Source organism: Pan troglodytes, chromosome 23, assembly GCF_028858775.2.
Source record: "Pan troglodytes isolate AG18354 chromosome 23, NHGRI_mPanTro3-v2.0_pri, whole genome shotgun sequence".
Classification (NCBI taxonomy): domain Eukaryota; kingdom Metazoa; phylum Chordata; class Mammalia; order Primates; family Hominidae; genus Pan; species Pan troglodytes.
The window spans coordinates 44,127,588-44,379,284 of NC_086016.1; the positions used below are offsets into that span (position 1 = coordinate 44,127,588).

The 251,697-nt window shown below is 51.0% G+C and overlaps 3 protein-coding genes, 1 long non-coding RNA gene and 1 pseudogene across 12 annotated transcripts; 1 reads left to right on the forward strand and 4 right to left on the reverse strand.

Annotated features, from left to right (window-relative positions):
• Positions 1-8,827: 8,827 nt before the first annotated feature.
• Positions 8,828-13,200, reverse strand: LOC112206755 (cytochrome P450 2D6). Of its 3 annotated transcripts, none has more exons than XM_024352841.3 (9): positions 12,925-13,200; positions 12,049-12,220; positions 11,368-11,520; positions 11,103-11,263; positions 10,502-10,678; positions 10,168-10,309; positions 9,776-9,963; positions 9,180-9,321; positions 8,828-9,081 (listed from the first exon to the last, which is right to left on the reverse strand). In XM_024352841.3, the coding sequence occupies exons 1-9, from the start codon at positions 13,102-13,104 to the stop codon at positions 8,903-8,905; spliced, it is 1,494 nt and encodes a 497-aa protein (XP_024208609.1). In that variant the 5' UTR covers positions 13,105-13,200; the 3' UTR covers positions 8,828-8,902. The 3 variants fall into 3 exon arrangements, with proteins under 3 accessions (XP_024208609.1, XP_054531550.1, XP_063664032.1); XM_054675575.2 differs by having other exon boundaries at positions 11,884-12,220; XM_063807962.1 differs by lacking the exon at positions 12,925-13,200 and adding an exon at positions 12,382-12,514 and having other exon boundaries at positions 11,884-12,220.
• A 66-nt stretch (positions 13,201-13,266) lies between these two features.
• LOC134809698 (uncharacterized) lies at positions 13,267-18,329 on the reverse strand. Its single transcript, XR_010156053.1, has 3 exons — positions 17,913-18,329; positions 13,612-14,180; positions 13,267-13,355 (listed from the first exon to the last, which is right to left on the reverse strand). It is a non-coding gene; the product is annotated as an uncharacterized LOC134809698 (long non-coding RNA).
• A 132-nt stretch (positions 18,330-18,461) lies between these two features.
• LOC470229 (cytochrome P450 2D6-like) lies at positions 18,462-27,000 on the reverse strand (annotated as a pseudogene).
• A 1,667-nt stretch (positions 27,001-28,667) lies between these two features.
• On the reverse strand, positions 28,668-213,127 carry TCF20 (transcription factor 20). Of its 7 annotated transcripts, none has more exons than XM_063807958.1 (6): positions 213,045-213,127; positions 77,874-83,570; positions 47,798-47,891; positions 38,492-38,541; positions 37,252-37,379; positions 29,881-30,016 (listed from the first exon to the last, which is right to left on the reverse strand). In XM_063807958.1, the coding sequence occupies exons 2-5, from the start codon at positions 83,532-83,534 to the stop codon at positions 37,296-37,298; spliced, it is 5,889 nt and encodes a 1,962-aa protein (XP_063664028.1). In that variant the 5' UTR covers positions 83,535-83,570; positions 213,045-213,127; the 3' UTR covers positions 29,881-30,016; positions 37,252-37,295. The 7 variants fall into 7 exon arrangements, with proteins under 7 accessions (XP_063664030.1, XP_001170780.4, XP_063664028.1 ...); XM_063807961.1 differs by lacking the exon at positions 213,045-213,127 and adding an exon at positions 138,176-138,473; XM_063807959.1 differs by lacking the exon at positions 213,045-213,127 and adding an exon at positions 136,152-136,279.
• LOC100610111 (proline-rich protein 2-like) lies at positions 130,359-142,709 on the forward strand. The gene is made up of 3 exons (XM_054675641.1): positions 130,359-130,424; positions 137,370-137,864; positions 141,741-142,709. Exons 1-3 carry the CDS (start codon positions 130,359-130,361, stop codon positions 142,140-142,142), a joined length of 963 nt encoding a protein of 320 aa, XP_054531616.1. The 3' UTR covers positions 142,143-142,709.
• Positions 213,128-251,697: the final 38,570 nt, after the last annotated feature.

Here is a 251,697-nt window from a genome sequence, read left to right on the forward strand (position 1 = left end):
TCTTGTCCACTCCCAGACACTTGTCCACTTGTTCACACTTGCAGGGACACGATTACACATGCAGAAAATCACCCACACAAAGACATTATTCACACATACACAGACTCACACTGACACTCAGGGCACACATTCTCTCTCCCACACACCAGTCACACACACATACAGACCCGGCACCAAGTACCCCACTTCCCAGCCATGCCTGAGGTTTCCTGGATGGGACCACTCCTGTCCAGAGGCTGCTCCCAGCCCAGCCCACATTCCTGGGCTCTGGCCGGGCTATGGCTTCTTCTTTGCAACAGGGCTGTTCCCAGAGCTCCCAGTTGGTAGCCGGAAGGCCCTTGCCCCAGCCTGTGACAACATCCTCCCGGGCTGCCTGAGGGTCGTCCTCCTCCACTGCTTTCTGGCCTCCATGTTTCTGATTAGAAATCTGGTGGGAACGTTATGGAGGACCTTTGTTCAGGATACGTTGCTTTATTTTTTTTTCTTTAGACAGGGTCTCACTCTGTTGCCCAGGCTGCAGTGCAGTGGCAGGATCATGGCTCACTGCAGTCCCGACATCAAGTGGACCCCCTGCCTCCCAAGTAGCTGGGACTACAGGCACCACCCAGCCTAATTTTTTTTTTTTTTTTTTTTTTTTTTTGGAGACGGAGATTTCCTCTTGTTGCCCAGGCTGGTGGCTCCCCTCCATTGTGCAATGATGCAATCTCGGCTCACTACAACCTTCACCTCTAGGCTTCAAGCAATTCTCCTGCCTCAGCCTCCTAAGTAGCTGGGATTACAGGTGTGTGCCACCACGTCTAGCTTTTTGTATTTTCAGTAGAGATAGGGTTTCACCATGTTGGCCAGGCTAGTCTTGAACTCCTGACTTCAGGTGATCCACCCACCTCAGGCTCCCAAAGTGCTGGGATTATAGGCATGAGCCACCGCACCCAATCCCAGCTAATTTTGTATTTTTTGTAGAGACCGGGTTCTTCCAAGTTGTCCGGGCTGGTCTTGAACTCCTGGGGTGAAGCGATCCTCCCACCTGGGCCTCCCAAAGTGCTGGGATTACAGGCCTGAGCCACTGTGACTACCTGATACGTCTCTTCTCTCTTGCTGCTTTCAAAATCCTGTCTTTTGTGGGAGGGCAGCTGCTGAGCTCCGGACTTCTACGGGATCATCCACTGAGGACAGGAGGACCGGGCCCTCTACAGGTGGATCGTATGGCAGCTGCCATGCTTGGAGCCAGTGCTCACCGAGCACGTGGCGGCTGTGGAGCTGGACGCGGGGTTGATAAGTCCGCTGGGGGTGACAGGCTCATCCATGAGTGGTACTTGATGTGGCTGCAGAAGGCGGATGTGGTGGTGGCAGAAGTGACACAACTGTCCCTGGGTATAGGCTATGATCTGGGCCAAGCCACAGCCCTCAATAAGTGAATCCTGTGTCTGCTCCAGCCGCAGTCTGGTGGAGTGCTGTCGGCCATGATCTGGGAAGAGGCAGATGGCTCTGGGTTCCAGGTGTGGGACTACGGAGAGGGAAAGGTGGAGGCCCTGCTGCATGGATAGGTTGAGGCTGATCCTCTCGAGCAGGTTGCCTCCCCTAACCCAACCATTGGACCTAATCCCATTTTATTAAATTCTTCTCATCCCAGACACTGCTCTAGTACCAGTCCTGGCTCTTTGCCCCAGGAGCAAATTAAAAGGTACATTTAAAATTCTAAAAAAAGAAAAATCTGTCTTTTGACAGTGATTATGATGATGCGTATGGCTGAAGATCTCTTTGAGTTTACCCTACTTGGAGTTTGATGAGCTTTTTGGATGTACAGATTAATATTTTTCATCAGATTTGGGAGGTTTTCAGCCATTAATTCTTCAACTATTCTTTTACTCCTTTCTCCCTGTCTTCTTTCCTGGGACTCCCATTGCGTGTATGTCGGAAAGCTTGACGGCGTCTCCAGGTCTCTGGATCTCTGTGCATTGCTCTTCATGCTTGTTCCTGTTCCTCAGAGGGGACTACCTCAGGTGGCCTCTCTCCATAGTCACAGGCTCTTTCTTCCAATTGTTCCAATCTGCTCTAGGGCCCCTGGGATGAATTTTCATTTCAGTTATTTTACCCTACAACTCCAGAATTTTTATTTGGTTCCTTTTTATAACTTTTTTTTTGTTTTTTGTTTTGTTTTGTTTTTTGGAGTATCGCTCTGTCACCCAGGCTGTAGTGCAGTGGTGCAATCTCTGCCTCTCGGGTTCAAGTGATTCTCCTGCCTCAGCCTCCCGAGTAGCTGGGATTACAGGCACGCGCCACCACGCCCGGCTAATTTTTGTATTTTAAGTAGAGACGGGGTTTCACCATGTTGGCCAGGCTGGTCTCAATCTCTTGACCTCATGATCTGCCCGCCTCAGCCTCCCAAAGTGCTGGGATTATAGGCATGAGCCACCATGCCCAGCCCCTTTTTATAAGGTTTATCCCATTATTGATATTCTCTAATTGGTGAGACATTGTTCCCACACTTTCGTTAGTTCTTTTGACATGGTTCTTTTCTTTTTCTTGGGAGAGGGTCTCTCTGTCACCCAAGCTGGAGTGCAGTGATGCAGTCATGGCTCACTGCAGCCTCAACTTCCTGGGCTGAAGTGATCCTCCTACCTCAGCATCCTGAGAGGCTGGGACCATAGGCAGCCAGCTAATTTTTTAAATTTTTTGTAGAGATGGGGGTCTCACCACATTTCCCAAGCTGCTCTCAAACTCCTGGGCTCAAGCAATCCACGGGCCTCAGCTTCCCAGAATGCTAGGATTACAGGTGTGAGCCACTGCACCAGGCCTACACGTGGTTTCTCCCTTTGAAGTACTAGCCAGGCCTGACCATGCTTAGCTTCCGAGATCAGCAGGTTCCAGGCGGTGCAGCCTCAGATGCAGCATGTTTTAGGTCTTTGAACATATTTAAATGAGCTGACTGAACATCTTTGTCTAGCAATTGCAGCATCGGGCTGGTCCCATTGGTGACTTTTCCCGTGTCTGGGTCATCCTTTCGGTTTCCTTTCCATGTCTCATAATTTGTTAAAACCTGGACATTTCACGGGCGATAATGTGGCAACTCCGGAAGTCAGATTCTCTTCCCTGCCAAGGATGTGTTGTTGTTGTTGCCTGTTGGAGCTGTTTCTTTGCTGGGTGACTTTTCTGAACTAATTCTGACTAAGCATTAATGTCTCCATTCCCTGCGAGGTGTGGCCACTGAAGCCGCTCTTCAGTTACGGCAGTGGTCAGCTAATGACTGGTCAGAGAGTTCCTTAGGTGCCTGGAAGCGAAGTCTTTGCCGAGTAGGTCTCTCTCTGTGTGCCGGGCGTGGCTTCAGCGCTCGGCTAGGCAGTGCTCAACTTTCCCTTAGCCGTCACCTGCTGTCTGCACAGCACCTCAGGTCAGTCACGGGTGAGGGCTCAGAGCCTTGCCGGCCTTCCCGAATATGGGCATAGCTGCAGACAGCCTTACCCACGTGCAGGGCACCTAGATTCCCAAGAAGGGGCAAGAGCTGTTCAAAACCACTACAAGCTGGACATGGTGGCTCACACCTGTAGTGTCAGTGACTCAGAAGGCTATAATGGGAGGATGACTTGAGGCCAGGAGTTTGAGACCTAGCAAGACCCCATCCCCCACCCAAAAAAACCAAAAACAACAACAAAAACTCACTGTGGACCGCTCATGCCCCAGCTGCTGCTTTTTAACCCCAGCTGTTATCCATCACCACATGCAGCTTCGATTTTCAATCATGGATCTGATGACTTTCAACAAACTTTCCTGAGGAAAATGCTGTTCCCACCAGAAGAGATCTCAGGACAAATGTAGACAGCCCTGGCAAGTGGGGTCTGCCTGGGAGCTAGCAGACAGGTGAAAGAGTGACAGTTCTTGGGGAATTAGGCTTTTCTTTTGTTTTGGAGATGGCGTTTCATACTTATCACCCAGACTGGAGTGCAATGGTGTGATCTCGGCTCACTGCAACCTCTGCCTCCCAGGTTCAAGCAATTCTCCTGCCTCAGCCTCCTGAGTAGCTGGGATTACAGGCACCCACCACCACGCCCAGCTAATTTTTTGTATTTTTAGTAGAGACGGGGTTTCACCATGTTGGCCAGGCTGGTCTCGAACGTCTGACCTCAGGTGATCCACCCATCTCGGCCTCCCAAAGTGCTGGGATTACAGGCGTGAGCCACCCTGCCCAGCCCAATTACAGATTTTTTAAGTTTAGGTATTGAGAGAGCTCACCTCAGCCTTTTTCTCTCTCCTTGTCATGCAGCCCACAGGGGAGACGGTCAGGCCAGTGTGGGGGCTAATGAATAAATGCTACACGTGCCCACTCAGGTGGGTAAGGGCTGGCACTCCTCTTCCCCTGGAGTGGGGCGGCTGTGCTGGCACCCTTGGCAGACACAGTAAGGGGGACTGCACCTGGAAAGGATGGGCCAGTCAGGGAAGGACTACTCATCACTCATAGTGTGGGTGTCAGGGTTGTGTCACCCCTCCCACTTCCCTCTGCAGAGACGCAAAGTCAAGAGTAGGAAGAAGCCAACCTCTGAGGTAAGGCTTCCCCTGGAAGGCCCAGGGCTGGGGCTCTCTCCTTTCAGAGCTCAGTTAGACCCAGACACACGGCAGGGAGTCCCAAGGGTAGTGGCAGGCCCCCTCCAGGAAACTCACAAGGTTACCACAGCTCAACTGAAAAGGAAGAACTTCCCAGGACTGTGACACCCCAATGTGAGAACAGGAGGATGAGGTGCTCTGAAGGCCTTTCTGCCCAGTCTGCCCTCTTATTCCTCCTGCAGGTCACCACCCCCAGGAGACCTGGAGGACTGAATGCTGCTGTCCCCAAGGAGGAGGCTGCCGTCTTATCCCAGGAGGGAGAGCAGGTGAAGTCCCCAGGGGAGGAAGCACCTAGCCCCATTCCTGCTGAGCAGGAGGTGGCAGGTACCCCAGACTGGGAGGTAAGGACAGCCTGGGGCTTCAACTGGAACATCTCCAGCATGGGTCCGACTGAGCAGCCATGGAGCACTGCAGAGTGGGAGGCAGCAGGGCAGGGAGGCAGTGCTGGAGGCTGGCTCAACCCCAAGACCAGCAGGCCAAGCTGCCATCCCAGGGGAGCGAGGACGTCTGTGCAGAGCTGAGAGGCAGCAGCCATATGTGAACAGACTGGGCCTCATCCTGGCCCCACCGACTTTGTGTGGACAGAGCCTGTTTCCCTGTCTGTGCAACACAGAACCTGCCTGATCTCACTGCTGGATCCCTCTTCTTCCTGCCAGGAAAATAAAAAGGTTCAAAAGGAAGTTGCTGCGTATCCATCTGGTAAGACCACGGACCCAGCGTGCTGCAGGGGGCTGCTTCCACCCTGCTTCTCAGTGACTGCCAGGGTCACAGACACCCCAGCCCTTTCCCACCTTCCTGACCTGGGGAGGGGAGGGAAGCAGCCCAGGAGTCAGGTGCCTTGACCTTCCTGGGAGCCTCCTTGGGTGGGCAGGAACTCTGGGCCACTCCCCTGAGCTGGCTGCATCCCTACCTTTCACCACAGCTGACCTGGCCCCGGGGCATCTCAGAGGGAGGGTTGGTTGCTCCCAGGAGGGGACTCACAAGGTTTCTACTTTGCAGAGGCCTCTGAGGACAGCAAAGAGCAAAGGCCCTGGGACCGGGTCTCCGTGCCCATGACAGAGCTCTGGCTGGACTGGTTCTGAGCCTCTAACACCCCCAAGACTCAGAACCGTGAAGAAAATCTTTCCAATAAATCCAAGAGTTGCTGCTGCTATAGGCCAGGCTGCCACCTTTCGGGGCCTCCGTCTTCAGACAAACCCAGCCTGGCTTCATCCACACTCCCTGTCCCCACAGCTGCAGGAACAGCACTTCCTGCCACGGAGCCGTGTGACCACAGTGGATTGTCTCTGGAGGGGCCCAAGGGGGCCCTGGCCACCCTTCTGATTGACTCGGTGCCAGGGGACAGACCAACGTCCCTCTCGTGCTGACAGCCGGGCCGCACCCTGGCATGAGGGCATTTACAGAAATGTTGGCGGAACTGCTGCCAGGGAGGCTGTAGGGTCCTCTGGCAAAAGAGGCCTCAGGTGGCTCCTCAGAGTGTCTGGTTCTCTGTCCCAGGCTGTTCCCTAAGAAGGTCTGCCCAGGACTCAGGTAATCATATGCTCATTAGAAACTCTTGGGCACTGCCTGTGTGCCCAGCCCAGCCCCTTATGTCGGTGAGGACAGACGTGGAGGACAGCAGTCCCTGCCCTTGGTTGGGGCTCCAGGCCAGCAAGGGCCACAGCCCCAGAAGGCAGAGCAGGAAGACAGGACTCGGGGCAGGTGAAGCAGCCTTCTCGTTGGCAGAAGGGAAACAGAAGCCCAGGGTGGGGAAGGGTGGGGAAGGGTGGGCCCGGGGTCACACGGGGTAATGGCAGAGCCAGGACTAGGGTCAGGGTCTCTGGCTCTCAGCTGCCCATGCCACCTCCTCCTCCTCTGCCCGCCCCAGTGCCTCATGGGCCCAAGGTTGACTCCCATCCCTAGGGCAGGCCAGTGGCCCACAGGGCTCATACATGGCCCCTGGCCAAGCCTGTGGGCCCTGCCTGACCCCTACTGGGAGGATGGTACCTAGGGTTGGAGCCAAACAAGTGTTCTCCTCCAGCGCCAGCCTGGCCCCGAGTGCAAACTCGTCACTGGTCAGGGGTCCGGACAGCAGCATCCCTGAGGGCCCAGAGAGGTGGCCAGTCCTGTGGTGAGGTTGAGAGGGGTCAACGTGCTGGCGGTCCTTGCTTGCTCTCAGCGCCTCCTCGGCCTCAGCATCTGCTCTGACCACACTTGAGGAGCCCTTCAGCCCAGCGCTGCACTGTGGGAGCCCCTCTCTGGGCTGGTGGAGGCTGGAGCCGGCTCCCTCTGCTTGTGGGGAGGTATGGAGGGAGAGGCGTGGGCGGGAACCTGGGTTGCTCGCGGGCCAGCACCAGTTCTGGGTGGCCAGGGGCTCAGCGGGCCCTGCACTCACAGCGGCCGGCTGGTGCCTCCGGCCCCAGGCAGTGAGGGGCTTAGCACCTGGGCCAGCAGCTGCAGAGGGGGCGCCGGGTCCCCCAGTACTGCTGGCCGCCGGCACGCACCACACTTGAATTGTCGCCAGGCCTCAGTTGCCTCCCCGCGGGGCAGGGCTCAGGACCTGCAGCCTGCCATGCCCAAGCCTCCCTACGGTGGGCTCCCTGCAAGGCCCGAGCCTCCCGGATGGGTGCCTCCCACTGCTCCACGGCACCTGGTCCCGTCCACTGCCCAAGGGCTGAGGAGTACAGGTGCCCAGTGTGGGACTGGCAGGCAGCTCTGCCTGTGGCCCTGGCATAGGATCCACTAGGCGAAGCTGGCTGGGCTCCTGAATCAGGTGGGGACTTGGAGAACTTTTATGTCTAGCCAGAGGATTGTATATGCACCAATCAGCACTCTGTGTGTAGCTCCGGGTTCGTGGATGCACCAGTTAGCACTCTGTATCTAGCTAATCTGGTGGGGACTTGGGGAACCTTTATTTCTAGCTAAAAGATTGTAAATACACCAATCAGCACTCTGTGTCTAGCTCAAGGTTTGTAAACACACCAATCAGCACCCTGTGTCTAACTCAAGGTTTGTAAACGCACCAATCAGTGCTCTCTGTCTACTCTATCTAGCTAATCTAGTGGGGACTTGGACAACCTTTATGTCTAGCTAAGGGATTGTAAATACACCATTCAGCACTCTGTGTCTAGCTCAAGGTTTGTAAATATACCAATCAGCACTCTGTGTCTAGCTCAGGGATTGTAAATGCACCAATCAGCACCCTGTCAAAATGGACCAATCAACTCTCTGTAAGTGGACCAATCCACTGTCTGTAAAATGGGCCAATCAGCAGGATGTGGGTGGAGGGTCAGATAAGGGAATAAAAGCAGGCTGCCTGAAGTAGCAGCGGCAACCTGGTTGCCATCCTTCTTTTGCTGTTTGCAGTAAGTCTTGCTGCTGCTCCCTCATTGGGTCCACACTGCCTTTATGAGTTGTAACACTGGAAGGACTGCAGTTTCACTCCTGAGGCCAGTGAGACCACAAACCCACCAGGAAGAATGAACAACTCCGTACGTGCCGCCTTAAGAGCCGTAACACTCACTGTGAAGGTCTGCAGCTTCACTCCTGAAGCCAGCAAGACCATGCACCCACCAGAAGGAAGAAACTCTGAACACGTCTTAACATCAGAAGGAACAAACTCTGAACACACCATCTTTAAGAACTGTAACACTCACTGCGAGGGTCCACGGCTTCATTCTTGAAGTCAGTGAGACCAAGAACCCACCAATTTTGGACACAAGGTGACAGGCTGAGGGCGGTGGCTCGGTCCTGGGTTTTCCTGGGGCCTTCCCAGGGAATGTTCTGGCACCTGCCGACTGAGCCCTGGGAGGTAGCCCTGGCATATAGCTCCCTGATGCCATGATTTGTCTTCCGTTTTGGGGTGTCATATATGAAGGGAGGTGACTGTTGTGATGGTGCTGGCAGGACTGCTGTCCCTGATGTGGGGTGGGCTGAGTTAGGCCTGAAATATGGGCCTCCAGGCTGAGTCCTGCCCTCTCCACCACATCCAGGGCTGACTGACACCTCTAGTCAGCCCATTCTGGCCCCTTCCCCACATGCCAGGACAATGTAGTCCTTGTCACCAATCTGGGCAGTCAGAGTTGGGTCAGTGGGGGACATGGGATTATGGGCAAGGGTAACTGACATCTGCTCAGCCTCAACGTACCCCTGTCTCAAATGCGGCCAGGCGGTGGGGTAAGCAGGAATGAGGCAGGGGTGGGGTTGCCCTGAGGAGGATGATCCCAACGAGGGCGTGGGCAGGGGACCCGAGTTGGAACTACCACATTGCTTTATTGTACATCAGGGCCCCTGGCTAGGGAGCAGGCTGGGGACTAGGTACCCCATTCTAGCGGGGCACAGCACAAAGCTCATAGGGGGATGGGGTCACCAGGAAAGCAAAGACACCATGGTGGCTGGGCCGGGGCTGTCCGGTGGGCACCGAGAAGCTGAAGTGCTGCAGCAGGGAGGTGAAGAAGAGGAAGAGCTCCATGCGGGCCAGGGGCTCCCCGAGGCATGCGCGGCGGCCTGTGGGGAGGGGAGGGGCGTCAGTGAGCCTGGCTCCTGGGTGATACCCGTGCAAGACTCCACGGAAGGGGACAGGGAGCCGGGCTCCCCACAGGCACCTGCTGAGAAAGGCAGGAAGGCCTCCGGCTTCACAAAGTGGCCCTGGGCATCCAGGAAGTGTTCGGGGTGGAAGTGGAAGGGCTTCTCCCAGACGGCCTCATCCTTCAGCACCGATGACAGGTTGGTGATGAGTGTCGTTCCCTGGGCAGGAGATGCAGGGTGAGAGTGGGGACTGGGCTCTAGGATGCTAGGACCCCTGCCACCAAACACATGGGGGACACACACTGCCTGGCACACAGCTGGACTCTGTCAACTAGTCCTGAGCCCGAGAAGCTCCACAGTACCCTCTCCGACCCCACAGCAGGGCGCAGTCACACATCTCAGAGGCACCCACACTGCCCCCTCTCCCTGCAGGCGTTGGGTCCTCCAACATTCTGGCAGGTCCTGATTTGTCTTCCCCGCTAGACGGGGGCTCTGGATGGACAGGCCAGCCCTGCCTATACTCTGGACCCCTCACCCAAGCAGGGACAGTCAGTGTGGTGGCATTGAGGACTAGGTGGCCAGGGTTCCTAGAGTGGGCCCACCTGGCAGTGGCCATGCTGGGGCTACCACCGGGGCTGATGCTGAGCTGGGGTGAGGAGGGCGCCAGGCCTACCTTAGGGATGCGGAAGCCCTGTACTTCGATGTCACGGGATGTCATATGGGTCACACCCAGGGGGACGATGTCCCCAAAGCGCTGCACCTCGTGAATCACGGCAGTGGTGTAGGGCATGTGAGCCTGGTCACCCATCTCTGGTCGCCGCACCTGCCCTATCACGTCGTCGATCTCCTGTTGGACACGGCCTGGACAGACATGCGTCCCCACAATGGGTCAGCACCCAGGGGACCAGCCCTGACACTCTCCTTCCTCCTGTGTTGGAGGAAGTTAGGCTTACAGGAGCCAGGCCACGCCTGTGCTGGAAGCCCCGGGTGTCCCAGCTAAGCCCAGGGGCCCCCACCTGTACCCTTCCTCCCTCAGTCCCTGCCTTGGGCCCCAGCTGGGCTCACGCTGCACATCCGGATGTAGGATCATGAGCAGGAGGCCCCAGGCCAGCGTGACCGAGGTGGTCACCATCCCGGCAAGGAACAGGTCAGCCACCACCATGCGCAGGTTCTCATCATTGAAGCTGCTCTCAGGGTTCCCCTTGGCCTGAGCAGGGCCGAGAGGATACTCAGGGGATAGAACGGGGTAGCCCCCAAATGACCTCCAATTCTGCACCTGTCAGCCCAGATGCGGCTCGCCGGGTGATGCACTGGCCCAACCTTTTGCCCAGCCTCCCCTCATTTCTCCTGGGACACTCAACCCACCACCCTTGCCCCTCACCGTGGCAGCCGCTCTCACCTTCTCCATCTCTGCCAGGAAGGCCTCAGTCAGGTCTCGGGGGGGCTGGGCTGGGTCCCAGGTCATCCTGTGCTCAGTTAGCAGCTCATCCAGCTGGGTCAGGAAAGCCTTTTGGAAGCGTAGGACCTTGCCAGCCAGCGCTGGGATGTGCAGGAGGACGGGGATGGCATTCAGCACCTACACCAGACAGAACGGGGTCTGAATCCCTCCTGTGCTCTGCGTTCACCTGGACCAGTCTCAGGCCCCAGCCATCTCCAGGAACACCCAGGGCCTGCCTGTCCTTACCACTGACCTCCCCAAGTCCCTCCCCAAGTGCCAGCCTCCACCCTCTCTCCTTGCCCAGAGGAGAAACCTAAAATCGAAATCTCCAACATGGACAGGGGGTACAGAGTCCTTGGCCTCTCCTGGTGCCCCCTGACCCGGGCACACCTCTCCCACGACCATGTCTGAGATGTCCCCTCCTCCTCCAGGCCCTTCTTACAGTGGGGTCTCCTGGAATGTCCTTTCCCAAACCCTTCTATGCAAATCATTCTCTTCCGAGGCCCCAGTCCAGCCCCGGCACCTCTCAGGAGCAAGCCCTGCAAAGACCCTTGCTCCGCACCTCGCGCAGGAAGCCCGACTCCTCCTTCAGTCCCTCCTGAGCTAGGTCCAGCAGCCTGAGGAAGCGAGGGTCGTCGTACTCGAAGCGGCGCTCGCAGGTGAGGGAGGCGATCACGTTGCTCACGGCTTTGTCCAGGAGGCCGTTGGGGCGAAAGGGGCGTCCTGGGGGCGGGAGATGCGGGTCAGGGGTCGCCTTCCCCGTCCCCCGCCTTCCCCGTCCCCCACCTTCCCAGTTCCCGCTTTGTGCCCTTCTGCCCATCACCCACCGGCTTCGTCGGCGAAGGCGGCACAAAGGCAGGCGGCCTCCTCGGTCACCCACTGCTCCAGCGACTTCTTGCCCAGGCCCAAGTTGCGCAAGGTGGACACGGAGAAGCGCCTCTGCTCGCGCCACGCGGGCCCGTAGCGTGCCAGGATCACCCCTGGGGGCGGGACGGACACGTGGGCGTTGCCATGAAGGCCTTGGCCCCACCCTCCGCCACCCACTCCAACCCTGGCGCTCCACAAGGTCTCCCGCAGTCCCTAGCCCGGTCCAGCTGGGCACAGGGCCCGCTGTTTGCTCACCCACATTGCTCCCCTGCCTGGGGCGGGGTTTGGCCCCACCTCGTCTCTACCCACCCTGACCACCTTTCCACTCAGGGAAGATCCCGCCCGTCCCGCCCACACTGAGCCCGCAGCATAGGCGCGGTCCCCGCCACCGCCACTTCGACGGGTCAGCCTCGCCCACCGGGCTTCTGGCGGGTCTGGGCAGTAGCCCCGCCCCCTCCCAGCCCACAGACTCGCACCTCCCCCGTGCAGGTGGTTTCCTGGCCCACTGTCCTCAGCCCACTCGCTGGCCTTTATCTCTGTTTCACGTCCAGGACCCCACGCCCTGTCGGCGCTGCTTGGGCTACGGTCACTGTCCACCCGGGGCCCACGGAAACGCGGTCTCTGTCTCCACCGCTGCTTGCCTTGGGAACGCGGCCCGAAGCCCAGGACCTGGTAGATGGGCGCAGGCGGGCGGTCGGCGGTGTCCTCGCCGCGGGTCACCATCGCCTCGCGCACGGCCGCCAGCCCATTGAGCACGACCACCGGCGTCCAGGCCAGCTGCAGGCTGAACACGTCCCCGAAGCGGCGCCGCAACTGCAGAGGGAGGGTCAGGGCCTCTTGTCAAGCCAGGATCCCCCCAGACTACAGGTCCTAGTCCTATTTGAACCTTGGACGACCCCCGGGGCTACCAGGAGTGAGCAGGTGGAAGGAGGAGACCCAGCCTCCTGATCCTGGGGCGGGGGTGGGGGTCACACCTTCTGTGATGGAGGAACTCAGTTTGGATGCGTCACCCAGGTATGACCTTGCAAGAGTCACCAAAATTGCCGAGAGGCCCCAGTTAGCATCCCATTCCCAGATGATGGTCCATGCCGGTGAGCAGTGAGGCCCGAGGACCCACAGTGCAAAAGGTTTGAACCGGGTCACTGCACCCCCTTCATCCTCGATTTCGTGATTTAAACGGCACTCAGGACCCTGACTCCTCTTCCATTCCCAAGGCCTTTCCTTCTGGTGTCAGCAGAAGCGACTTTGTGCTCCATAACATATGTTGCCCAATGGGCTTGCACGCCCACTGCCAAGTCCAGCTCCACCTCGAGGCCCTTGCCCTAGTCTTCCTTGGCCTTTGGAAAATCCAGTCCTTCATGCCATGTATAAATGCCCTTCCCCAGGAAGTCCCCCAAACCTGCTTCCCCTTCTCAGCCTGGCTTCTGGTGCAGCCTGTGGTTTCACCCACCATCCATGTTTGCTTCTGGTAGGGGAGCCTCAGCACCTCTGCCACCCTCCAGGACCTCCTCCCTCACCTGGTCGAAGCAGTATGGTGTGTTCTGGAAGTCCACATGCAGCAGGTTGCCCAGCCCGGGCAGTGGCAGGGGGCCTGGTGGGTAGCGTGCAGCCCAGCGTTGGCGCCGGTGCATCAGGTCCACCAGGAGCAGGAAGATGGCCACTATCACGGCCAGGGGCACCAGTGCTTCTAGCCCCATGGCTGCCTCACTACCAAATGGGCTCCTCTGGACACACCTGGCACCCCCACCCCACCAGGCACAGAGGACCAGGCAGGACACTCTCAGCACACCAAGTGCGTGACCCTTCCCTTATAAAGGGAGCTGATGATGGCCTTCGCCCTCTGCTGTGAGCCAGCCTGCTGTGTTGACTGTGCTGCCAGTGGCAGAGTCAGGCCAGGGCGGGTATGGGCTGCTCCAGAGGTCCTTGCCGCTGCTTCCTGCTCCAGGCCCTTACCCAGGGTAGGGTGGTAGAAAGGCCTGGTCGGAGAAGTCACCCCCTCTCTCCCCACTCCAAGCTCCCCAAGCCCGCACAGGCTTCTGGGATAACCAGGGTCTCAGCGGACCCGGCCATCCACCTCCCAGCTAGGCTCATACACCCTAATGTAGTCACAACCCCTCCTCCAGAACATGGCCTTGCCCTTTCCCTACCCCCACCTGCCCACTCCAGAGTGACCTTCAGCACCCTTATCTGTCACTGGCACTTACCTGGGGCCTTAGAGCTCCTGATGATGAGTGGCATCATGGGCCTGGTCCCTTCACTTCACCTTGCACTCTTGACATGTACAGATGCTATGCACACACCTGATGGTGCACAGATCTCTTGTCCACTCCCAGACACTTGTCCACTTGTTCACACTTGCAGGGACACGATTACACATGCAGAAAATCACCCACACAAAGACAATATTCACACATACACAGACTCACACTGACACTCAGAGCACACATTCTCTCTCCCACACACCAGTCACACACACATACAGACCCGGCACCAAGTACCCCACTTCCCAGCCATGCCCGAGGTTTCCTGGATGGGACCTCTCCTGTCCAGAGGCTGCTCCCAGTGAGCCTCAAAGCTGTCACGTGGATCCCAGCTCAGCCCACATTCTGGGCTCTGGCCGGGCCATGGCTTCTTGTTTGCAACAGGGCTGTTCCCAGAGCTCCCAGTTGGTAGCCTGAAGGCCCTTGCCCCAGCCTGTGACAGCATCCTCCAGGGCTGCCTGAGGGTCGTCATTCTCCACTGCTTTCTGGCCTCCATGTTTCTGATTAGAAATCTGGTGGAAACGTTATGGAGGATCCTTTATTTAGGATATGTTGCTTTTTTATTTTTATTTTTTCTTTAGACAGGGTCTCACTCTGTTGCCCGGGCCGGAGTGCAGTGGCAGGATCACGGCTCACTGCAATCTCAACATCAAGTGGACCTCCTGCCTCCCAAGTAGCTGGGACTACAGGCACCACTGAGCCCAAATAATTTTTTTTTTGAGACAGAGTTTTGCTCTGTCGCCCTGGTGGGAGTGCAATGATGCGATCTCGGCTCACTGCAACCTCCACCTCCAGGGTTCAAGCGATTCTCCTGCCTCAGCCTCCCAAGTAGCTGGGATTACAGGTGCCCGCCACCATGCCTGGCTGATTTTTTGTACAAGAAGTTCATAGAACATCAAGCAGATTTAACCCAAAGAAGACGACCTCAAGGCATCTGATAATTAAACTCCCAAAGGTCAAGGATAAAGAAAGGATCCTAAAAGCAGTAAGAGAAAAGAAACAAATAACATGCAGTAGAGCTCCAATACATGACATGGGGCAGCCACCTTTCCAGTGGAAACGTTACAGGCCGGGGGGAGTGGCATGACATATTTAAACTGCTGAAGGAAAAAAAACTTTTAGCCTAGAATAACATATCTGGCAAAAATGTCCTTCCAACAGGAAGGAGAAATAAAGACCTTCCCAGACAAACAAAAGCTGCGAGATTTCATCAACACCAGACCTATATCCCACAACAAATGCTAAAGGGAGTTTTTCAATCTGAAAAAAAAAGGATATTAATGAGCAAGAAGAAATCATCTAAAGGTACAAAACTCACTGGTAATAGTAAGCACACAGAAAAACAGAGTATTATAATACTGTAATTGTGGTGTCTAAACTACTCTTATTTTAATTAGACTAAATGATGAACCAATCAAAAATAATAAGTACTTTTCAAGACAGACAGTACAGTAAGACATAAAGAGGCCGGACCCGGTGGCTCACGCAGGTAATCCCAGCACTTTGTAAGGCTGAGGTGGGTGGATCACCTGAGGGCAGGAGTTCGAGACAAGCCTGGCCAACATGGTGAAACCCCATCTCTACTAAAAATACAAAAAATTTAGCTGGGCATGGTGGTGGGCGCCTGCTACCCGGGAGGCTGAGGCAGGAGAATCGGTTGAACCTGGGAAGTGGAGGTTACAGTGAGCTGAGATCGTGCCACTGCACTCTAGCCTGGGCAACAGAGCAAGACTTTATCTCAAAAACAAAAAAAGACAGAGAAACAACAAAAAGTTAAAAAGCACTAAGATGAACTTACAGTGTAGAGTTTTTATTAGTCTTCTTTTTGCTTTATGTTTGTTTACGCAATCAGTGTTGTCATCCGTTTAAAATAATGAGTTATAAGATAATATTTGCAAGCCTCACGGCAACCTCAAATCAAAAAGCACACAATAAGTGAGACTGTGTCTCAAAAAGAAAAGAAGAAAAAACACACAATGGATACACACACACAAAAAAGCAAGAAATTAAATCATACCACCAGAGAAAATCACCTTCATTAAAAGGAAAACAAGAAAAAAAAAAAAAAAAAAAAAAAAAAAAAAAGAGAAGACCACAAAACAGTGAGAAAAGAAATAACAAAATAGCAGGAGTAAGTCCCTGCTTAGCAATAATAACATTGAATGTAAATGGACTAAACTCTCCAATACAAAGACACAGAGTGGCTGAATGGATGAAAAAGCAAAGCTCAATGCTCTTTTGTCTAGAAGAAACACACTTCACCTGTAAAGATACACATAGACTGAAAATAAAGGGATGGAAAAAGATACTCCATGCCAATGGAAAACAAAAAAGAGCAGGAGTAGCAATACTTAGACAAAACAGATTTTAAAACAAAAACTGTAAGAGGAGGCCGGGTGTGGTGGCTCACGCCTGTAATTCCAGCACTTTGGGAGGCTGAGACGGGCGGATCACGAGGTCGGGAGATTGAGACTATCCTGGCTAACATGGTGAAACCCCGTCTCTACTAAAAATACAAAAAATTAGCCAGGCGTGGTGGCGGGCGCCTGTAGTCCCAGCTACTCAGGAGGCTGAGGCAGGAGAATGGCGTCAACCTGAGAGGCGAAGCTTGCAGTGAGCCAAGATCGTGCCACTGCACTCCAGCCTGGGTGACAGAGCGAGACTCCGTCTCCAAAACAAAACAAACAAACAACAACCACCAAAAAAACTGTAAGAGGAGACAAAGAAGGTCATCCAGCAACAGAATATAACAATTGTAAATACATATGCACACAACACTGGAGCACGTAAAGCAAATGTTATTAGAGCCAAAGAGAGACCTTAATGCAATAACAGCTAAAGACGTCAACACCCCACATTCAGCATTGGACGGGTGTCCCAGATGGAAACCCAATAAGAAAACATTAGACTTAATCTGCACTACAGAACAAATGGACCTACTAGATATTTATAGAACACTTCGTCTAAAGTCTGCAGAATACACATTCTTCTCCTCAGCACATGGATCATTCTCAAGGATACACCATATGTTAGGTCACAAAGCAAGTCTTAAAACATTACAAATGTTAAAATAATATCAAGCATCTTCTCTGACCACAACAGAATAAAAGTGGAAATCAACAACAACAGGAATTCTGGAAACTATACATACACGTGAAAATTAAACAGTATGGTCCGGAATGACCAGTGGTTCAATGAAGAAATTAGGAAGGAAATTTGGCTGGGCACAGTAGCTTACACCTGTAATCCCAGCACTCTGGGGGGCTGAGGCAGTCAGATGACCTGAGATAAGGAGTTCGAAAGCAGCCTGGCCAACATGGTGAAACTCCGTCTCTACAAAAAATACAAAAATTAACAAAGCATGGTGGCATGTGCCTGCAGTCCCAGCTACTAGGGAGGCTGAGATGGGAGGATTGCTTGAACCCAGGAAGTCAAGGCTGCAGTGAGCCCTGATGGCATCACTGCACTCCAGCCTCGGTGACAGAGCAAGACCCTGTCTCAAGAAAACACACACACACACACACACAGATGCTCAAACTAATATCATTTTGCTGTTAGAGCCAGGAGGGGTGGCCTGTGTAGTAAAAAGTGGGGAAGTCATTCCTTGCACAATGCAAGCCACTGGACCAAGAGTCCAAACTGACTCTTGACAGGAGGCTGGGAGATATCTGCTAAGGCCTTGGAATGTCCTGCCTGAAATAGTGTCTTTGTACATAGCTAGGGCCTTGGACCGTGCAACACAGTTTATGCCAACAATGTGATCGAGGGTGGGGCCGTCAGGCCTGTATCTGTCTGACTTCAGGAGGGGCTGGAGACTGAGTAACTGAGGTCAGCCATGCTGCGGGGGCTCAAGCCTAGGATGACCAACTCCCAACAAAAACCATGGACACCAAGGCCCAGGTGAGCTTCCGTGGCTGGCAGGGCTCTCTGCTGCCTCACTTACTGTTGGGGGAGAATTAAGCACTGCCTGTAGGAGTCCACCAGGAAAGAGAGCTGCAGCCTCGGCCTGGTCATTCTGGACTCTGGTCCCTGTGCCTTTCATCTTTGCTGACTTTAATCTGTACCCTTCTCTGTAATAAACCGTTAACAGGGAGAATAACAGCTTTTCTAGGGCTGTGAGACCTTCTAGAAATCACTGAACCTGAGGGTGGTCTGGGGGAGCACAACACAGTCTCCCACCCTAGCCAGGGAATGGGTTGATTCTTGGCATATGCCTATTCATATCCACCCCAGCCAAGACTTACGCATGGACTTTGTCACCAAGCCAGGCAGCCAGTGATGGGTCTCTGGGCGTGACGTGGGGGCAGGCTGTTTCCTGCTGAGAATCACTATGCCTGTATCTCAAGTAAAGTCAGGTGTCCAGGTAAGAGTGAATGAGGTGAGGCTGGTCTCGGTGGCTCACGCCTGTAATCCCAGCACTTTGGGAGGCTGAGGCTGGTGGTCACGTGAGGTCAGGAGTTTGAAAGCAGACTGGCCAACATGGCGAAACCCATCACTACTAAAAAGACAAAAATGAGCCGGGGGTGGTACCGGGTGCCTGTAATCCCAGCTACTCAGGAAGCTGAGGCACGAGAATCACTTGAACTCTGGAGGTGGAGGTTGCAGTGAGCTGAGATTACACCACTGCACTCCAGCCTGGGTGATAGAGTAGGCTCCATCTCAAAAAAAAAAAAAAAAAAAAAATGAATGAATGAGGTGAGGGGTGAGGGGTGAGCGCTGACATCAGGCAGGTGACTGACGACCCAACACAACCAGGACCTTGGCAGGGGCCCAGACTGGATACAGAAACCAAGTGGGAGCCACTAGACTAATTTATTGTACAACAGGGTCCCAGCTGAGGAGCAAGTTGGGGGCTTGATGCCCAACTCTAGCGGGGCACAGCACAAAGCTCATAGGGGGATGGCGTCACCAGAAAGCCGACGACACGAGAGTGGCTGGGCCGGGGCTGTCCGGTGGGCACCGAGAAGCTGAAGTGCTGCAGCAGGGAGGTGAAGAAGAGGAAGAGCTCCATGCGGGCCAGGGGCTCCCCGAGGCATGCGCGGCGGCCTGTGGGGAGGGGAGGGGCGTCAGTGAGCCTGGCTCCCGGGTGATACCCCTGCAAGACTCCACGGATGGGGACAGGGAGCCGGGCTCCCCACAGGCACCTGCTGAGAAAGGCAGGAAGGCCTCTGGCTTCACAAAGTGGCCCTGGGCATCCAGGAAGTGTTCGGGGTGGAAGTGGAAGGGCTTCTCCCAGACGGCCTCATCCTTCAGCACCGATGACAGGTTGGTGAAGAGCATCATCCCCTGGGCAGGAGATGCAGGGTGAGAGTGGGGACTGGGCTCTAGGATGCTGGGACCCCCAAGCACACAGGGGACACACACTGCCTGGCACACAGCTGGACTCTGTCAACTAGTCCTGTGCCCGAGAAGCTCCAGAGCACCCTCTCCGACCCCATGGCAGGGCGCAGTCACACCTCCTGGGGGTGCCCATGCTGCCCCCTCTCCCTATAAGTATTGGGGTCCTCCAACATTCTGGCAGGTCCTGGTCTGCCTTCCCCACTAGACTGGGGCTCTGGATGGACAGACCAGCCCTGCCTATACTCTGCACCCCACACCCAGGCTGGGACAGTCGATGTGGTGGCATTGAGGACTGGGTGGCCAGGGTTCCTAGACTGGACCCACCTGGCAGTGGCCATGCCGGGGCTATCACCAGGGGCTGGTGCTGAGCTGGGGTGAGGAGGGTGCCAGGCCTACTTTAGGGATGCGGAAGCCCTGTACTTCGATGTCACGGGATGTCATATGGGTCACACCCAGGGGGACGATGTCCCCAAAGCGCTGCACCTCGTGAATCACGGCAGTGGTGCAGGGCATGCGAGCCTGGTCATCCATCTCTGGTCACCGCACCTGCCCTATCACGTTGTCGATCTGTTGGACACGGCCTGGACAGACATGCGTCCCCACAATGGGTCAGCACCCAGGGGACCAGCCCTGACACTCTCCTGCCTCCTGTGTTGGAGGAGGTTAGGCTTACAGGAACCTGGCCAAGCCTGTGCTTGGAGTCCCGGGTGTCCCAGCTAAGCTCAGGGGCCCCCACCTGTACCCTTCCTCCCTTGCCCCCTGCACTGGGCCCCAGCTGGGCTCACGCTGCACATCCGGGTGTAGGATCATGAGCAGGAGGCCCCAGGCCAGCGTGACCGAGGTGGTCACCATCCCGGCAAGGAACAGGTCAGCCACCACCATGCACAGGTTCTCATCATTGAAGCTGCTCTCAGGGTTCCCCTTGGCCTGAGCAGGGCTGAGAGGGTACTCAGGGGACAGAGCAGGAAAGCCCCCAAATGACCTCCCATTCTGCACCTGTCAGCCCAGGTGCCACTTGCCAAGTGATCCAATGGACCCACCTTTTGCCTGCCTCATTCCTCCCGGACGCTCAACCCACCACCCCTGGTCCCCACCGTGTCAGCCGCTCTCACCTTCTCCATCTCTGCCAGGAAGGCCTCAGTCAGGTCTCCGGGTGGCTGGGCTGGGTCCCAGATCATTCTGTGCTCGGTCAGCAGCTCATCCAGCTGGGTCAGGAAAGCCTTTTGGGAGCATAGGACCTTGCCAGCCAGCCCTGGGATGCGCAGGAGGAGGGGGACAACATTCAGCATCTACAGCTGACACAGAACGGGGTCTCAATCCCTCCTGTGCTCTGCGTTCACCTGGACCAGTCTCAGGCCCCAGCTGCCTCCAGGGAAGACCCAGGGCCTGCCTGTCCCCACCACTGACCTCCCCAAGTCCCTCCCCAAGTGCCAGTCTCCACCCTCTCTCCTTGCCCTGGGCTGCCAGAGGAGAAACCTAAAAATCAAAATCTCCAATGTGGACAGGAGGAACAGGGTCCTTGGCCTTTCTTGGTGCCCCCTGACCCGGGCACACCTCTCCCACGACCGTATCTGAGATGTCTCCTCCTCCTCAAGGCCCTTCCTCTAGCAGTGAGCTCTTCTGGAATGTCCTTTCCCAAACCACTCTATGCAAACCCTGCTCCTTGGAGGTCCGGCTGCAGTCCCGGCACCTCTCAGGAGCTCGCCCTGCAGAGACCCTGCGGTCCCTCGCTCCACATCTCTCGCAGAAAGCCCAGCTCCTCCTTCAATCCCTCCTGAGCTAGGTCCAGTAGCCTGAGGAAGCGAGGGTCGTCGTACTCGAAGCGGCGCCCGCAGGTGAGGGAGGCGATCACGTTGCTCGCCGCTTTGTTCAGGAGGCCGTTGGGGCGAAAGAGGCGTCCTGGGGGCGGGAGATGCGGGTCAGGGGTCGCTTTCCCAGTCCTCCACCTTCCCAGTTCCCGCTTTGTGCCCCTCTGCCCATCACCCACTGGCTTGGTCGGCGAAGGCGGCACAGAGGCAGGCGGCCTCCTCGGTCACCCACTGCTCCAGCACTTCTTGCCCAGGCCCAAGTTGCGCAAGGTGGACACGGAGAAGCGCCTCTGCTCGCGCCACGCGTGTCCATAGCGTGCCAGGAGCACCTCTGGGAGCGGGACGGACACATGGGCGTGGTCATGGAGGCCTTGGCCCCGCCCTCCGCCGCCCACTCCAACCCTGTGCTTTTCCTGGTCTCCCGCAGTCCCTGGCCCTGTCCAGCTGGGCACAGGGCCTGCTCTTTGCTCACTCACCTTGCTTGGGTCTTGGCCCCACCTTGGCTCTTCCGACCCTGACTGCCTTTCCACTCAGGGAAGATCCCGCCCGTCCCGCCCCGCCCCGCCCCGCCCCGCCCATACTGAGCCCACAGCAGAGTCCATCCCGGCTTCTAGACACCCGCTTCCAGCTGGGAAAGGCGCCAGCTCCGCCCACCCGGTTCCTGGTGGGTCTCGGCAGTTGCCCCGCCCACTCACAAGCCCCTCCTCCTCCCGCCCACAGACTCGCACCTCCCCAGTGGAAGTGGTTTCCTGGCTCGCTGTCCCCAACCCACTCGCTGGCCTTTCTGTGTGTCCCAAGTCCACAACCCCGCGCCCTCTCAGCCCAGCTTGTGCTACGGTCACCGCCCACCCAGGACCCACGGAAACGCAGTCTCTGTCCCCCACCGCCGCTTGCCTTGGGAGCGCGGCCCGACGCCCAGGACCTGGTAGATGGGCGCAGGCGGGCGGTCGGCGGTGTCCTCGCCGCAGGTCACCAGCGCCTCACGCACGGCCGCCAGCCCATTGAGCACGACCACCGGCGTCCAGGCCAGCTGCAGGCTGAACACGTCCCCAAAGCGGTGCTGCAGCTGTAGAGGGAGGGTCAGGGCCTCCGTTGGGTCAGGGCCTCCGTCAGGCCAGGGTCCCCCCAGACTGCAGGTCCTAGTCCTATTTGAACCTTGGACGACCCTCGGGGCTACCAGGAGTGAGCAGGTGGAAGGAGGAGACCCAGCCTCCTGATCCTGGGGCGGGGGTGGGGTCACACCTTCTGTGATGGAGGAACTCAGTTTGGATGCGTCACCCAGGTATGACCTTGCAAGAGTCACCAAAATTGCCGAGAGGCCCCAGTTAGCATCCCATTCCCAGATGATGGTCCATGCCGGTGAGCAGTGAGGCCTGAGGACCCACAGTGCAAAAGGTTTGAACCGGGTCCACTATATCCCTTCATCCTTGATTTCTAACTTACTCATTTATTTAGACCATGTCTGGCTCTGTCACCCAGGCTGGAGCGCAATGGCACGATCTTGGCTCACTGCAACCTCCACCTCCCGGGTTCAAGCAATTCTCCTGCCTCAGCCTCCCATGTAGCTGGGATTACAGGTGCCCACCACCGCGCCCCGCTAATTTTTGTATTTTTAGTAGAGGCAGGGTTTCACCATGTTGGCCAGGCTGGTCTCGAACTCCTGACCTTGTGATCCCCCCACCTTGGTCTCCCAAGATGCTGGGATTACAGGTGTGAGCCACCGTGCCCAGCCGTTGATTTTTTTTTTCTTTTTTTTTTTTTTTTGAGACGGAGTCTCGCTCTGTCGCCCAGACTGGAGTGTAATGGCGTGTTCTCAGCTCACTTCAAGCTCTGCCTCATGGGTTCATGCCATTCTCCTGCCTCAGCCTCCCAAGTAGCTGGGACTACAGGTGCCCACCACCTCGCCTGGCTAATTGGTTTGTATTTTTAGTAGAGACGGGTTTCATCGTGTTAGCCAGGATGGTCTCGATCTCCTAACCTCATGATCCGCCCGCCTTAGCCTCCCAAAGTGCCGGGATTACAGGCGTGAGCCACCGCGCCCGGCCTGATTTCTTATTCGTTTATTTAGACATTGTCTGGCTGTGTCACCGAGGTTGCAAGGCAATGGCACAATCTCCACTCACTACAACCTCTGCCTCCTAGGTTCAAGCAATTCTCCTGCCTCAGCCTCCCAAGTAGCTGGGATTACAGGCATGCACCACTGTGCCCAGCTCATTTTTTGTATGTTTAGTAGAGACGGGTTTTTGCCATGTTGGCCAGACTCATCTGGAACCCCTGACCTCAGGTGATCCGCCCACCTTGGCTTCCTTAAGTGCTGGGATTATAGGCGTGAGCCACCACGCACAGCCTGATTTCCTGATTTAAACGGCACACAGGACCCTGACTCGTCTTCCATTCCCAAGGCCTTTCCTTCTGGTGTCAGCAGAAGGGACTTTGTGCTCCTAACATATGCTGCCCAATGGGCTTGCACGCCCACTGCCAAGTCCAGCTCCACCTCCAGGCCCTTGCCCTACTCTTCCTTGGCCTTTGGAAAATCCCATCTTTCATGCCATGCATAAATGCCCTTCCCCAAGAAGTCCCTGAAATCTGCTTCCCCTTCTCAGCCTGGCTTCTGGTCCAGACTGTGGCTCCACCCACCACCCATGTTTGCTGGTGGTGGGGGATCCTCAGGACCTCCCCTCACCTGGTTGAAGGTGTATATGTTCTGGAAGTCCACATGCAGCAAGTTGCCCAGCCCGGGCAGTGGCAGGGGGCCTGGCGGGTAGCGTGCAGTCCAGCGTTGGTGCCGGTGCATCAGGTCCACCAGGAGCAGGAAGATGGCCACTGTCACTGCCAGGGGCACCAGTGCATCCAGCCCCATGGCTGCCTCACTGCCCATTGGGCTCCTCTGGACACACCTGGCACCTCCACCCCACCAGGCACAGAGGACCAGGCAGGACACTCTCAGCACACCCAGTGCATGACCGTTCCCTTATAAAGGGAGCTGATGATGGCCTTTGCCTTCTGCTGTGAGCCAACCTGCTGTGTTGACTGTGCTGCCAGTGGGTGCAGGGTCAGGCCAGGGCGGGTATGGGCTGCTGCAGAGGTCCTTGCCCCTGCTCGCTCTAGTTGCCTACCCAGATTAGGGTGGTGGGCGAGAGGTGGCCTGGCATGGGAGCTCCACCCAAGTTGGAGGTATGGATTGTACTGGGTGCTGAGCTGTGTACTGGGAGCATGGTGGTAAGGCTGTGAGTCAATGCCCCAACGTAATGATGACCACGGGGAGTAGGAAGGTAACATAGCTGATATGACAAGCCAGGAGTGCCATGAGGGTCCATGGGGACGTTGTCCCAGGCTGGAACAGGACTTTCTGGGAAGGATTCATGGAGAACTTTGTCTAGCTGACTGAGGGGCTGCCTAGCACTGTAGGCCACGGCACTGGCAGTGGGACCAACCCACCCCTGGAATTTCCTGTGCAGGTGGCCTGAGGGGCAGCAGGCGGCCAGCAGCTGGAGCCTGGGTCTTTTCAGGTCTGGATGAAGACTGGATCTGGGGAACAAAAGGCAGGGAGAACAGTTTATTTAAAATTTAAAATATATATATATATTTTTAGAGACAAGATCTTGCTCTGTTGCCCAGGCTGGAGTGTAGAGCTGTGATCATAGCTCACTCAAACTCCTGTGCTCAATCAAGAGATCCTATTTTAGTGTCCCGAGTAGCTGGAACTACAGGTGCACATCATTACGCTCGGCTAATTTTTTTGTTGAGATGGGTTCTCACTATGTTGCCCACGCTGGTCTTGAACTCCTGACTTCAAGTGATCCTCCTGCCTTGGCCTCCCAAAGTGTTGGAAATAGAGGCATGAGCCACCTGGCCCAACAGAAGTTTTGAAGCCACTCAACTGACAAAGAGAGCAAGACCCATGCCTATCTGGGGACTTCTCAGATCTGGCTTGTGGTCTCCCAAACTGGCCTCAGCTGAATGAATGTTCCTGTCCTACGTGGCAGCACCGTTCTACCTGGGACTGTGAGAGAATCAAGGTGCAGGGACAGCAGGATGGTCTGGGTGCTTGTTACATGGTGGCCCTTTATACATTACCTGTATGCACTCTTGGCCTTTTGAGGTGTCAGGCCCTCCCCAAGCAGTCATCATGAATCATGATGGGGGTGTGAAGGGCAGGGACAGGCATGCCTGCAATGTGGGCAGTGTCCTCTCGAGTGCCCTCCTTACCAGCCAGAGGCCTGTAATACAAGATATGGCAGCATGAGGAAAACATTCAATAACAATGCCTGTGGCCTCTTCCAATCATTGTGCACCTGTGGCTCCCACTGATCGGGCACTTATGTGCCAGAAACTGCTGGTCAGACTGTGTGTGCTCCAGCTCATTAATCCTCCCACAGCCCCCTAAGGAGGTGGTTTTATGGTCCCCAAGGCACAGAGACTGAGGCTCAGAGATCACATAACAAGGTTCAAGTCACACAGTGGTGTTAGGAGTCCACATCCAATGTGTATGCTGAGCTACTATTCTATACTGTTTGGACATTACATTCTATTAATGGTCAGTATAGATGTTTCTGGGATTTATTATTTTTAGGAAACAGATCCAACCTGCCTTCCCTGAACAGTGGTACTGCTGTGTCATGGTAAAAAGTGCACTGTGCCCTGGCAGGCCCTATGGACGTTGCCAAGTGAGATGGTGTGAAAATATGTCAGCAAGTGGTAGACTAGGAAACTCCGGGCTCTCGTTCTCCTAGAGAGCTCAACGTTAAAGCTATAGGAGACCAAAACATCGTGAGAATTCTAGAAACTAGTTAGGATGCTGCAATGCCAGCTAGTGCAGAGCCAGGGAGGGACTGCACTGGGAAGGGTAGTAAAGTTGGAGCATTTTGCTTGTTCTTGCCCTTCCCCCTGCCAGGCACAGCAATGCTACTGGGAGAGACCCTCCAATTCCCAGCTCCTCCCATGGGACGGGTTTCTGCTGGGTCCGACTCAAGAGTGCTGAGTGGTGGGGTCTGTCTGCCCTCAGAGCAGCACCTCTGAGTTTCCACAGCTGCAAGGGGACGGGGTTATGGGCAGTGGAATAGTTGTGTCTGGGTATCCTGGAGGGGATTGGTGCCAGGACCCCCAGTAAATACCAAAATCCAAGGATGCTCAGGTTCCTTATGTAAAATGGCATAGTATACCTATGCAAATGCTCCTGTATACTTTAAATCATCTCTAGATTATTTATAATGCCTAATACAGTGTAAATGCTACATAAATAGTTGCTATACTGTACTGCTCTTATTTGTATTTTTAGTTGTTATACTTTCTCAAGTTATCTTTGATGTGTGGTTGAATTTGTGGATGCGGAGCCCGTGGGTATCGAGGGCTGCTTGTACCCTAGAAACAGAAATGGAAAGCTCCAGGGGCAGGGCCAGCCTGCATGGGGGCAGTTTAATGGGTAAAGCTTCAGTTTTATAAAATGAAAAATTCTGGAGATTGGTTGCACAACAATCTGAACACATTTCCCACTAAACTGTACTGTGACTGTTATGATGGTACATTTTTTTAACCACAATTTAAAAACTTTATAAGTATTAAAAAAATAAATGGCTATATACACACCTATTAGAATGGCTTAAATCCAGAACACTGACAACACCAAATGCTGGCAAGGATGTGGAGCATCAGGAACTCTCATTCATTGCTGGTGGGAGTACAAAATGGTACAGACACTTTGGAAGAAAGTTTGGCAATTTCTTTTCCTTTTTTCAATTTTTTTTTTTTTTTTTGAGACAGAGTCTCACTCACTCTGTCACCCAGGCTAGGAGTGCAGTGGCACGATGATCTCAGCTCACTGGAACCTTTGCCTCCTGCGTTCAAGCAATCCTCCCACCTCAGCCTCCCGTTTAGCTGGGACTGCAGGCGTGAGCCACCATGCCTGGCTGATTTTTGTATTTTTAGTAGAGACAGGGTTTCACCATGTTGGCCAGGCTGGTCTCAAACTCCTGACCTCAGGTGATCCAGACAGTTTGGCAATTTCTTACAAAACTAGACTTACTCTTACCATACAATCCACCAATCGTGCTTCCTGTACTTACCCAAAGGAGTTGAGACCTTATGTCCACACAAAAACCTGCAAAGGGATGTTTACAGCAGCTTCATCTGTAATTGTCAAAACTTGAAAGCAACCAAGACGTTCTTCAGCAGGTGAATGGATAAACTGTGGTACAGCCAGACAATGGAATTATTTATCACTAAAAAGAAACAAGCTATCAAGTCATGAAAAGACACGGTTGAACCTTAAATGCACATTACTAAGTGAATGAGGCCAATCTAAAAAAGGCTACCTACTATCTAATCTCAACTATATGATACTTTGGAAAAGGCAAAACTTTGGAGACAGTAAAAGGCTCAGTGGTGAGGGACTGGGGCTAAGGAGGAATGAACAGTGGGACACGGAGGATCCCTGGAGCAGTGAAACTACTCTGGATCATGGTGCGTCCTCGTCTTTTTGAGACAGGATTTTGCTGTCACCCAGGCTGAAGTGTGGTGGCACGATCACGACTCACTGTAGCCTCGACCTCCTGGGCTCAAGTGATCCTCCCATCTCAGCCTCCCAAGTAGCTGAGACTACAGGCATGCACCATCATGCCTGGCTAATTTTTGTATTTTTATGTAGAGATGGGGTTTCGCCATGTTGCCCAGGCTGTTCTCGAACTCAAGCGATACGCCCACCTGAGCCTCCCAAAATGCTGGGATTATAGGCGAGAGCCACCACGCCCTGCCAGATCCAGGTCTTTATACATTTGTCAAAGGCCATAAAATGTACACCACCGGGAGTGGCCCCTAGTATAAACTATGGACTTTGGGTGAAAACAGTATGCCAACTCTGGTTGGGATGTTGATAGAGGGAAAGGTATGCATACGGGGGGAAGGGGTTATATGGGAACTGTCTGTACCGTCAGCTTAATCCTGCTGTGAACATAAAACTACTTTAAAAAAATCAATTAAGACAAACACTAAAGGAACTAAAAGGCACTTGAGCAGTTGAGGCGAACTGCAGAAGCCAGAAACTGGAGTCAGGAGGCATGCGTGTATCACTGCCACTCCCCAGTGAAGGTCATTACTGAAGCCAATTTAAGGAAAGACCTAGAACAATCACAAGTGCTCCACTCAAGCAAATCAAAAGGGGACGAAAGAATAAAAGACAAAATGACAAACATTTGCTGTCAGGAAAATATTTTCCAAGTTTTGTGGTTTAGCCCTTGACACCTGAAGTCTATCCATTTCATTTTAACTGTATTAATGCCAAGTCAAGACCAGAATGAGACAACAACTAGCTCAAAAAAGCCATCATTTCTATGCAGGTCCTGTTCAGTTGCCTAAGCTTGGTCCTACGGCCGGCACGGCGCACCCACCCACACCTCCATCCTGGCGGAGTGAAATGAGAAATGGACTGCTTGATGTAGCCATTAAAATACAATTAATCTGCCATTTCTGCTGCCCCAAATTGATGAACACAGAACTCATTTATAATTGCTTATTTCTGCTTCACAATATTCCTTCCAGTATTTCTATTCTCTAAAAAAGTCCATTAACATTCCATTATTTTTTTATAACCCTTAATGTTGATTGGAAATATGTCTTCATATCAACTTGAGTAAATCTGACTGTCCCCATACACTGGCCACACTCCACCTGCCCAGAGGAGTGGCAGAACCCCCCTAAATTTTGTTTGCTTCCCGGCTGCGTGGCCATCGAGAGGCCAGGAATGGGACAGACAGGTTCTGATCATGGCCTCCTCTGGAGAACCAGAGCTACCCCCTTTGGGGGTTAGAATGGGAGAAGGAAGAGACGCATTCACTTTAAGGTAAACAGAAGAGGAAACAAGGTTAAAATGAAGTTTATTATTTTTTTGATTTTTTGATTTTTTTTGTTTTTTTGTTTTTTTAAATAAAACTGTTTGTGAAACAGCTATTTTATCCCCATGGCAGAGTGACCCCTGAAAGATGCACTAACCCCTTCTTAAGGCCATAACAAGATTTTTTTGTACTTTTTTCTTTTTTTAAAACTCAGATATTTAAAAATTATACAATTTACAAAACAAAACAACACAACATAAAGAATCACGTAGCATGGGGCTGCCTATCTGACAGGTCCTCTTTTCCTTTATAAAAATGAAAGCAAAAAGAAAAAGGGGTTAAATGGGTGTTCCTGGTCAGCTTAACCCACTCTGATCACAGCGACAGTCCCTCCCCGTCCCTGCCTACAGCTCACACTGCCAGCTCTGGCAACACAGGCCTGGGCCTCCTCCCATCCCCACGGGTCCCTGTGGGTCAGGGCACAGCTGCCTGGAATGTGCTGAGGACACGGGGCCCCAGAGGAGGGTCATCCCTTGATTTTGCTGCTGCTGTGTACACTTGATGGGGTCCTTGAGGTCCTCACCAGCCACAGTGACCCAGGACACAGCTATGACCTCAGGCATCTGCCAATTTCACCCCCCAAAAGAAAAAATTAAAAAAAAAAAAAAACCATAAATAAATAGTGTTTCTGGAAATGAAAAAAAAATTTATTTTTGTGTTTAAACATCATTCCCCTACTCTTGAAAACATGGACCATCCCTATATTTCCCCCTCCCCCAAAACCTTCCCACTTTGAGACAAATTAATGACAAAAGGATGGTTCTGCTGTGGTTTGCTTTTTCAATCCTGGGTCTAGTGTTTTCTGAACTGGTGTGAGACAGGCTAAAGATCAACGCCACACACACACCCCGTCCTTCATGAGATGAGGGTTTGTTCAGTTCAATCTCACATTTAAATTTCACTTGTCATCGGAACAAATTTGGAGATCTTTAACTAGATAATTTTAAAACAGAATCAAAAGGGATAGCGCACCTTTCATTTAAACAAAGTCTTTCCAGACTAAAAATAGATTTATATATATATATTTTTTATCCCTCCCTTTTAATTCCCCCCACCCTTTCCCCATCATCCCACCCCTCCCCCCTCCCCCCACATTGTCACTATGGAGATTGTGTCCATGGAAACAGCCATTCCAACGTCTTGGGTCTTTCTTTCCTGTGGTGTCACTGGTTTGAGTGTGATGTGAGAACTTAAGGAAGTGCTGGCATGGGCAGGCACGCGGGCGGGGCGGGGCAGGGCAGGGTGTGGCTGCACGGTAGGACGATTTCCATTCCATCACGAGTGTCCACCACCTTCTCATCTCCACAGTCTCACCTGGAAGACAAGGGACAGACAGTGAAGGCCAGGAGCCTCCACAGGGTCCACCACCAACAGCCGCTGTTCCGTGGTACCCCTGGGAGCTTTCAGCAGGGAGCCTGCACTCACACCCCTCTGCAGATGTGCTGCTGATATGGGACACACCCGAGACCAATGCCAGGGCCACTGTGTGGCTCTGGATCTGGAATGTGATTAAAGGCAGCAATGACCTAGTGGGGGTGCTGGGGTCGGACTCTGAGGGCTCCTCAGGGCATGTCTGCCTTCCTAGTGCATAAAGGAACCAGGACAGCAGAGAACTCCCTGACCTCAGGGCAGGCCCCACTTGTGGGGCAGCTGGTGGGGTTTTGCCAGTGTCAGGACCCCAGTTGTGACTGAAACCTACAGTACCTGGTCAATCTGTGGAAGAAACTTCTCGAAGTCCAGCCTTTTAGGACAGTTTCACAGCTGCCTCTAGTCGACACAGCTAGTTGTTTGTTTTTGAGACAAGACATCGCTCTGTCGCCTTGGCTCCCTGCAGCCTTGACCTCCTGGGCTCAAGCAATCCTCCCACCTCAGCCTTCCAAGTAGCTGGGACTACAGGTACACGCCACCATGCTTGGCTAATGACAGTCTTTTTTTTTTTTTTTTTTTTTTTTTGAGACAGTCTTGCTCTATTGCCCAGACTGGAGTGTAGTGGTGTGATCTTGGCTCACTGCAGCCTCTGCCCCCTGGGTTCAAGTGATTCTTGTGCCTCAGCCTCCCAAATAGCTGGGATCACAGGTGCATGCCACCACACCCGGCTAATTTTTGTATTTTTAGGAGAGATGTGGTTTTGCCATGTTAGGCTGGTCTTGAACTCCTGGCCTCAGCTGATTTGCCCACCTCGGCCTCCCAAAGTGTTGGGATTACAGGCGTGAGCCACTACACCTGGCCCACAGTCAGTTCTTCATGCTTAAAAAGAACACTCTTCCCATGGCCTCTAACAGGGAGGGCAGGTTTTCTGAGGCTCAGACAGAGCTGGACTATGTTAATCCTTTCGACCTCTCAGGAGCCTGAGACCCCTAGGTCCCCCATCACCAGGCTGGAGGGCTTCTCTCCTCTTCCAGCCCACGTGCAGAAGGGGATTCTGATGGCCCACGTAGGACAGATGGATTGTACCAAAGGTCCCTGTGGAATGCTTCATGGGCCATCTGATGTGGAAAGGTCTCAAAGACAAACAGCAGTTTCCTAGGAATCAGTCCAGTAAAATTTCACCAGAAGCCAGAAGTGGTGGCAGCCTTGCCCCTCCTTCACCTGCTATCTGCCAATCACTGTGCTTAAGACTGTCACTGGGGCTCACCTAACTGCTTCCTCAAGACCAATTTGGTGCCCTCCCCTGACAAACCCCAAGAACCCAAGTGTCACCAGCCCTTTCTGCTTCCATAAAGTTCACACACGCAGAACTGCTAAGGCGGCTGGGGCCTGCGGGAGCTAAGATTGAGCTGTTCCCAAGCACGTACATGCACATGCTCTTGCACAAGGAGGTTCCTGACTACTTGGCAGAAAACACCAATAAGCAGGAACACACACAGAGGCCATGGCACAACATCACCACAGACAAGTAAAAGCAAGCCCTGGGAATGCAGGCCAGCAGTTGAGCTAATGGGCACCTACCTCCAAGAACACAGAAGGGTGTCATCTTGTTGGGGCTGCAGGATGCCCGTGTGAATCAAGGCCAATGCCCACACGTACCCTGCCAGGCTCTGCTCAAGGAGGGGACAGGGCAGGGTTTGCCCTCTTTACCAATACACAGCAGTCTTGGGCCTGCACCCCAATCTTGCTCATTACTCAGAAGAACAGGACCCCACACCAGCTCCCCAGTGAAGAATGAAGCACATGTCAGCAGCCAGGGTCTGCCTGGCCAGTTGGCTCTGCGAGCTGCTACTTGTGGGCCCCTCCCTGGGGTGCGTGGTGGCCCAGGCAGCGGCAGTTCCTCAGCACCTGCAGCCTGGGGCTCTGCCCTCCACAGCCTTCCTGTTCCTCAGGTCTGATGACTAGACCAGCCCAAACACACGATATCCTGAATGTAATGGGACCCTAACTTTTCAAGAGTTACTTTAAAAAAGTTGTTCCTTCAGTAGGGAAATTAGGAAGGAAGGAAAATTCTCTAAGCACTATGTGCCAGGCCCTGGGCTAGAAGGTTTACAGATATTATATCACAGTAACGTGGACCTGCCTGACCCCCATCTTCAAGAGAGCTAAAGCTCAGGAAGGCGACACATGTAGCCCAAAGCGACATGGCCAGAGGTGGGACTGGGGCTTTCCCAACTGGGCCCTAGGGGCTGCATATGCTAGGGCATGGGGTGTGGCTGAGAGATGGCTGGATCCCAGACAGTGAGCCTGGGAGCAGCCCTGGTGCCAGCCAGCCTGAGCAGCAGGAGTGACCTGCCGCCCCTGTGCTGAAGACTGTGAATTCTCTTTTAAAGAACATCACCTTGCTCCTCAGCTGCCAGCATCCAGGGTTTCGTCTCGGGCCAACACCTTCCCAGGCTCCCTCACTTGTTCCCTCCCTTCCCTTCTAGGTCACACTGTCCTTTCTGCTCCCCTTTGGCCTCATCCGTGGCCTGAACCCGGGACGGCATCCTCACGTCCTTCCACATCAGACTCCAAGCCTGCCTTTCCCAACTGCAGCAAAAACTCATCATCTCAACACCACTCACCCTGGCCAGGATTCGCCCAGAGCCCATTTCCTCATTTCTAAAACAGACACTAATTCCGACTAGAGAGGGAGGATATGAAGGGAAACCGAATTCTGAATCTATACTGATTAAGGGCACTGATGGTCAGGGTCCAAGAGCCCTTTTTTCTCCGGGATGCACTCATTTCTTTCTTTTTTTTTTTTTTTGAGATGGAGGCTCACTCTGTCACCCAGGCTGGAGTGCAGTGGCACGATCTCAGCTCACTGCAAGCTCCACGTCCCAGGTTCATGCCATTCTCCTGCCTCAGTCTCCCGAGTAGCTGGGACTACAGGCGCCCACCACCACGCCCGGCTAATTTTTTGTATTTTTAGTATTTTAGTATTTTAATTTTTTATATTTTTGTATTGTTAGCCAGGATGGTCTCGATCTCCTGACCTCGTGATCTGCCCACCTCCCAAAGTGCTGGGATTATAGGCGTTAGCCACTGTGCCCGGCCTGGGATGCACTCATTTCTTTAACACAGACTCACTTGGCACTAGCATAGTTACATGCCCCGCTCTGGGCTAGGCTTTGATGGTGCAAAGACAGACGTGGTCCCTGCCCTAATGGAGCTTACACTCTAGTGGAGAGACAGGTAGTAAACAAGTAAATGATCTGAAATTGTGGTGATGCTAGGATGGCTGCAAGCGAGGAGGGGGGCAATGGAGACAAGGATTTAGAAAGGGAAAGGCTTCTCTGAGGAAGTAGCATTTAAGCTAAGACCCAGGAGATGGAGCCTGTTTTCAACATGAAGATGGGGAGCCAAAGTGTTTCCAGCACAAGGAACTGTGTGTGCAGAAGCCCAGAGGAAGGAAGCCTGGTCCCTGAGGAGCTGGAGGCAGCCAGGGGCCGGGAGAGTCACCTGAGACTTCCATAGGGCTCTGGAAGGCAAGGTGAGATGTCTGGGCTTTGTTTGGAAGATGACAAGAATCTCTGACGTAGAGAAGAGACAGGACTGGAGGGAGGCCTAATGAAGATTGCACTTGGCTGCTGAGCAGTGGCAGGGAGGCGGGCACTATAGCAGCCACAATGCCTGGGCTGGGGCTGGTGGGGAAGGAAAGTGGACAGACTCAGGCTCTCCTCTGGAGGTGTAACCCTGGACTGCCTCTGGACCAGTTTGGGGAAAGGGGAACTCTAGAATGTGACATTCATGCATACACACAAATGGGCTGTGTGATGTCCAGCTCCAGGGGCAGGGGGGCCACTCCCCGTTCCCTGCCTTGCTCAGCGTCCATCCATGGCTGTTCTGTGCAGGGTACATAGCATCCAGGATGCAGCATCAGCCCTGATCAAGGTTATGCTTCCCATGTGCTGGACCACAGGGCCTGTTAGGGCAAGCTGGGGCCTCCTTGTTTAATTCACGACAGGAGGAAGAGCTGGGTATAGGGACTCCACTGTCAAAAGCCCTGCCAACCAATGACACAAGCCAGCAAGGCAACCCCCTTGGCACAAGGAGACAGTGGGCAACCACGGGCCTGCAGAAGGACTTTTCCCCTCCGCACTCCTGGCGAGGGTCAGGTACCAGATACCTCACAGGCTGGGAGGCAGGGGCGGCATCTTTTAACCCCAAGCCTTGGGTATTTTTTGCTATAAGAGACAGCTGCAGGGTCCAATCTGCTGCCTTGACCCCTCCAACTCCCAAGAGAAACCCACAGCTAGGCATGGCAGATCAACGGGCTGAGAGCCAGTGTGCTGTGCTGGCACTTAGAGACATTTCCCAATGGAATCTCAAAAGGTTAGCACTGCTATTACTGTTTTTACAGAAGAAACCGAAGTACAGAGACATGGAGTAGTCTGATCTTAGTCACACAGCACCTATCATATCACTCTGTCAGAACATGGCGCACTAGGAGGCAGACACACACGCACATTCGCTGTCTGTTCCCTGCCTTGTCAGGGCACCCAATAATGGTGGCTCTCTGTCCCCAGCATGGGGCCCAAGATGAGTCCTCCTTTAGTTAGAGGTGTGATTCTATCCCCAGTCACCAGGGCTTCTACCACAAATGAAGGACGGTGACCACCCTCAATGTCACTGCTGAACTGGGAAACCAGGAAAAGCTATCTGCCTTGTGGGAACAGCACATAAAAAACATTTCAGATGGACAGGACTGGATGCAGTGAGTCCATCCTCTCCCTCCAAGAGCTGAATGGAATGGTTCAACCTCAATGGACCTGAGACGACTCTCTTCAATGGGTGAGGCCACTTCATCACTGTGCTTCAACCCAGAAGGATGAAGCTCATTGTTCTGTTCAAGAGTTGGCCGGGCGCCGTGGCTCACGCCTGTAATCCCAGCACTTTGAGAGGTCAAGGCGGGAAGATCACTTGATGTCAGGAGTTCAAGGCCAGCCTGGGCAACATGGTGAAACCCCATCTCTACAAAAAATACAAAAATTAGCAGGGCGTGGTGGTGCACACCTGTAGTCCCAGCTACTCGGGAGGGCTGAGGCGGGAGAATCGCGTGAACCCCAGAGATGGAGGTTGCAGTGAGCCGAGATCGTGCCCCTGTACTCCAGCCTGGGTGACAAAGTGAGAATCCGTCTCCAAAAAAAAAGAGTCAAGGGCCCTGACAGCTAGGAAGGAAGGCCCAAGAATGACTAGAGAGGAACAGATGAACAAAATCCCCAGGAGATTTGTCCACCAGGCCCAGGGCCTGAACTTTCTTTTTCTCAAACACAGATGCAATTCCAGGACAAAAACAAAAAGCACTTAAGCTCTTTCCTTAACCAGGTCTTCTAGGACACATTCCAGGAATACGCATCGTGGTCCCCTACAGAACTTGACTCTAACCATCTTGGCCTGTGCTGGCACAGGGGTGACAATGGGAAGGCACAGCGACACCCTCAGGAATGTAGGGACATGCAGGAGGGCCAACAGAAACAGTCCTTTCAAAACCACGCAATGCAATGGCTGCCTTGTCCTAAGGGCTAATCCCAGGAAAAGGAGCAGGCAGTGCTGCCCAGCAGGTTCTGGAAAACCAGCAGCCACTCGCTGATGGTGGCAATGTACTCCAAGTCCAAGAGGCTTCATTTGCTCATCTGGTTCCTCTGACCCAGGAACACATGGAATGGCTTCCACCCACCTCCCCACTTTGCTCTGATCCCTTCACTGCCAGCCCTACTCCCCGGAAGAGGAAAGAGAAAGGCACCACACTCAACGCTCTATCAAGAAGGCACTCAGCAGCCCCCACTTGACTTCTCAAATGGTGTGGCAACCGAGGGGCCTTCTCCGGAAATTAGTAGTGGTAACAAGGAGGAGGGCACGTTCCAGAAGGTGGTCAGGCACATGGTGGTGCCGGAAGGGACACGTCTAGCGTAGCTGTGTGAGTCAAACTCCTGAGGTCGACACAGAAGTCCTCCCATTTGAGAGAAATGACCCCTCAATGAATATTTCTGAGACAACTAGTCCTCCTGCCCCATCCTGTAGCAGCAAGTGCCACAAGGTACATTTTGGTTTTTCTTTTCTTTACAACCTATTTCCCTTCATGCCTCAGTGACGCAGGGAGGGTGAAGGAGCAGCATGGAGCTCAGAGGCCTGCAGCTTCTAGAGACCCCAAGTCCTATCATCCTGTTTTCACAGATGCCTGCCAAGAGGGCCGCGACCACAATAATCCCACACAAACTCACAGCAAGCACAACTCAATCACAAGAATTTTTTTTTCTTTTTTTGAGACAGGGTCTCACTGTGGCCCAGGCTGGAATGTAGCGGCATGATCATGGCTCACTGCAGCCTCAACCTCCAGGTTTGATCAAGTGATCCTCCCAGCTCAGCCTCCTGAGTAGATGGGACTAAAGGCATGTACCACCACGCACGGCTAATTTTTTTTTTTTTTTTTTTAATGTAGACACAGGGTCTCACTGTTCCCAGGCTGGTCTTGAACTCCTGGGCTTAGGCGATCCTTCTGCCTCAGCCTCCCAAAGTGCTGGCATTACAGGTATGAGCCACCATGCCCAGCCTCGAGATTTTTAAGAGTAAAATTAAATCAGATGCTAGAGTCTACTAAATCTTTGAGGATTTTTCTTTCCTTTGTACTTCTGCAAAAAGGAATCCTTCATAATACTGGAAAAAAAAGATTTCTAATAACAAAACCCAAGAGTTCTGTTGTTTTCAAAGGAAAACACACCATAAGCTTTACAGAAATGTAGTAAATTAAAAAGAAGAGACCTTTGACTGGAACCCTTTCTGAGACGGGGGAAAGAGCAGGGGCTACTGGCAAGAGATGCCCTGCCCAAGAAAGAGACCTAAAAGCCTGTTGTGTCCACTCACAAGGCCACCCCTGGCCAGCTGTGCCCTGAAGGGCTGCCTTCAGGAACAGTCACCCTGCACCCCATTGGCAGTGGACAGTTTAGAAGCCCCCACTCCTTTCCACAGATAATCTGGGGAGCTAAGTAACCAATGGAAGAACACTGCATCCACCTGGCGTTGTCATCCACAGGATGAAATGCTGGTGGCAGAGCATGGAGCGAGCAGGAGGGCAGAGGCAACGACGCCTGCTGGGAGCCGGGCAGGGTGCGGGGAGCCCGGTGGCCCCGACTCACCTGTGCTTGCTGTCCTTTCCATTCCCACGAGCACACTGCCCCCCTCACCCCCGCTCCGACTGCTCTGTGCTGAGGCTGCCTTTCGCGGTCTTGTTCTGCAAGGGGGGGAGAGGGCACGGAAGGGGAGGCTGACACGGGCAAAACCAAGAGGAGACAGACAGGTGGGAGAGGACAGTGCAGAAATCAGGGAGGGCAAAGGGAGGACAGGAGTGGCACATGGAAAAGGAAAGAAAAGGCAGAGTCAGTCCTGACCGACAAACAGGAGACATTCAGACAGGGTTTTCTGAGGCAAAATGTGACCCTTAAAAAGGGGAGTTCTAAAAATAACATGCAAATTAAGTAAAAATAAAGAGAATATAAGCTCCTGTGACCACTCCCTGCCCTTCCCCAGAAATAATTTTTAAAGAAAAGCATAAGCAAGCATCTTTCAGGAGCATTTTGAGGGCAGACCTCTCTGGACAACCTCCTTCTAGTACTTTCGGCCCTACTAGATTTAAGACTGTGAGTGACCAGTGACCACCAGGTGTCAGTGTGACCTCAGCCAGAGACACAGTACAGCCCCTGCAGGAAACATCAGGTGGCAGTGGTCTCCGTTCTGATCCTTTCTTGGGGCTCCTTCTCCATATACACCCTCCCCACACACATATGTGGTATCCACAAACAGACCATTCACCCCTTACCTCCCACCCTTTCCTAAAGGAAGTGACCACGAGACCACCTCCTAAATAAACTGGGAAGTGGAGCCCGAGACAGCCCATCCACTGTGCATCAGGCTGCTTCTGCAGAAGCACAACCTGGAAGAGACTGTGAGCTTCCCCAGAGCCTTGCGGTCAGCTCGACTTCTAGTCTGGGAAGATGCCTTTGCACAGGCCTCAAGGCCTAGAACCAGACTTACCAAACGCCAACCTGTGAACTGGGGTTCTATTCACCTCAAGTGGAAATCAGTGGCTTGATCGAGTTAGATATTCTCACCTCTCTTAATGAACAGACAAACACCCCCTCTCCCAAAACACATGTCTCCTGGGATCCTCATAATACTCCGAGTGCTGGCCCCCATGCCACGGGTCTCCCTTCAGCATCATGCCCCTCCACCCTCCCAGGGCCAGGAGGGGACTAACAGCCGGAGGCACAGGTGGGGACAGGTGTGGGTGAGGCCCACCAACACCTGGTGTTCAGGTCTTTCAGGAGGAGTCACCCTCGATCCCATCCCTGCTGGTAGCTCTTGGGGCCTCTGACTCACCTTGTGCTTAGGGCACCTCACCGAGAAGTTCTCCTCATGTAGCAAACAATCTGGAAGACAGAAGGGGACAGTCAGATGGAGACTTCACAGCTGGACATAGGTGTGGTCATGCTGGCTGGGATTGACAGGGTCAGACATGAAGGTAGCAGGTCGCTACACTTACTTCTAATAGGAAAACATTAGAGACAACCCAAGTAAGCTATGATACCTTAACATGATGGATATCAGTCACTTAAAAATTAACATTTTAAAAGAGTTAATGGTATGGAAAACACCCATGAAACAAAACTGCTTGAAAAAACCAGGATGTACAAATGTATAAATGTGCTAATTTTATTAAAATGTTTCTACGCATTAAAAAAAGACTTGGGGCTGGGTACCATGGCTCACACCTGTAATCCCAGCACTTTGGGAGGCCGAGGCAGAAAGATCACTTGAATCCAAGAGTCAAGACCAGCTTGGGCAACACAGTGAGATCCTGTCACTATTAAAAAAAAAAAAAAATACTGAAAGGCTGGGTGTGATGGCACTTGCCTATAGTCCCAGCTACTTGGGAGGCTGAGGTGAGAAGACTGCTTGAGCCCAGGAGTTCAGACTGCAGTAACCTACTATCACATCACTGCACTATAGCCTAGGCAAGCAAAACTGTCTTAAAAAAAAAAAAAAAAAAAAACTACTTGGGAGGCTGAGGCAGCAGAATCACTTGAACCAGAGAGTCGGAGGTTGCAGTGAGCCGAGATCACACCACTGCACTCCAGCCTGGTGACAGAGCGAGACTCCATCTCAAAAAAAAAAAAAAAAAAAAAAAAAAGACTGAAAGGAAATCTATGAATATGTAACAATAATTCTCTTTGGGTAAGAAGATACTGCTGATTTAAATTTTATCTTTTCTATGTTCCCACGATATCACCAATAAATGCTATTTTAAAAATCCTTGATTCTAGGCTAACCCCATTTCTCAGGCTCAAGCCAAAGCCTCCTTGTAAAAACACTTTAAAATCTAGACGCGTATTTTCTTCTCTGTACAGAGAATGCCCAGGTGTCTGAGACAGAAAGGTGGCCAGGCCCAAGAGCCCCACTGTCACCTTTGCCCCACGACCCATGGAGACACAGAAGCCTCCAACACAAATCACATAATCCACACTAAATGCTTCAGAGGAAGGTAAAATCCCATGAGGATGCTTTTAATCCTTGGAGGAAAAATGATTCATTCCAACTTGTAACATGATGACAGCATCCTGGATGGCAGCAAGGACACATCTGCCTCCAGGTGAGCTGAGCTCTCACACAAGGGTAGTGCATGGATCAGGGCAAGGAAATCTAATTAATGAGTTCACTCTGCACACCACAGCTCCAGGAGACCGACAGCCAGGTCACTGGTGCAAAACGCGGTGGCAGAATGTTAATAAATATTGATAACACATTCTCAGAGAGCTCCCAGGCACCATGGCAGGAGGCAGCCACAGTACTTATCCTTGTTAAATTTAAACTGAGATCCAGACTAGCAGCCTGCGCACCCACAGATTTCAAGTGCAATAGTAATAAGCAATGAACATACACATGAAAACTTTTCAGGTCCCAGTATCCTAAAACAAATCAAAAAGACCCTTTTATATTTGGCCAGACCTGGAACATCATAGCCTGTCTTTCGTTGGAGCCCATGAGTATCTGAGAGTGTGGGCGGCAGCCTTCTTGGCTCCGTGGGCCCAAGAGCTCAGCAACTTACTACTAACCTCCAAGCCCCTCCCCCAGCAAGCAACTAGCAAGGCAATAAATGAAATGTGTTAATTTAAAACCCACAAGTACATAGTGTGACCAAGACTCCCGCTGCTCCAATCTGCCAGAGAGTTTATAAACAGCAGGAGCCAGACAACTGGAGCTCAGGGGATATGCTCTCTTCTTACCTGGGCTCTGGCAGCAAGCACTATGCTGGCTCAGTCTCTAGTTTGGGCCAAACAGAAACAGTACAGCACACGTGGGGCTGGGCCACGCTTACGCCACAGGGGTTTATACCAGTGAGGACGGGGACCACACGAGCAGCAAAGGGTGCCATCAGAAAGGCGCAGGTGGCTCAGTTCCCTCACGGCCACAGAACAGTGACCAGCTGTGATGGACCATTAATAAAACACGCCTCATGTTAGGAAATGCGTTCCCTCTGAGTTAGAAGCAGAAAAGAGTAAGACACTATGAATGCACGCTAACGACAACTTGAAACTAATGCCAGATACATGTGGAAATGAAGTCTCCTACAGCAATCTGCCTGAGGCAGTGTCCATCTCTGACAAGGCCTCCCATGCAGGAACACTGTGCAGACAATGCCCTCCTCTGTTCTCATACATGTCCACAGGCCGTCAGGAAGCACAATTCATGTTCCTGGCAGGGGCCAGAACCACAGCTAGAGAGGTCAGAAACCTGGAGGGCACAGGGGAGCTTCTCCTCTGACCAGTCCCTGCTGGGAGGGAAGAGTGAAGAGCAGTAGGTGTAGTAAAACCTCTTCTGAGGACTCTGAACAGGCAACTGCACCTACATGGCCAGCCAGTCAAGGTCTCTCAATCTGTGTTCTTCAAGGCCCAGGCACCATCCTACACTGTCCAGAGGGCGCAGTCAGCACTTCTGCATAGTGAAGTCAAAGTAAACAGCTTGCGAGATCATCATCCAAGCTCAAAAAGACCTACAAGGTGGCCTAGTCAACAAGATGGCTTGCAGACACGAACATCAACCCCCAGAAGAGAAGGCCACTTTCATTTCCCTCTTCAAGCTCAAAGGCAGAATGAATTTACTGAGCTCCTCATTATAAGCTCTGTGAAGCTTCAGATACCCACATGCATTCACATGCTCCGAGGCTGAGGATGGTGGGCTCAAGGAGGGAGGTGGGAAAAACAAGAAGGGTTTAATGTCCTTTGGATCTGTTGTGTACCAGACACAGACTCCAATTCACCTACACTCTACCCCAGTACTACTGTTATTCCTTATGTTGGCACACTGCAGGGCTTGGGACACAGGGGCCTGCCAGCCCCACCCTGCCTTGCTGAAGGGTAGGCTCAGGCTCCTGGGCCATAAGGAGGGAAATATGGGGCTCTTGGCACTGGGACTGGCTCCTGTGAGGCAGACGGCTGTCCCCCGGGGAGGAGTCAGACTACCAGCATTTCCTAATGACCCATCCAGGGCTCTGACCGCACCAGCAAGATCAAAGTCTGCAGCAGAGATAGCAGCTTTAAAATGCTACTGCAACGAGAGCTGCAGAAAGTAGAATTCCCAGCTGTTTTTTCATGAGAGTAGAAGAAAAAAAAAACCCTCCACACAAGGTTCTTTACGCAGAGTGGAATTATTAATGAGCTACCACAGCCTTTTTTTCTCTTGTCTTAATTGTTGTGGCTCATTGCATTAAATACATTAATTTTAAAAAAAAACAGAGCTCATGCTCTTATTACTGTAACCCCCCCACCTGGAGCCAAATCCTGTGTCTATGACATAACAAGCAACACAAAACAGCTGACCATGATGTCAGAAATGCAGGGTCAACATCAGGTGGGGGGGAAGGTGGCAGGAGTCACAGATCATGAAACAAAGATTCTGTTTCTATGGAGATGTCCCAGTAATAAAAGTCTTCCCTGAGACATCAACAGCTCTTTAAAGATCTGGGTGGTTGACAGCAAGGCAGAGATGAAAATGTTAAACTGCTCTTTACTCCACAGGGAGGTTAGGGATTCTCAAACCAAGGACTTATTTTTGTTATGATTAGAAAGAAAAGTCAATCAATAAACTTGTTTCCTGGATACAAAGTTACATCATATACAGAGAGCAATTTCCAAGAAGACTGTGTGGAATAATACAAGCGTCCATCCCCACAGAGCAGTGCAGGCCTCTGGGTCACTGTGACTTGGGTCATCAAAAAGACCGCAATGACCAAGACATGGTCATCTTGTGAAACTGCCTCTGGGTCCCAGGTCTCCACATGAAGGAGCAAAGTGCACAGCAGCAGAGGCAGCAAAGCCAGAGGCCGACAGCCCTATCCTCACTCCTCCCAACCCAGACCCCTCTGTCTTGCTGTACACACGGCCACCAACTTCTGTTAAATAGAGATGCTACCAGCTTAACTAGGCAGGCTACCAAGATGGGCCCCAAAACAGAAAATGACAGATACCATTTACTCACAAGTCCTCAGCTAATAATGAAGGTCCTGCGCTTCTCTGCTGGTGGGCTGGGGTGACAACCTGGGCACAAGCTTCCACTAGAGGAGAGGGTGTTCCAGTGCTCTATGGCCCCTTCCAAAAAATCCCAACCATATTGCCTGAACTTGGATTCAGGAGGGTAGCTCTAAGCCTGTGCTGTTCAGCCACTAGCCATACATGGCCACTTAAGTTTACATTAAAAAAAAAAAAATTCATTTCCTCAGTCCCACTAGCACTCAATGATCACATCTGGTTTGTGGTTACCACATTGGAGAGTGCTGAGCTAGAGTGTTTCCATCATTGCAGTATGTTAGGCTGAGCTTTGCTGCTTGACATCTTAGAAACTGGACCAGAAGGCAGGCTATCAGCAGAACGGGGGCAGCCTCCAGGGGGGCCCTTGCTGAAGTGTGCTCGGGTGGGATGTGGCACCGGCCTGTCAGCACACCCTAATGTGTCCCTGAACACAGCCTCAGTGGGGGGACCACTTCTTACCCAGCTGCGAACTGGGAGAGCCAAAACTCACAGTATTCCCAATATAAAACTAACAATCAACCATAAAAAAACTTAATACTTAAAAATCCTCATATATAGCTGGGCATAATGGTACATGCCTGTATTCCCAGCTAGTTGGGAGGATCGCTTGAGCCTAAGAGTTTGAGTCCAGCCTGGGCAACACAGTGAGACCCTGTCTCAAAAAAAAATTTTTTTTTTTCACTTAAAAGCCATTTTCTTGGCCGGGCGTGGTGGCTCACGCCTGTAATCCCAGCACTTTGGGGGGCCGAGGTGGGCAGATCACAAGGTAAGGAGATCGAGACCATCCTGGCTAACACGGTGAAACCCCGTCTCTACTAAAAACAGAAAAAATTAGCCGGGCGTGGCGGCAGGCGCCTGTAGTCCCAGCTGCTGGGGCGGCTGAGGCAGGAGAATGGCGTGAACCCGGGAGGCGGAGCTTGCAGTGAGCCGAGATCGCGCCACTGCACTCCAGTCTGGGCAACACAGCGAGACTCTGTCTCAAAAAACAAAAAAAAAAGCCATTTTTTTCAAGTAGAAACAAAACTTTATATTACTGCTCCCCCTCTTTCCTGGCCACTAGACTACAGGGAAGAAAACACAATATTACGATGTAACTAGGGGTAATGAAAATGAGAAAAGGCAACTGGTTGGCTCTTTTAAAAACTTATTTTTATTTGAACAGACCTGTTCTTGCTATTTTATCCAGGCTGAACTTGAACTCCTGGCCTCAAGTGATCCTCTAGCCTCAGCCTCCCGAGTACCTGAGATTACAGGTGTGAACCACCATACCTAGTTAACTGGTTAGCTCTCTTTCTTTTTCTTTTGAGACAGAGTCTCGCTCTGTTGCCAGGCTGGAGTGCAGTGGCGTGATCTCAGCTCACTGCAACCTCCACCTCCCGGGTTCAAGCGATTCTCCTACCTCAGCCTCCCAAGTAGCTGGGACTACAGACAAGGGCCACCACGCCTGGCTAATTTTTTGTATTTTTTGTAGAGACAGGGTTTCGCCATGTTGGCCAGGCTGGTCTCGAACTCCTGGGCTCAAGCAATCCTCCCACCTCAGCCTCCGAAAGTGCTGGGATTACAGGTGTGAGCCACCACACCTGGCACTCTGTTTCTGATTCCCTATCTTTCCTTTGATCAAATAGTGCCTTGGCCATCAAGCTGCCTTTCAGTCCACATGTACGTGTGAATACACACACTTTTGTAATAATCTAACTGGCATCAGCGTTATCTTCTCTACCTCTCTTGTTCTTTTTAACTGTTTCTCCTACAGAAGCTTGGAGAGAAAAGAGGGAAGGGGGAGGTAAGGGCAAGGAGAAGGATGTGAAAGGAATGGAGACATGCTTAAACAAAAGTCAGGAGCTGCAAGCAACTGCTGCGCTGGAAGGAAGGGTGGGCAGGATGAATTCTGAGACCTGATCCAAGTCTGTTGGCCCTGCTCTATGTGTGTTATGCCTCATGCCTGTTCCCATCATGCAGTCAGCCACGCCCTCTTCCCCTTCCCATCAAATTCAAATCAAACCCCGCCTCCTATGGACAGCGTGGCTGCCTCCGTGGACAGCCCTGCTTCTCTCCTGGGGAAGCACAGAGAGGGGGCATGCACATGACAAGCACCATGCTACTTGCTGCCTTCTCTCACCACTTTTCCTCAAACGTGACCACAGGCATTATGGGGGCTGCCTGGGTGATGGTCTTAGATATATCTAATGCTCAAGAAGTAACTAGAGGACATTATGTCAAGTGAAATAAGCCAGGCACAGAAAGTTAAAAGCTGCATGTTCTCGCTCATGTGGAAATTTAAAAAGCTGATCTTACGGAAGTATTAAAAAGTAGAACAGAGGATACTAGAGGCCAGGAAGGGGAAAGGAAAGGAAGAGATAAGTAGAGATTTGTTAAAGAATACAAAATTACATCTAGATGGGAGAAATAAGTTCTAGTATTCTGTATCACTGTAGGATAACCACAGTTAACAACATTATATTGTATAGTTTCAAATGACTAGAAGATACCAAATGTTCCCAAGACAGACATGATGTTTGAGATGATGGATTTGCTAATTACCTAGGTCTGATCATTTTATATATATATTGAAACATTACTGAGCACCCCATATCTACAATTACTGTCCATTAAAAAAAGTAAAAAAGGCTGGGCGCGGTGGCTCACGTCTGTAATCCCTGCACTTTGGGAGGCTGAGGTGGGTGGATCACCTGAGGTCAGAAGTTTGAAACCAGCCTGGCCAACATGGCAAAACCCCGTCTCTACTAAAAATACAAAAATTAGCCGGGCATGGTGGTGGGCGCCTGTAGTCCCAGCTACTCGGGAGGCTGTGGCAGGAGAATCACTTGAATCTGGGAGGCAGAGGTTGCAGTGGGCTGAGATCATGCCATTGTACTTTAGCCTGGGCGATAAGAGCGAAACTTCGTCTCAAAAAGAAAAGTAAAAAACTTAATAAACTTGAAATTAACACCCACCTTGCCACCAAAAAAGTAACTGGGGAAAACACCCACTGAAGGGACTAAAAGTCTAGAGTAAGAAAGGTGATTTTCCCAGGTTATCGAAGCTCTGAGTCAAAACTCAAGTCTTCTGCGTCACTCATTGGATGGCACTTCTTTCACAAAATGTTTCCCTTCTTTCAACAGTTAACACACTGCAAAACATCCCCCTATCATCTCAGCAAAGAAAATACAACACTCTATTGTATGTATACAACATACTGTGATTTAGAGTAAGAAATACATATTTTAGTCTTCATCCCTGATTCCTGGCACAGACCTCCTAAAACCCGTGTAAATTCCTGAGCAATAGGGGTGCTAGGAGCATCTTTTCTTCTAATATTTGGTTTTTGATCCTGGTTCCTGACATGGAGGTCCTAAACCCTTGGAGTTTCCTGGATAGGAGCACTTTTTGTTCTAAGGCTACTCTTGGTGGTTCCTGGATGGGGGCTGGGCACCAGAGAGACTAAGCTGTGATTAGCAGCTTGGAACTGTTAGCTCTACCCACCCTACTCCAGGAAGGACAGAGGGGGTGAAGATTGAGTTAATAATTGATTATGCCTACATGATGAAGCCTCCAAAAAATCCGTGAACTACTGGATTCAGAGGGCTTCTGGACTGCTGAGTAGATGAAGGTGCCTCAGGGGTGGTGCCCCTGGAGAGAGCATGGATGCTCCATGCCCCTGCCCACACATCTGGCCCTATGTTTCTTTCATGTGGCTGTTCATCTGCATCCTTTATAATGGGTAAACACAAGTGAAGTGTTTCCGTGAATTCTGTGAGCCATGTTAAACATTAATCAAACCCAAGGAAGCGGTCTTGGGAACCCCAGTTTATAGTTGATCATTCAGAAACACAGGTCATAACACAGGGCTTGAGATTGGTATATGAAGTGGGGAGCGGTCTTGTGGGACTGAGCCCTTAACCTGTAGGGGCTGCACTAACTCTGCTTAGTATCAGAACCGAGCTAAACTATAGGACACCCAGTTGGTGTCCAATGGTGAATTACCTGTGTGATGCTATCAAGAAAAGAAAGTAAAAAGACAACTCAGAGAATGGAAGAAAATATTTGCAAACCACATATCCAGAATTACAAATAATTCTTTTTTTTTTTTTTTTTTTTTTTGAGACAGAGTCTCACTCTGTTGCCCAGGCTGGAGTGTAGTGGCGCGATCTCGCAACCTCTGCCTCCCGGGTTCAAGTGATTCTCCTGCCTCAGACTCCCGAGTAGCTGGGACTATAGGTGCGCGTCACATCTGGCTAATTTTTGTAGTTTTAGTAGAGACGGGGTTTCACTATTTTAGCCAGGCTGGTCTTGAACTCCTGACCCCATGATCCACCCGCCCGGCCTACAAATAGTTCTTAAAACTTGACATTAAAAAGATAAATAACCCAATTTTACAATGGGCAAAGGATGTGAATAGCTATTTCTCCAAAGATGATGTACAAATGGCCAATAGGCACATGAAAAAAATGCTCGACATTAGCCATCAGGGAAATACAAATAAAAACCACAATGAAATAACATTTCATACCCACTGGGCTGGCTACAATTAAAAAAAAAAAAAAAGAAACACATATGACAGCAAGTGTCAGGGAGGACCTGGGGAAAGGAGAACACTCATGCACTGCCACTGAGAACGTAAAATGGGGCAGCCATTTTGGAAAACAGTCTGACAGTTCCTTAAAAGGTTAAACAGAGTTACCATATGATCCAGCAATTCCACTCCCAGGTACACATCCAAGAGAACGGAAAACATGTTCACACAAATGCTTGCATGGGAATGTTCTATAGCAGCATTATTCATAACAGTCAAAAAGTGGAAGTAACCCAAATGTACAGCAAAGCCCACAGAGATAGAAAGGATTGAGTCCAACAAAGCTTAAAGGAAAAAAAAAAAAATCATAAAAATTTAAAAAAGAAAACAGAATAGTGGTTGCCAGTCCAGGGAAGGGAAGGGAGATGAGTGCTGCTAATGGGTGGGAAGTTTTTTTATGAAGTGGCAAAAAAAAAAAAAAAAAAGAAAAGAAAAGAAAAGAAAAAACAACAACAACAACAGAGAGAATCAAACTGTATGTCCTAATCCTTTGGATGCTCTGGACAAGGGTCTGTGGTCTCCTCTTACCTGCATCAATGGCACACGGGTAATGGTATCGGAAGGAGCAGCCTTTGTTGTAGCAGCCCAAGGTGGCGCCTGCCTCCTGGCAGTGGGAACATTTCTGAAAGGAAGGGAAAAGTCAGGCATGTCAGTATCCCAGATTTGGCCCTCTCCTCCAGGCCTTCCCTGGTCCCCATCTGTTAGACCTCAGCACGTGTCTCTGTGGTTAGAGGAGTCCGTGGTGGCAGGATGAGCTGGTCAATTTCTAAATGCCACTCACTGACCACACCATGGGAAGGGATCCAGCAATAATGTTTTAGACCAAGCCTCACAAATGTTCTCAAATCAACAATGCAGCAGGGTGAGATGAGCAATCCATGTCATAAAGGACATGCCAGAGTGGGGTCCCCAGCCCTGCCTCTGGTACCCCCGCCATCCACCCACCCACACACTATGCCAGGCATTTCCTTGCTGCTATCGTGAGCGGCCTGCAGATCTTCCCTGTTTACTTCTGCTGTGAAAATCTGGGGTAAGAGAGGGTAAGGTAGTAGAGTTATATATAAACCTTTTAGAATTAGAAGTGGAATTTGGTTTCTAGTTCTTGTATTTGTAAGAAGATTTTATTTTTATTTTTGATCTACTTACCCCAAATGCCCAATACATTTCCCTTTTCAGAAAATATGGGCTCCTGTGTGCAAATGGTATTTTTATACATGAATCTTATTTTAAATGCACCAGAAAACCTGCCATGAATTTCTGGCTAAGTGAGACATTATTTTGTAATTGAGACACTCCTCCTTATATGGTCAGGTTTTCTTAAAGTGGGGCACATCTCTGTCAGCCCTGTGATGTGGCTGCTGTGAGTGCTCATCCTGTCAGGTAAGAAATGTGTCCTATCAGCAACAAACACATTCATAAAACTCAACCACATGTGACCCTACTAAGGATGCTGGCTCTTCAGGTAGCAGAGGCACACAACCAGCAAGACTAGCTGGAAGAGACAGAAACTTGTTCCTGCTTCTATGAAAAATAAAAGTGTTCCCTAAGCAATTACACTGAGCTGGCTCAGGCCCCCGACACAGATACTGATGGAAAACTACACTAACGCCAGCAACAGCAAAGCCCAAGTGCTCGCCACGCTCAGACTGAATGATCTCATTCAGCCCTCTGCACTATTCCACCTGGCAGGCACTCCTAATGCTTCACGTGAAACTCTTGAGACACCAAAGGGAAAATAACTTGTTCCAGGTCAGAGCTGAGATTCTGGATGATCATCTCTGGCATCCTCCAGAGACAAAAGAGGTAGGAACAATGGCTGGAAGAGATTAGTCCTTCAAAAGCTTAGCCCTGCTCTCAGAAGACCAAGGTCCTTCTGGGTGCCCATAATCAGTAAATGTTTATCATGTGCCCTCGCACCCTTGTTAAGAGAGAAAAGATCATTTGGTCTGGAGTAAACCAAGGACAAGTTCACAGCATTTCTAGTAGCCCTAGACTCTGTCGACCTTTGTCAGTGCCACAGAGCATCTCGGAATCAAAAGGACTACCAACTTCAGAGAAGGGAGTGTGGGTAGTCCATCGGTGGCCAACCTGCAGCCATGTCTGCTGCCACTTTCTTTTTTTGAGATGGAGTCTTGCTTTGTCGCCCAGGCTGGAATGCAGTAGCGCAATCTTGGCTCACTGCAACCTCTGCCTCCCAGTTTCAAGCCATTCTCCTGCCTCAGCCTCCTGAGTAGCTGGGATTACAGGCATATGCCACCACGCCAGGCTAATTTTTGTATTTTTAGTAGAGATGGGGTTTTGCATATTGGCCAAGCTGGTCTCAAACTCCTGACCTCATCGCATCTGGCCTCCTGCTGCCACTTTCTTACTCAAGAAGCCCGAAGACATGGCCCTCCCTACCCTGGGGGATGAATCACAGTGAGTGGTGGCCATTTAGGAATGGGTATGGTCAAGCATTTCTGGTAGGAAAGTCTGCAGGAAAAAGGGCTTCTGAAAACATTTTGCACTCCCCCCAACCTTTTTTTTTTTTTTAATATATTTTGAGACGATGTCTTGCTCTGTCACCCAGGATGGAGTGCAGTGGCACAATCATGGCTCACTGCAGTCTCTACCTCCCAGGCTCAGGTGATTCTCCTGACCTCAGCCTCCCGAGTAGCTGAGACTACAGGGTGTGTGCTACCACATCCAGCTTTTTCAAAAAATGTTTTTGTAGAGACAGGGTCTCACTATGTTGCCCAGGCTGTCCTTGAACTCCTGGGCTCAAGCAATTCTCCCATCTCAGCCTCCAAAAGTGCTAAGATTACAAGCATGAAAGTTTCACCCTCTCAAAAAGAGACAAGAGGGAGGAACAGGTAATTTTTCTTGCGCAGCCTCTGTGAGGATTAGACAGTGGGATCTGTGGCAGCCACAGTATCACCATGAGGGGACAGCCCTGAAGACAAAGCCAGCCTGCTGAGGACAGAAGAGTGGCAAGATGGAGAGACCTGGGCCTACCATGACACTGTCAAGCACTAAATCACCCAAACCCAGGACCAGGCCACCTCTAGCCTTGTTACAGGAAACTTGGGTGCTGCTGTAGAAGGGTTAAGTATGCATGCTCTGGAACCTAAATAACTGCCTGGTAAGTGGCTCCACTTTCTAGCTCTGCCTTCTTGGCCAAACTCCTAACCTCTGTTCCTCAACCTACAGACGTGGGACTAATAATAGCACTCACCTCATAGAAATGTCATAAGGGTTAAATGAATTAATTCAGGCTTAAAACAGTGGCTGGGTCAAAAGTGCTAAGTAAATGTGACCCAAGATGACCATGTGTCAGACATACGCTAGATAATCTACAAAGACCATCTCATGAAAAGCAACCACACAGCAGGCCTCATCACCATCCCGGTTTACAAGAGGAAAGAGAAGACGTGGAGCTTAGATCTGAACAATGTCCATTTGCTTCCTACCTCAACTCCACAACCTGGCAAGCAGTGCACAAACTCCACTATGATTAATTTATAACATTGCATCCAAAGGGGAAAGACTCTCAGGCTGTATTAGGGACTTAGAGAAAGATCCTTAAAGACAGTTTGGTTCAGTGGTTTTTGAAGTGTGGTCCCCTGGAACAGCAGCATCAGCAACACTCAGGGACTTGTCAGAAATGCAGTTTTGTTTTTTTGGGTTATTTTTGAGACAGAGTCTCGTTCTGTCACCCAGGCTGGAGTGCAGTGGCACAGTCTTGGCTCACTGCAACCTCCGACTGCCATGTTCAAGTGATTCTCGTGCCTCAGCTTCCCAAGTAGCTAGGATTACAGGCATGAACCACCACACCTGGCAACTTTTTGTTTTTTACTAGAGACGGGGTTTCAACATGTTGGCCAGGCTGGTCTTGAACTTCTGACCTCAAGTGATCCACCTGCCTTGGCTTCCCAAAGCGCTGGGATTACAGGCGTGAGCCACTGTGCTTGGCAGAAATGCACACTTTTGAGCCCCACCTAAATCTGTGTTGTGAGAAGTCCTCCAGGCTATTCTGATGTACAATGCAGTTTGAGGACCACTGGTCTCATTCAACTCCCCAACTTTTCAGACGCGGAAAAAAGAAACCCAGAGAGACACAATGACTGGGTGAGCTAGGATTACTGGATTACTGGTTTCCTGAGAGCCATTCAGTGTTCTGTCTCCTACAGAGCAATCAGATCTTGGGATATGGTAGGCAGAATCCCGAGAACCTGTGATCTTATATACAAAATCAACTTTGTGGATGAGATTAAGTCAAGGACCTTGAGATGGGAAGAATATGCTAGGTTATCCAGGTGGGCCCAATCTAATCACACAGGTCCATAAAAGCAAACGATTCCCCCCAGAGGGAGTTACAGTTGTCAGCTTCAGGGAGACCTGATGATTTGCCAGCAGGGTCATAGGTGCAATGCTGCTGGCCTGGAAGATGGGAGAAGGGACAGGGCAGCAGCTGTAGAATTTTTAAAAGGCAAGGAAGCATGTTCTCCCCTAAGCCTCTGGAAAAGATCAAAGCCCAGCCCACACCTCAATTCTAGCCCAGTAAGACACCTGTGTTGGACTTTGAACCTACAGAACTGTAAGCAGAACTTTATTAACAAGTTTGTGGTAATGTGTTATGACAATGATAGAAAACTAATACACGGGGATTTCCCAAGACTCTCAAGTGATTGTTCATTTTCCTTTTAGGTTCTTTTTTTTTTTTGATGGAGTTTCGCTCTTGTCGCTCTGGAGTGCAATGGCATGATCTCGGCTCACCGCAACCTCCACCTCCCGGGTTCAAGCGATTCCCCTGCCTCAGCCTCCCGAGTAGATGGGATTATAGGCACCCACCACCACGCCCAGCTGATCTTTGTATTTTTAGTAGAGATGAGGTTTCACCATGTTGGCCAGGCTAGTCTTGAACTCCTGATCTCAGGTGATCTGCCCACCTCAGCCTCTCAAAGTGCTGGGATTACAGGCATCAGCCACCGCACCTGGCCTTAGGTTCTTTAATGCAACAGATTTCTCCCTCAATTTGCCTAGTGAAACCTACAATTTCGCTAGGCAAATTGTGACATCAGGAGATCAATAAAGAAGGAACTCTGGGTCTGTCTTCGACATCTGTTTTTCTTGTAGAAGAAACAGAGGCTAAAGCAAAGTGACCTGCTAAAGATCACATAGCTAGTAAGAGAACTTAGAACTTTACCCCTTTTTCTTCTGAACCCCAAGTTCAACTTTCTTCATACCATACCATGACGCCTGTTAGCCCCCTTCAATCACTCAACTATCCAACATTTGAAAAGTACTTTCTAGGTGCCAGGTGCCAAAGATAGAATATAAATACTTATCTATAGTATCTTCCATGTGTAAGGTTTTCCCTTCTACCCAAAAATCAATACCCAGGCTAGTACAATTTCTAATTAAATTTTTATTCTATACTTTTTACCTGAAGTAGCTATTTGCATTATCATCCTCCTATGCTACAAATAATATATTAAAGTCACTGCACAGCTAAATGTCCTTTGTTTTTGACCACAGTGTTACTACATTCACTCCAAGCAGAGGTAAGTCCATACAATACTGCTCCCCAGGAAGAATGAGACACACTGGGGGCTCCAGGCATGATTTCTAAATTAAGACACATTTTAAAAATAAGGAATGGCCCAAACTTCAAAATCTTTTAATAGTAAATTTTTTATTATGGAAGGGAATAAAAACTATTTTTAAAGAACTCTAATAAGAACCTCACATTTTTTGATACTCTAAACTTGGGAAATAAATTATAAAAGGTATTATTAGTTTTGGGACATGTTTTAACGGAAAGTGGCCCAGATACAGAGCTTGAACCTTTCAACAGCCTTTGTCACTGTCTCAGAAGCAGGGCTCGCTGACTTGAGGTGGCAAACTGCAAGGACTGAGTCAACTAGCGTTGTTTAATCCTCATCTGAGGGAAGCTTCAAGGGAGACTTCTCCAAGCCTGATGCCTGCTCATTCACAGAAAGGCTCTTTCTTATGAGATATAACAGCAACCTGAATCATCACCCTGTTTAATTAGCATCTCAGAGCAGCCTCAGAACACCAAAGCAACTGGGTCACAGTAGTATTATAGCACACTGATGACGACTGGTTTTGTTCAAGCCTTGCAGATTACCCTCCACTACTGTGCCTAAGACGGCTCTTATCCAGCATGGCACACACTTCTGCTCATGCTCACAGTACTTACTCATGTTTGTCCATCTCCCCTAAACTGTGAGACTTGTTCTTGCACCCTCCAAGGACTGGCACACCATAGGCACTGTAAATGTGGGCTGATGGAATGATTGCAATGTCTGACAAACTTGAGAGCCTGAAGACAACTAATGAGGATACTCTTCAATGAGTTACAAAACTGATGCTGGTGGAGCTTGGAGAATGTGGAACAAGGTATGTGTTCATTTTTGGCCACCAGCAAAAAGTTTTTTGTCCTTTTAATTATGCCTCCTACATCTAGGATGGAAGCCGCTGTCATCCCAGCTATCAATGCCAACTACGTGGCAGCTAGATGGGCTACATACAAGGAGCTACCCTTCAAGGCCCTGTGAGCATTTCTTTGATGCAACTCTGCATCCTATCAAGCTTCTTAAAGACTACTTCAAAGTGTTAGCCAAAGCAATACATACATAGCCCTAGGTGTTTTGGTCCTTACTTCCTTAGAGCTAGATGATCTCCTTACGTTTCTTCATGAAAAGCTCATGAGACTGGCTGGAGAACCTTTAACTTGCCATTAACACAAAGACTGAGGGAATGGGCTCTGGCACCAGCCTCTGGGACCTGCACCACAGCCCAGTACCACCAAGGCTTCCCAGTCAACCTCAGAGGGACAGAGAGTTGTCCAGTTCTTCTCAGGTCCATTTACTCAGTGCTACTCAAGGTATGGTACATGGATTTAGAATCTGCACTTATGTCCCACAGCTGCTCCAGCAAAAGTGCCAGTTTCAGAAACTGAATCCATTAAATACACACTTAATCAATTATGATGTCAGTATGAAACATCAGCCAGCCATTCACTGGCTAAGGGCTAATTGTGTGTACTTAAGACAAAAGTTCCAGGCTTGACTAGCTTTTTAGAATCAATGTGGTTGGTCTAATGTGCATACTGTCCAGGTATGATGCAGCACAGGGCTACTGGAGAAAAAAACTGAGGGTGTCAGCACACGTGTGAAAGCCAAAAGTCACCAGGTCAATTTTATCATCTGTAAAATGGGGATAACAGTATTTGCTTTGCCTTCTGCCTAAAGCTGCTGTGTAAAATAACCATAAAAGTGTTTTATAAACTAGAAAGTTATGTAATTATTAGAACTTTTAAATAAAAATTACATAAAACATACATTCATCTCTGTCATACTTTGGCAATTACTGATATCAAAATCAGATATAATACAAAGTACAGTCTATTAAATTAAGACAAAACAGTTAAAAGTTAATTTTTTGTTAAGTAATTTCTCTCCTACAATCTGCCTTAAACAAGCAGACCCTGCATGGGTCTGGACACCTGCTGCTGGTCGTTTTTTTGGTAAGTCTAGCTGCTGTATGTTTCAGTAATGTTTCATCTCCGACGGTGTGGAAGGTCAGTTCTTGGCCAAGTCTCTGGACACTTCACTTCTTAGCTACTATTTACTATTACTTTCATTGTATCTCCCCTCTCAATTCTCCTATCTGGGACCAATACAAACTAAAACTACTTTTAAAGCTTTCTAAAGCATTTTGCATTACAAGAAAAGATGTTAAATAAATGGGGACTAATAATGACACACAACTGCATACAAATTAAATTCTAGCAGGATTTCGAAAGCATTGAAAACTGCCCCAAAATGGCATATTGAGCACAACTAGAATGAGAAAAACCGCCTCACAGGCTTGCCTGTTGTACTCTACAGACAGTGCCCTCTGTTATGTGGAGAGCAGACCTGGAAACCAATGACTCCTTTGCTGCCTGCATCAGAGTCACCTGCCAGGTGCTCCTAGCCATACTTCTCCAAACCTGTCCCTACTCACATTAATCTAGAATAATCTGCTGTGGCTGATTCTGGACCCTCTGCTGCCATGTGGATCTTAGGTCCAACAGATGGTACTATTCCTTACGACACACTTAGGGCCCAATAGTTCATCTTCTCTGCCTCCTGGGACCCAGTCATCTGCTTCCCACCAATACAAGCCCACGAAAACACTCACACAAACTTTCTTTAATCTGATCATCTTTCAAGCATAATTTGAAATAAAATTACATATTTAGATCACCATTCTCCTCCCATAAAAGCCCCAATCAAAACATGGCTCTGCTACAGATCCTGACAAGTATTTGTTTCTTTGGGAAAACCTCTCAAGTCAAATTATAAACCTGTAATAAGTGTCTCTGTGGCTGAGTGGTGGTTGGGTGGTAGCTGGCCCCAGAAGTGGTACAAAACGCACAGAAAGCCTGACCAAGGTCCAAATCTCTTGAGTGTGGCCGTTTGGGCGGCATCTAACAGCTACATCCTTGGATTCTGTTTTGATCCACAAAGAAAGCCCGTTCCCTTATTTCCCTTCCGATGTCTTTGTGCCCATAAGGTGGGACCAGCCTGTCTGCAGTTTATAGTAAAATTATGATGTTTTCCATCAGGTTAGAAAGGTTGGGATTAAAGGACTTTTCTCCTTCATTAAGAATGTCCTTCTTTGTCTTTCTGTACTTCATCTACCAAACAGAGGACGTCAGAAATTAGCCACAATCTTGAGCAGATGAAGAACATATTCAGAATACACACAGCTTTATACAATGGACTTACTCATTTTAACACTGAGCAAACAAATAATGAAAAGTTAGTAGGTCTAAGACGCAGCTGGGGAAGGAGGTCTTTTCTCCAGAAGATTCTGTCACATACCTCTTTTTATGCCATTGTTGCTTTAAAAAATCCAGATTCTCAGGCCGGGCGTGGTGGCTCATGCCTGTAATTCCAGCACTTTGTGAGGCTGAGGCGGGCGGATCACCTGAGGTCACGAGTTTGAGACCAGGCTGGCCAACACAGTGAAACCCTGTCTCTACTAAAAATACAAAAATTAGCTGGGCGTGGTGGTGCACGGCTGTAATCCCAGCTACTCGGGAGGCTGAGGCAGGAGAATCGTTTGAACCTGGGAGGTGGAGGTTGCAGTGAGCGAGATCATGCCATTGTACTCCAGCCTGGACAACAAGAGTGAAACTCCGTCTCAAAAAAAAAAAAATCCAGATTCTCACCCGTGAGCTGTGTTATGAGGAAGGGACCTCTGCAATAATGTGAAGGTAACCCTTGGCTAACGAAAGTAAAAACACCAGACCCATGCTTCTTCAGAATCATAAAGTGTTAAGTTATTCTACTGAATGTGAAGAAGGCAGTTTGACTTCCTAACGAGCTGTTCTCTGGGACTTTTAATTTGCCTTATTAATGTGTCAATCCTGATTCCACAGCATAAAACTGCATGTCCAGAAAGTAGAAACATGGGTTGGATGAAAATTAATAAGAACTTGATCAGGCTGGTCTTTCCCCTTGACGTGCAGGTTTCTCTAAAGGTTGTAAGACACTGTGTGATCAAGGTGCCTTTTATTCTCAGGGCTCTTTTCTTTGATATTTAAGTTCCCTTAGGAGTTGATGGTATCGACTTCAGAAGTATAATAATCTTTTCTTTTTATTCATTCTACAAATTTTTATTGCATGCCTGTGTGCAGGGGCTGAAATGGGGAGCCAAAGTTCACCTAGTGTCTACCCTCCAGGAGCTCACAGAATGATCTGGGGGTAAAGCAAAATTTAAACAGTGATGTAAACAGTACTTCAGAGCACAGACGTAATGCCACCAACCTAGTTAAGGAAGTCAGGAAAGCATTCCTGAGGGAGTGTAGCTTGACCTGAGTCATAAAGAGTGAGTAAGAGCTACCTGGGGGGAAGGGGAACAAACTGCTTTGTGGAGGGACAAGCAGGCAGGGTGTAGGGAACCAACACAGTGGAGCACAACTCTGAGGGGGTGGGAAGCTGATATGCAGGAACCCAGGGCCAACAATGGCTGTTGCTGGGTTAGGGATGATATGGAAGAGTTTGGGTACTGGTGGTGGAAATGCATACAAGAGGCAGCATAGACTTTGAAGGTAAAACCGACAGGACTTGATGCTGACAGATGGCCAGGGGGTCTGTGAGATGTGTTGCAGTGAGCCTGAGTGTGTGGCAGTGTAAATCGGCACAGTGGACAGGGAGCCCTCTGGATGCCAGCACAGCAGGATTCTGATGAGGTGAGCACACACGTGGCACCTGCTCTAAATGCTACTTTCTCCTAGAAAGATTCCATTTACAGAAGAGAATGTTTTGGACTGAGAGCAAAATCTCAACTGGTCAGGAATGGGTTTAATTCCAAATGATATTTTATGGGTAACTACGAGAAACCTTTTATAGAACACAGGCTATCTTCCTGCTTTAGTAAATAGCTCAGGGTTTTGAGTAAACTGATTGTTTTCCATTGTCTTAGAGTTATGATTCTGTATTAAGAGTATTCTTGTAAGACACGAGGAAGAGACTAGGCTTTATCAAAGTGATCCCAGGACATAGCCTAAAACTTGCTTTTTAAAATAAATCCCTGCTAGCAAGCTTTTTTTCCGTATCATTTTACTTCTCCTAAAGTAGAGGACAACAACGACAAATCTAGTCAAAGAAACTGTTCCAGTTAGTTTAACTGACAATTCCTCTGTGTGCCTTCCTTATATTCAGATATTCCTTATCAGAAATCTTTTTTGATTTTTACCTCAAATTTAGGCAGTCTAAAAACAAAGACAAGAAATAAGGAAAAGAGAGAAAGCTGGGGCGGAGAGGAAGTTCTCGGAGTTTTTCACTGGAGCGGAGCTGTCCGCTGAAGCTGCTGATCTGGAATAGCAGCAGGGCTAAAAGAAACTTATACTTGGCCCTGTCTCTCACTGGTACAGGAGCCTAGGCAAGTTAATTTAAGTCTCGATTTTCTCAACAGTACATTGGGGATAATACCCAGTTGGGAAAAAAGGGCACGGTGGGGGTATCTTCTGCTATTTAAAGACATTGATCAGGGCAAAATAACCTGAACAGGGCCAGGTAAGGTGGCCCATGTCTGTTATCCCAGCACTTTGGGAGGTTGAGGTGGGAGGACTGCCTGAGGCCAGGAGTTCAAGATTAGCCTGGGCAACAAAGAAAGGCCCTGTCTCTACAAAAAATAAAATTAAATTTGCTGGGTGTGTTGGCACTCCCTGTAGTCCCAGCTATTCAGGAGGCTGAGGCAGGAGGACTGCTCAAGCCCATGAGGTCAAGGCTGCAGCCAACTATGATCACACCACTGCATTCCAGCCTGGATGACAGGGCAAGACCTTGACTGACACACACACACACACACACACACACACACACCCTGCACATACTTCCCAGGAAGTACCAGCACTGATCCCTAGTCATTTTCTGTTACTCTCTAGTCCCATGTGGAATGGATGGTCCCTTGAAACTACAAAGGCCGTCTGTGCTTGTCTGCAAAGCTATGGGCAGCAGCACAGACATCCAGGAGGAGTTAAAGCTAACAATCTACTATTGCTATTAAACCAAACCCAGCTATGCTGCCACACAAAGGGGTTCCTTTTGTCTATTTAGAGCGTATTTTACAGGTCAGACACAGTAGTATTTAACCACTTATTCCCCACCCTCAGCTATCTGCTTTACTATGTACACTTGATTGATGATGTTTTAAGTAACATGTGAAAATATGGCAGGTGATACTAATAATTTCTACCAAGGTGCCCACAAAAAAGAAAGTTCGTAATTATCACACATGGTATGAACTTCAACTGCACATATGGTAGGCAGATATCAGCCACTTGCTGTGGGTTTTTAATGTTCTATAACACTGTAACTCTAATTATCCTGAGTTTACAGCCTTCAGGTTCTGCATTAATAAATTTACGGAGGCAAAACAAAGGAGGAACAAAAAACAATTTCCCAAATAAAATACATCCATTTGCCTCAATTTAAGTTAAATCCAATCTTTGTCCCCCTTCTGGAAAATTAAAACATTACTCAAGAAGGCCTGGTTTAGTAATTTTTCTCTTGCACAAAATGTATACGTAGTTTGTTATAATGTTAATATGAAGTCTCATAACTCAGAAGGCCAACACAGGTGTCACTAATGATGTTTCTTTGTGCTAACCAAACTTGCCTTTTTTTCTGAAACACAGTTTGCATTTTATTATTATTTTTTAGATGGAGTCTCACTCTGTTGCCCAGGCTGGAGTACAGTGACGAGATCTTGGCTCACTGAAACCTCTGCCTCCCGGGTTCAAGTGATGCTCCTGCCTTAGCCTCTAAAGTAGCTGGATTACAGGCGCCCACCACCACGTCCAGCTAACTTTTGTATTTTTAGTAGAGACGGGGTTTCGCCATATTGGCCAGGCTGGTCTCGAACTCCTGACCTAAGGTGATCCACTCTCCTCGGCCTCCCAAAGTGCTGAGATTACAGGCATGAGCCACTGCACCCAGCCTGCATTTTATCTTATCTAGTTATATATACTCCATTAAAATAATCCTAATCAGAGGGTTTCTTTTATAGCCCCAAAAGAAAATTGCAACTGTGCTGAAAACCTTATATATTTTGTCTAACGGAGTTTTTCCTATGTTAAAAGGAGCTTGTGCCCTTTAAGAAATTAGAAAGGAAGGGCACAGAGTGCTAGAGTCCAGGACTAGGTATAAGCCATTGATTAGCACTTTTCCTCTGAATAAAAGCAGAGAACCTGAGAAAAGGCTGAACCCAGCAGGAGTAGGAGACCTGCGGCAGCCCTGTGATGAAGAAAGAGAAGAGCTTTTTCTCAAGTACAGGGAGAGAAATACTTACATAGTTTGAAACACTGAAATTGAAGTTGCACAAGATCTTGCACTAGCTTATTTTTATTTTACCCTTTGCTCAAACAGTGGATTAGCTTATAAAGAGAAATGATTACATTTTGTGCTTTCTGAATCTAAAAGGCATCTTTTTAAAGAAATTACACTCCAGGGAAGTGACTCTTGGTGTAAGCTGCTTCTCTCCATGGCTCATCCTACCCAGGAGTTGGGTCTGTGCTTCCAGAAAGCCAATTACTGGAAGCTGCTTATTCACAAGGCACCCATACTGAAATGTTTACAGTTTCAGTGCAGAAACGACAAACCTGCTGCCACAATAGGACTCCCTTAACAAGATTTCAAATCTGTGAAGATCATACTGAAGCGGAAATCTCCAAAGCTGTTCCAAACACTTGGCTCTGGAGGTCTTTCTCATTTTTACTCCTTTCTTCCTACTTGCATTCATATTACCTTCCTCTTTCGCACCCGGAGCCACTGCCATCTCACCAACGCTCTCGCCTGTCCATCTTCTCAAACAGGTTGAGGTATTGTCAGGCAAAGCCACCCTATTCCTGGAAGTGGCAAGTTTTTCAAAGGCAGGGGCAGCCTGACAGGACAGACACTGGAGGCCCTTAGTCCCAGTTACTCAGGAAATAGCAGAGTCCCAGCAGAAAGGAACTTTCAAAAACGAGGATATCTTGATATACTGAAGCTAATGCCAATGAAACTACCACAGGATCACTGGTCCTCAAATCCTAAGCCAGCCCCCGCCACCACCTCTCAGCCAAGCTTCAGTGGGGTCATTTAATTTGGCAACAACATGAGACATAGTCTCACATCTCATTTCAGGTCACTCCCACAGGTCATGCTCAAACCGGGGCCTTTTCTTCCTGGAAACCTACTGGAAGGAAAAACTACGTCCACACTAGAATGGAAACTTTGGCACCCAAATCTGTGACTAGCTTATGAACCTTCAGTTTTCAGAGTTGATTTTTGCATTTCTCAAAGGGTAACTCTGCCACCTGCACCAGCATGGTCCTAAGCTTGAGTTAAAAAACAGACTGAGGACACTGTCCCAGAAGAGACTGAATGGGAAGCATCCCAAGTTCTTATCCTCAAGAAAGTTTTAGAACTATTGGTTCAATTCATCTTCATAGATATGGAAATTTTCTTCTATATTTCTGTTTCAGAAGATTCCTACCAGATTAGGAAGATACTCAGCAAGAGTACAATCCTCATTTCAACAGAAAAGGAAAAAGGAAAAAAAGAAAAGGAAACTCCAAGAGTCTCCATGAAGAAAATAGAGATCTGGAAGTAATATAACCAAGTTTAGAAATCCTGCATAATTCCTCAATACATCTCCTCCTCCTCCACCTACACTTTTTTTTTTTTGAGATAGGGTCTCACTCTGTCACTCATTCATCAAGCCAAAGAGTTTGAGGTTGCAGTGAGCTTTGATTGTGCCACTGTACTCATAGTGGAGCAATCAGAGCTCACTGCAACCTCAAATTCCTGGGCTAGAGGAATCCTCTTGCCTCTACTTCCTTAGTAGCTGGGACCACAGGTGCATACCACTGCACTTGGCTGATTTATTTTTTGTAGAGATGGCATCTCACTTTGTTGCCCAAGCTGGTCTCAAACTCCTGGGCTTAGGCAATCCTCCTACCTCAGCCTCCTAAAGTGATGGGATTACAGATGTGATGCCCAGGCCCAAGACTTAAGTGTCTATTGTTAGGACAGATTTCATTTATCCAACACCTTGACAAGGCAGTCCAGTTATTAACTCCATTTTACAGGTTAAGAAATTCAGCTTAGGGGCTAAGTGATGTTATAGTTTCCCAAGAAGCCAACTCCTACAGATGTCTGGATGAAGGATAAAATATGACCTAAAAGATTCTATAATTATGTCTCTTTGCCAACAAAGACCGTCCGGTAAATTCAAGAGCCTCTGTGCTCTCCTTTGGGCCTTGTCTCTGGGCAGTGTGGTGGTCGTATAATAAAAGGTGGTTCTATCACATGACTTTTCTTTCAAGAGTGAGATTAGAAAAAAGCAACAAGTAGAGGATGGGACTGGTCAGATTATTGAAATTGTCTGAAAATACACCAATGACTAAGGGATTTCAGAGTTCCCAAGTCAAATTAAGGAGCTAAAGGCAACAACTGGGTGTTTGCTGGTGGTTTCAGAGCTCCTTGGGGGTCCATGGGAAAAGTGAGTCTTTATGTGGCTGGATCATTTCCTGGGGTTCTCTACAGCTAATTTGGAAGATCTTAAACAGAGAATCTTCTGGAGCTGAGCAACAAGATTTTTTGTTGGCATATTCACCTTAAATGGAGCTTTTTTCCAAAGGTGGGAAGGGATGAGGTAGGTCTGAGAGAACAGAATGCTGGGTCAGCAAATTAGTGAGATTCCATTATTGGGAGATGATTTGCTTCAATGAAGAACGGTTTCTGTGGCACTGCTAAAACCCTCGCCCTGCCAGGAGGCGAAGCTAAAACACTAGTAGTTGATACAGATACTATCAACAACCCCGGCTGCCTTGCACAATGTTCCTCAGGTCTCTACCAGGGATGCTTAACGCTTATCCTTGTCCTGATGTACCCTAGTGAAGGAACAAGTTGTCACTTGGCCCACAGTGAGAGGGCTAAATACTAATGACTCTGCTTCTGCCTGGGAGAGTGTGGGGTGGGGGCGGGGGTAGCGGTAGATGGTGCTACTGAGAAAGCCAGGCAAAGTGGTTGTTCAGAGCAGAGAACTAAGAGAGTGCTCTTGGTGGACTGTGAGTTTCACAGGGCATGGTGGAGGAGACTGGCAAAGCAGCAGAGTGTGGTTCTTGACATGTGCCTATTTCCCCTGCCACTCACGCTTCAAACCCCCCAAGTCACTCTAGTAGTGGCAGGTCCAAGTGCCACATGGGGAGGGCAGGCCTCTGAGGCCTTACTGACTCAGCCCTCCCTTTGGCCGAGTTAGGTGTAGCTTCTCCACACTTACACAGACCTCACAGTATCCATAGACCATGCCTCCCAGCACTTACACAAGTGCTCACTGAACATAAGGTGGGGCTGCTTTTACCTGCTAAAAACTATCCACTGGAAATTCCTTCATTCTGAAGTGGTCATACTGCATTTCAATGTCTAGGAGGCATCTCAGACTTAACATGAACAAAATACAACTCCTGAATCCCCACCAAACCTGTTCTCTTGGGAGACCCTGGAGGAAGAACAGGTTTGGTGGGGATTCAGGAGTTGTGTTTTTCAACATTCAGGTGGCACTACATTCACCCAGTGGCAACTCACATTTTTGTCCCCAGAGACATACACTGAAACTCATGAACAACAAAGCCTCATACAGATGCCCTCTATAATGAAGGCAAAACCTGTTCCTCTGCCTTACAAAGAACCACAAGGACAAGAAATTAAGAATGCTGCTGGTCATCCATCTCTCATCCATTTATTTTTTTCCCCAAAACTATAACAGGAAAACAAAAATCAGTCTCACTACCAAAACACATTTTAACATCTCCTTAAATTTTTATACGTAGATTAAAATTCTGACCAGCATATTCACAAATTATTTCCAATATTACATACTTTTTTTTTTTTTTGAGATGGAGTTTCGCTCTTGTCACCCAGGCTGGAGTGCAATGGCGCGATCTCAGCTCACTGCAACCTCCACCTCCCGGTTCAAGCGATTCTCCTGCCTCAGCCTCCCCAGCAGTTGGGATTACAGGTGCCCACCACCATGCCCAGCTAACTTCTGTATTTTTAGTAGAGATGGGGTTTCCCCACGTTGGCCAGGCTAGTCTCAAACTCCTGACCTCAGGTGGTCCGCCTGCCTCGGCCTCCCACAGTGCCAGGATTACAGGTGTGAGCCACCACGCCCAGCTCAATATTACATACTTTTAAACATACATATTTAAATGGCATCCAAAGGCCCACCTCTTCCCACTGGAGGTTACATTGCTTCTATGTGTCTCTTAAAGAACCTGTCAGTCACAAATTTACCCTGCACTGATCACCCCCCATGCCAGGCATTAGGGTGGGCTCTGGGGCCAACTCAGCCCTTGGGGAGCCTATCTGGTGAGGACAACAATCAGATAAGCTGGTAGTCACCCCAAGAGCAGCTCCAGCTTAGCTGGGCATTTGCATAAGTGCTGGGAGGTATAGGCTCTGAATACTGTTGGGTCTGTGTAACCTGCAAAGGGAAGGCTGAGTCAGTAAGGTCTCAGAGGTCTGTCCTACCCTCAGTGAGGAGGCACTCAGACCTGCCACTATTGGAGTGACTTGGGGGATTTGACCCATGGGTGCTAAGTGGTGTAACAGGTAAAATGGGAGTGCAGCCGGGCAGCACTTGCTGCCTGGGGAATGAGGTGACAGGTGAGCTGGTTTTAAATCGATGTGCTTTTCACAAATAATAGTGGATTAAAATGCCCAGGCCTGCTCTCTGAAGAGGAGGGAGACACAAAGTCTTATATCAGCAAACAAATACATTTCATTTTTGAGGGGTTGCCCTTTCAAAGCATTAGTATATTTTTATTACTTCAATAAAGAACCCTACCTAGAAACAAGCAAACAGAATAATTTGGGAACTGTCCTATCACTTATCCTAATGAATTACACTATTATCCTAGCAACCAGCTTTGTATGAAAAAACAAAAATAACTTTCAAGCAAACCAGAGGCCTTCACCTGACATGTGTCTGAACTAATATTTAAGGTTCACAATCACAGCTTTCAAAGTCTGGAACCACATGGCACCCCTAGGGAGCCAGCCACAATGAACAGGCCTGAGACTTGTTAGATGAATATACATTTTACTAGAAACTTCCACTAGCTGCTCAGTGAAACACATAACAGAGATGAAATGCCTCCACCGTTGAACAATGTCAGGGCACCCAGGTCCCACTGGTGGTGCTAGTCCATCAGAAGGGACTAGCACCACTTCAGATTTGAGTTCGGTTGGAAATTTGTTATTCTGTTGACCCTGGTATTGTCTATCTGCCTGTGTAGCAGTTCTTCAATTCTATTTTCATAAGGCACGTTAACTGACAGCAGTATGCTGCCAACATCTTCAAATTAAGTGTCAGCTCTTAAGTGCATACAACCAAAATCACTCCACTATTACCAGGTTTACGTGGACAGCATCAGATAGGGCTGAATTTTCTCTTCAGTTTAATTTCCACCAATAAGTTTAGAGACAGGAGCGTTATCTTTACTAAACCAACACATGAGGACACAATTCTAAGGCTGATGCTAGGTAGCTCATAATATTTGCTTCCTTTAAAACCACATCAACTCAAAAGCTTCCAGGAATAGTTTAGCCTCCACCAAGGAGGCTACTTGATTTCCAGCAAAGTTAGTTTTATCCTTTACAGTCCTCTATCATCATCTAATTTACAGATGAGAAACTTTTTTTTTTTTTTTTGAGACGGAGTCTCACTGTGTCGCTCAGGCTGGAGGGCAGTGGCGCGATCTCGGCTCACTGCAAGCTCCGCCTCCCGGGTTCATGCCATTCTCCTGCCTCAGCCTCCGGAGTAGCTGGGACTACAGGTGCCCGCCACCACGCCCGGCTAATTTTTTGTATTTTTAGTAGAGACAGGGTTTCACCGTGTTAGCCAGGATGGTCTCAATCTCCTGACCTTGTGATCCGCCCGTCTCGGCCTGCCAAAGTGCTGGGATTACAGGCATGAGCCACCGTGCCCGGCTGGGATGAGAAACTTTTTAAGAGCTCTACTAATGCCTAATTTAGGGGCACCCCTGAAGAAAGGAGTTCCATACATCTCAATTTTCCAGAGAAGTGATTCAGGCTATGAGAAATAGGTACAGAAAAACAAATTGAGAATAATAAAATTCCAAATTAACAATTAATGGACATTAAACACAAAATTAACAGGGAACAACATTAATATCACTAATAAAATAAATGAAAAGGAACTAAAAGTTTAAAAAGAAGGTCCAATGCCACTGAGGTAGCAGTAAACAGGCTCACCTGTCCTCATGGATGCTCACGCCTTGTTATGACCCTTTGTTGGTTAAACCACAAGACAATGCCTATCAAAAACCATAACAATGTTGGCCCTTCTTGACCTAGCAGTTCAACAGCCATAAATTTTTCTTTAAATCGAAAAATAAAAATGCTTATTGCTCCATAGAAAGTAGTAAATTAACTGGAAACCACCTCAATAAAAGTGCGGTACTTGAATAAATTACATTATACTCATGCTAAACTAAGAAAAAAGAAATCACAGATTAGAATGAAAATTAAAATTACAAAACGAAGTAAAAAAAGCCAACACAGACTTGTATCTACACTGTGATGATGGAGACTCACAAGGTTTGAATCCTGGGCAAGCTCCTCTCTGGACCTCAAATCTCACCTGCAGTGTGATGAGACCCACCAGAAAGGGTTGGTTTGAGGTCTAAATGTGGTAATTCACGTATAGTGCTTAGAAAGCATTCAGTACATGTTAGCAGTCATTACAGTCATTCCTGGCATCCATGGAGGACTGGTTCCAGGACCTCTGCCAATACCAAACTCCACGGATGCCCAAGTCGCTTATATAAAATAGCACAGTATTTGTATATAAGCTAAGCACATCCTCCTGTATACTTTAAGCCATCTCTAGATTACGTATGATACCTAATATGATGTAGCTAATGCTATGCAAAGTTGTTACACTTTCTCATTTAGAGAATAATGACAAGAAGAAAAAAGTCTGTATATATTCAGAACAGATGGAATTTTTCCAAGTTTTTTTTTTTGTTTGTTTGTTTTTTTGAGACAGTCTCGCTGTGTCGCCTAGGCTGGAGTGCAGTGGCGTGATCTTGGCTCACTGCAAGCTCCGCCTCCTGGGTTCACGCCATTCTCCTGCCTCAGCCTCCCGAGTAGCTGGGACTACAGGCGCCCACCACCACGTCCAGCTAATTTTTTTTGTATTTTTAGTAGAGATGGGGTTTCACTGTGTTGGCCAGGCTGGTCTTGAACTCCTGACCTCAGGTGATCTGCCCACCTTGGCCTCCCAAGGTTCTGGGATTACAGGCGTGAGCCACTGCGCCCCGCCCCCTCCAAATATTTCCAATCTGCTGTTGATTGAATCTAAGAATGCAGAACCCATGAATATGGGAAGCTAACTGTATTATACTATTATATCTAGTGAAATAATCAGCACATGGACAAAATCTAGAAGAGTCAGATATGTTGGGTTATCAGGATTGCGGCATTCTTCTACGAACAGTTCCATTAGTTTTACAATAAGAATAATACTGTTATCTTTATGTAAATAATATGTAAATCTTTTTCATGACTCAGGAGTTCAAATGGGAACCCTGACCAGCACAGATGGTGCCAGCACCTCATCTAAACCCTGTGGCCAGTTTATCTTTTCTTCTGCCTTTTCCCATGTTTCTTGCTCCTTCCTATGGGCAGAGAGACGATTCCCACTTTAGAGCCCATTTCACCATAGAGTCATGTGGTAGCACTTTGCCTAGCCTCAATTCAGTGCATAAAGGCATGAGGCTGCATTCTGAAACTGAGGAAATAGGGTACAACTGTGCACAACAGAGAGGTTTTCTTCAGGCCCATAAAAATGTTTGACATGTGCTCTTTCTCAGTGTAATTAAATACAGTCTTGGTTTTTCACCACATTGTCAGTATCTTGGGAAAATTATTTTAAAAGTCTAAACAGGCCAGGTGTGGTGGCTCAGGCCTGTAATCCCGACACTTTGGGAGGCCAAGGCAGGTGGATCACCTGAGGTCAGCAGTTCGAGACCAGACTGGCTAACATGGCAAAACCCCATCTCTACCAAAAAAAAAAAAAAAAAAAAAAAAAAAATTAGCCAGATGTGGTGACAGGAGAATCGCTTGAACCTGGGAGGCAGAGGTTGCAGTGAGCTGGGATCGCACCACTGCACTCCAGACTGGGCAAGAGTGACTCTGTCCAAAAAAAAAAAAGCCCAAACAGCAAGTTATCCTTTCTGTTTCCCCTTCCAATTACATTTTAGGAATAATTATAATGATAGCTTAAATTTTCTTGGTATCTTTTTGGGATTCTCTGGGTTTTTTCTTTTTTATAAACATGACACAGACCTCATGATTTCCTATTTTTCTCTCCACTTTCTTTCAATTTGGATTTAAAAATTTATCAGTTTACATCTATTTGAAAGGCTAAATAAAAAGCAAGCAGTTATTTAAAATGCTGTATTAGAATCTAGTGTTGACTTATCTAAACATGTATATTAGGCTGAACTGCCTTCATATCTAATATTTTCTTGTCTAATACATATTAAACGCAAACCTAAATTTCTTTTCTTCAACCCTTCTTTCTGTTATTGGTATGTTGATGACCCCTCACCTCGCCCACTGACTTGCTGGAGCTAGAAACCTCAACTTCATCCTTGACCTCTGCCTCCTCACTTTCCCAAACCTGCTGCATCTAGTCAGTGTTTAAAATCTATCAACTTTAGCCGGGTGCGGTGACTCACGCCTATAATCCCAGCACTTTGGGAGGCAGGTGGATCGCCTGAGGTCAGGAGTTCGAGGCCAGCCTGGCCAACATGGTCAAACCCCATCTCTACTAAAAAATACAAAAATTAGTCGGCATGGTGGCACATGCTTGTAATCCCAGCTACTTGGGAGGCTGAGGCCTGGGAGGATGTTTGAAACTGGGGGGTGGAGGTTGCAGTGAGCCGAGAACGTGCCACTGCACTCCAGCATGGGTGACAGAGCAGGACTCCGTCTCAAAAACAACAAAAACAAAAACAAAAACAAGTCTATCAACTTTGAATCCCTAAAACGTTTCTCAGATCCATCCAATCCTTCTGACTCCCGTTTCTACCACATACTCGGTCCTTACCAGCTCTTGCACAAATTAATCCCACAGCCTCTCGAATGACCTGTCTGCTTCTGATGTCTCCCTACTTATTTCCTGAGTTTCCTTTATAAAACACAAACCTGTACATGTGATTTACATGCTTAGAAATCACTAATGGTTTTGCACTGCCCGTAAATTAAAGGCTAAATCCTTCAAATACAATAGATCCCTGATATGGTTTGGATCTGTGACTTCACCAAATCTCAGGTTGAATTGTAGCACCCAATGCTGGAGGCAGGGCCTGGTGGGAGGTGGCTGGATCATGTGGGTGCTGTTCCTGTGGTAGTGAGTTCTCACAAGACCTGGTTGTTTGAAAGTGTGCAACACCTCGCACCTCACTCTGTCTTGCTCCTGCCATGCAAGAAGCCTTCCTGCTCCCCCTCTACCTCCCTCCATGACTGTAAGTTTCCTGAGGCCTCCCCAGAAGCTGAGCAGATGCAGGCATCATGCTTCCTATACAGCTTCCAGAACTGTGAGCCAATTCAACCTCTTTTCTTTATACATCACCCAGCCTCAGGTATTTCTTTACGGACTAATACAAGCCCTCTGGAGTTCACATATTCTCAGTATATTCACTGTTTTAGGGGAGGAGGTGGAATGCTATAGGGAAGTATTTGTCCTGAATCATTCTGTGGATACACCACACAAACTCAGAATTCTTAATTATTTTGGGCCTTTTAGTGCTGACATGTTAAAAAGTTTACTTAAAAAAACAACTTTAGACCAGGCGCGGTGGCTCATGCCTGTAATCCCAACACTTCGGGAGGCTGAGGCAGACGGATCAGTTGAGGTCAGGAGTTCGAGATCAGCCTGGCCAACATGGTGAAACCCCGTCTCTACTAAAAATACAAAAATTAGCCAGGCATGGTGGCAGGTGCCTGCAACTTCAGCTACTCAGGAGGCTGAGGCAGGAGAATTGCTTGAACCTGGGAGGCGAAGGTTTCAGTGAGCTGAAATTGCGCCATTGCGGTCCAGCCTGGGGGATAGAGCAAGACTCAGTCTCAAAACAAAACAAAACAAAACAAAACCAAAAAAACCCAACTTTACTACCAGGCAGACTCTTTTCTTTGGCTTTAGATAATCGCTATCAAAACTTTGTCATCTCACTAGAATGTTAATGCTTTTACTTAACATGCAAGGTAGATTTTAGTCCCTCCCTTTTGCCTTCTGTCTTTTGAGAGATATAATTCCTGAGTGTGTTCGTGCTGGCTGATGCTATTTCATAAGACATAATATTAATACTGCACCTGAAATACCTCACACCCTGCCACCCTTCCCCCTGCAGCAAACTTGAGTTTCCAACAAGAGTAAAAAGGAGATAATGTTTTTATTTCCACAAAGGACAACTTTCAAAGAGATTAAGTTCTGAACACCCCTGGCAAGATGAGCTAGCTGCACTATGATGGAACTACAACATGAGCTATAGAGTACTGAGTGAGCTTGCTAACAGGAACACATCTTTACTAAGACAACAATGAGGGAGGACACCATCTGAGGGCGGTCACCAGTCTGCAGCTTGCATTTCCTCTGAAACCACCTAACTGTTGAAATGTGCCAAACACTGCTCTAAGCACTTTCCAAAGAGCAACACATTTAATCCTCCTAACATACCTCTTTACTGTAGGTGCTGTCAGTTTTCATACTTTGTATGGTAAGGACAGTGAAGCACAGAGGTTAAGTGACTTGAGCTAGTGACCTCGCAAGGAAACCACAAGTCCTGGAATTCATATGAAGCAGTGTGACTCTGGGGCTCTCACCCAGGCCTCCCCTCTACACAGCTGTTGAGGAGAACGGCAAAAGCCAGGACCTTCCGGGGCAAGTGTTTAGCTGCCTTGATTTTCTCTTCTCATACGTTTCCACAAAGGACAACTTTCAAAGATTGTCCAATAAATTGGACGAATCTGATCTGCAGTAGCAAGCCTTGAGGGTCCCGCGAAATTGGCCTTGGCTTGGGGTGCGGAGGAGGAACCTCCATTTTCCTGAAACAGTATTGGAAGAAAGCCGTATCTTTTGGAAAAATCGAAGCCCTAGTGCAGGACCTGTGTGCGGCAAGGCGTTGCTTTCTGCAGAATCACACAAACTTTCCTGCATGAAGTTCAGAAGCCTTGACATAGAGCTTCTCTAACCACACACCAGCTAAGGGGCCGAGGCTGAGGCTGAGTCACCCTGCAAGTTCCCTGACAGCAGTTTAACTTCAGATTTCAACTGGTTTTCCAGTAGAGACTCAAGATATTTGTTGAATTGAAAGGGATGCCTGCTTTTACATACTATTTGCTGTTAGCTCTTTTAACAGATTAGCAATAACTAGTTTAACATCCCAGGGATGAGTAATTAACATATAATAACTTGTGTGTTGTGACTTGTTTATCAATATTTTTGTTTATGGTCCTTTGGGATTTTTTTGAATATTTTTCTCTATTTATTTGAGACTAGGTCATTAAGACTGGCTAATTTTCGTATTTTTGGTAGAGACAGGGTTTCTCCATGTTGCCCAGGCTGGTCTCAAACTCCTGGGCTCAGGTAATCCAAAGTGCTAGGATTACAAGCATAAGCCACCTTGCCCAGCCTTGGCCAAAGAATCGTGTACTCCTTATAAATTTTACTTTAAAATCAAGTGTAATGCTCCCCACATCATCCCCCTACCTCTAGAGAAAAAAAAAGTCAAGAAATAAATCATAGTAAAATTTGAGTCCTTCAATTTGTCATGATTTATTCTGTAAGGTAATATATGCAATAAAATTCAAAACTGAAAATTTCACTTGATTCCTTAGAATTTGGACGAAATCCTGAAAGAAAATGAACCTTTTCTCTGGAAATTTAGTGTCAATGTCATCATGCAGTGATATAAAAAGATATACCACACAGTGTTAAGAAAAACAGGTAAATTAGATACAACTCTCTGCTATATACTGAAAGCCATGGGAACAGCAAGGGGAACAGGGCGCCACCGCCTAGAGAGTGAGAAATGAAGATGGGTCCCAGCAGAAGTAACAAAAAGCAAGTGCTTGCCAGAGAGAGGGGGCTGGGAGGGAGAGGAGAATGGAGAAAGGGAGTGTGGGAATGTGAGAAAGGGCAGTTGTAGCAAGCACAGAGGAAGAACAATCAGGTAGGGGTGGGGGTGAGGTACTGGAGTTAGGAGCAGAGAACAGGAGTTGAAGGGAACCTTCACCAGGATGGGGGCCTTGCCAGGCCCTGGAAATGACCACCTTCAAGGAACATATAGTTGAGAATTTAGAGAGCATGTAGACTGGTGGCTCTATTTTACAGTTAAACTAGAGAGACTACCTTTCTGACTTGGCTGTTTTGATGTTTTAATATGTGATTTCATTTTCATAATGTAATCAATCTATTTTATATTTTCCAAATCATGTTTTTCATGACAATTTAAAGTAAATTTAAGAAAGATGTGAGTCTGTTAGATGGGGGAAGTAAATAATTATCCATTATTTAAACTTGTATTAAAAATAAGCCCCTAAACTGGCCAGGTGCAGTGGCTCACACCTATAATCCCAGTACTTTGGGAGGCCGAGGAGGGTGGATTCCTCAAGGTCAGGAGTTCAAGGCCAGCTTGGCCAACATCCTCAAATCCCGTCTCTACTAAAAATACAAAAATTAGCTGGGTGTGGTGGCACACACCTGTAATCCCAGCTACTGGGGAGGCTGAGACAGGAGAATCACTTGAATACAGGAGGCGGAGGTTGCAGTGAGCCGAGATCATGCCACTGCACTCCAGCCTGGACAACAGAGTGAGACCCTGTCTCAAAAAATCAAGGAAAAAAAAACCCTAAATATAATCTTTAATATATTGATTCAGAAATTTAAAGAAAATTGGCCAGGCACAGTGGCTCAGGCCCGTAATCCCAGCACTTTGGGAGGCTGAGGCAGGTGGATCACTTGAGATCAGGAGTTTGAGATCAGCCTGGCCAACATGGTGAAACCCTGTCTCTACTAAAAATACAAAAATTAGCCAGGTGTGGTGGTGCATGACTGCAGTCCCAGTTACTCGGGAGGCTGAGGCAGGAGAGTCACTTGAACCCACGAGGAGGTGGCTGCAGTGAGCCAAGATTGTGCCACTGCACTCCAGCCTGGCAACAGAGCAAGACTCATCTCAAAATAAAAATAAAAATAGAAAATAAAAATTAACCTAAAACCAGTTAACATATACTCTCAGGTAAAAAAAAGATTAAAAGTTTCCCAAGAGGGGTTGGAAAAATTTGGGAGGGGCACCTTCTATGAGAGGGGAACAAGCAAAGACTCCCCCACTAGTAGGGCTATGCAGCCTCAAGGGATCCATGGCCACCAGATCTACCTTCTGTCACATCCCTGCACGCCTTGGCATTCCTTAATGTCTCAAAGGTGATTTGTACATACCAAGTTATATCCATACCCATTCAGAGGCAATTACCTCTGTAATATCATTCATGTCAGAGGTCATTGTGATTCTCATACACAATTATACCAAGGCAAACAGTGGTCAATGTTGGACAGAAGCAAAGGGGACTTGTGCTGAAATGAATAGATTCACAAGTCCCACACTTGTGGGAAGGGAAAAAGGAAGGGAAGTAAACACCATTTTTAAATATAGAAATGTTCTAGTTTTCGGCAATTTTCAGAGTAGTGTGACACAGGGAGAGGAGCAATGTCTCTTGAGGACTTCCCAATATTTTAATACAACATCGTGCTTGTCAAAACACCTGATAAATACATAGGCCAAAATGGATCTCTAATGAAATATATGTGACTTTATCTTACATGATAGGATTAAGGGCATGCTCATTAAGCAAGACCAAAACTGAATGCATCTATCTGCTAAAACCTAGTAAGATAAAACTAGACTCAAAGTATCCTGGACAATTGAAACATCATCTGTCAAATTAAATAAAAGGCAAGTTAGTGTAATTTTAATTTGTCCTTGAGTGCACTGAGAAAAGTAGAATAAAAGCTAGGTAAATAAAAGCTAGAAACGGATCTTATAGTGATAGTGGTACATCAGCTCAAAGAGACAACAAGCCTAACTTTCTTCTTATTTTTTTTGGAGATTGAATCCCACTCAGTCGCCCAGGCTAGAGTGCAGTGGCACAGTCTTGGCTCACTGCAACCTCCGTCTCCTAGGCTCAAGCCATTCTCCTGCCTCAGCCTCCCGAGTAGCTGGGATTACAGGTGCCTGCCACCATGTCCAGCTAAGTTTTGCATATTTTTAGTAGACACGGGGTTTGACCATGTTGGCCAGGCTGGTCTTGAACTCCTGACCTCAGGCAATCTGCCCACCTCGGCCTCCCAAAGTGCTGGGACTACAGGCGTGAGCCATCATGCCCGGCCCAAGACCTGAATTGAGACACAGGATCTAGAGATTTGCTGGGGAAGATTTAGCCTGATTATTGATTATCAATTATTGCTATAGAACACCTAAAAGTTTACACAAAAAAACTGGGCTGAGATATGTTAATAATAAATGTTGAAATAACGAAAACACTGTCAGATGGTCACATACACATATGCACATCAAAAAGCAATAAACAGGCTGGGCGCAGTGACCCACACCTGTAATCCCAACACTCTAGGAGGTCAAGGCAGATGGATGATCTGAGGTCAGGAGTTCCAGACCAGCCTGGCCAACATGGTGAAACCCCACAACAAAGTGAGATTCTGTCTCAAAAAACAAACAACAAAAAACCCACCAAATACTGTGACTTTCCAAGGAAAGTTGGGAAGCAAGAACTCAACTTTGACAAGAGGATGATTAACGGATTATTTTGAGCGCTCAAATTTGACTAAAGAATTTTGTACTTGAGGGTCTTAAATGTTACATCCTCCTAGGATCTTTGCATTTTAAAATGTCATTGCGTATAAACTTCTTAGGGGAAGTAAATCTTCTACCTCAAACTTGGAGTTTCACCGTGATGTTAATAATGGAGACAGGGAAGGAGGCACAAAGAAAAGACCATAATTGGGAGATAGGGGACATGATAAGAGGAAAGGGCAAGCTCCCTGCATGACTGAATTAAAATGTTCTAATTTCAAATATATATTTCACATTCAATATAATTTTTACTATAGTCTATGGGCACTTCCTTTTTGCCAGAAGGTTATAAATAATATGGTAGACTACTAAACATACAGTTGTACATCCATCTGATCCCTTCCCACGAAAAAGTGGATAAACTTGCAAGATAAACTCATGACACCATGAGCAATGGGAAGCTGGAAACATGAGAGATGAAGTGAGTGACAGTGATGCTGTGCACTGCAAGGAAGCAGACAGTAATGATGAGTGCAGTGGAGGAGCCCCCAGAAAGCCAGCCACTTTAGGGCACAGAGCTTGGGGGGGCCTCAGTAAGTGGGGGTGCAACATGGGGCTGAAAAATAGAGCATTAGCCCAAAGTTTCTAAGAGGAGTTAGATCCTTAACCCAGTTCAACCAGGTAACTGTTCTCATCTACTGAAAACAGGCGGGAGATTGTCAAAGTCCGCGCACTGAATCATGAGCCCATATCCCCACCCACACAACCCTACCATCCTCTTCTCCACTTGGCTTTTAGGACGCTGGCAGCCAAGCTTGCATCTCTAGACAGGAAATCTCAAGATTTTTCTCTGGAACAAAAAAAAAATGTTTTTTTTCCTCTGGGAAAACTCAACTCAGAAAAAAGACCCATATGCTGGCTGGCTGCCTTATTATTCTACGGAGAGGACTACAGGCTAGCAAGCCTGGCCCATACTGTAACACAGAGCTTCAAGCCATTTTTTAAAACATCTCTTTCTCTCTTAAAAATATAAATCAAGGCTGGGTGCAGTGGCTCAAGCCTGTAATCCCAGCACTTTGGGAGGCCGAGGTGGGCGGATCACCTGAGGTCAGGAGCTCGAGACCAGACTGACCAACGTGGAGAAACCTCATGTCTTCTAAAAATACAAAATTAGCTGCGCATGGTGGCGCATGCCTCTAATCCCAGCTACTCAGGAGGCTGAGGCAAGAGAATCGCTTGAACCTGGGAAGCGGAGGTTGCGGTGAGCAGAGGTTGCGGTGAGCTGAGATTGCGCCATTGCACTCCAGCCTGGGCAACAAGAGCGAAACTCCATCTCAATAAAGAAAAAAAAAAATCAAGACATCTGAAGAACCTCTAACAAGAAAGAGAAAATAGGAAACAGACAAAGATTTTTAAAAATTATAGTACAGGCCAAGTGTAGTGGCTCACGCCTGTAATTCCAGCACTTTGGAAGGCTGACGTGGGAGGATTGCTTAAGCTCAGGTGGTGAGACCAGCCTGCCTGGGCAACAAAGTGAGATGCTGTCTCTACAAAAAGTAGAGAACTTAGCCAGGTGTACTGGCATGCACCTGTGGTCCAGCTACTTGGGAGGATCCCTTGAGCCCAGTGGTTGGAGGCTGCAGTGAGCCATCATCACATCACTGCACTCCAGCCTGGGTAAGGGCATGAAACTGAAACAAAAACAAAAACAAAAAATACGTTATAATGTATTCAAAAAGTAAGAGAAACGATTATAGCCATCAACTAGGCTCTGATTATTCTTTAAAAGTCAGTACATTCAGAGAAAAAAAAAGCTCTTCAAAATATCAGGAAAAAAATAAGTAAATAAAAGGCTAGAAGGCTGGGCACTGTGGCTTGTGGCACATGCCTATAATCCTGGTACTTTAGAAGACCGAAGTGGAAGGATTGCTTGAGTCCAGCAGTTTGAGACCACTCTGGGCAACACAGTGAGACCTTGTTTCTGCAAAAAATATAAATATTAGCTGGGCATGGTGGCACACGCCTTTAGTCCCAGGTACCAGGGAGCCCCAGAGTTCGAGAATGCAGTAAGCTGTGATCGCACCACTGCATTCCAGCCTGAGTGACAACAAAACAAAACAAAACCAAAACAAAAACCACATACAAAAAAGATTAGATGATAAAGCTGAAGAAAGCATAGAGAAATCAGAACAAAAAGATAATGAGATAAAACATAAAACAGAGGAGAAAAGATAAAAACAGAGGATCAATCCAGGAGGTAAAATGCCTTATATTAACAGGAATTATAAAGAGAGCAGAGAAAATAGAGGGAAGGAAATTTTCAAAGAACTACCACATGACAAATTGCCTGAACTGAAAGACATCAGCGTACATAAGATCTCATAGAGTAGCCAACATAATCATGAAATGACCTAGTCAAGACCTATCATTTTGACATCTCAAGACCCTAGGGAAAAGGAGAAGATCCTCAAACTTTCCAGAAGAAAAACAGAACATGCATCAAGGGATGAAAAATTAGAATGGCAGTCTTCTCAACTGCAGCACTGGAAGCTAGTGGACAAACCAGGAAGAACGACTGCAAGACAGTGAGAGAAAAATCACTTCCAATCTAGAATTCCACACCTAGCCAACTCTCAATTAAGCATGAGGCTAGGATAAAGTCATGCTCAGATATATAGGATCTCAACATTTTTACACTCCCACACACCCTTTCTCACAAAACTACTAAAGGATGATGCACGCCCTTAAATGAAGGCTCACTTTAAGAATGAGGAAGAAATGGGATTCAGGAAACAGAACATTCAATAGAGGAGAGAAAGAAATGAAGATGATGATGTTGATGATCTGCCCCAGGATAAGTTATGAAACAGATCCAAAGAATAAATATCCTAACTGGAAAGTGTGGGTTAGAAAAGATGTGGCCCAAGAAACTTGAAATATAATAATATGCTTCATAAGCATTATACATTTCAAAAAATGAAAAACGATTTTAGAAGTCTATACAAATCTTCCAAATTACCTATTTCATTTTCTGTCCATCACATGGGCATAGGCACTTTAATTTGGAGGAATAATCATGTGACATGTAAGAACAAAAACATGCAAGAAAAGGAACCAAATGAAATAAAAATCCCAAGCTGGTAAGAGATTTCTCATACTCACCATCTCTCTGGCTATTTCCAGCGCTTCCTGCAGGCCATAGAGCCTGCCACAAACCAGGTAGATTCCATTGGCCCAGAGAATACAACCCTCATGGACCCAAAATTCATTGCTGTCAAGAGGTAGTTCAGGGATTTGTAACTCCAGCTCAGGGCCACCTTCTGAAGTGGTGGGCACGGAGGGCTTCGAGTCCAAAACAGTCTTTTCACTGCTGCCCTCAGTGGCTGCTTTTTTACAAGGGAGCCCCCTGGACAGGGACCGAGGGCCTCCACCACAGTCTTCCGAGCGGTGGCGCCGCTTAAACCTGGGGTGTGCGGCCAGGCTTCTCTGCTCCTTCTGCTGCTGCTGCTGCTCTTCCTCCTCCTCAGTGTCCGTCTTGGAGCCATTAGAAGCACTTTTGTGCCGTACCTTAACTTTGCTCTGCATTTCTGTGGCCCTCTTAGGAGGTGGATTCTTCGGGAGAGTGGCTGCATAATCTTGGGGATAAAAAGGTCCAAAGAGGTCACCCATGTTCCGGTAACTGGCCCACTTGCCACACAGACAGCAAACCAGGTGCCCCATAACCGAAGACTCTGTCACAACAGGTCCCTGCAGCATAAAGGACGAGGCCGGGAGCGCCTTGCTTTCAGTGCTGCTAGGTGGAGGGGTCAGTGACCTCTGACCCTTCCTGCCCCTCACTAATTTGGTCTGTTCTTCTTCCTCAGCATTGATGATTGTACAAACGGCTCCAAGTTCACACTTATTTACTACATGGATGTAAGGGTAAAAAGACTTGTTCTTGGCATCAGTTTTATCCAGTGGCTGGGTGGCATATTTTAGTTTGATCTCAGGTTCTTGGGGTTCCACAATGGGAACTGCTTGTTTGGTTTTTCGCTTCCTCGGCTGGGCCCCAGGCTTCCTTCTCTCCCTCCTTTGCCTCTGTTTTTTTGGCTTTGGCTCTCCATCTGCAGAACCTTCTGGTATCTGTGGGGGCTGAGGGGGTGGAGGCGGTGGCTGCTGCTGCTGTTTCTTTTGCTTATTCACACTACCAATGGGTCTCCCCTTCTTCTTTCCTGATGGGAAATATCCCTTTGGAGGGAAACCCTCTTGCTTCGGTGAAATCGTCACTGTATCGTTCTCCTTCTCTTCAGCCTTGGGGTTTGCCTCAGGGGCCAATAAGCCCACCGGAGGTACATTCTTTGAGTCTGGAAAGATTAAAGGTGCTGTTCCACCCAGGGAACCATCTGGTCTCCCTTGGTTACTACCAGGCTTCTGTGAGGTTGTGGATGTCATGGCACCAGGGGGTTCCTTTCCGGCAGTAACTGTTTCTGCATGTGTCTCTGTCTTCACTTTGTCATCCACGCTGCCACGCCACTCTTCTGAAGACCTTGGAAGAGGTTTCTCTACGTGCAACTCCTGGTTTGCTGGACTGACTAGGTCCGAAGCCACCTCACCTTTTCTCTTCTCTATGTCAGCATCCTGAACAGCAACACTCCCACCTTCAGGAGGACCACTCTTCAAAGACAGTATATCATCAAGCGTAACCGTGTCTCCCCCAGTCTCCGCACTGTTCGAAGATGCACTCCTCCTAATATTTGGGGATGTAATCTTCTGAACTATAGCTTCCAATTTCAATCCCCGTCCTTTCCGTGGGGGCAGTATTTTGGTCTTAGCAGGGCTTGTGAGGGTAACAGCAGGGCAGTTTCTATTATCTGGACTTGGAAGGTCCTTGGAGGAATCTCTCTTAGGGATAGACTTGATATCCTGACTGTGAGAAAGATGGGCATAGGAATTGAATGCTTTATCAGCGCCTTCTTTTGATGAGTGAAGGAGGCGACCTTTATCTTCAGTGCTACTGTTCTTTACATCTTGTGACTGTCTCTTACTGGGAATGGGAGAGATAAAAGAACGAACACGCCTCCTCATGATTAAGGGGTTTTGAGAAGAATGATCCTCCTGGCCTGGAAGTCTCAGCATAACACTACCAGGTTTGGATGACTGTGTAGCCTCAGCTAGTCCATGTCCATCAGTCTCATGGGGCGGCCCATACCTTTTTTGACTGGACATTCCTGGAGGACCGCTGCTTTTGGCTGGAGAAGTTTGCCGAGAAAGATCCCAACAGGATTCTTGTAACTTCTGGGAGCCATGCTTTAATTCCATGCCCTTGTTAGGCAGACCATCACTAGACATTAGGCAGCGCCCAGCCTCCTGGGCACTGGGGTCATGGTAAGTCCCCACTGGTGGGCCATACATCATACCATCTTTGTCATTTTTCAGAGGGCTCCGTACTCTGTCAAGAAACTGCTGCTGCCTTGGACTCTTCCGTGGCCCCTCCTGCCTGTGCTGTGCTGCAGCAATTACTCCCTGAGCAGAACCGCTGCTCCAGTCTTTATACTCCTCTGGTTGCTGTTGGTACATCTGTCTCTTATAATGCAGCTGAGAATTCAAACCTGCGTTAGGGTCCCCATAAGCATGAGCCCGAGTATTTGCATGATAAGCAGAGGCCAGGGTTTCTGAGTTGGGAGAAAAGGGAGTGTGTAAAGAACTCCGGTTAGCCCTCTCTGAAAAGGTCATGTGTGGATTCATGTGATGAGGGTCTCCCCCTGGGCCTCTGCTCCGCCCAGGAGACATTTTCAATTTTTCTGCAAAGTCATGATATTGAGAAGGGGACCGACCCCTCATGCCCTCCCGACCACCAACTCTGCCAGGGACCCGCCGCATTGGCGTGGGTCTGCTGTCTTGCGGGCCGTAGTCTGAAAGGGAATCATGGGTCGCTGCTCCAGGGCTGGCATTGCCGCGGTAAGACTCATGCTTGATGCTAGGAGGATGGCAGTGGTCTCCAGATTTCTTGTTGTTGAAACTAGCTTGAGATTTAGACTGTTCAAAGTCTTCCTCTTTTATCTGCCCGCTCTGGGATTTCAGCTTGGTTTCCATGGACACCAAACCACCAGGAAGAATGACCGACTGACTTAAAGTTGGATTGAGACGGTCATTCCTCCCAATTCTGGTGTCGGCACTCATGTGTCCCAGCGAGTGAGCCCCTGGGTCCCTGACAATCTGTCTTAGTGGAGAAATATCACAGATCACTGATCTTCTTTCAGAGAGGGAACCCCCAGGCTCATGTGCTGATGATTGAGGCTCTATTTCAAACTTTCTGGGAATTGGATAGTCAGTCAAATTGATCTGTTTCATTTCAGGAGCTGTGCTGCTTGATTTCCTTTCCCAGGGGCCCCAGTGGGGATTTTCTAATAGAGACCCAATGCTTTTGTTCAGAAGGCCCCTGCTAGCTAATTCATTGGTTTGACTAACCAAGACATTGGGCCTTGTGGTTCCTTCTAGGCTACCAGCCATCCCCTGATGCTCTTGAGTACTCCTAGAATATCTCCTGTCAGGGTGGTGGTGGTAACCCTGAAGCACTTCCTGCAGGAGGCTTGGGAATTTTTCATTTCTACCCTTTCGTTCCCCATGGCCAGTGAAATCTCCCTTTTCTTGCCCTGTAGGATACTGAGGAAAGCCACTGACATTTCGTGGCACGGCTGACCCGAAACTATCTTTGTAACTATAGCGCAGACTTCCAGGAGATTTGCTAGGCTCAGTTCTGCTCGTAAAAACAGGGCCCGCTGCAGAGTGGCCACTCTGGCCATTTCCTTCTCCATTATGGTTGGAGTTGTTATCGCCATTCTTGTTTCCTTTGCTCCCTCCTCCTCCTGGAGGCTCTGGCTGGGGAAGTGATGCATGACTGGTTTCCTTTGCCCCACCATTGCTAGGTGGCCTTTGAGTGGCTGCAGGATCATCCTCTTGGGAGCCTTTATCTTGTCCACCAGGCTTTTCTACCCGACCTGTCATGGCTTCCCGGGAGACAATCACCCCAACTGTCTTCTCATTAACCTTTGGGTTCCCGTCGGATGACAATGGCATGTCCTTAGCGCCTGGTGAGGTGGCCTCTTCTCTTGCGGCAGGACTAGCATTGAGTCTGGGGGGTTCATTCTGAGCACCTTGTGCCGGTGAGGAGCCAGCTTTCTCAGAGGTTCCACCCTTGTAGGTGGTGTCAGAGCTGGTGCTCTGGCCACTTAGTTGCCGCACTCTCTCGCCTTGATCCTCTGAACTGCTGGAGCAGCCTCCATCTAATGACTCTGCCATAGGGGACTTCAGCTGTTCTTCAGGTTGTGAGGAGCCTTCAGAATTTGTGCAGCTATCTGCTTTCTTGGAAGATGAGGGCCTCTTGGAGGTCTTCTTCTGAGGAGTCAGGGCATCAGAAAGTAACATGTGCTGGACAGTGTTAGGAAGATTGGCCACTTGAGTACTCAGAGCACTCAAACTACTCAACCCAGGATCTGTCAGTCGCTTTTCTGGTACCCCTTCAAGTCCAAACCCTTTGAAGCCTGCAGCATGAGAATTAGGACTGGGCATCATTGATGGGGTTGGACTGAGTTGAGGCATTAACTGTAAAATTCTGTTTCTGGAACCCATAGGCACACTGCCTTGCCCACACTGGAGATTCTCCCCAGTCTGCATGAGAGGAGATGGGGTAGAACTACAGCTTGGAGACTGAACCACAGAGGCAGCTGGAGAAGGGTTAGAAATGGGGCTGAAGTTCTGGTGAAACTGCATGGGGGACCTCACAGGAACCTCAGGCTGGTTGTACTGCCCCACTTGGCTTTGCAGGGGCAGCTTGGTGGCAGCGTTAGTATACTGCATCACATGCTGAGAAGGGTGTTGTTGTTGCTGCTGTTGCTGCTGCTGCTGCCCCTGTTGGGTCCCTTGTGGAATCTTTGCCTGTTCAAAATTCTTCATAGATTGAGGCTGATAGCTGTAATTGGATTGTGTTCCATAAGCCTGTGCATTAGAACCCACATTGTGTCCTTCATACTGAGATCCAGCATTCACACTGTAACTGCCATCATAGCTCTGTCCAGACTGGCTAAAACGCTGTGGTGAAGGGAAGGAGGAGGAGGAGGAGGAGGAAGCAGAAGACTGATAGTGTTGGCCAAACTGACCCACTCTTAACTGGTAACCAGCAGCAGAGGATGGCAGAGTTGAGGGCCGCTGCATTGGCTGTAGATGGGATGAGCTGGATGCTGGTTGGCCAGTGGCCTGTGGCAGGGGCTGATGGGACTGGTAAAGCTGTTGTCTCAACTGCTGGACTTGCTGCTGCTGCTGCTGCTGGCTGGAAGCCTGCTGTTGGTACTGAGCACTCCCTGGAGAGAAAGGCCCAGTGTAATCCTGCTGATAATGTGACACACCGCCAAGGCCAGAGTGCTGTGCTTGAAACTGGCCCACATGACCCTCACTCCCATACTGATTGCCAAAGCTGCTCCCCTGGGGGGGTCCATAGCTCTGCACAGGCCCAGAAGGCCTTCGCTGAGGAGGCTGTGGGGTTCCTGTAGTCACGGGGTCTTTGTTGCCTGCCATGTAGTAAAAATCTCCAGCCTCTTTCCTGAAACCCTGGTAACCTTGATGGCCAGAGGTCTCGCTAGCCATCGCTGCCGCAGCAGCTGCTGCTCCTCGTCGTCCACCACCACTGCCACTGCCACTGCTGCCACTACTGCCACCTGTACCTCCAAAATTCTGGAACATCTGGGCCTGACGAGGGCTGAACTCTTCTAGCCGGGATGAGCCGTGTACCTCCTGTGGGTAGCTTTGCTGGTTTCCGTGGTAACTGCTTTGCTCCCGAAAGGACTGCATACTGTTCAGCAGCACAGCAGCAGGCCAACAGCCCTCCTAGAAATAGAAGAAAGAAAAACATTAGACACGCATCTCCTCGGTACAAATAAAATCAAGTCTAGATGATGGAGGGAATAAAGATGAATCAGATGCCCAGATGAAGCTGACTGGTTTGAATTTCTATTTTTTTTGTTTTTTGTTTTTTGAGACAAGAGTCTCACTCTGTCACCCAGGCTGGAGTGCAATTGCACGATCTCAGCTCACTGCAACTTCTGCCTGCAGGGTTCAAGCAATTCTCTTGCCTCAGCCTCCCGAGTAGCTGGGACTACAGGCGCGTGGCCACCAGGCTCGGCTAATTTTTTGTATTTTTAGTAGAGACAGGGTTTCACTGTGCTGGCCAGGCTGGTCTCGAACTCCTGACCTCGTGATCCGCCCGCCTCGGCCTCCCAAAGTGCTGGAATTACAGGCATGAGCCACCACGCCTGACCCTGAATTTCATCTTTTATATTTTATCGTATCCACTTCTGAAAATGCACATATGCAGAGAAATGGCCTAAAGAGTGAGGCAAGAATCTGTAGTAGAATGAAAAGCAGCACTCTGAGTGCATACAAACCCAATACAGCAAAAACATGTATGTCTCATATATCTAATAATGCCTTATTAGACAAATGAGCCCCCAAACTCAACCGGATTAAAATATGGGGCTGTGTTATTACTGTCAATGAAAAACAGCAATTTTTCAATAAGCGTTGCAGTTATGGGGGGGAGGGGGTGTGGGGTAAGAAAAACCAAATCCTTTTTTTTTTTTTTTTTTTTTTTTTTTTTTTGAGACAAGGTCTCACTCTTGCCCAGGCTGGAGTGTGCAGGGGCACAGTCGTAGTTCACTGCAGCATCAAACACCTGGCCTCAAATGATCCTCCTGCCTCGGCCTCTCAAAGTTTTGGGACTACAGGCATAAGCCACTACTTTCATTTCTCTGCTTTCATGTATTAGGGTGATCACTGAACTGCGGGTTTTAACACTGGCTGCTGATCACCACTCCCCAACACTGAGAAACAGACCTGGCCAGAGAACTGCAGCCAATTCCTTATGTCCAAGTGCAAATTTTTGCAGCTTTACTATAATTGCCAACTACCTGTGATGACTGGTGACTCCAGGACACTCAGCCCATATGGGTTCCACACAAACTTGGGAGTCAACCTCTTCCTGGCATATGACTGTGTCTACAGCACCCCTCTCTCCACCACTCTCCTTCAATTCCCAGGTACAAAGGGCTAGACTTAAGCCAGTGAATAGCAGTGACTATTCTTCCAGATTATTTTGGGAGGTTTCCAAGAAGTTCCAGCACCTTTACCCGCCATGTGGTATTTGTATTTGCCAGTTTTTTAAATTCACAGTTATTACTGGCCATTACTATGAAAGAATTAGAAGCAATCATCTTGGAGGACAGCAAAAAAACAGAGAGGAAAATAGGAATTCATCAAGCCTAGGACCCAGACTCTTTCAAAGTTATCTGACTGAGCCACCACTTTGTATTACCTATTATAATCCCTCTTAATCAATCAAGCTGATTTTTTCCCCTTTCACCTGGGCCTGTCTCCTCAGAGTCAGAGATGAAAGGGACAAGGCCAAATTGCTCCAAGTGACTTTAGAACCAATTACTTAAAAAAACAAGTTCCAAAATACATATAGGGTAAAGTGAGGTATAATAGACAGTTTAGTTTAGTTACAACGGTTTATGAAGCTAGTTTCCTAGCTCCCCTGAAGGGGGGCTGAAAATGGAGTTGCCTGCAGGAAAGTCAACAACCTTTTCAAAGGTAAGTCAGATTTATCCTCTCCAATCCCTGGAGTGGCTCCCACCTCATTCTTTGGGAAACTGGTCTCAAAGGCCCCTGCTCCCACCCCCATGACCTCTCTGAGCTCCTCCCTTATCACTCTCTGCTCTAGCCCCACAGTTGCCTTGTTCCTGGAACAGGCCTACCACATATCTACATAGGAACTCTGTTCTCACCTGCACGTTCTTCTCCCAGAGCCAGATAGCTTGCTCTCCTTCCAGTCTTTGGGCAAGTGTCACTCATTCCCTGGTCATTCTAGTAAAAACAGCCAGCTCCACACCTTTTCCCTGGCTGTAACTCCCTCCCCTGTTTTATCCCCTGCCTGGCCCCGTACTTACTCCAAACAGACACATATATGCTACTTGTTTACTGTCTGTCTCTCCTCTGACTAAAATGTAAACTCCTTAAAGGGCAGAAACTGTCTGTTCCTTGCTGTAATCCTCACGTCATCACACCGGAGGCTGTGTGAATGATTAAATGGTGTAAGAACTAGGCCTTAGAGAACTAGGCTAGAACTCACATATTCAGAGATGGTGCTGTGGGAGTGACATGAGAGAATTATAGAAAGTGAAAATAGAATATGATCAACCTAAAAGCAGAGCTGGAGGATGCTGAAGACCTTGCCTGTAAAATCCCATGAGTCCGGTTCTAAGGGAAAGACCCAGCTTGAGTCCACATGAGAACTGAGGAAAGACTTCAGAAAGTAAATATTGATTAGAGCAGAAGATGGCCAGTAACCCCAAATTCTAAAAGCTTGACCCATATCTTGAAATATCGTAAGTCTAAAACAGCTAGACAAGGGTCTACTTCCTTAAGCTTGATTATATAGTCATGTGACCCAAAACAATCACTAAACATTCATGTGCAAATAATGTCAGAATCTAAAGGAAACAACTTCTCATCCTATTCAAAATGCCTCTGTTGCTTTGTTTCAGTGAATCTGCAGGGCAGTAAGTAATAGCTATTCAAATGGTGATGACGATGCTTGACACTGTTCCAGCACTTCACATACACTAACTCATTTAATCCTCACAACACTAGCACGCTCCTTTTACAGATGAGGAAACAGAAGCAGAGTTCACAAAGCTCCTAGGCAGCAGGGCTGGGGGCAGGACATGTTTTTAACATTACATTGCCCAGAGGGTCTTCCACATGGTCAGTAAAAAATGCCAGTTGTCCTGTCAGTTTGGCCTTGAAAGTGGGTAGCCACCCACAATAAATCTGTCCCTTCACTGCCACCCTCTCATAAGGACCTCCATACTGTTCCAGCTGGCTCTTCACCCCCTCCCCATCATTCTTAGAACTATCAAGAGCAATTCTGTCTACACGAGTATTAATTTTTTCCCCTTGTGATGTGCTCCTGCTCTACTCCTCAGTGCCAGTGGCCTTCTCTAGATAAAACAAGGCTGAATGGGGGCTAAATTGAACAGAAACATTAAAGCTAGCAGTTTAAACTAATGAAAAGCCTTCTCAAGAGATATTCTCTATAAAAAGCTATGTTACATGTTGTTTAATTAATCCTTCTGGAAATAAAATCAGGCTTCTGAAGATCTGAGTGTATAAACAATGTTGCCACTTGCTCCATATTCTTCCTAAATAGGAGCCACCAAGAGCTAAAGGCTACTTTAAACATCAGGGTATCAGGCCTCAGGCTGCCCTATCTCCAGGGAAAACAGATACAGGAAGGACTCCTTCTTAGGTCTGTTCTCAGCCTTCCCCTGCAGATTCCCTGTCCTGTATGATTACCCTTTTCCCTATTGTTATGGTTCTACTTTATGAAAAAGAAAAAAAAAATCCAAGGCCAAATACCTCCTGCAGGGTTCCAGTCATGCTAAATATTCTTAGTATACATGAAGCACCTGAGTACGAGAAGGTGGTTGCCCAGGTTTATCTTTTTTAGGAATGCCAAGTAAACCAATTAAGAAAACCAAGTAGCATATACCAACGACAGAAAATGTAAACCTGGGGCTATAAAATAAGTAATAGGCTGGGTGTGGTGGCTCATACCTGTAATCCCAGTGTTTTGGGAGGCTGAGGTGTGAGGATCGCTTGAGGTCAGGAGTTCAAGACCAGCCTGGGTTAAAAAAAATTTTAAATGCACAGTGTGATGAGGTGTGCCTACAGTCCCAGCTGCTCAAGAGGCTGAGGTAGGACGATTGCTTGAACTCAGGAGTTCGAGGCTGCAATGAGCTATGAATGTGCCAATGTGCTCCACCCTGGGTGACAGTAACCCTGTCTCAAAAAAAAAAAAAAAAAAAAAGCTAATAGAGATAATTCCAATTTTATCCCATCATCTTAAAAAAAGCATCAGTGTAGTCAGTTTTAAAGCACTGTGATTAGTAATAATAAGTGCCTGAATTCCTTTGTTTAAATGAATACAAATAGTAAGGAAAATCTGATACCCCAAAGGAATAAGTCACCTAAGGAACTTGCATACACACTCTAAAAAAGAGGCTGGGCACAGTGGCTCACCCCTGTAATCCCTGAACTTTGGGAGGTCAAGGCGGGCAGATCACTTGGGCTCAGGAGTTCGAGACCAGCCTGGGCAACATGGCGAAACCCTATCTTTATAAAAAATACAAAAATTAGCCAGGCATGGTGATGCGTGCCTGTAGTCCCAGCACCTCGGGGGGCTGAGGCAGGAGGATCGCCTGAGCCTCGGAGGCAGAGGTTGCAGTGAACAGAGATCGTGCCACTGCCCTCCAGCCTGGGCAACAAAGCGAGATTCCGTCTCAATAAATAAATAAAAAAGAGGCCTACCGATGTACTTCCCATCCATACTGACTCTCCCTTTCCTGTTTTTCTCCTATATTCCTAACTTTCAACAGTTTCAGAAGGGCTGTGGAGGTGTATTAGTGAGGTCCAGAACTCTGTGCCTAAACATTCCAGAGTCCATGTGCCGACCTCACAAACTCACTCATAACCAGCTGCAGACTTGTTCTCCCCATCCTATTAGAGGGCTGATGACCTTGCCCTCTTATAGAAAACCAACATTGGCTTTCTCTGTCCTTCTTCCTCCATATATCCAACAACATCCCACTTCCCAATCCATTCTCTTTTTTGGAAAGAGAGTCTCACTCTGTTGCCCAGGCTGGAGTGCAGTGGCATGACCACAGGCTCACTGCGGCCTCAACTTCCAGCTCAGGCAATCCTCCTGCCTCAGCCTCCCAAGTAGCTGGGACCACAGGCATGGGACCCCTGGCTAATTTTTAAAAAATAATTGGGACCATGGCTAATTTTTATAATTTCTTAAAAATAGAGACAGAGTCTCACTGTGCTGTCCAGGCTGGTCTCAAACTCCTGGGCTCAAGCCATCCTGCTGTTTCAACCTCCCAAAGTGCTAGAATTCAGCCATTGTGCCTGGCCCCAGCTAATTTTTTCATCCTCTGTCATGATTTTCTGCTTATTCTCCTTCTTTGCCTTTAAATCCTCAAGATATTGACAATGATGCATCTAGTTATAGCCTGTGTAAGGGATATTCCCTGTTTGCCCCCACAGCCTCTCCTCACCCATCTCCACCCTACTCTATGCCCTAGAAGGGACAATGGAAGGACAACTGACAGGTCCCACCACCCTTGCCTTCTGACCCAGTTTGGCTGGTAAGAGGCAGGAGAGGAGGAAAGTGAGAGGAACTTACTCTCCTGGCTCCCACCCCGAGGTTACTGAGGCTGGCTGAGACCCTCCACCAATGGCTGCAGCTCCATCGGGCAACCTCAACATATAGCCACTTTCTCCAAGCTCCAGGAACCACTTCATCCTCTGCCCTTCAGGTCTAGAAGGCAGTAGGTAACAACTCCCTGCTACTGCTAGCACAGAAGACTTCACTTTCCTGTTGGCTTCCCCAAACCCTGCTCACCCTTTCCAGTCCCTTTATTAATCTTCTGCATTGTTGTCAACTCAGCATCGTGACCACCCTCCTTCCAAGCTCTCCTCTGCAGATCAGAAGCTGAGAACTTCCGTTCCAGAACCCTTTAGCAGCATGGTTCTGGGTTAGAGTTCGCAATGAGAAGTGCAAGAGAGATTTAGAAGGTAAAATAAACGTAGAGGCTGATGATATTCCCTGGAGGTAGATGCAGCACACGTGGATTCATAGCGGCTTCCCCATGAGCTCACGAGAACCATTCACTATGACACTTCAGTATGAAATCATCAGGAACCTTCCCAATTCCAGTTCTTCCAGGGTTGGGTAAAGCCTTAATTCCTGTATCAAAACCATTCATACCAGAATAGAAAACTTCTCTTTTCCTGAATGAACCCTGAATGATACAATTAAACACTCCTCAAATTACCCAGTTTGAATGTGCCATCTGTTTTCTACTGGGACCCTGAGTGATAAGAGTTCTTCTCATTCCTAGGATTTCAGAGTAGACTATTGCCACTTGGGGAATGAGAGACTTCTATTTCATGCACTATGACATAGAACAGGGACTAAAAATCCTCCCTCAACAAAACACTTAGAAATGTCAGACAAAATGTATAGCCAAGTTGCAAGAAAGTAAGAAATGCCCAAAGTCCAAAATTGGATGAGATACTATGAAGAGAGTTGCAGGCAGGTGCTGGGCTCTGAATGCCAAGGATGTGGGGTCTATAGGGCTTATTAACCATATGGCAAAGGGTTTTTTTTTTTTTTGAGACGGAGTCTCGCTCTGTTGCCCAGGCTGGAGTGCAGTGGCGATATCTCGGCTCACTGCAAGCTCCGCCTCCCGGGTTCACATCATTCTCCTGCCTCAGCCTCCCAAGTAGCTGGGACTACAGGCGCCCACCACCGTGCCTGGCTAATTTTTTGTATTTTTAGTAGAGACAGGGTTTCACCGTGTTAGCCAGGATGGTCTCTATTCTCCTGACCTCATGATCCGCCCGCCTCGGCCTCCCAAAGTGCTGGGATTACAGGCGTGAGCCACCGCGCCCGGCCCCATATGGCAAAGGTTTTAATGACCATGCAGAGACAGAGCAAGGCCTCTGGCCCTCTAGACAGATCAGTACTTAAGGACTCTGGACAGTGTCACTTGTGGCTATAATCATTTCTAAAAGATAACAAATGCATTTATTATTAGGCAGTAACTAACTCATTTTCAATGACAAAGATAAGGTTGTTCTTCCTCAACTGACCCAACTGCCTATTCTCAAAGAAAACCATGATCATCCCAAGCAAGAAGCTTTAGAATAACCCCAAACTGACCTTTCACTTTGACTCTGCATTTACCATGCTACCTCATCATGACACTACTCTCCTTCCTGTATTTGTCCTTTCCCATTCCATTCTCGTCACTGTCATTTTCATCTTTCTTGGGCTAGAATAACACCTGAAAAGTTCTCTTTCCCAGTACTTTCTTTTGCTTAACTGCCATTTTGACACCATCACACCCCCACATAGGCCCTGAAGCCCTGTGACATCTTCCCAACACAATTTCTGCTTCTCCCCACCCTCTCAAACAAGCCTGCTCAGCCCCCTTTGTGCCATCGGCCCACTCTCACCTTGGTCTCAACTTGGAGCCTTTTAAGCATCCCCAGGCCCATAAATTCCTTCTTGCCACATGAGATCATATGGTTCTTAAGAGCTCTTAGAACGTGTCCTGCTGTATCTTAAGAGCTCCTAAAATGTGTTAACCATGTGATTTTCTCTACAAATCTTCCTCTAAGCAGAGAATGTGTTGGCTTTACCTTGCTTAGTAAAAACAAACCAATTAAAGTATTTACCTTTAACCAGTATCTAAGGTATGTACCACTGATATAATAAAAATTGCTGGCCGGCCACAGTGCCTCACACCTGTAATCCCAGCACTTTGGGAGGCCGAGGCAGGCAGACTGTTTGAGCTCAGGAGACCAGCATGGGCAACATAACAAGACCCCGTCTCCACAAAAAATACAAAAGAATTAGCTGGGTGTGCTGGCTTGTGCCTGTAGTCCCAGCCACTCCAGAGGCTGAGGCAGGAGGATCACTTGAGCCTGGGAGGCAGAGGTTGCAGTGAGCCGAGGCTGCACGCTACTACACTCCAGCCTGGGTGCTACAGTAAGACCTGTCCCAATAAATAAATAAATAATTGCCATTTATTTAGCAATCTATATATGTTAGTCACTGTGTGGTTTTACCTGTAACTCAATTAATGAATGAGGGGGAAAATTTTATGTAATTTTTTCCAAAAGTCCAAATTTTCCAAAAGTCACTCCTCTAGGATAAGTTGGAGCTGACATTCTGTAACTCCAATTCTTCTGATTCTAGAGCCCATAACCCTTTCTTTCACTGTACCACAACATTAGGCAAGGAAAATCCAAATGCATATTTTTGAAAATCCTGACACACACTTGGGTCAGATTTCTAATAACTGTAGCTATCAATTATTGCCATGCCTCACACATGTGACACACTATCAGGTGCTTTACACAAATGTTAATGCATTTCGTCCTTACCATGATCTAAGAAATGTTAGTAATCCTTTTTGTAAATGGAGACTCAGAAGTTAAACAAGCAAAATATTCATGGTAAACAATGAGATAAGATATATAATATGCCCACTGCAAAACCCAGTCTGTATTTCCCAATGTGTGACATTGGGAAGCATTTTAGAAAGGGATCTTGAGGAATCTTGCTAGAATTTAGTTGACTGCTTATACCTAGATATATCTATAACACCTGTATCGTTTGTTTTGTATGTGCAAATGTGGGATCTTCCTAAGTGTATCAAGCATAAAGATCTGCTCAGTGACTTAATATTTCATACTCTATGTCCTGTTTGCACATGGGCAGAGCCTATATTTTTCTCAGTGGCTAAAAGTTATCTTAGTGTAATAGGACTTCAGAATAAAATAAAGTGTAATGAAGGTGCTGGCTTCCTCCCTGACTTGGGAGATCAGAAGAGTCTGAAAGCAACTCAGAATTCGCAAGTCAGTTCCTTGTCTAGAAGAAAAGAAACCCACAAGAATGCTGCATATCTAAAAAGATTGCTTTCTGGGTGTCAAAACTCATATTAGGCATGTAAGCCATAAAAAATATCCACCTTGAATCATGACCAAATACATGCAGGCAAAAACTAGGGGGATAAATTTGTAACTATTACATTTCCTGGCCGGGCGCGGCGGCTCACGCCTGTAATACCAGCACTTTGGGAGGCCGAGGTGGGTGGATAACGAGGTCAGGAGATTGAGACCATCCTGGCTAACACAGTGAAACCCCGTCTCTACTAAAAATACAAAAAAATTAGTCGGGTGTGGTAGTAGGCACCTGTAGTCCCAGCTACTCAGGAGGCTGAGGCAGGAGAATGGCGTGAACCTGGGAGGCAGAGATTGCAGTGAGATCGCACCACTGCACTCCAGCCTGGGCAACAAGCGAGACTCTGTCTCAAAAAAAAAATTTCCTAAAAAATTTAAAAGATGATATCCCATCTGGTTAGGTTAGGCTAAAGCTGGTACAAAAAAAAAAAAAAAAAAAGCACCATAAATGATTATGACTCTTTTGGAAAAGAAAACTGGTAATAAAACAGTCAACCAAACAAAAAAACAAAATACCAACATATTCACTCCAGTAATATGTATTAGAAGAAAAAACTGGCAACAACCTATTTGAAAATTGATTAAACAAATTATGGTATATCCACTCAAAGAAATAGTACATAATCATTTTAAACAATTGCAAAGACTCTAGCACCATGGAAAATTACGTAGTATCAGATGAAAAGAGCAGCTCACGTAAACTTATACCTGTGCTATGATTATAACTATCTGAAAATGAGGCATTCATTTAGTCCCAGGCCAAAGGGAATAATGGAGAAAAATGGAAAACTTCTGGACTATCCAAGGTGGCAGCGTTGTGGAAGTATTTTTTCCCCTTTTCATTTCTATTTACATTAATTTTTGTGTAGGAAATAATCACTTTTTTTTTTTTTGAGACAGAGTCTTGCACTGCACTGCTGGAGTGCAGTGGTGCAATCTTGGCTCACTGTAGCCTCTGCCTCCCAGGTTCAAGCAATTCTCCTGCCTCAGCCTCCCAAGTAGCTGAGATTACAGGTGCCTGCCACCACGTCCAGCTAATTTTTGTATTTTTAGTAGAGACAGCATTTCGCCATGTTGGCCAGGCTGGTCTTGAACTCCTGACCTCAAGTGATCCACCTGTCTTGGCTTCCCAAAGTGCTGGGATTACAGGGTGAGCCACAGTGCTCAGCCAAAATGTCATTAACCTCATTTAAAAATTACAACCCTTGAACTATCTCAACAGTATCGGAGCTTTATCTGTTCCTACTGACAGCAAAGTGCTGCTCTGCCCAAGGGAAAGAAATAGAGGCACAGGGGACCCCACAAGTCAGAAGCAGGAGGGAAGGGAGGAGCCTGCCAGACAGGACCTCTACTTCAGGAAACCTGGTGCCAATGCCACACACAGGGTTGTTGGACACCACAGTGCCCAGGCAAGTGTGCACACAGGGTCACTAGCTCAAAATTATTTTTTGAGAATCAGGCCTAAAGTCAGCTGAATTCCAACCCACAGTGGGCAGGCCTATTATTAGGCATAATTTCAAACAGCCAAGAGGCTGTAAAGCATCCTATATCCACCACATGCTTCTGTAACTCTGCAAGGAGATGCTATAAATCTGCTCCTGAGCAGACCAAAGGCACCTGGGCCCTATCCTGGCCCCACCCCCACTCCATGGCTATCTGTCTTATTTTCACAGGGGCATCCCAAGATCACTTCAGATGACCACATATGTGAGCAGGATGGCCAAACAGTTCCCAAAAAGGGGGCAGGAGAAGGGTGGGAGCAGGACATCTCTGGGGCTAGCTAGAGCTCCTGTGGGATTTTCTTAAATGCTGAGCGTAGGGGCTTCTGAGATGTCATTGAATATATTTTTTCATTTAAAGGTTGTATTAATACATAATTTCTAAACCTTCAGAGGCAAAAGGGAAGTAATTAGTGTTGCCACTTATAGGCTAAAAGGATGTTCCATTTTATAATTCATTCAAATATAATTTTGAGGCCGGGCCTGGTGGCTCAAGCCTGTAATCCCAGCACTTCGGAAGGCTGAGGCAGGCAGATCACACCTGAGGTCAGAAGTTCAAGACCAGCCTGGCCAACATGGTGAAATGCTGTCTCTACTAAAAATACAAAAACTGGCCACATACGGTGGCGGAAACCTGTAATCCCAGCTACTCAGGAGGCTGTGGCAGGAGAATCGCTTGAACACAGGAGGTGGAGGTTGCAGTGAGCCAAGATCACGCCACTGAACTCCATCCAGCCTGGGTGACAGAGTGAGATTCTGTCTCTTAAAAAGAAATAATAATAAAACAAACAAATACAATTCTGAATTAAAATTCAAAAGATATCAATGACCAAACCAAAGTAGAAGTGGGCAAAAGCTATATGAAAATTAGACACTTCACTGAACAACCCAAAAAAGCTCAAAACAAAAGGAAAGAAACAAACTAGCAGAACAAATGGTATAGCTGCATAAAAAGGGCTAGTATTGTAAAGACGTTAAGTCTCCACATATTAGTTTATAAAATTCTAATAGGTTCCAGTCAAAATCTCAATAGGGTATTAAAAAATAATTTTTAAGACTGGGCGTGGTGGCTCACGCCTGTAATCCCAGCACTTTGAGAGGCCAAGGCAGGCAGAACACACGAGGCCAGGAGTTCGAGACCAGCCTGGCCATTACAGTGAAACCCTGTCTCTACTAAAAATACAAAAATTAGCTGGGCATGGTGGCACATGCCCGTAATCCTAGCTACTCGAGTGGCTGAGGCACAAGAATCACTTGAACTCTGGAGGCTGCAGTGAGCTAAGATCGTTCCATTGCACTCCAGCCTGGGAGACAGAGCAACAGCCTCTCTCAAAAAAAAATAATAATTTTAAATTACTTCAAATGTACAGAAAAGTGCAAAAATAGTTCAAAGAGCTCACATACCCTCTTTCAACGAGATTCTCCAACTGATGCTTTACATCATTTGCTCCATTATCTTTTCCTGACCCCTTTGAGAGCAGGCTGAAGGCATGAAGCTCCATTGTTGCTCAATACTCTAGTGCGTTATTTCCAAAAACAAGGACATTCTCCTCCATAACCAGCATACAAGCCTCCACATCAGGAAATCAACACTGATACTACACTCTCAATCCAATCCATAGACCCCATTTGAATTTTGTCAGCTGTCCCAACAATGTCTTTCCTTTCTAGTCCAGGAGTCTACCCCAGAGCTACATCTCACCAGTGTCAATCAATCTGGAATAGTTCCCTTTTCTCTTCCTGACTTCTATGTCCCTGCCAGAGTACAGTCTTTTCATTTTGCAGGATAACCCTCAATCTGATCTGTATTTCCTCATGACCGGACTCAGGTCATGCTTCCTTAGCGGCAATACCAGACACATGGTGCTGTGTTCTTCCCAGGACATTGCATAAGAAGAAGACTGATGGCAACCCATCCCACTACTGCTGATATTTACCATATTCACCTGGTCAAGCTTATTAGAGATGTAGTGTCTCAGGCCCCACAGACCTACAGGATCAGATTCTGCATGTTAACAAGGTCACTAGCAAGTCAAACATATGTTACTGTTTGTGAAGTACCAGTGAAAGGTCTTATAAAAAGTAAGAGCCACATGGGGAAGTTCAGATTTTATTAGAAGCCTTTGGAGGGTTTTAAACTATGGAGTGGCATGATCTGGTTTCAGTTCTTAAATGGCTCCTCTGGCTGTTTTGTGGAAAACAGACCAGGGGAGGGGCAAGGACAGAGCAGGGAATTAGTTAGTTGGTAGTCTGGTTAAGGGATGTTGGCTGCATGGGTGAATGTGGTGTTGATGGAGGTAGTGACACACGGTCAAAACGGACACCGTCTGAAGTCAGAGCCAACAGAAATTGCTAACGGATCAGAAGTGGACATGAGAGTCATAACAACAATGATAAACAGCAGCAGCCAACACTAGTTAAACACAAGCCATGTGCCAGCCACTGCTCCATGTCTTTTCAGGTGAAAATTCATTCAACTGTCACAATAATCCCAAGAGGTACAAGTGACAACCCCACTTTATTCAAATGAAGACAACATGGTAGAGAGAGGTTGTGTAGCTGCCCAAGGCCTCAGATCTGAGCTTAGGCAGTGACTGGGGAGCTTGTACTCCATCACCATCCCTTACAGAACAACTGCAAACACTGCACCATTTGTGAAGAGGAACGAGGCTGGTAAAGGGAATCAAGAGTGCTTTGCCAAACATGGCAACACGCGATTCCCATTGCACATCCACATGGAAACAGCAGGGAGACAGCCAATGCGACAGGATCTCCAAGGAAAGGTGGGGTAGAGATAAAAATGGGAAGGTCATTAGCACAGAGGTAGTATTTAAAGCCAACAGAGTAGATGAGATCACCCAGAGCAGTTTTTCAAACGGCAGGCTGTGAAATCAATTTAGTGGGTCATGAACAGCACTTAAAAAAAAATGAAATAGAGCAGAATGGAAAATAACAGAGTCCACGGCTCATGAAGTATAAGAACCGTTTTGTGAAACTTTTGTTTCTGTTGTGTCTGTGTGCACAAGACGGTGCAGTGTGTTTGTACTTGTCCGGCATTTGGTATGGCTGAAAAAAAAGATTTAAAACCACTGGTCTAGAGGCTAACTTGGAGTGACTGATCCCTGCAATCACTCTATCATTTAGAAGGTGGAGAAGAGGAAAAGAAGCCAGAAAAGGAGAGTGAAGAAGTAGGAAGGAGGAAAGGCAGTGGGGGGGTCCCAAGCAAATGTGACATGTTGGACATCCAACGTGCTGGTGAGAGTCATGCAGTATGATCACAGCAGAGATGTCCATAATTATGGAATGGCAAGGTAAGCACACAGCTGTGGGAGCAGAGGGGCAAGTAACCTGTTTAAACTTAGCACAGAATAAAAAAGGGAAGGAGAGAGGTGATATTAGGATTTTATTTGAGATCTAAGTTTAAGGGAACGGCAGGATATCCAGTCTGTAACTTCCATAAACAGCAAATATCCAATCATTCTTTTATTGTTGTTTTTAAGCATCTACTATGTGCTGGGCTGTTTACTAGACCTGGGAAAATAACTAGGACACTGTTCTATCCTGAAAAGCCTCAAACTGCAAGAGAGTAACGCAGGTACAGTACAGTGAAGAGAGAGGGTCAGAAGATAGGGTGTGTAACAACAGGTTTGTTGAAGGCCACGGCAATTTTCCTTTCCAACCATACTGTTCACTATTGGCCAAACCCACCACTCCACACAGACCATGCGCTCCGACCTCTTGATTTGTGCTTGGCCTCTCCCCAAAACACTTTCCAAATCTGAGTCATTCCTCAAGGCCATTTGGCTTCCTCACTGAAGGCTTCAGGAAAACGGCTCAGCTTGGTGATCTTGCCTTCCCCAAACAGCTACAGCACTTCTTGTCCATACACCATTACCTGGTGGCTGTGTCCTTATTTCCCCACTTGGTATGAATGCCTTATCTCCCCAGCTGAGCCATGTATTGTTGAAGGCATGTAACAAACATGTCTCACATCTACAAGGTCCTCAAACAGCAGCCAAGCAAACACTTGTTGCTCTGCTACTAGACTTCCCTCCAATCCAGCTTGCATTTCAGCATCTTACTGAAAAAGATCTGATTAATTCACCCCCTATTTTAAAACCTTCACTGGCTCCCAATTATTAGTACAGCACATGCAGACTTGTCTTCCAGGTGTACCACACAGCTTTCCCTTCCCTGCCTCCCAAACACCTTAAAGTTGAAGCAACAGCAATAAAAATAGTCACGTGCTACATAACGCATTTCTGTCAACAATGACCACGTACACAATGGTGGTCCCATCAGAGTACAATGGAGCTGAAAAATTCCTATTGCCTGGTGATGCTGTAGCTGTCATAATGCAACGTATTACCTCCTTGTTTATGGTCATGCAAGTGTAAACCTAATATACTGCCAGTGGTATAAAAGCATAGCACATACAACTATGTACAGTATGTAATACTTGAAAATAAACTATGTTACTGGTTTACATATCCTATGTAGAATTCTATGTTATGTATACTATGTATTCTACTTATAAAAATAGTTAACTAAAGCTGGGTGTGGGAGCATGTGCCTATAAGTCCTAGCTACTCAGGAGGCTGAGGCAGAGAATCGCTGGAACCTGGGAGGTGGAGGTTGCAATGAGCCGAGATCATGCCACTGCACTCCAGTCTGGGTGACGGAGAGAGACTGTCTCAAAAAAAAACCAAAGCAAACAAACAAAAGACACTGTTATCATAGGAGATGATAGCTCCATGTGTGTTACTGACCCTAAAGACCTTCCAGTGGGCCAAGATGTGAAGCTGGAAGACAGTGATATTAATTATTCTGACCCTGTGTAGGTTTAGGCTAATGCATGTGTTTGTGTCTTCGTTTTTAACAAAAGTGTTTAAAAAGTGAAAAAATAAAAAATAAAAAATATTTAAATATGGCTCGGTGAGGTGGCTCACATCTGTAATCCCAGTACTTTGGAAGGCCAAGGTGGGTGGATCACATGGGGTCAGGAATTCCAGACCAGCCTGGCCAACACGGTGAAACCCCGTCTCTACTAAAAAAAACACAAAAATTAGCCAGGTGTGATGGCGTGTGCCTGTAGTACCAACTACTTGGGAGGCTAAGGCAGGAGAATCGCTTGAACTCGCGACATGGAGGCTGCAGTGAGCTGAGACCGCACCATTCCACTCCAACCTGGGCGACACAGCAAGACTCTGTCTCAAATAATGATAATAAATAGAAAAAAAAGCTTATAAAGTGGCTAGGCCTGGTGGCTCACACCTACAATTCCAGAACTTTTAGGAGGCAGAGGAGAAAGGATTGCTTGATGCCAGGAGTTTGAGACCAGCCTGGGCAACACAGCATGACTCCAGCTCTATAAAAACTAAAAAAACGTAGCCAAGCACGGTGGTATGCACCTGTAGTCCTAGCTACTCAGGAGGCTTAAGTGAGGGTTGCTTGAGCCCAGGAGTTTGAGGTTACAGGGAGCTATGACTGTGCCACTGCACTCCAGCCTGGAACAGAGTAAGACCTTATCTTTAAGAGTAATTAATAATAATCATAAAAAAGTTTATAGAATAACACAATGACAGAAAATATTTTTGAACAGCTGCACAATGTATTTGTGGCTTAAGCTAAGTATTATTACAAGAGTCAAAAGGTTACAAATTTTTAAAGTAAAAAAGTTACAATAATCTGGCCGGGCACCGGTGGCTCATGCCTGTAATCCCAGCATTTTGAGAGGCCCAGGCGGGTGGATCACAAGGTCAGCAGATCAAGACCATCCTGGCTAATACGGTGAAACCCCGTCTCTACTAAAAATACAAAAAATTAGCCAGGTGTGGTGGCGGGCACCTGTAGTCCCAGCTACTCGGGAGGCTGAGGCAGAAGAATGACGTGAACCCGGGAGGCGGAGCTTGCAGTGAGCCGAGATCAAGCCACCGCACTCCAGCCTGGGCAACAGAGAGAGACTCCGTCTCAAAAAAAAAAAAAAAAAAAGTTACAGTAATCTAAGGTTAATAATATCAAAACAAGAAAACTTTAAAAAATAAATTTAGTGTAGTCCAAATGTGCAGTGTTTATACATCTACAGTAGTGTGCAGTAACGTCCTGGGCCTTTACCTTCATTCACCATTCACTCACTGACTCACCCAGAACAACTTCCGTATCTTTTATACCTTATTTTTACTGTACCTTCTCTATGTTTAGACATATGCAGATACATAAATACTTACATTCTTTTACAATCTCCTACAGCATTCAGTACAGTAACATGCGGTACAGGTTTGTATCCTAGGAGCAATAGGCTATACCACATAGCCTAGATGGGCAGTCGGCTACACCCAGGCTACGTGTGTGTAAGTACATCCTAAGATGTTAGAACAACGACAAAAATCACTCAATGATGCACTTCTTAGAAATATTTTGTTAACTGAGGCATGATTGTACCAAAACAAAAAAAAAACAACGTACCACCAGCACCAAAGGTGAGCAGAGATGAAAATTAGAAAGACGACTGATATTCATTCAACTGCTGACAACAGATGTTTTGGGGGTGGGATTACAGGGCACAGTCATCTTTCAGCAACTAGTTCGATCGGCCAGGCGCAGTGGCTCACGCCTGTAATCCCAGCACTTTGGGAGGCCGAGGCGGGCGGATCGCAAGGTCAGGAGATCGAGACCATCCTGTCTAACACGGTGAAACCCCATCTCTACTAAAAAAAATACAAAAAAATTAGCACGGCGTGGTGGCGGGCACCTGTGGTCCCAGCAACCCGGGAGGCAGAGCTTGCAGTGAGCCTAGATCGTGCCACTGCGCTCCAGCCTGGGCAACAGAGCAAGACTCCGTCTCCAAAAAGAAAAAAAAAAAAAAACTAGTTTGACCAACATGCTAATTTTAAAACAAATAAAATTTAAAAGAAAACAAACAATAATTGCAACTACTTTTATTGAGTGTTTAAATTATGTGCTATGCAATATTTTTTGTTTGTTTTGAGACAGAGTCTCCCTCTGTTGTCCACGCTGGAGTGCAGTGGTGCAATCTCGGCTCAGTGCAACCTCTGCCTCCCTGGTTCAAGCAATTCTCCTGCCTCAGTCTCCCAAGTAGCTGAGATTACAGGCTTGTGCCACAATACCCGGCTAATTTTTGTATTTTTAGTAGAGGCGAGGTTTTAACCATGTTGGCCAGACTGGTCTCGAACTCCTGACCTCAAGTCATCCACCTGCCTCGGCCTCCCAAAGTGCTAGGATTACAGGTGTGAGCCATCACACCCAGCTGCAATGCAATATATTATAGTCTCATTTAATCTTAACTCTATTATGCAGTAACTAGCCATTCTGCAGATGAGGAAACAAAGGCTCAGAAAGTTTAGTAACTCTCATAAGGTTATACAGCCAGTCAGTGAGGAAGACAGGCTGGGACTAATAAGGAATGTGCCCTAACTTCTACTGTTCTTAGCAATGTTCTGTGTATTCCCAGCACACCCAGCAGGCACCTTCTGCACCTTTTCCTTTGTTCAGCCTGGTCCTTCTGCGTGAATAATACCAGCTTTGCTGACATACCACTCACCTTTCAAGTCCAGTGCAAATTCCACTTTTCCCTTAACACCTTCCTAGAACACAAACCATGATAAGCATTACCAGAGTTATCTACCCTTCTATTTCCCCCACAGCGTGGGACCTTAGTTCTCTTACTGCCACGCACAGAGCAAGCAATCGAACACTGGGTGAATTAAGTTGACAATATAAATTCTCTTTCTGACAAATGTAAAGGTAACAGATGAAGACCAAAAGTTTTAATCTGTGAGGAAAATTAATACCAAGAAAGGGTTTCCATAATCCCTACCTGCATTCTCTGCTCTGAACCTCACCTCTCACTGAGGCGTAAGGAAAGGCAGGTTAATTTTCACCTCTTCCAAAAAGTGGCTTTACATAATAAATCCCACTTCTGAAGAATAAAAGCTACCTAACTTGTTATTAAAAATGTAAGCAATGAGAATAAAAAGGTTTCTTTAGAGTTTTTAAAATTACTTTCAATGCCTCTAGCCCTTGAAATAAAGCACTTAAGTTTAGTACAAACAAAATGTAAAAACATGAAAACTTACTTTCCATATACATAAACATGGAGACACAAAACCAGTGAAACAGACACGTTTAAAATTCAAAATGCTCTTAACTGACCACATCCTAATTTACGAGCAGAAGTCGAGTCCAAACAAAAACACACTGCAAAACAAAAGTGCTGGCTAACAACCTTAGAAAGAAAATATAGGAGGGAACAAACAGATTTTAATGTGTCCTTGGCCTTCCTGAGCAAAGCAATGAGAAATGCAGTCAACCAAAGCATTTAGACTTGATTTTACTGGAGGTACCAACACCATAGGTCAACCTGTCAAATGAAGCAAAAAGCAGAACCGAGTTCTATGGGTTTAGTCCCCTCCAGATAAAAGCCAATGAACCTTTTTACAGTTTATGGGGTCCTCTCCATATGGCTGGGGATGCAGGCATGGGAGGAATATTGTCTGGACCATTAATTCCTGTGAAATGAACACAGGAGTTAGGAGGAGCGGAGGTGAGTCAACACACTCTACACTTCCACGGTTGCCTCAAACTCACCACAATTCCAAAATACCAAGAAACAATGTGCTAGTTCTTGCTTTTTTTAAGTGTCCATAATCTAAAAGTCCTTCTGAAGATTGAGCGTCCCACTTAAAAGCCCAAACCAAAAAATAGTTTGCAGGATTATTTCAAATATATTAAAAACATCAAAATGCTAACTCCAAACTAAGGTGAAATAGTTACATCTAAGTATCCAAGAAGAGCATCAAGAATTAGCAAATTAATTTAGGGTCAGAAAACCTAATTAATTAGGGTCAGAAGAACAAAAAGATCATTTCGGTAGCATAAGAACTTTGTGCCGGGTGCAGTGGCTCACGCCTGTAAATCCCAGAACTTTTGGAGGGCAGGGCAGGCGGATCACGAGGTCAGGAGTTCAAGACAAGCCTGGCCAACATGGTGAAACCCCACCTCTACTAAAAAAAATACAAGAATTAGCCAGGCATAGTGGCGCATGCCTGTAGTCCCACATACTCGGGAGGCTGAGGCAGGAGAATTGCTTGAGCCCAGGAGACAGAAGTTGCAGTGAGCCGAGATCCTGCCACTGCACTCCAGTCTGGCCAACAGAATGAGACTCTGTCTCAAAAAAAAAAAAAAAAAAAAAAGAACTTTGTAAATGTCTGTCGCTCTAGACCTTATTTTAGGGTGCAAGCCATAACTATTATAAGGAGGGTGCCATGTATAAATATAACAGACACTGAGACAAAAGAAAACTACTCCTGACAGCAGTTTGCTGTCTTTCCCAAGAGATTTGAGGAACAGTAACCATAAAACCTTCCTCCTCCCTTCTCAACTGGGGACTTCTCTGATGTAATATCAGGGAGAAGAACAAGGGAACACTGGGTATCAACTGGTGCACACCATCTCTCTCCTGAAGTGACAGAAAGAATATTGAGTAGTACTATCTTACCTAGAGTCAAACTAAATGACTTGAACAAAGAGACCAAGAAAAACATGTTTAGAAAATCATCTAGACAGAGGATTTTATTTTAGTAAGCAAAGTGAACAAAAAATACAATTTTATTTGTACATACAATTGCTTCCACTATTAAATTTGTTTTCTATTGATTCTCCTGGGTCATCTGTTGGAAAAAGTACTACATTTAGAATTAAGAAATCTAAATACTTCCTAGTCTTGCCACTTGTTCTGTGACCTGGGCAAGTTATTTAACCCATATGTCTCACATTCTTCACCTGCAAAAGTGGAGTTAACCTACCTTGCCACCACACAGGAATGTCCCACAATAAGTCTGCAAACAGCTAAGTACCATATAAATCAAAATTATCACTGTTAGAATTACCACCCTCTTTCCCTCTCTCAGGTAAAAACTTGAACCAATAATAAAATAAGTAAAAGACACCAGACATGGTGGCTCACGCCTATAATCCCAGCACTTTGGGAGGCCGAGGCAGGCAGATCACTTGAGGTCAGGAGTTCAAGACCAGCCTGGCCAACATGGTGAAACCCTGTCTTTACCAAAAATACAAAAATTAGCTGGGCATGGTGGCAGGCACCTGTAATCCGAGAATCACTTGCTTGTACCCAGGAAGCAGAGGTTGCAGTGAGCCGAGATCTCACCACTGCACACTCCAGCCTAGGTGAGTGAGATTCCACTTCAAAAAAACAAACAAAAACAAAAAAACAAGTAAAAGATAACAAGGAAAAAAATGGAAAAGAGGTTATCAAACAAACAAAATAAACCCTAAAAAACACAATAAATAACTACTGATTGGTGTAACAGCACTCTGTGACAGGTAATTTTTGTCATTCTCGAGTTAGGAAAGATCCCACACCCTGGGATCTACAGTCCATTCAAAGAAATCACAGCAGGGTTAAATCCTCATCAATCCTCTAATTCACAATGAAGAATGCCGACGGAGCGCATTCTTAATCTATATGGCAAGAACTATAAGCCACAAGACCAATCCCCACCTTCCCCACAGAGGGACAGTGGCCTGACAGTTGGAGCTCTACTTGGAGGCAGATAGCCTCTAAAGTGCAAGAGTTTTCCCTTCTTCCCTGACCACTGGCATGCAATTAGCAAACACCCTAACCCCAGTCATTCTGAAATAAGCCAATGGAGAGTCACCTGCAATCCTAAATTTTGAAAATAAAAAAGTCAAAGAGACACAAACATTCTATGAAAAATCAGCCACAAGCATAACATTGCAGGTATTGTGGGTTTGGTTCCAGACCGCGGCAATAAAGCTAGTCACACAAATTTTCTGGTTTTCCAGCACATATTAACTTTTATATGTGTACACTATACTTCAGTCTACTAAGTGTGAAATGGTATTATGTCTAAAAGACAATGTTCATACCTTAATTTAAAAAATACTTTATCATTAAAAAATGCTAACAATCATCTGAGCCTTCAGGGAGTCCTAATCTTTTTGCTGATGGAGGGTCTTGCCTCCATGTTGATGGCTGCTGACTAATTAGGGTGGTGGTTGCTGAAGGCTGAGGTGGCTGTGGCAAATTTCTTCAAATAACACAACCATGAAGTCTGACGCATCGACTGGCTCTTCCTTTTCTAAGAGATTTTTCTATAGCATGCCAAACTGTTTGATAGCATTTTACCCACAGTAGAACTTCTTTCAAAACTGCAGTCAGTTCTCTTCAACCCCGCCACTGCTTAATCAACTACGTTTATGTAATATTCTAAATCTTTCATTGGCATTTCAACAATGTTCACAGCATCTTCATCAGGAGTAGATTCCATCTCAATAAATCACTTTCTTTGCTCATCCATAAGAAGCAACTCCTCATCTGTTCAAGTTTTATCATGAGATTACAGCAATCCAGTCACATCTTCAGGCTCCACTTTTAATTCGAGTTCTCTTGCTATTTCTACCACATCTGCAGTTCCTGCGTCCACTGAAGTCCTGAACCCCTCAAAGTCATCCATGAGGGCTGGAATCATCTTCCAAACTCCTGTTCATGTACTGACCTCCTCCCATGAATCACAAATGTTCTTAATGGCATTTAGAATGGTAAATCCTTTCCCAAAGGTTTTCAATTCACTCTGCCCAGACCCACTACAGGAATTATTATGTATAGCAGCTAGAGCCTTATGAAACATATTTCTTAAATAAGACTTGAAAATCAAAATGATTCCTTGATCCAGGGGCTACAGAATAGATGTTGTGTTAGCAAGCATGAAAACAACATTTATCTCCTTATACATTTCCATCAGAGCTCTTAGGTGACCAGGTATACTGTCAAGAAGTAATATTCTGAAAGAAATCTTTTGAGTAGTAGGTCTCAACAGTGGCCTTAAAATATTCATTAAACCATTCTGTAAACAGATGTGCTGTCATCTAGGTTTTGTTGATCCACTGACAGAGCACAGGCAGAGTAGATTTAGCATAAATTTATGGGCCCTAGAATTATTAGAATGGTAAATGAGCACCGGCATCAACCTAAATTCACCAGCTACACCAGCTCCTAATAACAGTCAGCCTGTCTTTTGAAGCCAGGCACTGACTTCTCCTAATTATGGAAGTCTAGATGGCATCTTTTCTGACATAAGGCTACACTGAATATCTGTTCAATATAGCCACCTTCATCAGTGATCTTGGCTACATCTTCTAGATAACTTGCTGCAGCTTCTACATTAGCACTTGCTTCAACTTGCATTTTAACGTTACAGAGATGGTTTCAAGAACTTCAGGAACCAATCTGTGCTAGCTTCAAACTTCACTTCTGCAGCTTCTTACTTTTTTCAGCCTTCACAGAAGTGAAAAGACAAAGTCTTGCTCCGGGATTAGGCTCTGGCTTAAGGGAATGTTGCGGCTGGTTGATTTTCCATCTGAGTCACTAAAACTTTATCCATATCAGCAATAAGCTGTTTCGTTTTCTTCTCATTCATGTGTTCACTGGAGTTGTACTTTTAATTTTCTTCAAGAACCTTTTCTTGCATTCATAACTTGGCCACGTTTGGTGCAATAGGCCTAGTATTCAGCCTATCTTGGCTTTTGACACGCCTTCCTCACTAAACAATCATTTCTAGCTTCTGATTTAAAAGTGAGAGATGTGCAATTCTTCCTTTCACTTGAACATTTAATGGTCACGATCAGGTTATTAACTGACCTAACTTCAATACTGTTGTGTCTGAGGTAACAGAGAGACCTGAGGAGGTGGTGAGATGGGGGAACGCCCAGTTGGCAGCAGTCTGAACACACATCTATACACAACATGTATATATTAAGTTCGCCGTCTTATATGGGAGTGCTTTGTGGCGCTCCAAAACAATTACAAAAGTAACATCAGCCCGGACGCGGTGGCTCACGCCTGTAATCCCAGCACTTTGGGAGGCCGAGGTGTGTGGATCATGAAGTCAGGAGATTGAGACCAACCTGGCTAACACGGTGAAACCCTGTCTCTACTAAAAATACAAAAAAATTAGCCAGGTGTGATGGCGGGCACCTGTAGTCCCAGCTACTCGGGAGGCTGAGGCAGGAGAATGGCGTGAACGCGGCAGGCAGAGCTTGCAGTGAGCCGAAATTGCACCACTGCACTCCAGCCTGGGCGACAGAGCGAGACTCCATCTCAAAAAAGAAAAAAAAAAGTAACATCGATGATCACTGATCACAGATCTTCATGACAGATAACAATTTTAAAAGTTTAAGGCTGGGCGCGGTGGCTCACGCCTGTAATCCCAGCACTTTGGGAGGCCGAAGCGGGTGGATCGTCTGAGATCAGGAGTTCGAGACCAGCCTAGCCAATACAGAGAAACCCCGTCTCTACCAAAAATACAAAATTAGCAGGGCGTGATGGCGCATGCCTGTAATCCCAGCTACTCGGGAGGCTGAGGCAGGAGAATCACTTGAACCCCGGAGGCGGAGATTGCAGTGAGCCAAAATCACGCCATTGCACTCCAGCCTGGGGAACAAGAGCGAAAATCTCTCTCAGAGAAAAAAAAAGTTTAAAATATTCGGGCCAGGTGTGGTGGCTCATGCCTGTAATCCCAGCACTTTGGGAGGCTGAGGCAGGCAGATCACTTCAGGTTAGGAGTTCCAGACCAGTCTGGCCAACACAGTGAAACCCCACCTCTACTAAAAATAAAAATATTAGCCGGGCATGGTGGTGCACACCTGTAATCCCAGCTACTCACGAGGCTGAGGGGGAGAATCGCTAGAACCCAGGAGGTGGAGGTTGTAGTGAGCCGAGATGGCGCCACTTCACTCCAGTGCAGCTCTGGGAGACAGAGCGAGACTCCGACTCAAAAATAAATAAAATAAAATAAATAAAATGTTTAAAATATTGGGAGAATTACCAAAATGTGGCACAAAGACACAAAGTGAGCACATGCTGTTGAAAAATTGGCACCAACAGACTTAGACTTGCTCAATGCAGGGTTGTCATAAACCTTCAATTTATAAAACAAAAAAATCCCACAATATCTGTGAAGTACAATAAAGTAGAATGCAATAAAATGAGGTATCCCTGTATTTCCAAAGCTTCTAGGTGGTAATAATAATAGCTAAAATTTATCTAATGATTACTGTAAGTCTGGCAATGTTCTAAAAGCTTTAGTTATGAACTAATTTAACTGGCACAGCCACCCACGAGGGAGGTACAATTATTATTTCCATTTTCTAGACAACGAAACAGAGGCAGAATAGTCATTTGCTTGACGTCACATTGCAAACAAGGGGCAGAGCTGGGATTCAAAAATCAGGCGACTGGCTGCAGAGATCATGCTCTAGATAGTGAGTCTTAAAGCACCCACCAACCAATACCACCCGGTTTACCCAAACAATTCAGGCATCTTAACAGTGTCACACAGAGACATAAACAATAATACAGTATAATAGTATCACTCACCATATGGTCACTTGTTTCAAGGTTAATGTTAGAATAGCATGAGTCCATGAAAATAAGACCTTGTTTTCTGTTTACAGTAATACAGACTAAATAACTGCACAAAAAACTGGATACAATATATATACATCTTTCCAAAAGTAACAAAAATCTAACAAGATAGTGAGATATTACCAAATTAATATCCTGAAAAAGATGGAAATCCAAAGAAAGAGGCAAGACCTGAGGGCATTTGTTGATTTGCCAGTGGAGGCCCAGAAAGTGCCTGGCTCACTCCAAGGCCTTGCATAGGAGATAACTTATAACTCATAACTCAGTAACGCGCTCCTCACCCCAGCGAACCTGTGAACAGAGGCCCCATAGGGCTGCATCCTAGGAGTAAGACTGAAGTAGAAGTAAATAAGCCCTCCCATGGACTCAGCTTCAAACCATCTGGATAGTCCATAAAAAACTCAAATCTTCAACTTTTTTTTTTTCTGAGACAGAGTCTTGCTCTGTCCCCCAGGCTGGAGTGCAGTGGCGCCATCTCAGTTCACTGCGACCTCCGCCTCCCGGGTTCATACGACTCTCCTGCCTCAGCCTCCCAAGTAGCTGGGATTACAAGCACCCGCCATCACGCCCGCCTAATTTCTGTATTTTTAGTAAGGAGGGGGTTTCACCATGTTGGCCAGGCTAGTCTCGAACTCCTGACCTCAGCTGATCTGCCTGCCTCAGTCTCCCAAAGTGCTCTGGGATTACAGGCCTTAGCCACCGCGCCTGGGCTTCAACTTGTATTAAAATGATCCTCGTTGGCCAGTGCCGTCAGTCACCTGGAAAAAGACATCACACCCAAAGCCTCTAATTATTTCTATAAACAATTTTTCAAATACCATGTCCAGCACACAAACATATGAACAAAGTACCATGAGTAAGAACCATGAGAGGCAGTTATAGATCCAAAGGAACTCCAAATACTGGAGATATCAGGAGACTATAAAAGAATTATATTTAGTATGTTCTAGGAAATAAAAGCGAAGTTTGAAAAATTTAGCAGGGAACAGGAATCCATAAAAAACAATGTAGCAGACTTGAAAAAAATCACAACTGAAAAATACAGTAAGATATTGGTAAGAACTATCCATTGAGTTATTAAATTAAAAGCAGATTAATCGGCTGGCATGGTGGCTCATACTTGTAATTCCAGCACTTTGGGAGGCTGGGGCAGGTGGCTCACTTGAGGCCAGGAGTTCAAGACCAGCTTGGCCATCATGGTGAAACTCCATCTCTACTAAAAGTACAAAAATTGGCCGGGTGTAGGGGCACACACCTGTGGTCCCAGCTACTCGAGAGGTTAAGGCACAAGAACTGCTTGAACCCGGGAGGCAGAGGGTGCAGTGAGAGCCAAGATCGTGCTACTGCACTGCACCCCAGCCTGGGCGAAAGAGTGAGACTCTTGTCTCAAAAAAACGCAGATTAGTCAAAGAGAAGACTGATTAACTGAAAACAGGTCAAAGTAATCTACCCAGAATGAAAAATAGAAAAGAAAAAAAACACTTGTAATGGATGCCATTTAATCCCAGCACTTTAGGAGGCTTAGGCGGGCAGATCAGGAAGTCAGGAGATCGAGACCATCCTGGCTAACACAGTGAAACCCCGTGTCTACTAAAAATACAAAAAATTAGCCAGGCGTGGTAATAAGTGCCTGTAAGTCCCAGCTATTCGGGAGGCCGAGGCAGAAGAATCACTTGAACCCAGGAGGCGGAGGTTGCAGTGAGCCGAAATCGCACCACTGCACTCCAGCCTGGGTGACAGAGCGAGACTTCGTCTCAAAAAAAAAAAAAAAAAAAAAAAAAAAATCAGAAAAGAAAGGGTGACTACAAGGTTGAATGTATCCCTGTATGGGTGGACTCTTAGAATGAGAAGGGAATGGAGGCAAGGCAGTAAGTGAGGAGAAGTATTGGGAATTTTCCAGAACAAATAAGAGATATCACCAAAGAATCAAGAATCTTGGTGAATACAAAACAGATGGTCTCTATTATCTAGAATGTCTTCCAAAAATAACATGAACCTGTCCTGTAAGTATAGTACCACCACAATTAAATATCTATTGTGGTCATATTAGGGGTTATCATAGGGTATACTATATAGACGAACTTATAACACTCTCAGCACGTGAGGAGCTCAAAGTCAAGGATTTAGAAGAGGTATTTTCAACTGTAAAGATCTCTCTACCCGGCCAGGCAAGGTGGCTCACACCTATAATCCCAGCACTTTGGGAGGCTGAGGCACGCGGATCACCTGAGGTCAGGAGTTCAAGACCAGCCTCGCCAACATGGTGAAACCCCATCTGTACTAAAAATACAAAACTTGGCCAAGGGTGGTGGTGGGCACCTGTAATCCCAGCTACACGGGAGACTGAGGCAGGAGAATCACTTGAACCCAGGAGGCAGAGGTTGCAGTGAGTGGAGATTGCACCACTGCACTTCAGCTTGGGTGACAGAGCAAGACTCTGTCTCAAAAAAAGAAAAAAGACATGCAGGAACCTTAAATGATTATTGCTAAGTGAAAGACATGAATCTGAAATGGCTACATGACTTTAGCTATATAATATTCTGGAAAACACCAAACTGTAAAGTCAGTAGGAAGATCAATGATTACCAAGGATCCAAGGGAAGAGGGGGAAGGATGAATACGGAGAGAGTACAGGTGACTCCTGGGATAGTGAAACAATTCTGTATAATACTGTATTAGCAGATGTAAGACATTATGCATTTGTCAAAACCCACAGAATATACAACAAAGAATGAACTCAAGTCAGTTGCTGTGGCTAGCACCTGTAATCTCACCTGAGTCCAGCAGCTCAAGATTACTGCGAGCTATGATTGTACCACTGCACTGGCTGGCAGAGCAAGACACTGTCTCAAAAAAAAAAAAAAAAAAAAAAAAAAAAAAGTCAGGCATGATGGCTCACGCCTGTAATCCCAGCACTTTGGGAGGCTGAGGTGGACTGATCACTTGACGTCAGAAATTTGAGACCAGCCTGGCCAACACGATGAAACCCTGTCTCTACTAAAAATATAAAAATTAGCAGGCATGGTGGTGGGTGCCTGTAATCCCAGCTACTCAGAAGGCTGAGGCAGGAGAATCGCTTGAACCCTGGAGGTGGAGGTTGCAGTGAGCTGAGATCACACCACTGCACTCCAGCCTGGGCAACAGAGCAAAACTCCCTCTCAAAAACAAACAAAAAAAGGTCAAATATGAACTGGACTTGAGTTAATAATAAAATATCAATACTGTATATCAAGTGTAGCAAATGCACCACACTAATATGAGATATTAGTAATAGTGGAACCTATGGTTGGATTGAGGGAGGGTAAACAGGAACTCTCACATTGCTCATTTTTTCTGTAAACCTAAAACTGCTCTAAGCAATAAAGTCTACTAACATTTCTCTTAAAAAGTTAATGTATCAGGAAAAACGAACCACAATGACACAGCACTTCATACCCAGCAGGATGGCTGTAGGAAAGAAACCAAAAAATTACAAGTGTTGGTGATGATGTGGAGAGACTGGAACCCTCACATATTGCTGGTGGGGGCCAGGGACACTGGATCACTTGAAGCCAGGAGTTAGGAGACCAGCCTGGCCAACCATGGTGAGACCCTGTCTCTAAAAATACAAAAATTAGACAGGTATGGTGGCACATACCAGTAATCCCAGCTATTTGGGAGGCTGAGGCAAGAGAATCACTCGAGCCCAGTGAGTGAAGCCTGTAGTGATCCATGATCATGCCACTGCACTCCAGCCTGGGCCACACATGGGAATATAAAATATTCAGCCACTGTGAAAAAGTCTGGTGGTTCTTCAAAAAGTTGAATACAGAATTACACGATCCAGCAACTCCATTCCTAGGTATATACTCAAAATAAGTGAAAACAGATATCCAAACAAATAGATATACACACATGTTCATAGCAGCACTATTCAAAATAGCCAAAAGGTGGAAACAACCGAAATGTCCATCAACAGATGAACGGATGAACAGATTGTGGTATATACATAAAACTGAATATTTATTCAGCCATGAAAAAGAATGAAGTACTCATACACAATACAATGTAGATCAATCTCAAAACACTATGCACTAAGTGAAAGAAGTCAGACATGAAAGGTCACATATTGTACGATTCCATCTAATGAAATATCCAAAAGAAGTAAATCTAAAAACAGAAAGCAGATTGGTGGTTGCAAAGGACTGGCAGAAGAGGGCAAGGGGAGTAACTGCCTAATGGGTAGCAGGTTTACTTTGGGACTAGATACAGGTTGTTATGGGTGCACACATTGTGAATGCAGCAAACGCCACTCGAGTGTTCACTTAAAAATGATTAATTTTGTCACATGAATTTCATATCAATTTAAAAAAATCTGGCTGGGCGCAGTGGCTCACACCTGTAATCCCAACACTTTGGGAGGCTGAGGCAGGAGGATCACTTGAGTTCAGGAGTTCAAGACCAGCCTGGACAACATGGCGAAACCCCATCTCTACAAAAAAAATACCAAAATCAGCTGGGCATGGTGGTGCGCACCTGTAATCCTAGCTACTGGGGTGGTTGTGGCACAAGATTTGCTTCAGCCTGGGAGGCGGAGATTGCAGTGAGCCGTGATCATGCCACTGCACTCCAGCCTGGGCAACAGAGTCGGATCCTGTCTCAGAAGAGAAAAAGAAAAAGAAAAAAAATCTCTAAAAAGGTGTAACTGAGAAGAACCTAGGACATGCAAGAGCAAGTAATTCATTACATAGTCTTCCCCTTTAGTTATCTCCCTTACTCCTTTTTTTCTCTTTGTAGCTGGGACTACAGGCATGCACCACTATGCCCGGCTATTTTTAATTTTGTAGAGACGAGGTCTCACTATGCTGCCCAGGCTGGTCTCCAACACCTGGGTTCAAGTGATCCTCCCACCTAGCATCCCATTGTAGGCGTCAACTACTGTGTCCAGCCTCCTTTACTCCTGTCTCATTCCCATGGCTGCTCATCTCGGCCCTGCAAAAACATGAAACGTGGAAGAACAAGATGCTATCCGGGAGGTTTCTAACACTAAATTAAATACTGTTTCTTTGAACACTGACCTACTTCTCCCTTAAGAACTGAGTCCAAGTACTAAAAACTAACCTTTCACCATCATCTTCCTAAAATATTCTTGTGATACCTTCTGCAATGCCCTTTTAAGGGGGTCAAGACAATTCATGTATTCACCCTAAGACAGCTTCCTCCAGCGCAATGCCAACCTTTCTGCCCACCTGCTCAGGACCTCAATTTTGCTAACATCACTAGCTCTTACTAAGCTTTGGTAGAATTAACCAATGTTTTCTAGCGCCTTTCCCTCTCTATGGCCAATTTTATTTTTAAATTTTATTTATGTATTTTTTGGAGAGAAGGTCTCACTACGTTGCCCAGACTGGTCTCCAACTCCTCGCCTCAAGCAATCCTCCCACCTCAGCCTCTGAATAGATGGAATTACAGGCATGAGCCACCACAGCCAGCTCTATGGTCAAATTTTTACAATGTATTATCAATGATCTAGTTGTCTGTTTCCCACACAATACTGTTGAACACCCTGAGGACAAGTACTAGGACTCATCCCCAAACTCTGAAAAATGGTGCTTCTCAGTCGTTTCCCCATTTGGTTTCTTTTCTTCTACTCTAAAATACTAGACCCAATTTGCTTAATTCTTTTTCTTTTTTCTTTTTTTTCTGAGATGGAGTCTCACTCTGTCACCCAGGCTGGAGTGCACTGGTGTGATCTTGGCTCACTGCAACCTCCACCTACCAGGTTCAAGTGATTCTCTTACCTCAGCCTCCGTGTAGCTGGCGTTACAGGCGCATGCCACCACGCCCAGCTAACTTTCGTATTTTTGGTAGAGACAGGGTTTCGCCATGTTGGCCAGGCTGGTCTTAAACTCTTTACCTCACCTCAAGTGACCCACCCGCCTCGGCCTCCCAAAGTGCTGGGATACAGGCATGAGTCACCAGGCCTGGCCTCAATATACTTAATTCTTTACCTACATTGTTTCTCCTGGCTTCAAAAAGGTTCCTGACCACCAAAACTAATCCTTGGAAAAGGATAAGTCTTCCCTACACCAAAACTAAATACCATTGTTTGCCTTTTTCTCGTACGTGTTTTTCTCTACCTCTAAAATGATTGCTTGTTCATGTGTTCAATGCACCGTAGAGGATACGGCAAGTGCCAATACCATAATCTTGCCCTCAGGGAGGACTGGGGAAGGAGGGCAAGAACACATTTAGAAAGGTATAATAGGCTGGGCACGGTGGCTCACGCCTGTAATCCCAGCATTTTGGGAGGCTGAGGCAGGCAGATCACGAGGTCAGGAGGTCAGGAGTTTGAGACCAGCCTGGCCAACATGGTGAAACGCCGTCTCTACCAAAAATACAAAAATTAGCCAGGCGTGGTGGCGGGTGCCTGTAATCCCAGCTACTTGGGAGGCTGATGCAGGAGAATTGCTTGAACCTGGGAAGCAGGGGTTGCAGTGAGCCGAGATTGCGCCACTGCACTCCAGCCTGGGGGACAGAGCAAGACTCTGTCTCAAAAAATTAAAAAAAAAAAAAAAAAAGGAAAAAAGAAAGGTATAATAAAAAGCAAAGATTAAAGGTGCACCAGAAAATTACAAACGTCATGAAGGAAACATCCAGTTAAGGGAATGTTAGATTTCATGGAGAAAAGTAACACTTGAGAAAGGCCTTGAAATATAACTATCTCAAAAGATGGAGAACAGGCTGCAAGCGGTGGCTCATGCCTGTGATCCCAGCACTTTGGGAGGCCGAGGCAGGTGGATCACCTGAGGTCAGGAGTTAGAGACCAGCCTGGTCAACATGGTGAAATCCCATCTCTATTAAAAATATAAGAATTTGCTTGGCGTGGTGGCGGGCGCCTGTAATCCCAGCTACTCAGGAGGCTGAGGCAGGAGAATGGCATGAACCCGGGAGGCGGAGCTTGCAGTGAGCCGAGATGGTGCCACTGCCCTCCAGCCTGGGTGATAGAGCGAGACTCCATCTCAAAAAAAAAAAAAAAAAAAAAGATAAGATGGAGAACAGAAAAGAGACACGGACCCAGACCTGGAAATAGAGGCACCTCTGGGGACACCGAGCTGCAGCAGAGGATACAACTGGGGAAACCAGGAGATGTGGTTAGAGAGGCAGGGCAGGGTCCTACCATGGAACCCTGAAGACCAAGGCAAGGTGTCTAAATTTAACTCAGTACACATATGAAAAGGATACAACAAGAGCTACCTTTCAGAAGATTTTCTGGCAGTAGTTGGGAAGACACTAGACCAGGGACTGGGGAAGAAAGGTTACTATTCACGAAGCTACAAGAGCTCAGGCAGGTCCAGCACCATGCTCATTCAAACCACTACCAATCTCTACTTCCACAAGCCCTGACCTGTCTCCTACTTGACTGGTTCCTCCGCATCTCTTCAAGACACCTCTCTTCAATTTCCTCACTTAAAATCACTAACTAGAAAGGAAAAATTAATAGTCTGTTCTACAGAAGTGACTTTTAAAGTGAATATTGTAGACTGATACAACCTTCTGGTTCACAGCCTTTACAACAAATATGTTGGCTCCTACTGTGTGCCAGGCACTACTCTAGGAAACATGGATACAGACAGGGATGGAGTAGGCAAAGTTTCCATCCCATGGTGCTTACATTTTGTGAAGGAAACAGATACAAGACAAGACTGTCAGATAAATGCTGTGAAGGGAGAACAGGGCAGAGGGAGAGAGCACGTACTCATGTGGGCGCTGCCTGGGCTCAGGTGGGCAGGGAAAGCCTGTCAGTGTGGGGAGAAAGCAGCAGCCACATGGTGTACATTTTTACAAAGTATACATTTTACACTAAAAGGGAGAAACAGGTTTTGAAGCCACATAGAGCTGCATGCCAGCCCTGGCTCTATCACTTGGTGGCTGAGGAACCTCTTCCAAATGAATGAATCTCTCTTCAGTCTGTTTCTTTATCCCCATTTTACAGATAAAATACTGACTTTATTGGGTTATTCTGAGAGAATTAAATAATGAATATAAAACGTGCACTGTGCCTGGTACTGGGTAAGGGATCTGTAAATATTAACTACTGATTTACTACATCAGTGATTAAATATACATAGAAATTATTTTGCTGCTATATCTAAACACTAGATTTGGCAAGAACTGTCTGCAATCAGTACCAATCATAATCCCAAATGCCATAATCCTGAATGTTAAAATCCCAAAAGACTAAAGTCTAAAAATCCCTAATGTTTAAAACCACAACCCCAAAAGATTAAAATCCCAAATGATGAAATCCCAAAAGCCGAATTTTGGGGCAGGGGATTTGCATAGTTTTGGTTGTACACAATAGTTACACCATGCTAGGTGGAACTATGACCTTGCTATTGTCATTATCTGGAAATTAAGTATGGTTTAAGGAGATGCCTATGGGTACCAAGTTGCCGAGGATAGATTTGTGGACTTAATTTTAGCTATCAACTTGACAGGAACACCTAGAAACCTGGTAAAGCACTGTGTTGTGTGTGTGTCTGTGAGGATGTTTTCAGAGATTAGTGTGCGAGTCTGAGTAGGCAAGGAGAGCCCTCTATGTTGGTGGGTATCATCCAATCAGCCAGGAGCCCAGGGAGTACACAGAAGGTGAATTGCTGAGAGCTGGGACAGACTTTTCTTCTGCTGCCTTGGACATCAGAACTCCAGGCTTGCCAGCCTTTGGACTCCAGGACTTAACCAGTGGCCCCCCTGAATTCTGAGGCTTTTTGACCTTGGACCGAGAGATAACAGCATTAGCTTCCCTGGTTCTGAGGCCTTTGGATTTGGACTGAGGTATGCTACTGGCATCCCAGGGTCTCAAGCCTGCAGATGATCTGTCATGGGATTTCTCAGCCACCATTCATTATATGAGCCAATTCCCCTAATAAATTCCCTCATATATCTATACACATATCCTATTGGTTCTGTCTCCCTAGGGAACCCTGACTAATACAGATTTGGTGTTGGGGAAACTGAGTATCATTTCTTCTTACTTTATTCTTTACAGCACAATTGAAGAGATCTGTGAAACTCTTCCCTCGCAAAAAGGCTCTGATAAGTGTACACGGCTACTTAATGGCGAAAGATAAAAGTTTAAAAGCTAATTATCACTGGTGCTGCAAAAGCAGAAATTGCAATGGCCAGGCAATAATCAGGCTTTCAAATAGACAGTATATACTTACAAAATTTGTGGATCACAACCACTTTGCAAATAAAACTGGAGCAAGTGCTTTGAAGATCGCAGAAGTGAAAATACAGGCAAAAAATACAAGAAATCTCCCCTGCCAAATTATTCAATGGTGTATTATTTCTGCTCCTTCACACATAGTGCCAATTTGCTATGCTATATATTTTATCTTCACATCATTTCTAATACTGGAGATATAAATTGTGTAGAGACTTTTGGAGAGTTCTAATTAATTCTATGCATTTTTTTTTGCAAACTGAACTCCACAGAAGTGCATTATCACAACACTGACTTCATGTGTAAGCTCTGGCTGTGTTCATCAAAACGTAGAAGCCAGGTGTGGTGGAGCACCTGTAGTCCCGGCTACTAGGGAGGCTGAGGTAGGAGGATCACTTGAGGCCAGGAGTTTGAGGCTGAAGTGCACTATGATCATGCCTGTGAATAGTCACTGCACTCCAGCATGGGCAACATAGCTAGAAGACTACGGTCTCTTTTAAAAAAGTTGAAACTGGCCAGGCACGGTGGCTCACATCTGTAATCCCAGCACCTGTGAGGCCAAGGCGGGCAGATCACCCAAGGTCAGGAGTTCGAGGCCAGCCTGGCCAATACGGTGAAATCCTGTCTCTACAAAAATTAATAATACAAAAATTAGCCAGGCGTGGTGGCGGGGCGCCTGTAATCCCAGCTACTTGGAAGGCTGAGGCAGGAAAATCGCCTGAACCCAGGAGACAAAGGTTGCAGTGAGCCGAGACCACACCACTGCACTTCAGCCTCAGCAACAACAGTGAAACTCCATCTCAAAAAAAAAAAAAAAAAGTGAACCTTCAATGAGATGTCCTTTTTTTATATCTGTTTTTGTGAAAGATAAAATTCGACAATATCTCTGCTCTTCAGGAGACTGCACATACAGTGATGACCCATCCTTGTTTTTACTACCTCATCAAAAGACCTAGTTTGTCCATCATGGTATTTCAGAGGACCACAGTTACAAAATGTAACACCCATGCAACTACGGTTAGTATACTGAGTGATTAAACTTGCAAAATACATTTGTTACTATTTTATTGTGTAAAGTGGTGTACTAGGCTGTTCCTGCATTGCTATAAAGGAATACTTAAATGAAAAGAGATTTAATTGGCTTACAGTTCTGCAGGCTGTACAGGAGGCATAGTGGCACCTGCTTCCAGGAAGGCCTCAGGAAGCTTCCAATCATGGCAGAAGGCAAAGGGGGAACAGGCACATCACATGATGAGGACTGAGCAAGAGAGAGTGTGAGGTCCCACACTTTTAAAACAGCCAGATCTCACGAGAAGTCGCTCACTGTCTCGAGGACAGCATCAAGGGGATGGTACTAAACCATTCATGAAAAATCCACCCACATAATCCAATCACCTCCTACCAGCCTCCACTTCCAATATTGGGGATTACAATTCAACCTGAGATTTGGGCAGGGACACATATCCAAACTATATTAAGTGGCCTATGAAGTGTTGTCCTGTTTTTGTTTCTCAAATAAATCCCCTTTAAAAAATGTAAATAAGTGGTTTTTCTGTTTGTTTATTGAAGACAAAGTCTTGCTCTGTTGCCCAGACAGCGCCATCACAGCTCACTCCAACCTCTGCCTCCCAGACCCAAGAGATCCTCCCACCTCAGTCTCCCAAGTAGCTGGACTATAGGTGCACGCTAGCTGGCTAATTTTTGTATTTTTTTGTAGAGACAGGGTTTCTCCACGTTGCCCAGGCTGATCTTGAACTCCTGGGCTCAAGCAATCTGCCCACCTTGGCTTCCCAAAATACTGAGATTACAGGTGTGAGACTCTGTACCTGGCCAAACAAGTGTCTTTTTTTTTTTTTTTTTTGGAGACAGAATCTCACTCTGTCACCCAGGTTGGAGTACAGTGGCATGATCTCAGCTCACTGCAACCTCCGCCTCCCATGTTCAAGTGACTCTCGTGCCTCAGCATCCCGAGTAGCGGGGACTACAGGCACATGCAACCATGCCTAGATAATTTTTGTATTTTTAGTAGAGACGGGGTTTTGCCATGTTGGCCAGGCTGGTCTCAAACTCCTGAGCTCAAGTGATCTGCCCACCTAGGCCTCTCAACATGCTGGGATTACAGGAGTGAGCCACCGCACCTGGCCCAAATAAGTATTTTTTAAATAATGTTTTAAAATTTTTTTTCCAGAATTATATTGTTTGGATTTTGATATTTTGGGATTTCAGTATTTGGGATTATGGCATCAAGAACTGTGTCTTTTAGGCCAGGCGCAGTGGCTCATGCCTGTAATCCCAGCACTTCGGGAGGCTGAGGTGGGCAGATCACCTGAGGTCAGGAGTTTGAGACCAGCCTGGCCAACGTGGCAAAACCCTGCCAAGGTGGGCAGATCACCTGAGGTCAGGAGTTCAAGACCAGCCTGGGCAACATGGCGAAACTCTGTCTCTACCTGTATTTTTTTTGTAAAAATACAAAAGAATTAGCCAGGTGTGGTGGCACGCACCTATAATCCCAGCTACTTGGGAGGCTCGGGCAGGAGAATCACTTGAACCCAAGAGACAGAGGTTGCAGTGAGCCGAGATCGCACCACTGCACTCCAGCCTGGGCGACAGAACGAAAGTCCATCTCAAAAAAAAAAAGAAAAAAAAAAAAAAGAACTGTCTCTTTCAGAATTATGGCCTAAACCCATCTGAAACAACTATTCAAGAAGTCTTTGGGAGAGCTAACACCTACAAACATAAACTTCGGTAATATTTTATAAAATATTCTTAAAAATCACCTTTATCCACACACAAGACAGTTTTAAAAGCTTTGGAGACTGAGTCCAGCTCTGTCGCCAGGCTGGAGTGCAGTGGCACGATCTCGACTCACTGCAACCTCCACCTCCCAGGTTTAAGTGATTCTCCCGCCTCAGCCTCCCAAGTAGCTGGGATTACAGGCACACACCACCATGCCCAGCTAATTTTTGTATTTTTAGTAGAGACGGGGCTTCACCTTGTTGGCCAGGATGGTCTTAATTTCCTGACCTCATGATCCGCCGCTCACCTTGGCCTCCCAAAATGTTGGGATTACAGGTGTGAGCCACGGTGCCCAGCCTTTAAAAGCTTTTTTAACTGAAACACTAGAGTAACAATCTTGCCATTTTTAAACGTATATAATTATCCCTATATATAAAACTATTTCAACAAAAATAACTATTTTCATACAACCATTTTAACTCTAGAATAAAAATACTGTTATAGTGAGATTTTTTCAAATATTTAATTTAGTAGAGTCAAATGTTTAACAAAAATAAAATATTATGAAGTATATAGTATATATTTTAATAAAAGGCTAATAAACTGAATCAGGTCAATAAGAGAAGCAAAATACTGGTTTATAAAACTAAGGCCTTCAAGTGACAGGGGGCCATAGGAAAAAAACAACAAAACAAAAACTAAGGCTTTATTCATTTATAAGTGGCAAAAGAAAAAATTTCCTATTTCCCTATTCCCTAATGATTTAATGTAAACTAAAGCAAAGAGAATGCATTAGTTCACTCTTCCTTAGAAACCTACACCATCTACTAATTTGCTAATGAAATCAGATACATGAGTTCTACATGATCAGTGTTGTGACTTCACATTAGTAGAGACGCTACTTGAGTTGCACTGTCACTGGGTTCCAGAAAGAGAATTTCCTAACGAATCACTAAGAAAGCTTCTTCAACAGATACAGGATGGGCTGGTATCAAAATATAAAAAAAAAAAATAAAGTAGAGATAATGCTTTGTCTGTTGAAAAATATTTATTAAACTTCTCTAAAAGGGATTGCATAAATATATTATCTCAACTACTATAATTAGATGTCAATTCCAATTCCTTAGTAATATTTTCAAGATTTACCCCTTAAATATAGGCATATGAAAAACCAAAAGCATCAACAAAAGTTTTATTTATATAAAAAGATTTATGCTGGAATGTTAAAATCTAATATTTTGATTTTGAAACCAAGTTGATTTTTTAAAAACCCTGAAAACAGTAGAGTGAACTGGCATTCCTTGAAAAGCTGAACAAAATAAGTTCAGTAAAAACAAGTAATAAATTTATTAATTCAGAAAGGATCCTGAACCATGAACCAAAGAGAAAAAAGTAACTGAAGAGGCCGGGCATGGTGGCTTATGCCTGTAATCCCAGCACTTTGGGAGGCCAGGCAGGAGAATCACCTGAGGTCGGGAGTTTGAGACCAGCCTGACCAACATGGAGAAACCCTGTCTCTACTAAAAATACAAAATTAGCCGGGTGTAGTGGCGCATGACTGTAATCTCAGCTACTTGGGAGGCTGAGGCAGGAAAATCGCTTGAACCCGGGAGGCGGAGGTTGCGGTGAGCCAAGATCATGCCATTGCACTCCAGCCTGGGCAACAAGAGCAAAACTCCCTTTCAAAAAAAAAAAAAAGTAACTGAAGCTTCCACAGCATATTCCTTTGAGAGCTGGCAGCGAAATTTTATTTACTGATTCACTCAAAAATATCTGCTAATCATTAGCTACATATCAAGCACTGTTCTAGATGCTGGGAATATGATGGGCAACAGACAAGTCCTTGCCCTCACACAGCAGACTATTCTCCCAGGTAGATCCCAGGATGGTACTTCCCAGCTCCACTCCACTTTCTTTTTCTTTGTTTCTATAATCCAAAACTAAACTCTTCCTCTTCAAATGGCCACAAACTTATCCTGCAAGTTATATTCCAGCTCATTTAAATTAAACATTCACACAGGGTACAGGTTAAGGGCACAGAGTCCAGAGCCAGGGTGCCTGTGGTGTCATGATATATACTGGGTATTGTCCAGCCCTTGTAACAGTCTTTTGTTATAATATTGGGTATGTTAAGGCCTGGGGAAACAATCTCTCACCTGTCCTCCATTCACCTGCCCTAAGGCAGGACTCTAATCCTTTCCCACCTCTCAGACTGTGGCTCTGAAGACCCTCCTCAGAGGGCGTCCAGCCCTATACCCTGGGAGAAGAAATTGCCATCAGGAAACTTCCATAAAAATCCAAAAGGAGCTGGTCCCAGCACTTTGAGAGGCCGTGACAGGCAGATCACAGGGTCAGCAGATCGAGAATATCTTCACCAACACAATGAAACCCCGTCTCTACTAAAAATACAAAAATTAGCCGGGGTTGGAGGCGGGCGCCTGTAGTCCCAAATACTCTGGAGGCTGAGGCAGGAGAATGGCGTGAACCTGGGAGGCAGAGCTTGCAGTGAGAAGAGATGGCACCACTGCACTCCAGCCTGGGTGACACAGCAAGACTCCGTCTCAAAAAAAAAAAAAAAAAAAAAGGTAGAGGAAAAACATGATTAGAGGTGAGAGTTTTTCCCAATTCCCAATCCTGGCTCTGCTACTTAATAGTTGGGCGACCTTGGGCAAGTCACTCAACCTCCGTGATTCAGTTTTCTCGTTTGAAAAACAGAGGTAATAACACTATCTCCTAACTTTTTTGTCAAATGTTTAGAACAAGTCCTGGCCCTTGGAATTTATTGTTTATATAAAAATATTCACATTGTTGGCTGGGCGCGGTGCTCATGCCTGTAATCCCAGCACTTTGGGAGGCCAAGGCAGGCGGATCACCAGGTCAGGAAATCGAGACCACCTTGACCAACACAGTAAAACCCCGTCTCTACTAAAAATACCAAAAAAAGTAGCCGGGCTTGGTGGTGCGTGCCTGTAGTCCCAGCTACTTGGGAGGCTAAGGCAGGGGAATCACTTGAACCCGGGAGGAGGAGACTGCCATGAGCTGAGATCGTGCCACTGCACTCCAACCTGGCAACAGAGTGAGACTTCATCTCAAAAAACAACAACAACAACAACAACAAAAAAAACCCCACATTATTTATTATTATAAATGTTTGGGTAAATAAAATATCCTTGCCGACCTGTTTTGGAATCAAAATGGGTTGATGCCAAAATTTCCTGTAAATCCATTTTATTTAAACCAATTGCTAAATTTTACAGATCCTTCTTATGCAGACTAGGGCTTTGGGCATGAGAACATCAGAACAGTAAGAGGCCAAGATGATCAATTCATCATCTGTTTCCGGCCCTCCCCTCTCCTTCCCACCACCATCTCTCCTCAGTCAGAACAACGCCCCCAACCATGTATTCACACCTCTCTTCACAAAACTTTGTTCCATTTATGAGACTCAAGTGCCCCAGCCCCAGGTTCAAAGCTATTCCCACCTTGCTCTCATACTATTAGGCCCACGCTCCCTTCTGACCTTCCCCTCTGTCATCTCTAGGCCCTTAGCCTAAGAGCCCAGGGTTTGATTGATAATATGCTACATACTTTTGAGCCTTGGTTCCGAAAAGACCTCTCTTAGGAATGCTCTTTCCCCACTCTTCCACTTGTCTCTCTCTCTCGTCCATCCTTCAAGGTCTACCCAAATGCTCCCTCCTCTACCGGCTTCTCCAATATTCTTCCCATACTTGATCAGGAGGGAGCAGCCTCTTGCCTAGTTCTCCCCAGCACTCCAGCTACACCACTATTACAGCCTTATCAATCGTTCATACGTTTGATAAATGTTAATTTTCCATACTGGACTCTCCCACAGACCCTGAACTCTAAGGAAAAGTGAAGTGTTTTATTTGATTTTTGTGTGTGCCTAGCATGGCAACTACTTAGCAAACTTGGCTGAACAGAAATTTTCTTTTTTCTTTTATTTTCTCTGATGTGTTTCATTCCCATAGGCTTCATTTGGCCTGTGTCCCTTATCTTTAGGGGAAGCCAACTTTCAGCACATGCGCTAGCCAATGTAGCAAAGTTTTTTTTTTTTTTTAAAGAGACATTTAACAAATTATGCAGGCTGTGATGTCCTTCATTCCAGCTCAAATTTCTCCTACTGAATATGCTAGAACTTAAATCCACTTCCACGAAGACTTTCAACAAGGGAAGATGAAAATCCTATTCCTGCTATATTTAAACTCACATCTACTAGAAAAAAAAAAAAAACAAAAAAGTAGCATTAACTTCAATGCATAGTGTACCTTTTCATTTACATCTGTTTAGTAATGTACAGGTACTGGTAAATCTGTTTAGGTTCATTTACACTGACTGTATGTTGTGTTTATAGGAGTCATCTGGCTGGAATCTGGCAGGCATGTTCTCTACACTTCTGCCATGGAGTAACAATTCTATTTTATTGTTCTAAAACTCTCCAGGGGCCAGGCACAGTGGCTGACGCCTGTAATCCCAGCACTTTGGAAGGCCTAGGCAGGAAGATTGCTTGAGGCCAGGAGTTCAAAATCAGCCTGGTCAACATAGAGAGACCCCAATCTCTACAAAAGAAAATAAAATTAGCAGGGTGTGGTGGCATGCGCCTGTAGTCGCAGATACTCAGGAGGCCGAGGCAGGAAGATCATTTGAGTCCAGGAACTCAAGGCTGCAGTGAGCCATGACTGTATCACCACACTCCAGCCTGGGTGACAGTGCAAGACCCTGTCTCAAAAATTAAAACCCTCCAGGAGAAATACCCAGCATTCCTTACAGGGCAGGCGGTTCTCTGGGTTCTTCACCTAAACCGCTAATATTCCATCTGACCCTGTCTGCTATGGTTTTCCTGCTTATATTTTCTCTGGATTTTTTCCCCTATTCTTTACTGATTTTAGTTACTCTTAGAAGAGCTTTGCAAGTTTTCTACAACAAATCCAAATTCAACATTACTTTAATAGAATTATGTGAACAGGACACAAAGACATAGATTAATAAGACATGGTGATCACCTAAGAATATACAAATTTGCGATGAAACAGACACATTCTATTTTAACTCTAATATACGGCTAGAGATGGGAAGGAGGGAGAAGTATTAGAGAGCAGAGGCTCAGAGGCAAAATGGTACATTCTTTCTCAATGCACTGGCAGGCAACAATGCAGATGATGGGGCTATAAAAGCAAAACACAGCCCTGACTATAAGGATCTTAGAGCCTAGTGAAATGGTGTTTGAAAATATTCTGCAAGTCTTTTTTCAGCAAAAATCTTATGTTGATATACCCAAAAGATAAGAGAGATGATGAGCTGCTCTGGCTGGAGTTGAGAAGAGGATGACCCTCACTTCTACCCCAGCCAGGCCACCTGTTTCCCAAAATGCCTCTGCAGACCTGGGGGAGCCCAGCACGGAAGAGATGAGAGTGCCCCCCTGCCGCCTTTCTTCCATCTTATTCTGTTTTGATATAACACTTAGCACACTGCCACCTAACTATACAGCTAGTGCTACATGCATATTTTTTAAATAAAATGTGAGGGCTCTGAAATAATTTACAAGTCACTGGTCTAATAAATGGGATTGCTCTAATATATGGGGAACAGTGGAATTGCCAGACACAAGGCACAAAAACTTGTGTCCAAATCACTGGAATCCAAAACTAGACAAAGGATTATAAAGGTCTGACCAGTTTCTCTAAAATCCCAGGAAGTAGAAAGCTCATCTTAACTACTTTCTTACTTTATCCCTACAATTACTGTTTCCTTAGTCAGCTCTATCCGCTTGGCAGGAAGTTTCTTAAAATCTTTCATGCTTTCTTGAAACCTCCAACTCTCCATACCCACCCCCCTCCTCCCTAGGCAGAGGATTTTCAGTGCGCAAAGAGTACTCCTTACATTCCTGCCCCATGCGCAGCCTGCTTCTCACCCACACACCTCTGCTCGCACCTTTGCTCTCCTGTGGGAGAAGGATATTCTTACTACCCAACGCCAATCACAGGGGATCACACTGGGTTCTGAGTTCCCCAGGAATGTCCTCAATCCAACATCCTCTCACTCTCCTGCATCTTCAACACCATCCTGTGTGCTGGCTCCTCATCAGAATTTACGCATGCTCTGGTTTCACATACACTTAGGATTTTCACTTCAGGATGGTGCCAAAGTGACAAGCATTCAGTAGAAACCCTACTTTGAGTACCCACACAACCATTCTGCTTCTCACTTTTTCAGTATAGTATTCAATAAATGCAACACTTTTATTATAAAATGAGCTTTGTGTTAGGTGATTTTGCCCAATTATAGGCTCATGTAGGTGTTGCGAGCACATCCAAGGCTAGGCTAGGTTATGACATTCAGTAGGCTAAGTGCATTAAATATACCTTCGACTTAGGACGGATGGGTTTATCAGGATGTAACTCCATAAGAAGTATTTATATTAAAAGAAAAAAAGACATAAAAGAGTTCTCTTGATCCCAGATTCTCCCTGCATCTGTATTTTACTTTTCTCTAACAGCCAAACTTTAGGAAGGTCTGATTCCCAATTTACTGTCTTCACTTCACCTTTCTCATCAATACATGACAATCTAGCTTTAGTTACCACTCCCCAGAAGCCTGCCTCCCTCTCCACCCAACTGACATTTCTCAGTAATCTTGTCTACTGCCTCTGACACGAAAAAGTCTTCCCTGGTTCCATGCTCTCTGGAGTTTCCTCCAGCCTGTCTGGTTGGTCTTAAATAGCCCTGCTGCTATTTAAGAGCCACCATGCTCCCTTAATCGCTAGCTTTTCTCAGATTTTCTGTTCTGGGCCCTTGAGCACTTGTCATTGTTAGCAAGAATAACATAACTCCCTGGGGGGTTCTGAAACTACAAAACCTTTTAGGGGGCTGAGACCCAAGTTAAGTCTCTATTACTAGCAGGAGATGCCCATCAATTAGGAATCAAGGAAGAAACAACTTCTCTACATACTTACATTATTAATCTACCCCTAAGGGCAATCTCATGTACTCCTAGGCTGGAATTATGATATATATGCAACCTCCAAGTCTTAATCTATAGCCCAGTTCCTTCTCCTAAATGGCAGATCTGTGCTCAAACACGTGATGTCTTACAAGCATCTCTAACTTACATTCAAAACCAAGTTCATCACTTTATACCCTATTCCAATATTTGCTTCCTCAGTTGTTTTCTATTTTAATGAATGGCAATGCCATCACCTAGTTTCCCAAAACAAGTTTTGCCTCTCCTTGGCACCTCCTCCCTCACCAAGTCCACTTTCAACAGCTCTCATCCTACCACCACTAACCTCAATAATGTCACTTAACACATCTGGCCCACTGTGTATCAAATACTGCTGCCTATATAGCAGTGAAGGAGGCACGCTTAACCCTGAGAGGAAAAGGGAGATAAACAAAAGGACAAGATAAATTCAGGCTGTTCATGGAGGCTCATGCCTGTAATCCCAGGAGGATCGCTTGAAGCCAGGAGTTCAAGACCAGCCTGGGCAAAGTGAGACCCTTGTCTCTATTTTTTAAAAATAAATTAATTAATTTAAAAATGTTTTAAAGAATAAATTCAGACTATAATAAAAGCTATGAACAAAACAAGGCAGGGTGATGTAATGGGGCACTACTTTAGACAGGGAGGGTCAGAGAAAACCTTTCAGAGAAGGTCACATTTAGGTTGAACCTGAATGACAAACAGAAACAACTCAAAGATTTGAGAAGCAGAGTGTTCCAGACACAGGAAGGAGCCAAGTGTAAAGGTCCTAAGGTAGAAATGAGCTTGAGGAGTTCAAGAAACAAGAGGGAAGGTGAACAAACCTGTAGCTTAGAGAGCAAGAAGGAGACCAGGTCAAATGGTTTCAGAAGGAGGCAAAGGTTAGATATGACCCTGTTGGCCACCATATGAAAGCAATGAAAGACCACTGGAGCATTTTAGGAAGGCAATTGACATAATCCAATTTGAATTTTTAAGAGATCACTTTAGCTGATAAGTGGAAAAAATGGTTTGGGAGGAAGGCAAAAATAGGGGGTAGGAAAAACAGGAAACTAATAATACAGTTCAGATAAGAGGGTATGGTTCTTGAGATGAGAGGGAACAAATTCATGAGAGATACACATATGTATATGGTTTTTGTGAGGCACAATCACAGCTCGCTGATGCAATACGCCCACCTCAGCCTCCCAAGTAGCCGAGACCACAGATGAACATCACCATACCTGGTTAATTTTTAAAAAATTTTAGAGACAGGGTCTCACTGTGTTGCCCAGGCCTTTCTTAAACTCCTGGACTCAAGCGATCCACCTGCCTTAGCCTCCCAAAGTGCTGGGATTACAGATGTGAGCCACCACGACTGGCCCAAACTTATGTTTTGAATATAACGCGAACAGAATCTGCTGAGCAATTAGATGTTGAGAATGAGGGGGAAAAGGAATCTAGAACAATTCCTGGTTTGTTTTTGGCTGCAGGTTACAGGTGATTTTTACAGTCAAATCACATACAGCATATGATTTAATCAGTTTTGATGAATGCCTATCAAGACCTAACCATTTCCATACTCTAAAAAGTTCCCTCACATCTTCTCCTGGTCAATCCCTTTCTACCCAAGAAGCAACACCAATCTGAAATCTAGCACATAAATAAGTTCTGCCCATTCTGGAATGTCCATTAAGTGGGATCACCCATTACGTATGATTTTTGGTTTTTCACTGAGCATAGTATTTGTGAGATTAATCCTTATTACACGTATCTGTAGTTTGTTCCTTTTTGTTTGTGGTCTTCCATTGTATGAACATGCCAATTTGTTATCTACTGTCTCGCTGATGGACATCTGGACTGTTTAGTTTTGGTTATTATTTGGCTATTAATATTCTTATGTAAGTCTTATTTGTGGACATTTTCATTTCTCTTGGATAAATACCTAGAAATTAAACTGCTGGGTCACAGGGCAGATGTATGTTCAACTTTTTGAGAAACTGCCAGTTTTCCAAAGTGGTTGCATCATTTTATACTCCCATCAGCAGTGCATTCAAGTTCCAGCTGCCTGACTCCTACGTGTTTTGCTTAAATAACTCTTACCTATGCCACAATCAAACTCACAGTCTTTCAGCTCTTCAAACATATTTCATTCTACATTTTTTTTTTTTTGAGACCTTTGTGGATGTACTCAGGATACATTCCTCCTTGCCCCATCCCCTTTGCTGCCTCTTATTCATTCAACAAATATCCTGAAGGATGAGAAAAAGGCTAGGCTTGCCAGAGTGCTATGGATACAGGAAACAGTATATAAAAAAGTTCCAGATGGTGGCTCACACCTGTAATCCTGGCACTTTGGGAGGCCGAGGCAGGCAGATCACGAGGTCAGGAGTTCAAGACCAGACTGGCCAACATGGTGGAACCTGTCTCTACTAAAAATACAAAAATTAGCTGGGCCTGGTGGCGGGCGCCTGTAATCCCAGCTAGTCGGGAGGCTGAGACAGGAGAATCACTTGAACCTGGGAGGCGGAGGTTGCAGTGAGCAAAGATTGGGTCACTGCACTGCAGCCTGGGTGACAGAGCAAGACTCCATCTCGAAAAAAGTTCCAGAGGTGGGAAAGAGCTTGCTACCTTCTGGGGCCTAAAAAAAAGTGAATGTGACTGGAGGGCCGTGAACAAAAGCAGCAGGAGGGTCAGAGAGGCAGGCAGAAGCCAGATTATTCTGGCCCTTGTGAACCATGTGGGGGAGTTTGGAATCTAAGTGCTATGGAAAACCATTAAAAGATTTTAAGCAGACACATACGACTCTTGGCCGCTCTGGGTGAAGTGGAATAGAGGCAGACACCAGCAGAAATGAGGCGGCCATCATCATGTTCCAGGTAAGAGGTAAAGAGGGTAGTGGCAGTACAGATGAAAGAAGTTATCATCTTACGGAAATAGCACTGACAGTAACTTGATGATAGATTTAGAGGTAGAGGGTGGTGAGAGAAAAGGAGGAATCTGATTTGAGAAACCGGGTAAACAGTAGAGCCCCTTACGGAGTTGGGGACAAATGCAGGACAAAGAGTTTGTGAGGAGTAACTGTTCAGTTTTGGACTTAAGCTCACAATACCAGTGAGATGGTCAAGCCGCTGTGTCGAGCAGGAGTTGAAGGCGCTAGAAGACATCTAGCTGAAGATGTGAATGTGGGGATCATCATCTTATGAACAAACAAAAGCCTGGGGAGATCAGAGATCACCGAGGGAGAAAGGACACTGAAAAAATAGGGTCTGGAGAATGCCAATGGTCAAGCATAAGAGGACAAACAACCAGAGGTGGGAAGAGACACTGAGCTCAGCAGGCTGATGAGGAAATACATGGTCCCGCTCTGAGAACCCTCCAGTGACCTCTCAAGTCAGGGTTATACACCTGGTACAGCATCTTCTATTCCCCTTATGAGAATACTTCTGATAACCCTATTTAACTGCCCTTCTCTACTATATACTAGGCCAATATTTGAGAACATAAAATCAACAGAATTAGCAGGGACCAGCCCTGCTCTAGTCCAGTGTCTTAGTACATAGCACAACATAGACTGATGGTTTAATGGACAGCTACCATTCTGAGTGCCACCTGCAGGCAGTCCACTTCACCATATACTTTTCCTATTTTAGTGCCTTCCCCCAACAGCCCAAAAGAAGATATATCTCCGTTGCACAGATAAGGAAACTACAGCTCAGGCAAAATGCCCAAAGTCACTGATAGCAAGTGATGGAGCCAGGATGAGGTTGCACATCCTCCTTCACACGCTCTGCTGCCTTCCATCACGTGGACTTTCTTCAGCAATAGTATCCTCTCACATCACTACCAAAGGGATACAGAATCTGGCCTCAGGTAACTGGTCTCCCACAGCACGAAGTCAGGGAAACGCCCAGAGAAGTACCCCTGCTTGACTTCTCAAGAATCCCTAGTCTTGCCAAGCACAGTGAACATTCTCCAGACTCTCAAAGTAGTGCTTCATCCTTAGGGCACTTCTAAATGCAGCAGTGAAATCTGGCTTCCCTGAAACTGAGGTCTGGAGGTAAGCTGCTGGAGCCTTAACTCTTTTTCAATTCTAGAAACCCATTTTAGCCACCTATCAGGAGTTTCACCCTACATCTAAAAGGCCTCACTCTAAATGAACTAAATCTGATCATGGCCAAGGAAGTTTCTCCATGTCACCTATTTTGGACCAAGGCATAATTAGGATGAGAGAAACCAATGGGGCCCAAGAAGACAACACTACACATCTTTGTGAAAATTAACAGCAGTACAATTTTGTCTCTGCTTTCAAGCTTGATGTGTGCCATCTCTCCTTGATATCTTAAGATTGGAACTACATAGGCTTTTTCCTAAGCGAGTACATTAACACCCAGGAGCTTCCTTTTTCCACTCAAGAGCCACTGTCAACTATGCTGGTAAGAGCGTGGGGCATAGATGGCAAAGAATAGGTCCTACCCTTGATTCTGTCAGTATAAAGCCACATAACTTTGGGTAAATTACCAGCCTCTTGGCATCTTCCTGAGTTGTAAAGCCAAAGGGTTAGACTAGACAATTTTTTAGGTGTCTTCCAGCTCTAAAATTCTATAATCAGAGAGTATGGAAAGGATGGGAGAAGGCACGCTGGATGCCAGCTGGCTGGGAAAGACTGAGAGGATGAGCCCTCCTGGCTATGGTTAACAAAGCCTTTCTGATCCGCACAGTTCCCTCCCTTGCCAGAGCCTCTGCTTAGAGCTATCCTTGCTTTCCTTGACATCCCCACCCCCCTACCCAAACAGAAGATCCCCAACACAGAAACATGAACACATCTACAGGTCTAGATCTAAAGTGGGGCGGGGGCGGGGCGGGGGCAGGGTAGGGGAGCGGGGAGAAACAGACATAACCAGAGAATGTTTCCTACACTGTCTAACACTCACCAATATTACAATACATCTCCACATTTTTTATCAGGATGATTTTTTTTAAAAAAGCAGACAGCACTCCTCTTTCTTAGCCTTTACAAGGTACCACTAATGATCTCCCTTAAGCTCTTTTGAGCCAGGTCCCTATTCACAAACCAAAAAGATATAAACAGGGGGAACACTTCAACCAGCCCACTTCCATCCTTTGGATTAACTTCTCAAGATGCTCAGGGCTAAAACAAATTATTTACTTTATTTAATGTCATTTTCATCCAGCCCACAGATCAAGTTCGACTGCCCTACTGGCAGAAAAGGCTTCAGAACAGGGATTATCTTTGTGACCACTCTGAAGTAACATCCCCTGAGTTATTTCACATTGTTTTCTTATTTTCTTCACCGCTATTATCATCACCTGACATTTTTATTTACTGTTTACAGTCTGTCTCCAGAGTAGGCTCTTTCTTGCCCACCATCACATTTCCCATACTTAGAATGCCTGTAAATACTTGTTAATGAAAATTAGCACACACATGCACGCGGACCTTAATCCACATTCAGGGACATGACATTCAAAAGTGGAAACCATCTTCCAATCATACTGATATCAAATGTTCCAATGAATTTCTACTCTTTCCTATAGAACAGCTTACATATGCATACTGCAATAATGATATTTTCCCTAGTAGTTTTAATTCCCCACTATGAAACACCAGATAATAAGCCACGGATATACCAGCTAACTCATGTTATAGTTCATCTTCCTGCTGGGTCACGCATATTACCCAAAAAGCAAACATTGCTCTTACGCAGAAAGTACTGATTGTGTTTGTCGCCATGAGAACCTTTTCACCCACACCACATGTACCAAGGGTATTACAGGACTTTCAACAGCCTAACCAATAATCAAAAACTATCCAGTGCAATGTGACCAAATTATGCTCTACTAACTGTAAATACCTTGATTTCAGTATACTGTATTCTTTTTCTTTTTTTTTTTGGACAAGATCTTGCTCTGTCTCCCAGGCTGGAGTACAATGGCAACAACATGGCTCACTGTAGCCTCAACCTCTCAGGTTCAAATGATCCTCACACCTCAGCCTCCTGAATAGTTTGGACTACAGGCACCCACGCCACATCTGGCCTTTTTTATTTTGCAGAGACCAGGTCTCACTATGTTGCCCAGGCTTACTGTATTTCAAAGGTATCACTGTCATGTACCGTTTTACTTCAATAGTTTTATTGTTTTGCTTTATCTTGTTACTTTTTTACCTCCACAAAAAGAAAATGAAGACAGCAGAGACAAAGCCCCAGACAGAATGAATGAGTACTAAGGTGCCTTGAACACAAAGTCCCCATGAGTAAGAAGGCTTAAGGCATACTGTGGAAAGAACTGTCTTTGGTAAATATATCTTTTGAGTCCCACCCAGTCGAACTGAGTGAGAGCAGTCACCATACAAAATGATTCTAGTGCATTGTAAACTAGTCAGGAAGAGATAGCCCTTTACGTATTATGTTACTCTTTAAGCTGATACCAAAGTTTTCAGCTCAGGACAGAATGACGGAACTAAGTATGAAGAGAGAAATTTTTTCACAGATTAAATCTCAAGTACACTGGCAAAACTGACAAAGTATGGGCAACGTAAAAGTTTAGGGAACTCCCAGGGGGTCACAAAACCATAAGCAGTCACAAAAACCACCCTTTCCAGTATTTCACCTAAATCTAGATTTCAGGTTCATCATAGCTTTAAAATTAAAAAAAAAAAAAAAAAAAAAGAGGGGCACAGCAGGAAGATATGGATTCCAGGGCCGCACTTACCACTGACTGATTTGTGCCTTGAGCAGGCAACAAACCTAGTACAGCACAGGCTCTGGAGACAACAGCCGGAGGGTTATATCTAAGCCTTGAACCTCATTAGCTCTACCAGCTCTCAGGGAAAGGAAAGGTCATCTACCTCTAAGGTCAGCTGGGTGGATATTGTAACACAATTTAAAATGCCTTGGACAGAGTCTAGCACAAAAGCTTGTTTTTTATACAAATGCCAGCATTTTTTCCTGCCTATATGAAAAGTAGGTTGGACTCATGAGAAAAAGTCTAACTCCAATTAAGTGTGATCATTTCAATTACATTCCATTTTATCTTACAGAGTTTTAAAAAGTCGGCCAGGTGCAGTGGCTCATATCTGTAACCCCAGCACTTTGGGAGGCTGAGGCAGGGGGATAACCTCCTGACCTCACCTGAGATCAGGAGTTCGAGACTGGCCTGGCCAAGATGGCGAATCCCCATCTCTACTAAAAATACAAAAAAATAGCCAGGCATGGTGGCAGGAGCCCGTAATCCCAGCTATTCGGGAGGCTGAGGCAGGGGAATCGCTTGAGCCTAGAAAGAGAAGGTTGCAGTGAGCAGAGACTGTGCCACTGCACTCCAGCCTGGGCAACAGAGCGAGACTCCGTCTCAAAACAAACAAACAAAAAAGTATACCACTACTAGGTTATGGAACCTAAAAGCCATGTCTCCCGATATCTTACCAACTTTGGCAACCTCTCACGTGAATACACACAAATTTCTTTGTAGAATGAAAATTTTATAACAATTTTTTCCCTTCTAAGTTTTATAAGACAAGTGTAATATACATGTGAGCATGGTAACTGCTTACAATTTAATAGGCCGGGCACGGTGGCTCATGCCTGTAATCCCAGCACTTTGGGAGGCTGAGGCAGGCGGCTCACCTGAGGTCGAGTTTGAGACCAGCCTGACCAACATGGAGAAATCCCGTCTCTACTAAAAATACAAAATTAGCCAGGCGAGGTGGCGCATGCCTGTAATCCTAGCTACTCGGGAGGCTGAGGCAGGAGACTCGCTTGAACCCTGGAGGCTGAGGTTGCAGTGAGCCAAGATCGCACCACTGCACTCCCAGCTGGGCAACAAGAGCGAGACTCCATCTCAAAACAACAACAGAAAAAACAAAACCAATTTGAGTAATCAGAGTTTTTTTAAACACCACACTGAACGCAAGGTCATAATTCAAATCCTAACAAACTGTTTATTCTAGAAAATCACAAATAATCTGTGTGGCTATATAAAAGTGTCTACTTGTGGGCTGGGCACGGTGGCTCATACCTGTAATCCCAGCACTTTGGGGGCCCAAGGCGGGTGGATCATGAGGTCAAGAGATTGAGACCATCCTGCCCAATATGGTGAAATCCCATCTCTACTAAAAATACAAAAATTAGCTGGGCGTGGTGGTGCGCACCTGTAGTCCCAGCTACTCAGGAGGCTGAGGTGGGAGAATTGCTTGAACCCGGGAGGCGGAGGTTACAGTGGGCCGAGATAGTGCCACTGCACTCCAGCCTGGCAACAGAGAGACACTCTGTCTCAAAAAAACAAACAAAAAAGTGTTTACTTGTGTGATAGGCCTGATGGTAACATACAAGAAAATTACTACCAAACCGTCTCCGAAGTCAATAATTATAAGCACTCTGCCCCTATGCTGGGATCCTTTTGGAAACTGTTCAGAGAGACTGAATCAAAAAGTGATCTAGGCCGGGCGCAGTGGTTCACACCTGTAATCCCAGCACTTTGGGAAGTCAAGGCAGGCGGATCACCTGAGGTCAGGAGTTCAAGACCAGCCTGGCTAACATGGCGAAATGTTGTCTCTACTTAAAATACAAAAATTAGCCGGGTGTGGTAGTGTATGCCTCTAATCCCAGCTACTCGGGAGGCTGACGCAGGAGAATCACCTGAACCTGGGAGGTAGAGGCTGCAGTGAGCTGAGATCGTGCCACTGCACTCCAGCCTGGGCAACAGAACAACATTGTCTCAAAATAAATAAATAAATAAAATAAAAGGGGATTTAATTTTAAAAATTAAATAATATATAAAAATAAAAAGTGATCTGAGAAAGACATATTGTAACATATTGGGCTCATATCCGGCCCAGCAGCACAGTTCTAGAAATTTAAGACAAATTCTGAGGTTGGTATAGAAATACTTACCAGTCAAAAGCACAGCCTAAGGCCTTCACACACCATAAAATCAGTGAAACTAATTGCGGTTCTTCAGCATCTGCGGAGCACTGGCTACCAGTAAGGAGAAAGTTGGGGATGCAGATAATCAGTGCACCCTGAGGTGACAGTTAATTCCACTAGCATACCATTTCACAGGAGACGTTATGGCATTCTACTTCATCCCCCTACTCTGAGAATGCTGAAACTGGCTGGAAATTTCAACAGTTAGCCAAATGTCAAATGTCCTTTGAAGAACTTTAATAAAATCTGGATCCTCCAAAATCCCCTGCGTAGAAAGATCTTGGAACTCCTCTGAGCCAACATACACAGACCCAATCACATGTTATCCACACATTTTCCAAGTAGACAAATATTCTCTGAAACATTTTCTGATAACTTCTTTCACAAAGACAAAAAATATGTTAAGGTGCATTCCACCTAGGTCAGAATAATACACTTTCTGATCTGAAGCACAGAACAGCAAGTGGGATTTCAAAAAAGAGCGTACCCTGACCAACTTTTATGCTCTGTTGAAGGCAGAGGCTGGAAGCTAAAAGACAGGCTTTTAAAAGCCAGCTAAGGTACAGTCTACATTTCTCAAAAAAGTTGCCTATGGCTAAAACAGAGCACAAAATGAGAGATAAAAAAGCAAAACCACAAACCCCTGTACTGTCTGACCCGGGAGTCCTCACTTAACAGATGAGAAAATTACCAGGGAAAGTAACTTGCCCTGGGCTGCAGTTTATTTGGCGTCAAAGCTGTAAGCAGATTCCTGGTCTCCCAGGTCGGAATTCAGTGTAGCTTCCCCATCCACCAAACTGCCACCCCACGGAAGATGCTGTATAAAACTCTTCACTCTTCACTGACGCTGTTAACATAAGGGTCCAATTATCATTCAAAGATCAGCCTGTTAGATAATAGCTCGAAAATTCCATCCATTTTACAGCAGTTACCAGAGACATCTAATCTTCGAGGAAAAAAAAGCAAAAAGGAAAAGGGGGAAATCCTAATTTCGACCTGACCCCTAAGGTCAAACTAAAGGACTGAATACAGACCAGCAGACCGTATTGGTATCCGCAACCACAAAAACAGACAATAATCCCACCCACAAGCAGAGGAAGACGGCCGCTCCTCGGCACCGCCCCCCAACTCACTAAATTCCACTCCCATTCCGGCGTCCAGAGGACAGTGCACCTCCCGCCGTAGCCTGAGAGGGATCGGCCCGATTGGCCACGCTCCTTCAAACCACCACTTTCCCCCGAAAAAGGGACGAAAGCCTCAGGTCCCCAAACGAGCGCTCCCTCGCCCAGAGACCCCGGCTTGCCCACCCCGCCCTGTTCCCCGCGGCGCGGGAGGAGAGACCGCCCCACACAGGAAGTGTGTCCTGCGCCGGGACCTTGCGCCCAGCCCGCCGGTACCTGCCCTCCGCCCCCAACAGGCGAGAAGCAGCCGCGTCCACATGGCTTCAGGTGTTCACATGGCAGTAAACGGGCCCCTGCTCTCCTGGGCGCCCCAGCGCGGCGCCCTCCCGCCCACATCCCGGCCCAGCCCCGCTGGCCTCGCCTCCAGCCCGTAGCCAAGAGGCGAGCGCGGCCGGTGCCCCCGGGGCTGCCAGGGGCCCCGAAGCAGGCGGCGCTGACTCCCGGACACCGCCCGCTCACACCCGCCGCCTTTGCACCCAAGGCCTCGCGCGACCAGCAGGTACCTTCCCTCCGCACCCTCGGGCCAGCACCGGCGCCCAAGCCCCGCCGGATCCCCGGGCCGGCCCAAGACACCTCAGCCCTCTGATGCCAGGCCTGGCCCGGGCCCCTGCCCGCACTCTCGGGTCGGGCCGGGCAGCAACACTCCCCTCAACACCCCAAGCCCTGACTCGGAGTCCAGGAGGCTCCGCACTGCCAGGTTGGGTCCGGCCGGGACCTCTGCTCCCAGCCCCCCAGGCCGGACACCCCGGCCCGGCCCCAGTCCTTCAGGCCCAACCCTCTCCCTGCCCCTCAGGCCCGGGAGGCGGTTACCTGCAGGAGCCCCCCGCCCAGTCCCTCGGCCTCCGCCGGGGGCGGGCGGGGAGGGAGCGGTGGCGACGGCGGGCGGCGCTGCGCGGGGTGGGGGTGGGGGTGGCTCCACCGCCTCCAGCTCGGGCGCCCGGGCCGGCGGCGGGGCGGGCCGGGGCCGCGGCCCCTCGAGGCTCGCTCCGGCCCGCGCGCTCGCTCCCCGGTCAGGCGCGCCTCAGGGCGGGCTCCCCTGGCGGAGGCCGCGGCCGCCTCGCAGGGGCCGAAAGCGGCTGGGCTCGGGGTTTTTTCTCTCCATTCTCCCAACACACAGGAAATAACAGAGCGTCAGGTGACGGCGCGCGGCCAATGGGGAGGCTCCGGGCCGCGGCGCGCGGGCGGGCGGGAGGGCGCGCGGCGGGGCGGGGCGCACGGCGGGGGCGGGGCGCTGGGGGCGGGGCCGGGCGCGCGCGTGCCCACCCGCGTGCGGCAGCGTCGAGGCTGGCGCGCGCCGGGTAGGGATCGCGAAGGCCCCCACCTCGCGGCAGGGTCGCACGGGGTTCTCCTCTGCGGCCGCTGGGCGCAGCGCGCCACACGCCCAGTGCCATCTTGGCCTGCGCCTCAGGGCCGTCTTGGGGGTGGACGCGAGCCAACTTTCTGGGGAGTTGGTGGCCCGGAATCTCTCTGGGATTTCTGGAGTTCCCTGGAGCCTCCAACTCCAGAATCGCGCCTCTTGCGGCCCGGGAAGTCCGCGGGCGAGGACCCGGTCTCCTCTCGGTGACCTGTTTAGTGGGGTCGGGCGTGGGGGCGGCTCCTGCCCGCCAAGAGCCCTCTGGGCCGGGGGCAGCCCAAGACCTAGCTGGTTCCGCCTGGGTCCCTGGCAGCCCCCGCCCATGGGTTCCAGGTGTCCGTGGAGGAACGACTTGGGTCCTCTCAGAGCCTCAGTTTCCACCGCCGAAAACGCGAGGAGGGAGGCCCACCTACCTCACCTGTAAAACGGACGCTCCAGCTGCCTTCTGCTGCGGCATTAAGAAGCTGCAATGCCAGGCTGACTGCGCCCAGGGTCCCGAATTAATTTGCCGATAAGGCGGAGGATTTGCGGTGCCAAGGCCTCAGCTTGTTCCCAGCCTTCCTTTGCAAACCTGATGTTTCTAGAGCAAAGGAAGGGCTTGACTTCTTTATAAAGAAAATCGCAATTGTAGAGCAACTAATATGTAGATGTTGGTGCCCCCACGGCCATCAAAAGTGACAAGGCCAGCAAGAGTAGGATGCGTTGAGAATTTGTGATCCTGCCCCTGACCTTTGACCTGGCCAAATTCTCTTCCCACGTTGGGCCTCAGTTTCCTGTGGGTGAGGAGAGTTTGGATTAGATGTCCCTAATGTTGGCTAAAATTGCCGATTCTAAATTAGGCTCCCATCTGTCCTAGATGTTAGGGGAGTATGTGGCTTCCTCTCCTGAAGCAACCCAACTTACAAGTTGGGATTGGAAAAGTGCTTCCGGCAGCAGGTGGGGATTGTCAGGAACCAGGTGTGGTCTGGAACCCAGATTTCCATATATTTGAGGTACACAGCTTCCCGGGGCCTGCTTTTATTTTGACCTTTCACCCCACCTAGCCATTGCCTTTTCTCAGGCTACTCAAGGAGGGTCTCAGGGTCCCAGGCAGAGCCCCAGGTGGTCCTGGGCCCCTTGGCAGGAGCATGTACTTGGGGAAGGCAGTGATTTCTCCTGGCTTCTGTCCAATCTCACAAAGTGGGGGCTGGCTCCAAAGCAGGGCAGGACTATTCCTGGGGACTTGATTCCCCCAACACCTCCTACATGCCAGGCTCTTCCGGGGCAGAGCTGAACAAGCCACGAGGCCCTGCCCTCTGATTATTCCCATTGTTCTTCTGAGTTTCATTTTCAAATTCTCAGGCCTCGAGACTTTTAAAAGACCAGTACCTGGCTTCTCCTGGGATCAGGGCTGTAAAGGGAAAGGTGGAAGAGGCACTCAGCACAAATCAATGTTTTCTGGACAAAAATAGGAGAATGCAGGGCCTCCTGAAGACTGGTGTTGGGGGCACCCTTAATTTCTTGAGAGAATTCATGAAGAAAGATGAATCCTTTTTCCTTAGAGTTCCCTGCCCCATCATTCTTCCATTCTTTCCCTTCTTCATAACCTCACTTGCGTCTCAGATGCAGGGCCCGGGGGGATGCTGACAATCTGTCGCAGAGCCTCATTCAAAAGGGAAAGAATAAAGAATGCAGACAGATAACTGGAGTCCAGGCGCCTGTCAGCTCCTGCCTCTTATAACCATGCAGCCCCCTCCCCGCCCTTTCAGACCCTGCCAGAACATTGCCCCAATGCCCTCCACCTGGAAACTTCCCCAGTCCTTGGACCAGGCCAGCTGGGCCTCTTTATCCCTGAAAGCCTGCCACTTTCTCTTTTGGTTCCATCTGGAAAAAGAACGTGTATGGGCATCATAGCCAACAGGAAGACGTGGGTTACTCTTGGACTGTGTGGCCTTGGACAAGTCACTTCCCCCTTTGGTTTCCTCAGCTATAAAATGGAGATAATATTATCTCACTGGGCCGGGTGTGGTGGCTCACACCTGTAATCCCAGCACTTTGGGAAGCTGAGGTGTGAGGATTGCTTGAGGCCAGGAGTTCAAGACCAACCTGGGCAACACAGTGAGACTCCCCCTCATCTCTATTTATTTAAAAGAAAAAAAAATTTTTTTAATTACCTCACTCATAAGGTGTTGTGGGACTCTCAAGAGAGCTGCATAGGCCAGGCACAGTGGCTTACGCCTGTAATCCCAGCACTTGGGAGGCCAAGGGGGGGGTGGATCACCTGAGGTCAGGAGTTCAAGACCACCCTGACCAACATGGTGAAACCCTGTCTCTACTAAAAATACAAAAATTAGCCGGGCGTGGTGGCGGGCGCCTGTAATCCCAGCTACTTGGGAGGCTGAGGCAGGAGAATCGCCTGAACCCTGGAGGCAAAGGTTGCAGTTAGCTGAGATTGTGCTGTTGCGCTCCAGCCTGGGCGACAAAAGCAAAACTCCGTCTCGAAAAAAAAAAAAAAAAAAAAAAAAAAAAAAAAAAATTCAGTGCAGTACCAGGCACTGTTAACACTAGCTGCATGTTCTATGACATGGACACAAAAGGACATGAGTAGACTGAGGCTCAAACAGGTTAAGTTGCTGCTCAAGATTGCACAGTGGCAGGCACTCAATAACTGAGCGCCCCTTCCTCTGAAATCACATTAGTGTTTTCTGTTGTTCTCTCATTGTCTCAAATGCATGGATCCTGTTTTTCCTACCACACTCGGAGCTCTTTAAGGAAAGAACAGTAAAAAAATAAAACAAACAGAAAAACAAAAACAGTAGACTAGTTTTTTTCCCCCTCCCTCCTAACCCAGTCCACTCAAAAATTACTCATTGAACTGAATCAGTGTATCAATTCTAGAAACAAAATTAATCCTTTCCCTCCTCCTCTGGCTCAAAGATGGCTTTTGGAAACACTGTATCACTCCTTTTATTACAAACTCCTCTGCCCTCCTCCAGGCGCCTGGGCCACTCCAGGATTACAAATGGAGCCTTCTGCCTCTAGGTCACTGATTCCACTACCATCTGTCAGCGTGGATTGATTGAGGAGACTGGCCCTGCTAGGCAGATCAGTGACTTGTGCGAAGTGAGCCAGGGTGTCGGTGCCTTCAGAGCAGGCGGATGTCCTTCCTCACTTGCCAGCTCTCGTGAGCAGACACACAGCCCTCACCTTTATCCTTCACCAAGCTCCAGCTCTCCTTCCTCTTGGGAGGCGCCGCCTGCTAACTCAGTCACACCAAGAGGGAGGCCTGGAATTCCTGCTCACAAGCTCGGGGCTTCATCTACAGTCTGCCAGGAGGCAACTTACAAAAGCCTCTGGCTAACAGAGCGGGAAACTCCCCACAGCCTCCTGCTGTGCCTGTCCCCAAGCCACGCACTGTCCCCTTGCAAAGCACAAGGATACTGAGAGTGCACAAACAGCAGGGGTGGAGAGCCTCTGTGGGCACGCCCTCATTCTGTGCCCTCATTCCACAGGAGCCCCTGCTTTGTGCAAGTCTCTGAGCCCGCATGGAGGGAGCATGGGGGCTCAGAACAGTTCTTTCTGGGGCAAGGTCAGGGGAGGCTCTAAAGTTATGGTGGTGGGGAGGGCCTTAAAACAGAGGACCAGAGAATACCAAGACTTAGGGGTGTGGGGGAGAGCCACCTGCTGTGCCCAGGAGGACTGTGCCCAGTGCAGGGGAAAAAGATGAAGCTGCGGAGTTGGGCAAGGGTGGGATCCTGCAGGGCCTTAGAGCATTGGCATGTTTGGCATGGATTTGTTTCACAGGGTCCCACAGAAACTTCTGCTCTCCAGGTTTGCCCCTCCACTCTGCCCTCCAGGATAGAAGTGTGGCATCCTAATCTGGGATGCATCCATCTCTCCCCCTGGACTGTGAGCATATGCAGGGCAGAGACACCTCTGCTTCTCTTGGGTCTCCGGCATCCTGTGCAGGGTAGGGTACCATGTCCATTAAAATGATGTTAATGAGGATGATACAGCCCAGAGGAATCCAGGCTTACTATGAACCAGGCACTATGCAGATTTCCCTTTATCATCCCAGTTCTTCTTATTTGCAGCAGTCTAATGAGTTTGGTACTGTTATCACCCCTATTTTACAGATGGGGCCACTGAGGTGCAAAGAGTTTAACTTATCCCAAGTCACACAGTTTGGAAGAGGCTGAGCTGGTATTTGAACCCAGGTTTTCAGAGGCTGCACTCTTAACCACCAAGCTTCCCAGCACTCAGCAAACACTGGAAAGACAGAGATGGACCTAGACAGTCAGTAGGACCAAAAGTCTGCAGGCCGATAGGGAAAGAATGTAAGAGGACGGCATGGGCAGCGCCACCCCCTCCAGCAGTCATATATTAAGCCCTGGACACTGGGCAGCTGGGGCAGGTGGGGGGGCCTCAGACTCTCGGACCCCATGCCTGGAAGACCACGGTCTGCCCAACAAGCAGCAGCTGCTGTGAATTGACTTACACATCTTCCCCACAGGTGAGCAGAGAGCTAACACCTGAGGATAGGCCAAGAAACGGGAAGCCCGTGCAACCTGAGCGCACAGATCACCCCCACCTGCCCGGCACTCACTGTCCCCAGTGGCTGGACTCTCACCGGGCCAGTCACTGAGCTGGGGCCAGCCTGGTCTCACCAGTGTGTGTCTTTAAATCATCCAATTTCTTCAGCTGTAAATTGGGCTGGGAGGGGCCAGGTGAGCTGCCTGCCTCAGGGGAGTCGGCGCCCTTACCTGAGTGATCCCATTCACTCCTCACAACAAACCCATGAGGCAGGGATTGTCATCTTCATTGTACAGAGCAGGACATGGGTGCACACAGAGGTTAAGAGACTTGCCCAGGTCACAAGCTAGGAAGAGGCTGTGATTTGAACTCAGTCTTCTGGCTCCAAAGCCCCCACAGAGTCACTCAGGGCACTACAAAGAGTTAACCTGAATATGAAATGATCTAAGAGCCGCAGTGACAAAGGCATGCTCTAAGCGCTTTTCCTGCAGTAACTTGCTTAATCCTTACAACAACCCTATAAAGTGGGTACTGTTCTCGCCTCATTTTGCAGATGAGGAAACTGAGGCACAGAGCAGCTCGGAGGGGGCAAAGTTGAATCTGACAGGCTACAGGGCCCCTGCGTTGCTTTGTTATAAGATGACAATAAGGAAGTTCCTTTCCTTTGGGATTATTTCTGCCTGAAAGCTCAAGACTTTTAGCCACATCATTGTCTGGGCTCCACGGGAAGGCAGTGCCACATGCTGAGGCATGCTGGGAAAAGACTTTGTTCCATCCTGTTTTGTTGACATGCTCTTCATTTTTAAGCCTGAAACCCAAGCTTCCTGCTAAGAATTCAAACCATGGAGAAAAACGCAGCCATGATAACGGCCACTACTTCCTGAGCCTCCAGTGTTCCCTGTGCTTGGGGATCCATATATGTCACTTAACCTTAACCTTCACAACACCAGGGCAGCCTCCATTTTCACAAGTGAAGAAATGGAGGCCCAGAGTCACTTAGAAGATGCTCGAAGGTGCACAGCTGCTAAGTGGTGGCGCTGGGATTTGTCCTCAGGTCCTCAAGAGTCCTGACTCTTATGTGCTGGCTCCCCACGGAGGCGTGGAGTCTTGTTTGCTGGGCATTTGACAGAAATGTTTCTGCTCATCTTCTGCCACAGGTTGGTCCTTCAGCGTCAAGATTCCTGGGCCACTTATTAATAGAAGGCACCAGGACACAGGTGCAGGGATGCAGAGCTGGATGCTGCCTTCTCAATAGGAGAAGCCAAGAAACGCAGATGCCAATGCTCAATCAACTCCGTCTCTCCCTCTAGTGACTCGGGAATAGCTGCCCTGACGCCAAGGCGATTGTCTTCTGGAAGCAGCCACACCGTGTGAGGTTCCTCATCACTGCCCTGCATCTCTCTGCGAGCTCTCGGGGATAATTGCCAAATCACGTTTGATTCTAGGGGAGCAGAAAGCAGCAGGAGCCGTGAATTCTCCAACTCTTAACTGGTCCTCGACTGGAGCCACTTTGCCCTGCCCACCCATCCCTGTGGCGGATTCATTACAGTTATCCAAAGCCGGTTTTGACTTTGCTCCCCCTGGCTCAGAAGTCTGTCAGTGGGTCCTGAGCGGCTTCACCATTCAAGTTTATTCCTATTAGCCTGGAATACAATGCTGTATCTGGCTCCGCTTGCTTCTCCAAACCTTCTCTCCCAGGTCTCATTCTGCCTCTCTGTCTAACTAGACAAGTTGGCTTCCTGTCCTGTGCCTGTCTGCTCCCTGCAGCAGGAATGCTGTTCCCTCTTCCCTACGGATTGAAATTATATCCTCTTTCAAGTCTTACTCAAATGCCACCTCCTCCACAAACTCTTAACACTTATTCATTCATTCAACAAACATTGACTGAGCCCTTATGACAAGCATTGATCCCAAGGGTCCCTGTGGTCATGAAGTTTATGGTGCCATGGAGCTGTTAGAAAAAGAATCATCACATAAATAATCATCTGATAACAGCCATGATACAAATTAGTAAGAAAGTGTGGCAGGAGCACAGCAGATGTACAATAGGGACCCTGAGCCTTGGGGATCTAGGACATTTGAGCTGAGGCCTGAAAGACAAATAGGAAGTAACCACATGGTGAAGTTGGAGGAGAGCTCCAGGCAGAGGGCACGGCATGGGCAAAGGCCCTGCGGTAGGAGGGAACAAGTAGATTTCCAGGAAGGGCACAGGGGCCTGCAGGGTAATGTAAGTGAAATGAGAAAGCTGGAGATGCAGCTGGAGCAGGACAGTACAGGCCACAGAGGCTTTGCGACTTTATCCCTGGGCAAAAAGAGGAGATGATGAAGGATTCTGAGCACAGGACACAAGCCAGTATGTATTTAGAAGCGATCCTGCCCTATGGCTGAGCCTCTTCTGAGAAGTGCAGGCCCTGTGTCACGTCACCCTGAACCTCAGTCTTCAGGGTTTTGGATGTGAGTTTCCACATCCCTCTTCCTAGGCCAAGCTCTCAAAGGCAAGGCTGACCTCTGGTCTTCAGCTTCATCCCCATCAGCCAGGCCAGTGCCCAGCACAAGGAGCTGCTCCAAAAACATATGTGGGTTGAACCAGTGACCAGGACAAGACGCTTATCAGCATTTCCCTGCGAAGGAGCAGGGCTGCCTGTAAAGCCTTCCACATTCTCTAGAAATTACAAAGTTCAAGGGTTTTAGTGAGGCCACGACTCAGGGAGCCCTTGAGAGCCAAGCTGGCATCCCACTGCTGTGCACACCCTGCCTGGGCACACAGTATGACCCTGCCCAGGCATCTGCCTGCGGCCGTCTGGTGAATGACCAGAAACAGAACCGAAAGCTCTGTAAAGTGCTCTCGAGGTTACAAAGCAAGTTTCACAGGAGCAGTTTCATCTCACATAGGCAGCCCTCTGAGCTGGGTAGTTACTGCTTTACAGATGAGGAAACCGAGGCCCGGGAGAGGGCGGGTCCTCAGCAAATCAAGAAAAAACTGAGACTAGGACCTAACGGAAGTCCAGGCTATGAATGGCCCCCGTAGGGTTAAAAGAGCTTTCTAGAAATTTCTTTGAAAACTATTGTAAAGTGACATATTTCCTCAGGATGTCTGTCACGCCAGCAGTGGGAGCCAACACACCAACTCTCAGAGGCTGTTCCCCCTGCGCGGCAGATCCAGACGCTCAGCTCCCAGGCCTGGAGGCTGGCGGCTTAGCCCAGGGCACAGGAGGAGGCTGCCTGGGTTTGGCGCTGACTTACAGCAGGTGCTGAGGGAATGCTGAGGAGAGGCAAGGCTGATTCAAGAGGCCGACAACAGAGAACATTCCTAGAGCTCTCCCACCAGCTGGGCATGGTGCTAAGTGCATTACCTGCGTTCACTCATAACATCCTCACAACACTGTGAATACGATGACCATCCCCATGTACAGGCGTGGATGCTAAGGCTCAGAGCAATAAATAATTAGCCTGAGATCACACGGCAGGTGAGTGCAGAGGCCGGATCTGAACCCACACATTGCCCTTAAGCAACCCCATGTCCTGAGCAAAGGTGAGCAGAAACATCTTGGGAAGAGGGAACCACGACTGTATCTTCCTCAGCAGACATGATGGTGCAGGGTACCCCTTCCCCTGCCCACCTGACGACCATTATTCCCATTATCAGTATATCCCTCTGTGGACAAATGATGACAGACATGCATGGTAACCACTTCTTCACAAGTTTTGTGTCTCCCCAGCCTCCTCCCCTAGGGCTCTCTAGGCTTCCTTTACCCGTCCTGCCTCAGATGGACTCCCAGCATCATCATCTGCCTCTGTGCCTTCTTGGTAGTAGGTGGGTGTTAAAAAGAAAGGAAGGGCCAGGTGCAGTGGCTCATACCTGTAATCCCAGCACTTTGGGAGGCTGAGGCGGGCGGATCACCTGAGGTCAGGAGTTCGAAACCAGCCTGGCCAACATGGTGAAACCCTATCTCTGGTGGCAGGTGCCTGTAATCCCAGCTACTTGGAAGGCTGAGGCTGGAGAATCACTTGAACCTGGGAGGCAGAGGTTGCAGTGAGCAGAGATTGCGCCACTGCACTCCAGTCTGGGCAACAGAGCGACTCCCTCTCAATAAATAAAATAAAATAAGGAAGGACAGAGGGCAATGTGACCTTCAGCAAGCTCCCTAAGCTCCTGAAGCCTCAGCCTTTTCACCTGTAGAACAGGGACATTAACATCACCCCCGACTGAGGGCTGCAGGCACACAGGGCTCAATCAGTGACTGCGCTTCTCAGTACCAGAAGTGCTGTTGCCATCATTCCAGCCTCAGGTGCTCCATGAGGTGGGATGATTCACCCCATGAGCAAACAGGCTCAGGGAGGTGTGGTGCCCACAGTCACCCAGCAGACACAGCGGAGCAAGGAGTAAGCCACACCTGTTGGATCCCAAAGCTTCTGCTGAGGGGAGGAGGGAGAGTGAATGAGCCACTGGGGGCCTCCGTGGCAATCAGGCTCACAAAGCCACGTGTGGGCTGGATGTGGCTCCCCAGCCCCGTAGACACCACCCCAGGTGCTCCTCACAGGTGATGGGGTGTGTTGTCTATGGGGCTCTTGTGCCCTCTGGGGGCCTCTGGGGAGCTGCTACTGGGCTGGGCCCTCTCGGTCCCTGAGCCTAGACCAGGTGAGTTACTAGCAGGGACAGGAGGAGAAATGGGAAAGCTAGGCAAGAGGTCACTCATCTGTGGGCTCAGTGCGGAGTGGGAGGGAAGAAAGCATCCTTTCTGGAAAAATCAATGGGCAGATGATACCGCCCAAGTCACTACCTACATGGAAACCTTCCAAGAAAACCAAAGCAACAAGAGAATCACAGCCCCTTAGAGCAGTGGCAGGCCTGAGAGGTGAACAGACCCAAGTCTGCCTCACACAGCTAGGGAAATCGAAGTCCAGGATGGTGGTCACGACTCGCTCAAGGCCCCACGGTGTGTAGGTGACTCCGCCACGTATGAGGGGCGTCCAGCCCCAGGCAGCTCATTTACAGTGGTGGGTGGGCCTTTGTGGTCTCCATGCCTCACACTCCAGCCATCCACTTCCCTCTGTTCTTGCCTTTGCTAAGCAAGGGGACTGGTTTAGCTTCACCCAGAAAATACCAAATCTCTGGGGCTTTTCCCTGCACACTTTTAGTTTCTAGGCTGCCCTGGCCCCTGCTCTGCCCCTACATGTGGCTCAGGGCGGGGAGAGACTATTAAGCTAATACATAGTTAGGCAACTAGAACACAGCCTGCAAATCTCGCAGTCAGTGCTCCTCAGTCTTGGCTATTATTACCAGACACGATGACCATCTCCATTTTACAACTAGGGAAACTGAGGCTCAGATGGATTGAGTGATTAGACCCCAGACACTAGGTGCTAGAGCCTTCACTCTCTGGAGTTATCTTTTTTTAAGCTAACAATGATTCAGTGCCCCCTGGGAGCCAGGCTCTGGCTGACTGCTTTGTGAGAATGATCTCATGTAATCCTCACCTCAGCCCTGTGATGTAGGTATTATTATTACCCAAGAACACAAAGACTCAGAGAGGGCAGGTAACTTCCTTGAAGCCACACAGCTAGGAAATGGGAGAGCCAGGATTGAACCCAGGCAGTCTGGCCTCAGGACGTTGGCCACCCCTCTGTGCTGCCATCTCCGTTGGGGATAGGTCTGGGGGACTAGCCACCCCAGTCTCCCACAGGAGCCTCCAGTCATCTCGGGGTCCCAGGCTGGAGGAGCTGCTCCTGAACCCTTCACCCCTTGATCGGCATCCAAAATGCTTCCCGCCAATTTGGTTCCAGCTCAGAATGTGGCCTGGGCTGGTCCTGAGACTCCAAATTAAAAGAAGACCCAAGCTGGTCTTTAAATTCAAATCTGAGGCCATCTGGGAATCCCAGCACAAGGCAGCCTGAGAGAGGCTGGCTTGGGAGCAGCTAGAACAAGCCAGCTTTGCAAGATCCTGAAAACGGGTCCAAAGAAGGCGAGTTTGCAATGACTGCGGTGTCCATGTGGCACCACCCAGTCTGTCATCAGGTCAGGTTCTCACTTCCTCCACAAGTGGCTCCCCCAGCCAGTGAAACAAGGGCCCCACTTCCACTGTCACCGCCTCTCCCCACTCTTCCCTTCCAACGGCTTCAGCCACAGAGTGCAACCCGCCTCTTACACCCTGGATGCGCTGTTCTTGCACTTCCCTCTGATGGTACACCCTCTCCTGCCTTAGCACGGCAAACTCCTACTCACTCTTCAAGGCCTTCAAATGCCAACTCCTCTGTGAAGCCTCTCTTGATTTCCCTGTCAGACCTCACAGGGGTACTCAGGGAAAAGATTTCTGTGGGGAAAAAACCCCTTGGGGTGAGTTTGCCCAAAGGAAGTGAGCCCATCACACCGTCTAGGACATGGGGAGAGGGCAGCTGTTCCATCCTGGTGGTCCCACTTCCTGGGGGGTCTGAGTCTGGGTCTGTTCCTCTGAGCTCTAGGCACAGGGCTCCTCTATGCCCAGCTCTGGGCAGGTGCCAGGAGTGCAGAGGGGAGGCCTTAAGTGTCCCTGTACCCAAGGATGGTCACCCAGGCTCTGCACCCAAAGGCCTAACAGGGAGACAGACCCACCTCTGTGTGGTCAGGACTGTGAGAGGGCAAAGACGGTGGGCCAGGCACAGGACCCAAGTCCACCTGAGAGGAGGACAGGGAAGGCTTCCTGGAGGAAGTGAATTGAGACCATAAGACTTGACCAGAAAAGAGGAGGTGGTGAGGTCAGGTTAGGGACCAGCTCCAGGGGAAGGGAGACTGGAAGGAGAGCCACAGCCTTCTCCTGACCCTCCGCCTGTAGATGGTTCCTGCCCTGGCTTCTCAGCTTAGAACTCACAGTCTCTGCTAGGGCCTGAGCTACGGCCTGGCCCTGGTAAAACTCACTCCACCACGCACTCTCTGGAGACCTGCTGTAAACACACTGACCACCTGCGCCCATGTCACTGCACCTGCCTGAGCCCTGTGGCAGCCCAGAGACTTGTACCATGGCCGCTTCCTGGCCCAGGGCAGGCTCAAGCTCCCTTGCCCTCATGGGCCCGTCACAGGAGTCAAGGTCCAGGAGGCTGTGCTAACAGCCCCTGGCTGCAGAGCTGTTTGCCAACCTCCAGGCCAGCCAGGCCAGCACTGTAGCCGGGGGAGCGCCCAGCCCTGGCCTTCGTTCTGCAAAGCCCCATCCCAGCCTCGGTCCCAGGTTCTCGGTCTCTGGTCACGCTTGGGAAGCAGCTGCGGGCAGAAGTAGCCTTCAGAGACCTCAGGCTGCCCAGGCTAAGAGAATGATGGAACGGTGACCCTGGCTGGGGGCAGAGACCTGGGAGGGAGGCCGGGGAGCTGGGACAGCGCCTGGGGGTTGGGAGAGCTGCCCAGGCCTCCTCCGGGGTGAGCTGAGGAGGGGCTGCCATGCCTGGGAGGAGGGGGCCGGCTCCTCCTGCCTCGCCGGCCTGTCTGTCTCCAGCTCTTCACTGTAAAATAAATGGAAGAAGCACACGCCAGATAGAAAAAAAGGGAGGGCCAAATAAAGCCCCACGCCGCCCAGCACGGGCTCCCTCCGTGGGTCTGGGCCAGGGCCTCGGCCTGGGTTACTTGCTGCTCCTTTTCCCGGGAAACCACTGGTGCCAAATTTGCATTTACCACAAACAGAGACAACACAATGTCATAATCCTTCTCCTGTCATTCTCCGCTCTCTTCCTCCTCCCACCTCAGACACACACACGCTAACACAAAATGACGGCTCCCTCGACAGCCTGAATGAGCAAAGCCCTCGATCTGCCTCTTCATTGTTGGCGTTTCTCTCGGCCCTCGCTCCGTGCCCATCGCCCAACTCGCAGCAGACCACCCACTGCCCCTCCTTTGTCCCGCATCACCACTGACAAATGGCCTGCTGGAGGTGGAAGAACATGCCTGGAAATAGTGGAGGGGGGGAGAGGGAGCAGCCAGCCCCAACCCCCCGCCGCTCTGCACCCTCACACCCGGGCTGGCTGCGCACGGCGGCTGGATCTGGACCGGAGGGGACGGGGGCGGGCACTCGGCCCCTGGGACTGTGACCCGGGGCCCTGCCCTTCACGCCCCTGCTGCTGCCGCGCTCCCCGAGCAGCCCCCTCGGGCCCCTCCTCTCCCGGCCACCCTCCTGGGCACTGCTCTGAACATCCCCCGCCTCCCCGCCCTCCATCGCTCTTTATGGCAGTTTCAAAGCTACAGCCGCCACTCGAGCAGCTGCGGCCTTTGATGGGGACAAGGCAGTAAAGGCCGCCCGGGAGGCCCCTGCCCAGCCCTGCCCTGGCCCGGCGCGGCCCCTGCCCGCCCCCGGGGAGCCTCGGGCCAGGGCAGCGCGGCGCGGCGGAGCACCCGGCGGGCACGCCTCGCACGCCAGAGCAAACTTTCACGACCGCGGGAGAGGCACCGCGCACACCGTTACCTTTGCAGCCGCATCCTTCCCTGGCCCTTGCCCCAGACCCCCTGCCAGCCCGGCGACCACGGGGGAGGAAAACAACTCCTGAGCCGAGGCGGGGGAGGAGGGGAAAGGGAAAAAAGGAGAAGAAAAAGGAAAGGGGGGCAGTTTCTCGGCTCTCAGCCTCCTCGCGGCTCCTCCTGCCCAAGCCGGCAAGTGAAGTCACAGGGCCGGGGCGGTGACATCAGCTGAGCCTCTGACATCACGGCCCCTGCCGATCTCACCTCTGCAGGGTGGAGATGGAGGAGCAGCGGGGAGGAGGGATGGATGGATGGAGGAGGGAGGGGAGCACCCGATCCCTCCTCGCCTTCAACTGCGGAGAGCGCGTGCCAGCGTGGAGGGGGGCAGGGGAGGGGCGGGCTCATCTGAAGAGTATGTCTTATCTCTATAGATAGGGGCGATTATGTGTCTATTTATAATTGGCCCCAGAGTGAATGGCTTAAAAGGGGCCAACGCCCACCACAGGTGAGAATCGCAGCTCACTGCTGTGCTTGGAGACTGGGGTAAAGGCAAGTGTGACCGTTCATAGAGCACCTACTGTGTGCTGGGGATTTGCACCCAGCACCTTAGGTGGTCGTCATGAGGACCAGAGAGGGCTGCATTTTACCTGGCAAGGCTCAGAAAGGGAAGGGCATCTCTGAGGCTGCAGAGCAGGAACGTGAGCTGGGATGTGAGGCCAGCAAAGTGGCCCAGAGCCTGAAGGGCTAGCTGGGCAGCTCCAGGGCTAAAGCCTTCATGGGCCACTGGAGTGAGCCCTGGCTGCCCCCTACAAAGGTGGGCTTGGAAAGGGCAGGGCATGGCAGTCCCAACCACCTTTTGTCCCAAGTCCCATCTCAGGGAGGCCACAGCAAGAGGAGGCCTGGCCTGGGGTCCTGGCTCTGTTTCTCTGTGTACAACAGCAGCGTCCGTTCCGAGGGGCTGAGCACCTACTACCTGCAAGCCCAGCACAGGCGCTTCACACCCCCTTCCTACCCCATGGCAATGCCTGAGAGGTAAGCACCAATGCCCCGTGTCAAGATGGGGAAACCAAGGCCCAGGAAGCATTGGGACACAACAGAGACCCAAGTGTCCAGTGCCTGGACTCTGGGCTGTGGCCAGATCCTTGGCCTGAGCCGCCTGCTCCGTAGCTGTTCAAGCCATCCTTGGCCTGGTGGGGACTTCCCTGTCCAGTTTTCCAGCCTCTGCCCTCCAGTGAGAGGCCATGCACTTCACTCGGCCATGCTCGCTTCAGCCTGAGGCTCCTGGCCCAGGGCCCCTCCAGGCCCTGCTCTGCCTACTCCACGGCAGGGCCCTTCCCCTCTTCCCTGGTGCCATGGGGCAGCCGGGCTGCTGACCACTGGCTGCCCCAAACTTGGCACACGCCTGCCACTGAGCTTCTATGCCTGGCATCTGGTGAGGGCCTACTAAGCGCCAGGTCCTGGTTATCTCATTTCATCCTTCCCATATCTAGGATGTCAGGGTTACAGGCAAGGACACAAGGCAGCTCCCACCGACTATAAAGTACTTCCATTCCTCCTGGCCCTTCCCAAATCCTGGAGCTAGTATTCCCGCCTCAGTCCTTGGGACCCCCACCGAGCAATGCACCAGTCCCTACCCCTACCAAGGGCTGAGTCTGCATTTAAGACCTAACATGGTACAGAATCCACATGAGGCATTCCGTAAACCCTTCTAGATAAACTGACTACTCAAAGATTGCAACTGGAAATGCCAGTGAAGAAACCTAGAACAAACACCTTCATTCTGTTCTCTTTGGTATTTATTTTTATTTTATTTTATTATTATTTTATTTTTTTTGTAGGGATAGGGTCTCACTATGTTGCCTAAGCTGGTCTCGAACTCATGGGCTCAAGTGATCCTCCCACCTCAGCCATCCAAAGTGCTAGGATTAAAGGCGTGAGCCACTGCACCCAGTTCTTTAAACAAACCATGCTCTCTCTTGCCTCTGGGCCTTTGCACATGCTGTTCTCTCTCCTCCCCCTACTCCCACCACTTCCTACATTACATGAGGGTCTCGACTTAGACCTCACTTCCTCTGAGAAGCCTGACCCCCAAGTCCAAGTCAAATGCCACTTTCTATGCTTTTCCCCCATAGCAGCTCATATGCCGTGTCCTGTAAGGCAGGAAGAAATGGTGGAAAGGGGTAGGGACTCTGAGGCTGACTGCTCAAGTTCAAATCCTGGCTCCCCAACTCACTCGCTGGGTGACCTTAGACAAGCCACTGACCCCTCTGAGCCTGCCTCACCCTATGTGAAGCTGACAGCATAACAGCAGTGTCCCTTCAGAGGGTCTCAGCACAGTGCAGACCCTCGAAAGACCTCAGAGAACTGTACCTGTCCCCTCCCAGTGGGGCTTTGAGATTGGCCAAGGACATGGGTCTGTCATCCTCTGCCCCTTGTCCTCTGACCCACACAGTGCAAACTCAAGAAATACGCCCTGAGGAACCTAGGCAGGCTTGACTGGAACAGTGAATTGAAGAACTGCAATTCAGTTTGGCAGGTACCTACATCAGGCTGTCTGGTTTTAAATCCTGGCTCCACCACTTCCTTCCTGTGTGACTGTGTGACCTTGAGTAAGTTCCTTCTTAGAGCCACACATGCTCCACCTGTAAAACGGGGATAAGAATAGGACCTACCTTATAAGGTTGCTATAAGATTACATGAGATAAGAGATGCAAAATGCTTACAATGGCCTCTCTAAGCAAGAGCCGATCCCAGTTAGCGGCCAGCATGATTACTTTATCTGATCAGGGTAATCAGAGCAAGGTGTCCAGAGGACAGAACACAGTCTGAGAGAGATGTGCTGTGGCAGTGGGAAGAAAGTGTGCTTCAGGGGATCAGAGACTAGGCTCCAAATAAGCTTGCCAAGCCTCAGTTTCCTCCTTTGAAGCAGGGTAACACTCTTTATGTCACTGAGATTTTGAGTGGGTAATTTCAGACAAGGAGTACAAATGTGCCTCCTCGTACCAGGCCAGGCACTTCGTAGATAAGGAATAGATGTGGGTTCCCATCAGTCCCTTGAACCGTGGAGGACGTGTGCACAATTATTCAATAACTTCTCACAAACACCCTAACATGAGTGAGGCGGGATCCCAGGCCAGGAGCAAAAGATGCAGAGAAGGGCCTTTGAAAGGAGTACAGCTGGGAGTCGGCATCAGGAAAGGCTTCCTGGAGGAGGAGGTATGTAAGCTGGATCAGGATGGCTGGGGGGAAGGGAGGAGGGGGCAAATGCATGGATAGGAGGGTATGGGCACCCAACCCCAGAAGCAAAAAAGCACATTTCCAAGGCGACAACTCCCAGGCACATTTGGGTAGAGAGGACATGTTGCCTCTATTTGGGAGCACAGGTTTTTGGGAGCATGGTGGCTGAGCTAGAGGGCTCAGGGAGCACCATGCCTTTGTTCTGGACACATTATTGTTGGGGATGAAGGCCAACAAAGAAACCAGAACGTCTGAGCTGGGAGGAATGCTGGAATCATCTAGTTCAACCATTTCACAGATGAGCAAACTGAGGCCCAGAGAACGGAACTGAGTTACCCAGTCACACCACTAACAAAGAGCAGAGCTAGAGTTCCACTCCAGGCTGTCCAGTTCTAGAGCCTAGGCTTTTAACCAACATACTCTACTGCATCTCATCATAGCACAGATCCATCCCATCATGTATGCATGCATTCATTCAAGCAGGGCTGTGTGAGCACTTACTGTTCCCGGCACTGAGGAGTCAGCAGTGAAAGCACAGCCAAGCCCAAGGAGCCCCACCTGCCTCTCCCTGACCCCTGCCACCTTGCACTGTGCCCAGCTGTTTCAGAGCTCAGTTGATCCTCCTGAAAAGCCCGGTTTCAAATTTAGCTGCTCAAGACCACAGACCATTCTACTGCTGGAAAACCACAAACCAGCCCCCTTTCAAAGGCCGTTACATTGCTTGCATGGGAAAGGGGGAGTAGACAATTGGTCCAGCATCCATTTCTGGGCGTGGTGAGTTGCATGGAAGTCTAAAGCCTCACTAGCCAAAAAAAAAAAAAAAAAAAAAAAAGAAAGGAAGAAAAGAAAAAAAAGTCCTGCAAATCAGATTTGGAAATGTTCAACACACAGGGAGTGAAGCAATTGAGCGAAAAAGTGCAATGGTTGAATTCCTTCACCAGAAGAGCTTTCGGCAAGTCCGGTACCCTGGGCAAAGAGGAGGCAGGCCAGTTGTATGTGCTGGGCACCCTTCAGAAAGCCCTCTTGGGCTTCCAGGAGAACGGGACCTTTTCCTATTAAGAGATCAGAGTGCTGGCCTGGCGTGGTGGTTCACTCCTGTAATCCCAGCATTCTGGGAGGCCAACGTGGGTGAATTACTTGAGGCCAGGAGTTCAAGACCAGCCTGGCCAACATGGTAAAACCCCGTCTACTAAAAATACAAAAATTAGCCAGGCATGGCCAGGCGCGGTGGCTCACGCCTGTAATCCCAGAACGTTGGGAGGCCGAGGCAGGCAGATCACGAGGTCAGGAAATCGAGACCATCCTGGCCAACATAGTGAAACCCTGTCTCTACTAAAATACAAAAAATTAGCCAGGCATGGTGGCACATGCCTGTAGCCCCAGCTACTCGGGAGGCTGAGGCAGGAGAATCGCTTAAATCCAGGAGGTGGAGGTTGCAGTGAGCCGAGATCATGCCACTGTACTCTAACCTGGCAATAGAGCAAGATTCCATCTCAGAAAAAAAAAAAAAAAAAAATAGCCGGGCATGGTGGCGTGCACCTGTAGTCCCAGCTACTCATGAGATTGAGATGGGAGAATCACTTGAACCTGGGAGGGCGGCAGAGGTTGCAGTGAGCCGAGATCATGCCACTGTACTCCAGTCTGGGCAACAGGCTGTATTTTTGAGACCCTGTATCAAAAAAAAAAAAAAAGAGAGCAGAGTGTCTGCTCTGTTCCTTGCCCATTACACTGTTCCACCCCAAAAGGCTGGCACAACGTTGCCATTCTACAGATAAGGAAACTGAGGCCCAGAGAAAGAAAGACTTGCCCAAGTGCAGTGCAGGCCTGGCTGGCTCCAAAGACCACAATCCTCCCTCCACACTGCCACTTTGGTGCAAGCCTGGGCAGGCCTCATTCCTTCTCTGCGCCTCGGTTTCCTTGCCCTTAAGTGAAGACACTGGGGAAGATCAGGAGGCTCCTTTCCAGCCCTGGCATTCAGTGCTTCCATCCAGTGAAGCAGTCAGGCAGGGGCCGATGACTGGGAGGAAGGCCAGACCAACAGATATTCCCCGACCCACATCACCACCAGTTTCACCTAGTCTCCACTGCTGCCCTAAGTTAGACTACAAAACAGCCCCAGAACAGCAGATCTTAAAACAGGCACCCGCTTTTCTCACTTGGACCTCCACTTCAGGGAAGTGAGGTATTTTTATACCCATTTTACAGATGGGGCCACCAGTGCTCTCTCCCTGCCACCACATCCCACCGACACACTCTGGGAGGTTCCGAACACCAGATCTGCCATTGCCCAAAGAGCAAAGACAAAGCAAGAGGAACTGGTGGCTGCTGAACTCAGGTTCTTAGTAGAATTATTAACAATAATCTTTAACATCTGCATAGCACAGAGCCACTCCTGGCTCTGCAAAATGCTCACAGCCTGTTTTCTCCTCCATGAAGTGGGAAAAATAATAGACTTTCCCCTGAGATGGCAGGGTAGGAATGATGCATCCTGTTCTACAGATGAAGAAACTGAGGCCCCAAAAGGTGGTGTAAAGTGTGCGGTGAAGCTGCAACTCCAATGTGGGTCTGTGACCCTGAACTTAGGCGGCTAAAGGGAGAGAAAGGCCTGAGAGAGGCGTCAGATGGGCTGAGATTCTGAACCACACACACTTTTATCTGCTGGCAGTCCGCCAATGGCTGCAAATAAGGGATGATCTGCCCACCTGAGGCCACCAGGAGCCTGCAGCCTGCCCCAGGCACAGCTGCCACCCTGGCAGATCCCCAAAGAGCGCCCCAAAGGATTGCCCCGCCCCCGAGCTTTTTCCCATTCCAAACATGCCAGAGCCCTGCGGACCCCGGAGGCTGCTACTTAGCGCCAGATTAATCACACCGAATTCTCCATCCAGATATTGCGTGCAGGCCGAACTCCCACCGCTAATCGCCGTAATATTCTCCTCGGCGTGTGCAGGCGGCCGGGGCGATGTTCCAGGAATATTAATTCTCCACAGCCGGCTCACTCCCGCCGCACGCATGCGCCCCCTGCACCGCCGGCTGCGGCTTGGGGAGCGGGGGTCAGCCAGGGGGACAAGGGCCAGCAGGAGGCAGGGCTGGGCCCCAACCCTTGCTGGGGGCCAGGGCCAGAGGTGGGCCAGAGCCTGCAGCAGGGCCTGCCCCCTTCATCCTGTCTCTTCTCCCAGTCCTGACCCCCAGTACCCTGCCCTAGGATGTGCAGGAGGCTCGGGGCCCCTGAGAAGCGGCCCAGCACAGGCGGTCTGGTGTCCTCTCAACACAGCAGAGCTCCGAGGAACTGGCAGCCAGGGGCTAGCTAATCCCAGCCAAAACACACGGAATAAGAATCTTTCAGAATCTTTCATCTGCTCAAAATATAAACACCCCAGTGAAGGGAGGCCGGGTCAGCTGTGGGTGTGACCAGGCCATGGAGCGGGCAGGCTGGGGGCACGTGGGAGGCCTCTGCTCCTGACCTTTGCTTAGCACAGGCAGGGGACCCTCTCCCCGCAGTGTGGCCTGTGATATTAGAGCCAAGGGCAGGCTGGGAGGGAAAGGCTTCTGGTTTCTGGAGGGTACCAGAGGAGAAGGAACGTGTGCCCCTGAGCCCACTCGCTGTGGCTGCAGCATACACCGCTGGGCCTGCCCCCTTCAGCGTTGGTCGCTGGGCTAACACTAGGCCTGGGGATGAGGCTGGGATGAGGTGCTGGCCTCAAGGACAATTCAAGGCAATTCAAGGACGAGGTCAGCCTCCCAGAGCACACAGGGGCCTTGGGGCAGGCCTGCTGCCCATCCTGGTCCACTGAAGAACCTAGAACAGTGCTGGGAGGACTCACATCTTCAGGGGCTTTGCAAAGCACCCCCTCTTACCTTACCTCGGTACAACCTCAGTACAACCATGAGAGGCAGCTTGAAAATGCCCATTTACAAATAAGGAAACTGAGGCATGGAGAGGTGAAGTAAGGGGTCCAGCCAGATCCGTCCCCAGGCTGCCAGGATCGGAACCTAGGGTCCTCTCCTCTGGACAGTGGAGCCTCACTCCATGCCCCATCCTTCCCGTCTCTGGGACTCCATCTCCTCTTCTCTGAACATTTTAAGGTCCTCCCAGTCCCCACAAACTGTCCAACAAACACAAGCATTTATTGAGTGCCTCCTGTGTGCCAGGGATCCAGAAATGCACGATGTTACTCAAGAAGCTCACAGTCTGGTGGAAAGGAAAGTAAGTAAACCAATGACCGCGTTCCAGCCTGAGCCCCAGGGGAGGGGCCCTCCCCACAGCCTTGGGGTTAGACAGGGCTTCCAGGAGGAAGCATTCCCTGAGGAGAGGGCAGTGTGTGGAGGGGCAAAGGAAGGGGATCTCCATACTAGAGTCTCGACCAGGGTAGACAGATGTGTGTCCTGAGCCCGCTGGAGGTCATAGGCCTCAGGGCTGCCCCTCGGCAAAGCAGCTGGGCCGTCTGGACTATGAGCCCTGGGGCAGCAGCAGCAGTGCCTGTGCTGGGACCGCCTCTGGGAGATGTCATCTGCCAAGAGAGCAGTTTTCCTGATGGTGCATGCAGCAAAGGCAGCCCCTGCATGGGGAATCAGAGGAGAGCAAGAAGGGTGTGGCTGAGAGGGGAACAGATGGGGCGCTGGGCAGCACTGCTGTGGATCCACGTGGATCCTGACCCGGCTGCCTGGCCTTGCCCAGGCTGGGCAAAGGTGGAGTCCTGGGGCCACAAGATGCCTAGGAGGGGCCTCTTCAGCCAGGGTCTCCTGATTCTGGTCCAGAGCACAGATACACACAAAGGCAGCCCAGCCTAAAGAAGCAAGCAGAAGGGCTAGCGTGAGGGGGTGGGGCCCTACCCAATTCCTTTCCAGCACAGATTAAGAGCATCCAAGTTGAAACCACAGATGTGAGGGAGGAAGGTCAGGCCCCTGGCTCCATGACCCTCCCTGACAACAGCCAGCACTTATTGTTTCCTGCCCCTGTGGACCTGAGGTGTCCGACCTGGGTAAAAGCAGGCACCTCTCACACACCACCCCTCGTATGAGTCCCGTGAGCACTAATGGGGCCTCACTCCCATTTCTTAGATAAAGAAACTTAGCACAGCACCCACAGGCCCTCCTGCCATGCTGGGCTCTCTGCCCATAGTCTCACAGGGTATGGACGAGGGTCAGCACCCCCATTTTGCAAGAAGAAAGCTCACCCAGGTCCCACGGCGGTAGTAGGCAATACCTTACAGTTCCCAGGGTTGGGCCTGCGTGTTCCGTGTCCTGATCCGCTGAGGCCCCAGTGCTAAAATCAGGCCACGTGCACTAGGTCAAGGATGCCACAGAAGGAGCCCTTTCTGGCCTCATCCTGCCCTGCAGTCCCCAAGCACGGTTCTGTGCCCTGGACTCACTTGACAGATGAGGAATCCGAGGCAGAGCTGGGACTCAGCTAGGACCCAGCAGATACGCTGAGGATAGGGACATAACTAGGGCTCAGCCTGGCCCTCAGTGAGGTAACATCCTGCGTGTCAACTGTAACCAAGGTAGGTTGTGAGATGCCAGAAGAGTGGGCAGCACGGTGGCCTGGATAAATCCCAGAAGGCATCCCAGAAGAGGGGGTGTTTAAGCAGGAACTTGGAGGACAAGGAGGCCTGTTTGAGCTGGAAAGCAGCACACACCTGGGACACAGGACCCCACGGCTAGGAAGACAAGGCTCGGATTGGACTCTCAGGCCTCTCTGCTCCCGGCCAGCCCCTCTGCGCCTCCAGGGCCGGCCGAGCACTAGCCCAGGCCCAGGAGAGTCTACTGAATGACCGGGTCTCAGCTTGAGCGGCACAGACACATGGCTGGTGTGACCCTTCCACTGTCCCCAGCGCTGGATACTAGATCCCACATCCCCCTCCCACTCTGTCCTGCCCACCAGGAGTGGCGGGGTTTGAATTTCAGGAGCTGGGCCTTATAGGCAGGGCAGAAAGGCCAGGGAGTGGGGCCCAGCTCTGGGGCAAGGCAGGGCAGGATACAAAGCCCCGGGGCCAGCTCCCAGCAGGAGGCCTCCTGGCCAGGCCCAAGCCCAGGAGGAGGCCAAGTGTCCTTCCTTGGCACCTTCCCTAAAAGATTCAATAGTGTAGTGTTGGCCCCCCAGCCCCTCGAATAGGGGGAAGATCCAAGGTCAGACCCAGCTTCTCCACTCCTGGCTGACTGAGCAAACTGCCACCCTGCTCCAGCCCCAGTGTGCTCAACTGAAACAGGAGCTGGATACACCTATCTTGCAAGGTTATTGCCAGGATTCAGAGTATTGTCCCTAGGTGGGTGCCAAACAAAAAGGGCAAAGGTCAGCTCATTCTCTAGGGCTCGGCATTCAGACAGACCCAGGGGAATAAAACCAGGTGATTTCCTGGAGGTGGGAATTCCCATTTGACCTCCTTTATCCTGCATTGACTACCTGGGGAGGGTGGTTCTCATTCCACAAATGAGAGTCTGAGGACAGCGGGGTGAGGGGGCTCAGCCAAGGTCACAGAGCTCCCAATCTCAGGTGTCCCTGCCTGACTCTGTAAGGGGGTATCTTCAGGCTATGGGAAGGGGAGGGTAGGGAGGAGGCCTGGGGCACCTTAACCAGCCCACTGGCCAACCCTAGCCTAAGGGCAGGCCTGGGGAGGCAAGAGGCTTAGCCCCCAGCTTGGAGTAAGAAAAGAATGCCCTCAGGCTGGGCGCGGTGGCTCAGGCCTGTAATCCCAGCACTTTGGGAGGCCAAGGCGGGCAGATCACGAGGTCAGGAGTTTGAGACCAGCCCGACCAACATGGTGAAACACCGTCTCTACCAACATTACAAAAATTAGCCGGGTGTGGTGGCATGAGCCTGTAATCCCAGCTACTCAGGAGGCTGAGGCAGGAGAATCGCTTGAACCCTGGAGCCGGAGGTTGCAGTGAGGCAAAACTGCACCACAGCACTCTACCCTGGGCCACAAAGGGAGACTCCGTCTCAAAGAACGCCCTCAGCTGCCCATGTCTCCATTTGGGCTCTCGCAGGGGCTTGTTTTGAAAGCCAGGAAGTGATAGAGCCCTAGGACAGGAGCCAGGAAGAGCCTGGGAAGTGGGAACATCCCCGCAGGGCCAGCCTCACAGTGGGGAATCCTCCCTCCCCACACACACACCCGCCAGCCCGCTCCACCCCGGTCACATCCCGCCACTGCACCTGCAGTGCGGTGCATTAATAGAGCACAAACCCTGCGTGCACTACACTGGCAGGCACCTGCCAATCTCAGCCCGCGACCCCGCCCCAGCCCCCTCTCCCGGAGGACAGATAATTCTCTTGCTCTCCCAGCCTGACAAAATAACTAATGCTAACTCAATAAAGTCCCCCTTGAAGGTTTTTAATTACCAGACTGTGCTGAAGACTAAAGACTCCAGGAGCGGGAGGGAGGCCAAGGAAGGCTGCTGGGGGTCGGCGTGGCAGAGGCAGGGAAGTCACTGGCAGGCATTGCTCCCAGGCGAGCAGGTTGGGAAAGGGCCCTCCCTCCCAGCTCCGGGAGAGGGCAGGGCCAGGCTGTTGCTGTCCAGGGTGCTGGGCCCAGCGGTCACAAGGATTTAGGACTCACATTTTCAACAGCGGCCACTGATGGAGGCCAGGCTAGGCTCCTGGCAGGGACTTGATGGAGATTATCTCATTTAGGCCTCACAGCCAACCACAAAGTAGACGCTGATGTCCCAACTCTGTAGATGAGGACAATGAGGCTCAGAGGTGGGCAGTGGCTTGCTGTGGTCACACACCACGCCTGGACTGTCCAACTGCAGCAGGTGCAGGCGGAGTGCCTGGCAGCCTGCAGAGGGGAATACACACCGGTGCTGTGGTTGGGTGGAGGGCCCTGGGGGACAGGGATGACCCTCAGATAGGATCCAAAGGTGCTTGATGGCTTCTGTGCAGGGAGACATGCTGGCGCTGGCAGGATTGAGGCTGCCCAAGGAAACCTACGCACTGCCTAGAGGCAGGGGCCGCCTGGTTGGGCCCACCTGGAACACCACCAGCCATGGGCAAGGGACCTGAAGACCCAGTGATGAACCCCCACTGCCACTGAGGGAGATGACAGCGTGGGGGGCAGGGCACAGGAGGAGAGAGGGTGACACAGTCTGGTCCCTAAGCCTCCTAACCCCAGCCTGGGCCCTTCCTCCTTGATGGAGAGAGAAGACAGTAACATCTGAGGTGAAGCATACAGCTGTCCCTGCACCATAGCCACCCCAAACTCCTCTTTTGCTGCAGCCTCCCCACCCTCTGTGAGCCGGCCCTACCCTTTCAGCCCCATTCACTCCACACTCCCCACCGCTGGGCTGCCTTCTGGTCCTTCCCACCTGGCAAGCCTGCTGCTGCCTTGGGGCCTCTGCCCCGGCTGTCCCCCTCCCTGAGATGCTCCTCCCTTATGTTTTCTTTTCTTTTCTTTTTTTTTTTTTTTGAGACAGAGTTTCGCTCTTGTTGCCCGGGCTGGAGTGCAATGGCATGATCTCGGCTCACTGCAACCTCCGCCTCCCAGGTTCAAGCAATTCTCCTGCCTCAGCCTCCCGAGGAGCTGGGATTACAGGCAGGCACCACCACGCCCGGCTAATTTTGTATTTTTAGTAGAGACAGGGTTTCTCCATGTTGAGGCTAGTCTCGAACTCCTGACCTCAAGTGATCCGCCCGCCTCGGCCTCCCAAAGTGTTGGGATTACAGGCGTGAGCCACCGCACCCGGCCTACTCCCTTATGTTTTCATACAACCAGCTCATGTCCTTCAGGCCAAAGCCTAAATGACACCTCCTCAGAGAAGCCTTCCTTGAACTCCCCACCTCAGCAGCAGAAATCCTGTGCAGCCTTTAACCCCAACCCATATACCCATCCCCTCCTCCTCCAGGCAGGCTTTCCACACAGCGTGACCAGTTCCCACATGGTACAGGCTGCCCTCCACAAGACCCTGGGCATCACTGAGGGCATGGACTTTGAAGCCAGCAAGCTGGGGTTCCAATCTTGCCTTCCCCGTTTTCTAGCTATAGATGGATCTGTTTCCTCATCCGTAAAATGGGGGTAAGAACAGTCCTTAGCCCATCTGAGTTTTGTGAGGACTACCGAGTGAAGATGTGTCAGGACTTAGACCCCTGCCTGGCAGGTGAGTGCTTGGCAGTGCAGGATCACCATCATGACCACCATCATCATCTTCAGCAGCAGCCTGGCCTCCCCGAGCCAGGCCTCAGCGAACGGGATGCTGTGTCCTTGACCCCCAGCACAGGCCCTGGACACATGGACACTCAGCAAGTACTGGCTCAGTGTCTGACCCTGTGAGACAGGCCTGAGGATGTGAACAGCTCCCACTGCCCTGGCTGCACTCTTTGCTGCTGCTTTGCAAACCTGCAACGGCGCCAACTTGGGGGTGGTGCCGAGAGCCAGTGCAGCTGTGCCCGGCTCCCCAAGGGCCATGAGGGGCAGTTGGAGGCCCCAACACCCAGCCCTGCCTGGAGTCTCCTGGCCGGGATCACAGCCCTGCGGCGTTCGAGCTGCTGCCCACCAGCCGGCCCCCTGGCATTGGGCCCGGGATGCCAGCCAGCCAGAGAGGAAGCAGCTTGGCTGGCAGCCAGCTCACAGTGCCCGAGCTGTCAGCCGGGAGGCAGGCCAGGCAGGGCTGAGACCCCCACCCCCAAACAGGGCTCCAGCCAGGCAGTGCGACAGGGCCAAGTTTTTCCTCACCACCCGAGCCACAAGGGGGCCCTGCTAATGCCAGCCCCAAGCAGGGCTCAGGGATGTAATCACGCTGCAGGGGTACCCAGGAGGCCCCGTCGCCATTTATTCAGCTCAGCTTTTCGCGAATGAGAAAGCAGCACGAGGAGCAGGGGGAGATTTTCAAGTCAAATAACAGTAAAAACAGCAGCAACTACAGCTGACACTCAGCAAGCACTCACTCCATGCCAGGTGCTCCATGCACTCCGGCACTGACATCTCTCCAAAGGAAGGTGCTATAGTTAAACCCACTCTACAGATGTGGCAACTGAGTTCAGAGAGGTGCAGTAACCCACCCAGAACCACACAGCAAACTGGAGAAGTCAGTTTAAACTTGGGCCCCAGAACCTGTGTCCCAACCCCTATGCACTACTGGTTCGGGCAGGCCTCAGTGCCCATACCCACAATGGATGGCCCGGCTGGGCGACCTTGGGCAAGGGGGCTGCCCATCTGGAAAATGGGCATGATCAGAGAGGGCTACGCTGTAGAACTGACCAGGGGGCTGAAAAAAGAAAAACAGGTGAGGAGCTACTTCCTGTCCCCTGCCAGGCAGGTCAGACCCTGAGCAGAGGTCAGACTCCCTAGCTGGCTTAAGGGTTGTTCATATTCATGGAGCGGCAAGAATGAGGAGTGGGTCCTCATTTGCATTAGACGGTAAATCTAAGGACACTGGTTGTGCCTTCTTTTCACCAGCAACAAGAACTCATCAGAGCCCCTCCCAACCTTCTCCCATCCCCCACTGCCTCCTGAGCACCCTCCAAGGGCACAGCTGGGTGAGCCCCATGGCTGGGCTGGAGGGGCCAGACACTGGGGAGGGGCAGTTCACAGGGTCAGCCATGAAAGCCCATGATCCCTGAGCCTCGAGCTCAGCCCCCAGGAGCTTCCCCTTCATAACCTCTTCTCCCAACCCAGACCAGGCAGACTTAGGAAATACTGGCCAGAGAGAATCTTGAGCCACACAATTCAGACAAATGTGTGTGGACTCCCCTCTTGCCCCACAAACCACAACAGAAGGCCTCGGGTCGCATCCCCCCACCAGCTGGGGCCCCTGTCAGGCAGGGCCCAGCATTCCTGGCTGATGGTGAGGAGATGAGACCCAGGGTGGAAGGAACACATGGAGGGTTCACAGCAGGGCTCCTCTCTGGCACCCATGCAGAGCAGGCAAGGATGAACATGTGCTGGTTTCAGGGCTGGGCCTGGGGGTGCAAAGGTGACTGCTCAGCCCAGCTGCTCACATCTGTACAATGTGGTGGGGCTTTTCAGCATCTGTCTTCTCAATAGACTCAAAGCAAACCCATGGGAGAGAAGGCATCACCACTGTCTCCATTTCTCACATGTCCTGAGAGGGCCAGTGACTTGCCCAAAGTCACACAGGTGATCAGGGCACAAATCCCAGGGCCCTGGTGCTCTTGTCACCAGATTCCCTAGCCTGGAGGAGGGCTGAGCCCTCAGCCAGAGCCAAGGCTCAGCTTCCAGCGACTCATCCAAGAACTGAGATGGAGCAGGGGATGAGTGAGGACAGGCAGGGTTTGACATCAGCGGAGGTGCTCCTGGAGAGAGGGTAGGTGAAGGTGGGCACATGGGCAATTGACCCAAAGGGCTGACTGTTGTTGGGGCACCCATTGGGTGTGGAAGGCGACAGCAGCTGCTGCTGAGAAGTTATTCTAGGGAGACAGGAGTAGTGTCACTATGGTTTCAAGGAGGAAAACAAGGCACATGCTGGGGTGGTGACTCCAGGGCCGAAGCCTCCTTGGCTATCACTGAAGACCATCCTGCCCAGAACCCCGAAGCAGAAGGCCTGGGTCCCAGCCCTGCTGTCAAGTCTCGGCACTTCCCTGAGCCTGGGCTCTTCATCTTTGCACGGATGGTGCTGGGGGAGGGGGCAGCGGGACAGGCAACACTCTCACATCCCCTGTGGATAGCTGGGCACATAGTAGGCCTACCAGCTGGCATGGTCGCAAGTTTGCCCTAATTTCATCTATCTCTGCACTTGCCTTTTGTGGAGACACCCACCTAGATGACAAATTTGACCACAGAAACCACAGCAGGGATGGGCCAGAGCCTGGAGGCCAGAGCAGCAGGCAGTCCCCTCCCCACCAGGCCTTCCCCAGGAGAGTCCAGAACCAGCGTGCCCAATGCCCCGGCCTCCAGGAGCCATCCCTGCCTCAAGTCGGGGGAGGACAAGAGGGCCCAGGGCAGGGAGGGGCCGGGCACCACGGCCAGCACAGAGGAGGCACCCACTGGTGTGTCCTCAGCCTTAGAAGCTGTGGACCAACTGGAACAGAGAATAACCATGGCAGTGATGGGTGGGCTCCAAGGGTTCCCACACCCACCGCCTGCCCAGACCCCTGCTGTGGAGGGGAACGGAGACCTGGAGGGGTACCCCCAAAAATCTGGACTTGGCCCTGCAGGCTTCTCTGGCCTTTAGAAGGCACGGGAGGATGGGGGCAAGGGGGCGGTAGGCAGACAGCAAGAGCAACCAGTGAGCCCAGAGGACAATCACAGGGAGGACAGCGGCAAGGAGGTGAGGCCGTGTCTGGCTGGGGGCGCAGGAACTGAGGGTCCTTCCCAGCCCCTCTCCCCACATCCAGCCCCCTGCTCTGGCACTCTCTCCATCTGCCTCTCACACAGTCCTTACCTTGCTCTCCCTCCCCATGGACTCTCTCTCCCATCTCCCCTCCCCACTCCTAGCCAACCTCCAATGCCCTGGGGCCTCAATTTCCCCCAGGACAAAGGGGCCTCAAGACCTCATGAACAGAACATGCTGGCAGTGGTGGGTCACCCAGGAACCCCGAGGAACTGGAATGGGGGTGGAGGGGAATCACATGTCCCACTGGTCACCAGTCCCTCTTGCCTTTCTGTCCCAGCTAGCAGCTCTCCAACCTCTGTACCTCTCCCCGAACGCAGGCCCCCCTGCCCGCACCCCAACACTTCAAGACCTCCTAGGAGTGACCTGGCTGGGGTCTCTCTAGGTCAGGTAATTAATAGCAGGAGGGGAGTGCAATTAGCAGGTACCTGGAGTGGGGTCGGTAAGAGAGAATAGCAGAGGAGGAGGAAGTGGTGGGGATGGGGGAGGGGAAGAGAGAAGGGGGAGAAGGAAGCGGAGGGGAGGAGGGAGGAGGGAGAAGACAGAAAGGGGTAGAAGGGAAGCTTGGAGGGGGTGGAGGAGGAGGGGGAAAGGGAGCAGAGGAAGAAAGGAGAGGAGGGGAAGGAAGGGCGGGGAGGGGGAGGGGGAGGGGCGCGCTGAAATCACCCGCAACATCAAAGCCTTCCCCAGCCGCAGAGCAGTCACGTGCAGCCTGGTTCCTTTCGTTGCTTCGCTGGTAGAAGCCGCTGGGCCTGGGGCTGCTGAAGGAATTTTAAAACGAGGCAGACTGTCTGGAATATCGGGGGGTTGGGGGAATGCGGTTTTATCTCAAGGCAGGGTAAGGGGAGGCAGGTTTTGAAACCTGTTCCCCCAAGGAGAGCGGCAGGGCTTTGGGGCCTCTGCTAGGAGGCTGGGCAGGTGGCCAAGAGTGAAGACCACCCAGCTACTCCTGCCGGTGAGAGCTCGTGGCTGGGCCAGCCCAGATATCAACAGAAGCCAGAAATCTAGATTTGTATGTGAAAACTTCCCTGTTTTAATTTTGGCTCAAACTGAAAAAAAAAAAAAAAAAAAAAAAGCGCCACATGGGCCAAATAGAGCATGTCCTGACTGGGGCCCAGAACCTCGGTCACCTCCCACTTCTGATGGTGGGCAGCAACGCTTTTGTTTCCCAGGGGGCACTGAGGCCCAGGAAGGGAAAGGCACTTGTTCAGGGACACACACAGTGAGCGCTCAAGGGGTGCGGGTTAAGACTTGGGGTCTCAGGACTCCCATGCCTGAAGCCTCCTGCGGTCAGCAGCCCAAGGGGCAGGGCTGTGGCTGCTGGGAAAGGGAAGTATAGGGAGGTTAGTGGCAGGGGAGGGTCTCAGAAAACCCCTCGTCCAGCCCAGGTCCAACACACTCAGCCCCACTCATCACCCTGATGACTAACCCAGGCCTGCCTCTCTGCCTTTGCCTCTGCTCAGCCCATCCTCCCTACCCACTCCTGACATTCCCTCCTCCCCCTGCCAAGACCTGGGCAGCTTCCCCTCCCCTGAGCCCCACCTGCAGAATGCACCATGCATTCAACCATTCATTCTTCTGTTGCTCCCCAAGGCCCTGAGTCAGCCTTAACCCCACCTTCAGAGGCCAGGACAGGGGAGGGTGTTTAGGATAGAGAGGTGTGGCCTCCAAGAAGGAAGCAGCTACCTCCGTAGGGTGGCGGTAGGGGAGTCTCCCCAAAGGAAGGTCCTAGAGCAGAGCATGGCATCTGCACTTACCAGGGTGGAGGTGTAAATGGCTGCTGGAAGCCAGAGGCAAGGCTGGGAGGAGGTGGATGTGGGGGTTCAGAAATGTGGGAGTTTATCTTGAGGGCACTAGGGAGCCGTTGGAGGTGTGTGAGCAGGAGAGAGGTCGGCTCAGATCTTCACTATGGGGCTGTCAGGACAAGGCGAGGATGGAGTCATTCATAGGTTCAACAAGTGTTTGCTGAGCACTTACTCTGTGCCACGCCCCAGGGAGACAGAGGAGAGCCAGACAGACAAGGTGTGCACCTTGGGGAGACAGACGTGACCACACAACCACCACCACAGGGTGAGGGGGCTATGGTGGGGGCTGGACTGGGTAAGGCACGTGGCCTGGTCCCTCCAAAGAGGAATCCACCTGCAAGGTGAGGACAGGAGGGGACACTGTTCCCAGCCAAGGAGGTGGCATGCACACAGGCCCAGAGGTGGAGAAAGCAGGGCTTCCTAAGTCAAAGTGATTCGACAGGCGGAGGTGTCTGCAAGAGCCATGCCAAAGGTGACAGAGCTCCCTGGCGTAGCTCCAGGGCAATGGAAACCTTTGGGAGGGGTCTGGGAGCAGCAAGGGAGGGAAGGTGGGAAGCAATGCTTGCAGGCTGGGGAGACCTGGCTGCGTCCCTTGGCTCCCTGAAGGCTGTCGTGGGGAACAGGGGACTCCCTTTCTCACTGCCAGCGGGCAAAACCCGAGCAGATGGGCAGCCATTCCCCTGGTAGATTTCAGTTCTCCGAGGAGGAGCACTCCAGTGCACAGCCGCTTGGCTGGACGGCCACAGGGGCTGGTGTGAGCAAGACTCAGGGCCGGCAGGCCTGGATTCTGGGCCCAGGGCTCGCAACTACAGCTGGACGACCTCAGGCAGGTCCCTCAACCTAAGCCCCCAGAGGAAAGGCCTCTGTGGAGGAGCTGGGAGAGAACCCCCTGATGGGTCTGCATGGCATAGACCCACCTCTTAGCCCACAGCAAGAGCCGGCAAAGGAGGGACAGCTAACGGGACAGGAGGCAAAGGGGCCAGTCTGGGAGAGCTGAGGGGCCCCTCACTGGGCAGGTGCCTTGATGCTGCCTTAAGGGCACTATCGGGTGTTGAGTCCCCTTCTCCAGATGGGGAAACTGAGACCGGGGCTCCCACAACAGTCAGGACTGACACTAGATGGCACTCAGGCTGGTGGTGGCTGCAGCTGGGGGTCTCTAGGACAAAAGAGAAGGTCTCTGTGGGGACCCATAGAGTGGGCAGCCTTCTCTCTCAATTCCAGCCATGGACAGCAAAGGGCGGGGGCTGAGCGTACAGAGGCAGCCTTGGTGGGGGAGGTGAGAGGCACGTTCCTCTACCCTCAAAGAGCTCCCACCCCACCCACTGGCCTCCAAGCCATGCAGGGAGGCCACTAGCCATGCCCCTTTCACAGAGGAAGAAACCAAGGCCAGGAGAGGAGGCTTTGCCAAGGTCACCAGCCAGTGGAAGGCACAGACAGAGACCGGCCTCTTTCATCCCTGTCCTTGCTTGGTGGGATTCCTGGATGTCTCACATGGTGGGGCCAGGGCAGGGAGAAGGAGGAAAGAAAGAAGGAAGAACAGAAACAGGCACTGGCCATGACCCTGCCCTGCAGGACTTATCCAGAACCCCCCACCCACTACACTCAAATCACAGACCACCCAGCACCTCCCATCCTGTAGTTCCGGAACAATTTCTTCACCCAAATGTGTGCCCCACGCCTGGGTGCAACTTCAGGCTGGGACCCCGTCAGGTTCAACCAGAGCCTCCAACCCTGGCACACGGCATGGGTTTAATAGATGCTGGGGTGACTATTCATGGAAACCACCACCACAGCCATTTATTGTTTTTTTGAGACAGAGCCTCGCTCTGTTGCCCAGGCTGGAGTGCAGTGGCACAATCTCTGCTCACTGCAACCTCCGCCTCCCGGGTTCAAGCAATTCTCCTGCCTCAGCCTCCCAGGTAGCTGGGATTACGGGTGCCCAACATAACGCTCGGATAATTTTTGTATTTTTAGTAGAGACGGGGTTTCACCATGTTGGCCAGGCTGGTCTCAAACTCCTGACCTCATGTGATCTACCTGCCTTGGCCTTCCAAAGTGCTGGGATTACAGGCGTGAGCCACCATGCCGGGCCAAGCAACCATCTACTGGATGTCCCCTTGTGCCAGGTTCTGCCATGCATCATCTTATTTAGTCTTCACCACGCGTACCGAGGAGCTGAGGGGTATCCACACTATCGTGCAGAGGAGACCGAGGCTCAGAGAGGTCCGGCTCAGGCCCTTGCCCCAGATCAGACAGAAACGGCTCATCCTAGCGGACACTCCGAGCGTTCGCTTGGTGCAGGGCAGGGATCCAGGCACTCTGCAGTCGAGCTCTGTAACCTGCACAACACCCCATGGGCAGCTATTACACCGTTTTCCAGCCGAGGGCATGAGTATGCAGAGAACTGAAGTAACTTGCCTGATAAGCACATGAACTGGGAATGGATTCTGGACTGTCTGGCCCCACCTTTAACTATCTCCTCCCATGATGGCCAGCCAGGTGAAGGAGCCACACCCCCACCCTCAGCTGTGCCCTGCCCACACATTCACCAGGGGACCCTTGCGGATTAGAGGAGATGGGTCTGCGGATGGCAGGGGAGTGCACTGCTTGGAAAACGCTCAGGCCAAAGGGAGGAGGAAGAGGACTGGGGGAGAAGAGGAAGCAGAGAGGTGAGAGGAGGAGGGGCAGGGAGCTAGGGACAGCGAGGGAGGGAGAGGGGAATGTGGAGAGGAGGGGAGCGGGGAAGAAAAGGGGGAGAGGGGAGAGAGAGAAGAGAGAATGGAGAAAGGGGAAGGGGAGGCAGGAGAAAGAGTGAAGAGGGGCCACTCTCTCCCAGGTGCCTGGCAGACCACATTCCAGTCTAGCTGGGGCCAAGGCTGCAGCCCGTCTGTGCCAGGGAAGATCTGCCCCACCCCCCTGCCGCAAGAACATCAAAGCTAGGTCCCAGCCAGCCCAAAGGTAGCGTCCTTTGAGGTTTGGCGGTGATGGGGCCATATTTCAGGCTGATATGAAGCAGGCTGTGCCCCACCCCCTCCCACTGGGAGATCCCCATCTGGGCTGTCTACTTAATACCCAGGGAGAAAATTAAGGGAGAAAATATACAGCCAGCAGCACCCCCGCCCCGCCTTAGCTGCCCGTTCCACGGAAAAGATCAAAGCTGTGCTAGATTCCCGCCTAGAAATTCCATAAATAGAGCACAGATTGGAGGAGAGGCAGGTAGAGCCCAACAGGGTGGTGAGCACAGGGAGGTGGGGAGGCTGGGCTGGATGCAGGAAGGGACTCCTGGACGCATGCTGGGGGTGTTGGGAGACAGCCCTGGGCAGCCAGCCCCACATCCCCCAGCCTTTCCCCGCAGAGCCCTCCCAACTCACTGAGAGGACTCAGCACCTTCCCCTGGGCTTACAAAGCCTGTTGCACGCTGCGTCCGTGCACTGCCGCGCAGAGATCCCCTTGCCTGGTCCTGGGAGGTACAGCATAGCAAGTCTACGTCTGTTGTGCCAGGCAGGCACTCTGATGAACATCTAACTCTCACAGCAACCCTATGAGGTGGGCAGAATCATGTAATTCCATAGCTGGGGAAACCGAGGCAGAGAGGAGTGAAGTGACCTGCCCAGGGTGGTGAGAAGCTGCAAGTTTTAGCTTCCTGGTGTCCACTCCTCTATACTGAAGTGCTAGACTTATACTGGGGGAGGTCCCCACTTCAGGGGCGCTCTTGGTGGGATGTGAACCAGGTGTCAGTTGTACAGCTAAGGTCGGGCGCTGGGGCCTGTTTCAGGCTGAAGATTGGAGTCCCGTGACCTCCAGCTTAACCTGGCCCCAGTTTCTACCAGGGGCCCCGTACTCTTGGGGGTTTGTCTCTACAGCTTGTGCTCTTTCCAAACCAGGAAATAGCCTCAGAGATGCCCAGGGAATGCACAGCCTGTGGGGTGTTTGAGCACACAGCAGACCCTCTCCCTGGTCGCCCATGGGAGAGAGAAAGCAGGACCTGAACCAAATACCCACCTGGAGCCCCTCCCCATGCAGTCCTACAGCACTGCAAACACAACCTGAGCAAATGTCAGACCCACGCTCCAGCTCCAGCACTGCCTCCTGGCCCCCAAGGCTGCTGGTAAGAATCAGTTCGAGCTGGCCCAATCCCCTAATTCATACTAGGCAGTGATTGACTACTTCCTATTAATGAGGACCAGCTCCCTGCCCCCCTCAGGGCATGGCACTGCCATCCACCTGGGGCCAGAAACATGGGGCCATCCCACCCCTTAACCCCCAGCATCCTTCTTGGTCCTCCTATGACTGCCTCCCAAACACTCCACACTTGCCACTCCATGGGTCTCTCTAAACTGCACATCTGACCAAGTCTCTCCCAGTCCCCAGGGGAGACCAGACTCCTGGCCCTGGACACCTGGCTCACCCCACCAGAACCTGCTGTGTTATCTCCCAAACAGCTGCTAAGTCAACATCTATAGGACAAATGGATGGATGAAGGTGCTGTTCCTGGAAATGCATTGTGCTGTTCCAGGATGGGGGACCACTTTCCCAGCCACCTCCCATTCGTCCTTCCAGACCCTGGCCTCCCCAGACTGCCTTCCCTGGTCTCCACACCCCTGGCCTGACAGTGGCCCCTGGATGGGTGTCATCATCAGTGTGCCACCTGCCTCCCCCGTGGCTGGGAGATCCCTGGACCTCCCACCCCAGATCTGGCCCTCCCCCACCCCATCTCCATCCTCATGCAGGCCTGGCCCTCAGATGCTCTCAAAGCTGGAGGGCAGGAAAAGCCCCTCAGGAGGGAGGCACTGGCAGCCGTGGAGGGCAGGGGTGCTCCTGGGGGCTCGGAGACCTCTGCTCCCTTCATGGTCCAGCAAAGGCTGGCATTGGCTGAGCCTCCTTGCCTCCCCCTCCCCACTGAGCAATCTCCCAGATCTGGTGAGGCTTGGTGAGCCCATCTGAACATGGGAAAAACCTCCTGCCTCTGCGAGGGGGCACCGCAGGCAGCGTGGACTGAGTGGCTGCTGCGGCCTCGCCACCCCCGCCTCAAGCTGAGCGCATGGCTAAGCCGGAGACGGAGCCGCCGTGCGCGCCGCTGCCAGCTCCCCGCCTCGCAGAAAGCCTCCATTTTGCAGGGAGAAATTAATGAAAGGCAGAAGCCTGGGAAATTAGGAGTTGCCACCTGCAATTCTCCTTCCAAGGAAAGTGGCGCGAGGGCTGATGAGGGCTGCAGCCGCCCTGCCAGGCTGGGCCAGCAGCTGAGGACCTCATCCGCCTGCCAGGAGCAGGTGGCAAGCAATGTGGGTGGGGGGTGCTGCTAGGGGACCCCTAGGCTCAGGCAGCCCTGCCCAGGGACTTCTAAACTGGGGAAGCCTCCAGGAGAAACTTCCTTTGCCCTCCATTACCTCTACTTGACAGGCAGGCAGTGGGCCTCCACTGTGCCCGTGGAACCCATGGCTCACAGGGCACCCATGGGCCCACCTCCTCCAGGCTGGTGGGAGAATTAGGGAAACAGCACTAATGGGGCTTCGTCTGTGCCTGGGGCTGTGCTGGGTGCCTTTGCCTCAGGAGCCCCGATGCCACTGGGATGGAGCTGCCGTAGGCATTTTACTGAGCAGGAAATGGAGGCTCAGGAGGGCAACACTTGTTGAAGTCTGAGAGGAGCGTCCAGGTTTGGTGGCTCACACCTGTAATCCCAGCACTTTGGGAGGCCAAGGTGGGCGGATCACCTGAGGTCAGGAGTTCGAGACCAGCCTGGACAACATGGTGAAACTCTGTCTCTACTAAAAATACAAAAATTAGCCAGGCATGGTGGCACACTCCTGTAATCCCAGCTACTCGGGATGCTGAGGCACGAGAATCGCTTGACCCTGGGGAGCGGAGGTTGCAGTGACCCGAGATCATGCCACTGCACTCCACCCTGGGTGACAGAGCAAGACTCTGTCTTAAAAAAAAAAAAAAAAAAAAAAGACTGAGAGGAGGGGCAGCCAGGGCCGGGCACCAACCCGAGCCATCTGGTGGCAATGGTGGGCTCTGACGACAGCATGGGGTTGCCCCTGAGATGCACCAAGGGAGGCAGCAGCAGAGGACGCCGGCTGCAGTAGCTACAACCAGCATTTGACCAGCAGTGCACAGTGGTCAGGTCAGGGCCATTCTCTAAAAGCATCCTCGCCCCGGAATGTGAGGGTGGGACCTTGTCTGGTCACCAATCAAGCCAAGTTCCTTCATTCCCTGCCTTCCATCTGCACTTAGGCCCAGAGTGGCAGACAGCTGGGAAGGGTGACTTTGGAGCCACTGCTCTGATTCCCCCTGCCCCGCCTACTCTGACTGGAGCTAGACTATTCCTTCCTTTCAAATAGCCCGCTGATCCCTAGCTCCCTCTGATCTCTGTCCTCACGGGATGTAAATTCAGACTAAGGTGTGAATGACTGATACCAGCTTCATCTCTCTCCCGGCCAAGGGCATGTTCATTCTGAAGCACTAAACTTGACATCCCAACTGTGATGATGGTGACTCACAGAGGTGAGGAGCTAAGTGAAGCGTCCCCTGGGATGGGACTCTAGAAGCTCTGACCCAGCACAGGCATGGAACACAAGATAATGCAACCATCGCAGCGGAAGACGAGGCCTCCTGTGCCACTCACACCCCTTGGGCTACATGTCTGCAGGTAAGCCCCATGGCTCTCTGAGCCTCGGTCTCTTCACACTCTCCCCTACCCAGCGGTGTGACTCCGGTCAGGTCCCTCAGACTCTCTGAGCTCCAGCTTGGACGGCCAGCTGGACACCGGCCTCCTGTGGTATCCTTCGGAAGACGAACTTCGAGGCACTGCTATCTCCCAGCTCCACGGCCCTGGCCATATATTATTATAATGGCCTTGGCCAATAGGGGCGCAGGCTATTAGAATGAGTTAAGACCAGATTAATCTGCTTAAAAAAATATGCCTGGTTTTTACGCTATGCATTCCCTCCTAACAGCACAGGCTCCTTCCAGGCCATTATCTCGTTTTATCGTTAATTCAATTCCATAAACATGTATTAAGTGTCTATAATGCGTGGAGCCCTGGTCTGGTAGCTGGGGTGGGGATAGGGGGCTACGGGGGTGACGGAAGCCCTGGCCCCCAAGGTGCCTATAGTGAGGCGGGGGACCCACCTGACCCTCAACCCCTGGGACATGAAGCAAGTGAGAGAGAGAGCTCGAGGAGGAAAATGTTCACCAGCCTAGAGGTTTGGAGGCGCTTCCTGGAGGGGGCCCACAAACACTAGGGGTGGAGACAGTAACATGTGACTCAGACAGAGGGCTAGTAGGTGCCAGGTAGTGTTCTCAGCACTTTACAGACTCACTTAGTCCTCCCTATCCTTGGGGGCAGGCACTAATGTCACCCCCATTTTACAAATGAAGAGTCTCAAGGAGGTAATGAAGGCCCCAAAGCACCCTAGGTGAAGCCACGAATCCAACCCCAGAGTCTGGGCTTTACCTCTGCACAACGTCCCCAGGGTCTTAGAAGCGTGCCCACGGCCATGGCAGGCACAAGGTATCTGGGAATGAAAGAAGGAACACTGAGCCTCCCCCATGGCCAGAAGTGAGTCTGGTCCCTTCAAGTGAGTCCTTGAGGGATGGCTGGATTTTGGTGAGCAGAGATGAAGTAAGGACAGGGGAGGGAGATCCTCCCAGCTAGGCCAGGAGCAGGACCACAGAGGCAGCTGGCCCTAGGTCTCAATCCTGGCTCCCTGTCACTGGCCAGGTGATCACATGCTATTACTTAATATCTCTGAGCCTCAGTTTCCATCTCTACAGAAATGGTAGGTGGCACCTGCCTTGCTAGACCCAGGCGTGGGTGAAACGGGCTGGGATTGCACACAGGCCCTGAGGGTAGAGCTTACTGAGAGCAGAGGGGCACTGAACACCCAGGGAACACGCCGGTGCCTGCCGCCTGGTGCAGAGGCCTCACAGGACACCCTGGCGGGGGAGGCTGAGAGAAGCATGGCCGGCCGGCCACAGAGAGGCTGGCCTGGAAGGGGCAGGAGGCGGTGGACCATGCCCACTCTGCAAATGAGGAGACAGATAAGAGCGGAGCCAGCAACCCCTGCGGGACAGTCACTGGGCTTGTTTTCATGTTCTTCCCCAAAGATTTACAGACAGCAAGTGCTCCCCAAGGCCTCCACCAGGGGACAAATGCCAGGAGCCCCCGCCTGCCCTGTCAGCTGGGAGGGGACACTGCTAAGGGAACAGGGTAGGCTAGACAAGCAGGACGGGGGACTACAGAGCCTGTGAACTGCCACATACCAGGATCCTCAACCTGTCACCCAGACCCCGCCAGGCCCCAGTGCCCTGGGCCTCCCTCCCCAGCTTGGGCCTCCGCGCTCTGGCCTGACCCACCTCCCCAGCCTCCTCCTTTACTGCTCCCCTTCTGCCCACCTCGCCCCCGCTGCCCCAGGCTCCTGAGCTTCCCCCCTCCCCACATTCAGGAGTTCCCTACCCATCTACGGCTGCTGCACACCCCAGCCGTGCCCGTGGCCCTCCACACCTCTGCCCACACTGTCCCCAATGCCAGCAATGCCCCTGCAACTCCCCACCTGCCTAGAAAACCTGTATTCTTCCTTCCAGTCTCAGCTCAGACTTCTTTCCTCTCAAAGTGCCTCTGGACTGCCCTGTCTGGCTTTTCATGTCAGCTGCCAGTCGTCACCTCTCTGAGCCTTGCTGTCCTCGTCTGCAGAATAGGGGTGACACCACCACCTCACAGTGTTGTGGTGAGGATGAAGTAAGAAAAACACAAACTGCCTGGGAAGCTGCTTCTGTCATCATCGCCATGAGGATGCTCTGAGGTTGTGTCCAAGGCTAACTCCACACTGGCCCTAATCTTACCCCTTCCAGCCCTGTCTCTCCAGTGCCCTGCACAGGGCCTGGTGCCCAGGCACTGCTGAATCAGAGGGCAGAACAGCCAACTGCCCGGAGCAGCCATGAAGTTTTCCCAGAAAAGGTGGACTTTGAAGGATGTGTAGGAGTTTATAAAGGGGCAGATGAGGACGAAAAAATGAGGAGCAAACTCTAGGCAGAGGGAATTGTTTCTGTTGGACCTTGCAGGCCTTAACTGCCACACTGAGGAGTTTACATTTCATCCCAGGGGCAGTAGGAAATGGAAAGTGTTTAATTAGGGCAATGACAATCATATGTTGGCACATTCATCTAACACTTGCTAAGGGCCTACTATGTGCCAGGTCCTGGGGATCTAGTGGAAACAAGATGGACAGTCCCTGGGGCTACGGAGCCCATGTCCCACTGGGGGAGACAGACAGTGAGAGACTCTCACAAATAACCCATTGATGCCAGCTCTCTGGGGGGTTGTGCGGGGGGGAGTAAGTGGTGCTAAGAGACTGTCGACAATAACAGGAATCCAGCCAGGGGGGTGCGTGGGCTCAGAGGAAGCAGTGTTTCAGCCAGGCTAGACGAGGAAGGCATGCAGAGAACTTTCCAGGCAGAGCCCTGAGGAGGAAAGGAGTATGGCTCGTGGAAGTGGCAGCCCGCATGGCTGGAATACAGTGGAGAGGACTGGCGTGGCAATGGAGTGCAAGGAGACAGGGCCTGTGGTGGACATGAGCAGGGTGGATTTTAGCCCCCAGGCAATGGGTGGCCAGGCCAGGAGCCTGAGTCTGGAAAGTTGCAAATTCCTGGACAGAGAGTGACAAGCCAGCCCCAACAGGTGGATCTGTGGCTTAAGGAGGCCACTCTGAGAGCCCAGGAGGGCCCCGCAGAGCCTGGGCCGCCCGCCTGCCCGCCCTCTTTTCTCCCCAGCAGAGCAGCGGCAGGCAGATTGATGAGGCGGAGGCTCAATCTGTCTTGAGTTTAGCTCAGCTTCTGGCTGCATCTTGGATGACACTGGCTCATCAATACCCAAGAAAATACGGCCTGGAGGGTGGAACACTTAGGAACCGTATGGCTCGCCCAAGGCTGGCCCGGTGGCATCCAGGGATTGCTCCCCTCAGAAGGTGCACACGAGTGCAGGAATCGGGGGACAGGGAGGTGGCCAGGCTCCCAAACTGCGGCTCACACACAGCCTGCCTCCCCTCAAGGACCTGCACGCCAGCCCTCCCACCTGCGGCAGGCTCTGGGCAGGGGTCCCTGCGGGGCTGGCGACTGGGACCTGCAGTCAGGGAGGCAGAAGGGGGCTGCCTAAGTGCTTCATCTCCTGGCACCAGGCCCAGGCCCAAGGCCTTTCCCAAGGGGACTGGGGGGAAGGGCAGGAGGGACACTGAATGGTATGTCATAGAGTAGGTACCCCCTGTGCCTCAGTTTCCTCATAAGAGAAACGAGGACATTTTTGCCTCAGGGTGGTGTGGGGCTCAAATCAGCCTCTAGAAGTGATCACCTTTCCTAAAGTACAAAAGGCTGTGAGGATTGGGCCCTCTCTCAGCAGCTGCAAACCAGAGGGGCTGACCTTGGTGCCCTGCAGGGGCCACACCACCATCATACACCCATGTTGTGGGCAGGAGCAAGGTGCAGTTGAAGGGTATGGACGGGAATCATGCAGACCCCAGGCCTGGCCCTCCCAGCTGGGAAACCTGCTAGCGGTGCCTCAGTCCCCTCCCCTGCAAAACGGGGATGAAAACATCCCAAGCCCAGGGCTGCAAGGCTGAAAAGAGCAAGAAAAGTGCAATCCCAGGCACCCTGCAGGCACACAGGAGCTGCTGCGTGTCCTCCCAACTCTGATTTCCCCGTCTCTTCCACAGATCCCTGCACCAGAGCCCTGCATAGTCAAGACAGCCCTGTTCTTCTAGGCACATGGGTTACCCAGAAGCTGGGACTCGAAAGGGTCTCCTTCCTAGAAGGGGTAGTGAGACTCTAGGGTTCTGCATTTTAGAAGAACTTAGGGCAACAGTTATGCCAAAGGAATGAATCACAAACGGTAAAACTTCTGCCAAAAGGCAACAGAGAAGGAGGAAGACATGGAGGATGGGGAAAGTTGCTCCTAGGACTTAGAAATCACCTTGCAGAGACAGGCAGTAGTGATAGGGTATGTACTATATGGCCAACATTACACCAGGTGCAGGAGCTACAGAACAAGGGCACTCTCCAACGCCGAGAAGGTGCCATCATGGATGAGTGAATGAGTAAGCAGCTGTGGGGATTACAGCAACAAGGACTCTGCCACTGCCCCTCCTGACTGGTCCCCCAGTAGTCAGCGGGCCACCTGCCTGGTACCAGGACAGCCCACACAGACATGGCCCTGCCTTGTCTAGACCAGCAGCTGCTGAGAATGAGATCCCCATGGGTGTAGCTGGTGGAATAAATGGGTTCCCTGGCTGGACTTGACCTTATTGAGGGGGTCTGATGCAGCCAGGCCAGGTGGGGCCCCAGGCCTCAGAGGAATATACAAAAGGAGCTATGGAGGCGGGCCTGGGGGAATGAGGGTTGGGGGAGCTTGGATTCTAGAATCCACACTACCCACAAAACCACTATGGGGATCAAAGCCCAAGGTGATGACCCACGTTCAGAGCCAGCTCTATTATCACCCATTCCCCAAGGTGTGGAGTGGGCTGTGGGGACAGACAGACCTGTTGCCGCCCTGGCCCGGCAATCCCATTGCTGTCAGGTCCCGGTCACCCCCCATCCCTGCTGAGCCTCAGGCTCCCCATCTGCAAGATGTGACTGGTCATCCCTTCATGAAGAGCCAGGAGCTGCAAGTCCCTGGAAGCTCATAGAGTATCTCCCTTCTCTCCCCATTGTCTGAGCCACAGGTGAAAGCATGGGGCCCCAATCTAGTGCCCTGCATGCCCAATGCCCAGGCCTCAAGGCCCACGTCTGCAGAGCCCAGGGGAAAGGTGCCTTGAGGACGAAGCTGGGTCCTGGGGAGCCAGCTCCAGTACTGGGGGTGGCTCACTGTTTCCTGTCCAGGAATGCTCAGGACAACCAGCTTCTTGCAATCTTCCCAGCTCAGGCTCCCCAGCCTGAGTCACACCATCACCATACTGTGGACCCTGGACAAGCCTCCGGACTTTTCTGGGCCTCACCTTCCCCACCTGGGAGTGCAGATGCTAATGCCCACCTGTGGGCTGTGTCACACCATAGGCCAAGAGCTTCTTCAGTGCCTGGCACTCAGTAGGCCTGCAATAAATGGAGACAGCTGCTAGGATGCAGGCGAACCCCCTGGTGCACAGTAGGGTCTCAACCCAATCCCGCTGACCCCATAGCATGGACAAGGCGAGGTTCTCAAAGGCCTCTGAGAGCCAGAGGTGCCTAGACCTGCCTTGTGCAATACAGCATCCTCTCCACAAGTCAGGAAAGGCCCCTGCAGCTGCGAGCAGAGCCCTGCCCGCTGCACTCTCCCATTACCCTCTCAGCCTTCCTTCACATTGCTTCCTGCCTCACACCTCCTCCTCCAGGGGGTGCCTCGATCATCTGCCAGAATGCAACTCAGTTTCCTGTGAATGGACACCTCTGGGGTTCTGTTACGACCCTGGATGTCCCCAAGACACCTGAGGCTCACTGCAGCCTCAACAGAATTCTTTCTTTTTTTTTTTTTTTTTTTTTGAGACGGAGTCTCGCTTTGTCGCCCCAGCTGGAGTGCAGGGGCACGATCTTGGCTCACTGCAAACTCCACCTCCTGTGTTCAAGCAGTTCTCCCGCCTCAGCCTCCCGAGTAGCTGGGATTACACATGTGTGCCACCACACCCAGCTCACTTTTGTATTTTTAGTAGAGACAGGGTTTCGCCAAGCTGGCCAGGCTGGTCTCAAACTCCTGACTTCAAGTGATCTGCCCGCCTTGGCCTCCCAAAGTGCTGAGGTTAGAGGCGTTGAGTCACCGCGCCGGGCCAACAGAATTCCCCGCCTCAGGGAACACCTTTGCCCGGGCTGTTCCCGCTGCCTGGAATGCTCTTTCCCAAGATCTGTGCGTGACTGCCTCCTTCCTGTCCTTCCCTTCTCAGTGCAACGGCAGGTGCTCTGTCTGCTGTGTTCAGAGCTGTGACCTTTGTGCCTACATAGCGCCTGCAACAAGGCAGATAAAGGCTCAGCAGGGAGCCCCATTCCTGAGGCTGGGGCTGCCCTATAGGGGCCCCTTGTGGCCACTCCAGGGCAGAGAGAAGACATCTCCGCTAACCCAAGGACCTGAAGATAAACTTGGAGGTGATGTGGTGCATGTCTGGAACTGGCCAGAATCCATCTCTTCTGGATGTGTGCTCTGGGGCAGATGCCTAATGCGAATCGCTTCTGTCATCAGGACACCTGGGGGCTTGACACGGACCAGCTGCCGCTGCCGGGGGACAGGCTGCCAGAGCGCCGATGGGCTCTCAGCGAAATTGATGGCCGTTGTCAGAAAATGATTTCCCCATGGCCACATCGCAGGCCCTCGGAGGAGCTTGAATCCCAGGCAGCGATGCCTCCTGCGGCAGGCGGGCAGGCGGCCAGGCATGTGGGCAGGCAGCCCACACCTGACCCAGCTGCTTCCCAGAGCCGGGGAGCTAGCAATTACCAGGCGGGAAGAGGAACCCGCAGGTCCTGCACCCAGGAGGCCCGAGCCAAGGGCTGAGGGCTAGCAGGGAGCCCGCCTCTCCCAGGGAGAACAGGGGGTCCTGCCCTGCACCCCTCCTGTCTGCTCTGTGCCCACAAGCCCAGTGCTGACTGGCACAGTGCAAGCACCTGGTGGATGTCTGCTGAATGAAGGAAGGAAGAATGAACTCTAGAAACTTCAGAGAGGATTCTGGAACAGCATCTGGAGAGGGGATTCAACAACGATAAAGAGGGCAGGGGCACGAAAACCTGGGCTCCAGAACCCCTCCCTCCAGCCCCGACCCAGGGAGGAGGGGAGCGGCTGAATGAGGGGAGGTGGCAGAGCGGAAGGCCCTCACAGCCCAGCCTCCTGGCCCAAAGTCTTCAGCTCACACCACAGCAGGATGTTTTTGTTTTAAACTGGCTGTGCCTCCTTTAAAAGTAAGAGGTGGCAGGAAATTGGATCTGATGACACAAAGCCAGTTTTCACACAATTTTTCAGAAACCTGGAATCAAGGAACGGTCTGAGGAGACCCAAGCAGGGAGGGGGCAGACAGGAGGCTGTGGACACCTCTAGAGATTTCCCCAGGGCAGTCCTGACAGGGGAGGTTCTGGAACAGTTCAGTCTGTCAGCAATCACCAGCCACCTAATGGGGGCCTGAAGCAATGAAAAGTGGGAGAAGCCAGTGGGAGCCCCAGGGTGCTCACACACCATGCTGGGGGTGCAGGAGAGGCACCCCAGTGGGCTCCATCTGGGGTCCTCATGGCAGGTGGGCTGCAGGTGAGGACAGGCTCAGAGAGGAAGGACTCTCTGAAGGACAGGCAGCTTGAAGCTGGGGTATCCAGGCCAGGCACACAGGGTAAGAGAGGAAAGGAGGGCAGCCCAGGCAGGTGGAATGGGCTGGACATAGGCAGGAAGAGCAACATCCACTCCCTTGCCTATTCACTCAACAAACTTTCACTGGTTCTACCTCTGGGCAAAGTCCTGGGCTGGCCATGGGGCCAACACTGAGTGAGACTTCCTCACTGAAGCTGGTGGCTTCAGGAAGGTGTGGACAGTGCCATGAATGAGGGAAGCCTAGGGGGCCAGAGAGAGGAGCACATAAGACATCTACCATCCTGGGACAGGGCTGGTCAGAGAGGACTACCCAGAGGAGGCATCATTAGAGTGGCAGATGAACCAGAGGTAGCCCCAGGTGGAGGAGACAAGAAAGGCATCCAGGCAGAGGGAACAGCAGGAGTAAAGATATAAAGACAAGGCTGGGCGTGGTGGCTCATGCCTGTAATCCCAGCACTTTGGGAGGCCGAGGTGGGTGGATCACTTGAGGTCAGGAGTTTGAGACCATCCTGGCCAACATGGTGAAATCCCGTCTCTATTAAAAATACAAAAAATTAGCTGGGCGTGGTGGTGCATGCCTGTAATCCAGGTTACTCGTTGTCAGGAGAATCGCTTGAACCCAGGAGGCGGAGGTTGTAGTGAGCTGAGATCGCGCCACTGCACTCCAGTCTGAGTGACAGAACAAGACTCTGTCTCAAAAAAAAAAAAAAAAAAAAAAGATTTAAAGACAAGAGGCCACATCAAGGCAGGATTTGGACTTTATCCGAGCACCAGGGAGCCCTGGCAGCTTCCAAGGAAGAAGGGACCCAGGCAGGTTTGCAGGCTAGGAAAGTCACCAGGCACAAATGGAATAAAGACTGCAAAGTGCCTGCAGGCTTCCAGGGCCAGAGTGGTGATGAGATGCTCCCAAACGCTGACCCTGTGAAAATGTGACACCCAAAAGAGCACTAGCATGGGAGTCTCTGCTCAGTTCAGTCCCCTGGGCCTTCCCTGCACCCATGCAGCAGGGGCACACCACACATACTCAAGGAGACAGACTGGCCCACAAGTTAATCTGTCAGAGCCTGGAGGGTCAGAGAAGGGCGAGGTGGGCAGAGGCTCCTCCTCCACCTGCCAGGTTCAAGCGATTCGCCTGTCTCAACCTCCTGAGCAGCTGGGACTACAGGCATGCGCCACCACGCCCGGCTGATTTTTGTATTTTTAGTAGAGACGGGGTTTCACCATGTTGGCCAGGCTGGTCTTGAACTCCTGACTTCAAGTGATCCGCCTTCCTCGGCCTCCCAAAGTGCTAGGATTACAGGCGTGAGCCACTGCGCCCTGCTGGCCCACCTTTTCTTGCTGAAGCCAGGATCCGAACACATCACTTCCCTGCTCAAGGGCCATCGATAGCTCCCACCGCCTCCTGGATCACAGTCAAACTCTTTGGCCTCCAGCCCCTCTGAAGCTGACACTGGCAGAACTTTCTGGTCTCATCTCCACCACTTCACTCCAGCCAAGCATCGCCCTTTCCCCAAGTGCCAGGCGTCTTTTCCCGTCTGTGCCCACTGCTTTTCTCTTCCTGGAATGCCCTTCCTTACCCCTTTGCTGCCAAGTGGACTCTGGCATGGCCGTAAGGCATCTTCAACGGTCCCATGTCCTCAACACTCTTCCCAGACACCCCAAATCCCCCAAAGAGCACTGGCAACACTATCCGTCTGCCTCCCCTGCAGACTGAGCGCTCTGTGTGCTTGGCCACGTCTGACTCACCCCACCTTCCCCGCCCGCCCTCACTCGGCACACCCTCAACATTTGCTGAAATGAATAAATTATCTCATTTAGCCACAGAGCACTCCCAGCTTGAATGTCGGAGGTTCAGCCAAGAGCCCTAGCGTGGAAATCACCACACTGAAGGTGGCAATATTTCACCTCGCCCAGAAATTTACTGCAACTTCTCAAGTCTCCCCAGAGTGCGTGTTTATGTGTGTGGTGGGGAAGGAGGGGCGGCGCTGGGTGACGGAGCTTCGATTTAAACACAGATGACGGAAAACCTCCTTTTCCTCCCACTATGTCTGGCCCACCAAGCCCACCTAGGCCCTTCCCCAGTGTCACCTCATTACCCACTCACTACCTGGTACATGGGCAAAGAAAAATACCCCCATCTCACCAAGGTGGAAACTGAGGCTCGGAGAGGCCAAGTGACTGGCCCAAGGCAGCACCCTCAGAGGAGGGCTCTGCTCCTGCGTTCCCGCTGGGGGCTGGGGGGGAAAGGGGAGTAGACTCAGCTGCAGGACAGCGGGAGGGTGGGGGTTCTGTGGGCCTTTCCCACGGTCCAGCAGTGGGGAGGGTGGAAGAAGGGAGCCGAGGTGGGCACAGGGCGATCCCTCCCTCACAACGCTACAGAGAAAAATGGCATGCAGCCAGCAGGGCCCAATTAGGTAGCCAGCTTCAAAGGCACCCATGAGCCAGTAAGAGCCAGATCCCACTCGAGCCCAGGCGGGGCACCCTCCTGGCTGCCTGCCGTGCATGCCTGTCCATCCCCTGGCAGCCCCATTGGCCACACTCCCAGAGCCCTATGGGGCAGGCAGGCCCAGGCCCAGACAAGCCCCTGCACAGGGGCGTGTGCCCAGGGCAGCCTGGGCCTTGACCCCACAAGCACCCCCGGCCCGCTTACCTGCCAGAGGCCCTGGCCATGGCCACAGGCCCCAACGGGGCACCACAGGCCCCTCCCTGCTCGCCAGGTATGATTTGCATATGCTAATTAGCCGCACATCTCTTGCTCCCCTTGGAGCCAGCTTGTTTGGGGAACGGCTGGATCTGGCTATACCTGTACCATGCTGATGTCACGCCGAGCTATTTCCAGCCCAGTTGCCATGGAAACCACAAGGCCTCAGCTCCAGTTAGGAGTTCAATATATAATTTACTTACTTCCCCATCCCCCCAGCCCCACCCCAAAGAGACTGGGGCGTACAGGGAACAATTGGCTAAAATATACAATAACACCCTCCACTTCCCTCGCGGCCTGTGAGAGGAGAGGGGAGGAGGAGGAGGGAGGAGTGCGGCGCAGCGGAACGGTAAATTCATTTTGGAAGAAGGGGGGATGGCAGGGAGGAGAGAAGAGCTTTCCTCATTAAGATGAAGAACAGAGGCTGGCACTCAGGGATGATTCCAGGGAGCAGGCCCGGGCCAGGCAGGAGTCAGGATGCCGCCCTCTGCCCAGTGAGCCCTAGCACTGCCCAGCCAAGCCTTCATCAGGGACCACGAGTGAGGGATGACTCCAGGCCCCCAGCCACCAGGCTGCAGGTGACCTGGGGTTTCTGTGGAAGCCCAGGGCTTATGAGGGCACTGCTGTCTCAGCTGCCACTGCTCTGGTACTTCCAGACACAGGGATGCCATCAAGGCCTGCTGTTCATAAGCAGGTCCCAGTATGGGGGTGGGGGGCACTGGCCACCTCCATGCCTGGGTGTGCGGGGTGCTCCTGATTGACCCTGTGGCCAGCTGAGGCCTGGGGCCATGAAATCAGCCAGCGGAGGCACCTGCCTAATGGAGCTTAGGGCCCTGGCACTGCCCTGACCTGAGATCACTCCAGCTGTGTTCTAAAGGCATTCTCTGACACCTGCTCTGTGCCACACGTTTTAAGGGGTACTAGGGGGGCATGAGAGGACTCAGACACAGCCCCACATGCAGGGAACATTCAGGCTGGCCGTGGGAGGGCAGATATGGTGCTATGGGGACACTAAGGAGGTATGTGACCGTCACAGGTAAAGTCTAGGAAGACTTCCTGGAGGAGGTGCTGGCCAGAGCTAAGGCTTGAAGGGTGAAGACTTGGCTGGGGGCTGGGGGAGGACATTCCAAGCAGCACACACAGCATGGGGAAGAGTACTCCTCTGGCCCTGCCCTTCCACTCCACAGGCATGGGGATCTGGGGGCCAGGCCACCTGCTGCTGCTCTAAACTCCCCAAGTGCTCCAAGCAACCCCGGCTCCACTCCTGCCTGGGCAGCCATGGAAGGCCATGGGGGCTCTCAACATGTGTGTTGGGGAGACAGGGGACCTCATCCCAGGCTTCTCTCCCCAGACCTCCCCTGCCTCCTGAGCCTGGCCAGCAGGGCTCTGGGCAAGCCATTTCCCTTTCAGACCTTCAATTCCCTCCCAGTAAAATAGGACATTATTTGAGCCCACAGAATCAAATGAGGAAGCAAGTAGTCAACGGGCAGGGTTTTCACTTCTACCAGCGCTGGAACTTTGCAACCATGATTCCTAACCCCCGATGAGTATCAGGATCCCCATTTCCCAGATGGAGGAACTGAGGACAAATGAACAACTAAACAAAGTGTCAGGGCTGACTCTGAGCCCTTCTTCACACCCTGCAGCGGCCTGGATGAACTCCACAGTGGACAGGCGAGGAGGCCGGGGAAGCCAGCTAGGAGTCCTGGGTTTCCCACCCCGGAGCAGGGCTGTGCCGCAGCTGTGTCACTGGATCCCCTTACCCCCACCTGCAGGGCGTTTCCCAGGAAGTCTCCTTCTCCCTCCCAGCCCAGCACCTGGTCTCTCGCAGCCCTGAGCCCCCAGATCCTGCCCCACTGCTCTACTCCAGGCTCTACCCCAAGGCTCTGCTCTGCTGTTTTCCATCTTCCCTCCATTCCCACCACTGCCATCTCGGTTCAGGAGTAAGATGAAGAAGCACAGCGAGCTCCTACTTTCACTTTTGAGACTGGCCCCCCTGACCTCTCCGCCTTCTCCACTTCCATTCTCACCCCTGCTCACTCTGCTCCAGTCACCCGCCTTCTGGCTGTTTCTCAAACTTACCAGCCTCCTTTGGGCCTGTGGACTCTTGCAAGTTCTGTTCTGCCCACCTAAAATGCCCTTCCCAGAGAGCCATGGAATGCAGCAATGAGAGCAGGCAGGATGGAGCCCTACAGCCTGGGTCTGATGCATTGCCACTTAGCAGCTGTGGACCTTAGGCACCACCAGTGAAATGGGCACGATGACCCTCATGGCCTTGTTGTGTGGGTTCACGCACAGGGGCTGGCTGGACACCAGCTCCTTCCCTCCTTCAGGTCTCTGACTCAATGTGCCCTTCCTCCACCTCAACCCCCACTGCCAGCCCTTCCTCCAACAGCCGTCCCAGCCCCCGGCCTGCACTGTGGGTTTATTTGTCCATCAAGTGAACATCCCTCTCCCCTAGCACTTCATCTCCAGGAGAATAGAGCACAGTCAGTTGCATTCCTGCTGTATCTCTGGGCTGTGTACACAGCAGGTGCTCAACACGTGTGAGGGGATTGATGTGGGGATGAATGCACCTGGCAGTGCATAAATGAACAAAAGACACGTGACCCACAGGCCTCCCTGGAGCTCCAGAGCCATCCCAAGCCGGGAATCCCCATTTATCAGCCAAATGGCTACATCCGCAACTTTGCCAGGGGCGGCAGAGGGGACTCAGGTACTGCGAATACCTGGCTGGCAGGAAATGCCTCTCATGAGGGACCCACCAGAGGTGGGGGCCCCCAGATCAGCAACCAGCGCCAGGCACACTCACAGCTGTGTTTGTCCACAGTCATGGCCATTCCCACTCCACCACCGCCCAGTAATGTACACACAGTCTCCCAGGAAACTGCAAAAAATGAGTTAATATAACATTATGGCTGAGAATTTAAATACACAGGAGTCAGGCAACGCAGACTTACAGTTCCCCAAGCAACTGTAAAAGCCGCGCGCGAGCAATTCAGGAGCAAGGGCTGGGAGCAGATTTAAGGCCTTCTTGGCCAGAGGTAGACCTGGGGGCTGCCATACCCTGACCTCTCAGTGACGGACAGAGGCTCCAGACAGGCGGCACTTCAGGGCATGAGGGAACGCCTGGCACCAGGGATGGGCAACGCAGGCCATGTGGCTCACTGGACACGGCCCCTCTGGGGAACACAAGGGTGGCTCCAGCAGGGACTGGAAGGAAGAAGCCTGTCCCATGGCCAGCTCTGTGAGCTAGGCCCCAGCTCCACTCACATGCCCACCTCCCGGCTCCTCTGGCCAGGTCACCCTAAGGGCCCAGGACCCCATATGCAGCTCTACACCCCTGTCCACTCTTCTGCAAAGGCATGGCCCATGGAGAAGCTTTCCAGGGCTCTTGTCCTCTCTTTAACAAAATGGACTCCTTTTTACAATTACCATTATAATTCCCTGCTGTGTTCACACCCCAACTCCACGCTCAGGAGCCTTGCAACCTATAACTAGCAAATTGCTGGTTTGCTGGGTGCTTAGCTTCTTCATGTAAAATAGGGGGACCAGGCTGGGCGCGGTGACTCACACCTGTAATCCTAGCACTTTGGAAGGTGGAGGTGGGCCGATCACCTGAGGTCAAGAGTTTGAGTCCAGCCTGGCCAACATGGTGAAAGCCCATCTCTACTAAAAATACAAAAATTAGCCGGGCATGGTGGCAAATGCCTGTAATCCCAGCTACTCGGGAGGCTGAGGCAGGAGAATCGCTTGAACCCAGGAGGCGGAGGTTGCAGTGAGCTGAGATCACGCCACTGCACTCCAGCCTGGGTGACAGAGCGAGACTCCATCTTAAAAAAAAAAAAAAGATAATAAAAATTAAAAAGTAGGGAGACTAACACCTACCTCACAGGCCTGGGACAATGAGATGAATTCACACATGTAAAATATTTGGAACAAGGCCCAGCACTCAGCAATTGCTCAATAAATATGAGCAGGTATTACGGCTGCTGTTATTAATATTGCTATTGTTCTTGTTTTTCCTTTCTCATTCAAAAAGAATCTGAGGAAACACAAAACAGGCAGTGGCACTTAAGGGAGGCAGAGAATAAAGAGTTCATTCATTCGTTCACTCGGTAAAGATTTACTGAGGGCTTGCTGTGCAGGCCTGGAGGGGCAGCTGTGAACACTCAGAAGATGTATAAGAGGACCCTGGGGAGTGAGCCCAGCATGCACCATAAGGGCCTTTCAGAGGCTGGCTGCCAATCTGGCTCAGGCTTCCCGGCAGCCGTCAGAGAGAGGAGAAGGGGGTCTGCTGGAAGTTGTCAGAGCCACAGACAGGGCCCTTCCTCGAGATCACACGTCAGCAGTGAAGATCCAGGGTCTCCCTGGGGAGGAGCTCCCGTGGAGGAGGCAGGGCCTGAACTGGGCTGAGAAAGGTTGGGCAGAGGAGAGGAAGGACGTTCGTTCATTCACTGGCTCAGCATTTGTTAGGCATGGAGTGTGTGGCCAGCAGGAAGGTTCCTAACACATCAGTGCTGAGTGACCAAATGAGTGAGTGAGTGAGCAAGCGCCTGAGTGAGCGAGCACCTGAGGGAATGAATGAGTGTCTGAGGGAATGAATAAGTGTCTGAGTGAATGAATGAGTGCCCGAGGGAATGAATGAGTGTCTGAGTGAATGAATGAGTGCCTGAGTAAATGAATGAGTGCCTGAGTAAATGAATGTGCCTCCTGGCAGTGGGGAGGCTCGCCATCCCCAGGCTCAGATCTGGATCACTCACCTGGCTGTTTTCATTTTCTGTTTGTTTGTTTGTTTGTTTGTTTTTGAGATGGAGTTTCACTCTCGTTGCCCAGGCTGGAGTGCAATGGCGCGATCTCAGCTCACTGCAACCTCTGCCTCCCAGGTTCAAGTGATTCTCCTGCATCAGCCTCCCGAGTAGCTTGGGTTATAGGCACCTACCACCACGCCTGGCTGATTTTGTATTTTTAGTAGAAACGGGGTTTCTCCATGTTGGTCAGGCTGGTCTCAAACTCCCAACCTCAGGTGGCCCACCTCAGCCTCCCAAAGTGTTGAGATTACAGGCGTGAGCCACCACGCCCAGCCCACCTGGCTGTTTTCTTTGGCCTCTTGTTCAGAGGCCAAAGCCCCCACTGGATAACCCACTCCAGAACCCAAGTCCAGAAGGGTCTGAGCCTCATGGAAGGGTGGGTGGGACGGCACGGTGGCAGTGGCAGCCAGGGGCAGCCAGGGCCAGCATGGAGTGGCCATTCAGACAGCAGCGACTGGATTCTGAGGACATTGGAGCAGGAATGCCCTCAGAGGTCATTAGCATCACAGGGAAGGGGGCACCTGTCAGCTGAGGGAACAGGAGGACGGTGGAAGAGATGGGAGTGCTACTCTCGGTCAGCCAGGGGTGGCCTCTAGGAGGAGGTGGCAGCTGACCCAAGCCATGCAGGGCTCCAAAGTGAGAGCTTTCAGGAGGGGATATAGCAAATGCAAAGGCTGGAAGCAGGAAGTGCACACGGGAGGGAGGAGAAGCGGGAAGCAGGCTTGGAGAGCAGGAACCAGACTCTGGCCATGGATAGCTGAATGCACCCACACCTTCTTCCCAGAGGCAGAAATGCAGGAAAAGCCGAGAAGCCTCTGTTTCCTCCTCTGTAAAACGGGGATGACAACTGTACCTACTTTCCAAGGCTGTGAGGATTAAATGGGAGCGTGAGCTGTTGTGGTGGTCGTGGTGGTGGTGGTGGTGATGGAGGTTATGGTGGTGGTGGTGGTGATGGAGGTTATGGTGGTGGTGGTGGTGATGGAGGTTATGGTGGTGGAGGTGGTGGTGGTGATGGAGGTTATGGTGGTGGAGGTGGTGGTGATGGAGGTTATGGTGGTGGTGGTGGTGGTGGAGGTTATGGTGGTGGTGGTGGTGGTGATGGAGGTTATGGTGGTGGTGGTGGTGGTGGAGGTTATGGTGGTGGTGGTGGTGGTGGTGATGGAGGTTATGGTGGTGGTGGTGGTGGTGGCGGTTATGGTGGTGGTGGTGGTGATGGAGGTTATGGTGGTAGTGGTGGTGGTGGAGGTTATGGTGGTGGTGGTGGTGGTGGAGGTTATGGTGGTGGTGGTGGTGATGGAGGTTATGGTGGTGGTGGTGGTGGTGGAGGTTATGGTGGTGGTGGTGGTGGTGATGGAGGTTATGGTGGTGGTGGTGGACGTTACGGTGGTGGTGGTGGTGGTGGTGGAGGTTATGGTGATGGTGGTGGTGGTGGAGGTTATAGTGGTGGTGGTGGTGGTGGAGGTTATGGTGGTGGTGGTGGTGGTGGTGGAGGTTATGGTGGTGGTGGTGATGGAGGTTATGGTGGTGGTGGTGGTGGTGGAGGTTATGGTGGTGGTGGTGGTGGTGGTGGAGGTTATGGTGGTGGTGGTGGAGGTTATGGTGGTGGTGGTGGTGGTGGAGGTTGTGGTGGTGGTGGTGGTGGTGGAGGTTATGGTGGTGGTGGTGGTGGAGGTTATGGTGGTGGTGGTGGTGGTGATGGAGGTTATGGTGGTGGTGGTGGTGGTGGACGTTATGGTGGTGGTGGTGGTGGTGGTGGAGGTTATGGTGATGGTGGTGGTGGTGGAGGTTATAGTGGTGGTGGTGGTTGTGGAGGTTATGGTGGTGGTGGTGGTGGTGGTGGAGGTTATGGTGGTGGTGGTGATGGAGGTTATGGTGGTGGTGGTGGTGGTGGAGGTTATGGTGGTGGTGGTGATGGAGGTTGTGGTGGTGGTGATGGAGGTTATGGTGGTGGTGGTGGTGGAGGTTATGGTGGTGGTGGTGGTGGTGGTGGAGGTTGTGGTGGTGGTGGTGGTGGTGGTGGTGGTGGAGGTTATGGTGGTGGTGGTGGTGATGGAGGTTATGGTGGTGGTGGTGGTGGAGGTTATGGTGGTGGTGGTGGTGGTGGAGGTTATGGTGGTGGTGGTGGTGGTGGTGGTGGTGGAGGTTATGGTGGTGGTGGAGGTTGTGGTGGTGGTGGTGGTGGTGGAGGTTGTGGTGGTGGTGGTGGTGATGGAGGTTGTGGTGGTGGTGGTGATGGAGGTTATGGTGGTGTTGGTGGTGGAGGTTATGGTGGTGGTGGTGGTGGTGATGGAGGTTATGGTGGTGGTGGTGGTGATGGAGGTTGTGGTGGTGGTGGTGGAGGTTGTGGTGGTGGTGGTGGTGGTGGAGGTTATGGTGATGGTGGTGGTGGTGGAGGTTATGGTGGTGGTGGTGGTGGTGGTGGAGGTTATGGTGATGGTGGTGGTGGTGGAGGTTGTGGTGATGGTGGTGGTGGTGGAGGTTATGGTGGTGGTGGTGGTGATGGAGGTTGTGGTGGTGGTGGTGGTGGAGGTTATGGTGGTGGTGGTGGTGATAGAGGTTATGGTGATGGTGGTGGTGATGGAGGTTTTGGTGGTGGTGGTGGAGGTTATGGTGGAGGTGGTGGTGATGGTGGTGGCTATTATTATTGGAAGGGGAAGGGAACAAAGGAAAGAGGGTGTGGGAGGGAGGAGAGATGAATAAACCAGTGAGGGTAAAAGGTAAACATTAATTAATTTCACTAGGCCTGATAAGACTTGAGAGAAATGGAAACTTGGAGACAAACAGAAGTAGTGATAGAAGAAAATAACCTCCACCATTCCAGAAAATAATCTCCACCATCTGAGAAAATAACCTCCACCATCTGAGAAAATAATCTCCACCATCCGAGAAAATAATCTCCACCATCTGAGAAAATAATCTCCACCATTCCAGAAAATAATCTCCACCATCTGAGAAAATAATCTCCACCATCCGATAAAATAATCTCCACCAACCGAAAAAATAATCTACACCATTCGAGAAAATAATCTCCACCATTGGAGAAAATAATTTCCACCATCTGAGAAGATAATCCCCACCATCCGAGAAGATAATCTCCACCATCCGAGAAGATAATCTCCACCATTCGAGAAAATAATCTCCACCATTCGAGAAAAAATAATCTCCATCATTTAAGAAAATAATCTCCACCATTTGAGAAAAAATAATCTCCACCATCTGAGAAAATAATCTCCACCATCTGAGAAAATAATCTCCACCATTTGTTCTGAATCGTGTGGTTTGCTAATGTCCTTTTACAGCCACTGTCTCATGCAATCTCCCAGCAGCCTGGGGAGTCTTATTATCTCCATCCTGCAGGTGAGGACCCAGAGGCCCTGAGGGAATACAAGGCACATGGGGAATATGGCCTGCCTCAGGTCTGGGGATGAGGAGAGGCCAGAAGAAGCCAGGCTCGGATGCCACATCCCAAAACTGGGTTCTCCCCTTGGCCATAGCCTGGTGCCTGAGGGTGCAGACCCGGATGCTCCCTCTTTGTCTTCCCGCCCTGCTGGGACTCAGGAAACCGCATGGGCGGGTGGGAGGATGCTGAGCTCTCTGCCGGCAGCCCCAACTACAGATGCCTCTCCGTGCTCAGGCTTCTGGGCCAGCGCCCCCCTAACCAGAGCTCTGCTCCTCTGGGCCTCCTCCCGACTGGGCACTCGGATACTATGTGGTGCTGGAGCCACCACCTCTGTGCTCCCCTGGATGTTCTGGGCGGGGCCAGGCAAGGAAATGTTCCTCCCTGGGAAGCCCAGGGCAGCAGCAGCCACTCCCAGGCTGGCTCTGAGAGGCAAAACCTCCAGGAAAAGTGCCTCTGCCCGGTGGCCCCCACTCAGCCTCTCCTCACCTCAACAGGTGGGGCCCTTGGGGCCAGGCCCACGTGACTGTCACAGCAAGACCACCCTTTCCTGCCCAGTAAACCCTGATTTCCTCCCCCAAGAGGCAGGGCTGGCACCAGCCCAAGCAGTACTCATGCACACGGTGGCAAGTCACACCAGCTCGGGGGGAGGGGAGGGCATGAGACTTTCAATTCTGGCCACGTCTGTGTAGTGAGCCCTTCGGCCTGGGCATTGTGCCAGGCGTCCCAGGTAGGCAGGACAAAGGGAGGCCCTCAAGGAGCTCACAGTCCAAAACAGGGTAGAAGCTGGGCCGCACCCAAGGACGGCACCCTGAGGCTACGCAGGACAGGGAACCATCACCTGCCAGAGCTGGGAAGTGGAGGCCGTGGGGAGCAAGGCACTGCGTTTCCGAGCCCCAATTCTGCAGCCGACTTGCCTGGAGCCAGCGCGCCTCTCTGAGGTTCAGCCTCTCATGTCAAAAGTGGGGATCAGGGCCCTAGCTTGCAGGATTAGCAGGGTTCAGAGGCACAGGTACTGCTATTATTGCTGTCCTCAGGTGAGTAAGACATGGTTTCTCCCAGGCACCAGCATCTGTCTTGCTCTGGTTGTTGTCACAGGACATCTGGCCTGTGCACCACCTAAGGCCCCCTTTCAAGACCAAAATACAGGCTTCTCTGGCTGCCACGGGTGCCAGCTGCTGAGGGTCCCTTTGGTGAAGGAGCCAACTCCCCCCAGGAGAGGAAGGAGCCATCCTCTCCTGGGGACAGCTGACCACTGACCAGTCAACGCAGGATGTAATGGCTGAGCCCCTGCCTTGGTCTGGAACCAAGCGGGACCACCCCTGCTCCCAAGTGCCCGTGAGATCACCTGAGGCCTCTGTTTCTATTGCACTGCAGCCCAACCTCACCCTCTGCCCCCCACAGGAGTTGTTATTAAGAGTGTTCCCCAGTAAACCTCTCCAGGGTCACCCTGGATTCTGATTCTGGTGAAGCCGCCCTGTGACAATGCCCCTTCCCATCTCGGCTGGGGCCCAAGAGCCGTGCACCAAATCCCTCATAGAAATGAGACACAGCACCGTCGCCTGCTATGCTGCCAGCAGCACCTTGGACAGACCCTGTGACATGCTTCCAACTCCCCGCTCTTCAATCTAGGGCAGGCATTTGTGCCCAGCTGACAGATGCCAGGTTCTGGGTAAGGATGGGGGCCACCAGCGAGAGCCCTGGACTCAAAGCCTCAGGGAGCCAGGTAGCAGGCTCAGCCCTGCCGTTTAGCCAGGCCACCCAAGGCCAGCACATCACCCCTCTGGGCCTCAGTTTCCTCATCTGTAAAACCATAACTGTAGTCTGGACAGAACCTTTACATTGGCAAAGAGCTGCCATGTCCCCTCTTAGGGGGCTCCACCAGAGCAGCATCAACCTTGCTAATCTTCAACTGAAGAGCCCAGAGAGGGCCACACTTGCCCGATGCCACACAGCCAGCTGATTCCAGAGCCGGAGCGCTGGGCACAAGCACCCTGCTCTGCAGCGGCCACTCACTCAATCCTTTACCAATCATTTCTGGAATGCCTTTTATAGTGAGGAAAGGGCAGATCTTTTTCCACAACATGACGCGATCTGGCAGCAGATCAGGAAGGAGAAGAGGAACGATCACGTATTCAATGATGACTGTGTGCCAGGCACTTCTCCAAGAGACTCTAACCCTCGCGGCAACCATGAGGCGAGGGGCTATATCCCAGCTTGGAGGGGAGGGGGCGGAGGCACTGGGTGCCCACAGAGCTAAGCCAGGGTTTACCCCAGGGCTGAGTCTGGAGGCTGGCACTGATATAGAGGGGCCACGGCAATGCCCTTGGTGCGGGAGCTAAGAATGCTGCTAGATGTAACCCTTCCTGAAGACATCCCCAGGTGGGGAGACGCCTCATGCTGAAGGAACAGAAGGTGGAGCAGTGGGCACCTGCCATGGCCCTCAGAAAACCCTGCTGAGGGAAGGCACCTCTGACCTTGGCCATGAACTCCCCCTCCCCCAACCTGCCAATGAGATAGAAGCCAGAGGTGCAGGGCACAGGCCTCTCCACCAACCTGCAGCTGGGCCCAAAGGGTGAGTGGGAACCCCAGGAAATGGGACAGGAGACACGGCTCACTCATTTCCTGTGCGGAACCTTCGGGCCAGGGCACCTCGCACAGACACTTCACACACATTCCCACAATAAGTCCTCACATGCAGGCTTTGATGGGACAGTGAGCCCATTTTATAGATGAGAAAACTGAGGCTCAGAGATGGCACCCTCCTTACCCGAGACTGAATGCAGAGGAAGAGGTGGAGCTGGGCTGTGAACCCTGAGACTTCTAGGCCTGGGGCTCTAAGGACATTCCAGATTCACAGAATCCAAAAGTCCATGTCTGACATCTCATGTGACCGCTCCCAGAGGGCCCAGCTCATCAGGCACCACACCCCTGCCCTCAGATCCTCTTGCTCAAAAAACACAGGTTGCCTTCCCCGGCCTCAAAGTATAGCACTCCCTACCGCAGGGCCTTTGCACAGGCTTTCTCTTAGCCTTGCACACTGTTTCCTGCTTACTCATTTAATTCCTACCTCCTTCCCATCATAGCTCTGGGCCCCCTCCTCCAGGAAGCCTCCCTGACTTCCTTCAGTCTTCACAGCCCTTATGTCAGCTGCGACGTTACTTTCACCTCTGTGAACATCTGATTTGCCATTACTATTGTTGGGTCAGGCCTTGTCTTCTCTCAACTGAACGAATGCCCCTTCTCCACCCACCCTCCCAGGCTCAGCCATGCAGGGGGCATGAGCTGCTCTCTATGCGGGAGAACCACACGTCTCTAGCTGTTCTGCCCACGTGTCCGCTCCAGCCAGACTGGACACAGCCTCTGCAGGGCCCAGCTCTCTGCAACATATTTTCAGCAAATGAGCAGCCCTGTGGGGCATCCTGTGGGCTCCCCCGAGGCAAGATGGGATGGGCGCCCTCAGGGTCCAGGCATGTGGCTGCGAGGTCTAGGCCCACTGAGGGTGTGTGTGGAGGCAGCTCAGCTCTAAGGCTCTAGCAGTACCCAGTCCCACAAGGCTCAAGCACAGCTCCCATCCGCAGCCCCCCGTGAACCTGGTCTGGTCCCCTGTCCAGCCCCCTTCCCACCTTTATCTCTTGGTTGCACATCCAGGCTCTAGCTTCAGATCACCCAGGATCAAATGCCAGCTCACCTACTCCCTGGCTCACCTCCCATTCACCCACGCCCTGAGCAAGTCACTTAACCTCTCTGTGCCTCCGTTTCCTGGTCACAGGGTTGTGGGTAGAGTCAAAGGGATCACACATGTGAAATGCTTAATCTAGGTGCTGGCACACGGTCAGGGCTCAGCACCCCTTTGGGATTGTCAGTGTTCACTGGTTCACTAAACCCCTTTGCTAAAGCTTGCCCCAGATGGGGGGGAAAGCCCCCACCCCAGGTCTTAGCCAGGGAAGGGCATCCCCGGTGAAAGTCACAGGCTGGGGCAGGACAAGCCACAAGCATCCTGGTGCTCTCTCCAGCCTCGTGCCTCCCTGCCCACCGTGTGGGAAGCCTGAAACGCCTGAACCACATGACCCCAGGCCCAGGCCGGCTGGAGCCTGCTCTGTCCACATGGGTCTCCCAGCACCCTCCAGCTCACTCTGCAGCCCCTTGTTTGTTAATTTCATTTCCCCGCTCCCCCTCTGAGCCAGGACAGAGACTGGTGGGGTCTCCAAGAGCCCGGGAGAGGCGGGTGGATCTGATAAACCATTCTCTTCCAGGGCCAGCACCTTCTCAGGCAGGCGGCAGCGCAGTCACACCAAGAAGTGATAAGGAGTCAGAAGAGCGGTGGGAATTCCTCCCTTCCTGCAGCAAGGCCATAAACCATCCTCATCCCCAGCACACAGGCTGCCGAGGGCTGCTTCCATCCGCCCAGCTGTGGGGGTGAGCACCTGGCGAGTCTGGCGCCCAGCCTGAACACACCTGCCAGGAGAATGGCCACAGGACAGATGACCACGTAGGACTCAGGGCCTCACACTCGCCTCTGGAGGAGGAAGAGACCATGGATATTCAGGAGCAAAGTAAGGAGGGCGAGCAGGCTCAAGGAGGAGAGAAGCGGGGCTCGAGGCTGGGAGGCCATGAATGCCGAGCCAGAACGTGGGCTTTGTGCAGTGGTAACAGGGAGCTATGGATGGTGTGGGGTGGAAAAAGCAAGGAGACGGGAGGGGAGGTGGGGTCAGGATGACCATAGTAGACACATGCTGGATCGCCACCCAGGAAGCCACTGCAGGGATGCAGGAGGGTTGAGAGGGTGGCCTAGCCACAGACGGTGGCAGAGAAACCGGGAAGCAGCTCAGGGCTGGCCGTGGGGGAGGCCAGAGGCTCTTGGGGCTGCAGGCCAGTGCCCATTCCCTTGCCACTCCCCCCACCGAGTCCCCTTCCTCCCCCTGCCTGCCTGCCCCATCCCCAAGCAAAGCCAAGTGGGAAAGTGTGGCCCCCGAACTGGCTGTGGGCTCAGTGGGAGGTGGAGGGAGTATGAACTCACCAGGGGCCACCAAGTTCAAATACAGGTAGGTCCTGGCCCAGAGTAATAGGAAACCCACCCAGCCATCTAGCAGAGGCCCTCGGCTGCCTGTGGGCCCCTTCCCTTGGCCTCCTCCATCAGGCAAGAGCTTAAGGCCTCAACAGGGACCCAGGCCCACCGCCACCCCATCTGAGTGCCCCTGCAGATTCCACTCCAAGCTGAGCAGACAACCCCTGGCCAGGGCCTCTCAGGGGGCCACCAGGCAGGCTGGAGGCTGCAGAGGCCTGGAGGGCACTGCCTTCTACGCTGTGGGTCTCAATTTCCTCATCTGCAGCATGAAACAGTGATCCTTCCTTCCAGGGCCATCAGAAAGGGTCAATGATAGGGCATCACAGTGAACTTGCTGAGCACAGGGCAGGAATAAGTCCCTGAGGCACTGACGTTTGCAAAGTGTCCCCGGGTGCCCAACATCCCTCCAAACACCTTGCTCCCTGCCCCCCACCTCAGGGCCTTTGTACACGCTGTTCCTCCTGCCTGCAACACTCTTCTCTGTGTCTCTCCCCTGCTGGTTGTTCTGAGCTCAGATGCTATATCCTCCAGGAAGTCTTTTCTATCCCCTAGATGAGGTCACAGCCCCACAGTCTCCCCCAAACCAGACTGAAAACTCCACGAATGCAGAACAGGGACTGTCTTGCTCACTACTGTGTGTTCTTACTATTTATTAAATGAATAAATACATGAGTGGATGAGTGAGACATGACAACTCTTGACCTTCAGTGACAACACAGGGCCATCGGGGTGGCAGGGCCTGCCTTGAGGGCTGTGGGCACCCATCCGAGCCCCTGATCCAGCCCACAGAGTCCAGGAAGTGTTCCCAGAGGAGGCAACAGTTCAGCCTGAATTCAGAAACTTGAAGCTGCAAGGTCACCAATACCTACTTTACAGATGGGGAAACTGAGGCCTAGGATCAGGGGCTGCCCGTGAATGTCCTGAGAAGCTGCTCTGCTTCGCTGGTCTAAAGCTCTGCCAAGTCCCCCACCCCTGAGTGGCCCATCTCATTCCCCTGGGGCTGCCCCACAGCCCACCCAGGGCCGCCACCCCCTGCCCCTGGTCATCCATCGAGCAGGTGGCAGGGCTGCTCGGGGCTGGGGCGGTCCTGGGCATGCGGTTGCATTGCTGAGTCGGGCAGCTGGCAGCAGCACGGCTACGAACCAGCTGTTTGGATGACAAACTGCGTTCAAGCTTCATTAGGGTAATCACGGGCTCCCCTCCCGGCAGCGCCGCAGAGCGCGACTGTCAACCTGAACTAATCAAACCCGGCCCCAGGACACCCGCCCGCCTGGCTGACAAGCCGCTAAGCCACGAGCCACCGGGTGCTACACAGCTCCCGGCAGAGACCCAGTCCCGCCGCACGCCCTGGAGACAGCTGGCCTCACAGAGACCTACTGTGTGCTCCCTGAGATCTCGTGAGCCTCAGAGGCCCTATCAGGGAGGGACAATCACAACAGTCACTCCCATTTCTATAGCCCACGAGAGAAAGTGACTTACCAAAGCCACATAGCCTTGTGGGGTTAAGTCAGACAGGAACCCAGGTCCACCAGGGACCCCCATCACCAGCCCTATTCCCAGTGCCTCCCAGACCCGGGCAACCTTGCCTCTTCCTGCCCTTGAGGCCCAGCAGGCTGAGCTTGGAGCTCTGAGGCTGTGGTCAGATGTGTGGCCTCAGCAAGTCCCTTGACATGTCTAGGCCTTGAGCCCTGCACCGCAACAGCAGCCTGGGGGCTCTGATGGTGCAGGTGTGGAAAGCACTCTGCCAGGCACTGGGGGTGGTGCAGAACCTGCCTTGTAGTCTATGGTCACTACCCTGCGCAGCTGGGCTGTAAGCCAGCCCACTTGCCTTACATCCTCAGAATCTGAACTTAGCCAGGAAGGGAAGGTCTGGTTCCTTCATTTGACAACTGGGGAAAGTGGGGCCAAGAGAGGGGTGTCAGAGATGATGGAATGTAGTGGAAAGAGTACAGGCTTTAGAGACAGATGGATATTCCTTCATCCACTCATCCGCTCAACAAATACTAGCAAGATGCTATCACATGTCAGGTGCTCAGGACTTGCTGAAGGAACAGATGACAGGAAGGAAGAGTGAGTGAACCAACGAAAGGCACCGGGGTCCAGCCGTGAACTCAGCAGACACCATCCCTGCCTCCTGGAGTTTTCTGTCTAGGGCGAGCAGATGCATAACAGATAACTATTACAAATGACATGGGCACTGTGAACTAGCCTGATAACATGCACCAGGAAGGCCCTGCCTGGCAGGGGAGGTGATACTCCAGCTGGGCTCTGAGGGTATTAGCCAGGCAAGGAGAAGCTTGGGAGGTCGGAACAGCAAGTGCAAAGGCCCTGAGGTAGGAAGCAGCTCAGGGCTTTTGAGAACAAAAGGTCCCTCTATGTGGCTGGAGGGTAGTGACCAGTGCAGGAGCTGGAGCAGGAACAGCCAGGGGGAGGATCTCGGTCTCATTCCAAGGGTGATGGCAATGTAAGCAAGGGCAGCACTCTGGGTCTGACGGGGAGAGTGAGCGGGAGAGTTCAAATACCAGTTCAGCCAATTTCTTTCTTTCTTTCTCTTTTTGAGGCGGAGTCTCGCTCTGTTGTTGCCTAGGCTGGAGTGTAGTGGTACCATCTCGGCTCACTGCAACCTCCGCCTCCCGGGCTCAAGCAATTCTCCTGCCTCAGCCTCCCTGCTAATTTTTGCAATTTTAGTAGAGATGGGGTTTCACCATATTGGCCAGGCCGGTCTCAAACTCCTGACCTCAAGTGATCTGCCTGCTTCAGCCTCCCAAAGTGCTGGGATTACAGGCATGAGCCACCGTGCCCCGCACAGCCAATTTCTGATAAAGCAACTGCATAGGCAAACACTATGCTACAGGAAAGGGGCCATGCTGTGCGGCTCTGTTTCCATAAAGTGCAGAGATGGACAAGGCCAGCCTCTACTGTCAGATGCCAGGAGTGGGGGCAGCTGCTGGCAGCAGGTGGGGATTGACTGGGAGGAGCACGGGGGAGCCTCCAGGGGCACTGGGGATGTTCTAGGTCTGGATCTGGATGGAGGCTGCACAGCTACCTATAGCTGTACACTTAAGAAGTGTGCACTTTTCTGTATTAAGTTATACCTCCAAGAAAAAGTAAAAACAAAAGCCTGGCTGCGTCACTCTGCCTCTCTTAATCTCTGTTTTTGCATTGGCAAAATGCAGTGGCAGGAGCTGCCTCGCTGCGCAGAAGCTTTAGAGGATGGTGCACCAGGGCTGTGTGTAGACAGTGGCAGGAGCTGCCTCGCTGTGCAGAAGCTTTGGAGGATGGTGCACCAGGGCTGTGTGTAGACAGTGGCAGGAGCTGCCTCGCTGTGCAGAAGCTTTAGAGGACGGTGCACCAGGGCTGTGTGTAGACAGTGGCAGGAGCTGCCTCGCTGTGCAGAAGCTTTAGAGGACGGTGCACCAGGGCTGTGTGTAGACAGTGGCAGGAGCTGCCTCACTGTGCAGAGGCTTTAGGGGATGGTGCACCATGGCTGTGTGTAGACAGTGGCAGGAGCTGCCTCGCTGTGCAGAAGCTTTAGAGGATGGTGCACCAGGGCTGTGTGTAGACAGTGGCAGGAGCTGCCTCGCTGTGCAGAAGCTTTAGAGGACGGTGCACCAGGGCTGTGTGTAGACAGTGGCAGGAGCTGCCTCGCTGTGCAGAAGCTTTAGAGGACGGTGCACCAGGGCTGTGTGTAGACAGTGGCAGGAGCTGCCTCGCTGTGCAGAGGCTTTAGAGGACGGTGCACCAGGGCTGTGCACAAGCCTGGCTGACAGCCACTGCACCATGAACGCAAGTCACACAGAAGCAGAAAAGTATCTGGCTTCCACCACACCTTGGCCCTCTTTGAGCCTCAGTTTCGGTAAGGAACCAGTGGTCCCCACCTGCCTCAGAGGCAAAGGGATAAAGGTGTAAAAACCCTCATATCAGGCCCCTGTGAGCCAGCTTGCCCCTCGCCACAAAGTGGAGAGCAATTCAGAGACCAGAACACACAGTATGCCTACTGCTCCACGCAGTAGGTACTAAGCCTGTAACTCACTGCCCACAGCCACATACAGAGGAAGGCGATAGAAGGCAGGCCTAGCCCAAGCTTCCAGGTGCCCAACCTGCTCACCCACTATGTGCCAGGCCTGGCCTAGGGCTTCCCTCCAGGAGGAGCACCGGCCCACCACGATGGCTCCTCCAGGTGCCACTGGGACGCAGGACCATAGGCACAAGCGCAGTGGGAACCCAGGCCAACGGGTGGCCCCTGCCTGGGGCTGGAGTTTAGCAGACTCCTGTGGGAACAGGCTCACAAGGTTCCAGATGAGCCACCAGATAAAGGTGACTCAACATAATGGTACCCTTGGTGTCAGAGGGGCTGCATGGCCAGGTGCCCCTCACACCATGGGCAGCTGGAAGCAGGGAGAGGCCTGGTTCCCTGTCCAGAGCCTGAACATCTCACCCTCCTCCCTGGGACCTCGGGTGGCCTTGGGAAATCAGACTGGTGGCAACCTCACCAACCATTTGTAGGCTCAGCTGTCCTCACGGCCCTTTAATATCATTTTCTCATGAGTCTGCCAACAACCTAGGGACAGGGCCCGGGGTCAGAATCATCATTGGCTCCATTTTACAGAGGAGTACACTGAGGCTCTAGGAGGTTTGGTGTCCCAGGGGTACCCCAATGAGGAGTCAAGAAGCAGCTAGATGGCTGGATGCCCATGGTCAGCCCCTGGGCACAACTCAGTCCCCTGTGCCCTGTCCTCCCCATCACCTGGGGGCTGCTCACTCAAGCAGCCAGTTCACTCAGTCAGTCAACAAACAGCAACTGTGTGCTGCAGCCACTGTTCTAGGAGCTGGAGGCAGAGCAGGGAACAGGCTAGGCTGCAGGGAGGTGGTTCCGAGTCAACAACCGCTCCAGCCCTTACACACTCGGCACATGCCAAGAACAACAGTGTGGCAGACACACTGGCGCCTGTCCTGAGCCAGGCGCTGCACTGAGATTATCACATCTAATTCTCTAAGCAGCCTCACAAGGGTGGAATAGTCATCCCCATTTTACAGATGAGGACGCTGAGGCTCAAATTCAGGGCCTTGCCTGAGTGTAGTCTCACAGCCTAGCCTAAGTGGGGAAGGATCTGGCCCCAAGCACGTGGGCTCCTCAGTCCTGTCTGTCCGTCCCATGGGACTTTTAGTCCTTTGTGTGAGTTGTCGGAAGGGAACCTTGCTCTGGACCTCAGCAATGGATGGATCTAGCAGGGCCTCAGGATGAACCAGGACCCAAGACTCCACACCCCATCCCGTGTCTCAGGCCCTGGCTGCCTACAGTATCCAGAGCTGTACACCCTCTGGGCCCGGAGCCCAGCCTGACTTTCGTTCTGCATACGCTCCTGGGACCTGGGCTCCACGGAGACATCCGCGACCATTCCTGCTCCCGGGGCCCTGCCCACATCAGCTCAGCCCCAGCAAAGATCCCAGTTTTGTGCTGGCCCCCACCAGGCATGAGGGGTGGGGAAACAGACAAGAAAGCAAGGAGTCCCACTTGGGATGCTCTCCCCGCACACCTCCCATGGCTGGCACCTTCTCCTGCCCCTGATAAAGGCTCCCTGGCCACCCTGCCTCTATCAGCACCCCCTGCACCTCCCACTCTCTCTCTGGCACCACTCGGCTTTTCCACACAGCCCTGCCCACAGGCCGGCACCAGCCACGTTTTCACCTGTTTGCTGTCTGTCACTCCTACTCCACTGTGAGCTCCTCGAGGGTGAGGACCTGGTCTGCTTTATTCACAAATGTAGCTCTCCCCATCCCACCCCCAATCAGTACCACATCTGGTGCATAGTAGGGCTGCAATATCCTTATTAAGTGACTGCATTTGCTGAATGAATACTGACTGGCAGAGAGAATGCGAGAACACAGTGCACGCATCTGTTACCCCTGACTCTGAGCAGACAGCAGGGGGGCAGAGAGTGGGGAAGTGTCCCAGGCAGAAGGCATAGCAGGGGCAGAGACCTGAGGGCAAGAAAGAACTGGGCTCTGGGACCTCTAAGTGCAGCTTCTGAGTGCGGCAGAAGCACAGGACGTGAGAGTAGGAAGCCAGTAGGGTGGCAAGGGGGTGACAGGGAGCCCTTCAGGGTGCCAGCTCTGGGGTGGGGGTGCCCCAGCACTCAGATCACGCCCCCAGCCCTGCCCAAACCAGCAACGAGCCTGGCCCCTAGCCCAACTTTACCCCCGAGGCCACCTGTGGTGGGCAACCAAATCTGGGGGCCCGCCATCACTCCTCCTCTGCCCAGACACCAGGAATACAGTCCTGGCACCCACCCACAGGTCTGGGAGCCAACCTGCCACCATGCAGGCTGCAACCTGTGACCTTGGCCCCATTAGCGTGGCCTCCTCCAGTCAAGCAAACCAGCTGGCGCCAAAAAACAGAGCAGCTTGGGTGAACTCCTCATTGCAGAGGATGGCACGGCTGCAGGCAGCAGGAGACATCACTTACACACTCCAGCCGGGATCTGTTGGGGAGGGGTGGTGGTGGCAAGAACTGGGTGTGTCCAGGGCAGCAAACAGCTCTCACACCCAGGCTGGACTGACCTGGCATGGCTCGGGTAGCTAGGTTGGAAAACCCACCCCAGACAGCCTCTCTCTCTCCAGGCCTCAGGCTGGGCCTCGGCTCCCGCCCCCTCTCCCCTTGGATGACCTCAGCTCTGGATGCCCCCGGAGCACTCCAGCCAGAGGTTCCCTGCTCAGGCCTGCTTCAGGCATCCCTTCTCCTGCATGCATCCCAGGCATCCTATCTGGGCTCTTCCCTCCCCCACCTCCCCATGCCACGTGGACTCTCCCAGCTCCAGCCCCACTGCCATCTCCCTGCTTCACCCGTCTCTGCCTCCAAACCTGCTACTGAGACCCTCTAAAGGGTGCCCGCCACCTTTAGAATAAAATCCCAGGCATCTCCTGGCCCCACTGGCCCACATGGCACAGTCTGGCCCCTAAACCCCCTCCACACACACACCTATCCACCATACTCCAGCCACAATGGCCTCCTTTCTGCCCCACAGCCAGACAAACTCAGACCTGCCACAGGGCCTTTGCACGGGCCCCTGACTAGGGTGCTCTTCCCCCTGACCTCCCTCACAACTGGTACTCCTCGCTCTTCAGGCCTCAACTCAAACATTTCCTCTTGCAGAGACCTCTCCAGAGGACCCTGGCCAGTGGTATCCACATGTGCACCCCACCCTGATCATCACCACACAGCACAGAACTGCTTCCCATAGCCACGTATCTTCTTCCTTGCTCACTGTCTGTCTCCCCATCAGCCTGGGAGTTGCACAACACAGTGGCTGCGCATGAAGAGTCACTGCTGTGCCCTCGGGCCTGGCACACAGCACTCCACACATCTGTTCACTGAATGAGTGCATGGAGTCCCAGTCTCCATGGCGCAGTCAGATCTGACCACATCAGGGGCTCCTGGGCCCTCCAGATGCTGCTGCCTCATGTCCAAGGCCCCTGTGGTCTAGCCCTGACACTGGGGTGCCTCCTCTCACTGATTCCCAAACCCACGCTGCCACCATGCCCTCCCTGCCACTCCTCTCCCCCTTATCCTCTCCCTGGCACCTCCTCTGACCTGCCCAAGCCCATACCTCCCCCTCCTGCCTGTCCCTCCCCCAGTCTTCAGTACCTTCAGCTCCCATCCCTGCTCACCCTTGCATTCACAGCCTGGCATCAGCTTCCCATCCCCCACCTTCCTGCCTGTCACTTCTGCTTACAAGCCCTGGTGCCACTGCCAATGCTTGGTGTCTCCCTCATCCTGTGCTTTCGTACCTCCAAGCCTTTGACCACTGCTATTCCCTCTGCCTAAGGGCTCTTCCCCCTCTTCTCAGCTGGATGAGCTCTTATTCATCCTGCAAGACCCAACTCAAAATGTCTCCTCTTTTGTAAAATCCTGCCTGATCCTTCTCCTGCATCAGTCAGGACATTACTGGTTGCAAGAGAAAGAAACACAACTCAAAATAGCTTGAGCAAAAAAGAGAACATGTTGGTTTATATAACTAAATATTCCAGGGGTAGTTTCAGGCATTCTGGATCCAGAGGCCCAAATTAAGTCACCTATCCATCCACATCTGGGCTCTGCCTCCTTCCATGTGATGACCTTATCCGCAATCCTCCATCCTAAATGCAGCTGTGGAAGAGGGTGGCCGGTGGCCTCATATTCACACCCTTCAGTTTCAACAATCACAGCTGAGTCCAAATCCAGAATGGGCCTGGGAGGGGGTCTCAGGCCCTGCATACTCAACCTTCAGTCACAGTTCCAGGGAAGCCTTTGACGGGCTCAGATGGGCCACATGCCCCTTTCTCCACCAGTCACTGTGGCCAGAGGGAGGGGGTACTGGGCCCCACCTGGGTCCAGTGGGGGCATGCGTCCCAGGAAGAAAACCCTCTGGGCCCAGGTCCTACTCTGTACTCCCGCCTCGGTCTCCACGCGTCCCCTGAGACCCCCCACCGCCCTGGATGTTCACGGTTCTGCAGCACGAGAAATCCCCTCGCAGCTGGGTCCCCAGTGCCCGCTCCGTGACAGCCCCAGAAGAGGGCCGGAGAAACTTTTCGTCTGAATGGAGGTCGGCTGCACAGAGGAAACTACATGTGCTGGGTGTGTAATAACGGGTTAACCATCACCCCTGGCAGGCAGCAGATCTGCATTTTCACGGAGGCCTCAGGGGGACACAAAGCTTAAATGGCAGCGCAGAGTCGGGAGGGGGGTGCCCAGGGGGGCCTCAGCAGAGCCCCGTCCCTCCCGGCAGCCCAGCCTGCGGGGGCCACTCGGCCAATCCCGAAGAGCTCGCTCAGGGGCTGCGAGTGGAAGGGCTGGGAAAATAATTACCGAGGAGGCCCGGGAGGGAGGCGGGGAGGCTGGCGAGAGGCTTAATGAAACTGCTAACGCGTTAGTGATTCCTGCCTGCTCGGGAAAGGCGGAGGCAGACAGCCATGTTGCCAGCTCCTGCGACGGAGGCTGCCAGGCGGGACGGGCTGGGCACGGCACGAGGCGGCAACAATAGGCACCTCTTCATCATCTGCCTCTCAACACGTGACTTTCAAAGGGCAATCTTAATATATCAAAGTCCAGATGACAGTTTATTTCAACACATCTCGTATTAAATTGGGCTGGAGTCCCTTCAGATGCATTATAAATATAAAGGCTAAAATTCTGATTAAAGCCATAATCACGGAGATCTAAGGATGGGGGTGAGCAGGGTGTCTGGTCCCATTTTTCAGATAGGAGAGGTCATCTATATCCAGGGAGACAGGGTTGTTCCAGAAGGCATCCAGCCCTTTAAAGCCCTCCCATGAGCAGCCCCTCTCCTCCCCACCCCTGGGTCTTTCCAGTCTCAGAAAAGCTCTGTGAGGCAGGCAGATGCCACGACCCCCCTTAACAGGTGCCCCCAAAGAGTCCGGACCAAAGACACACAGCGAAGCCACAGGGGCAGTCGCTGCACCCAAGGCTCAGACTCCTGGCCTAGTGCTCGTCCTCACACAAGGTGGGCACTTACCGGTCACTGCAATCTACACTGTGGTTTCCAGTTTACATCTCACTGCAGCTCCAGGCGAGAAAACAGAGGCACACAGAGACTAAGTGATATATCCAAGGCCACACAGCTGGACAGATCTAGAGCCAGGACTCAGGGCTGGGGTTTCAGAATCCAAAACTACTCACTTTTTCTTCAAACATTCTGCAGGGCACAGTGGGTACCTGGTACCCCCTGGCTTGTTGAAGGAAAGATCTGGGGCCATAGAGAAGCCCATAGCGACTAAACCCAGCATTCTCTGGGCAGCGAACTGCATGGAAGGCCAAGTGAGGAGTTGGGGCAGCTGGTGGAGCCAGAAATGACCATAAAAACGGCACTCACTCTGCACCCACTCTGTGTCAGCATGTGCTGGACAATTACTACTGCGGGATTCCCATTGTCCAAAGGAGGAAACTGAGGCTTGCAGAAACAGAACCACATGCCTTAGAGAGTGACCCTCAGCTAGTGAGTGGCACAGCCACAGTGAGATTCAATCATCCCAGGAGGTGGCCCTGCCCCAACTGCTGCCTATCCCAAGCCTGGGGCAGGCACTTGGCCAGCCAGGTGCTCACGGGGCCAGCCAGGTGCTCACGGAGCCAGCCCGATGCTCACGGAGCCAGCCTGATGCGCAGACTCAGGCCAGAACCTCAGGTATCCGGTGGGGCCCATCTCCCTCCCACCATCCCAGGATGCACGAAAGAGTTTTAGGGTGGGAGACAAGAATGGGCCTGGGAAGGGGGCCTCAGTCCCTGCATACTCAGCAAAGCTCCCCCTGCTCCTGACCTGGTCAACAGCTGGGTCAGGGGGTGGGGGGAGTAGGCCAGAACCCCAGTGACTAGCTGGGCTCCTGCCATATCGAGACCTGGTACAAACAAGGTCTGTAAGGAAATGATGAACCTTTCCTTACCTGTTCTGCTTCACTGGCCCCCTTAGAGCCGTCCAGACATTCCCAGGCCCAGGGAGACGCCTTTCAAGGGGCCCAGCAGCTCATGCAGGCCTGTCCCCATCTGTTCCCAGGTCTGTTTCCCCAGGGGGACTGTCGGAGGGCAAGGCCACATTTGAACCACCTCTGTGGGTACAAGACCCTTGTGCAAGAGGCTGTTCTGGATGAATGAATGAGTGAGTGAATAAATGATGGAACAAACCAATGTCACCCAACCAGCAGTCTCTTCCCGAGGTAGCCTGCACCCAGCACGATCATTGTTTCTGTCCATTGAAAGGGACCTCCACTGCATGAGACTAGCGCTGGCCCTCAGCCATCACCAGACAAGAAAACTGAGGCTCAGAGGGCCCAGGGCCTCCTGGGAGGTGGCAGCACCAGGATTCAACCCCAGACAGATGGACTCAGTCTGTGCCTTAGCCTCAGGATCTGCCCAGCCTTCATTTCCAAAGACAAGTACACAAGCACTCACCTGGCCCACTCCACTCCACCCCACCCTGAGGGCACAACCATGCCCATTCCTGGGACAAGGACATTCAGGTGCAGAGCAGTAGAGGGCCTAACCCAAGGTCACAGAGTCATCAGGACGCACAGCAAGGTCTCAAACTCAAATGGCTGCCTCCATCCCTCATCATCTCTTCCACACGCCAAAGCTGCCTCCTTCCCCATCAACGCAATAAAGAAGGGAAGGGGGAGGGGGAGGGGAAAGGGGAGGGGAAAGGAGAGGAGGGAAGCCCCCCCCACCACCAGCCCGCAGCCGGCTCCTTTCTGGTCAGGGAGAAAGCCTCTAATGAAGGCCCTGCAGATGCCGCGAAGCTGGCAGTGTCAGCCTGGGAGCCCCGCGGAGCTGCGGGGCGCGCAGCTCTGCTCCCAATTAGCACACAGGTCCTCCATCAAAGCGCGCGCCGGCTGCCAGGAGCAGAGGCCGGAGGGACGGCCCTGCTAGCAGCGGGAGGAGGCCGTGGCTCTCTGGCAAGCCCTGGCCTCTGCTCCTTGCCTTTCTGGGGGGGATGCAAACCCCCTAGTCCCCCACACTCACTCACACCCTCTCCAATCAGCCAGCTCAGGGCAGACGCCGTCACCCCGGGGGACACGCTAATGAAGATGGCCGACATTAATCTCTTCCCTCTCCCGACAGGTCAATTTATAGTTCCATGGGGAGCCCTGGCGCTCGGCCAGAGGGCCTGACATAACTCTCCCTGTTCCCCGGGAGGACATCAGGGGTGGGCTAGATGGGGCAAGGGAGGCTGGAGACACCCGAGACAGGACAGGGAGGGACCCTCTGCCTGAGCACCCACCATTACTGTCCCAGCGAATCCAGGTGGGTAAGGACCTGGGCCCCTGAACTCAAAGGCAGAGGGTCAATCCTCGGCTTCTCAATCAAGGGCATCCTGCTCACAGGCAGAAGATCCCCAAGGAAGCAGGAGGCTTCTGACACCTGCTCCTTGTCAGCCTCAAGGGGATTCGGAGAGCCCTGTAAGGGACCCTTCCGCTTCTGCCAGCCTCCCCAGTGTTCATTCCTCAAAGACCTGTGAGCTGGCCACACAGGGGCTGGCCCTGTGCTGGACCCTGGGGACACACCAACCCGGGCCCCAGCTCTCCCAGTCTGGATCAGCGGGGTCGCGGGGACGGGGGGGGGGCAAGATGGAAGCGTCCTACCACATTGGGAGCAATAATGGAAGGATTTGCCAAGAGCTGGGGGCACCCATGGAAAAAGGCCTTCACTTCACCCACCTGAGAAGGAGATGGGAGTCTGGGAGGACCACAGGGAGGAGGGGATGTAGCTGGGCCTTGAGGATGAGCAGTTCAGGAGGCTGGAAGACTTGGGGGAGGGGATGTGTGGGGAAGAGACCATCTCAGGCAGGGAAGACCCAGTGCTTAGGGGGTCTAAGACCAGGGTACATCCACTTCCCTGGGGTGAGGCCAGAGAGGTGGGCAGGGGAGACGGCTCAGAGGAGAGGTCCAGCCTCGAAAAGTGGCTCAGGAGGTTGGCCTAGTTTAGGTTTGTGGACAGCTGAAGAGTTTGGAAGCTCAGAGCTGCATTTAAAATGACAGCTTTGGCAATGGCGTCCCAATGGACAGTCATGGATGGGGAGGAGGGGCCGGTACGTCCAGGGCAGATGGGGAATGGGGGAGAAACGACGGGAGGGCTGACTGGATGGACAGGCAGGTAGGAAGGCCACAGGCCTGGAGTCTCCAGTGTGGGTACTGGGTGGAAGTGATGCCACAGTCCTGGGGTAGGATAAAGACTGGGGCCTGATGCTAAGCTTGTGAGCCTGGGAAGGCCCCAAAGCCCAGGGCTGAGAGAGGCCAGGACCCAAATGTTGGCCCGGGTTCAAAATTCTGAGCAGCACTAGACTACCTCCTGGAGGTAGTTCATCTCATTGGGCAGAGGTGAAGCCAGGGGGCTGTCCCCTTGCCAGACACTAGGAGAGGAGGCAGGGGCCTGCCAAGGGCCGGGTGTGTGGCTAGGCAGCCCCACCATGCTGGACAGAGCCCTCGGGTCAGAAGCAGGTGGACAAGGCTGCCCCCATCTCACCCAGTTCCAGAGCCCGACCCTACTTCCGCATTAAATTGGTGCTCCCAGAATCCCAGCTGAATGGATGACCCTTCCTCTAGGCCCTGGACCCTCCCCATTTCCTCCCCCTCCTTCAGGGCTACCTACCAGGTCTCATCTAATCCCCTCGGGCACCGTGGGGGTGTCTCCTTTTCCCTAGGCTGGACACCCAAGGCCAGGGAGCTAAGGGGCCTTGTTTAAAACCTTTCAGCTTCTAGGCGCTAGTCAGGAGGGAACCAGGGTCCAACTGACCCCAAAGCACACACTCTTAAGGAAAGGAGGAAAAAGAACAAGGCTGAAATAAAAAACGCAAGCGCTTACAGTGGCTGCATTATGGTGGTGGGACAATGGATGATTTTTTTTTCTTCTTTTCTACAATGAAATATTCATAGCCTCACTCTGTCGCTGTGAGTGTCCTGGAGGGGTGAGCTCCCACTGTAGAGTCAAGCGGCCCCAGGGGCAAATCCCGGCTGGCCACTTGCTAGCCGGGGACCTTGAGCGAGCCATTTGCCCACTCTTAGCCTCCGTTTTCTCATCTGTACAATGGGGACAAACACCCCCTACTTCAGAGGAACGGTCACGGCTGGCGCACAGTAGGCGCGCAATAAGTGCCAGCCTTTGAGCATCACACCCCCGCGTCCTCGCCACCTGTCTGGCCTCCAGAGGGAACTTGAGACGCCCCCACGTGCCAGACGCGGATGCTGGGCGGGCATCGGGCCCCCGGGGCTGGCGCCCACCCCCCGCCCCCCGCCGCGCCCGCGCTGTCCCCTTACCCTGGCGGCCGGAGGGCCGGCATCGGTCCCGCAGGAGAGCCCGGGCAGCGGGGCCGGGCTCCGGAGCGCGGGGCGCGGGCGCGAGCAGGGCGCGCGGGGGCGCGGGCCGCGCGCTCCGGGCCGTGCGCCCCGCGGCCGCCGCGTCCTCGCCTCCAGCGCGGGCCCCGCGCGCCCCGGCCGGCCCGGGGGCAGGCCCTGCGCAGCGCCGCGCCGGGTGGGGGGCGGGCCTCGCGGGCCCTGGAGAGGCGCCCGGGCGGCGCGGGCTCCCGGCGGGCGCGGGCGGCGCCGCTGCGGTGGCCCCGCCGCTGAGTGGTGGGACGCGATTTACTGGCTGCAATTCCCGGCGCCCCTCGATGGCACTTAAGAGAGACCGGGAGGGAGCCGGGGAGAGCGGGCGGAGGGCGGGCGGGCGGAGGAGGGGCGGCGGGAGCCGTGCGCGCCGGCGGGGGAGGGGCGCGGGCGGGGGCGGGCGGGCGGGAGGTGGGGAGAGGCCCGGATGGAGGCGGCGGGCGGCCGCGGCGCGCCGGGCTGGGGTAGGGGGGGCCCTGCCTCCAGCCCCCGCCCACCCGCGCCCAGCCCCCCACGCACGGCGCCGCTGCTGGGGGTGAGGCCAGCCCCCACTCCACCGGCTCTCCCCACCCCACGCCTTCAGAAAACCCCCACCAGCCCACCGGCCGCCCCCCCCCCCCCGCCCACCGTTCCTCCCTCACCGACCCCCCTTCTAACCGGCCTGCGCCACCCCCACCCGCATCCCCACGGCCACCAGAGATCAGAAACTCTAGGCCCACGGGCCCAACCCAGCCTGAAGCCAGGCTTGCGTGACACCATAGTATTTTTTGTTTTTAATTGGAATTAATTCTCATCGTTTAAAAATCTGGAATTTTCTCATAAAAATCCACCGATCAGCTCGGTTTGGAGAAGAGAAAGCCCGGGCAGCAGCCTCCCCCTCGTGCATTCCGCTTGCCAGCCGTCTGTCAAGACGCGGGCCCGCAGCTGGCCTCAGTCCCCACCAGGCCCACCTGCCTGGCCTGGGAGGCGCGCGAGTTCTCCCGCCCAAGCCTGCCATACCCCAGTGCATCGCAGGTCCCCCTCTGTGGATGGCCACCCCCACCCCGTAAGGCCCCTCTTCTGGGAAGCTACCCGGGACTGCCCCCCGAGTGGCCACCCAGTCCCTCTGTGCAGCCACAGCCCCCGTGGAGGTGGTGGCGCCTGCTCCGCCCCGCCTGAGTCCTCCCTGGCTGGCACCGCGGCCTCTGCGGCTGCGCTCTCGCCACAGGGCTGCTGCTCTCTGGCTGGATTCTACCTCCGTCCTGGCTCTGGGCCTGGCCCACAGTAGGCGCTCAGTAAGTGTTGGCTGAGCAGCAACCGAAGAAGAAAGGCCGGGATTGGGATTCCACAAGGCAGCCTGGGCCGTGGCAGGCACAGGGCACCGGTCCCTGCAGCTGATGTTCATTTTAAAAGCCCCGAATGTTCATTCGGGGTGGCTCTCGCCAACCAAGGAAGCTAATGATTTCCAAGCTCATTTTTCTCCACCTTAATCCCACTGCCAAGGCTTCCAGGCCTCTGTTGCTGCTGCCCTCAGACTGGGATCAGATCCCTCCAGGAGGTGCAGTCTGCCTGGGGACTGTCCAGGAGGGCCCGCAGGGTCCAGCTGTGCCACCCTGGCACCTGTGACGCTACAGCCAGGTCTCAGGGCCACCGGGTCTGAGGGCAGCAGCTGGCCAGTGTCCCTGGGGGCAGGAGAGAGGGACAAATTAGCTTAGCCCCCCAGGGCCAACACAGCTCTACTGACTCCCGGGGCAGGTGCCGGGGTACCCCTGCATGCTGCTGCTTCCTGAGCAGAGGACAAGGGGGAGTTGGACAAGAGCTGCCCCTTCCCAGCCACCAGACACATCTCAGGTTTTACTAAAAATCTGTGTCACAAACCCAGCCAGACACCAGCATCCCATTTTACAGAGAAGAAACAGGTTCAGAGTGGGTGACCTTGCCAAGGTCACAAGGCTGACCGGGCACTAAGCCAGAAGCTTATGCACCCCCCAAAGTGTCCCTACCCTGAAGGGAAGCAAGACCCCCCTCAGGGTTAGATCCGGAGCTAAGTCCAGGAGGTGGGACTGGTCTGCAGTGCAGGAGAGGCAGGCACCTGCATCCCAGAGCTGGCTCCAGACAGGTCTCCCTCCTGGGACGGAGGTTGCACAACCTGGGCACCCCACCTCCTCAACTACTCCCTTGCCACAGCGGCCTGGCCAGTTGCCCTCCTCCCTGAGGGGGCAGGAAAGCAGGCCTAGCTCAACAGCCAGCAACCACACACGAGCCACAGACCACCTTCCTGGGCCTCGGTGTGCCCATCTGTCATGTGGGGGAACACCGCCAGCCTCTATGGGCTTTTATGGGGGAGCGGGGGCAAACAAGACAGCTGATGATGGGCAAGGAAGAGGGAGAACCAGGCAGTTAATGCTCCAGCTCTGAGCTGGTCTGGGTTCACATCCTGACTTCCTGATCACCTAGCTGTGACTCACCTGCTCGAGGCCTCAGTTTCCTCATCTGTAAAAACAGTAGAGGGGATTATAAAACCAACAGACTCAGGAGACTGTAATGAGGCTGACAGGACCATGCATGGTTGGGACCTCAGCACAATCTGACAATCCCAAGGCCTAAGACCTGTGACCTTGAAGGTGGAAACAGGAAAAAGGAGCAGCTAAACACATGGACCCTGGAGGGTTCACATCCAGCTCTGCTCTGTGTGGCCTTGGGCAAGTTACCTAACCTTACTGGCCTCAGTTGCTCTGTCTGTAAAGTGGGGCTATTAATGACAGTTCTCACCTTATCAGGTTGTGCTGGGGCTTAAATTAGATAACTCAGGTTCTGTACTTAGAACAGCACCTGGCACCAGTAACACTCAAACAGCACTAGTTTGCTTCTCATTACTCTCGAGATTATAAAGGCAACCAGTCCCAAGCTCAAGGAGATGCTCCTGCTGTCCCCAGGAGACCGTGGACCTGATTTTTCATTCAGAAAATAATCAGACAGACCTACGTTCAAATTCTACCTCTACCAGCTGGCACCTCTAGGCAGGCCTCAGTCTCCTCAGCTGTGAAGTGGGGGCACAGCGCCTACCGCAGCTGCTCTCCAGCTACGCCTGAGCCTCACCCTCCCATTGCCCCTCACCAGCTCTCCAGTGAAATGAAGACAGCTTAGCTGGGGACCCTGACTACAACCCCAACAGTGACCAGATGGGGCACTGGACCCAGAGCAGCCCCTCGTGCAGTCTGAGAGCCCCAGGGCTGCCTAGGCAGGTGGCTGGGGGACCTGAGCCTCTCGGGGCCCAGATTGTTCCAGAAGCCATGGACGGGTACCACCTGGAGAGAGGGATGAGGGTCCCTCAGAGAGGCCTTTCCTGACCCCCTAGCTTCAGTCATTCCCAGTTTTCCTGTTTCTATGGTAACGACCATTATCTATAGTCATCCTTCTTCACCTGTGAGTTGTCTGTCTTTGCCCTCCCTCACCCAGGGTCCATGAGTGTGGGGATTTTCGTCTGTCTTGATCCCTGCTAGACCGCTAGCATCTAGAAGAGTGCAAAGCGCATAGTAGGTGCTCAACAAATATATGCCACTGAATAAGGATTCTCAGATAGTAACAGTTAGCTAGAAGGCTGGGATGGCGGAGCCCCTGCCTGTGTGTAGCTCCCCTTCCTGGAAGACAGCCCCGTCCAGCTGTGGTCCCCTTCTCTCCGTCTCCCCACAGCAGGGGTGAGGAGGCCTGGAGTTGGTCCCCTCTACAGCCAGGAAGCATGTCACTTTCACGGCAGTGCAACGGGGTTTCTCGGGCGAGGGAGGGACCTGGGCAATTTTCTGGCTCACAGCTCATTCCAGAGCTGCCTGGTGACACAGACATCCCAGCCCCCACAGGCCCAGGGAGGCCCTGCTCCAGCAGATGCAGCCTGGGATTCCCACCCTCGTGCCACCCACTGGGACTGAAGGGGCTTGCCGACTGAGCCCCAGGATGTCATCTGGGGGCTGGGCTCCCGTCCGCAGCCCCAGCCCCAGGCCCTCACGTGTGCACAGCACTCCCCCGTTACAGTTTACAAAGTGCGTTCACAGACATTATCACGTCGGCTCCTAAACGCCCCCTAAAAACCACAATAAATCTCTCGCTCTGGCTCCCGAGCCCACCGGCTGCTGCATAATCAGTGAGCAGAGAGGCCTCAGGGCCCACAGCCTGCCAAAGCCGAGGCAGCGCCAGCAGGGGCAGAGGGGGCTCCACGTGGGCGGGTGGCAGGTGGCGGGTGGCAGGCCCAGCTGGGGCGCCGCGGGAGCGAGGAGCCTGCCGGAGGCCCAATCCTGCAGAGGCAAAGTCAAAAAATGCTGTCTCAACACAGAATGTCTCCTGGAAGATGGGACCAGCAGGTCTTGAGGGGAGGTGATGGGGACCCAGGGGCGGGGCAAAGTCTAGGAAGGGGCCGAGTGCTCTTTAGTGCTTAGTAGCATCATTGAGGAGGTGTAGCTAGGAGGTAAACATGGTTCTCAGTCCAGCACTTGGGGCGCAGGGACAGTCAGCCCAGCTGGCTTCTTCCGCTCTGCTCCTCTTCATTCCTAGATAATGGCCCTCCACTAGCGCAGGCCCCCTGGCTATGGGCTCCTGTGGCAGGGCTCCCCATGTGCCAAGCCTTTGCGCACTTGGTCATTCTTTTTGTCTGCAAGATCCTTACCGCTGTGTTGAAGTCCTAACCTTCCTTGAAGGGAAATTGAGAACTCTCTCACCTGGAGATCCCTCCCCAGCTTCTGGAAGCCACACTTGGGCCCCAGAGCTGCACCTGGGTTCCCCTCCCTTAACCGTCACAAGTCCCTTTACCACTTTGTACCTCATGCCCCAGGACAGGGGCTGCATCGTGCTGCCTTTGCAATGGCCCAGGGCCCCCGCACGCAGAAGGGGTGCCTGTGAACGACAGTGACCCGACAATGACATGAGGCCTCAGGCTTATGGGAGGAGGTGAGACCCCATGTGACAGATACAGCCAGCACCGCTCCTGTGTTTGCAGCCAGCCACTGGCTTTGGGCAGCCCCAGAGAAAGATTCCCCCAAATGTCTGAGCCGAATCAGCCAGCGGCTGCGGTTGGGTTTTGTTTTTTCACATTTCCCTTGATTCTCAAAGTTATAGGAGCTCAACTTACAAACTATGGAAAGTTCAAGAAGTTTAAATAAGCAGGGCGATGGAGGGCCTGGTGTAAGGGGGCGGTGGCTGCCCTGGCAGGCTTCCCTCCCGCAGCCTGCCCCGTAAGCCTTGGGCTGGACCTCCAGGCCGCAGAGGTGGCTGATCTGTCACACTGGCGGTTGTGAAGCAGGTGGCAGCTTCTCTGTGGTCACCTATGAAAGGATCTAGCATTTCTGCTTTCCCCGGTTATCAAAACCAGCTGCCAGACCTGAGCCTTGGTTGGGGGTCAGGGGACACCATAGGCCCTGTGAAGTGTTCACGCTGCGGTGTCTGAAGCCCGATAGAGGCAGAGGGAGTGGGGGAACTGGAGGTGGGAAGTGACTCATGGGGCAGATATCCTCCCTCCCAGGGGACACTGGACCCCCTCCATGAGACCCCTGAGCCCACAGCCAGAGGACTGGGAGAGCAGAGCCCAGGCAGCCCCAGGGCCTGGCTCCTTGGCCTGGTATCCCAGCTCCTTCCCCCAGCAAGGGACTTGTATCCAGAAGCACCAAGAATTCTTACAATGTAACAATCAAAGGACAAGTAGACCAATTTTTTTTTTTTTTTTTTTTTCCTGAGACTGAGTCTCGCCCTGTTGCCCAGGCTGGAGTACAGTGGCACAGTCTTGGCTCACTGCAACCTCTGCCTCCCGGCTTCAAGCAATTCTCTGCCTCAGCCTCCCGAGTAGCTGGGATTACAGGCGCGTGCCAGCACACCTGGCTAATTTTTTGTATCTTTAGTAGAGACAGGGTTTCACTCGAACTCCTGACCTTGTGATCCACCTGCCTCGGCCTCCCAAAGTGCTGGGATTACAGGGGTGAGCCACCACGCCCAGCCCAAATAGACCAATTTTTAAATGGGCAAAAGATTGGAATAGAATTTCTCCAAAGAAGATATTCAAATGGCCAGGTGCAGTGGTTCACGCCTGTAATCCCAGCACTTTGGGAGGCCAAGGTGGGCAGATCACCTGAGGTCAGGAGTTTGAGATCAGCCTAGCCAACATGGTGAAACCCTGTCTCTACTAAAAATACAAAAATTAGTTGGGTGTGGTGGTGGGCGCCTGTAATCCCAGCTACTTGGGAGGCTGAGGCAGGAGAATCACTTGAACCCAGGAGGTGGAGGTTGCAGTGAGCCAAGATCACATCACTTCCTGGGTGACAGAGTGAAGCCCTGTCTCAAAAAAAAAACATGCTTGACATCATTAGTCACTAGTCAAAATCACAATGAGATGCCATTTAATACCCACTGGGATATCAAAAAGACAAGCAATAACACGTGTTGGTGAATATTTGCAGAAATACGTGTGCTTTGCTGGTGGGGATATAAAATGGTGCAGCCACTGTGAAAACCATCTAGCCATTTAGCAAAACATTAAAAAATGAGTTATTCTATGACCTAGCAGCTTCACTCCTAGGTATACACACCGAAAAGAAGGGAAAGTATATGTCCACATGAAAACCTGAACACAAATGTTTCCAGCAGTTTTTTTGTTTTTTTCTTTACTGTGATGAAGTTTCAGTCTTGTTGCCCAGGCTGGAGTGCAATGGCACGATCTCGGCTCACTGCAACCTCTGCCTCCCAGGTTCAAGTGATTCTCCTGCCTCAGCCTCCCTAGTAGCTGGGATTACAGGCATGTGCCACCACGCCCAGCTAATTTTTGTATTTTTAGTAGAGACGAGGTTTCACCATGTTGGTCAGGCTGGTCTCGAACTCCTGACCTTAGGTGATGCACCTGCCTTGGCCTCCCAAAGTGCTGATATTACAGGTGTGAACCACCATGCCCGGCCCCAGCATCATTATTCATGATCTCCAGAAAGTAGAAACAACCCATATGTCCACTCATGGATGAATGGATAAACAAGATGTGGCATATCCATACAGGGGAATATTATTCAGCCATAAAAAGGAGTGAAGTACCCATTCATGCTACTACATGATGAATCTTAAAACACGCTATACTAAGTGAAAGAAGCCAGACACATATTGTCTGGAGTCCATTCATTTAAAATGTCCAAAATTGGCAAATCCATACAGACAGAAAGTAGATTAGCGGTTGCCAGGGGCTGGAGAAGAGGGGATATTGGAGAGTGATTTCTAATGGATATGGAGTTTCTTTTGGAGATTATTAAAATGTTTTGGAATTAGATATTGGTGATTATTAAAAACCACTGAATTATATGCCTTAAAAGGATGAATTACATGGTATATGACTTTTATCTTAATAAAACCGTTTATTATTTATTTATTTAGAGACAGTCTTGTTCTGTCCCTCAGGCTACAGTGCAGCGTTGCGATCACAGCTCACTGCAGCCTCGAACTCTTGGGCTTAAGTGATCCTCCCGCCTCAGCCTTGTGAGTAGCTGAGACTACAGGTATGCATCATTACACCTGGCTAATTTTTTAAATTTTTAGTAGAGAAGAGTTCTCACTATGTTGCCCAAGCCTGTCTCAAACTCCTGAGCTCAAGGAAGCCTCCCACCTTGGCCTCCCACAGTGCTGTGATTACAGATGTAAGGCACCATGCCTGACCAATAAAACTGTTTTTTCAAAAAATAGGGTCCCCCACACCTCAGTGTATTCCACAGGCCCCTGGGAGCCAGCCCTGCTCTCTGCCCAGGCTCAGCCCCTGCCCCTCCGAAGCCACCATCCTGGGACAATGAGACACAATGGGGGCAGGGATGCCAGGAGCCGACATGCTGAGGTGGTCAGGGCTCCCTCCACTGGGTCCAGCTGCCTCCTGCCGTGGGCCTTTCGCTCTGGCTGTTGCTTCTTCCTGCAATACTCTTCCCTTTGTCCTGCTCATCCTCCAGAACTCAGCTCAGTGTGCTGGTCCGCAGAGGGGCCTTGCCTGATCCTACACCCTTGTAACTGATTCTCAGTCTCAGTCCTCTCCCAGTTCCCAGCGTTTGACACAATCATGGGGCCAGTGCAAAGCGGATGCACAGTCAACGTTATGTGTGAAGCAGGGGCAAGTAGCTCAGTGAGAGGCTGATGGTGTTTAGGAGGGGTGAGTTGTTGGGGGAGTGGACATCCACCCCACGAATCAGGAAGCCACGAGGATGAGGAGGGGGTGAGCTGGACTCAGATTCTAGAATGATCCCTTTGGTTGTTCTGCAGGGGATGGACCAGCAGTACCAGGCTGGAGACATGAGGCCGGATAGAGGCCATGGCCTTAGTCCAGGCCTGGAGAGGCAGGGCCCGGCCTTGGGCAGAGGATGCACTGGAGGAGGGGAGGGGCACACTTCAGAGAAATTTGGGAGCCAAAATCAAAGTGACTTGGGGATGGCAACAATGTGAGGGAGAGGGAGCCCAGGATGGCACCAGGTTTTGGTGATGTGAAGGGCCAGGTGAGGATGGGACATTTCTGAGGTCGGGAGCACTGTAGGAGGAGCACATCTGGTATGGCTGACTCTGAGAGGCTGACTCTGAGACCCCAGCAAGCAGTGCCACCCCCACTTATTAAGTCCATCCTCATACCCCATGACACTTCCCATGTCCATCTCCCTTGACATCCAATTGCCGAGGTCAGGTCTCCACAGCCCCTACCTGGTCAAAGCCTCCTGCCATCAAACCAGGTGCCTTTTCTCATTTGTCCTCCATGGTGCCAACAGTTAAAATCAGCACAGCTTGGTCATTCTCCAGCTCAGAAACCTTTGATTGCTCCCTACTGCTCTCTGAACAAAGTCCAGATGCTCCAACCAGGCCCACGAGACCCTCCAGGGCCAGCCCACTTGGCTTTGCAGCCTCCCCTGCGCCCGCCCGGTTCCCTCACTCCCATCCCATCCCGCACACTCTTCTCTGCTCTGTGCCCTTGCTCCTGCCACACTTCCCACCCCAGATGCCCTGCCCCTAGCTCCCTTCCCCAGTGGGCCTCAGCAGCAGGGGGTCGCCACTCTAGTAGTCTTTGCTGGAACCCAAACCAGGGGATGTGGCCGGACCAGGAATTTTTTCTTTTAGTTCATTTAATTAAAAAAAATTAAAAAAAAAAAAACTTTTTAGAGACAGGTTCTCTCTCTGTTGCCCAGGCTGGAGTGCAGCGGTGCAATCATAGCTCACTGCAACCTCAAACTCCTGGGCTCAAGGGATTCTCCCACCTTAGCCTCCTGAATAGCTGGGACTACAGGTGCACACCACCACACCTGGCTAATTTTTAAATTTTTTGTAGAGACGGGCTCTCCGTATGTCACCCAGGCTGGTCTTGAACTCCTGAGCTCAAGTGATCCTCCCGCCTCAGCCTCCCAAAGTGATGGGATTACAGGCATGAGCCACTGTGGTTGGCCAGTTTTTTTTGATAGTGACTTTATTTTAAATGACATAGAAATATGTAACAATCATAGTGGGACATGGTGGTGCACACCTGTAGTCCCAGCTATTAAGGAGGCTGAGGTGGGAGGATCCCGTGAGCCCAGGAGTTCAAGGCTGCAGTGAGCTGTGATCACACCACTGCGCTTCAACCTGGGTGACAGAGTGAGACCCTGTTTCTTAAAACAATTTTATTTAATAATTTAAAAAAAGACCTTAAATCAGAAAGATTGTATCGTGCGCCCGGTTGAGAAGTTGTCCCAGGCTCAGACACACAATGTCAAAGTCCTGGAGAACAGGGACCCTGTCTGTCATGTTCATGGATGTGGCCCCAGCACCTGGGATCTCTTGTCTGGGTGCCAAGGTGGGGTTGGGGGAAGGGTGAGAAGAGGGATGGGCATGGAGAGTAGGGAAGGAAGGAGGGAGGACAGGAAGGAGGGTGGGAGATATCTGGGGGTGAGTGGGTGGGTGGGGGGATTCATACCAGCCCTTGGGCCACTTTTTTTTTTTTTTTTTTTTGAGAAAGAATGTCTCTCTGTTGCCCAGGCTGGAGTGCAGTGGTACGATCTCAGCTCACTGCAATCTCCGTCTCCTAGATTCAAGCGATTCTCCTGCCTGCCTCAGCCTCCCAAGTAGCTGGGATTACAGGTGCCTGCCACTACACCTGCCTAATTTTTGTATTTTTAGTAGAGACAGGGTTTCACCATGTTGGCCAGGCTGGTCTCGAGCTCTTGACCTGAAGTGATCCGCCGGCCTCGGCCTCTTAAAGTGCTGGGATTACAGGCATGAGCCACCTCGCCCAGCCACCCATGGGCCACTTTAGGCCCAGCCCCTAGTCCAGAGCTCAGAGAGGCCAGGATGGGATCCACATAGTCCCATGAACTGCCAGGGTGCAGAGGTCCCCAGCTCTCCGAACCACAGGGTTGCCAAGCTGGAACCCCCACTTGGCCATGGGCATCTGACCATTTGGCATCCTTGTCCTCCAGCCTCCCTAAGGGCCTCAGCTGAGCCTGTAGGCCCGGCTGGCCTTCCAGCCAAATTGACCAGATCTCTCGGGAATCATCCTTGACACCTCTGCTCACTCCCTCTCTCCTGCATCCAATCCATCAGCAAATCCTGTTAGATTCTTTTCAGAGCCTCTTCTCTGTCTCCCTGTCCTGCCCTGGCCCCTCCCCCAGTCTATTCCCAACTCAGCAGCCAGAGGGATCCTTTTAAATGGTGCGTCCAGGAGGCCTCACCATCTGGCCCCCATTTCCTCTCTGAGCTCATCTGCCACCTCCTCCCCGCCACTTCCCTGCAGCCACATTGGCTCCTGTTACTCCCCGACTGTGCCAGGCACGCTCCCCACTCAGGGCCTTTGCTCTCTGCCTGGAAGGAATGCTCTTCCCCCAGAGCTACCTTCTCACCTCCTCACCCGCTTCCTGTTTTGCTCAGATGCCACTTTCTCAATGAGACCTTCCATGGACACCTATTTATAATTGAAAAAAACAAATGTATCCCCCTTCTGCCCTTCCCTGTTTTATTTTTCTCCTTAGCACTTAGCATTCTTGATCACAATATCTGTTGCTTCCTTATTATGTTTTTTGTCTGTTTCTGTCCATTGGAATGTGATCTACAGGGGGGCAGGGGTGTTGTCTGTCTTGTCCACTGTTGTGTCCCCTGCACAGAGCATGGGGCCTATAGGGCTCACATTAGATGATCCAAAGACATGTGCAATATGAAGGAATGAGTGAATGAATAAATGAACCTCAGCCGGGCGCAGTGGCTCACACCTATAATCCCAGCACTTTGGGAGGCCGAGGTAGACAGATCACGAGGTCGGGAGTTTGAGACCAGCCTGGCAAACATGGTGAAACCCCATCTCTACTAAAAATACAAAAATTAGCTGGGCATGGTGGCACATGCCTGTAATCCCAGTTACTTGGGAGGCTGAGGCACAAGAATTGCTTGAACCCGGGAGGCGGAGGTTGCAGTGAGCCGAGATAGTGCCACTGCACTTCAGCCTGGGTGACTGAGTGAGACTCCATCTCAAAATAAATAAATAAATAAATAAATAAAATAACAAAAACAAAAAAACAAATCTCTCTGAGGTCCAGGCTTGTTCCTCCTGGCCTGGCCTGGCCTGCCCTAGGTCCCATGCGGTCCCACCTGCTGCCTTGGTCCCCCGCTCCTCTAGCCTGCTAGGTGCCACTTTACTGCCCCTACTGAAGGCTGCCAGACAGGCACAGCCACGGGAAGCACCGAAAGTTGAGTTGAGTTCAACAGAAGATGATCCAGGGCTGGCCCATCTCCACTGGGTTCAGAACCATTACACAGCACCTTCTCCAGCAGGCCCCGGTGCACCCCAGTGCCTGGACTCCTCTGGCCGCCACTCCTAGCGTCAGAGGAGTCCAGGCACTGGACCACCACTTTGCCTTTCTTCCCCCCTTTACTTCTCCATACTCATTTCCTACTTGAGCCTCAGATCCAGCCTGGCCAGGTAGACAGAGTGGGCACAACAGGGTCATGGGGGCCATTGCACAAATGAGGAAAGGAGCTGAGAAGTCACATGGGTTGCCCAAGTCATCCCCTACTCTCCCCACCCCATGCCCCTGCCTGATGAAGTTGGATCGGGCGTGCTGGCTGGCCAGGACACTGTGTGGGCATGGGGAGTCCTCAAGCCCCATCCCACCCCCTGGAGGCTGACAGCTGGGAGACTGAGGCCAAAGGCAGCCCCACTGCAGCACTGCACAGGGACTTCATGCGGGGCCGTGGATGTGGAGGACCTGGAGGCCTGGAGACCTGGAGGAACTTGTCAGCCGCAGAGGTTGTGAGTGTGTGTGTGTGTAGGTGTTGTAGGTGTGTGCATGTGTGCTTGTGTGTGCGCACGTGCATGTACATGTATGTATTATAGGGCACAGGACTCATGAAGTGACAGATCACCATGGGGTCCCCAAATCCACGCCCCTCACCCCAGCAACTCCAAGGGGTAGCCTGGAGATAGGAAGGGCACCCAGGGGGGAGAGAAGGGGGTTTCTGGACCATTCAACAAGGGGCATCACAGAACAGGATCTTAACCAGTGTATGGAACAGCAAAGTCAGCCTGATCCAGGTGCAAAACCCAACTGCTCAAGTACTCACTGCAGTTTAGGCAGGCGGCCTAGTCTTGCTAAGCTTCAATTATATTATCTGCAAAATGGACCTAATAATTCCCATGTTACAGGGTGGTCAGAATAAAACAAGATGCAGGTTGAGCACAGGGCCTCACTCCTGTAATCCCAGCACTTTGGGAGGCCAAGGCGGGCAGATCATCTGAGGTCAGGAGTTCGAGACCAGCTTGGCCAACATGGTGAAACCCCGTTTCTACTAAAAATACAAAAATTAGCCAGGTATGGTGGCACGTGCCTGTAGTCCCAGCTACTCGGGAGGCTGAGGCAGGAGAATCGCTTGAACTTGGGAGGCAGAGGTTGTAGTGAGCCGAAATTGCGCCACTGCACTCCAGCCTGGGCGACAGAGCGAGACTCCGACTCAGAAAACAAAACAAAACAAAACAAGATGCAGTGCACACTCAATAAATGATCACTATTTAGTTTGTTGCTAGAATGGGCTGTCCTTTCATTCTAGAATCACTCAGTGCTCCCTGAGCCCTGATCCAGCCTTACTATGAGCTGGGAACCAGACAGGAGGCCTTGCCCTCAAGGGACTCGCACATCATAGTTATAATAACGACATGCATGAATGTGTGTGTCCCAGCTGCCTGCCTTTCCGAGGCCGTGTGCTTTGCCGCTTTATAAGCACAAAGTCATTGAATCCCCGAGAGAATACTACGCATTGGGGGCTGCTACCATCATCTTGCTGATGAAGAAACAGAGAGGTGAAGGAACTTGTTCAGGGTCATCCAGTGGACAAGGTCCAGAGCCAGGATCTGAAACAAAGATCTCACTCCCACGCTCATGCAGGACAGAAACCTGCACAACCCAGGTCATTAACTGCTCAAATCAAGGTAGCACTTGGGGCTGTGGGAGCACTGAGGAAGGAGAAGCTTAAGGGGAGTTCAGGAAGGGACTCGCAGGGGACGCTAGTGAGCAGGGACTTAGAGGCATGAAGGCTTGGACAGGAGAAGAGGAAGGGTGGGCCAGGCAGGGATGACAGCCTGGACAGAGGCCCAGAGCAGGGGACAGGCAGCTCAACCCACGTCCGCCCCCCTGCCTGGATCCTGGCTCCGCTCATCGCCGCTGTGGTTCTCGAAGGCCCTCTTACCCTCTGGCCTTTGCCTATGCTGTTCCCTGTTTGCATGCTGTTCCCCTTTTTATCCTGTGCTCTAGGCTCAGTAGTGGGTGACAGAGCAGGATTTGAAAACAGGCCTATGGGACTCCCAGACATGTGCCTTTCCCCATGCAGTGCCCTGCATCACAGAGAGAGAGAGCGACTCACACCTGGCAAGACCGAGGGTTGAGTCTGCCAGGAAGAACATGGTGAGCAGGGGGAACAGAATGTGGCAACATGTGAGGGCAGACTCAGGACTGTGCCTGGGTCTGTCTTCCTGCCCAGCCTGGGGTCCACCTCTCACACTCCAGGGCTCCAAAGCCAGTGCTCCTTCCCCTGGCCTGCCTGGGGGATGGCAAGATTTAGATAGAGAATGACTTACTGACTTCAGAGTCCCACAGCCCTGGGTTAGAGCCCCTGGCCCTCATATCACTCTGGCCAAGTTGCTTCCACTCCCTGAACCTTGGCTTTCTCTCCTGTGAATGAGACTGTACCTGAAGAATGATTAAGGAAAGTCCCTGGCACAGAGTAGGTGCCTGGCAAATACCAATGGACAGGAGCCTCGGGACAGATCCCGTTCTGTCCTGGCATGGTGCCGTTTCCTAGCTAGGGAGCCAGCAGGCTCTGCAGGGCAGGGAGGCTCTGCGCTTAGCTAGGTGGTGTTGCAATGAGAGCAGCAAGGTTTCTGAGTGAGCCCTGCCCCTCCTGGGGCCAGTATCGGTGGGGGCTAGAGCCCTGCTCTCCAGTAACTCACTGTAGCCCTCCCAGTTACTCAAGGAGCTGGCCACGGCCCAGCCCAGCGGACAGAGGAGGCAGGTGTCTGGGGCTGGTTGACCCTCAGCCTGGACACCACCCTCCACACATAAGGAGGCAGTGGTGGTCCATGGGGCTGCTCTTCCTAGGCAGGGCTGTTGGAGGTGGCCCCTTCCCACTCTGCTCTGAGAGCCTGACTATTAGAGGGGACACTCAGAGGCCCAGGAGGTGACAGTGGCAGTTACTGGGCACTCTTTGGGCCAGAAGGAGGCTGGGTGCTTTACAGAGCCTCTGACAGATGGGTATTAATATCCGCATTTTGGCCTGGCGTGGTGGCTCACGCCTGTAATCTCAGCACTTTGGGAGGCCGAGGTGGGCAGATCAATTGAGGTCAGGAGTTTGAGACCAGCCTGGCGAACATGGTGAAACCCCGTCTCTACTAAAAATACAAAAATTTGCTGGGTGCAGTGGCGGGTGCCTGTAATCCTAGCTACTTGGGAGGCTGAGGCAGGAGAATCGCTTGAAACTGTGAGGCAGAGGTTGCAGTGAGCTGAGATCGCGCCACTGCCCTCCAGCCTGGGCGACAGAGTGAGAGTTTGTCTCAAAAAACAAACAAACAAAACAAAACAAAAAAAATTAGGTGGGTATGGTGGTGGGCGCCTGTAATCCCAGCTACTCAGGAGACTAAGGCAGGAGAATCACTTGATCCCCGGAGGTGGAGTTTGCAGTGAGCCGAGATCACACCACTGCACCCCAGCCTGGGGAACACAGTGAGACTCCGTTTCAAAAAAAAAAAAAATGAAAATTAAAAAAAATAAGAAAAATAAAAAAAAATCCCCATTTCACAGATAAGGAAACTGAGGCTTGGATAGGTCAAAGATACCTGGACTCCTTAGTCCGACAGCACCTCTGACCTTAATCTCCCCTCATCCCACATGCAGAGGTTGTTTGAATTCTAGTGATGGGAAGCTCACTCCTGCCGAGACCCCACCTTTGGGCATGCGTGAAAGAAAACTCTTCTCAGTGGAGACTGAAATTGGCCTCCTGAAACTCCCACCCTAGGGCTGAGCACTCTGTCCCCAAAACAGCCTTCAGAGCTTGACCACAGCAGGACACCCCAGTAAGCCAGTATGCCTCCCCTGGGTAGCTCCTTTCTGAGCCTTAGTTCCTCCAGCTGTAAAACAGGGTTACAACGGTCCCTTACTCAAGGGATGGTTGTGAGGCTTTAGGGTGTTAATAAACCTAGAATATTCCAGGAGCATCCCGAGTCCTCAGAGAAGCTGCGGCCAAGAGGAGAGGCTCAGAGGGCCTTCCAGGGACCCAACTCACCTTCCCCAAAGGAGGAATTGGCCGTGATCAGGGCAGCCCAGGGGAGGGACGGAGTGGGGACCACGGCTCGGGAGCCCGTGGCGAGCAGGCATTTCACCTGCACTCTACTGCCTCTTCCCAGACCTGGCCCTCCCAGAGGATGTGGCTCAGTCTTGCTAAAGGACAGCAGGAATCAGGGCCAGGCAGGGCTGGGTTCAAGTCCTTTGTCTGCCATTTACCAGCCACGTGTTCGGTGTAGCTGTTGGTTACCTCGCTGCTCTCAGCCTGGCGTCTGCAGCTTGGAGGAAGGCCCTGTCTCCCGGGGCTGTGGTGTCCAACAGTATGTGAGGCCCAAAGCAGAGTGGCCCCTCAAGTGCAGAGCCAAGCACACCCCAGGCCTGGGCCCCGCTGGGGACAGCCAGGCCACCCCATCATGGTCCTCCCTGCACTGAGGGAGGGACTGGAGAAGCGCAGCTCAGGAGAAGGACCCCACGTCTTGGCACATTCTGTTTCCCCTGCTCACCATGCTGTTCCTGGCAGACTTCTCTTCCCCTGGGGCCTTCCAGGCTTAAGTCTTTCCCTCTTTGTGAGGCAGGACACTGCAGCGGGGAAGCATGTACGTGATCAGGAGTACACTGATGGGGCAACTGAGGCCCAGAGAGAGGGAGCGATGTGTGCAGGATCACGCAGCTGGAGGATGAGAGCTGAGATTCCACCCCAGGCCTCTGCTGCTCCTCCTGGCACTTAAGCCTTCCCCAATCCATCCCCACACACATGCCCAGCACATCCCCACCTCGGGGCCTTTGCCCACTCCATAATCCCGATCTGGGGTTACGGTGCCCTCTCTCTGCCCAGCTGGATCTTACTGACCTTTAAGGCCCCTACTCTTGCTGTCCTCCCAGCCCTGTCCTTAGCCCCTAGAGCACACTGTCCACCCGACCCGCCTCCCCATCCAATTCCTCTTCACCCTTCAGCTCACCTGGGGATGCCCCTCCTTGGGGGAGCTCCCTCTGATCGGCTAGACCACCTCCTCTTCTGAGCCCATTCCCGGAGGCCACCCCCACTCCACCCGCTTTGTGATTTCTAGCTCAGAGTCTCTCTCCTTCCCCAGATGAGGGCTCTCAGGGCACTTGTTTACACATGTTGCCTCAGCACCCAACACAGATCCTGGCGTAGACCAGGTGTTCGATACCGGCCGTCCCTGCACGGCACCCATCCAGCTATCGTTTCATTCAGCAAATGTTTATTGAGCACCTGCCCTGTGTTGGAGACCTGAGATACAGCAGTGGGAAAACAGGCAGGGCGCGCTCTGACTCAGGTGACATTCTAGTGACACGTATGCACATGTCCAAGCCAAGGGCCAGTGGCATAGATGCTAGAGGGCAAAGACTGGGGGAAGGGCCAGGCATGGTGGCTCACACCTGTAATCCCAGCACTTTGGCTGAGGCAGGCAGATCACCTGAGGTCATGGTGAAACCATGTTTCACCATGACTCCTGACCTCCGGTGATCCCCTGTTTCTACTAAAAAATACAAAACTTAGCTGGGCATGGTGGCAGGTGCCTGTAATCCCAGCTACTCAGGAGGCTGAGGCGTGAGAATTACTTGAATCCGGGAGGCGGAGGCTGCAGTGAGCTGAGATCTCACCACTGCACTCCAGCCTGGGCGACAGAGTGAGACTCTGTCTCAAAAAAAAAAAAAAAAAAAAAAATGGGGAAAGGATGGGGAGGGTCATAAGGGAAGGTCTGTCTGAGCAGGTCATTTTTTTTTTTTTTTTTTTTTTTTTGAGACGGAGTCTCCCTCTGTTGTGCAGGCTGGAGTGCAGTGGCACAATCTTGGCTCACTGCAACCTTCGCCTCCCAGGTTCAAGCAATTCTTCTGCCTCAGCCTCCTGAGTAGCTGGGACTACAGGCATGTGCCACTCTGCCCGGCTAATTTTTGTATTTGTCTTTTTTTAGTAGAGATGGGGTTTCACAATATTGGCCAGGCTAGTCTCGAACTCCTGACCTCCTGACCTCAGGTGATCTGCCCGCCTCAGCCTCTCAAAGTGCTGGGATTACAGGTGTGAGCCACTGCGCCTGGTCTTTTTTTTTTTTTTTTTTTTTTTAGAGACAGGGTATTTGCTCTGTCACCTAGGCTGGGGCTCCAGTGATCCTCCTACCTCAGCTACCTCAGCCTCCAGAGTAGCTGGGTCTATAAGCGCACACCACCACGCCCAGCTGATTTTTATTTTTTGTAGAGAAGGGGTCTCGCCATGTTGCTCAGGCTGGTCTGAAACTTCTGGGCTCAAGCGATACTCCTGCCCACGTCTCCCAAAATGCTGGGATTACAGGCATGAGCCACGGTGCCCGGCCACAGGTAACATCTGATCGGAGCACTGGAGGAAGTGAGTGCGGGAGTGATGGAAATATCAGAGGAAAGAGTATACTGGGGAGCGGGAGCAGCACGTGCAAAGGCCCTGGGGCAGGACCACACACAGCACGTTGGAGGAATAACAAGATCCGGGAGCGAGTTGGGGGGCAGGAGCCGAGGTCTGAGAGGGAACAAGCTGGGGCCACTGACAGGGCCCTCCCTGACCCTGAATGCATGGGAGTCATTGCAGAGCTCTGGGCAGAGGCATGCAGGAGCTGACTGAAGTTCTAACAGGACCACTCTGCTACTATGTGAAGAATGAATTCCAGAGGGCAGAGGAGGCAGGGAGACCCACGAGGAGGCTGCTGTGCCATCCAGGCAGGCAATGCCGGTGGTGCGGTGGAGGTAGAAGGAAGGGTGGAGTGCTGAGATAGAGACAGAGGAGAAGTTAAGGGTCAGGAATAATCCCAAGGCTTTTGGCCTGAGCAAGTGAAGGGAAAGTGGAGGTGAGAGGTTTGTGACTAGTTGAGGCAGAGCTGCCCACTGGCCATCCACGTGGAGAGGTGGCACAAGCTGTTGGCTGGATAGGTCTAGGTTTTGGGAGAGAAGTCCAGGCGGTGCGGGCACCTGCTGTATGACTCCCCATGTCCTGCACATAGTAGGTCCTCAGTAAATGCCTGCTTATTGGGCCTGCAGGGGACACATTACTGGCCACAGCCCAGCTCCCAGCCTCCAGGAGAGGCAGACAAGGGGCCCAGGGCCAATCATAGAGAGCCACACCCTGAGGGGCACGTGGGGCACCACCAGCATTTCTTGGGTGGCACTGTGGAGGGGAAGCTGGGAAGACCTCTTGGGCGAGGTGGTGGAAATCTTGGCAGGTGGAGATGGGTGTTGTGGGAAGGCGAGAAAGCGGAGGAGGAAGGCCCAGTGGAGCCGAGGTGAAGTGGACGGTGCAGGAGCCGAACCCTGGTTTCAATTTGGGCTCTGGGACTGTGAGCAAGACACTTAACCTCTGAGGTCTCCATTGCTGACAGGAATGCTAACTGTCCCCTTTCATGGGTTTGTGTGGGGATCAAATGAATTAATCCATGGAAACTGTGGCGAACAACATGATGGCAGGTGCTCAGTAAACATCACCTGCCTGTTAGCATTGCATCCAAAGCTGCCTGGGAGGAGGGACAGAGCACAGGGAGGGAGAGGGGAACAGCACAGGAGGCCTGGGGGACAGGAGCCTGGGGCCCAGAAAACGAGGGGATTTTATTCCCTTTGGGCGATTGGAGTCATGGGAAGTTCTGCAGAGAAAGGAGTAGATGTTCCTGTCAGTCCTTGATTAGCCTCCGCCTGTGCTCGACTTGGTACACTCCCTCCCATCCTAGGCCGGAGGGTCCTAGCCAGCAACCTGCCTCCTGGGCCCAGGACACACTCATGCGGCTAATGCTTGGCCAGTCCAGGCCTTCTGAGGCCGTTCATCCTCACAGCAGCCTCATGTGTGAGGCCGGTCCTATTATTATTATTGTTTGACAAGTGAGGACACCAAGGCACAGCGAATGTCACACAGATCAATGTCGTCTTGCAGATAGCAGGGGACAGACCCAGGAGTCAAGCCCAGGCTGGGGATTCAACTCCAGAATCCACACTGGCCTCTCCCAGCTATGAGAATGGCCTCGGAGCCCTTTGAGGTGCCCTCAGAGCTTGGATGCCCTCAGAGCTGGGCATTGTGTGACACATCCAGCACTACTGTTCTCCCAACAGGCGGGGTGGGGGCCATTGTGCCCACTTTCAGGGAAAGAAGCTGAAAGGTGATGTGACTTGCTCAGGGCCCCGAAGTTTGCTTCTGGAGCAGCTGGGACCTCAGCCCAGGTCTGGGACATCCCTGTGCTGGGTGCTTGGCAGGCACGACACATGCAATCTTGCACCCAAGACTATTTCCGAGGTGAATACTGAGGCCCCCTCAGCCTGGAGTTATTTCTGAGGTCCTTGCTGTCTTTTGAGGAGGAAGAAAATGGATTCCCCCTCCCAGGCCCCTAGGCTTCATGTCCCAGGTCCCTTTATTTTTCCTTCTTCTTCTTCTTTTTTTTTTTTTTGAGATGGAGTCTTGCTCTGTCACCCAGGCTGGAGTGCAGTGGCATGATCTCGGCTCACTGGAACCTCTGCCTCCCGTGTTCAAGCAGTTCTCCTATCTCAGCCTCCCAAGTAGCTGGGGTTACAGGCGTGCACCACCACTCCTGGCTAATTTTTTGTATTTTTAGTAGAGATGGGTTTTCGCCATGTTGGCCAGGCTGTTCTTGAACTCCTGACCTCAGGTGATCTGCCCTCTTGGCCTCCCAAATTGCTGGGACTATAGGCATGAGCCACCGCGCCCAGCCCCAGGTCCCTTTACTTCTGTTCCTCTCTTGACTCTCTCCTTTCAAAGAGGCTTCTCATCCCAAGAAGCGCCTGGCCCACTGGTCTTGGTCCCGCCCTGCTGACAGCCAGTCATCCCCTGAGCCCAGCCAGGAGACTGAAAAGCTTTACTGCATTCTCTTAAGGGCTTCACAGCCAGGAAAACCAGCAAAGGGGAATATAGTGTCTGCAGACCGGTGAGGTCCAGGGTCGCTCCATAAAAATGGATTCCTGGAAAAACATAAACCAGCAATTTACCCTGTGAATTTTATTGGCCTAAAAAAAAAAAAAAAGGCTATCTCATTTGAATAATGAAGAGAGATAAACCATTCCTAGCTCCTCTTTTATTAGTGAATAAGGACACAAACACTCAACAGAAATGGAACGCTCACACAAAGCTTCAGGTCTGATTTATTAGCCACTTTAGTTTCATAAAACTCAGCATTTCTATTAAAATAAAATGATGTCCAAAAGGTTTGCTTGTTTTTAAGAAAATTGCATTTAATACAGGGCAAGACTTTGTTATGGTTTATTTATTTATTTATTTATTTTTTAAACAAAGCTCAAATTCTCCTGACTTCACGCCTGTTACTACAGCTGGAGGGAAACCGATTTCAGAATCTATCTGATATGTCAGATTTCTTTGTGGCATCCACTTCATCGCTCAGCAGCCAGCCATGATGTCATAAGCCCATCAGATTTCCGGTAGGGGGAAAACGCTGGGGAATTGGAAAGAATGGATGTTTCTTACCCGTCAGGAAGGCAGGGGAAGGAGCTGGGTATGTTTGGGAGGAGAAGCCGCGTGGCTGGCGGGGGACAGGAGCAGGCTCAATGTTTGTGATATTAAATGTCAGGCAGAAACCTGAAAACCCCAGCTACCCAGATGTTTTCTCAATATCCAGATGTCTGGCACTGAGCAGACCATGCTCCCGCCTCCCAGGAGGTGCTCAGCATTTGGGCTTTGACCTCAGGTCTCCGGTGAGCGCACACTGCCAGGAGCTGTACATTCTCGCGGCTGCCCACCCTTGGGTTTGGGATTTTTTTTCTAAATCTTTACACATGGATGACAGGAGTAACTAGGTCCAGATTTTTAAAAGCTGTTGAAGCAGTGATTTGAGAAGTTCAGTCTCTGGAACGCTATGTAAGCCAAAAAGGAGGAAAAAAAAAAAAAAACCCTCAGCCAACACACACACAAACATATGTGACTCTTAAGCCATAGGACTTAAGAACCCAAAACAAAACCAGCAAGTCTGAGAACCAGGGCTGGAGACCGACACTGAGAAGCGCTGAGCCCTCCCCCAGGAGCACGCTTCCCCCCAAATCAGAAAAACACCGCACAGCTTTGTTCTTCCTGACAAAGCCCCTTGCTTCCAGGGAGCCGACAGTTGCCAACAAAAGCACAGGGTGGAACTCATTTACACGCAGGCTGGGCTTCAAGGAGCCATCAAGTGCAGAAATGGAAATGGCTTTGCCTAGGAGCCCTGCCTCCCTGCGACTGGTAATGGGGACCCCTGGAGCCTGGGGGAGCCCCGCAGGTCACAGATGGAGCAGGGTCCTGGCCTCCTGGTGCCTGGCCTAAGCATCTGCCCCACGGAGGTCACCACCTAGGCTTGTGACATCACAGCTAATTGCCCCTGACAATGAGCCAGGAACTGCAGGCCCCTCAGGGCTGCAAGCCTGAGACTTCCCAGGGAGCCGGGAGGAGAGGCAGCTGGGGAGGGGCCATCGCCAATTAAAACCCAGTGCTCAGATAACAAGAAAGAAGTGGTTGAGGGGGACAGTATCGTCTCTGGTGGGGAGAGGGCAGGAGGAAGTGGGGGTGCGGAAGGGGCTGAGGGTGGGGTATTTGTGCCCTCATCTCCTACCACAATCCCCACCCCCAGCCTTTACAGATGAGGACATTGAGGCCAGGGGTGGCTGAGTGGCCTGCCCAGGGTCACCAGGCTAATTAGCAGGACAGTCAGTACAAGGGAAAAGAAAACATAGGTCTGGCACTGCCCAGGTCTTCCCTGAACTTACCTAATTTAATCCTCGCAGCACTCTGTGAGGGAGGGGTTATCCTTAACCTCAGTTTCCAGAGGAGCCAGTGGAGGCACAGAGAGCTTAAGTAATTTGCCCAAGGCCACACAGCTCATCATTAGCAGAACTTGGCCTGAACTTCTAGTCACCTGATTCTGAATCCTGTGTTCTTTCTGCCGGGTGCGGGGAGGCAGTTGAGGTTTAACTGGGAGTTGTGAATCTGATCTAAATACATATTTAAAATGCTGGTGATCCCCACAGAACAGAAGGGAGCAAATCATTGCAAATTAATTTTTTTAAAGCCATTCCAGGCAGGAGGCTTGCTGGCCAGGTGGGTGGGTGGGGAGGCTGCTTTTATTCTGTCCCCGCCAGAGCCTGAATAAAGCAAGTTGACTGTCTCTCTAGCTGTGCGTGGCGGCCACTCAAAGCTCCTGAAGTGGGGCAGTGGGGGGTGTGGGAGACTGGAGAAAAGCTTTGTTAGGCATCTGCGAGGGCTTCATCTGCCCCAGGAAAAGTGCCAGGCACACGGGTCCAATGGAGCCAGGGGAGGGAGGATTCACTGTATATAGAAACCATGCAAAAAAAAAAAAAAAAAAAAAAAAAAAAAATCAGTCCCCCTGAGCCGGGTTCCTAATTTCCAAGTGAGAGTTTCAATGAGCTGTGGGTCAACTGAGCAGCAATTGCTGGCCCAGAGACCTGACTCTGGGTCAGAGCTGTGCTGCCCAGGGCCCTGCCCACCAGGATGGGGGAGGCCAGGCAGTCACTGTGGTCCTATATCCCAGCTACTCTGGGGGCCCTGTCAGCCACCACCTTCTCCCAGAGCAGCACTTGAAGAAGACAAGTCTCCAAGAGATGGGACAGAAGAAAGAGGAGACAGGCCGGTCTGAGCTCAGGGAACAGGACTAGCGCCTGCCCTGGGCCTCCCCTGGCAGGTCCACTCTCCCTGCAGCCGGCCAGCCTTGGCACTGCAGTGGTCAGGCTGTGCCAGGCCTCTCCCTTCACAAGGCCTGCTGGTTTCTTTTACTTTGTTTCTGTGAACGGCAAATGGGGTGTGGAGCCCAGGACTCGGGCCAGGGAAGGGGAAAGAAAAGTTTCTGCCATCTGGATGCCTGACCTTGCTGAGCCACTCCTGTTTTTCTGGGGAAATCCTACCCATCTTTTATTTGCTTTGCCTACCATCCACCCAGAAAAGATTTGGGTCCTGCCCTCATGGCACTTACAATCGACAGGGGGAGCTAAACATTGACCAATTAATGGCATAAAAGTGTCCATGGAGGGGGTGGTCCCATGCTATGAGAGTCCATCATAGTGGAATCATCAAGTCAGGGAGGTCAGGGCAGGCTTCCTGGAGGAGGTGACATTTGTGCTGGGGCCCAAAGGATGAGGAGTGTTAATTGCTCTGACTCACTGTCATCCTTGCAGAGTCCCTCTCTGATATCCTCCTAAGGTCGCCTCCCCTCCCCATACCCTGGTCCCCTTCTTGACTGTCTGTTGTTCATCTATATCCCTGCCCTGGTCTGGAAGCCCTATGAGGGCAGAGGCCGGGCCTGTCTTAGTCACTGCTGAATTGCGCATGCCCGGCACTTATAGGCGTGCCGGACCACCTGTGGTGGTCTACACTGCCTATTTGTAACTATTTGCTGATCAAAAGAATAAACGACATGTGCAAAAGGCTTTGTAGTAGGGGAAATCCCAGGACAGGAGGATGTGGGAGTAGGAACCGGGGCAAAGGGACAGAAGGTGATGGGAGATGAGGCTGTACCTCCCTAAGAACCTCCCTAGAAATGCGGGTATCTCCTCCAGCCAAGGGAAACCCTTCTGCCCTTCCCCTGTGGCAGAGACTGTGGTAGGGTGTCTTTCTTACCCTAGAGGAGAGAGTGTCGCATAAATACGCTGCCCCACCCGAAGCGCTCCAGGCACAGCACCCCGGGCACAAAGCAGGTGGGCACTAGCACCCCCTGCCCAGTACTCTGCCACCAGCTTCCCTCCTGCGTTCATTCTCTCACCCAGTGCTGCGGGGCCACCTGGAGCTACAGAGAGGGAGTGGGATCCACCCCCAGCAGATCCGAAGGTCTCAATCCAGGGCTTCCCTGCATCCCAGCCCCAGGTCTCACCTGCACTACCCCCATGGCTAGCACCCTTTCTCCTCACTGAGGCGGAGGTGGAAGAAGAGGAGCCAGGACAAATGGGGTTTGAGTCCCTGGGTCTGATTACCAGCGTGGGACGGGTGCCAAATTGGCCTCTTCGTCCCTCAGCTTCCTCACAAGTGAGGTGGAGACTCCCCAGGCTTCCCCGGAGCCAGGGACAGAGTGAGCGCTTGATGATCCCTTCTAAAAGTCTCAAAATGAGCCCCCTTTGGTCTCGCTCTGTCGCCCCAAATCCCTCTCCCGCCTCAGCTGCAGTTTCTCCAGCTCCCGAGGAAGGGGGGCACCCGAATTCCAGCCGCTGAGGCTGGAGTTTGGAGTTCGCCCAAGGAGCTTCCGCCCTGGGATGCGGCTGAGACCCGACAGGTGGGTCCCGTCCCCGCCCCAGATGTGCGCCTGGCCCCTCGGAGGCGCGGCTCCGCCTACGCCCAGACCCTTCCTCCCCGCCAGCCCGCTCAGCGCGCTCTGGCAAACTTTCCGCGTCCAGAACCCGCCCGCGTCTACACCTGCTCGCGGTTCAACCGCAAGCGCAAGTCTACACGGTCTCACCTGCCCCCGGGTTGCTGAAGGGTGCCTCGGTCACGGGGCCGCGTCTCCACAGGCTCAACAGCTGCGAGTCCCCGGGACTGCCGACCTCAGCCTTGGGGATCCGTCTTGACCACCCCCGGATTCGGAGGCGCCCGGGCCGGACCACCTGTGCTGGTCTCCACCTCCTCGGCAACCCCGGGTCACCGGAGATGCTGCAGCTCGAGGGTCCCGCCTGCACCACCCATGGCTCTCGAGATCCTTCAGAGCGCGGACCCGGCCGAGACCCCGCGGAGCCGCTGCGCGTGGCTGGTGCCCGCGGTCGCCCCGCAGTCCCGTAACGCGGCGAAACCGCCGGGGCTGCTTACCTGGCCCGCGCCCTCACGCTCCCGTCCGGGCTGCGCAGCCGCTTCTCTCACACATTTTGCGATAACATCGATGGCGAAAGAAAATGTTGTAAATCCTCCTGCGGCCACGTGGCTGTACCCCCACCCCCTTCTCCCTTTCTCTGGCCCTCAGGACAAAACGGCCCCGCGGCCGGCCGCTGGCCACGGGGCTCTGGGAGGGCGAGGCTGGCCGCAGCGGGGCGTGGTCTGGGGAGGGGCCGGACCGGGGCGGGCGGGGCGTGGTCGGGGCAGGGGCGGGGCGCGCTGGTTCCGGCCGCCCTCCCCCGGGAAACCGGGCCTGAGACTGGGGCTCCTGTTCCAGCTCTTGATTGGTCGGTCGGCCAGCACTGCTGACGTCTGATTGGCTGAGACAAAGAAGGGACTAAGGCAGTAGGGGTGGGGGTTTGTGGATTTCATTCTTTGCCTTTTCGCTCCGGCGGTGGCCGCTGCTCTTTCGGACCTTCCTGAACTCTGCGGCCTTTTCCTCTCTGCTTCCGTGGTCCCTATCATAACGCTACCTGCATTTCCTTGTCCTTCTCTACCAAACAGCACCTGGAGATAGGGACATGGGGTTCGTGCTGCTCACCACTGTCTCCCCAGGGCCTAGCACACAGTACGTGCTCAAAACGGTTAGTTGAATGAATTAGTGGAAAATATGCATACAGGTGTTTAGAGCTATCTTTAATGTTGGCAACATCCCTAGGAGATATTACTATTCTCTGCCGAGGATGAGGAAACCGAGGTGCAGAGAAATTCGGTCACCTGGGGATGAATGGCTGAGCTGATGCTGGGACATGCTTACATTACTGGATCTCGGATCCTCTACACAGTGATGCCCTGTGCAGTGTCAGAGCTCAGTTTCCCGTCTATCAAGAGTGTTGTGTTAGAGCACAAGATAGGTTAGAAGATGGGTTATTACTGCCAGGTCCTGTGGCTCACGCCTATAATTCTAGCACTTTGGGAGGCCAGGGTGGGAGAAGCGCTTGCGCCCAGGAGTTCGAAACCAGCCTGGGCAACATGGCGAAACCCTGTCTCTACAAAAAAAAATTAAGAAGTTTTCTGGGCGTGGTGGTGTGTACCTGTAGTCCCAGCTACTTGGGAGGCTGAGGTGGGAGGATCACTTGAGCCCAGGAGTTGGAGGCTGCAGTGTTATGATTGTACCACTTGCACTCCAGCCTGGGTGACAGAAAGAAAAAAAAAAAACCCGTCTCTACTAAAAATACAAAAAATTAGCCTGGCGTGGTCGTGGGCACCTGTAGTCCCAGCTAGCTACTCGGGAAGCTGAGGCAAGAGAATGGCGTGAACCCGGGAGGCGGAGCTTGCAGTAAGCCGAGATGGCACCACTGCATTCCAGCCTGGGTGACAGAGTGAGACTCCATCTCAAAACAAAACAAAAACAAAAACAAAAAAACTTACTTCGGCCGGGCACAGTGGCTCACGCCTGTAATCCCAGCACTTTGGGAAGCCAAGGTGGGTGGATCACCTGAGGTCAGGAGTTCGAGACCAGCCTGGCCAACATCATGAAACCCCATCTCTACTAAAAAATACAAAAATTAGCTGAGCATGCTGGTGGGCACCTGTAATCCCAGCTACTCGGGAGGCTGGGGCAGGAGAATCACTTGAACCCAGGAGGCAGAGGTTGTAGTGAGCTGAGATCATGCCACTGGCACTCCAGCCTGGGTGATAAGAGCGAAACTCTGTCTCAAAAAAAAAAGTGTCATTTAAATGAACATGCTTGAACATGCTATACCCAGCACTGTGCCTGGCAGTATGAATGACACAGCCTCTGCTTCCATGTTAAATTCCTGGTAACCTGCTGGGCTCTTTCCCTTCCTGGGAATCCATCCCCTGAACCCCCCTCTGCACCCCCATCACAGGGGAAGTTGGAAGCACTCTGCTCAAACCATGCTGCATTGCCCACTCTGACAGTTTGGGGCATTTGGGGTGGATTTTCCTGTGGAAGTCATGGGGAGGATTGTGAAGCAGACTGACTTCCCGGCTGCTGTTCTCTGACGGAGAGGGGGTCCTTGGGATGCCCCCCCAAGTAGGTCCTTTTGATTGAGAGATGATGTATGAGATGGGATGGGGGAGAGGGCTTCCTCTGACAAAGGAAGGTGTAGAAGCTTCTCCCGGAGTTGGGCAGAGAAGGGTTAATCAACTAGAAAAATGCTGAGAGCCTGTCTCCCATAGGCAGCCAGATTGAGGCATGAAGAGGAGGAGCTGGCTTGGTGGTGTGGTGAATGAGTGCTCCCTGCATCTGTCTTCACATGGCCTTCTTATAGGGACATCAGTCATTAGATTTAGGCCCCATCCTAATCCGGTATGACCTCATCTTAAGAAGATTACATTTGCAAAGACCCTATTTCCTAATCAGGTTGCATTCACAGGTATCGGCGGTCAGGACTTCAATATATCTTTCTGGGGGACACAATTCAACAAGGCTCAATGAGGAAAGAACATTTTGATTAGTAGGGAACATCGAGAACAGAGGCCCCAGGGCTGCACAAGGTGGATGTCCCTGTCGCTGCCCACTGTTCTCTTGGGACTACACAGATCCTGGTGCCTGGCAGCTGTGGAAACAGAGTTGGGAGGCAGCCGACCCTCTGGACATCAGGCCTTTTCAGCTGACCCTGTCCAACCTGGTGCCAGAGCAGGGCCCTGCCTGCCTGCCCCTCCTCCCTCTTCCTGCCTGGTCCTCATTCCCACCCACATCCCAAGATGGACAAGGACAATAAAAGCTGTTTCATAAGCAGCTGGTGATTAATTGCCAAGCTAATTAAAGAGGCAGTAATTGCACTCTGATTTCAGAGGAAGGAGTGATGTCTTGGGCAGGGGTGGGTGGTCAGCTTAGGTCTCCCTGACAAGGCAGAGCCAGAAGACAGAAAGGATTTGAAAAATCCTTTTTTTTTTTTTTTTTGAAATGGAGTCTCGCTCTGTCTCTCAGGCTAGAGTGCAGTAGTGCAATGTTGGCCCACTGCAACCTCCACCTCCCAGGTTCAAGTGATTCTCCTGCTTCAGCCTCCCAAGTAGCTGGGACTACAGGTGCATGCCCTCACGCCCCACCAATTTTTTTTTTTTTTAGACAGAGTCTCACTCTGCTGCCAGGCTGGAGTGCAGTGGCACGATCTCCGCTCACTGCAACCTCCGCCTCCTGGGTTCAAGCAATTCTCCTGCCTCAGCCTCCCTAGTAGCTGGGACTACAGGCATGCACCACCACACCCAGCTCATTTTTGTATTTTTAGTAGAGACAGGGTTTCACTATGTTGGCCAGGCTGGTCTCGAGCTCCTGACCTCAGGTGATCCTCCCTCCTCAGCCTCCCAAAGTGCTGGGACCACAGGCGTGAGCCACTGTGCCCATCCGAAGCACCCTCTTTCTAGAGGTGCACCTGTTGGCTGCGCACAGTGGCTCACACCTGTAATCCCAGCGCTCTGGGAGGCCGAGGTGGGTGGATCACCTGAGCTCAGGAGTTCGAGACCAGCCTGGCCAACATGGTGAAACCCTGTCTCTACTAAAAATACAAAAATTAGCTGGGTATGGTGGCACGCACCTGTAGTCCCAGCTACTTGAGAGGCTGAGGCAAGAGAATCGCTTGAACCTGGGAGGCTGCGGTTGCAGTGAGCCAAGATTGCACCATTGCACTCCAGCCCAGGCGACAGACAGAGACTCCATCTCAAAAAAAAAAAAAGTGGGTGCTTCAATCATAGCTGCACATAGCTGTAATATTTCATTTGACAGAGTCAGATGGGGGACTTAGATGCTTAAGCTTATCTCTGTACTTTTCCATGTCTTTGAAATATTTCATTAACATCCACACACACACACAAAAATGGCAGGGGAGAGGTTAAGTGTTTCTAAATTCTAGTTTGGGATTTATAAATGGCTTCAAATACCAGTGTGCCTTACTTTACACAGTGGAGAGGGTCTTAAAATTCTGCGTCAATTGAATCCCGTTGGCCTACCCGGTACATCTTAACACCTCTGATGCTCTAGCTTCATTTCTGATTGATTTTCCCTGGCAGAGGTACCAAATTCTTTGCTTTAAGTGTCAGGCTCTCTCTGTCAAGTAGTTAATGACCTATAAAGCACTTAAAACGTACTGGAGGAGATGCGATTTGGAGGCACCCTGCAGTGTATCCTCTCTTATTGTCGGTAATCACCCCTCATTTATTTGCTCTTATTGGTTTGGAATTTGCTATCAGGTTTTCCTAAAGCCAAGCCCACCAGGAATGGTCCAATTCTATGTGGGCCCAGATGGGTGCCGGGATTGGAACCTAGGGGCAGTGGGCAGCCAGTGTGGCCCCTTTCCTCATGAGCCCTTCGGCTTGGGTGCCCTGGTCATCTCATGGCCACACATTCAGCGGCTCTGCCTCTTGCCAGCTGAGTGATCTTGAGCATTCGGTGCCCCCCTCCAAGCCTCACTTTCCTCTTCCACACTGCCCCAGAGCTGGTGCCTGCCCCTGGACAACTGGAAGATGACTCCAGCCTGGTGAAGTCAGTGCTGGGAGCCGTAGAAGAGGCCCAAGGTCAGGGTGAGCATGGAGGTCATGACCGAGGCAAACTCCAGGGTCAGAGGTCATAGGAAGCATCCCCAAGGAGCACAAAACAGGGTGGGCCACTGACCTCGGGGCAGAAGAGCCTCTCAGAGAGGGGCCCAGCCTGGGAGGCAGAATAGGCTCTTCTAGGAGGGAAAGTGTCTTCATTTTCTTTTCTTTTTTTTTCCTTGAGACGGAGTCTTGCTCTGTCGCCCAGGCTGGAGTGCAATGGCGCGATCTTGGCTCATTGCAACCGCCATCTCCCAGGTTCAAGCGATTCTCCTGCCTCAGCCTCCTGAGTACTGGGACTACAGGCATGCACCACTACACCCAGCTAATTTTTCTATTTTTAGTAGAGACAGGTTTCGCCATGTTGGCCAGGCTGGTCTCAAACTCCTGACTTCAGGTGATCCACCTGCCCTCAGCCTCCCAAAGTGCTGGGATTACAGGCGTGAGCCACCGTGCCTGGCCAGTGTCTTCATTTTCTATGGCTGCTGTAACTAATCACCACAAACCTGGTGACTTAAAACAACACACATTATCCCTATTGAAAAGCCGGGAGAAAAAAGAAAGAAAAAAATTATTTTTTAAAAACCCACAACACGACACACATTTATTTTCTTACAGTTCTCAAGACTGGAAATTCAGAATCAGTTTCAACAGGCAGAAACCAGGGTGTTCACAGGGCCACGTTCCCTCCAGAAGCTTTGAGGAGTATCCGTTTCCTTGCCCTCTCCTGCTTCTGGGGCTCTGTTCCCTGGCTGTGGCCTCTTCTTCCATGTTCAAAACCAGCGGCGTACCATCTTCAGACCTCTTTCTCTGCTTCCATCATCACACCACCTTCTGCCTTTGGTCTGTAATCTCCCTCTGCATCCCCCTTTATAAGGGCGTTTGTGATTGTAATGATCCAGGATAATCTCCTCATCTCCAGATCCTTAATCACATCTGCGGCGCCTTTGTCATATAAGGTAACATTCACAGGTTCCAGGATTAGGATGTGGATATCTTGGCGAGGGTGGGATTCTTCAGCCTACCACAGAAAGCCACCAACCAAAGTGGTTCAGATCATGGATTCTGAAGCCACTGCTGGGGCCTGAATCTCAACTGCACCATCTGCCAGCTAGGTGACTTTGGGCGAGTTGTTATATCTATTTAAGGCTCAGTTTCCTCATCTGTGAAATGAGATCAATGCCTACTTATTGCCACAGATAAAAACTGAGTAGGCATTTAACCATCTGACAGGTAGAGGGAGTTTCATGCGCCAGAGCCTGGACGTTGAAAGAGGCCCCAGCAGGGCCCTTCTGTAGGAGGAAAGGAGGAAGGGCAGGAAAGGGTACGGGCAGGGCAGGCTGGGTGGAGGAAGAAGCTGAACCATGTCCCAGGGAAGTGTGTGTGTGCTCTGTCCTAAGGGTAATGAACAGGGGACAACAGAAAGTGTTTAAGTAGGGCAATTTTTTTTGGTTTATTTTTGTTTTGTGTTATTGAAATGCAATTCACATATTGTAAATTTACCCTTTTAAAGTGTACAATTCAATGGATTTTAGCATATTCACGAGGTTGCGTAACCATCACTGCTGTTGCATTCCAGAACATTTCCATTACCTCATAAAAAATCCCCATACCCATTAGCAGTTCTTTTTTTTTTTTTTTTGAGACAGAGCCTTGCTCTGTCGCCCAGGCTGGAGTGCAATGGCGCTATCTCGGCTCACTGCAAGCTCTGTCTCCCGGGTTCACGCCACTCTCCTGCCTCAGCCTCCCGAGTAGCTGGAACTACACGCACCCGTCACCACGCCAGGCTAATTTTTTGTATTTTTAGTAGAGGTGGGGTTTCACCGTGTTAGCCAGGATGGTCTCGATCTCCTGACCTCATGATCCGCCCACCTCGGCCTCCCAAAGTGCTGATTACAGGTGTGAGCCACCGTGCCCGGCCAGCAGTTCTTTTTTTTTTTTTTTTTTTTGAGACAGAGTCTCACTCTGTCGCCCAGGCTGGAGGGCAGTGGCACCATGTCGGCTCACTGCAACCTCAATCTCCTGGGTTCAAGCAATTCTCCTGCCTCAGCCTCCTGAGTAGCTGGGATTACAGGCGCCCACCATCACGCCCAGCTAATTTTTATATTTTTAGTAGAGATACGGTTTCACCATGTTGGCCAGGCTGGTCTCGAACTCCTGACCTCGATGATCCACCTGCCTCGGCCTCCCAAAGTGCTAGGATTACAGGCGTGAGCCACCGTGCCCGGCTGTCTGGATAATTTTTGTATTTTTAGTTGCGATAGGGTTTCACCCATGTTGGCCAGGCGTGGGCCACTGCGCCTGGCCCCCATTAGCAGTTCTAAAGCTCTCTGCAATCTTGAACTCCAATCTTGAGCTCCAGGCTTGAACCCAGGAAGAAGGCAGGGGTGCCTTGAGCACCACAATGACCATCTCTATTTCTGGAACTGGTCACTTGGCTGTGGGTCCTACCCTTATCCCTGGGACTCAGCTGCACAGACTTGTCCCAATGGGTCAGGAAGGACAGCAGCTCTCCTGACTCCACCCCCGTCACATGACATGCCAGGGTTCCCCACCCATAAGGGGCAGGAGATTGTGGGGCTGCTGGAGGAAGTTGTGGGGGCATTTGAGGCTGAGTGCTGGCTAAGCAGCAATGGCTCATGCCGGTAATCCCAGCATTTGGGAGGCCAAGGTGGCAGGATCGCTTGAGCTCAGGAGTTTGAGACCAGCCTGGGCAACATGGCAAAACCCGGTCTCTATGAAAAATACAAAAAATTAGCCAGGTGTGATGGTGCGCACCTGTAGTGCCAGCTACTCCGGAGGCTGAGGTAGAGGACCGCTGGAGCACAGAGGTTGAGGCTGCAGTGAGCTGTGATCGCACCACTGCACTCCAGCCTGGATGACAGAGTGAGACCCTGTCTCAAAAAAAGAAAAAAAAAAACCAAACCGAAAACACATTAAAATTTTTCTTTTTGGAAAACCATCCAATCAGCCAGAGAGACAGAGAAAAAAAGGAGCTTCTCCAGTGCTCCCCACACACCCCCGCCACCACCCCTGGCCGGGCTCTGTTCTGCTGGCTACTTGGGGGAGTCTCAGGCCCTGAATGATCAGGGACATGTGGCCTGGCCTAGAGGCAGCTGAGGCAGGAGGGAGGCCATCTGGTGAGGCGAGAGGTAGCGGTCAGGACATTGCTGAGTCCGCTGAGGCATCCCCTGGCAGTCACAAGGGCTTCTGGGATCAATTAGCAGAACCACCCTAACAGGGCTCATGGCCCCTGACGCAGGCACGTGTCCTCAGAGCCTCTTGACAGCCTTGGCAGCCAGGAATTGAAAGGAGGTGGGGGAGGGGGATGTCGGCCTTTCCCCTGTGCCTGGCCTCGCCTCCAACAGCTCAGCACAGAGCCTCCCCCGCCCTCCCCATTAGGCAGAGGCTGCTGGCCTTCCAGAGCCTGCACTTCTTATTGCCTTGCTTCTCCTGGTGTTGTGGGTGCAGCAACAGTCTGCCTCAATTTTCACATATGTAAAATGGGTCATATACTAATTAAAGATCACTTCCTGGAAATAAAAAAAAAAATTATCCCTTTTTCACTAAGAACAGGTGTTGAATCAACAGCAAAGGAAAAGACTCCTTTATTTTTTGAACAAACAGCTCCTAAGCCCCTACTGTGAGTCAGGCACAGACAAAGAGAGACAAATGAGGTGTTTGCCATGCTTGGGAAACACGGGAATTCTGGGGGGAGATGGATGTGTGTGAACTGATTCAGTTTGAAGAGGTCAAAGAAATGAGAGGATTCAGTAAACTGCTTGGTGTGGGAGGGGGCTTTAAGGAAGACTTCACAGTGGAGGTAGCATTTTTTTTTTTTTTTGAGATGGAGTTTTACTCTGTGGCTGATATCTGTGGTATGTGCCACCACACCCGGCTAATTTTTGTATTTTTAGTAGAGATGGGGTTTTGCCATGTTGGCTAGGCTGGTCTCCGACTCCTGACGTGAGGTGATCCGCCTGCCTTGGCCTCCCAAAGTGGTGGGATTGTAGGCGTGAGCCACTGTGCCCAGCTGGAGGTAGCATTTGAGCAGGAATTCCTCAGGCAAAGAATAGGGTGCAGGGCCTCAGGGCAGGGAGAATGGTAGGAGCCCAGACTCAGAGGTGGGGAGCTCAGCATCTTGGGGAACAGCAGCCATAGATGGAAGCATGAATGGAGCTGGGGTGACTTTGGGCCAGTAGGAGCCAATCAGAAATGAGCTGGTGGACTCCATGAAGACAGGATTGTCCATTTCTTATTCCAGCCACAGCACTGGGCTTGACACATAGTTGGAGCAGGACAAATGTTGTTAAAAGAATGAAGGATGGCCAGGTGTGGTGGCTCACACCTGTAATCCCAGCAATTTGGGAGGCTGAGGCAGGCGGATCACTTGAGGTCAGGAGTTTGAGACCATCCTGGCCAACGTGGTGAAACCCTGTCTCTACTAAAAATACAAAAAATTAGCCAGGCGTGGTGGCACACATCTGTGATCCCAGCTACTTGGGAAGCTGAGGCAGGAGAATTGCTTGAACCTGGGAGACAGAGGTTGCAGTGAGCCAAGATTGCGCCACAGCACTCCAGCCTGGGTGATAGGAGGGAAACCCTGTCTCAAAAAAAAAAAAAAAAAAAAAAAAAATGCCAAGCATAGTGGCTCACACCTGTAATCCCAGCATTTTGGGAGGCTGAGGTAGGTGGATTTCTTGAAGTCAGGAGTTTGAGACCAGCCTGGCCAATATGGTGAAACCCCATCTCTACTAAAAATACAAAAAAAATTAGCTGGGCCTGGTGGCACGTGCCTGTAGTCCCAGCTACTCAGGAGGCTGGGGCAGAAGAATTGCTTGAACCCAGGAGGTGGAGATTGCAGTGTGCCCAGATCACACCACTGCACTCCAGCCTGGGCCTCACAGAGAGACTCCATCTCAAAAAAAAAAAAAAAAAGAAAGAAAGAAAAGAAAAAAAAAAGTGAAGGAGTGGTAGGAGTGGTAAGAGCCCTGAATGTGAGACTAACGGGTTGAGCCCCGATCCTATGGACAGTGGAAACCACTGTGAGTTTTGGTATAGGGTGTGAGGTAGGGGTCATGTAGAGGTTTGGCTCTCCCAGCACCAATTGTTGAAAAGACTGTTCCCCATTGAATGATGGTGGCCCCCCTGTTGGAATGAATTGACCATTACCATAAGGTATGGCAGGCTTTTGAGAGAGGAATGATGTGGTCAGATATGTATTATAGAAAGATCAGGTGAGACTTGTTTGGACTGGGAATGGCTGGGAGGAGGAGGGGTTGGAGGGAGGCTCTTATGGGTGGACTTGATGGCAGGGGGACAGAAGGGGCATCTGGGGAGAAGAGACATCCCTGGATCAGCCCATGGTGGGCAGCAAGGTACAGGGCTATGTCCTGAGCCAAGGCCAGGATCTGGCCCACTTGGGCCTGTGGAACTCACTGGGGGATGGGGATGGGGCAGTCAAGGGAGAGACAGAGAAAATGCCCCCACTCCTCGGCCTCTCAAGGTCCTCAAAGTGGTAAAATAAAACCCACTCCAGATATAACCATTTGCAAAGTCAGTTTTCAGGTAATGAAAGGATTGTAATGGAAAAACAATGCCAATTACAGCAGCATTATCCAGGATTATAAAGCTTCTAAGAGGCGGCTCACACCTCCAGGCATGCTGTGCCTGGGAATTTCCAGGGTAGACTTGGGATCAGAGCATACAGGCTGCCAGGATCCAGGCCTCACAGTGGGCATGGGCTGCTGGGGAGGCCCAACCCCTGGGGCTCTATGGACCTGCCTCCATTTCCCCAAAGAGATAGAATACCGGGAGGCAGGAGGACCCCCCCAACTTCACACATACATACACACACACACACACACACACACACTTCTGAGAAATTGGATAAGAGGAATGTGAGGCTGCCAGCCCATCTCTGAAGGAAACCTGTTCTTCTGTGGGCTTCCCTACTCCTGGGGACACCACATCCCTCCATGGCTCTTTCTGCCTCCCCCATCACCTCCCCTACCTGGCCTTGGGGACAGCAGGACTGCACACATGCCCTTGGGGACAGCAGGACTGCACACACGCCGAGGCAGCCCAGCGTTGCTCCTCCTGGGCTGTGTGACCTGGAGCCAGTCAGCTTTTCTGAGTGGTAGCTTCTGCTTCGGTAAAATGGGGAGATCACCCCTGCCCACCATCACAGACCTATTTTCAGGATTAAATGAAATATTCTAGATAAAGAGTCCGAGGAATAGAAACCAGTCCAACCTCGGGGCCTGGCGATTTGGTGGCGACTGTTAGAACAGTGAACTTCTATGCACTGGGTCCCAGGAATCCCTCCTCATTTCCCATAGGGAAAGTTTTGCAGATGTGTGTGTGTACAAGGATGTTCCCTGCAGCCCCTTATGTGAGGTTGAAAAATCATAAACAACTGAAAAGGCCTTCGATAGGGGGCCTGATTAAATTAGGATCCATCTGTCCTGCAGGATCCTTTGCTGTAACTGGAGTCTGGCAGCTCCTGTGTGCTGTCTCCGGCAGATCCCACCACGTGGGGCTGCATCAACAAAGCAAGTGCAAACAACACCTACAAAATGAATGCATCGCGGCTGTTCGGAAGCCCGCACGGCGCTCCATATTTTACATGTTCACAGGTAGACACCTAGATGCCATAAAAGCAGCGACGAAGAAAACACTCCCAAATGACCCGATTGGTTACTACTGGGGAGGGGATGGGTATGGAGGCTGGGAGGTGGCAGGTGCATCAGAGGAGTTTCACTTTGCTGTAGTTTTAATGTTTCACTGTAACATATGCTTCTGTCACCCACATATGTCACCTCCAGACACACACAAAACACACGCCAACACCAAGTTCAGAGAGTCTGGCCTGACCCGCGCTCAGTCAAGGCTGAGGCCATCATTCTGACCACAGGTCAGGGAAGGGAGACTGGGGAGGCCCCCTCAGGTGGGCAAATGACATCCCCTGGCATTGCAAGGAATGGAGTGATGCCACTCAGCCTGGCTGGACTGAGCCAACGGCCCACCTCTCCTGCATAAGCTGTCTGCCAAGAAAACTATTGAACTACATACAAATCCATCCCTGAAATCCCAGAGGCATCTTTAGAATGGAGCATGGACTTTACATTAGAATGTGCTTTAACAAAAAAAAAAAGAGAGAGAGAGAGAAAGAAAAAGGAAAAACAGGTTTTGCCTGTAACTTGAGTTCAGGTTTGTGACACTGGGTGGCCAAAGAGCACTGCCTACCCTGGCCGAGGCCACCAGGCTCAGTTCCTGCAATATTGGCTGTGAAGGGAACCCCAGCCACACCGGGTTCAGCGCAGAACCAGCACACGTTCCCATGGAAACTCTGCTGCCAGAATCCCCTGGAAATGTTTGCTGAGGAGGGGCCACCGTTTACCGCACCCACTGCAAGTTCTGGACTGGTGGTAGAGGCTGGGCACAGACTGACGTCCAGAAGAAGTCCATGGGCCCTCTGCTAGGGTGGCACCAGACTTCCCTGGTCCCACAGGACGGCCAGTGGCCTCCTAGCTTGGTTCTGGGCCCCCGCCTGCAAGCACACTTGGCAAGGGGGGCTTCAGCAGGCTCGCAGAACCGAGTGGCAAGGCCCCTGCTCCCAGAGGCTGGTTTCCCAGGATGATTTTCTCAAGCAAGTGCTGACAGAGCAGGAGTCAAGCGGGGGGTGGGGTTGGAGGCTGAAACCCATTGAAGGGGTCAACTTCCTAGAGGCAGGCAGGGATGCCTGGGGGTGCCAGACGTGGCCGAGATGTTTCTGCAGAGGGGAGGTTGGGAAGACCTAGGAGGGCAGGGCAGGCTGGGCCGGGAGAGATGGTGGGAAATCCCACCAGGTCAGGGGCCAGTGGGCAGAGGGAAGCATCAGCTGAGACCCAGAGACACGGCTGCCCTGCTGCGGTAGGGCCCAGGGGCAGGGGCCTGCAGGGGCTGCCTGGGGCTTCCCTTCCCCGCCCTAACTCCAGTCCCCACTCAGGACTGCTCACATCCGTCCTGGAAGGTCCACAGCTCCCCTTCACCTGGGCCTCACCTACTCCACTCAAGCCACCCCATCCCCCTTAGCTTTTCCCCTCCAGGCCCATTCATTCAGCTCCTGCTAAGCCAGCACCCTCCTTCCCTCACCTCTCTGCTTACCTTGCTCCCACCCCCAGCTCTGGGCAGCCCTGGCCTGTCCATCTGATCGTGCTACCCCGCAGGCACTCCTTAAAGGCATGGCTGCAGAGAGCCTGGGCCCAGCTCCCAGGGAGGCCTGCCTCTCACTTAGACTCCTCTGTACTGCCCCAGAAGCCTATTTCTTCTGAAGGACGAGTCTTGAAGGAAATGCACACCCACTGAGCTTCTGCCTGAGCCAGGGAGTCCCCTTCTGTCCTTTCTGAGACACTGAGTAGTGTTTGTTTGTTTGTTTGTTTGGACAGAGTGTGCTCTGTAGCCCAGGCTGGTGTGCAGTGGTGCCACTTCGGCTCACTGCAACCTCTGTCTCCCAGGTTCAAGA

Excerpts from the sequence above, each read along its gene's own strand:
- LOC100610111 (XM_054675641.1), top strand. The coding sequence starts at position 130,359 with ATGGTCAAGCCGCTGTGTCGAGCAGGAGTTGAAGGCGCTAGAAGACAT. Across the intron at positions 130,425-137,369 it reads ATCTAGCTGAAGATGTGAAT|CCTGAGAGGGATCGGCCCGA; the intron begins GTGGGGATCATC and ends CTCCCGCCGTAG. Across the intron at positions 137,865-141,740 it reads AGGCCTCGCGCGACCAGCAG|GTCACTGATTCCACTACCAT; the intron begins GTACCTTCCCTC and ends TTCTGCCTCTAG.
- TCF20 (XM_003317277.6), bottom strand. The coding sequence starts at position 100,354 with ATGAATATCAGTCGTCTTTCTAATTTTCATCTCTGCTCACCTTTGGTG. Across the intron at positions 47,892-77,873 it reads TGGAAATAGCCAGAGAGATG|AAATGTTCCCACTGCCAGGA; the intron begins GTGAGTATGAGA and ends CCTTCCTTTCAG. Across the intron at positions 38,542-47,797 it reads CCCGTGTGCCATTGATGCAG|ATTGTTTGCTACATGAGGAG; the intron begins GTAAGAGGAGAC and ends TCTGTCTTCCAG.
- LOC112206755 (XM_054675575.2), bottom strand. The coding sequence starts at position 13,104 with ATGGGGCTAGAAGCACTGGTGCCCCTGGCCGTGATAGTGGCCATCTTC. Across the intron at positions 11,264-11,367 it reads CGCCTTCGCCGACGAAGCCG|GACGCCCCTTTCGCCCCAAC; the intron begins GTGGGTGATGGG and ends TCCCGCCCCCAG. Across the intron at positions 10,310-10,501 it reads TCCTGGCAGAGATGGAGAAG|GCCAAGGGGAACCCTGAGAG; the intron begins GTGAGAGCGGCT and ends GGCCCTGCTCAG.